Source organism: Thamnophis sirtalis, unplaced genomic scaffold (genome assembly GCF_051295495.1).
Source record: "Thamnophis sirtalis isolate CommonGarterSnake01/CBP01778 unplaced genomic scaffold, rThaSir2_p1.2 scaffold_4, whole genome shotgun sequence".
NCBI classification, from domain to species: Eukaryota; Metazoa; Chordata; class Lepidosauria; order Squamata; family Natricidae; genus Thamnophis; species Thamnophis sirtalis.
In genome coordinates, this window is record NW_028261384.1 from 120671688 (window position 1) to 120957630 (window position 285943).

Here is a 285943-nt window from a genome sequence, read left to right on the forward strand (position 1 = left end):
AGAGTTATAATTCCAAACTGGTTGTTGTACAATCCTTATTGCATTTGGTACCTCCATCGTCACTTTCAAATCTATAATCCCTTTTGGAGGACAGGAAAAACAATTATTAAGGTCCCTTCCAGCTCTGTTAGTCTGTATGCTGTCATTATCTTTTATGGAATTCTTGCTATTATCTTATTTGCCAGGCTAATACAAGAGGATTATTTTTAAGTTATTTCAAGAGCATAATGATCATCAGCTGGCTTCCCAGAAATTTTGGGATAAACTTATCATTTTTTTTCCAATGGTGGACATTTCCAAAGGGTCAATATAATCTAAATAGCTATTTTGGAGCCAGAGCATCCTCAAACTAGTTAATGAATGAAATGTAGATGTCTTTCTCAATTAAAAACAACCCATTAAGTTCTTTAATGTCCATGCTTTGTCTGTCATCAGTTTTAAAACACAAAGTTCTGGTATCCTTATGCCAGAATGCTTCCTTAAGCAGGAAACGATGAGACAAAGGTCAGAACTCTTGCTTCCCACACAAAATGAAAGGAGACAAGGGGAAATTACTGCTCATCATGAGCAGCGAGCATGAACTGACAAGAACAGAGCAGATTTTGCTGCTCATCATGAGCAGCGAGCATGAACTGACAAGAACAGAGCAGATTTTGCTTCCCATTTGTAAAGAAAAAAATAGCACAAATGATATTTGAAGAAATCACCTTGCCTTTCTGTTCAATTGGGGTGTTGTTGTTTTTGCTAGAGCAGAAGAAAATCGTAAGTTTAAAAGAATGTCAGTTGCTCCCACTTTAATCTACAAAATTGGTGTTCTCCTAGAACTGTTATTTGGATCACCTCTTGAGAACCGCTTTATGAGTGTTAGAATTGTAAATACCAAAATGTGTCTTGGAAACTTTCACACAAGAGGGAAAAGAAAAACCACATAGATCTTGGATCATAAAGGGCTAGAGATGAACTACAGTACCAATTCACCAGAACTAAACTTCTCTGGCAGATGTAGATTAGCTTTGGACATGGTGGCTCAATAGCTAAGACGTTGAGCTTGTCGATCAGAAAGGTGAAAAGTTTGTTATTAAATATTATGGATGTTTAGCTAGAATAGGACATAAGGATTCAGTGTTATTGGAGGATTTTAGAAATATTAAATGAAATGCCAGTATGTGGTAATGTATTAAACTTTGGTATATTTTATGATGGACGTTTAAATAATTATAGTCAAATAAAAATGGAGGTATAAGGGTAACATGTACAAATATCTGAATTTAAATACTTGAGTTAATATGAATTATGCTTGATGACTCTGGAGGAGATGCACGAAAACCTTTTGTAACCGATACTTTCTACAGTATGTAAAGAAGGAAGATTTTATGTGTTGTGTTTGTTTTGAAAATAAAAATAAATTTTATTTTTAAAAAAAAGGTCTGCAGTTCAACGGTTCGAATCCTTAGCGCCGTGTAATGGAGTGAGCTCCCATTACTTTTCCTAGCTTCTGCCAACCTAGCAGTTCAAAAGCATGTAAAAATGCAAGTAGAAAAATAGGGATCACCTTTGGTGGGAAGGTAGAAGCATTCCACGCGCCTTCGGAGTTTAGTCATGCCAGCCACATGACCGGCATGTGGTCGGTCTTCGAACAGCACTGGCTCTTTCGCTTTGAAACTGAGATCAGCACCACCTCCTAGAGTCAAAAACAACTACCACTTATGTGCCAGGGTACCCTTTACCTTTAATTTTAATGCTAGGGTTATAAATTCCCACATTGCTGCTTGAGAAATGAGGAACTTCCTGACAGTGAGAACAATTAATCAATGAACAGCTTGTTCATTGTTCAGCTCCTCCTTCAGGAGTTAAAGATGCTCCATTGCTTGATTTATTAAGCTTGAAGCCGACTTATAAGCAGATGGCCAAAATGACTAATCACTGAAGCAAGGATCCGCCATTCCCATGTGATCCTGTGTCTGCAGCACCTCCCATCATTCACTATGGCAGAGCCACTCCACATGGGCATAAGAGTCCATTGGAGTAATGAAATAGAGGATGGTAGGATCTTCAGAATCTCTTGGGCCTTGGAACCTAAACAAGAGACTGTTTCAGAAATAGATATGAAATTCAAGGTGTGGGGGGATGGAGGGACAGAGAAACCATAACCGTAAACAATTGAACGAAGAAATTGAGAACCAGAGCCTACAACTAGTGATCAACGTATAACTATAATTTGGACCAGAATTTCCCTTGTTAAGCAAGGCGGTTAAGCAAGTTGCACCCAATTTTATGAACTTTTTTGTCATGGTTATGTGAATCACTGCATCTTGTTAACTGGATTATGCAGTTGTTAAGCGAACCTAGATTCCTCTATTGAAGATATCTGGGAAGGTCACAAAATGGCAATCATGTGACCCAAGATTGCTGCAACGAGGCAAAATACACACCAGTTGCCAAGCACTCAAATTTTGATCATGCAACTGTGGGGAACGCCGTGATGGTTGTAAGGGTGAGGACAGGTTGCAACTCACTTTTTTCAGTACGTTGCAATTTCAAATTGCCATTAATCAAACGGTCTTAAGTGGTCTTTCTACCTAATGACGGGACTCATTTTTTTGTTAACTGGAAAAAGGCTGTTCCTCACTGGGGTAGTGGAGAAAGCAGACACCTTGGTCAAGTTCTGCAGAGGGACAAGAAAAAGAGGCACTTGCAATGTTTAAATAGACTTTTATTTCAAGAGGTCTGCAAGTCAGGCGTCCCTGCTCCGGAGACATTTTGATGTTTTGGCCGCAGACCGGGAGTGTCGTTCACCAGAAGAAGCTGGGTTTCACATACAAAGATGGGGATGTGTGAGAGAAGAGCATACACCAGAACTTCTAGGTTTTTCACTTCAAGACAAAGATTTACATCTTTCTCTTACAAGAGAAGCTGGCAAAGGGGGCAGGGGAGGGTGAGGGGAGAAGGGGAATAGGTTAAAAAACAGTCAGCAGACATCACAGTAGCCCAGGCACAATATAGCAACAAGAGAGCAGACAACGTAACCAAGCCTCTGATTTTTAATAAGCATGGTTGGAGACAAAGAGAGACTCGGCGGCAGCTGCTCCCGTTTGGCCAGATGAAACATATTTGCCCTGGCAGGCAAGGCTGTTGGCCTGTAAGGGAGGAAAAGTCATTGAGAAAGAAGTAGGACATGTCCCAGGTCAAAAGTAGAAACAGCACATTGCTTCACTTTCCCTGCCTTACTGAGCTCATGGACAGCCATAGAAGAAACTGAGGCTAACTATCAAAGTAAAGTCCTTTCTCTTCCTGAGACAATTGCAAGGAACCTAACTTTCCCACAAACCTCTTTTGTGGCAGAATTGCTGGCAAATACAAGACCACTCCTCCCACTTTCAACCTCTTTCCCCCAAAAGGCTCCTGGGTTAAGTGTGACCATCAGAATAATATAGCAATTATTATATTAAATTATTATTATAGCACTTAGATCTATATACTGCCCCATAATGCTTTACTGCACTCTCGGGTCTGTTTGCAACATCAGGATTATTTGCATATTCCCCACCCCCCAAACAATGTGGGTCCTCATTTTTCTGAATTTGGAAGGCTGAGTCAACCTTGAGCCTGTCAGGATCGAACTCCAGGCTGTGAGCAGAGTTTGTCTGCGATGCTGCATTCTAACCACTGCACCACCAGGACTCTTACATTATGGTAACATCACAAATCATTCCCATTAAAGTTGTTTCACTATTTGGCTTTTTCTGCTTAATCTTCTTGCCTCATCTTAATTTAAAAGTATGTCTAAAACTCTGTATGCTTAACTTTTGGGGAAACTGAATAATTTTAACTCTCTCATTCATGGATTACCCTAGTACTTTTCAGCAATCAAGACAACCCCTTGTTACACCTTGCTCGATGAAACATACCAAAGCACGCTTGACGTATTCCTCCTGAGCATTCTTCATGTTTTCTTTCTTCCCACCCCAGGCCTTGAGGGCAGAAGCTTGCAGGGCACGGCCATAAGAGAAGGTCAAGGCCCATGGCTTGTGCAGAGGACACTTATTGATGGCATTCAAATTGATGGAAGCCTCTTCTTCACTCTGACCTCCAGACAGGAAGGTGACTCCTGTGACCAAAAGAAGAATGTGAGTAAGCCAGGCAGAACCAAACATGGATTTAAGGTCTATGAAAATATATATATATATGGAGTACACCTTGACAAAATGGGGAAGTTGAGGGGGAACACATTATTATAGGACTCCAGTAGCAAACGAACCACTTCCATTCTTTGCGTGGTATAAAATGTCATTAATAATCTCACAGGTCAGCTTTCTTGATGTGTAGGATCTGCAATTCCCAAAGTTCTAGCTTCGGAGTCCCAACACAACCGAAGATCCCCCAGAATGAAGAAATTAACATATTAATAACTTTTGTTGCTATAAAGTGCAACAAGGAAGCCCAAATGTGCATCGGTAATCTTCTATGGCTGGCATGTGTCTACATAACCCGCTTTGGGATTAGAAGCAGGCAGAAAATTGGAAGTTTGATTTTTCTTACCAGGCACTGCTGGAGGGACGGTGCGGCGTAGGGCAGTCACAGTGGCAAAAGCAATTTCCTCAGCTGCGTACTTGCTGGTACAGGCATGGCCGGGTGTCACCATGTTTGGTTTCAGCAGGGTCCCCTCCAGGTAGATATGATGGTCACTTAAGGCCTTGTACACAGCAGCCAGAACCTGTCCATAGAGTTAAATCAAGGGAAGATATAAATAATTTGTAAGATTTCCATTGTCAAAAGAATTCCCACTTGCATTAGGAGCTTCCTTTTCCCAGTTACAAGGCACGCAAAAGGCTTTCCCATCCATGCCCACTGTACCCCATTAGAGGAGCTCCATCCTCACCTTCTCTGTCACATACTGGCAGCGTTTGAGATCATGGTCACCATCGGGAAGGATTTCTGGTTCCACAATAGGAACGATTCCATTCTGCGGTTCAGGGAAAAGAGAGCCGACGATGATTAGAACCCCAAATTGACAATGCACAAGATAAAATAAAATAAAAAAAACCCATTTCAGAAATCAATGCACAACCCCTTTTCAAATCACAGGCTGTGTTCAATTTTGGAATAGTGTGCAGCACCACACCAACAACTGCCAGTTGCTTCCTAAGCACTTTTTAAGGTGTTAATCCTAAATGGCTGACGGCTTTACTACCTGAAGGGCTTCCCGCTTCTTCTCTCAAATCTATTGGCCATTAAGAACTTCATGCTGTTCTTTTGTGTCTTCTCTGTTGGGAGAGACCTCAACCCATGTTGCTCTTGAGAAACTTGTTCGCTCACCCTCCCTCTCGTTATTTAGAAAATCGCTAGCTTTTTAAACCATCGCGAACAAGGCCATAAAATCCAGTCAGTTACATCAGGGGTCCCCAACTCCCGGGCCACAGCCCACTACCGGGGTCTTGAGCTGTTTAGAACTGGGCCGCAGAAGTGGCGAGCGAGCGTGCACATCCCCACTTGAGCAAGCAATAGGCAAATGAAGGCACACGCTCCATTTGCCTGCACAGTGGGCACATGTGCCCTCCACTCGCATGGAACCACCCCCTCCCCCTAGAGGTGGCATTTTACTGGTTCGGTCTGGTTCAGACAAACTGTTAGTAGTGACGATCAGTTGGCCCCGCTCGCCTGCGCTATCCTGTCCTATATTTCCTTCTTTCTGGTTCAGCTGATTTCCATGCCTCCACTGTTGTACCTACTGATGCTGCCTTAGAAGGTAAGCAACTGAGCTTCAAATCGCTATATTTTGGGCACATTTGAGCGCATTAGGCCCGTGTACTCATTGAACTGATTGTTAAGCTGGTTGCATCCTACTACTGCCTCTCCACCTCCACCCACCAGTGTTCCACAAAGCCAGAAAGGTTGGGGAACTCTTGAGTTACGTGACCAATCTGTTTTCCATTGTCACAACTTTTCACCATGGAGAAGGACTCTACTATGGTCATAAGTCGAGGACTATTTAGCTTTTAAGTACACATATATTTTCAAATTAGCAGTTTTTAATTTTCTTAGCCCCCTTGAATTCTTGCTCAAGCAAAAGGTAAGATATAAATTCAGTAGGTAAAGCTAATATGGTTTTTTATCCATTGGTTCCCTTTTCCCTTCTTCATATTCAAATTACAGATTGATGGCGATTTTTGGAAAAACCTGAAATGTGGGCATTTACAGATTATAACCCTTGCTGTGAACAACCATCTATTTTCAAAAGGAAAAAAAACACGCCTCAAACAGATTCCTTTCCTTTCATGCTGTCTGCGAGATTATAAGTAGTGAAGCATAATATCTTTGGGGATGTTTACTGAAGTACGCCCCAAGGAAAATTTACAATCCAGTATCTAACTCCATCGGCAAAATAAGGACAATGAATGTCCTTGCAAAATTGCCCAGAGCCATTTCTGTTGATAGAAGACCACAAAACAGCAATTTCAACGCCACCCTCTTGAGACATACTTGGCAGCTAAACGATGACATTAATTTAGGGAGTTCTGCTCCACAGAGCTGTGTCGAGCTAACTGAAACCCAGCCTGTCTACCAACCCAGCCAGCTAAGAATTTTTAGAAAGAGATCAAACTTGGGCTCTGTTCCATGAATTGCATTTGCTCCATTATGACGCTGTCCCCTCCATTAAATATGAGTGGGTGCATCGATCATCGTTGAAGCAAAAAAAGTGGCCGCAATCCAGCGACGGCCAGGACGTTGCTGTGCGCCCACCTGCTGGCAGATGCTGGCATAACGAGCAAGCACATTGGCATTCTCAATGATGGATAGGTGGGAAGGGGTGGTGGGAGTGATCTTCAAGACACAGCGCCACTTGGCAAAGTCAGCACCATCCTTCTTGTACTGGGCACAGCGTTCAGACAAGCCATCCAGACCTGCAAATTAGAGATTGTAAGAATGAACTTCTTTGAATGCCTCAACCTGAACGTTCAATTGCTACATGAATCTAGGTTGAGTCCATTATATCGGCTCTTATAACCTGCTCGCACATATTTACTCACCCTGGGTGGTGGTCTCTCCATTAGTTCCTGCAAGAGGGACAACACCTTTGTCAACCTGCAATGGATGGAACAAAGTAAGAATATCTGTCAAGTTGATGACCGATTGGTCAGTTCTCACACGGTAGTTTCCGAGTGATTAGGGCAGAAGTACATAAATCCCACTTTCACCCCCATGGGTGGTCAGCTGTGTCTCTTGGTTCCTTTATTAGAGCCCTGGAAGTTTGAAGATTCTTCACTTACTTTTCGCAGCCTCTCTAGTTCATCCTTCAGGTCCAACTTCTCATATATGTAATCCTCAACTTATGACCTGTGACTTAGTGACCATTCAAATTTATGACAAGCCTACCTTGGGGTTTACGACCTGAATTTGAAGTCCTGACAGCACCTCTCCCTACGGTTATATGACCAAACTTAAGGTGCTTAGCAACATTTGGCCATGTTTATGGCTTCTACTTTCAGCTGTTTACAGCGTCCTGCAGTCATGTGACCCATTTTACTTACTTCTAGTCTTCAGCAAAACCATGCCAATAAGAGGACTATTGGTTCACTTGATGAGAGAGGTATTCATTTAGTTTTAAGTAAGTACATAAGACCTTGGAATTTTAATCTATCAATTAACTGAATGTAAAAATAGGAAACAATAGCTGATCCAAATGAAGAGATTATAAAGGCACCACTCTGAATATCTGTTACAGTTGTCAATCTCCTGTTTTAGCCACCCTTTCTGTCCTCCCTTGTTGGTTCCCCATTAAACACATAAAAAAGATTCCGGTGTTTACTTTTGTGTATCCAAAAAACTTCCTGTCCATCATTACACGGGGAAAAAAGGGCAATTATGTTCAACATAGTTAAGCATAAAACATTGCAAAAGACGTGGCATATTCTACCTTCCTATACAGAATCTTCCTTCAGGGACAATATCTAGGTATGTTATGAGAGGGACTATTGAAACCCATTTTCTCCAATCCAGTGGCCTCCTATACCTTGGATCACGACTCCAATCAGTTCCATCCCAAAAGTTCAACAATGAATATTAGCATCCATCAGCATCCACCATTTTTCTTATGCGATTTAGTAAAAGAAAATTAGGTATGGGTGAAATCAAACGTTCTGTTCCTCGCATTATGTTCCAGATTTGTTCAGACCATTCCATTCCAATTTTAGGCTTTGCAAACCCCCAATTGAAACCCAACAGATGCTTACCTTGATGCCAACCAGGGCACCTTTGTCCTTAATAACCTTTGTGAAGATACGCCCATCGTCAGCTTTTTGGTACATGGTCTCGTGGAAGAGGATCACACCACCAATGCAAGGGTTGACACGGTCATCTGCGGTGAAGAGCAGCTGCCTGTAGAAGCGGCGGTTTTCTTCTGTGTTTTCGGCGCCAATGGACTGCAGGCGTTTGGCAATACTGCCTAAGAGGCAAAAGACAAAGCAGCCATTTGGGTCAAATGCTCCATTTGAGACCTGCAGGCCTTTGCAAGTCATCCCCCCCCCACCCCCGCCTCCCCAAACCCAGCCCAACTGCCTCTCAGCTGTACCCCTTTGGCTCTTACCAGTAGACTCATCAGCTGCTAGGATGCCTTTGCCAGCTGCCACAATGCGGAGGGCATTTTCTGACAGCTCCTTCTTCTGCTCTGGAGTCAAGGCTGGGTATTGATGAGGCATCTTGAATGACTAAACTAGAGAAAGGCAGGAAGTGTTAATAATGGCTTGGTAACAAGATCCTGTAGCCGAAGGATGATCAGCAGTGGGACCCAGGTGCTTCTCTCAATTCCCAAAAGCATAGCAGTAGCAACAGTTTTAAGCCCCAACTTATAACTCAAGATACTTTTTTTTTGGGGGGGGGCAGGGGAAATACAAAGTTTTTCTGTGTTTTATCAATTCTTGCACTCTGCACATGCTCAGGGGAGCCTTAATCTCATCCTTCCCAATTCTGGGGCTTTATGGGTAGGTTGGAATGCAACGCTATCTTTGTTAGCCAGCAGAGGTCCAGCATCACAATTGTAGTGGGATACATCTGAAGGCTCTCCTAATTAGGGAAAGGACACCTCCTAGAATATGTTTATTCATTCTGAGCCATGATTTCCGTTCCAGCGATTGTAATGGTTCACATGGCTGTGCATTTATGATCAGGTCTCCTTGTCCCAGTTCCCCCCCCCCCGCCCCGCAACACAACCATACACCTATCCCTGATGCACCCCAAATGTAATGTTTTTAAGAGAACATGTTACCATAGAGATTAGAGGAGGATTTCCATTCGGGTTAAAAGCAGCCCTCCCCAACTGAAAACAAGAATATTAAGTTCTCCTGTAAAGGGAAGAATTAACCCAGCCAAGGGCATTTCAAGGACAAAGAAATATTTTATTCCCGTTTTCAGCTTCCCTAACCCCAATGTTCCGGTACAGCCAGTAATTTTGCATTTAAGTCTCATCTTTCGTTCTGCAAACTACTATAGATTTTTTTAAAGAAAGAAAAAAAACACCCAAAAGCATAAAGACGAGGTTACGGTTGGGACGCAAAATCTGATTTTTTAAAGATTGGGAATTATACTAGAAGGAAGAAAGGCAAAATTCCACATCCCTCAATTCTCTGGCGCAACAGTTACAGATTAAACTTCGCCACGTGATTTCATCTCCTGCGCCCCTTCCCCAGTGGCTTCTCTTCCCTTCCCCTTCAGCAAATATTACCTCTCCAATACAAGATTCTTGCATTTTAAAAAAATGAATCAGGGAGATAAATTAAGAATTGTTCCCCAATTTTGCAGCAGCGTTCATCATTCTTTCCCTTATTCCCCCCCCCCCGACCCCTCCACCTTCCAAATCAAGATGGCTCACCGGTCTCCTCCTTCGGAAAAGTACCAACGCGTGCGCGCGGGGAAGCAGCAGCAGAAGCTACAGATGGCTACGGCGCCCGAAATCCGAGTGAGGAGCTCGAATCAAACGCAGAGCGCCCCAACGTTCCAAAATCGAACGTCACGTAACTTAGGCGGAAAAGGGTGAGAAGTTGACTCATTAAGGGGGGAGGGGAGAGGGAAGAGACTTAAAGGGGCCGAGTTCTTTCCCTGAATCACGACGAAGTTTTTTTTTTAAAAAAAAAAAACCACACAAGGAAACGAAGCGTAGCGTGGGCGGATGGCTCTGTTGAGTCGCGCACGGAAAAAAAAGGCAGGGTATATCATTTATACGTCTTGGCCGTGATTGTGCAAAAAAGAAGGGGAAAAAGGTTACTGCTGCATAATCTAAGCAGTAAAATTACACAATCGATAAGATGTGGTTTTCTAATGGCAATCTAACGGCAAGGGAAAACCTAGGTTGGAATCTCCAGACACAGTATCGGGCGGTGAAAAAGATATAGCCACCGTCTCTCTTCCATTACCCTTTTGTAGTGGTATGGAAGGGCAGTTAAAGAGCATGAAGGAATTAAAAAAACAACAACCAACTGCTGAAGTTACATCAAATTGGTGGTAGGGTTGCCCCCCCCCCCCGTTTCTCCTTAATATCCTCTCCAACTTCAATTTCAGTACTGACCTTTCAAGGGGAAACCCGATCGCTCTTCCTTGCACAGCTTCTGTCCTTCCTGAAGGACACAGGACTATTTCTGGATCTTGCCCTACCACACCCTGGCCCATCTATGAGTGCTGGATCTCAGCTACCGAAAAGAATGCCCTGGGCATATATGGACTTAAAGATAGCAAAACGCCATGGAAGTGATAAGAGGGAAGCAGGAGCGTGAAGAAAAGAGGCTCCCAATGAATAGACCTGGGCGGAAAAATCCTAAAATTTTGGGTGCCTGCCACATCTGCCCAAGCCTTGCAAAGCTGAAGCACTTCAGTTGGAACTTGGAATCACCAGATGTTCCAAAGAGCCCCTAAGTGGGGGAACTTCCTGACACAAAATACAGCAAAGGCAGTGTAGCTTCCTTGGTGCCAGTGGCCAGGGAAGATGGATGCTGGCCCCCACCCACCCCACCACCACCCACCCCTTCTTCTGTTTGTTAACCTTCCTGACACAAAATACAGCAAAGGCAGTGTAGCTTCCTTGGTGCCAGTGGCCAGGGAAGATGGATGCTGGCCCCCACCCACCCCACCACCACCCACCCCTTCTTCTGTTTGTTAACCTTCCTCTGGTATGGATGAGCCACAATGGAAATAGATGCTGGCCCTTAGGGCAAGCCTTTGGTCCAGTGCTGCCTGCATGGTGGTTTTTATCTTCAGGATCAACATTATAGATAGGGGCAAGTTCAGATGGAGGGATTCTTGAACAGTAGGAAAATTTTGGGCTGGGGACTTCTGGGAATCGAAATCCACCTGTCTTAAAGTTGCCAAGTTTGAGAAACACTGCTTTAATGCAAGGAGTCAGGGGATCAGCAGCTTGAGACCATGGAGTTAGGTTTTTTTTTTTTTAAGATAAACTTAAGTGGCATGTTCTGTGCCAATCTAGCAGTGTTAATTCCAAGAACCTATGACTGGCAAATGAAGGAGTAAATATATAATAGTTATATATAATACCTTCCTGGGTTGCACCAATGCAGCTCCTGATAAGATAGTTATTAGCAAGTGGTGTGAAGACAATATATTACGTTAATTCCACAAAACATGGTTACAGTTACATGACCACAGTCCATGACTGATAAATACAGTCAAGCTTTTATCATCTATTGAGCTTTAAATAGTATTTTAAAAAGGAAGTCATTTGAGTTTGAATACTACCTTAATCTCAATCAGTTTCTTCTCAAAATCTATGTTTATTGTTTGAAGAAATACAGCGAGTGGCAAAATACTTTCTGCTTGCTCAAAAGCAAAGAAGGAATTTATCTGAATTTATTTTAGGAATCAGGTGTGTTGGGGAGGGTGATGTTGGTTGTACTTAAAGAAGCCTTAGGTACAATCCATTTCTGAATTGCATGAACACAATCGCGCTCATGATTCTAATGCATCTTCCCAATTTGCTTGTTGGATATTCAAGGTGAAACATTCAGTAGAAAGGCCTACTAATTTTCTGGGTAAGGATCATACATAAATGTAAACATTCCTAGAAGTTTTCAGGCAGATTATTAACATCAAGGTACAACTGCTGAGTAGTCTTGCAACAGTGCTGCCTATTCTTCTGGGTGAGTTCAGTTGTTAAAGGAAACAACAAATGGAAGATAAGAGAATGCAAAGAAGTATTTGCCAAGGTGGAAAGCAGCACTCCTAGTGACTTATCTAACGCCCCAGTGACTAGGTTAGTGTTTCTTAAAAGTTCTTAGCAACTTTCAGATTGAGAGTTGAAGACACATCTGAAAGTTGCTAAGGTTGAGAAATATTTGCCTCGGAGGTGAGAGAAGTACCGCTGTTTGATTTATGACAGGAGACAGGTGGCTCTGCCCGCCCCCTCTGCTCTCAGTGTAACAGCATCTCACCAGTTGCCTGAATTTCTTAATCCCTACCTAAAACTTTTTTTAAAGGATAGCCTCTACCCTAAACCAGGCTGAATCCAAAGTGGGCTTCTTTTGGGATGATTACGGTAACTGCTGAGTCACAGGCTGTGTGCAGGCTCTCACGTAGCAAGCAAGTGGTAGGGGACAGAGTGGGGAGCCCCCCTCCTTTCGCCCCTGCCACTTATGGTCCTTTCTGTAGCCCTGTCAAAACTGAAGGATAATTTTTGAACAGATGCAATTCTTGGAGACAGCTGCTCCAAGGGATGCTGCCATATTTTTGTCCTACAAATGGTATCTCGGTCTTTAAATCTGAAAAATAGATAATTATATTGCATGCAATTATTCTTATCCATTTTGGGGGTTTCTCTAAATCAGATATGTAACAGATGCCAAGCAGAGAAGCCAGCAATTAAACCAGTCCACAATACTGTAATATTTTCTGATCGGTTTCAGGATTTATGAAACCTAGTAACTTGACTCGCTGTTCCCAGACCCCCAAAATTCCTCTCATAGCTTGGCTTAAACAAGAGTGTGAACAGCTGAGCTCCCCAGTGCAGAAATGAAAGGGGGGGCAGCTCCAGAGTGAGGGGAATGTGGGAGGAAAACGGATAAACTTTCAATTCATTGCATTCATCTTCAGCTTCAAGAGAGCCTTTCTGGAGATTGGCAAGAACATCAAATTCATGACATAAAAGCAGTTTTATCATTTGAATGAAATGGACTCTGGCACCAAAAGCACATAACACAGTAAGTTGCTGTAAGATTGTCTTGCAACAAATTGTAGTGCAGAGTTCTACTCCCAAGATTGTGACGGGGACTCAAGGATACCTGAAGAAACGTGCTACCTGTGCAGCTTCTTATGCGAAACTATTCCTTAATTTTCTTACCTCAGTAAAACCAATAAAAGCAACATAGCTAAAAAATAATTGTACAACACTAGCACTGTAAATAGTATATATGTTATTTGTTTTCACTTTGGTTTTTATGGCAAATGAAGTATTTTTTAACATAACCGGCTAGCAAGCCATCCATAAAGGTCTACCAGGCTAATGATTTAGCAAGCCAAAAATGTAGACAGTCTTTCTCACATTTTCATGAATCATTTGTACAAGTGATACATAAAAAATATAGTCTGGAACATTAATTGATTTTAATGCAGGATAGAAAGCGTGGGCACATTTAAAAAAATGAAAATATGCATTGCATTTATGGGTTGGATTGAGGCATGGACATACTTAAAAGAGTATGAAATCAATTATCTTTATCTATTTCAATGAAGTGTGTTCAGCTCTATAGATTTTTTTTTTGCAAATGAATTATGGATGCTGTAGAAGGAGCAATATAAATTATTCTACATGGAAATTATCCTACCGTCCTGGAAAAAAGGATGGAAGATGTTTAGGAGCAAGGGGAAAAAAGAGAAAGTGGAAAATAGCAGCATGGGTATAGATGTATGACTTAGATTGCAGGTGACATACATTTATAGACAGGAAGATTATATACCTTACAAGAATGCAGAGAAAATATTGAGCCACAAACATTCATGGTCTGCAGAACAGGAAATTCTGCTAGCAGTATTTCCTCAAACCAGCAACTTGTACTTTTTGCAAGTCATACCAGTCAAAAGGAAGAAACAATTGTCTTAGATAATGTTAGCTAATACACAGTTTGAGACGTCAACAATATATTTCTGGTACCAAAAGGAGCAGATATACCCAACTCCAAACAGGACTGGAACCTAAAACTTCTCAAATAGTCAGCACACATACACATACACACACAAACGCAAAGTACTATATCTAAAATGCCTAAAGGGAAGAAGAGATGAATGACCTGGAGGATTGAAAGAGAGCGTTTGGCTGTCAAAAAATAACAGAAAATGATGAAGATATTACATACTATTGTAATTGTATTGATATATAGTTATTAATAGCATTGTGATGAATATTATAACAAATATGTGGATTTTAATTGTTTAAAACCCAGCTCTCAAACTATTCAGTGGAAGTGGAATATAAATATAACAAATAAAACTTGTGGGGGGAAATAACAGAATTTTTTTTTTAAAAAAAAACCCTCTTCATTTTAAGAAAGATTTTAAAAAGATAATCAAAATAAGAGATGGATAGTTTTGAGCCTGGGAAGAACTTTACTTGCGCAGTGGATCTGCAGATAATTTAATTCAATTTGTCCAGCACAGCCATTGTGACCCATATCTTTTCCAGAACCCCGATTGCAACTCCCCTCCCCCGGGAGTTGCAATCGGGGAAGTCTTTTTGTTCCACTCACCCAGGCTCCATTGCTATGGAGAAAAAATGGAAGAGCAGAGCCAACTTCTCTCTTGTCAGCCTTGCTCCCCTCTAAAACTATAAGATCGAAATCCCAGCTTCTCCCTTCCTCCCCTCCATCCCATACCGTGGATACAGCAGGGGGTTCTGGCGAGACACAACAGCTCCGGAGGGTGCTTGCTGACTGGCAAGAGGCAAAGGCCGGAGGACGGCTATAAAAAGAGGGAGCAGTCACTGGGCGGGGCGGGACTAACCTTCTCCCCAACTCCTGACCTTTTGCTGGCCAGGCTAAATATAGGCCTGGGGACCTGAGCAGGTGAAACACGAGGCTCTTGACATTCCTTGCAGAGCAAGGAACAGCAAGAGGATCACAGGGCGAGGGGGGAGAAAGGGCCGAGGGCCAGCCCCCACCCCCATCCATGAGGTATCGCTCAGTTGCAACACACTTTCTGTTCTTTGAACTCCTTCCAGCCCTCTTTGCCCCCCATTCAGAGGCACTTGGTTGGCAGATCCTCCAGTTCCAAGATTTCCAGTTCCCCTCCCTGCCATCAGCAAAACAAAAAACAAATCCTCTCTTACCAAATCACCTTCTCTGGGTATCTCACTTCTTGTTTCTACTGGATTTCAGTTTTCTGCTCCTGGGCCCCCGGATGCCAAGATTGTCAATGCCCCCTACTGTCCTCTGAGGGGAACAGCATTTTTAAACCACCGGAGAGTTAAATGGGTCAAGGCTGCCAACTGCAACACAACAAGAAGGGCAGGCACAAAGAATCAGTGGACATTTTTTTTCCTTTGTAGGCCTAAGAAATGCAAAAGCAAACAATTCGAAGACAAATCTTCCGCTGGGGGGATAGGAAGCAGATCGGAGGTTCAGTTTTTGATTTCAGGACTAAAGGTTTGCTTATTTATTAAATTTGTTTGTCACTGATCTCGCCACAAGGCAACTCTGGGCAGCTTACAACAGTAAGGGATGCCGGAAATTTAGACGCTTCTCTTGTCCCTTCCATAAACTAAGGCTTCTCCAGAGACATATTAAGCAACACTGCATGACCTGGTCTTATTTTTGGACATTGCTACTTCTTGCTCAACTCTGAATGCATCTATTTCTCCTTTCATCCCCCGTGTTTGTGCCACTGTCTCTTGAGGAACAGTTCCAGAGAACTGAAAAAATTTGCACAGTCTTGTGTAGTTCTGATAAAGCTATTATGCATGTAGTATAAATCATACATTAATGTTGTCAGAGTTTCCTCCTTCCACTAAACCACTAAGTGAACAATTTGTTGCCAGCACAGAGGATCCAGCACTTGTAATTCATCAGCCATGTGTGATAGATAGAATCTGACCGGTATGGCTACCCAACAAACTTTTTAACAGGAAGTCCTTTGGCTTAAAATCACAATTGGGACCAGAATTTCCCTTGCTAAATGAGGTGGTTGTGAGTTATGCCCAATTTTACCACCTTTTTTACCACTGTTGTTAAGCAAATCACTGCAGTTGTTAAGTGATCGTTAAGCAAGTCCATCTTCCCCCGTTGACCTTGCTTGTGAGAAGCTGGCTGGGAAAATTGCAAATGGTAATCGCATGACCGCAGAATACTGCAACAGCCATAAGTACATGCTGGTTTCCAAGCACCAGAATTTTGATCATGTGAAAACGGAGATGCAACAATCCTGAGAGTACCGGTTGCAAGCCTTTTTTTTCAGTGCCATTTGTAAGTTACAACAGTCACTAAATGAAACATTGTTAAGTAGAGGATTACCTGAATTAAAACAAACCATGTTTCAGCTATGAATAAGAACTGGAAATCACACATATTCTTCCCCACCCAATAATTAAGGCAGAAGAAAATGGCTGCACTAGAGTTGTTATAAATCAGATGGTTTTTTAGCAAACATTTCATTAGCATGAGGTGGACAGAAATGCATTCTGCAATGTTTGCCTGAAGGGAAAAAAGTGCTCTCATTTTACATTACATAAGCATGTTTCTGGGTGAGGCAAGTGTAAACACGAGCAAGATATTTCCTTGTGGCTTGTCAATTTATCCACAGAAAGGTTATGGGGACTTAGTACATATGATCATCTATAGTTTTCAGCTTATTGATCTGTTGCATGAATATATCACATCCTATAGAAATTGTTTTGACAATCTGGTCATGTTTTAAATTCTCACAGGTATTTTTTACACAATTCGCCAAACCAGACTTAACATAAATGGGGGATTTATACATCACATTAATCTCAAAGCAAACAAATCACTGTATAGGTTAGTGCTATGTGGCATTCCCAACTCTAGGGGGCGGTGCTCATTAACGTTTCAAAGCCGAAGAGCCAGCACTTTCCAAAGACATCTCTGTGGTCATGTGGCCAGCATGACTAAATGCTGAAGGCACACAGAGCGTGTTACCTTCCCACCAAAGATGGTTGCTATTTTTCTACTTGTATTTTTAATGTGCTTTTGAACTGCTTGATTGGCAGAAGCTGGGATAAGTAACGGGAGCTCATTCCATTATAGGGTGCTGGGTATTCAAACAGCCAAACTGCCGACCTTTCAATCGACAAATTCAGTGTCTTAGCCACTAAGCCACACTATCCCTTATTTTAACATTGTATATTAACTCAAATGGCTTGTTTAAGAAATCATAGTTCAACAATTGGATAATATGAGTGAATCCACCCTTTGATAACACTAGGCCTGCACTGATTTGTCTTAAGAATACTGTACTTATTTTAACAGGCCTAAATGTCCTTGGCAAGTTTGTGCATCCAGCACACAAAGCTAGCCTTTATTGATTTGCTGAAAAAATTTAACATAGCCACATATCTGGATAATTTTATAAAATTATCTACAGTCAAAAACTTACGTAGAAAGATTTCAGATATGCAAATTATTAAGGACATAGTAAGAGTGCTCATCAAATGTTTAAAGAGCTATCCTGAAGGTGATTAGGATCAGATTTACTCCCACTTATTCCAGAGAATTAGATTGTGGGCCAAGAATATAAATTAAAATATAAACGCTGGCTTAATATAGGAGTAAAAGCAACATACCGTTTTAAAAACGCTGGAGAGCCTAAGGCTTTTGCCCAGAATGCTATGCTTCAATGAATCTTGTGTGTGTGTGTGTGTGTGTGTGTGTGTGTGTCTGTCTGTCTGTCTGTATGTATGTATGTATGTATGTGTATATGTGTATGTGTATGTATATGTATATAAATAAATAAAAGAAGCGGGTAACTTGTGGTATCAGAATTACACATATCCTAGGAGCTCTTTTATGACTCTTAGAATGAGGTTTTCTATCATTGTGAGCCAGAAAATACAGAGTATTAAGTGTACATTTTCAATGAGTTCTTGGGCCTCTTTTAAGTCTTAAGGCTATCTCAGCCACAGAAAATGCCTGCCACCGGCTTACATGTTTAGATACCTAGAGAAATTCAGGGGGAAAAAATCCTGCCTATCACATTAAATTGTTATTTAATGTGTTATTTGTCTCTGGTTTGTGTCAAAGTTATTATCAATCTATTACAATGCACCAGATTAGTTTAGTTTCTAAATATTAATTCTACATGACCGACATCTCCAGCCATGTATCACTGCAGTCATTTTGAGAATTGTGATACTAGGTTTCTTCTAGGACACTGGATTTTGAATCTACTACACCATGTATAGTCAGAAAATGGATCAATATAGAGACGCTGATATTATTTGAGGGGAGGGGAGTGGGGAACCTAAGCAGAGGCATGGCACGACAAAACCGCGGTCCACTAAAGCGCGCCCAATTAAAGCGCGTACCTGACGTCATCAGCAGCGTGACAAATACGACCGTGGAGAAAAAAGGGCGCTTTAAAAAGCGCTTTTAAAGCAAGCCGATTCACGTTAAGGTAAGGGTTAGGGTTAGGTTAAGGTTAGGTTTAGGGTTAGGTTAAGCGTTAGGGTTAGGGTTAGGTTAAGGGTTAGCGTTAGGTTAAGGGTTAGGTTAAGGGTTAGGGTTAGGGTTAGGTTTAGGGTTAGATTTAGGGTTAGGTTTCGGGGGGGTTAGGTTTAGGTTTACGCGTTAATTTTAGCTTTACCGCTCACAGCGTGCTTTTTTCGTCGCGCTGTGATGACGTCAGGTACGCGGCTTCGTCAAGCGCGCTTTAGTCGACCGTGGTTTTGTGGTGGAACCAAGCAGAGGCCATGAGTATCAGTACATTTGCTTATAATTTAGTAAGGAAAAATACTGCACCGGTGAGCTAGAGGAGCTGTTCCTACGCATGGAAAGGGAAGCTTGATGGAACAACAGGTGGAGATCAAGAGGTCCCAAACCACACCTGTGGTGCATGCTGCTGCAATCTTCAGCCTATCTGCAGCTATAGGCTGTGATCCAGTTCCCCATGGCAACCTGCAAGGCCTGGGTTGTGATGCTAGTTACCATGGCAGCCCTGTTACTTTTTCCCCAGATCCATCCTCCAACCCCCCCCCCAAGAAGTCCATAACAGCTGAGAAATAATTAGCAGGAAACTTTAATTAACAAGGCAGTTTTGGAACAGACAAACGAGTTGAGCAGGGGTCTTATAAGAAGTGGCACAGTTCTGTTTATCTGGTCAAAGCCAAGCATATGGCCAGTTCTCTCCAAGCAGGCAAGGCCCAAGGGAGATAAAGGCTCCTCACAAAAGCTCAGAGCTTCTTGTTTCATAGGTCATAGGATGCAAATGAAGCAACTTCGAGGGCATATAATTGAAAATCACAAGGCCAAAGCAGTAAAGTTCTTAGGAAGCAAAAAGGAACAAGCCCAGAAAAAATCAAAGTATAACAAATCAACTACAACAGCATTTAAGAATAATGTTATCAAGGAGCAGCTTTCCTAAGTCGAGGAGGTAAAGATGGTCCCAGCACCCACATCCAGGGAACTGAGGTGGATCATCACAAGAGTCTACTGAGGAGGTCATAATTTAATGTTCACACATCAAAAAGTCCAAGAAGTTCAAAGGGAATTCAGAATTCAGAGCATTGTGATCCTGTGAGGGTCAGCAGCAGTTCAGGTGGTCCGTTGGGCGTTCAGCTGGTTTCCTCAGAGTCTAGGACTTTGACGTGGGTGAAAGGGAAGTGTCCACGGCGCCCGTTCAGCTCTCCCTCCCATTGGCCGTTGACATTCATTTTGGTGACTGCAATGAGATCACCCACCTGTGGAACATCATAAGACACAAAGCCAAGGTCAGAAGACCACCCACCCTTCTGCACTCTCCTAGCATCTCAACCTTTCCTAACTTCTGTGCTAGAATTATAACTCCTGTAAGACATGGCCAAACAGCTTCCACACCTGTTGGGCATCAAGCTGGTGAAAAATGGCCTCTTTCCCCCCAATACCTGACAGATGAGGCTTTTTACCTTCCTTTAGTGGTCATCTCAAATGCGGAATAGGTTCCAGGCCAGTACATTTCCAATTTGCAAAAATACTGACATGAAGGAACTAGATTGCTAAGAACGCCAGAATCCAAGCACGTTCAGTTTATTATGATTTTAAAAACTCCCTCCCCTGCACATCCTTCAGTCCTAGGAAATAAGTTTAATCATTGCATTGGGCTTTTTAAGAGCATGGACAGAAGTCTGTAGCCTGGATCCTTTCACCAACAAGGCTGTTCTACTCAACATTTTGCTGAATAATCCCATCAGCATAATTTGCATTCTCCCCCTGACATTAAAACTTTTAAAGGTAAAGGGGAGGCAGACCATAATTCCATGCCTCCTGGCAACAAAGGAAGCATTGCTGAAGATTCATCATTAATCTATATCACCACTACTGTGAGTCATAAATCCCCGTTCACATACATAATAACCAGATCACCCCACCATCCTCCAGGATCAAGATCATCCTGACCCTTTTTAAAAAAATATTTATTTTTTACTGTCTTGTTGACTTGCCTCAAAAGCCAATGCTGTCTTGTCACTGGCACCAGGCACCCTTCGTTGCACTGCTCTGGCTACTACGGGAGCGTGTCGGGGGGCGCCATGGCTGCTGGGATGAGCATATGGACAAGGCTGGACATATGGCACAGGAATCATACCCACACGCCCATCAGCACGTTGAGCTGTCCACCATTGCTCTTCTGGCTTGGCTAAAACTCGCAAAGGCTCCCCTTTGGTGAAGGGAAGGTCTTCCTGGTCACGGCCAACAAAGTCATAGAGGGCACGGACCCATTCGCCCGCAGGAGGCGGCTGGGCAGAGGAAGGGGCTACAACGCGTCCCAAGGGGGCTACCAAGGTGGTAGTGTCCAGGTAATGCAGGCGGTAAAAGTCTAAAAGAGCTGGGAAACCGTCAAACTCATGCTCTCCAATCCGTAGACGCCCAGGGAGGCTGTTAATGATGTAGTGTGAAACCTGAAAGAGACAGAATGGCAAAGAAACATAATAAGCCTGCTATCCCAAACCTTCCATCAAATTCATATGACGGAACAATCAATGTTGACCAACTAGGATGCATCCCTCTAGGTATGTGAACTTAAAATCCCAAAATGCTCCAATGCCAAGTATTCTGGACACTAAAGTTCAAACGTCTAAAAGTCACTCTTCTAAATGTATCGGGTACTCTCTCTCCAGAAGAGTACTCCGTTTCTTTCCCCCCCCATCAGATATTAGGATTATACCAAAAAAAAAAAAAAAATCACCTTGGAGTTTTCACTGACGGAGAGGACATAGTCGCCAGGGCATGTAGTACTGTCCCGTACCAGGAAAGTCCCATGGCGATGACCCTGGAGACAGGCAGCTGCTTCCTGGCGACTCAGAGCTCCCATATACCATTCATGAGCATCCCCAAAAGCAGACATGGCTTGGGGGAACATTGAAGGTGGAAAAATCCACCACTCTCTTTGTTGAACGTTATTCCTAAAAAAACCTGGTAAGTTTTGCTCCAGTATTTAACAACACTTTACGAAATAAAGCTACCCTGTTGAATGTTTGCATTGGAATATTGCTTCTTTCAGTAGTTTAGTAGGACCTTTAAATAATCAGACATGTAATTCTGCAAGGGACCAGGATTTCTTATATACTGGTAGTTCCACCCCAAAATCTTTCAGCCTGTCTACTATTCAAACTTGGTTATCTCCTGAGCGTATCGACATCTACTTTCCCACACACTTCCACACCATAGAAATATTTCCCAGAACAAAAAAAAGTAATATCTCAGGAATGCAAATAAAGTTTCTGCAATCAAATTGTTATCATTAATGGGAAGCAATTATTAAGTCTTTCCTACATTTCCCAGTTTGAATATAATGGAATAGGAGGGATACACTTTCAACAACAGTAAACCGTTTCAACAATAAATCGCTTTATGCTTACAATCAATCTGACTAAGAATTAACCAGCTACTCAAAGGTAGCTTCCATCAAAAAATCAACATACAATACAATCATATGAAGCAATACATTTACACAGGAATCAATATAGTGCCTTTTAATATCCAGATAAAATTAAAGGAATAGATTGACTACAAAATCTCCACTCCATTTAAATTAACATGAAGCATCACATGAGACATCAGCAACCAAAAATATATATATAACAGGGTGCTCTCCTTTTAAAGTCAAATTTGAAAAGCCCTAATTTTTCACAAAGCTGGCATGGTTCACAGGCCCCTAAATGGAGAGCATTATCTTCCCCAGAACCACAAACCCATCATAAGGAAGAATATCTATGCCCACGTAGCCTTTAACCCACAAAAGCCTTGAAGTGGATCCGCCACAGATCGAATGCATCCTCTGCCCTGCATCCTTGTATTACTAGGTCGCCCTCTGGAGAAAACCACCGCACCCCAATTAACAGCTGCTGCTTCTCAGCTAATTAAAACTGTTTCCCCAAGGCCTCTTGGCACATCAGAAATTGACCCGCCTTCTATTCCACCCCCCAAAAAAGCCCCACTGCAGCAGAGGAAAAAGAAGCCGTCGCCCCCGAGTCGCCCCCCTCCCTAAATGGGGAGCATCCCACATGATGCCATCTAGCTCTGCCTCCGAAGCCGGCCGCACTACGCCTCCACCCGCAACTCCGCCAGGCAGAGAGACCCCGAAACCCCCATTTTATCTCCACCCGCCCGGCGACGTCTCCCCCGCGGCATCGCAGTCCCGTAACTCCCTGATGCAACCGGCCAGCGCCTCTTTCGCCCAGGGCATCCTCCGAGTCAGCGGAGCGCCCTGCCGAGGGTCCCCCGCTGGGACTCTACAATAAAGCCTGGGCTGCACATGTCTCCCCGCTTCCCCTGCACTCCTACCCCGGGACGCGGCAGGGCTCGCCCGCGGCACCCCCTCCCCCGTTCAACAGCCCGCGCCTTCCCCGGGTACCCCCCGCGGCATGGCGCCTATCACTCCGGCCCTGTACTCGGAAAGCCTGGAAGTCCTGGCGGGCAGCCGACCCGCCCCTGCCCGAAACCGCTGCCCGCAATCCGGATTGCAGCTGCCGGAGGGCTGATGGGAAAGTGACGCACCCACCCTCCTCCCCCTCCCCTGTTTAAGCGGGGGGTGGGTGGGTTGTGCAGCTGCAGCCATCTTGAAGGTTGGCAAAAGGGTTCTAAGGGGAAGGGGCTGTCACCATCTTCACTGTGGGGATGGCCTTCCAGAACTGGGGTGGGTGGGAAGGTGATTTGTAGCTGCAAAGATGGACAAATGGGGTTTTATTTATTTATTTGGCATATGCCGTAGAGTACATGGAGCATTAACAGTATATAAGGTAAAGGCTAAAGGTTCCCCTCGCACATATGTGCTCGCCGGTCCTGACTCTAGGCGGGGCGGTGCTCATCTCCATTTCTAAGCTGAAGAGCCAACACTATCCGAAGATGGTGGTCATGTGGCCGGCATGACTAAACACGCAAAACTGTTACCCTCCCACCAAAGATGGTCCCTATTTTTCTACTTGCATTTTTACATGCTTTCAAACTGCTAGGTTGGCAGAAGCTGGGACAAGTAACGGGAGCTCACTGTGTCCCGCTGAACTGTCAACCTTTCTGATCAACAACTTCAGTCTTTTAGCCAGTGAGCCACCGTGTCCCTATAAAAGTATACGAAAATATGAAATATGTAGTCAATTTTGTAAAGTATGAGGAATTCAAGAAGTTACCAAATGGCGACGGCTATAGGCAGTGGCAGTGATCGTGGCGATAGGCAGTGAAAGGCAGCAACGATCCCTGACCCTACCGCCGGCACTGCCTGGCGGCACAGCTAAATTGACCAGTGGTGGGCGCAATAGAGCGGAGCCCTGACAAACCGTGTGTTAGGGCTGCAATAATATTCTGAAGCTGACCAGGCTGTTTGCGTTTTGCTGCAAGGAAGTTAGCCAGGTGAATACTGGATGGATACTGGGAGACAGAGGCAGGTTTTCTTTTTCTTGTTTTCTTCCTCTAAAACTAATGTGCGTCTTATGATCCGGTGCGTCTTATAGTGTGAAAATACTGTAAATACTGAATGAAAATAAAGTTCTGTGACTGAACCCATGAAAGGGTGGAGGTTTCAAGTTTGTCTCCCAGATGCCCACTTTTTCTGTATATTGTATACTCCCAGAGGCCCCCTGTATACTGCACGAGTCAAAAAGAGAGCTGGGAAAATATTTACAGACCCTTCACATCCTGGACATAAATTGTTTCAACTCCTACCCTCAAAAGTACGCTATAGAGCACTGCACACTAGAACAACTCGTGACCCGTCAAAACCGCGGTCCACTAAAGCGCGCCTGATCAAAGCGCGTACGTGACATCATCATCAGCGCGACAAAATTAAAAATAAATTAAATTAAAATTAAAATAAAATTAAAGCAAGCCGATTCACATAAAGGTAAGGGTTAGGGTTAGGGTTAGGGTTAGGGTTAGGGTTAGGGTTAGGGTTAGGGTTAGGGTTAGGGTTAGGGTTACGTTAAGCGTTAGGGTTAGGTTTAGGGTTAGGTTAAGGGTTAGCGTTAGGTTTAGCGTTAGGTTAAGGGTTAGGTTTAGGGTTAGGTTTAGGGTTAGGTTAAGGGTTAGGTTTAGGGTTAGGTTTGGGGGGGTTAGGTTTAGATTTACGCGTTAATTTTAAGTTTACCGCTCACAGCGTGCCGTTTTCATCGCGCTGTGATGACGTCATGTACGCGCTTTCGTCGAGCGCGCTTTAGTCTACTGCGGATTTGTGGTGGAACCGAACAACTAGACAAAAGAGTTTTTTTCTGCTTATTTGTATCCTATGACTATCATTAAGTGTTGTACCTTATGATTCGTGACAAATGTATCCTTTTTTTAGGTTCACTGAGAGCATATGCACCAAAGACAAATTTCTTGTGTGTCCAATCACACTTGGCCAATAAATAATTCTATTCTATTCTATTCAGAAGCTGGAATTAAGAATCTAAGAAATTCAGGGAAGCTAGCATGGAATTTTTTCCACAGTGATCTATTTATTCCTAAAGAATAAGTAGCAAATTTAAACTAAAAGCTTCTTCTCTCTCTCCCCCCATTCCTCTTTCCTCAGGTCTGTTTTCTCTGTAGCAGATCAGTGACTGTAAATCTTAGCGGAGTTTTAATTTTTCTTGCATATTTTTCCCAACTGGAAATTCTCTTCAGATGCTGTTTGTGATCTTCACATTTCTTCATATTTTTATCTTCACCTTTGATGTTTACTTCAAATTAGAGCAAAAGCTTTTTTAACATTTTGTTTTATGTTTAAACGTTGTGAAATCTGTGTACACCTTGTGATATTGATCTGGCTCCCAAAGGAGGAAGTGGGGGGACTGATTTCCCTAGTCTCACATTTCACCCTACCAAATCAGTGCTGTATAATTTTATGACATTTTTATCAGCCTTATTTTTCCACTAAGTTAACCAAGCAGGTTACCAGGCTCTGGGTCCCCTATCTATCTTACATGTTAGGGTTAAAGGCAGGACATCTGATAATAGCATCCCGTAGCAGCAGTAATTATAAAAGCTGCACCAAGTCAAGATGACAGGACTAGAGTATGTAGAACCAATTGGCTTCTAAGGTAGAAATGGAGAATTAAGACCTCTAATCATCACCCTATAGGCTCAACCCTCTGGCTAAATCTTATATATATCTCTCTCTCATACACACAATCTATGGCTCCCCATCTCATGAAATACGACTCTGGGAAGCTAATGGCAATAAAACACAATAAAACCCTACAATGAACAAGAAGAACCAGACACTTAATCCAACAATTCGTATTTCTCCAGCTATTTCAAGTGCCCGGGGAAAAGCCAACCCCTAACAACTTTCCAAAATTTTAAGGCTGATGGTGGTGGTGTCCGGGTCTTAAAGAGAAGGATGTTGCATAATGACAATTCTCATCCAATTTCAGAATTTTACATACCCTGAACAATTTCTATTTGGTACCACTCATTTTTGTCTTCATGTTTTTCTTTTTATTCAGTATATAGTGAAGCAAACCATGCTTACCTGTGGAATGAACATAACCATATCAATTTGTTTCAATTGCATATCTTTGTCACCATAATAAAAAGTCATAATTTAGTGGGCTTTAACCTTGTTATAAGGTCATCTGACTAAAGCGCAAATGTTTAGACTTAATTATATGTCGGACTGGGAGGCATAACAGCTATCTTTTAAGTCAGCTAAGACCAAAGGCCCTCACACCTTAATCCTCATTACATATTTACATTGGTTTTGTCTATTGCCCTTCAAATTGTTTTGCCCTCAAGTCATTTGCAGATCATCTTTACTCAAATAAGCATAGGATTTCTCTTAGTTCAATATGTGTGTTTACATAAATACATGTGCGCCCACACACACATACACAGAGTAGCTCATTTGATGCTGTATACTGATATTTTGAATCAAGAATCGTGGCTTTGGAGAGCAACGTTTGACCTGTTGAAAGAATTCTGGCTATGCTGCTAAGACAGCAACTAAGATAGCAGTTGCCTTAATTTGTTGACCTACGTGAGGAATAGCATTATGCAGCTACAGACATGTGAGCTGGGCTATCTGGATCCTTGCACAAACAGATTAATGGCTCCAGGCAGCTTGGCATAATAGCACAAAGCTTCACCGTTGCAGAGAATTTTGCTTCCGGCCCCAACAGCAAAAAGTTGGCCTACGTGCAAACTAAATGAGGCACCTCTGTATCTTTCACTGTAAGATAAAAAAAAGAGCAAGACAACTTTTAATAGCTGGTGTGATATAAAATACCAAACGGGCTGAAGAGAGGAGATATAGCTCAGCATTACTGCTCAGGCATGAATCTGAGTGGATGAACCCATGTCTCTTTCAACCTACCCGTCTTCTTTAAATGCAGTTTTTACATTCCCTGGTAGGGAAATGTGAGCTTAAAATATAAATTTCTTCTTTAAACTTGAACTTGTTAGAAAATGAGTAGTTCACATATCCTGGTAAGCCACAGTTTATCTATAGTTTGAATATATTGGAGTTCCGCATCATAAAACATTACGCCAGTTTACAAATTACTGTGGTGTTGTGATCACAGAACTGGCCCCATGATGGCTTGGCGTAATGTGCAGATTCAGCCGAGATGTTCTCGGGTGGGAGTTCACAAAAACTTTGGATTGGAGAACCATTTGTCTGAAATGGTGTAGGGTCTCCTGCTTGAGCAGAAGGTTGGACTAGAAGACCTCCAAGGTCCCTCCCAATTTGGTTATACTTCCATTTATTTCCTTGTACATATTTCTGCTGCCTTGGTTTCCAAGATATTGGTTCAGTTGCAAAACTGCACAAATCAGTAATTTCAAAATTGCAGAACATTATGTATGTCACAATCAAAATTTATTTGGGTTTCCAGATTACAACTAATAAAATGATTTAGGTAAGGAAGACTTTTTTGTGACCACGAGAGTAGGACAAAAAGCATTGGCTGAACAATAATTGAATGAAAGTGAGTAATCAAATATGATCTTTTTTTAGACCTACAAACATATTTAACTACCAAAGTGCATATGAATATCCATGCACTTCCATAAAATTGGCATCCAAACTCTTCACTGAAGTTTGCATTTATATATATCTTCTGTATATCTACATCTATACTGTTTTACTCAGCTTTTAATGCAGAGGTCCCCAACCTTCGGTTCTGAGGACCAGCACTGGACTGTGGCATGCCAGAAACCGGGCCATATCAACAAGTGAAGCCCCATCCATGGGATGCAGGCAGGGCACAAAACCACACCCCCTCCAGTCCACGCAAAAACCTCTCTCCATGGAACTGGTCCCTAGTGGTGCCCAAAAGATTAGGGGCCACTGTTTTAATGCATGTAGAAAGATTAGACACAGGATAGACAACTCAATTTATTATAAAATGCAGCAGTTCATATAAAACGTGGTATCAAACAAGCATTATAAAAATCAATAGTATTTTAAAAAAACACTAAAAAGAAGTGCAAAGTTTTAAGTGTCTTGGCAACAAAAGTTAATTTTGCCAACGTGAGCAACAGTTTACTATATTAACCATCCCTTGCAATCTCCTACATTTTATCATGCATCCAGTTACAAATCTCCTTTATTTAGAAATCTAAGATCCCTTAACGCAATTTGATTTCAAAACAAATACAGTTGATATTCTGGCAGTCTGGGGGCTGGTATGTACAGGCACAGTCACAAAGTGGACACAGGCGGGGAAAGGAGCAACTTCTTGGTTCCAAGCCCTGTTGGGAAGTGAAAAATCACATGTTGTTAAGCCACAGAATGTTCTCCATCGAAATCTACTAATCCCTTCAAACTGAAGACATGGAGCAATATTGCCGAGTGATTAGCATAAAGCTGCTGGAATTGTGATCTGATAATAGGCAGCATCAAGGACATCAGCTGGAAGCCACTTTGAATGCTGAGATTCCTTTTCTTTCAGTGTTTCTATCTCAGTGAAGAGTGAGATGAATTGCACTATTTTCCTACTTGGGAACAATCAATTAAATTGATACTGTACAAGTAGTTCTCGATTTATGGCTAGTTGCTCAGCAATTATTCAAAGTTATGACAGACCTCCCCAGGGCTACTTATGACCTGGTTCCAAAGTTCCAATGGCCAACCCTCTCTACCATTATGTGACCAGACATCAGGTCATATTTATGATCATTTGCGGCTTCCTGCAGTCACCTGAACATGTTTTATGAGATTTTTGCTGAAACCCAATATTTACCCTCTGGTGTTCAGCAAAAAATGGTCCATAGCAAACAATGGGTTTGCTTTACAATCGTGGGGTTTGCCTTACAACCACCACAATCAGGTCCTATTTTATGACTGTCGAAACTTACGACCATAATGGGCAGGTTGTAAATCAAGAATTACCTGTATTCTATTCATTGTTAAGCATGAACTCATGATTATCACTTCACTATGTATTGGCTTTATTTCTCAGTCATTTATGCTTCTCAGCTCAAAATTTAATTAATTTTCCTTGGCTTTGAGATGACATCTCATTCTTAAAACAGATACTGTCTGTTTTATTGAGAAGGGCATTTTTTTAAAGCAATCCTATTTGTAAAAGGTAGCAAAAAGTGGGGTTCAATTAATTTAGTACTTTTTATTAACTGATGTAACTTTTCCTACGTACAAACCTAGGCATCCGGAAATTCTGATTTTCTCCATGGCTAGAATCTTTGTTCTAGGAGGCTGCTGTCTTCTCTATAATAATCAGAAATCTAGAGATATATTTATAGCATGACTGGTATATTCTTGGATAATCTGGTTCCATCATAAAATGAAGGCCACTCAAGAATACACGTAGTCCTCACTTAATAATGGAAGTTGGGAGAAGCAGCCCCATTGCTAAGGGATACAGTCATAAAGTGGAACGTCATGTGGCCATGACAATTTAAGACTGGGGCAGACTTCTCCAGCACTACATGTGAGATGGAACTTATGCAGATGTTGTTTGGGGATGGTTGCATAGGCATTCCTTTTATATGTCAGTAAATTTGTAGGAGGTCCCCAAACAGCAAAGCACAGAAGTGGAAGTTGGATCAACCAATCAACATACAGGATGTGCATCTCAGCACAAACATGCAGTTGGGATTTGGGAGGTGTTTGCATTGACGCATCTGCAGCCCTCTGCAATCTCCACTTACTCATCAACCCCTTTGCCATGTAGTATGTGGCAATGGCTACAGGCAGTTGTGAGCAACTCTAAATTGGCAGTTGCGGCAGTCTCTCATTTGTTGTCATTAGGTGAATCTTGTGCAGTTACAGCATCAATGCAGTACTGCCGGCAGTTCAATTCTCACCGGCTCAAGGTTGACTCAGCCTTCCATTCTTCCGAGGTTGATAAAATGAGGAGCCAGATTGTTGGGGGCAATATGCTGATTCTGTAAATCGCTTAGAGGAGGCTTTAAAGCACTATGAAGCGGTATATAAGTCTAAGTGCTATTTCTATTTGCAACTTCTTGTCAGTTTCCTCATTGATTTTGCCCAGTGAAACTCAGCAGTGAAGGTCACATTACTGCAGGATGCTACAACGTTGTAATTACGAATCAGTGGCCAAGTGCCTGAATCATAATCACATGACTGCAGGACACTGCAATGGTTGCAACCAGGAAGACCTATTACAAGTGCCTCTTGTGCAGCACTGTTGTAACTTTGAATGGTCACTAACAATGGTCTTCAATGAGGACTATCTGTATAGAGAAATAAAGCTGCTCCCCAATTTAAATCCAACACCAGCCTTGCCCTTTGGATATTGTCTTGGCCCAAATCCAGAAAAAACATAATTTCCAATCTTTCGATCCTACTGATCTACAGCCGTCTGGAATAATTTTGCAAAATTTAAAAAAGACACAAATTGGACCAAAAATACATTTTCCCTTTTATGGACACCCTTAACATTTTGTAAAGGCTGGAAGTTTTTCTGTAGATATTCAACACAGCCCTAACAATTGATTATCTAACCAGCTATCTTCTTACTCAAGAAAAAAAGGGCATTGAGAAAACTCACATTAGCACAAGAACAGCAGTGATCTAGACAATGGGTTGGAGTGGGAAGGGCACAGTTGCATGATTCAGCACAAGCCATACAGCATTCACACATAGTTGGCCAAGACTGCTTCTCACAGGAACAGCAATTGGCACAAAAACCTCTGGCCTGAGAAGCAGTATTAAAAAAACAAAACAAAAGGTATACCTTAATTGCAAAAAAACAATTTCATCTCTTATTTTTGCTCACTGGTCAAAACTCATTTATACTCAAAACTCATTATATAGAATTTTTTTTCTTGGATTTTACATATTGCAAGTTACAGTACCCCTCGACTTGTGACCACAAGTGAGCCCAAAATTTATGTTGCTAAGTGAGACAACTGAGTTTTGTCCCATTTTACAACCTTTCTTGCCACAGTTGATAAGCGAATCATTGCAGTTTTTGAGTTAGTAAGATAGTTGCTAAATGAATCTGGCTTCCCTATTGACTCTGCTTATCCAAAGGTTACGAAAAGTGATCACATGATCCCAGAACACTGTGACCATCATAAATATGAACCAGTTGCCAAACGTCTGAATTTTGATCACGTGGCTATGGGGGACACTGCAACGGTTGCAAGTGTGAAAAATGGTCACGAGCCACCCTTTTCAGTGCCCTTGTAACTTTGAATTGTTATTAATCAAGTGGTTGTAAGTCGAGGACTAGCTGTAATCCTTAAGTGTCTAAGCAGCAAAATGCATGTTGGCAATCTTTGGAGAAAAGCTAAGGTAAGACTACGTAAGGCAACAGTGGAAAACAGATCTGACTATATGGAGTAACTGATGCAATCTGCGTGAATGAGAATCCAGTCAGGAATTTCATAAGATTAATGCCTAAATGTATTATTTTTGCTCATTTTCTAACTGCTGAAATAAGAGTAGTATTAATATGGAAAATAGCTCAAATCTTATCCATCCTTTCTTCTCTAAATCCCCAACTGCTGACTGTCTCTTATCGTTTCTCCCAGTTACCAGTAGGCATTGTCTGAGGACCAGGACCAGAATGAGGAGCAGCAGGTAGGAGCCAACAACCAAGAAAACGATGGCAGGGAGGGGCAGGAACAAGGTGGCAGCAAAGGGGAGATCTGGTGGAGGATTCAGCGGTGGAGTCTGCAAGATGGAAAAAGTCAAAAGTAGGTTGACAGTAGGAGGGGTGAGGAGTAAAGGAGGTATAAAGGGAGTTGCATGCAAGACCATTTAAGTCCAATATCTGATTTTTATTTACTTATTTATTTAATGTGTATCTCACCTTTATTATTCTTATAAACAAGTCAAGGTGGTGAATAATGTCCAGCATACCTTTCTCCTCCTATTTTCTTCACAGTAACTCTTTGAATGGGTTGAGCTGAGAGAGGAACTGGACCAAAATCACTCACCTGGCTTTTTTAACAAAGGTGGGATTTGAACTTGTGGTCTTCTGCTTCCTAGCCTGATGCCTTAACCATTAGACCAAACTGGCTTGTTTGGTAAACTTCAACTAAACATTAACAAATCAAACAGCTTTGACTGGAAGTCTTTATACCAAATGTATAACTCCTCCAATAATCAAAAGTTTGGAAGTCAGGTAATCTTTCAGCTTAATGCTCTAAATACAACTGTAGCACATATTATGATATGCTTAGTGCATTTTGTGTCATATGTCAAGACAGACACAGACTTCAACGGATATCAGTAATTAGAACTGCAGAAAAAACAATTGTTACCAACCCGCCTTCCATTGAGGACCTGTATACTGCATGAGTCAAAAAGAGGGCTTTAAAAATAACTACAGACCTCTCACATCCTGGAGATAAATTGTTTCAACTTCTACCCTCAAAACGACGCTAAAGGGCACTGCGCACAACAACAACTAGATACAAGGACAATTTCCCCCCAAATGCCATCACTCTGCTAAACAACTAATTCCCACACCAGTGTCAAATTATTTACTAAGTAAATACTAATTATTTATTAAGACTGTATTACTATTATTCTTCTCATCCTTCCTTTTATCTATGTCCTCCCTCTTATGACTATAACCATGATGCTTGTATCTTTACAATTTATACTGTTTCATTTGTTTTTTGGTATGATTTGATTGCTTATTAGTAACCTATGAATATCACTAAGTGCTGTATCTTATGATTCTTGATAAAACAAAATTCTTTTTTCTTTTTATATACACTGAAAGCATACGCACCAAAGACAAATTCCTTGTGTGTCCAATCACACTAGGCAAATAAAGAATTCTATGATATTCTATTTCACAACCCTCAATGTTCAAAATACTTAGGTTTGAACTATGGGCTTCTAAGATAAGTGATGTGTAAGTATATTTATGAAATGCAGTTCCATTCCTATGGTAAGCTAGAAAACGAGAATTATTGAACAGATCTAAGATAGGTGCTGCACTTACTGCCATTCCTCAGTTGGAAAATGTGTCTGGAGGCTCCATAGATTTCAAACAGCCTTAAGAGAAATAGAATATTGTCAATAACTTGCACCACATAAACATAATGGGACTGATAAAAAACCAGTCAGGACTTAAGACACAATTAATCCAAGTTCCTATTTGCACATACATACATTCTTCTCAAGTAGCATAAATCTGAAAAAAGGCAAGCCCTATTCAAAAGCAGAGTACCAATGACCTTATTTATAACTTTTATATGCATCTGAGATTTTAATAATGAATTTGTAATGAAAATATAAAACATTTTCCAGTTCCATTACGATTGCTGGATCCAAATTCAACCGCTGTCTTTACTGGGCGCAATTTCCTAGCCCAAATTGCTGCACAATTTCCCAAATTGCTTCCCTGGTGGTGAATATTAAATAAAAAATATTAAATTAAATATTATTAAATATAATAATATCAATATTAAATATTATTAATGTGTTAAATATATTAAATAAGCTATTAAATTAAAAAAATCGCACCCTGGAATGGTGTTTTTCAATTTAGGCACTTTTAAGCTATATAAGACTTCAACTCCCAGAATTCCCCAGGCAGCAATGGCTGGCTGGGAAATTCTGGGAGTTGAAGTCCACATACATCTTAAAATTGTCAAGTTTGAAAAAACACGGCGCTAGAAAGTACCAAAGCATCCTTAACCCGGCCTTTCTTTCTCAAGCCCCATAACTGGTTAAACCGTTTCCTATCACAGCATTCACCCTATGGATGTTGCTCAAGGAAGATGCTTAGGGAGTATCTATAAGCATCGAGATTGCACTATGCGCTTCGCGAGCCAATCAACAACCCCGCAAGGAAGTTGCCCCGATTTCCCGCCAGGAATACTTTATTGCTTCCCGAACTTCTCCGGGTCGCTCCTTCTCTCGGCCTAACCTCTCATGGTTGCTCCGGAGAAAAGGACCGAGTTAAAAAAAAAGCTGGATCTAAATTAAAACCGCGTTGCTCCGTTACCAAGGTAACTAGTTCCACCCCAACGCTATGGTAGGTTCCTACGGGTTCCCATCGCGACCAAATGTCTGAAGTCGTGTTGGCTCGCGGAAGAGTCCAAGGAAGCAGTGATGTCATTGAGAAATGCTTCCCATATATCAGTTCTGGGTCATCCGCCATGTGAAGCGGAAAACTCCGTTCCTCTTACGTTTTGGCAACTGCCTCCGAAGTGACGTCAGTGGGGAGTGGCAGGAAGAGGAGGATTTTTTTTCATCGATTATCATAAAGGGGAGGGCAATATTTCAATGTTTATAGAGAACGGAAACTTTTCCTATTCCACCAGCAGCATAAATTATATATTTATTCTTATATTTCTAAAAATTCAGGACAAAGGATCGTTGTTTCTTTACTGTTTAATCTATACAGAATGCATCAGCTCTTTTTTTTTTACAAACCCACCCAGCAACAAGACTGCTCTTGGGCGGGCCCTTCGAGCATTATGGCCACCAATCATAATCCCAGAATGATGGGGTGGAGTGGGGAAGATACAAAATATGTGTTTCAATTGGGAGTTCATAGCGGCCTCTGGCGGCTGTTCCTCCGCATGCCACGCCTGAGCATTTGCCTCGTTCTAAAGAAGCTCTCCGTTTTTACGGTACTGCGCAAGCGTTTACCACTAAAGATTCATCCTTTTAAGTAGAGAAATACAAAGAAAGCCACTTTCAGATTTCATTCTGACATTTTCCACGTTTCTCATTCTGTAGGTTTATATGCAAGTGTGCAAGCTACACCGGTTTTAACTTTTGCACTTTTCAGTCTTACAGTTAACCAGTCTTATCGATATTAGATCGTTGCAAAGTGAGATGGGCGGCATATAAACTACATATAATCCTAAAATAATTATTTTTACTGTCTACATCAAGACTCTCTAGCAAAAATAATAATAATCCTAGAATGGAAACCCTTTTCAATGCTTTTACATATATGTGAAAGCTGTTTTTAAGGTGAAAATGGTTTCTTGGGTGAAGTTAATGCATTTTGCTGCCAAAAGCTTCGAAGTGCTAGTCATTAGATAGAAACTACGCGCTACCGTGCTCTGCCTAAGAAGAACTTTGTCTTCTATGCAAGAGTTTTCTGCACGGTAGCATTGTCGACTTAATAACTCATATGGAAGGAAAATCTTAAAATTGATACAAAACAACAATTTCAGTACATTTTGAATAGTATATTGTTTATTATTAAATATGAAATATTTCCGATGTATCTATCAACATTAAATGTATTCTTAAATTATATTTGCTTTATTGATTTTATAGAGGTTTGATGGTGGTGAGGCGCCCTATAGTGGAGGCATACAAGTTTAATCCATTAATTTCTCCTATAGAAAGAGAAAGCCTGTTGATCTTCCAGGTGGCCTATTCAATCACCCTGTGTGCCCAGAACATGAAGCCAAAAAGAAACTCAGGGAAACAAATGACATGGCGACCCCATTTCTGGTAGAACCCATTGGTTCTTTTAACTTTTCCTTTTCCAGTCTCTACCTTGAAGAGAGGCTACCATGTTGCGCATGCGCAAAAATCGTCTTCCCGCCTCTCGTTGCAGCACTTTGTCGTTGCTATGGGAACGGCAAACTTTCACCGTGGCGGCCACAGGGTATTCTGGGATCCGAGAGAGGCTCGTGGCAGGTGGGCGGGAGGGTAGAGAGGAGCGGGCTTTTCATTGGCCAGCATGTTTAAGGGCCCTGAGGCTGCTCCGCAGGAATTCAAGTGTGCCAAACACCACTCGTTTAATGAGCCCCCTAAACTGGCGGAGGCGGGGAGGAGGCGGGGCTCACGATTCAAATTGACTCAGTCGGAAGGGAGGGAGAGATGCTTTCCCGATCCTTAAAAGCCGTTAAGCCCCAGCACATCTGGCTATGACGTCACCTCAGGAAAGTGTTTAGCATTGCATCACTTTTCTGGAAGGTTGAATTCCTTGAAGCATGATTCCGACTTTTAACAAACAAATGCATTTGTCTGGAGGGTTCAACTTTTCTATACTTTTTGGTGTTTTCTACGCTAACATGGTAGACTAATCATGTACTAATCATTTATTTAAACAATTTTGTTAAAGGTTACAAATATGAAGATAAAAAACTAATCCAAACGAAGAAAAATCTAAAAGGTAAAGAAAAAGAGAAGTGCAAAGAGATAGAAAAAAATAAAATGAATAAATGAAAAGAGGTATTAAAAAATGACTTCTCCCCACCGCTCTCCAGATAAGTAGAAACAGTATAGCAAACTAATACCTTCTCTTTTATTTCAATTTTAAAAATTATCTCATATCTCATTCCTTATCAATGATCAAATTATAAAAACTCAGGTTTTTTTAATATATTTTTATTTTGAATACAAATAATACAAACATAATACATCTAAATACAAAAAAGGAAAAATACAAATATTGCACCCCCAGACCAATTTTTCCTTATATTTCTACAAGTAAGAGATATACAATATATTCCAATTGTGCTCTTATCCCCTCTAAAACAACATATATTATTGACTAGACTTATTCCCTTTGCCTTCCACAACACTCTATAAAATACCCTCATATTTCATTATAATTGTTTAATTGCCCCTTTTTTAAATTTAATTTCTGTTGTTAATTTATCATTTATTACATTCTCCAGATTTCATTATATTACAATTTCTTTGAATATCCCAATTTCATCCCCAATATTTAGCCATCACTAATCTAGCTGTCATTGTAAAATTTATAATCAACTCCTGTTTGTTTCATTTATATCCTGTTTTTCCACCAGCAACATTAATGCAATCCTCTTGAACATATCTAAATTTACATTCAAAAGTGCTCTAATTTTCCTAAACACCATATCCCATATTTTTGTGCACTGCCACAATCCCACCACGTATGTTTATATGTTCCAATCTCTTTCTCGCACCTCCAATAAAATATTTGTATATTTAACATCTATTTGATTTAATTTACATGAAAACTCAGTTTTAATCAGCTAAAAGTGATGAAGAGTTACCACAAATAATAACTTATTTTAACTTTAGTCAACTGAATCCATTTTGTATTCCAAGTTATCACTTCCTCTAAAAAGAAAAGCAGAAGGAATCCCTCCCCATTTATATACACATCTTTAAAGCCTTATCATTCAGTCCTGGTCATTAATAGTAAACAGGAACCACAATGCATATATTTTAACCCTGATCAAATAAGTTCACTTAACTTCCATTTATTTTTTAAAAGCATAATCTTTAATCCAATCATATGATATCCCACAAATTGATTTCTTATCACTTTATCTTCTTTCAGGAACAGCTTCAGTAGTTCAACACATCCTTTTTATAAAACCAAATAAGGCTTTCAAAAATTATTCTTCTGATTTGTTATTTGTATGTCCTCTTTAATTATTAAGACATTAGCTGGTTTCAAATGTAAACCCATTATAGCATCCCTTTCAATACCATTCTTGTTGTTTGGTATAAATCTATTTTGAAACCCACAGCATCTTTTTCCATTTTGAATCAGCCCTAGTATCTGTTCAGTAAAATCTGTCCTTCTTCTATATCCTCTGATAAATTCATTTTTATTGTATCAGACAATCTTGTAACCACTTTCTGAGTACATTGTTCCCAAACAACCAGTTTCTTCTATAGTCAAATATTATTGCTCCATTGTATTTAATATTTTAATTGTAAGGCTTAATTCTCTCTGGTTCCCTCTGTCAACCTTCAAAGTTCCCACATCATATGTTTATTTTCCAATTAGCATTTTTCCCCATGGGAGGATATTTTACAGTTAATTTGAAAACCTTCAGGTATTTTTAATAATATTCTAAAACACCCCACAGAAAATATTCTTACAAGTCAATCTAGCTCTTTAACTTTCAGAAATCAACATTCTAATCCCACTTTTGCTGTTTTCAAAAAATTACCATTTTTATTTCTAATCCTTAAACTTACATAAAACTTATTTCATTAAGGGTAGAAGTAAACTCTGCTGGCATGATGATATTTGCCATTCAGAAGATTCTTAACATCTTGAAAATCAATAATGAGAAACTTCCTAAACTGGTGGGATTCAAAAATTTTTACTACCTGTTCTGTGGGCAAAGTGTGGCTTGTGGGCGTGGCTTGGTGGGTGTGGCAGGGGAAGGATACTGCAAAATCGCCATTTCCACCCCACTCCAGGGCAAGGATACTGTAAAATCTCCATTCCCTCCCCACCTCACTAACCTGCTTTCCATCTCCTCCTGTGCAGGGCAACAGAAGAAGAACCAGCTGATCAGCTGGGACTTGAAAGGCAGCGAATAGATGGGGGCGGAGCCATCCAGAAATGGTATTTGCTGGTTCTCCGAACTGCTCAAAATTTCCACTACTAGTTTGCCAGAACCGATCAGAACTGCCTGAATACTACCTCTGTTCCTAAAGTAGATAAGAGAGGAAATGGGTCAACCATGGATTTGTTTGAAGGCGCTAAACCTGGACTTAGACAGAACGAGACCTGGGCAGTTTATGGCTGCCAGGCCACATCCAGCCCTTTGGCTGTCCCTCTCTGGCCCACATGAGTTCAATCGGAAATTAGAAATCAAATGTAAATTGGAGGGGCAGAAGAAGCCGAATCAGGTCTAGCTCTGCACAGTCATGGTGCACTCCTTGAATTGGCTGGTGATTGCAGGAGGGTAAGGGGAGAAAATTCTTGTCTGTGCCTGTGTAGCCTTTACCCCTCACCCAGAGTTCAGCTGATAAGAGTTTGAGGACACCAAATCAAGTTACATTGGTTTAGCCCTTCACCAAAATCCCAGTTTCTCATGTGGTCCCTTGGGAATATTAATTGCCCAACCTGGGCAAGATGATTTCCCCACTGCCTTTTAGAGTGTTCAAACCCATTGGAGAATTGCTATTTTGCAATCTCATTGAGGGTAGACTCTGCATGGAGCAAGCCTGTGGATAGTTCTAGTCCTTTCCTTGAACTGGAGTTTCAAGGAGTTCTTCCATTAAGTGGCTCCTCTTTTTACTGAGATCTTTGGTTCTGTGGCAACAGTCAGCCACTGCTTCCCCAGAAGTCAAGCATTAACCATTTCTGTTGCATTTAATAGTTTATTTAAAGATGCATAAGTCAGTGTCAGTGTAAAAACTTCAGAGACCATTTTATCCATAAGTATTCCTAAATAAATTTCAAATAGATATAGGCCTGTGATGGCACAGTGGCCAGAATGCAGTTCTGCAGACAAAATCTACCCACAGCCATGAGTTTGATCCTGACTAGCTCAAGGTTGACTCAGCTTTCCATTCTTCTGAGGTTGGTAAAATGAGAACCCCGATTGTTGGGGGCAATATGCTGATGTTGTAAACTGCCCAGAGAGTGCTATAAAGCACAATGGAGCAGTATATAAGTTTAAGTGTTATTTCTACTACTATTCAATGAGTCTTAGTGCCATGGAGGCAGATCTAGATTGCACCTTGACTCTTAATACAAAAATGTAAATTTTCCTCCAAGTCTCCTGGTGATTTCATGAATCGCCTGTAATTTGCTTGGGAGGAAATAGAAAGGGATGCTATTGCCTTCTACTGGAATTCTTTCAACCACTCAGCATACCAAACACCAAACAGCCTTGATCCTGTGCTTCGTTTCTCAGTTCAGAGAAGGAGGCCAGGAAACTGGCTCTTTCACTGAGCAATTCAAAATTATCTCTTGCCTTGATGGCAGACAACGTCAGACCTCCTAAATTGCTATTCTCCATATTTGTATCAAGTAAACCTTCCCACCATTCCCACTGCCACCTTAATGGAAATGAAAAAGCACTATAAATAATACATTTGACAACCTAGTCCTAGTGTTATCAATCTGTGCGACATTACTTTGGGTGGCCACAAGCGGGTAGCAAAGCGAGGCTAACCACAACTCTTTGCTGCCATCTAGTAGTCATTAGGAGATTTGCAGCCCAGGTATCGTCCTAGAGCAGTCATCAGGTTGAAATCTAAGCTCTGTGATATAGTAGAAGATATGCTACAAGTACATTCCAACTATTAAAAATATGTTGGGACAACACTTAGAAATCATGATATAGCCCTTATCCCCTTTCCCACAACTATTCAAATGCTAACATGGTCTACCAACTTTCAGTTTGGGAAAACTGGGAGCTGTAATCTAATACATTGGGAAGCACCGGGCTACAGTATATTACATTATGTAATTTTTATGCTAGTCTTAACATTTAATTCTCCATTAAGGATAAAACATTTGAACAGTTGCTTCCGTGATTATGTCCTATCAAGTCACTGTTGACTCTTAGTGACCACATAGATTGTCTCCATGATGAAGTGTCCCTAACTTTGCCTTTAGGTCTTCCAACATCACATCCATGCCCATCTTCTCTTTCCTTCCACATTTCCCAGCATTGGAGAGCTAGATCTTCATGTAATGTGTCCAGAATAGTTTGAGCCAAGTTATTTGTGCCTCGACCACTGGGTTGATTTGTACAGTGATCCATTGGCTTATTTCCTTGGGTGTCTGTGGTATTCCCAGGAGCCTTCAACACCAAAGTTCAAAAGCATCAATACTCTTTCTAGCCTGATTCTTCAAAATCCAATTTTCACTTCCATAGGGTGTCATAGGACACACCACTGATTCTATGATTCTGGTTTTTGTAGCTATAAACATCGCAGCATTTGAATACCTTTTCCAAGACCTTCACGGGCAGTTTACCATTGCTGGACTGCAGCGTACTGTACTTTATGACTACTACTTCCTTGCTGATAGTTGATCCTAAAAGGCAAAAGCTAACGACTACATCAATATCTTAATTGTCAAGTCTAAGGCTAGTTATTGTACCTGCTGTCATTAATTTGGTTTTCCTTATTTTAGTGCCATTGTTTTCATTGTGATCCTAGACTTTTATTACTAGAGCTTGTGAATTTTTTGCATTTTCAGTTAATTCTGTCATACTTTATCAAAGTAACTAAAAATTTGTTATTAGCAGAAAGTCCATTAAGGCATCAGGCTAGAAAATAGCAGTAGACTTATATACCGCTTCATAGGCCTTTCAGGCCTCTCTAAGCGGTTTACAGAGAGTCAGCGTATTGCCCCCAACAATCTGGGTCCTCATTTTACCCACCTCGGAAGGATGGAAGGCTGAGTCAACCCTGAGCCGGTGAGATTTGAACCGCTGACCTGCTGATCTAGCAGTAGCCTGCAGTGCTGCATTTAACCACTGCGCCACCTTGGCTCTTGGGAGACCGAAAGTTCTAGTCCAGTCCTGCCATAAGTATGAAACCAGCTGGGTGACCTTGGGACAGTCACTCTTAATTCTAGGAAGCAGGCAATGGCAAACCACTTCCAAAAACTTTGCAAAGTAAACTGCAGGGACATGTCCAGGCAGTTGCCAGGAGACATAAAGCACATACATGTATTATTAGCAACAAACTGTCCTGCCCCTAAAATCCATTAACACACAAGAGAATTAAAAAACATAAATCATTGCTTCACTGGTTAATTGTTAGATCTCTTAAAGAAATGTAATCAGTGAAGTGTGTGTGTGTGTGTGTTGTGTGTGATTTCTCCATGTTTGCTTTTGCTTTCTGTAACTCTTAAAGCTTCATTGAGTTGAAATGCAAACAGAAACGGATAGCAAATACATGCTTAATGTTTATATTTCAATAAATTATAGGATTAATATCTTAAAGGCATAATCAAGAAAGGTATTTTACACAAATTCCATGAGCATATCTGGGTCTTGGAAAATTGGCTCTTTTTGTCTTTCCTGGACTATATTCAAAACTCATCTAAATCCTCCAGGGCACTAAATTGATTGCATGTTGTGCTAAAATAAAACTAATCCTTTGCAACTCTACTTTTAACGCTAGTTGAGTTCACACAATAATTAAACCATTTGCAAATCATGGTTAGTTGCTTGAACTACAGTGATTGGCTGTTCAATGCTCTAAACAATTGGCCACAATCGTTCACATACAACACCTTAAGGTGAAGTAAAGTAAATCACATTATTGCTGCATTAAGCAGGTCACTGTATATAATTTGGAGGGTAAATTAATATAGTATCTCCTGCCCACTTTCTTAATAATTCTTATCCCCTTGTTATTTTTCAAGTCTGAAGCAACAAACTTCATTTCAGCTTAGGTCAACAGTAATGTATTAGGGAAGGAATTTCCTGCTGCAAACATAAAGCATCCCAAATCAAGTGCAAGGCCTGAATTAAAGATAAAAATAAATATACCTACTAGGATCAGAGAATAGGGAATTTATTCAGGCAATGTGGTGAACATAGCTTGGACTATATTTATCTACTGAACCCATAATTTCTGCATCTCTGGTTCTGCCCAAAGTAAATCAATCCCAGTACCATTATTTTCAAAACAATTGATTTTTGTTGCAATTCTGTATTGACACATGTAGAGCAAGTTCCTACATGTGAAATGTGCTTAGCCAGATAGCACTGGAAATAACTTGATCAAATTAATGAGATTTAGAGATTAGCAGTTTTTGCTAAACTTTGTGTTTTGTTACGATCAAAACTGCTGATTACTCCTTATTCCTCATTCCCCACACAAATACTTATTTTATTACACTTTATCACATTCTTCCTTCAAGAAATGTATCCCTGGGCGGTACCATGTCTTTCCCCAATTTAGAACCACAACAACCCTATCAGGTAGGCTGAGCAAAGATTTGCCCAAAGAATCCTCATCACAGTGTAGGGATTTGAAATGCCATTTAATTATTTTGTGCTATTCTGATAACTGTTAGGCAGTCGTTTCTTCCACTGAATTAATTAACCAAATGTTCCAATTTGATTGCTTCATTACTATAAAAAGTAAAATCCTTCTATCTTATGATATTTCAATAGTGTCTTAATTAGCCCCTCAGGGAAGCATCTTGACAACATGAAGTACCCTCCATAGAGGACATATGGAATAACATGGATGTCATTTCTCACCTTTTCTGGGTTCACTAGGATGGCAGAGGAACTGGTGAGTCAATCAGCTAAGATCCAATATGTATACATTCCTTCTAAATTGGTATCAGAAGCAGTAAAGGATGAGAGAAGCTGGCTGGGCTTATATAAATGTATATTTGTATATTAGCCACGGCTTGCCTAATCAGTTTATTAAATAAGCCACAATTGGATGGGTTCACTAACACGCTGAGCTGTTGGTCGTGTCTTAGAAACCACAATGCCCAACGCAAATCAAACAAATGACATTATGGATCAGTAATGTGATATGTGAACCCAACTGATCTCTTAACTGAAGTAGTTAAAGTTTTAATCCACAGTAGAAGGAGAAAGGAGGAGAAGATCCTCTCCCAGACACAGTGGTTGGCTATCTCACTGTGGAGGATCCCCCAGCTTCTCAGGTGATTAAATCCACTATTAAATGTTTGTATCAACAGGGAGGTCTTAATATTTCATCAAATCCCTGTTCAATTAATCCTTGTTTGGGGCCTAAATTTGGAGCAACCAAAATAATTGTTTTCTGTGTAATTTATGGGACGATAATTCAGATACTTGCCTGTTAGGCATGTCTTCAAGGTAACTGTATACAAATCCCTTCATATTTTTCGTATAATGCTGGGAATTGTTTAATTGTTTATGCCTCTTCCAGGTGGCATACAGATTTCACAATTATTGATAGGCCTCTGACCTGATCCAGCAAGACAGGTCCCAATTATGTATTTAATCAACCAATATTTAAACAAATATTAATATGTTTAGTCAATGCCATCACAACCTCACTTTGTTTATAATGAGCTGGTTATTTAAGGGCTAAAAAGGCCATCTCCTTTGCTGGGACTATGGAAAAGACAGTGTATAATTGGCCTGTAAATTTCTGAACTAATTCATAAACAGAGCAAACTGATACTAATTTATCTGAGTTTTTAAAAACCTATCAGAGGTCTATTGATTCCTGTGGTAGAAGTGAAGGTGGAACTGGTTAAATAGCTCGTATAAATTGGGTCTCCATGCATTTATGCCTAAAAAAATCTTGATTAGCCAATGGAACAGTTTTGCTCTCCTGAAAAAGTGGGATGTTGAGAGTGTTATTAAGAAACCAATAAAACCCACCATATGGATCTGATGCTCGAAGTGTCTTTGTGGTTTAGAAGGGAAAGCAATAAGAGCAGTGTTGCTTAGACAGAAATTGGTTATCTTAACTGTTGAATCCTGTCCTTTACTCTGGCAGTTCTCCTACTTCTTCCTTCTGGGTTTGGTTGCTTATCCCAGTTTCTACTATATCCTGCGTTGGAGCCTGGTGCACATCGGGAAAATGGAATTCTGCTTTGCCGTCTATATAACTGCCAGGTGGGAGGCTTCCTGCAAACCTAGAAGAACCACAGGCTCAAATACTAGGGGAGAGAATTCCCTCACTGCTCTTCCAGGAACGTTCACCCACCCAACCCGGCCACTTCTGCCCATCCCTGTTTTACAAAGCCAGCATGCTACAATGCTCACAGTCAGCCATAAGGTGTCACTGCTGATTTAGTTATTTCCTCCTGGCAGCCAATTGCTCTTTTACCTATCAAAGGTTGTATCAGGGTCACCTCTTAGTAGGTGGAAGATTATCCCTTAATGTGTTAGGAGGGGGAACAGGTTAGCTGCCCCATAGTCTCTTCCCCCCCCCCCTTTCACAAACTGAGCTGAGATTATAGGCTTAGCCAAATTTCCAGCAATCCTGCCAGAGAAGAGAAGAGGCAGAGCTCAAGGAAGTTAGGCTTTGGTGTTCCGGGGGTTAAATGATGATGCCTGATTAGCTGCCTTGGAAAAGGGGGAGCAATGCTCAACCGGCTTCCAGATGGAAAGAAGCAACGGATTAATTTAGCGGATTCTGCCATGGGATGTTAAGGACGCTGATATCTGGGTCTCCAACCTCATCCCTCTGAGATATCCCAAACCTCCAGCTCAGCCTTCCAATCCTGAGTCAGATCCATCCTACCCAGCTTCGCCCCCCCAACTGGCAGATCCTCCACAATCCTTCTCCACCTATACATAGATCTCATCTTCCGCCTCCCACCATGCCTTGCAAGCTGGGCCCTGAGCTTCTTTAGCTGTGATTATTCAACGGTGAGCTGTGCTACCCTGCTCTTCTTTCTGCGGGTCCATCTGCACAGCGCAGTCCACTGTCTCTTTAAGTTGCTCCCGCACTGTGCTGACAGCTGCTCCCCCTCCCTCCCTCCCTCCTTCCCTGACTGTGTCTCTCTCTGTGTCTGTCACAGCAGCTCTGCTAGGGACCAACCCTCCCACCGCCATCCCCCCTTCCCTCTCCATCCCCCCTCGCCCCCTGGGGGACCATGAGCCTTCCTCGTGGACACCCGGAGGGATCCCAGCCCCACTGACCCTCCCCATCCTCCGCTCTGCCCTCCTTCCTCCTCCTCCCCCCATCACCCCAACCCTGCAGCCTGAGCGAGATGTTTCACGCCTTGGTAGCAGGGACCATTGTCTTTCCTGGCCTCTTCCTGTTGTCCAAGAATGGCCTCAAGTGGCTACCGGGCCTGCGATGGGAGGAGGCTGACGCGGTCATCATCTCAGCCAGGTAACCACGGATGCAGGAGGGGATGCCAGTAGGAATCTAGCAGTCCAGAGGGTGGGCAGGAAGGAGGGAAGGAAGAAGGCCTCAAGGATGAGCTGCTGGGCACCTGGATTTTTATAGGTTTGTTAGTGTGATGTGGGTGGTTTTAAGGAAAAGAGGGGGACTGTGGGTTCTGGGGAGATGGAATGGGAAGGGAGAGGGATTTTTTTTTTTGGGAGGGGGAGTGGTGTCCTCATCCCTAGCAAGCTTTTCTGGTAGCTGCAAAAGGAGAGGTTAAAGCTGAAAACCAATTCTTGGACTGACTGGGAATAGAGTAGGGTGCATTGAGTTTCAAACTCTCTTGGACATGTACGGGATCTCTATAAATAGAAAAATGTGCAGGATTTTCTGGGAGAAGCATTATATTAAGGTCGTGAGCTAGTTGATGTTCCTAGGATCCCACAGTGGGAGTGGGATCATTGTAAGAAAAGCAACCAACACAGTGAGAGCTGAAAGGGTGTCACTGCTGTCTCTTGATAACCCAACAGTAGTGATAACTCAAGAATGTCAAGTCTTATCAGGGTATGTTGAGCCTGGGATTGAGGTGTCACCAAATGAGTTATCAGAGCCACTGTAAGTTTATTATGCAGTGAGTTAAAGTACCCATAGCTCTGCGTTCCAAAATGGAAATTCTTCTGAAAATATGAGTCTTTCAGGAGGTTAGATGTTCTGTTGGGGTATAGTAAAAGATGCTTTCAAAAAAGTGCCATGTAGTGAAAACCCTGGGGGTGTCTTCTAAGATGAGACGGGGGACACCCAATTGTTCTCATCACTTAGGATGTTTTCTTTTAAGCATGGAAGCCTTTCTGTTAAGTGACTTCTGGAATTATTTAAGAATGTAGCAGGGTCAACGGGCAGCTGAACCATTTAGCCATTGGTACTTATCTCCAAATATATCCGGCCAATGACGTTATGGGATGGGTGAAAGATGCGTGGGTTGGAATTAAAGCTGTTGGTCAAGGCTGGCAGTATTCGGGAGCAATTTAATAGTCTAGTCCGGCTCCCAGAATATTAGTTTGGGATTGAGAACTACTGTTCTGGCTTCATACCTTCATACCGAAAATGGGAATAGGATGCTAGAATCCAAGATAAAAGGAAGGAGAAACCAGAGTTACTTAAACTTCTTACCATTTCCCATTCTCCTATCACAGACTTGTCTCCTCAGTGCAGGCCATTATGGCTTCTACAGTTGGCTACATCATCTCCACATCCTGCAAGCACATTATCGATGACCAGTAAGTCAGCATTTATGGTGTAATGCCAGGGCAGCACTGTGGTGCAGTAATCTCATTCCCACCCCAACCTCATCTCTACCTTATTTTCTGAGTGCAGCTCAGCCAGCATCTTGGCAAGGTCACACTACTGAGAAACTTGATACCTGCGCCAGGAGTGGCACCAAATTTAGAACAGGATGACAGTGACATGTTCCAAGCAGATGTACCGCAATGAGTAGGCTGGATCAGGAAGCTTGGAGCAGGGCAGAGAGTTTGGGGCCACCAACAGGAGTGCTATGGTCGATAGCAGTGTAGAGTGAAGCACTGGGTTGTGGACCCAGAGAGAGCGTGTTCAGGATGAACACTCTGAAAAGAAGTGTTTCAGGGTTATGGGAGTGGTGGAGACAAGATGCTTTGCATATAAAGATTGCACCCACCACAAAACTTAGTAGAGGTGTTAGGGTAAGTAAGACAGAAGTAGCAGGAGGGCAGATTCCAAGCCTTATTGAACAATAAAGTGCTGTCCATGGTGCTGGAAAAAAACAACCACCAATGGGTCTCTGAATTGGTACCCTTTCAGCACCATGGACAGCCTCACTCAAACTACAGCAAGCCTTCCCATTCCGGTCCTGTACTGTATTGCTAAATCCTCATACAATATATGGGAGAGTTGATTTCCACAATATGTGCTGGAAATAAGCTCCAGGATCAGATTTGTCAGTCCCTCTGGCTTCTGGGAGGGCTGCCAGACTTCAGTTTCTGCAGAATCCAATTTGGCAGTAGGGCAGTTCTGCAGGACAAGAAGAATTGGAAACGCAGCACAAGTCCACACTGAGGAATTCTGAGGACAGGGCAGGTAGAGAGGAAGTGTTTGGGGTAGCTGTAAGATATGGCAGGAGTTGTCATTGGATCTATTTCTGTCATATCCTTTCTTGCTTCTTTTTCCCAAGGATAGTTTAGTTTCTCATTAATGAATTTAGTTGGGATTAATTCCCTCCCTGGGCGATGTTAGATAGGCATGTGGGAGCATCAGAGGGAATTAGACCAAAGGAACAGCTGCTTCCATTGCTGATTTGCATTCTGTGTATGTGTAATTAAGTTTTATTGGGCAGCCAGTGACGGGGAACTCCAGGGCCCTTAGGAGAGGAGGAGGTTAAAAACGGAGGGAAGTTGGATTGTTGGGTCCTCTGCCATGAGTTCTGATTGGATATGCACAGAAGGAGGGAGCTATGAGATAAGACTTCTCTTAAGGTTGTAAAAACTGCCTCAGCATTTTTATTTTCACAAAGATATCACAGTGTCTCTTACACAGCAAATCTTCTTCTGGGAAATAATGTCAGGTTTCCCTGGCAACATTTCAACACTTTTGAAGTATCTTCTTTATTGACCCTTATGCCTAAAAAGCAAGAAAGAACACTTCCTCTGCAGGTTTTTCAGCATGGAAATCAACTGCTGTACCCATCCTCAAAGTATCCAGCCCAGTCCTCCTAAATGTACTTCAGTCCCAAATGCCCTACTTTTTTTTAGGTTTGGACTCCACAAGGACGTTTGAGCTTAGTATCCTGCATTGCACTGCTGCTTTGGCATTTGGCCTAATCACCTTGCATGGAGCAGAGAGTATCGTCAGCAGAAATGTTTGGGAGACAGGGAGAGATAGCAAAGAGAGCTGAGCAAGGAATTTGATGGTTAAGAAGTTGGGTCCCATCTGTAAAGAAACTCTGTTTTATTTATCTCTATTTCAGCTGCTCTATAGCATTTTCACAAATGAGTCCAGACCAAGACATTCTTTTTTTTTAAACCCCTATATTTTAAGTCATTTTAAGTAGAATGAGACTAAGTCCAATGTTCTGGATCTCGGTATCTTTTTATAGAGTTGGTGGGTTTCTAAGCAAAGTTGAAAGCATGAGCCCCAGGCAGCCAAAGCATCCTGTTCATAAAGGCCAGGGGGAGTAATATGGTAGGATCCGATAAGTAAGGTGGAATTGCTAATAGTATAGCTACCCTAGGTGCAGCAGTGTCTGGAATACCTTAGAAATAAGGTGTAAGCTAGTTAAAACTGGAAATAAACCACATTTGCTCCAGGAGGGGAAGGTTGTGATCAGGATCAGAGAGTGAGTGAGAGTGTGTGTGTGTGAGAGAGAGAGAGAGCAAGAGGGAGGGAGAGGGAGGGAGGACGAAGTGAGCAAGGCAGAATTTATGTTACCATTGTCCTTGGGAGTGAAGCACATCATCATGCCATCAATTCCTCATTGATTGTGGCCTTGAGTCTGTTCCAGAGGGGTGGAGAGTGTCCTGCTCTTCCACCCCCTTTGCTCATGGCTCAAGTTATCTGCAGGGATTACTGAGTCTATTAGCTGCTTATATTCCTTTACCCCTTTTCACCTCTTGCAGGCACTGGCTGACTTCCAACTACACCCAGTTTGCAGTCCCTTACTTCATCTACGATATCTACGCTATGTTCCTGTGCCATTGGCACAGGTACCACGTCAAAGGGCATGAATCAAGATGCGTTGAGGCCCAGACACTGCACACTGCCATCCGTGCCTACTTGCACAAGGAATCACTGATGGTGATTCACCATCTTTTCATGGTGTTGGTTTGCTTCCCTGTGTCTGTGGTGAGTGGGACTGGAGGGGTGGGGGGTGGGGACAGGTGACCCATGTGCACAGCTGAGGATAGGAAGGGAAGGGATGAGCTATTGATCCATGCAGCAGAAGAACCTGCAAATGAGGATGCTGTGCTTTAGAAGATACTGCCCCACCTGCCCAGGTCTGTCATGCTTATCCCTTTCCCCCCTTCAGCTGTGGCGTCAAGGCAAAGGTGACTTCTTTCTGGGTTGTATGTTGATGGCTGAACTCAGCACCCCTTTTGTCTGCCTTGGGAAGGTTCTCATCCTGGTGAGTATCACCTGCGGCTGAGCTTCTTTTAGGGGAACAGAAAGGTTTGGATTGGTTTTTAGCTTGGTGTGCATTACAGGTAGGTAGCCCTCGACTAATAACCAGAGGTCGTCCTCAACTTACATCACATTTGAGCCCCAAATTTTGTGTGGCTAAGTAAGAAATTTGTTAAGTGAGCTTTGCCCCATTTTACGGCTTTTCTTGCTACATTTGTTAAACGAATCACTGCAGTTGCTAACTTAGTAACATGGTTGTTAAGTGAATCTGGCTTCCGCCTTGACTCTGCTTGTCAGAAGGTTGCAAAAATGGGATCACATGACCCCGGGACACTGCAACCGTCATAAATGTGAGTCAGTTGTCTAGCACTCAAATGTAAATCACGTGACCATGGGGATGCTGGAAAGGTCTGAAGTGTGAAAAATGGTCATAAGTCAGTTTTTTCAGTGATGTTGTAACTTTGAATCCAGAGTTGGTATTCAGCCGGTTCAGACCGGTTCACTCGAACCGGTAGTGGAAATCGCGGGTGGGCCTGCCCACACTCTATGCTGTCCTATTTAGGTACGTTTTCAAGCCACGCACATGCGTGCAAGCCATGTGCACAACCAAAGCGCATGCATGGAAAACCAAGGGTATGCATGGGTGTGGTGCATGCGAGCGAAGAGAGAGAGAGCTCACCCGCCCACATTTGCTCACCAGATGAACTGTTGTAGGTCGAGGACTACTTACATTGACTTAGAGATCATTCAAAGTTATAACCGTGCTGAGAAAATGACTTACAATCATTGCATCATCCCCACAGTCACATGATCATAATTCGGTTTCTTGGCAACTGGCATGTATTTACGACAGTTGCAGTGTCCTGGAGTTGTGTGATCGCCATTCGCAACCTTCCCAGGTGGCTTCCAGTTACATGAAGACAGTGGGGGAAAACGGATTCCCTTAATGACTGTGTCATTCACTTAACAACCGCAGTGATTTTTTTAACAATCATGGAAAAAAAGGTTGCAAAATGAGGTGTGACTCACTTAACAACCCCCTTGCTTAGCAACAGAAATCCTGATCCCAATTGTGGTCATAAGTCAAAGGCTACCTGCATAAGTTTTATATATTGATTGTTTGGTTTGTGGACATTTTAGATGGTGTTTTAATTGATTAGATGCCAAGAGTTGGTAGGGTAATATGGGAGACCATATATAACTACTCTGTTTCCTTGAAAATAAGCCCTCCCCCGAAAATATTGCAACACAGCAGCATCCATGAGGTGACCATGCTCACCAACTCCTGCACCTCAAAAATAATAAGACCTCTCCGAAAATAAGGCCAAGCACTTTTTCTGGGGGTAAAAGAAAATAAGATCCTGTCTTATTTTCGGTGGAAACATGGTAAATAAAGACATAATGGAAAGGTGGAAGAGTTAGCCAACCTGACCTGCATTTGCCTTTCAACCCTCTTTTTTCCCCCTCTCTCTGCAGTACAAGCAGCAGCACACCCTTCTCCACAAGGTGAATGGCATGGCCATGCTAGTCACATTCTTCTTCTGCCGAATCCTGCTCTTTCCATATATGTACTGGGTATATGGGCAGTATGCTGGCTTGCCCTTCTACCGTGTACCCTTCTCCATCCCTGCTGAGTACAACTTGGGATCGGCCATCCTCATGGCTCCCCAGATATACTGGTTTGGCCTCATCTGCCGCGGAGCTTTCCGTGTCTTCCGTGCCCGGGGTACCACCAAGGAACAAGTATTGCGAAATGGGCACAGGATGGATAGCCAGGCACAGGACTAATGGCTCTCTTGCCCCCTCCCTCAGCTGCAAATGGACAAGCCGCCTTTCCCTCCATGACTTATTTATTGGGGTGATGGGAGGGAGTGGGGAAGCTGGCTCCTGAGCCAAAAGGGAAAACGGGAGGGTCTGGGAAGGGGATAGTGGTGGTGTCTCAAAGGAAGTCTTTAGAGGGCATGAAACCAAAGTATTCCTTGGTTTGCTATGTGGAAATCCTTTGTGCAAAGGAAACCCTCTAAATTTGCAATGCTGTTGTTGTTTTGAAATGTCTATGAGTTGGGTAGGGTTTGAACCAGAGTGTAGTCCTAAACCAAAGGGGAATACTGAAGTTATTATCTATGTCGGGGAGATATTCAGGCCTGTGGGACACCACATCAAGAATCAACTCAATGTGGACCTGTAGAACAAAACCAGATTTTGTAATGTATCAGGGTTCTGCCAAGCTGACAAACGCATAGTGGTTATTGCTTGCTAGACTATGATTAGATCTCCAATCCTAAGATTTTCTGAGCATGGCTAGCCAAGGAGGGACCCATGTGGCTTGCATGGGGGCGATACTATTACCTGAAAGCAGGAGTTATATACCGTTGGATAGGAAGATTAAGTCAAGTTCTCTCCAATCCTATTTTCTTTAGACTTGCAGAATCTCTATCACATGTAAACACGATGGAGAAATAATACTGGGTTTGGATTGCCCTCATCCCAGGCAGCAATAGGGGAATCTTATCAGCAGAATTAGTTATATTTGTAGAATAACCAATAAGGAAACACTCTTTATCATTTTTTTGGATGCTAGTAAAATAATATGGTCTTCAGTATTACTGGAATGTCATCTACCCAGGATATTTAATTCATTCATATGTGGATGTGGGTGTGATCTCACACATGCACATACACACGTTTATCCTCTGTAGCAAGATGATCAGAGGGGTGCTGCTTAAAGAACACATGCCCCCCTCCCCATAGCAATAACCAAGCAGGGGAAACACCCCCCCTCTCCTCTTGACACCTTCTCCTCTGTTTCAGCACAGAATTCCTTCACTGCTCACTCTTAGACCCCCTCCTCCTCACTTCATAAGGCAGGAATCTAGCTGTAAATAAAGAGCGGGGGGGGGGGGAATGTATTTATATAACCCAAGGTCTGCCAAGTATTAAAGGAGCCTTTATCTACTGTCAGTGGAGGGGCTGTGTGTGTCGTTTATTAATTCCAAACTCCGAAATGTGTATTGCAGAGCCCTGCATTCTGATCAATCTTTACCTAAAACCCTTGAGGACCCACATAGCTGTCTTTACAACTCTCTCTCTCTTTAATCTTATTTTATTTACCTACTTATTTCTATCCCACCTTTATTATTTCTACCAATAACATAAGGTGGCAAATATATCCAGCACACCTTCCTCCCCCTCCTTCTATTTTCCAACAACCATAATATGTGGTGGGTTCAGTTGAGAATGAGTGACCGGCCCAAAGTCACCCATCCAGCTTTCGTGACTAAAATGGGGCTTGAATTCACAAACCTCCCACTTTCTAGCCTCATGCATTATTCCTTCATCAATGAATATCTTGCAAATGCATACAAATTCAGAGGCCTTTTACTTAACAGGAAGGACCATGGAAAGGAACAGAGGACAAGCCACTCAGGAACTGTAGTCATCTTCTCAAATGTGCTGTTTACGGAAAAGCCTGAAATGGGGAAGGTTAGGAAATCAGACCCTGGAGGAAATGTGTGGGCACAAAACGTGTCTCTCAACACCCCCCCCCCCAGGGGAAGGGGCTCCAGCTAAGGCCCAGCAGATGTGGGCTGGTGCAACACTTACGCTTGGACAATCTGAAAAACAAAGAACAGCAGAATGAGGAGAACGGATCCCACCAGGATGTAGCGCAACAGCTGAGGGAAGGTGCCTGGAAGAGACAAAGAAAATGGCCTTCTCATGGGCCACTAGCAGAGAAAAGCCCACTATTCAGAAACAAGCTGAGAGGGCTGTTTACTGGCTTAGGATCTAACAAGAGAAAATCCTGTTAAAAACAAACAAACAGGGCAGGGATTTGAAGGCATAATCTATGTGTTGCGTCAAGCAAGTGATCCTCCCTTGGACTTCTTTTTCTAATAAACAGCTTTAGAAGCCCCAACATGGAGGGTGGGGGAGCCGAAGGGAAGAATTAGGGCTGTAAAATAAGGGCAGATACAACACATACACGGGCAATTTATGCTTCTTTTAGCCTGATACTATAATTTTCATGTGTTGCCTGATTTTGGTCTTCCCAGAGGAGATTCTGGCAATCCCTGGAACAGTATTTCTCAACCATAGCAACTTGAAGATGGGGGGCTTCAACTCCCAGAATTCCCCAGCCATCCATGCTAGCTGGGGAATTCTGGGAGTTGAAGTCCACCCATCTTCAAGTTGTCATGGTTGAGAAACTCTGCCCTAGAGGGTATACAAACTGATGTCTCACTTGGAGCAATAAATTCGGGTTTTTCTCCAATAAACTTATAGACAGCTAAGATCTTCTCTTTATCGGAGTCAGGGTAGTCAAACCAAGGTGTCTCATGGGATAAGGACTCCATCGTCTCGTTGACATCATGTAGTTTTTCCACAGGTGCTATGGGCCAAAAAAATAAACACACCCATCAGAGAACACAGGAAAGCATTCCTGATGTCAAAGGGAAGTTACACTTCTTAAATTAGTTCATATTATTACTGATAAAGGAGAAAATATCCTTCCTCCCTTACTTTTATATCTATTTTCAAAGCAGGTGAGCTAACCACTCTATTCTTCAAACATAATCATCCTTACATTCAGTCATAATTTTTATATCTATCTTCTCTCCTTTAGTATTTTATGGAAGGTTTCTCTTAAGCATTCAGTACCCATCTATTATGTGGTCAATTAATTGTTCCCCAAGTCTTTCTTTAGAAAATGAGCAAACCTTTTCCTGACTACAATGCATATGGCCAGGAACTAATGAAACAGTGCTTAAGTTTATCAAAATGTTTTTTTCCCCATATGTGGATACGGCTATGATAGTAAGCTCTAGAAGTATCCCAAGTCATTCCAACATCTCTTTTGTAGTTTAAAAGAATTAACCACTTTTAAATAGTGTTAATGGGGAGCTAGAATCAACTTTGGTCTGGCACTGAAGCATCTGTGCTGGGGACTCTATCTAAACACAATTCTGAGGTGAAAGCCATATATCCATGTATAGTTGTAGAACTGTATTGTGAACAGATTTTTTTCAAATGTGCACAAGCTCTAAGAAGCTGCCTGACATTTATGCTGAGAACTTCAAAAAAGGGATTGATTAACAATAAAATAATCAGTATATTGACTTTACATTTTTGGAGCCTGGGTTCATTCCTCATATAATACTGGATGTTATGTGGATGATTTGGCTCTAGTTTGGTAGGTTGAATGGAATTATTTTGCCAGACCATAGTTGGACAAACCATAGCTTAGTGATATATAAACCCAAACTAAGATTGAAGTTTCCTTTTAATTAGCTGCCATAGCTTGTCTGCAAAAACACGGATGGCCACACAATGGTAGCAGATCTACTCACATACGGCCACTGTACACCAATCTAAATTTTCTTTTGCTGCAGTAGGTGTAACTGTAGAATTAAGATGGATAATACTAAATTTTAAGTCAAAAGGGGAAAGTTGGGCAGGAGAGCCTGAGCTCACCTTCCATTAGTTGATCAATCCATTTCTCCTTGGAGAGATTTGCAAAAGTGCATAAGATGCAGAGAAACAAAGATTGCACTTGGCTCGGCATAATGGCTCAGTCTTGCCTCTCTCACATCCAAACACATGTATATATACTTAATGACCTCACAGTGCATGCTTCTTTCCTCACATTCCAGATGACTTTTCTGCCACAACAACCAAGATTCCAAACACCCCCCTCCTCCAATCCACGTTCTATCATTGCTCTCAGGAGCAATCCTTCCAAAAAAAGGATGAGTAATAAAGCAGAGAATGGTATGCAACAGAAAAAGAGGTTTATTTTATACTTTTGCTCCCATCAAAAGATCCATACATTTTGGAGAAGCACATTATTATATAACCCATGGTGCCCTGCCATGTTCTTGTAAGGCACTCATTAAGTAATAATAGAGAGCATTCATCTAGAGTGCTTCTTTCCCCCTTCATTTCATGTCTCCGAAGGCTTGGGCAGAATCCCCAGGAGTCCTCCAGCAGTTGTGAAGAGGTTAATAGGAGAAGAACCATCCGTAATGAGGGTGGACTGGATTCCCAGACCTTGGAGTATTTTGACCTGCAAGGAACAGAAAGCAAAAAGTCGTGCACCACGGTTTCCAAATCTCAGATGAATATTTCTAACCTGCTATCACGTTGGGGCATCTGAGATGGATCTGAGGAGAGCTCCTGCTCTTCTATAGGTAGTCCTTGATTTACAACCATTCATTTTGTGACCGTTCTGAAGTTATATCAGCACTGGAAAAAGTGACATGAGCAGTTTGCAGCATCCCCATGGTCATGTGATCAAAATTTGGGTGCTTGGAAACTGGCATGTATTTATGACAGTTGCACTGTTTGGGGGGGGGTGTGTCACGTGATCACCATTCATAACTTCCCCAGTGGACGTCCGACAAGCAAAGTCAATGGGAGGCAGAAACCAGATTCACTTAACGATCGCACGGTTCACTTAACAACTGTGGCAAAAAGGTCGTAAAGTGGGGTACAACTCACTTAACAGCTTAGCTTGCTTACCAATGGAAATTTTGGGCTCAATTGTGGGTTGTAAGTCAAGAACTCCCTGTAGTTTATTGTGCCCTATGCTTTCTCTTAGATCAGTAGGAATGTTCACCCCTGCCTTATGTCTTCATGCAGTTTGGCCCAGCTTGGTGTTCTCCAGAGATAGTAGAATTGACCCTTCCAGAATTCCCAACCAGAACTAGAGGAAAACCATATTGGGGAAGGTTGATCTGACCCTCACTGCCAGTGGAGGGGTGTAGACAAGAAGCCATGGTCCACAACCCCTTGTACTGTTGCATTCTAACTCAAAACGAATAAACTATGAGTTCACACCCATTATTTGGAAGAACAATGTTCTCCTAGTCCCTCCTTCCTTTCTCTGCTTCTCACCTGCATCTCTGGCCCAGCCACTGCAATATCGCGGATCGTGCTGGGTCCGAGGGATTTGATCACAGCTTCAAATTTCTTGACTTCAACAGCAGCCAGAGCTTCTGCCCGGGTCACGTCCAAGTTGGCTTGCTCTTTGGCGAAGCGCAGCTCCTGTTCCCGGGCTTGTGCAAGACGCAGCAGTTCTGATTCCTGGAAAAGATTAGAAGGAGGGAGGAAGAAAGGTGGACACACAGGCAAAATCCAAACATTAAAGTGAAAGAAAAGGAGCAACCAATGTGATTTTTAAAATACTCTGAAACAATTCATACAACACCATTGCATACCATTTTTTCCTCTTACTTCTTACTAGAGATGCTATATCAACCAATGGGTCTTCTCTAATTTGCCTTTACTTTTCCCACTAAAGTCCTAATATAAAGTTTACTAAGACACCCATTCTATGAGCAAAATTTATTATCTGCATATAAAACAATGGATGTCATCTAAACTAAAGACTTTAAAATTCAGCATGTGCTTCTTAGTCTGACAAACAGCTATCATCTGTCATCTAGCAAGTGCAGACACCTGCTGGCATCTACAGCCCATTGAAGAAGTTTGAAGAAAAGATTAGACGGACAGTTGTCCGCGGTGCAATAAAGTTTGCTGCCTTGGGCAGGGGTTGGGCTAGCAGACCTCCAAGGTCCCTTCCAGTCCTATGATTTCATGGTTCTGTAAATTGTTATGGCAGAATAGTAAAAAGTCACAGGCAGAATCTGACTCTTCTTTGTTATATATATAACCAGAGATAGTTTTGTCTATGAGAAAAACCAAATACAAAATCCAAATTGATGCAATGCTTTTTCTAGGAACAACCAAACTTTTGATTTCTCTAGAACTCTTCATCAAACAAGGAGATACGAACGGCAGGAATGGAAAGCAGCAGCAAAGTTAAAGAACAAGGCCAGGAATTGTAGCCTACAAGTGCAGTTCAGAGCTGGCTACAGGTTGGAGGCTGAACAGAGAGAGCATCTGTCATCAGAAGATGCTTCATATATTTCAGTTATAATTATGCCTAGAATTCTGAGAGGGGAAAAAAACCATATCCCATACAGGCTTTGTTCTGAAAATTAAAAGCATTAAATCATGCTTCGACTGGGATCAAGCACGTGAAAGCTTCAGTGGCTAAAAGCAGAGGAAGGAAGGAATTTAAGATCACATCACAAAATTCAGGGGCTACAGCTCAACCTCCTAATTTTCTCTAAGGGTGTTTCTGGTGCTTCTCAGCACTTTCTGGACTTTTGATGAGTGGGGAGATTCTGGAAGTTAAACTGACCTGAAATTGGTATCTTTTTTTTTCTAGGCCACTTTTAGGTACCCTGTTTTCCCCAAAATAAGGCCTCCCCAAATAATAAGCCCAATCAAGCTTTTGAGCGCATGTGTTAAAATAAGCCCTTCCCCGAATATAAGCCCTCCCTGAAAATATTGCAACACAGCAGCAGCCGTGAGGAGACCATGCTCACCACCTCCTGCACCTCAAAAATAATAAGACCTCCCTGAAAATAAGGCCAAGCGCTTATTTTGGAGGTCAAAAGAAAATAAGACCCTGTCTTATTTTCGGGGAAACACGGTAGTTTTCGTACAAGAAGGACAGGCATGAATGATTGGCAAAAAAAGTCTACTTCTTCACCAATATTGAAAAGGCCCCAAAATTGAACTTTCAAGCCATTTATGGATGAAAATTGGTAACAAGAGGTCTTCTGCTCCTATCTTCATCTTTTTTTTAAGGAAAATAATCAAACAATATTCCCGTTTCCAACCCTAATCCAGTGAATTTCAAGAGTGCAGTCTTGATACGGGTGCCCTATTCTGTCCATGTATGCTCTACTTAACTGAACCGCTAGCTCGGGACTAAGTACTAAACAAGAAAAAAAAAAGGGATGGGGAATGCTTAGAATAGGTTGGAAAGATGCAAAATCAGTTACTCTATTTTTCAGATACTATGTTTTCTTCTAGCTCATGATGCTCAGCACTGGAGGGCCGATTAGCATTCACAGCCGCCATCAAGAAGCTAGTTCGCCTAAAAAGGTTTGTGGGAGGACTGGCAGGACTTACTGTCTCTATGGCAGTAGCTTGAGCCTTCAGCTTGGCCTGCAGAACTGCTCCTTCTCCTTCAATTCGGGCTGCCTCTGCTCGGGACTGGGCCTCTGCCTTGGCAGCTCCTGTGCTCTCCACAGCCGTGCTGGGAAAATGGGAAAGGGGAAGCAGAGTGCCCTTTAGAAATACTATCTCAATATGCAATCAAAAACTAGATCAGCTTCCCCAAACTTGCAACCTCCAGATTTAATGAGGAGTCCAGCTCTCACAATTCTTAGGCAGAGCTGCCTGGGACCTCAGATAGTAGGAAAGAACTAAGTTTGGAACAAATGTCCATGAGGTAACAGTTCCCACACACATATGTGCTTGGCGTTTCCGACTCTAGGGGGTGGTGCTCATCTCCGTTTCTAAGCTGAAGAGCCAGTGCTGTCCAAAGACATCTCCGTAGTTATATGGCCAGCATGACTAAATGCCATAGGTTCATGGAACGCTGTTACCATCCCACCAAAGGTGGTCCTTATTTTTCTACTTGCATTTTTATGTGCTTTCGAACTATTAGGTTGGCAGAAGCTGAGACAAGTAGCGGGAGCTCACTCCGTTAAGTGGCACTAGGGATTTGAACCACTGAATTGCCAAACTTCTGATCGACAAGGTCAACGTCTTAGTCACTGAGCCACTGCGTCACTATAAATGTCCATAGTTGGGCCTTAAAACAACATGTATCCTACACACTCACCTCAGTGCTTCCAGCTCTAACAGCTCCTTCCGGGCTCGTTCTGCCTCAGCCTGATCAAGGATTTTCTGCCGTTCAAGACGACCTCGAGCCTCTTGTTCCAACCTCTCTGCCTCATGGCTGGAGAGGGAGAGGGAGAAGGAGAGGGGGAGAGAGAGGGAGAGAGAGGGAGAGAGGGGGAGAGAGGGGGAGAGAGAGAGAGGGAGAGAGGGGGAGAGAGGGGGAGAGAGAGAGAGAGAGAGAGAGAGAGAGAGGGAGGGAGGGAGGGAGGGAGGGAGGGAGGGAGGGAGAGAGAGAGAGAGAGGGGGGGGGGGCGGAGGGAGGGAGGGAGGGAGGATGGGATCAGGGGAAATGAAAACCACAAAGGGAAACAAGTTTACCTAAGATGCATCTCTTTATTCCCGGAAAAATCCTCCAGATATAAATTAGAAGAGACTTTGTCAGGAAGGAAAGAACAGGCTGTTTCCATTTTTGTTTGTTTTTGAGAAAACAAGAAGCTGGAGAAAAACACCTTGGTACTTAACTGCTTTGAAACTCATTAAATTTGGTATTCAACCCATTTTGATATAAAAAGTTTGTCCCGGTATTCACTGTTGTTTGGTACTCAATATATAAGCTAGAACGTGTCAATGTGGCTGCCTTGTTCCTTATTATTCCTTATGGGAAAAAATTGTTTTGGTACCCATCATTTTTAGTACTCAGCCTTAATCATCAGGAGACTGTGAGTTCTAGTCATTAAGTCAGCTGGGCGGCTCTGGGCTGGTCACTCTCAGCCCAACTCACCTCTGAGTGTTGTTGTTGTGGGGAAAATAGGAGGTGGAAGGAATGTTAGGTATGTTCACCGCCTTGAGTTACTGATCAAGTAATAAAAGTGGAATAAAAATTAAATAAATAAATTTAAATTCCCCAGAGATTCTGGGGCAAGTTACACATATTGTTAATAATAAGAAGCGAATAGAGGGAACCTGGTTGCTTCCCACCCCAAATGCTCCATACCGAGCAGCAGCTTCCTGAGAGTTGGTGGTGATCTCAATGGCGAGCTGCACACTGCGCTGAAGAGCGTCCCGTGTCCGTTGGTCCACCGGTTCCACACTTTGAATGTCAACGCTGCTGATGACTAGGCCATTTGGGGCGAAGCGCAAGGAGTGACGCAGGGTCCCTTCTCCATCAAACCCAAAGACGGCAGCACAGATCAGACGATTTGAGTTCTAGGAACATCAATTTAAGTAAGAAAATTCACAAACAGAAATATTAAATATTAACCCCCTCAAAAAGTCTGTCTTCACTTCACCTCACAGTGACTTCCCTCAAGGTCACCTAAAGCAGCATTTTTCAATCTTGGCAATATTTAAGATGAGTGGACTTCAACTCACAGAATTTCCCAGACAGCATACTGGCTGGGGAATTCTGGGAGTTGAAGTCCACTCATCTTAAAGTGGCTGAGGTTGAGAAACACTGACCCAAAGTACCGTATTTTTCAGAGTATAAGACGCACTATCCCCCCCTAAAAAAGGCTGAAAATTTGGGTGCGTCTTGTACGCCAAATGTAGCATTTTCAAAGCTGTTTTTGAGCCCTAATGAGGTGCTAACAAGTGAAGCGATCTTCTGTGATTTTCCTGCTTTTCTCATTGCTTCTCTCTCCAACAATCAGCTGTGCTTTTGAACTGTTTTTAATCCCCAACCATGGAATAAAAAGCACGCATGTGCGTGCTCAAATCTAGCAAACTTATGTTCTGAAGCTGACCAGACTAAGGAAACTAGCCAGATGAATACCTGGTAGGCAGAATTCCCCCCCCCCCCCTATTTTCCTCCTCAAAAACTAAAGTGCATCTTATATTCTGAAAAATACAGTACATTTTTCCTCCAGCGCGCAGGTCACCCCATTCCCATCTGGAAAGTCCTTTCTCTCCAAGAAAACAACCAAGCTAAGAGAGCAGCAGAGTGGATTGCCATGCCTCAGCTGGGCTCAGCTCAGTTCACCAGCACTGACACCAAGGGTGGTCTTTGTGTGCTGCGCGCATAAATGCTCTCTCATAGAACCGGTAGGAAAATATTTGGAATCCCACCACTGATTCTTAGTCATACATCTCACTTTTTCCAATCTGTCTTCATGGATAAGCAAAACCTCAGGGACGGGAAGCTGTATTTTTAATAGTTGGTTTTGAAGGGCAGTATACCAAGTTTAAAAGTAAATAGGGATTTACACATAAGAGAGAGAGAGGTCACCAAATCCTCAGAATGTTGAGGGCTAAATGGCAGAGTTTCTGGTGGGACCAGAGTCATGGAGGAGAAGCTAAAGTTAAGTTCACCTTATGGAAATCATCAAAGGTGACAGCAGCCACAGCTCCCCGAATGCGTGAGGCCAACGTCTTACAGGCATCACCTATAAAATCTGGGACTGAGAAAAGGCGGGTTGCTTCAGCTGCTGAAGGAATCTCAAAGTGCCTAATGGGAAAACAAATCCATGTTACAAAGGAAACCTGAGAAGATTGAGAAACCACACGTCAAAGGAGATTCTCAGTCACCCAGGTCATGGTTGCCCCAAAGGTGCTTTTTTTCAAGAGGCAACTGGACTGTCTTTGTTTTTCCTTGAAAATGTTTCGCTTCAGAGCCAAGAAGCTTCTTCAGTGAAGATTCTTGGATGAGAAGTGAAACGTCTTGAAGGAAAAACAAAGAAAGTCCAGTTGCCTCTTGGGAAAAAAAGCACCTTTGGGATTTACAACCCAGTTAAAATCAAACATCACTTAGTGTCATGCAACAACTCAGACAATATTTAAATATTTTCAAAGCGGAAATTTAAATAGTTCATTAAGAAAATAAGACTGGAGAATTAAGGCAATTAAATATATTTGATAAAGCAGATGTACCATATGGCATTGGCATACTGAGGATTAGATCACATTTAAAAATGGAAGGAGCTTTAAGATCTACCGGTAGCTGAAATATATTAAGGATAATTTAAATAGCTAGATGGCCTCATGCTTTCCAATTGAAAAATATGCTTCTAACCCAAAGGTGTATTTTTAAAGTCATCCAAGGTTTATAAATGTTGTATAGATATTGGTAGATGAGAGCAACCATCTTTATATTCCCTTGGTAGAATAGTTTAGAAGGACTCCGGGTGGTTACAATAGACAAGGGAAGGGGATAAATAGAGAAAACAACACTTAAAAAAAACACAACATTCACAATTTCCATGGGGCTGGATATTTCACAAGCCCCCCGGCCTGCTGGAGCAGCCAGGACTTGGTGGCTTTGCGGAAGGCCGGGAGGGTAGTAAGGGTCCGGATCTCCACGGGGAGGTCGTTCCAAAGGGCCGGAGCTGCAACAGAGAAGGCTCTCCCCCGGGAAGTCGCCAGCCGACATTGGCTGGCAGATGGAATCCGGAGGAGACCTAACCTGTGAGATCTAATCGGTCTATGGGAGATAATCGGCAGGAGGCGGTCTCTCAGGTACCCAGGTCCGATGCCATGTAGGGCTTTATAGGTGACGACCAGCACCTTGAAGCAGGTCCGGAGACTAATGGGTAGCCAGTGCAGCTCGCGGAGGATAGGTGTGATGTACAATCGCTCGCGCGGCTGCGTTTTGGACTAACTGAAGTCTTCGAACACTCTTCAAGGGCAGCCCCATGTAGAGCGCATTACAATAATCCAGTCTTGAGGTCACAAGGGCGTGAGTGACTGTCTGATGACTTAATCACTTCTCAAGGAAGAGAAACAATATTTTTAACACTTGGTTTTGAAAGGCAGCATACCAAGTTTAAAGTTTAACTTTTAAAAAATTGCAAAGTATAAAACCACATATAATTATCACTTTCTTCCATTTTAAGGTAAGGAATATTATGCAAAAACAGTTCAACAAACGGTGAGCGAAACATAGATAGAAGGAAACCTAAATAAAATTAATACTGTACTGTTGCGGTCTATTATTTTGTTGATCTATATATTTATGGAACTGTATCAGCTACCCCAATCTGCTATGACTCTTGCCAGCTTGCAAAATACAATGGTAAAAATACTGAAGAAACACCAAACCATGCAAAGTTCTGGAAATCCCATAGAATTTTCTGACAGTAGAACTATTATGCCTGCCTCCCAGAGTTGAGGGTTCCCCATTTCTGGATACTTTTGAGAAAAGAGTGGACAACCATTTATCTGAGATAGTATGAGGACTCCTGCCTTAGGCAGGGATTTGGACTATAATACAATAGAGCTGGAAGGGACCTTGGAGGTCTAGTCCTTGAGCTCTGCTCAAGCAGAAGAGCCTACCATTTCAGATAAGTGTCTGTCTAGTCTCTTCTTAAAAACCTCCAGTGATGGAATGCTCATAATTTCTGAAGGCAAGCTGTTCCACTGGTTAATTGTCCTCACTGTTAGGAAGTTTCTCCTTAATTGATTCTTTATAATCTTTATAAAGACCAAAATACAGGTAAAGGATCTCATTCTAATCAAGACCTGGCCAACTTTTAATCCATCCAGTTAACCTTCACTCACCAGTTATAGGCCAGCTGGAGTTGGAGACGGGCATGATCAGCTGTTTCAATAGTGATAATGTCAGTGCAGAAATCTGGCCCCAGGAGGAGGCACAGAGAACGCCGCGTGTGGGGGCGCTTGGGCCGGCCCCCAGAGAGACTCAGGACTGTGAATTGCTCATCTGGACCCAGTAGCACGAGTTCTGGTCCAAAAACCACCCTGGAGGAAGGAGAAGGTCATATTAAATCCCAGAGGTTCAAAACAGCATTTGATATTGTTATTTTAGTCTTCATTATTAGCATTTTTTTTAAATGAGCGGCGTGGTGGCCTAGAGACGAATACCCTCACCTCCCACTCCGAAGGTTGAGAGTTCAATCTTAGGTACCCAACAATTAACATGCTGTGAAGTCATCTTGAAGGCCAAAGTTCTTTTGCATTGCTTATTTTCATGTTTCACATCTCATTTGTTGAAGAACTCCTTCTCTGTCAACATCATTTCCTTCTAAACAGTAGATTAAATTTTATTCTTTCTGTTCCCCTAGGACTATTATAATGAATCCATTTTCAACTTAATATAATTATATTAACTTTGTAGAAGTATTAAGAGCATCTGTATTCTTTTAGGAAAAAAATACATTTAGTAAAATGTAGGGAGAAAAGGGAGGGAATCAGAGACCTGAGCCTATCCACTTCTCAGCCTCATTGGAAGAAACACAAGAGGCTGAATTGTTGAAGAGAAGATTTTATTAAAGATATGGCAGCCCTTTATTAAACCTTTAAAGGACTCTATTGCCTTTAATTTTGCATGTTAAAGTTGCAGAATTGAGAGCACAAATTGGTCTCTTTATTGAAATGTGCTGCTAATAATTAAGTCAGAGGGGGAAAAACCACAATGGCAAATGCAGTGAAATGCAATAATGTGCCTATTAATACTGGGTGACATTAACCGGGTTATCTGGGTTATCTGGGCTAGCCATCACAAAATTAATCCCATATGTATATGGAAGAAGGCCAGAAGGTAGTAGTATTACATTACAAGTAGTATACTTATTGAATAAAAGACGGAAAATAAATGAATAACAAGGTAAAGATAAAAGTTCTCCTCGCACACATGTGCTAGTTGTTCCTGACTCTAGGGGGTGGTGCTCATCTCCATTTCAAAACCGAAGAGCCAGCGCTGTCCGAAAATGTCTCCATGGTCATGTGGCCAGCATGACTAAGCACGGAATGCTGTTACTTTCCCACTGTTCTGTCCACCAATAAACCATCTTTTGAAGCAGCCTCCATGTCTCCAGTGTCTTTTTCCCTATTTGGAGCCGAACCCAGAAGGACATTTCTTTCAACACCCCCAAAGGTAGTTCATATTTTTCTACTTGCATTTTTACTTGCTTTTAAACTTTACATGCTCATTCCGTTACACCGGCACTAGGGATTTGAACCCCAGAACTGCCGACCTTCTGATCAACAAGCTCAGCGTCTTAAGCCACTGAGCCACTGCATCCCTCAAATGAAAAATACAATGTCACAAAAGAGAAAGGAGCAATTCTTAAAAGTCAATCAGGCACCCTAGTTTCCCTAAAGTCTAAGGTCTGGAATGGGCATGCATGTTTCTCATTCCAGAGGGAATTCAATATCATTTCCTGGGGCTCTACTTTAAAATCAAAGAATGACCAGATTACCAAATTCGGGGCAGACAAGAAACTGAATCCACTTTCCAACAGCAGTCAAGGCCTGTTTTTCAGGAACCATTGGAACTTGCAGTCATAATTTCCTGAGCCCAATTGTGAGTGTCAGCAGCATTCTCACAAGTTTATCCAGCAAGGTGGAGAGAGGCAACAACAACGGGCCCAGAAAGCCGATTCTTAAGAATGTGCCATCCCAAGTCTGGCTGAGAAAGAGTACAGGTAGTCTTTGACTTATAACCATTCATTTAGTGACCATTCAAAGTTATAATGGCGCTGAAAAAAATGACTTCTTACCAGTTTTCACACAACCTTTCAAGCATCCCCTGTGACCAAAATTTGGTGCTTGGCAACTGGCATGTAATTATGACTGTTGCACTCAGTGGTGGGATTCATATTTTTTTACTACCGGTTCTTTAGGTGTGGCTTAGTGAGCATGGCATGGCTGTGGGCGTGGCTTGGTGGGTTTGGCAGGGAAAGGATACTGTAAAATCTCCATTCCTTCCCCACTCCAGGGGAAGGTTACTGCAAAATCCCCATTTCCTCCTGATCACCTGGGACTCGGGAGGCAGAGAATAGATGGGGGCAGGGCCAGTCAGAGGCGGTATTTACCGGTTCTCCAAACTACTTGAAATTTCCGCTACCGGTTCTCCAGAACTGGTCAGAACCTGCTGAATACCACCTGTGTTTGCACTGATCCACAGTCATGTGATCACCGTTTGTAACTTTCCCAGCTTCTCAAAAGGCCAGGCCAAATGGGGCAAGCTAGATTCACATAAGGACTGCATGATCCACTTAACAACTGTGGCAAAAGATCATAAAATGGGGCGCAACTTACTTAACAACTGCCTTGCTTAACAGCAGAAATTTCGGGCTCAACTGTGGTCAGTCAAGGACTACCTTTTCTCACCTGGATTTACGCTCCTTGTAGTCGTAAACTTGCACAGCCGCGTTGTGGGGAACACGGTAAGACACAGCCCGTGTCTTATCACGGGGCAACACAACACCCTTGTCTGAGCTGTCTTTGGAGCGATCAAGAAGAGGATCCCTGCCGGTAGTCAACAAATCTTCCACATGGCCGGGTAGGTGTTTCTCCCATAGTTCCTCATCCTGAGACAGCATGTAAGAGTGGCCAATCACAGCTCTAATCTGGAAGAGAATGAGGAATGGTAGGAAACATAAGAATACATAACATCCCTATACAATTAGTAGCTCAACATTAAGAAAACTAAGGATCATGTCATCTGGCCCTCTCAGTTCCTGGCAAATAGATGGGGAAGAAATGGAGGAAGTGACCGATTTTATTTTCCTGGGCTCCAAGATCACCACAGATGGGGACTGCAGCCAAGGAATTAAAATATGCTTGCTCCTGGGGAGGAAAGCTATGGCAAATCTAGACAGCACACTAAAAAGCAGTGACATCACTCTGCCAACAAAACTGCGTATAGCCAAGGCTATGGTTTTCCCAGTTGCAATGTATGGCTGTGAGCGGCAAAGTATTGAGGCCTTTGAACTCTGGTGCTGGAGAAGACGCCTGTGAGTCCCTTGGACTGCAAGGTGATCAAACAGGTCAATCCTAGAGGAAATCAACCCTGTCTGCTCTTTAGAAGGCCAGATCCTGAAGTATGGTCAAATATTTTGACCATCTAATGAGAAGGAAGGACTCCCTGGAGAAGAGCCTAATGCTGAGAAAGACTGAGGGCAAGAGAAGAAGGGGACAACAGAGAATGAGGTGGCTGGATTGAGTCACCGAAGCAATAGGTGTAAGCTTAAATGCACTCCGGGGGATGGTAGAGGACAGGAAGGCCTGGAGGAATCTTGTCCATGGGGTCGCGATGGGTTGGATACAACTTCGCAACTAACAACAACAACAAATTTAGTCAAATTTCCTGGGCAATCTCCTTTATTTCAGAAGCGTTATGCAAAGGAGGTCTCTATTTATAGCTTTGAAAGAACGAGGATGTCTCTATGTTAGCAACTGTTTTCCCCGTAGCAGTAGGGAAGTGAAAGTTGGATTTTTCAAGAAATATATTAACCCTTTTGAACTTCAGTGTTGGAGAAGATTTCTGAGGATAGCCTCAAAAGCAAACAAAGGGATGATAAATTATTGTTCTCACTCAAAGCACAAATGACCAGACTTAAATCTTTGTATTTTGGAGAAGTTATGTAAAGATCCGGTTTCCTTAAGAAGCCCATAATGTTGGGAAAGGAGGGAGGAAAGAAGTGAAGAGGATAACCAGCAGCAAGGTGAATGGATGATTGCGGTGGACTGTTGGAAGACTCAAGGCTGGAGACATGATATCCTAGAGAAGGTTTATCTATGTGATTGCTGAGAGTCAGCACTAAGTTAATGGAATAAGAAGAGAAGAGAATCAACCTAGAACTAAGGAGAAATTTCCTGACAGTTCACTAATATAATTAATCAGTGGAATGACTTGCCTTGAGAAGTTTTGGGTGCTCCAACCCTGGATGTTTTTAAGAAGAGATTAGAGAACGTCTAAAATGATATAGTATTTCCTGCCTGAGGATTGGACTAGAAGATCTCCAAGTTCCCTTCCAACTCTGTTATTCTATCAAGGTAATACAGAAACCGGGAAATTTTCTTCAGCGAAGAAGCGGGATTACAAATAAGATTTTGCACACTATTTAAGATAATAACACCCAGCACTGCCTTTCTCCATTGTCAAGACTCCCTTACAATGTTTATTTTCAAGCAATTTTGGGGGGGAACATTTCTTTCTAGCCTTCTGTGAAAGGTTCTTTTTCGCAGGGTCTGGACCCTTATTACTTTCATTTCAGGTTTAATGGAGATTAGTGATAAATTATTTTTATGCAAATCAGAAGTAGGTAGAGGCATTATTTGCTTCCTCGATTTTCGAATAGGAGGAGGAAGAGAAAGAGAAGTGTTATTATAGTATTTTAAAAATGGAACTAGAGCCCACTCATCCTTTGCCCGTATATGGATATGCACAAATAAATTTACAATCATTCAAATATATTGAAATAAAAACCATGATGGGATTTTGATGGCATATCAATCTTTTAACACCTCAATCTTGGTAGTCTTCGACCTACAACCAAAATTGAGCTGAAAATTTCCACAGCTAAGCCAGGCAGTTGTTAAATATGTTTTGCCTCATTTTATGACGTGGAATAACAGAATAAGAGTTGGAAGGGACCTTGGAGGTCTTCTAGTCCAACCCCCTGCTCAGGCAGGAAACCCTATACCATTTCAGACAAATGGTTATCCAATATCTTCTTAAAGACTTCCAGTATTGGGGCATTCACAACTTCTGGAGGCAATTTCTGTTCCACTGATTAATTGTTCTAACTGTCAGGAAATCTCTCCTCAGTTCTAAGTTGCTTCTCTCCTTGATTAGTTTCCATCCATTGCTTTTTGTCCTGCCTTCAGGTGCTTTGGAGAATAGGTTGCCTACCTCTTCTTTATGGTAGCCCCCTTAGATATTGGAACACTACTATCTTATAAGCAAACCATTGCAATTAAGTGAATCATATTGTTGTTAAGGTGAACCTGGCTTCCCCCATTGACTCTGCTTGTTGGAAGCTTGCTGAGGTGGTTACAAATGATGGTCACATGACTCCAGAAGTGCAACTGTCATAAATACATGCCAGTTGCCCAGTGCCTGAATTTTGATCACGTGACCATGGGGATATTGCAATAGTTGTAAAAAAACATCTCACGACTGAGCAAAAATCATAAGTCATTTTTTTCCTCCAGTGCTGTTGTAATTTTGTTATGGTTACTAAATGAATGATTGTAATGCAAGGACAACCTGTAGCTCATAAATTTATCTGATTTTCGTGTGTGCGTTTCTGAGAGGGTTTTTTTTAGGGGGGGAAGGAGCACAATGTCATTCTTTAGACCAGGGGTCTCCACTCTTGGCAACTTTAAGCCTGGCAGACTTCAACTCCCAGAATTCCCCAGCCAGCGAGCTGGCTGGGGAATTCTGGGAGTTGAAGTCCGCCAGGCTTAAAGTTGCCAAGAGTGGAGACTCCCGCTTTAGAAATCAAACCTCTTCCTAAAATGGATCCTGGGTCCCATGTGCCTTTGGAGTCTAGGCCCCAGCATGCTGTGTGGACTCTGGTGCAACTCTCAAACTGACCAAATGTATGAATTCCAGATCTTCCTCCTCCTTTATAAATCCATGTTTCTCAACACTCAACACTAGAGAACTGTGGAAAATGAACTTTAGAGGTTGAGAAACACTGGTATAAGCAGGGGGGGGAAAGGCGAATGTAGGAAAGAAGTCATATAGGAGCAACTCATAGTCATCTAAGCTACAGAACTCTTCAGAGCTCATTGTCAGGCCCAGCCCAGGAACTATCCAGCCCAAGTTCAATTCTTTATATATTGACAGAATCCTGCTAAACCAGTCCTACCCTCACCTGAATGGATATACCCTGGGGAATTCTAGGCAGTGGCTGCCCTAAATCTCTTCCTCTGGCTCCAATGTCAGCCCTGGGCTGAATTGTCTCTTCCCCTCCTCCCGCGCCCCAAATGTGCTCCCTCCTTCTTGGAAAACAGGGGCCTCACTTTAGTCCAAGGGTGTCAAACTCATTTTCATTGAGGGCTGCATCAGGGTTGTGTTTGACTTTTGGGGGGGGGGGCAAGGTGGGCTTGGCTAGCTCAGTGTCACTCATGTTTGGGGGCGCTTGTGGGCTCTCAAGCTCCGTTTTCAGCTGCGACGGCTTCCTGTAACCCTCTGCAAAAACAGAGCTGCCTGTGGCCCTCCTGACCTCAGTTTTTGCTGGCAGAGGCACCGCAGGGCAGTCCTTTCCTGTTTACAGCGTAGCCCCGCAGACCAGATCTAAGCACCTCGCAAGCTGGATCTGGGCCCCGGGCGTTGAGTTTGACACCCCTGCTCTAGTCCATCACACCACCTGTCCCAGAGGTGGGTTCCTACCAGTTCAGACCGGTTCGGTGAGTAGGTAGTAACTTGGTCTGCTACGCCCCTGAACCGGTTTTACTGACGGCGGCGCCATCTTGATTTCGGTTCTGTGCATACGCAGAACAATCTTCATTGCAGAAATTTATTTTTTTTCCATTTTCCTCGATCATTTTTGTATCATCCACCTAAGCTAGCGTTCCAAATTTCTTACGTAACAGCAGCCAGTGAATTACTGCTACCAAAAGGTGAGAACCACAGAAACAATCTCCCTGCTTCCTGTTATTCTTTTAGTTACAGGAAGTCCTCAATTTACCACCACAACTGAGCCCAACATTTCTGTTGCTAAGTGAGACGGGTGTTAAGTGAATTTTGCCCCATTTTACGGTGTTTTTTTGCCACTGTTGTTAAATGAATGGCTGCGGTTGTTAAGTGAACCTGCCCTTCCCCATTGTCTTGGCTTGTAAGAAGGTCACAAAGGAGAATCACTTGACCCCGGGGACACTGCAACCATCATGAGTCAGTTGCCAAAAGTCCAAATTTAGTTCACATGACTGTGGGGATGCTGCAACAGTTGTAAGTATGAAAACGGTTGTAAGTCACTTTTTCCAGTGCCGTTGTAACTTTGAGCAGTCGGTAAATGAACTGTTGTAAATCTATGACTATCTGTACACATTTGATAGCTAAAAGGTAAAAGTAAAGGTTCCCCTCGCATATATGTGCTAGTCGTTTCCAACTCTAGGGGGTGGTGCTCATCTCTGTTTCAAAGCTGAAGAGCCAGCGCTGTCCAAAGACATCTCTGTGGTCATGTGGCTGGCATGACTAAATGCTGAAGGCACAAGGAATGCTATTACCTTCCCACCAAAGGTGGTTCCTATTTTTTCTACTTGCACTTTTTACGTGCTTTCAAACTGCTAGGTTGGCAGAAGCCGGGACACGTAATAGGAGCTCACTCCATTACACAGCACTAGGGATTCGAACCGCCGACCTTTCTGATCGACAAGCTCAGCGTCTTAGCCTCTGAACAACAATGTCCCAAATTTGATAGCTAGCTTTCATTTAAAATATAGAAGGCACTAGAACCTTCATGACAAGCAAAGCTCACTGAAGTTGTATCACTGACATCTTATTTACATTGTCCCGTAACCATCTCTGTCCTTTCAACAGTGGCCAATGCCCAGAGGAAGAATACAAGGGGGGGAAGGGAACCACGTTCTTACATATTGGTTTATTTTGGAACTGAAAAAAATAAACAATGCTGAAGCAGAAACATATCCTTTTCACATCACTGTGATTTCCTTTTGCAAGGAAAGGAATTTGAGTTTGATTTTTGTCTAAAGAGCAGTTAATAAGTAATGTAATAAACCACATTAGAGAAATGCTGTCCTTTTGACTTCTAAAAGTCTGCATTTCCAAGGATGGATGTTCTTCTTTGGTAACCACTGCTAGATCTACCACTCACCTTCCCTGTCTTAATATCCCGGACATAAAGGCCTTCATTCTCAGCCAGGGGAATAGAGTGACGTTGCTCCATCACTTCGACCTCCGCAGGCGGTATGTACTCCAAAGGGCCTCGGATCAGCCAGCGGTCACCTGGCTTGCGTAGAATGTCCTCGTCGTCCTGGGTAAGAGGCCAAGTAAGAGGAAGAGAAGAAGTGTCACGTCCACCTGTAGCAATCCATCCATCCATCCTCCCTGGCCAACAGAGACTCAGGACCTCCTACCTCATTTTTGTCTTCAATGGGGCGAACTGCACGTAATAAGAGGCCATCTTCTTCAGACAGGACATAAATGTCTTGGATCCCGTCTTTCAACCATTCTCCAGGCTGTAGGAAGAATGATATCTCGCCCTGCAGAATGAGAAGCAAGAATTGACTCAAGAATGATCGTCAGTCATTGGTTTTGTTGTGGCCCACCCGGGCCAGTGGACCTGGCAGCAGATTCAGACAGTGAGGAGGTTGGGGAGGAACATGGGCCAGTCATGGAGTCTGGGGAAGGCTCTGCCGAGGGCTCTGCACCGGTGGCAGAGAGGGGGGGCCAGGGCCATCTGGGAGTTATGTGCTGCCTTCAGAGTCAGACATCAGTGAGGCAGACAAACAGCTGGAGCCTGTTCCCAGTATACACATGCACAGAGTTGCCAGACTAAGGGAACAGCTAAGAAACAAGGATCGACTCGAGAGTAAGGCCACAGATGGACGGTGAATGGGCCCTCCCATAGGGAATAAAAGAGGAGCGAAAGGAGAGTAGAGCTTGCAAGAGACCCCTCATTCCTGCATTCTTGCCAAGTATTGAGGTGTCTGAAAGATATCGGCCTGGCCACTCTCTAAGCTTGATAAAGGCCGGCAATTGTGAACTATCTTGAAAGACTGTGGGACAGGAAAGACACTGCTGGAGAGGAATTCACTGTAAATTAAATAAAAGGGGTTTATCAGGACGAGGACTTGGCTTCATGCTGCTGGGGAAGCCTAGATCAAAACAGGTTTAAAAAAAGGAAGGGAAAGCTTAACTCTATTTATTAAACTGTAAAGTGGTTAATTTGATGTTGGTTAATTACCGGAATGGTATCCTCCAGTTCCAATCACTATCACCAAAAATTATTGGCAAGTTGCCTGCCATTCTTAGTTTGGAAACAGAAACTATAGTGCAGCGTTTTCAACCAACTTTAAGATGCATGGACTTCAATGGGAGGTTCCTAGCCTGTTTACTATTGGTTCGCTTGAGAGACGGCATTTTGCCTCATGTGTCCAGCAGGACTAGGCACATAGAATGTGGTACCTATTTATCTACTTGAATTTGCATGCTTTTGAACTGCTTGGTTCGCAGGAGCTGAGGCAAGCCCAGGAGCGCACCTTGTCACACAGCACTTGGGCCTCAAACCTAGGCTGTCAGCTTTCTAGCTGGCAAGCTCACAACTTTAACCACTGAGCCAACTTTAACCACTGAGCCATCGTGCTCCCCTGTTTTCTTGGCAGCATTACACAATTAGTTTGCCACTCCCATTTTCTGGGAAGTTTTTTTGATTTTTCAAGTCTAGTGTGCAGTTCCAGAATTCTATCCAAGCACTGATCAAGTCCAACCTTGTTTAACATCAAAGCACAGACAAGGCTGGGTAAATGTTATCACTTAGTATGTCACACACATTAATCAGGAGGACAAAAGTGAGCAACTGATCTGTGACTTTTCTAGATTGAAGCATGCCTCTGCAAATGGCAACTGTGAGGTGAGGGACACCCACCGGATGGGAAAAATGGAACAAGTGTTATAAAACCTATAGGATTTTATACATAGTGTAAAAGCCTCACCAAACTAGCCAGGAACACAATGGATCACTTTTAACTACTTTTTAAAGGTTCCCCTTGCATATATGTGCTAGTCGTTCCTGACTCTAGGGGGTGGTGCTCCTCTCCGTTTGAAAGCCGAAGAGCCAGCACTGTCCGAAGGTGTCTTCGTGGTCATGAGGCCGGCATGACTAAACACCGAAGGTACACAGAACACTGTTACCTTCCCACCAAAGGTTGTCCCTATTTTTCTACTTGCATTTTTACGTGCTTTCGAACTGCTAGGTTGGCAGAAGCTGGGACAAATAATGGCTGCTCACTCCGTTAGACAGCATCAGGGATTCAAACAGCCAAGCTGCCGACCTTTCTGATTGACCAGCTCAGCATCTTAGCCACTGAGCCACCGCGTCCCTTTTTAAAGAGCCCATTCAAAACAGACGCTCATTTGCATGCTCATGTCTACTCGGATATAGAAATAGATAGAAAGAAATAGATAGAGGTGAAACAGAATTGGGAGATTCTAAGAGGTCCTCATAGGAAAATCTTAATATTTGAAAATTACTTCTCCATTGTTTAAATTCTCAGTTCCTGTAACAGTAAGAGAAGAATGTACGCAAAAAGCCTTTAAAATAAAAAAGATGTAAGGATGCATGCAGGGTACAGCTATTATATAAAAGAATACAAGTCTTGTTTATTTCTTGTTAATTATACTAAGCAGTAACTGCAACTGATGTACTAAAACACAAATGGGTTGATCTGAAAAGCTGGCCGGGGGGGGGGGGGGGGTAAGGCAGCAGAAGACTGATCAGTAACATGGTTATATAATCAGAAAAAGATAGCCATTTTTCCCCCCAGCCCACAATTAGCACTTTGGAGAGAGTTTAAAAGAGGGAATAAGGAACTGAAGCCTTCAAGAAAGCCTCCCCCATCCTCTGAATTCCCCAAGCTGAGCCAAAATCCCATTACTGAAATTAGACTGCAGTGTGGCTGAGATTCAGGGCTGCCTATGCAACAAAATTTGCCAGCCAATTTCAAATATCCCTAATGAAAACAGAGAAAACGGAGCTTAATACAGGAAGGCCTCGATTTACAACGACAACTAAGCATCAAATTTTGTTCGTTAAGTCGTTGTGGTCATAAGTAGTCACCCCGTACTCAGACTCGATTTTATGAACATTTTTATAACTGTTGTTGAACACGGCACTGCAGTCATTAAGCGAATCACATGGTTGCAAGTCCAAACTGAGCTTATCCAAGGGGCGATTAGCCACAAAACACGATCATGTGGCTGAGGAACAAAGCAGGTGATTGTAAACGTAAGCCAAGCCCTCGAAATGTAATGACATGGGTAGTATGACACATCGTAACTTTTTTCAAGTCTATCACAACTTTGAATGGTCATTAAGTGACAGGTTGTAAGTCCAGGACTACCTGCATTTTTTTTTTAGCAAAGAAGGGATCACCGCTTCATTTCTTAATGAGTTCATTGCCAATTTCGTTGCATTTATTTTGTACAATGACAATAAAGACTATACTATTGCATGCTATCAGAACTGTGCTTTCTGGCAAGTTTATCCTAATGTTTAGCCCAAATTTGTTCCGCTTGCAATCGCTTTCCTGCTCTCTAGAGCAACATGGTTTAAGAGAACAGGAACTGTGGATACTATCAAGGTTTCTTCCCAAATAATTTACCATGGATGTAGCATCTAATAAAAAACATAACAGCTTCCTGATCTGCCTCCCAATAGGAGCTTCTCTTGAAGGATAGACTGCTTTAAGGAGTTACGTTATAATCACTAGGGCTACCCTACTGAATGATAGTACAGGTAGTCCTTGACTTACAACCATTCATTTAGTGACCATTCGAAGTTACAACGGCACTAAAAAAATTGACATATAAACATTTTTCTCACTTATGACAGTTGCACCAGCCTTGTGGTCATGTCAGAGATGGGTTGCTACTGGTTCACACTGGTTGACGCAAACCAGTAGTGGAAATTGTGACTGGGTGGCCAAACTGGTAGGGACGGTAGCCTGGCCATGCCCCTGAACCAGTTCCCCGGTTGCCCATGCCGTTGCCGGCATGTTTTTTAGTCCTAATTTAATGATCTGCGCAATGGCAGAACAATTTATAAGCAATTGCGCGCGCAGTGAACTGGTAGTAACGCCGGCAGCAACCCACCCCTGGGTCACATGATCAAAATTCAGATGCTTAGCAACTGATTCGGTTCCACCACAAATCCGCGGTAGACTAAAGTGCGCTCAACGAAAGCACGTATTTGACGTCATCACAGCGCGACGAAAACGGCACACTGTGAGTGGTAAATTTAAAATTAATGCGAAAACCTTACCCTAACCCCCCCAAACCTAACCCTAAACCTAACCCTAAGCCTAACCCTTAACCTAACCCTAAACCTAACCCTAACGCTTAACGTAACCCTAAACCTAACCCTAACCCTTAACCTAACCCTAACCCTAACCTTTATGTGAATCGGCTTGCTTTAATTTAATTTTAATTTTAATTTAATTTATTTTTAATTTTATTTGTCGCGCTGCTGATGACGTCACGTACGCGCTTTGATCGGGCGCGCTTTAGTGGACCGCGGTTTTGACGGGTCACGACTGATTCATTTCCATAATGGTTGCAGTGCCCCCAGGTCATGTGATCACATTTTGTCACCTTCTGTCAAGCAAAGTCAGTGGGGAAGCCAGGTTCACTTAACAACAGGCTCACTTAGGAATGGAAATTTTAGGCATCATTTTGGCCGTAAGTCAAGGACCATCTGCATATCATTAGAGCCCTTCATGCTTCCGAGATAAAGATACATACCTTAATGACCTTCTTCTGCCCAAGCTGAGGTTTGCCATCTACGCCTATCGGGTCACAAACTACACAATACTGGCAACTGTTCAAGGTGGTGATGTCAGTAATGCCCAGCATTTCCTCATAAACATCAGGGATGTGGGCTTCGGTGTCCGCCATGGTGACCAACCACTCTTCTCCGGTTTTCCTCACGATACCTTGAGAGTCCCGAAACGTTTTGGTGGCCCGGAGGTGCAGTGCTTTCTTCAAAGAGCAAAAGAAGCAAATGTATATATATATTACTGGAAAGGCCCCTTTTTATGATTTAACATTATCTGTTATTAATCTGACTCTTCATACAAAGGACACATCCTGTAGGGTTTAAGCCATACCCAAAATGTCGCTTCTGATTAAATTTTACTAAGAAACAGACAAGAATGCAAATATTAGGCAGCAATGGCAACTGTGCACCCTCTCAGAAAATGTTGCCAGTGGCGGATTAAGGTTCACTGGTGCCTTAAGCACTGACAAATCTTGGCGCATATTGTACAAATCTTCATTGGGCTTTTTTTTTCTTTCTCAACTTTGAGGTGCACCCTTTGGGCCCGGTGCCCTAAGCACATGCTTCGTCTGCTTAATGGTTAACACACCACTGAATGTTGGTCTGCAAACTCTCTGTTCATCAGTGGTGTAAGACTAATCTATCAGCATCTGATAACATACAGTGGAACCTCTGGTCACGACTGTAATCCATTCCAGGACTTCAATCGCAACTCGATTTGGTGGTGACCGGAAGCAAGACTGATTGTGCATGTGCGTAAAAAAAAAAAATGGCAGGGAAAATTGCCGTGGCTGTGTTTGATTGCCACCCGAGGATGTGTTTGTGACCAGAGTGAAACATTCAGTGGATTTTTTGGTCGGCACCCAATTTGGTCATGGTCAGAAGCGTTCGTGACCCGAGGTTTTAAAACAGCTTTCTACTGCTTGCTCACTCAAGGAAAAAAGGCCTCGCAAAGCAGGGAAAGACCACGAGATCCATACAAGAGAGTCTCTATCTTGTTTTGAAGTCCATGAGTCATAAAGAGGCCATCATTTCCAACCCTTGTCGCATCCAACCACACATATTTTAAGTGTACAAAATGGGACCAAAACCCCTCCCTTCTTTAGGCCTGCCTTTCCTCCAGCACCGTCAATACATCCACTTGTGTTTCAATACTATGTGTCCTGGTCAATGTTCCCTCTAAGCTGCGCGGCCGCACACGTGTCAAGAAAACGCCGCGCAGCAGTTTCCAACTTCTGTGCAGTGTTTTTTTAGCGTGATCAATCTTCGGCTCTGCCAGCTGCCTTCCTTCCCTGAAACGAAACTGCCCAGCTGGGGTGAGCAACGAAGCTGAAATGACGTCATGCAATTCAGGACTGAGAGGAATTGACAAGCCGGGCAGGTAAAAACCCTCTCCCGCTGCCACCACCAGCAGCTCCTGGTCCAGGACTCTGTTCAAGCTTGTCGAGGAGTGGTTGCGCTACCAAGCCAGTTCCGTTTTTCGGCAGGCCTAGCCAATCACTGCACGAGCAACTTAAAGGCGGTCATGAATAAAAGACAGAAGCATCTCAGGGATAGACTCGGCTTCCGCAGAAGGAAATGTGCGATGGACGGGAGGGAGGTGGCTGTGGAAAGGGAATTGCAGCAGCAGCGGCTCGTGCCTCAGTTCGGATGGGCACATTGCATCCATTTTGCCATGTGGCCTGGCGGACACTGTGGCTGCTCCTGATGGTTGCCTCCTCCTTCCCTCTGGGTAGAGCGGAGCGCTTCAATTGCCCGGCACCTGCAGCCCCCATCACTTATTGGCATCTATCCGGGACTTTTTTTGAAGCTGTGAGCGCATAAGGCAGGTGGCGAGTCTGCAAATTGTTTTCCTGAAAGTAATCTCCACTTAACGGAGTGGGGCTTCCTTGTGATAATCGTGAACAGGACCACCGGCCCCGAAGGGCTGCTGGAAGCACACTAGAGCACTCTGCCTTTGGGGAAGCAGTTGGATTTCAGGTTCCCGATCGGTCTGTTGCATTTATCTATTGCAAAGTATAGGCGCAAAACACACAGACACGTTTAGTCTGGGAGGGGATTTCTTTCTGTTTGATTCTGAAAGTGTAGGGTCATATACCTCTTTCCCTTATCTGTCAGGGGAAGGCTTTGCTGACACTTGCATGCTGTCATTATGCATTTTCTTTTTAAATGCTTTGAATTAGTCTTCTGTTTTTTTTACCAATGGCACAAGAGAAGAAAGGGATAATTTTCAGGAAACAGAAAACTGACCTACGGTATTGGTTTGTATCTTTTATGCATCTTTGTATTTTTACGTCTGAAAATTAGCACTTACAAATCAACATTTCATCACACATTCCATGCATTTTTATATTATTTGCATATGAAAGGGCTGTATATAAAATGAGCCATTTAATATATTGAAAACCAACTTTATTTTCTGTTGGTTCATCCTCTCAAAGGTGACTGATCAGATTTCTTTAGCAAGTTCAAATTGGCTAACCTCCATGTAGATTGTTTTGGCAGCAGTACAGAGTCTACTAGCTTTTTGGGGATCAACCATGGTCAGCTAGGTGTTACCATCCATAGTATTGATACATCAAATGGTTCCAGTTCTTGGATCATCATATAAAAACAAATGGTTAAATATACTGTAGTTTACAGCCAGCCGATATATAATATTGGATAGTAAGGGGGAAAGTATAAAGCATATAAAGTAATTCTCAGTATGGAAAATGTGGATAGAGGGAAGTTTTGATCCTTTTCCCATAGAGAGTCATCCATTGAACTTGAATACAAGTAGTGCTCAACTTACTATATATTATATAGTTATATATTATATAACGCTTTTAATTAAGAGGGTACATTGAATAAACATAACTTTGAGTTTCAAATAACACTGATTTTGTTGTTGTCTTGGGTGAAAACAATTCAGGTGCTCAGGCATAAAAATGTGTCAAACACTATACTTTTCCACGCACATTGAAAAAAAATTAGAGGGAACATTGGTACTGGTGTCTAGTTCAAACATTCCCCTGGGAATATTGTCCTATCGTATAAGGCCCTAGAGTCACTGGGCAAATCGTTCTCCTTGGAAGCTATTTCTTTGTCTAACTAGTCTAGGATATTGTCTTTTAGAGCAATTCACACAATCTCTAAGGCTGTGCCAGGCAAAAATCCTTCCGTACATCTTTCCATCCAACTAGCCTTGAAAAAGGAGCTTTTTTCAAACGTGTTAGGCAAGGGATATTTTGTTGTGGCCCGTCAGTGGCCAGCACAGCCCGCCAGCGTTGGACAATGAGCAGGTTGGGGAGGAACATGGGCCAGTCCTGGAGCCGGGGGATGGCTCGGACAAGGGCTCTGTGTCGGAGGCAGAGATGGGGCCGACAACCCTACTTCCCTTAACCACCACCTACCACTAGAAGTTACAAAACTGTCACTTACTTTTTCAGTCAGAATGACAGCATCAACAATGTCAACTACTTCTTCAAATACACCTGGCAAGTAAGCCCCAACCTTCTTCACCATCCATTCCTCACCTGTGGGAGTGGGTGGGAATGGGAAACTCAAGATGTAAGCACACAACACACATTAAAGCTGTCCTTTCATAGGATCATGGATAAGAAATCAGAAAGATACCTGTCACACGTTTGTTCCCCTCCCTGTCTCTGCATTCCTTCCGTGCCTGAAGTTTGATGGCTTGGTTGGGGCGAATGATGGTGGCCAGGATTGTCTCCACAATTTCAACCTCTTTTCGTGGGATGTAGGTTCCTGGAAATGACAGTGGTTTACTAGATGAGCTAGCTGGGCTCCAACTCAGTTATGGCAGAGGAGTGATGGCAAACCTTTTTTGGCTCCCATGCCAAATGCGGGGGGAGTCCAGGGAGGTCATGTGCTGGCGTATTATACCCCTAACGCACTCCCCCCGCATGCGCACATGACCAGCTCCCCCATTTTTGCCACAGTTTTTTCGCCCTCCCCAGGCTCCAGAGGCTTTCTAGGAGCCTGGGGAGGGCAAAAACAGCATCCCCCACACCACCAATGCCCTCTGAAGGCCTCAAGAGTTCCCCTGAAGCTTCTGGAGGGTGAAAAATGGACCTAGGAGCAAACTGGAAGTCTGTTCCTGAACTTCCGATTTGCCCATAGGGCTGCTTTTTCGAAAAACGGCCTCAAAAGAAGGCCATAGGGTGGTGGAGATTGGAAAGGAGCGCAGGTTTCTGACTTGGTCAAGTCAAGCCAAAAAACACAGGAAGGAAAAGAATGCAAACTATTTTTCCTGGTTCCGTGCATAGGGGGGAGGGGAGTCCTTGTAAAATAGGCTAAGGTATTTGGGGAAGAAAAATCATATGAATCCATATTTTCATTTTAATACTGCAATTATTCACAAACATATTGTGAAGAGTCCTTTTCAATGTTTTCTTTTTTACCATTGACACTTCTCGAGGTAGTCCTTGACTTATGATAAGCGAGCCCAAAATTTATATTGCTAAATGAAAATTTTTGTTAATTGACTCCATTTTACAACTTTTCTTGCCACATTTGTTGAGTGAATCACTTAACTGTTGTTAAATTAGTAACGCGGTTGTTAAGTGAATCTGGCTTCCCCATTGACTTTGCTTGTCAGAAGGTCACAAAAGGTGATCACATGACCCCGGGTCATTGCAGCCGTCATAAATGTGACCCCGTTGTCAAGCATCCGAATGTAAATCAAGTGACCATGGGGATGCTGCAACGGTCGTTAAGTATGAAAAATGGTCTTAAGTCACTTTTTTTTCAGTGCCGTTGTAACTTTGAATGGTCACTAAATGAACTGATGTAAGTCAAGAACTACCTGTATTGAGATTAAAAGCCAATCGGGATTTTTTAAAAATAGAAAAAACACATTCACATGGGATGCAATGAGAAGGGGAGAATTCAGAGGAATATTTTGGCACCAGATTTCCTGGAAAACAATTGGGTTTGACTGACTTCAGTTTTGCCTATTTGACTGGCAAACGGCTTTTGTGGAATCTCAGAATTCCTCACTTTTCTTCATACCCATTTGTTTCAGCTAAAGATGCTGGCAAGTGAAGCCATAATCTTCTGCAAAGATCTACATGTGTCGTCCAGGGGTGTGGAATCTATGGCTCCCCACATTCGGCTGAAGTAGTGCATTCAGGATTCCTCACCATTGGCTATGCTAGTTGGGGTTATTGGGATCAGTTTTTCAGCCAGATATAGAGAACTAAACATCTCAAAGGGCTAGTCGTAACTTATAAAGCCCTTCATGGTATTGGACCTGGGTACTTGAGAGACCGCCTGCTGCCAATTACCTCCCACAGACCCGTTAGATCGCACAGGGTCGGCCTCCTCCGGGTTCTGTCTACCAGCCAATGCCATCTGGCTACCACCCGGGGGAGGGCCTTCTCTGTTGCAGCTCCGTCCCTTTGGAATGAACTCCCCGCGGAGATTCGGACCCTCACCCATCTCCAGGCCTTCCGGAAAGCTGTCAAAACCTGGCTGTGCCGGCAGGCCTGGGGTTGATGAGTTCCCCTCCCCTCTCGACTTGTATGGCTGTATGACTCTTGTGTATTTTAATTACGTGTATTGTGTTTGTATCCCCTTTCCCCTTTGGAGTTGTTCGCCGCCCTGAGTCCCTCCCGGAGAAGAGCGGCATACAAATAAATTAAATCTTGAATCTTGAATCTCACCTCCCAAGCCATGTTTACTTCCTTGACAATTGCTACTTACCAGGTCCTTCAAACAACCATTCATCTCCAGCAACATATTTGGCTGCCTGGTCATCTTCAAAGTCCAGCAGAGCTTTCAAATGCAGGGCGGTATTAGCCAAGACAATTTGTAAAGGTGTAACATCCTAGAAAAGCAGATGAACAAAAGAGCTAGTAACAAAAGCAACGTCAGGGAGTGGTCAAGCCTTGGGAGGCTGGCAAACACAAGGAAACAGGATCCCTTTTGATTCCTGGGAAGATCTTTCTTAGCGGTCAAGTAAATTAAACAGAGCAAAAATGTCAATAAAATTGAACCGAATAAACAGAAACAGAATCTTGAAACTTGCCAAAGTAATTCTCCAGCATAACTTATATAGGTAGTCCCCGACTTGCAGCCACAATTGAGCCCAACATTTCTGTTGTTAAGCAAGACAGTTCTTAAGTACGTTTTGCCCCATTTTTCGACCTTTCTTACCACGGTTGTTAAGTGAATCGCTGCAGTTATTAAGTAACACAGTTGTTAAGTGAATCTGGTTTCCCCATTGATTTTGCTGGTCAAAAGGTAGTAAAACATGATCATCTGATCCTGGGACTCTGTAACCTTCATAAATATGAGTCAGCTGCCAAGCATCCAAATTCTGATCATGTGACCAAGGGGATGCAATGTTCATAAATATGAAAAAATGTCGTGCCACTTTTTTCAGTGCTGTTGTGACTTTGAATGGTGACTAAATGAATGGCTATAGGTCAAGGATTACCAATCAGCCAGAATTACTCTGAGTCTCTTTCTCACACTTCCCTGCTTCCCTGAACTCAACAATCCCTTCTGTAATGATTCCATCCTCCTCCTTAAGTGTCCTATCTTCTCACATATTCTCTTATGCCAGGGGTGAAATGCTGCTGGTTCGGGCCAGTTCGCCTAAACTGGTAGTAAAAGAATGCTAAAAACAGTTTGATCAGCTGTGTGGCCATCAGCTATGCCAAGCAATCCCCAGAATATTTTAAAAACTTTTTTGGCATTTTTTTTACTACCAATCAGCTGTGCAACAATCAGCTGTGCCTGATTATCTGTGAGGTTCCTGCTTGTTGCAGGGGACATTTTGTGTGAAGTCCAGCTGCTTTTTACATTGTGTGTGAGTCAGTTGTGCAGCCACACCCACCCAGTCACACCACCAAGCCACGCCCGCCATTTGAGGAAAGGAGAAATTAAGACTCCCTTACCTCTTTTAGTTCCTCTCCTGGATATAAAGGGAAAGGATCCTGAGCCATCCTGATCTCCAAGTCAGCATGTGCGAGCCGGACCTGCCCCAGAGCATCAAGATGGACTGCCCCATCTAGTCCACGAACCACCGGATTGAGGATGATACAGTAATGTCGTGGTGGAACCATCACCATCTTCTTTGGAGCTACTATGATCCTGGAGAAAAGCAGAGTTTTTTTTTTAAAAAAAAAATCAAAGGTAGGCGAGAACCTGCCTCAAATACAGTAACTGTGAGGTTGATCTTGGACTTAGTGGGATATATTTGAATATGAGCCAGCAATGCGCAGCAGCAGTCAAAAAAGTTAATACAATCCTTGGTTGTACAAACAGAGGCATGGAATCAAGATCACGTGACGTATTAGTACCACTTTATAAAACCCTGGTAAGACCATGCCTGGAATACTGCAACCAATTTTGGTCACCATACTACAAAAAAAGATGTTGAGACTTTGAAAAAAGTTCAGAGAAGAGAAACTAAGATGATCAAAGACCTGGAGATTAAACCATATGAAGAATAGCTGCAGGTTTTGGGTCTGGCTAGCCTAAAGAAAAGAAGAATTAGGGGAGACACGATAGCAGCGTTCCAATATTTGAGGGGCTGCCACAAAGAAAAGGGGGGTCAACCTATTTTCCAAATACCAGAAGGCAAAACAAGAAACAATGGTTGGAAACTGATCAAGGAGAGAAGCAACCTGGAATTAAGGAGAAACTTCCTACAGTGAGGACAATTCAGAAACCGTGGGCGCTCAGTCGCTGGAGGTTTTAAGAATAGACCGGACAGTCACTTGTCTGAGATGTTATAAGTTCTCCTGCTTGAGCAGGGGCTGGACTAGAGGACCTCCAAGGTCCCTTCCAGCTATCACTATTCCCATTCCCATTCCCTCTTCCTTCCCTTCCCTTCCCCAGTATGGTGGAGGAAATGGAAAGGGAGAAATAAATATTGGGTTTCTTGGTTCACGATTAAGATGATGAGTTCAAGCTTCACCTCTTCAGGTTTTGGCATATGGATAGTCCTCGGTTTACAACAGTTCCTTTACTAACCATTTGAAGTTAAAACAGCACTTGAAAAAAGTGACTTATATTTTTCAGACGACTGCTATAGAATCCCCATGGTCACCCATGCAAAATTTGGATGCTTGGCAACTGGCATGTATTTATGACGGTTGCAGTGTCCCGGGATCATGTGATCCCCTTTTGCAACCTTCTGACAAGCAAAGTCAATGGAGAAGCCAGATTCACTTAACAACCAGGTTGCTAACTTATCAATTGCAGTGATTTTCTTAACTGTGGTAAGAAAGGTCATAAAATGGGTAAAAGCTCACTTAACAAATGTCTCACTTAAAAACATAAATTTGGGGCTTAATTGTGCTCCTAAATTGAGGACTACCTTCAAGCCTGCAGGCTTGATGGGCAAAGAACTTGTAAGAAAATTTGAGATGGAAAGACATACTAATTCCCACAATGGAAGGTTTTTTTGTTTGTTTGTTTGTTTTTGCAAAGAACTCAGGTTTATTTGTGTGTAAATGTGTTTTATTTTCCATTTTCATTTTCGTACAGTCACACATATACTGTATAGAACCGGGGCCATATAACATTAAACAATAAACACAGCCATTCCTCTTGTCAATAATACCCAATGTACCTCTTCAACCCTCCATACACCCTTTCTTTCGCCCCCCTCCAACTTTCCACCTTCCCACAATCATTCCCCTCTACCCTACTTCCCCTCCCCCTCTACCACACCTCTCTCCCAATACAGTGGAATGGAAGAATTGTTTTTGATGGATGCCACAAAATTGACCATTTTAGGCTAGAAATTGTCAAAACAAGAATTTACTTCTGGACTTTTTGCTCAAAACTGGAAAAAATCCTGAAATTCTGATTTTAAGGGTTGATGTTTAGAATTATTTTGTAATTACGGAAATGGCTTGAAATGTTGTGAAATGGAAAGCAAAAGGTTGAGTTTTTGCATTCCACTGCACTGAAAAAGTCAGAAGTGTCGGTTTTCCCCATTTTTTTCTTTTTTTTCTTTTGGTTTTCCTGTTATTTGTAACAGAATATTTGTATTTGCAATGAAAGTTAGTAAAATACATTGGGGGGGGGAACCTTTCTTTACAGTTGCACAACACTGTTTGTCTATTTCTCATCTCAAAACAGTGGGAAACTCAAATTCAAAAGTATCAGACATGTCATTGGAATGTGAAATCACAAAACTGCATCTCACTTATTTTGGCTATGTCTTGCAGGGGAAGCACAGGTTCAAGAGCTGAGTGCCATCCTCACCCCAGCTCCTCCTGCTAACCTAGCAGTTCGAAAGCATGCAAAGGTGAGTAGATAAATATCACTTTGCTGGGAAGTTAACAGACCTCCATAATATCATGTTGGCCATATGACTACTGTTGGAAGAAAAATCCAGATCCAGTTCCAAGCCGTGAATAAAATGGAGGCTGATTGGAAAGAAAGATTCTGTTTATTGATGAACAGGCAGCTTGTGGTTCTGGGCAGCTGACAAAATGGAGTTCAGAGTGGGTGGGTTTTTTTATATCTTCCTTGATTCCTACAGGGTCATGGATTATTGGTGAACAGAACCAACAGAACCAACAGACATACAGCATGCAATTCTGGAACTGCTGACAAAATCAAGTTCAGTAGGGTAGGTTTTTATACCTTTTTTATTTCTAGGGGGCCATATAGGGATCATGGCTGGCTCTATAGGCTCTATAGGCAAAAGGGGAAGTGCAAATCCTAGGTGTTTGTCTGAGGTAATCTTGTCTTGCCTAATTGCTTATCTGGAGTTTCGGTCTGACCCAGTCTTTCTGACTGGATTGCCAAATCTTCATTTCTAAAACCAATTTCTAACCACTTTCGTTGCATTTATTTTGTACAATGACAACAAAGACTATACTATAAAAGCTGGCCTCCTCCGTTTCTGCTTGGGGCAGGGAGGCTGGGGCTGGTTTCTGCCTCCCTTTTTATTCTATCCTGGCTTTTTAATATTCCCCAAAATATTTCATTCTCTAGGAAGGTGGGTGGGTGCTGACTTTCTATACAGAAACCTCTTTGGTCAGTGCTGGCTCAATGGCCTTGAAACTGAAATGAGCAATTTTTCCTATAGTCATCAATGACTAACATAGTAAAATATATAGGACTCCTTTATCTTTTACACGTGGGAGAATTCACCACAAAAAGCAATTACATTTGCAAGAGTTAGCAGTAAAAGGAAACCAGGAAATCAAATAACATGGTGGCTTTGAGTGGTAACACTACTCAAAGCCGACATCAGCCAGAGCATAGAACAACTCAAAGAGGTAGTGAAAGATCAAGAACAGTGGAAAGACCTGGCCCATAGAATTGCCAAGAGTTGCAAATCTCTTGGTTTTGCAACTCTTGGAAAACTTGCAAAATAGCTTTCAAGGTTTCAGGTGCTCCGGAAGCTGCTCTTTGCTCATCCTGGTGTAAGAAGGGTTACTCAGGCAGCCAAAGTGGCTGCAAAGAAAGTGCCAACAAAGGTAATAGAAAACCAGAAGAGAGTTAAGGGATCCAGTCATTCAAAACCCAAAGGTGAGGATTTGTCCCAAGATAAAGAAACCATGACTTTTGAAACCGCCTTTTGATGAGCAAAGGAACTTTGCACCAGATAGGTTCACTTCCTCAAAGCAACTAAGCCCCAATTTAATCTGCCAGTCCCACCCAAGATTATTGATTCAAAGGTCTTGTTAGCACATGCTGTACAAATAGTCCTTGACTAACAACCACCATTGAACCCAAAATTTATGTTACTAGGCGAAACATTTAAGTGAGTTTTGCCCCCTTTTCATGTCTTTTCTTGCCACAGTTAAGCAAATCATTGCAGTTGTAAAGTTAGTACATGGTTGTTAAGTGAATCTGGTTTCTCCATTGACTTTACTTGTCAGAAGGTTGCAAAAGGTGATCACATAACCTTGGGATACTGCAGCCATCATAAATATGAAACCGTTGCCAAGGATCTTAATTTTGATGTGAGCATGGGGACGCTGCAACTGTCGTACGTGTGAAAAACGGTCATGTCACTTTTTTCAGTGTCACTGTAAATTTTGAAGTCACTAAATGAACTGTTGTAAATAGAGGAATACCTGCATTTGCATTCTGGTTCCTAACTTGTTTCAATTTTATAGTATGGTAATTGTTGCAAATGCTTCTGTCTCTACTTTTATGACAAGGTAAGCAGCCTAGAGAGGAATGATAATGTGATGGGCAGTATATAAATTTAATAAATTTAGAGCAGGAGTCTCCAAACCTGGCTACTATTAACACGTGTGAACTTCAACTCCCAGCATTCCCTAGCCAGCAGCTGCCTGAGGAATTCTGGGAATTGACATGCACAAGTCTTAAAGTTGCCAAGTTTAGACATTCCTACTCTAATAGCAGGGACCCAGTGGCTAAGATGCTGAGCCTGTCGATCAGAAAGGTCGGCAGTTTGGTGCTTTGAATCCCTAGCGACATGTAGCAGAGTGAGCTCCTGTTACTTATCCCAGCTTCTGCCAACCTAGCAATTTGAAAGCACGTAAAAATGCAAGCAGAAAAATAGGAACCACCTTTGGTGGGAAGGTAATAGTGTTCCGTGCGCCTTTGTCGTTTAGCCATGCCGGCCACATGACCACGGAGATGTCTTCCGCCAGTGCTGGCTCTTTGGCTTTGAAACGGAGATGAGCACTGCCCCCTAGATTCAGGAACGAGCATATATGTACGAGGAGAATCTTTACCTTTAATTGTGATAAGTGTTTCTGTCTCTGCTTTTATGACAAGGTAAGCAACCTCGGGTGGAATGATAGTGTGATGGGTGGCATATAAATTTAATAAATTTAGAGCAGGAGTCTCCAAATTTGGCAACTTTTAAGATCTGTGGACTTCAACTCCCAGCATTCCCCAGCCAGCAGCTGCCTGAGGAATTCTGGGAATTGAAGTTCACAAGTCTTAAAAGTTGGCAAGTGTGGACATTCCTACCAGTAATAGTAATTTCTATAGTAGCCCAGTCCCTGAAAAAAAAAATCAGCAAAGACTACCCCACCCTCCCTGCCCCTTCTCCAGCTCCCCCTGAAGATTAATTCTTGGTCTCAGCGGGAAGACTGAGCAACTGCCCCCTTGCGGAAAGTTTTGAGAAAAAAGCAAAAAGAACTGCTTTTACGCACGCGAATAGAAAACCTCTATTTTGTTGCAAAACTTTGGACAAATCGGAGCGGTCCTCCCGGCTGGAGCCTCGCAACAGGAAGCTATTGAGTTAGTTACCTGTTAGTTACTGTTACTATTGAATTAGTTAATGGAAGAGCGGTAACTATTTTCCCAAGGAAGAAAGAGGTGTGAAAAGTTGCCTAGCGGTTATAGTATCATATCACCCGGATTAGGCTCTTTCTGCCGGGACTCACCTCTCATTATCCTGGCGGATATAAGTCTTGGGCCCGATTTCCACGCGGGTGACGTTGGAGTTCTGATCCAAGACATGGATGTAATGATAGGGAGGGATCCGGATAATCGACTCGTTCGCCATTTTGTCTTCCAAGCTGCGTTGCAAAGAGAAGAAGAGCAAAGGGATTTTAGAAATTCTGCCAGAAAATAATCACGGCAAGAATGCCTGCTCAGTCATTCTCCCGTGTTTTCCTCTCAACCGCGAGGGATTCTGAAGGAAGCCTTTGCAATCTCTCTCTTAGCCACCAAGCTCAGCAAGGCGCTGATTCCTTCCAGAATCCAGACTGGCTTACTCAGCAACCAGCGCCCTCGGGGAAGGAAAGCGACACACCCGCTTCATAAATTCATACCCCTTTGGGCAGTTACGGGAAAACCTAGCTAAAGAGCTGGGCATTCAAGGTGGGCAGATGATCGTTGCCTAACGTGGCTGTCAGGTTTGCTATTCTGGGTGAAAACGAAAAAGTCACACAAACGTTCCTGTTTTTGGGGTTGGGTTTTTGAGTGTGCAGATCTTGACCAGAGAGATCCACCCTAAAACTCTCGTTCCTCCTTGACAGAGTCTTCTTACTACTGGACGTAACTGGTGAAAAAGTCAGTTTCACTCACTATCTTCAAGGCTGCGCTTTGGGAAACTTCTTAGCTCAAAGAAGGCTAGTTTGAAAAAAAGAACAGAAAAGAAATCTTAGCATGACAAAAGGACTGGAGTGAGTGGGGGGCTACCAAAGGCATGGCCCATCCCAATCTGGAAATAAGGAGGTAAGGATGAAGAAGGTGAATTAAACTTACCAAGTGGAGTTGCTTTGTGTAGCTAAGGGGGAGGCCCTAGACTTGGAATCCCTCTTATATAGTAAATTTATTTCCTGGTTTGAGAGGTGGAGCAAACTACATCTGTTCAAAAAAAAAATGTTAAAGGAGAAGCAGAGTTCAAATGCATCTAATAGTCATCCAGAGTTTTGCAACCAAATAATAGCCCTGCCAAAGTACAAGTAGTCCTCGACTTACAGCAGTTTGTTTCGTGGCCACTCAAAGTTTCAATGGCACTGAAAAAAAGTTGCTTATGACCGTTTTTCAAAGTTACAACCTTTCCAGCATCCCCCATGCCCATGTAATCAAAATTAAGATGCTTGGCCAGTGGTTCATACTTATGACCCATGCAACATCCCAGGGTCATGTGATCCCCTTTTACGACCTCTTGACAGGCAAAGTCAATGGGGGAGTCAGATTCACAAACTGTACTAACTTACCAACGGCAGTGATTCACTTAACAACTTGTGTAAGAAAGGTTGTAAAATGGGGGCAAAACTCACACTAACAAAGGTCTCACTTAACAAGAGAAAGTTTGGATTCCAATTGTTGTAAGTCGAGGACTACCTGTATTATGGAGAATCAGGACATGATTGCAGGTACATTTTATTGCCAAAGGTGAAGTAATTATAAATAATTTCAAAGTATCATAGTCCAACAGAATCCAGGAACCAGAGGGTTATACCTGATAATAAAATAAAAGATATATACCTGTATATTGAGGTACAATTATGTAAACCCTGAAGCTATGAGAGGTTATGATAATAAATTCATCAGATTTTACAATTAAAATAGTAAACTTTATTTTATTCAACCTTGGCTGATTATGGCAGAAAACAACCGATGAAGTGTGAGCCCGCTTGGAAACACAGCGTTATGAAGAATTTACCTGTGGAAATCCTGCCTATTACACATATGAAAGATGTAAGAATTGATCCTGAAAAATCCTTGCTCAATAGTAGCAACTGTGAGAGAGATCTTGGAGTCCTAGTGGACAACCATTTAAATATGAGCCAGCCGTGTTCAGCAGCTGCCAAAAAAGCCAACACAGTTCTAGGCTGCATAAACAGAGGGATAAAATCAAGATCACTTGAAGTGTTAATACCACTTTATAATGCCTTGGTAAGGCCACATTTGGAATACTGCATCCAATTTTAATTGCCACAATGTAAAAAAGATGTTGAGACTCTAGAAAGAGTGCAGAGAAGAGCAAGAAAAAGGGGCTTATGGGACTGGAGACTAAAACATATGAAGAACGGTTGCAGGAACTGGGTGTGTCTAGTTTAATGAAAAGAAGGACTAGAGGTGACATGATAGCAGTGTTCCAATATCTCAGGGGTTGCCACAAAGAAGAGAGAGTCAAACTATTCTCCAAAGCACCTAAGGACAGAACAAGAAGCAATGGGTGGAAACTAATCAAGGAGAGAAACAACTTAGAACTGAGGAGAAATTTCCTGATATTTAGAACAATTAATCAGTGAAACAGCTTGCCTCCGGAAGTTGTGAATGCCCCAACCCTGGAAGTCTTTAAGAAGATGTTGGATACCCATCTGTCTGAAACAGTGCGTGCGTGACCCGTCAAAACCGCGGAGGACAAAATCGCGCTCGACGAAAGCGCGCATTTGGCGTCATCACAGCGCGACGAAAAAAATTAAAAATTGAAATAAAATTAAAATTAAAGCAAGCCGATTCACATAAAGGTAAGGGTTAGGGTTAGGGTTAGGTTAAGGGTTAGGGTTAGGTTTAGAGCGTTAGGGTTACGTTTAGCGTTAGGTTAAGGGTTAGCGTTAGGTTTAGCGTTAGGTTAAGGGTTACGTTTAGGGTTAGATTTAGGGTTAGGTTAAGGGTTAGGTTTAGCGTTAGGTTTAGGGTTAGGTTAAGGGTTACGTTTAGGGTTAGATTTAGGGTTAGGTTAAGGGTTAGGTTTAGCGTTAGGTTTAGGGTTAGGTTAAGGGTTACGTTTAGGGTTAGATTTAGGGTTAGGTTAAGGGTTAGGTTTAGCGTTAGGTTTAGCGTTAGGTTAAGGGTTACGTTTAGGGTTAGATTTAGGGTTAGGTTAAGGGTTAGGTTTAGCGTTAGGTTTAGCGTTAGGTTAAGGGTTACGTTTAGGGTTAGATTTAGGGTTAGGTTAAGGGTTAGGTTTAGCGTTAGGTTTAGGGTTAGGTTTGGGGGGGTTAGGGTAAGGTTTTCGCTTTATTTTTACATTTTTCGATCACAGCACGATGTTTTCGTCGCGCTGTGATGATGTCAAATGCGCGCTTTCGTCGAGCGTGATTTTGTCCTCCGCGGTTTTGTGGTGGAACCGAAACAGTGTAGGGTTTCCTGCCTAGGCAGGGGGTTGGACTAGAAGACCTCCAAGGTTCCTTTCCTTTGAATTGTATTGTATTGTATTGTATTAAAGAAAATGATCAAGTTTGCCAATCAATTTGAGATCAGAAATAGGATTTCCAGCACAATTCCTATTCATACTACTTCAGAGTAAGCCCCTGTTTCTTACAGACACTGCAGCCTGATTTATTCATTTATTAGCTTTAAAGACTACCTTCGCTCAGCATTAAGGCTGGTCTTCCAAGGTTCCCCTGCAACAGCTACCCTATGAATGATGCTGGATTGGCAGAGGCTGAATGGCACAAAGCCCCTTAGTGAGCATGCTAACTGGGAAGTTCTAGGAATTGAAGTCTGGGTTCAATAGGTTCCTTAGTCCTAATCCACCCCTTTTGTCATTACAATATGCAGATTCTATTTCTGAAAATCATTAGAAACTGTTACTTGACCAGAGAACAAACTTCTGCATATGGATTGTATTTCTCAACCTTGGCAACTTTGGTGGACTTCAATTCCCAGAATTCCTCAGCCAGCATGCTAGAGAAACCTACAGCTAGGTATCTGATTTGTAAGGTAAAGGTTCCCCTCGCACAATGTGCTAGTCGTTCCTGACTCTAGGGGGCGGTGCTCATCTCCGTTTCGAAGCCAAAGAGCCAGCGCTGTCCGAAGATGTCTCCATGGTCATGTGACCGGCATGACTAAACATCGAAGGCACATGGAATGCTGTTACCTTCCCACCAAAGGTGATCCCTATTTTTCTATTTGCTGTCAGCCTCTGCTTTGCTGTTGCTTCGGCTGCCATGAAACGGGGAGGGAGGGCATGGTATTTGGGAGGGGTTTCATTGGGCTGGAGGAAGGTTCTGGAGTTCAGCTGCCTGTCAGACTACGCATGCGTAGGAGATTCCCGCCAGGACTAACGGCACCGACATTCCATCTTCGTGATGCCTTTTGAAGTTATCTCACACCTGACACTTGAGAGAATTATGATTGGACTGTAACTGTGATACCAAGGGGTGGGGAATGGGCTATTCTATATATCAATCACTTTCGTGCCTAAATAATCAGACTTCGCTTTGCTATGCCTTTAATCATTTATAATTAGTAAAAGTACACTTGATTTCTACTCATGGAGTCTCGTGGTCTTCTTTCCTAATTATCTAATGGAGAGGATCTGACACTTGCATTTTTACGTGCTTTCGAACTGCTAGGTTGGCAGAAGCTGGGACAAGTAACGGGAACTCACTCCGTTACACGACACTAGGGATTCAAACCACCAAGCTGCTAACCTTCTGATCTTAATCTTAGTCACTGAGCCACCGCAACCCTTATAGTGAACCATAGTGATGTCTTGCCATGGCACATATGCACCTGTGGTTTGTAGACCACAGTGATTTGTAAGGTGTCCAAACATCCAGCCAGCAGAGCCAATAATAATAGACACTGGGAATTTTGCTCAGCCAACAGTGGGAAGGCTGAACATTGCAGGTAGTCCTTGATTTCCAACAGTTTGCTTAATGACCTTTGAAAGTTACGACACCAAAAAAAGTGACTCATGACCATTTTTCATACTTATGACTGTTGCAGCATCCCCATGGTCACGTCATTTACATATGGATGCTTGACACCTGACACTTATGATGGTCACAGTGTCTTGGGATCAAGGGATCCCCTTTTGCAACCTTCTGACAAGCAGTCAATGGAGAAGACAAGATTCACCTAACAACTGTGCTACTAATTTAATAGGTGCAGTGATTCACTTAGCAAACGTAGCAAGAAAAGTTGTAGAATGAGGCAAAACTCACATAACAAATTTCTCAGCAACATAAATTTGGGGCTGAATAGTGGTCCTAAGTTGAGATGACTACCTGTGTACATGTTTGCTCTATGGCTTAGGGCTAAATCAGGGTTGTCCAACTTTGGTTTGTGGGCTTCAACTCCCAGAATCCCCCAAATTTTAAAAGTTGCCAAAGTTGGACACTCCTGAGCCATGTGATTCTAAACAATTCATCTGATTTATTCAGTAAATTATAATGAAAAAAAACCAAGGGTTGGCAGAATGTATGGACTCAATGACAGAATTTATCATCTACTCATTTAGAAATTCCTGATTCGATAGTTAGCTTAGTTGATTAAAAAAATGTCATTTAACACAATGGAGGGGGGAAAATTGGAACTTCAGAAAGTGATAGCAAGTATTGAGAATATTCTGGATAGAAGTGGGCTTGAAACTTGTAAAAGCTCTTTTAAAATTCTGCTGGGCTGTGGATTTTGTATGCAAATCCTGCTCGCAACAAACACATTAACAAGTTTCCTTGCCTTGGATATGTCAAAACACCTTCATTTTAACTGCTGTGTGAAAAAAAAGAAAAGAAAATGAGACAGCTGATCATGCAGGACAAACCTCGCCCAGCTATTATAAACATAAGTATATTAAAAAAAAAACACCCAGCAAACTACAGTTCAGCCAAGGTACTTCAGATCAGAAAATAGACTCCATAAAAAGACTAAATGTCTGATCGATTGAGATAAATTATAATAACAGAATCTTGCAGGTCTGCCTCTGTTTTCCCTCCTCTCCTCTATACTTTTCCCCTCTCTGGTGCTTCCTCTGCACCTGTTGTCTTTACAGCTTCTGGATGGTTTCTCCAAGGTCATCTCCATGACTACCTCTGCTAACATTTATTTAGCTGGGTAAATTGATCACCATTCAGGTTAAAGAAGACTTCTTTGTTGAAGAAGACTGAAAATGGTACTGTTATAGAATCATAGCACTGGGAAGGACCTAAGAAGTCATCAGCTTCAACCTCCTGCACATTTACAACAATTTTCCCAATAGATAACTACCCAGCCTCCATTTAAAAACCGCCAGAGAAGAGGAGGAAACGAATTCCACTGATTGATGGCTCTTATTGCCAAGAAGTTCTTTCTCATATCTAATCTGTATCTCTGTCCTTGAAGTTTCATCCCATTAGTTGTAGTCTTACCCTCTGGAACAAGGGAGAATAAATCTGTGCTCTACAATTTAACAGGTCTTCAGATATCTCTCCCCTCTGTTAAATAAATAAATAAATAAATACATACATACATACATACATACATACATACATACATACATACTTACATACATACATACATACATACATAGTCGTCCAGTAGTCTCCTTCCTGAAAAATTACAACTTCATATAGCAGATTACCAAATATACAGTATTTGGGCTGCAAAAATGCAGACAATTACAGTATGAGAAACTAGAACTATAGCAATAGCACTTAGGCTTATATCCTGCTTCACAGTGCTTTACAGCCCTCTCTAAGCAGTTGACGGAATCAGCATATTGTCCCCAACAATCTGGGTACTCATTTTACCAACCTTGGAAGGATGGAAGGCTAAGTCAACCTTGAGCCTAGTGAGAATTGAACCCCTGGAAGTTTTCAGAATTAGCCTGCAATATTGCATTCTAACCACTGTGCCATCAAGTTTGTTTTCTGAATCTCAGTGCAGGTAGTCCTCGACTTAAAACAGTTCATTTATAGTTACCATTCAAAGTTACAATGGAACTGAAAGAACATGACTTTTCACCATTTTTCACACAACCATTGCAGCGTCCCCATGGTCATGCAATCAGAATGGAGATACCTGGCAACGGATTCATCTTTATGACAGTTGCAGTGACCCAGAGCCATGCATATTTTGTAACCTGACGAGCAAAGTCAATGGGGAAGCCAGATTCACTAGAAACCGTGTTAGTAATTTAATAACTGTAATGATTCATTTAGCAGTAAGAAAGACCATAAAGTAGGGCAAAACTCACAAAAAATGTGTCACTTAGCAACATAAATTTTGAGTTCAATAGTCATAAATCAAAGACTACCTATACAAATCTCTGAGCAGAATTCTGCTAAAAACAAAAGAATTTGAAACCTTCAATAGAAAATGAACAATTAAAACAGATATAGTATATGGTTGGTATGATTAACTGACTGCAACATCCACAGGCAGGAAAAAAAGAATTTGGTCACATTAAAAAACAAAATGCCCAGCTCTACATATATCTGGGGAAAGCCACATCTTAATCCCTTTGCTACCATCTAGTAACACTCAAGACTCTGCAGTTTGGACATGACATGCCAAACAAAGCTTATCATCCTCCATTCCAACATTTTATATCATATACACAAAGTGGATCAACTCTTCTACTTATTTATTTTATTTATTTATTCATATTCCACCTTTATTATTTTTATAAATAAAAGTGGCAAACATATAGCTTTCTCTTATTTTCCTCACAACAGGAGGATGTCTCTCTGTGTGTGTACATATATAAATTTAATAATAGAATAATAGTTGGAAGGGACCTTGGATGTCTTCTATCCAATGCCTCACTCAAACAGGAGATCCTATACTATTCGAGATAAGTAGCTCTCTTTAAAACTTCCAGTGATGAAGCACCCTAATTTCTGAAGGCAAGCTGTTCCACAGGTTAATTGTTCTCTGTGTTAGGAAATTTCTCCTTAATTCTAGATTGTTTATCTCCATGATTAGTTTCCATCCTTTTTTATTATTTTGCATTCTGGTGCTTTGGAAAATAGGTTGACCCTCTTTTCTTTGTGGCAGCCCCTCAAATATTGGAACACTGCTATCATGTCACCCCTAATCCTTATTTTCACTACACTAGGTATAATCCAATTCCTGCAACCTCTAACCCCCTAATCATTTCTGTTGTACTTTTCTACATTCTTTCCAGAATCACCACCTCTTTTTATAACATTGTGACCAAAGCTATATGCAATATTCCAAATGTGGTCTTATTAAGGCATATATATATATATATATATATATATATATATATATATATATATATATATATATATATATATATATATATATATATATATATGTGTGTGTGTGTGTGTTTGTGTGTGTGTGTGTGTGTGTGTGTGTGTGTGTGTGTGTGTTATTTGTGCTGATAAATAAATAAAGGGAGACTAGTATAGATCTATTTCAAGCTATTTAGCTCTCATCAGCTAGCCATACCCTTACTGGGATTTGAACCTGGGCTATATGGCATACTAGGCACTCTAGGCAGAGTGATCTATTTCAAGCTATTTAGCTCTCAAGCTATTTAGCTCTATTTAGCTCTCATCAGCTAGCCATACCCTTAAACAAAATGTCGTGATGGACTCTTATGACGAGCCGATTGACAGATGATGGAAGCAGTTGGCTTCCTCCCATAATTGGGGCTTACCAGGGGTTGTAAAAATCTAATAGATACCTTTCACCCTGGCTTCGCTGATAACGGATAAGAGCCTGTGGCCTAATGGCTAAGATCTCTGCCTAGTGTGCCTAGTATGCCATATAGCCCAGGTTCAAATCCCAGTAAGGGTATGGCTAGCTGATGAGAGCTAAATAGCTTGAAATAGATCTATACTAGTCTCCCTTTATTTATTTATCAGCACAAATAAAAAAAAACCACAAATATAACAAAGGCAACAGTAAAAATGTTGGGTTTCTGTCGTGATGGACTCTTGTGACGAGCCGATTGACAGATGATGGAAGCAGTTGGCTTCCTCCCATAATTGGGGCTTACCAGGGGTTGTAAAAATCATATATATATATATATATATATATATATATATATATATATATATATATATATATATATATATATATATATGTGTATATGTGTGTATGTGTGTATGTGTGTATGTGTGTATGTGTGTGTGTGTGTGTGTGTGTGTGTGTGTGTGTATGTGTGTATGTGTGTATGTGTGTATGTGTGTATGTGTATATGGCTAGCTGATGAGAGCTAAATAGCTTGAAATAGATCTATACTAGTCTCCCTTTATTTATTTATCAGCACAAATTAAAAAAAACACAAATATAACAAAGGCAACAGTAAAAATATTGGGTTTCTGTCGTGATGGACTCTTGTGACGAGCCGATTGACAGATGATGGAAGCAGTTGGCTTCCTCCCATAATTGGGGCTTACCAGGGGTTGTAAAAATCTAATAGATACCTTTCACCCGGGCTTCGCTGATAACGGATAAGAGCCTGTGGCCTAATGGCTAAGATCTCTGCCTAGTGTGCCTAGTATGTAATATAGCCCAGGTTCAAATCCCAGTAAGGGTATGGCTAGCTGATGAGAGCTAAATAGCTTGAAATAGATCTATACTAGTCTCCCTTTATTTATTTATCAGCACAAATAAAAAACACACACACATATATATGACATATATAACATATAAAAAAAAATCATGTGAAGTACTAGGTACTAGTACTTCATGTGATCTTAATTCTATCCTTCTGTTAATGCAACCTAGGACTGACTGCATTGGCTTTTTTGGCTGCTGCCACAGTATGCTGGCTCATACTGTCTTGATTCTGGTGGTCCTTGGGTTATGATGGCAATTGGGATTGAAACTGCCATTAGGTGACACATGATGTCATGTGATTATATCACTTAGCAATGGCAATTCCAATAGTTCCAGTTGCCATCATTAAGTGAGGGTTTCTGTGGGTCATTGAGAACTTCATGTAACCACATTTTATTTTGCAGCCTAAGGAATCATGTCGATTATATGTGACTAAGGATCCAAATTCCAATCGCTAGGAATTTTGAAGAAGGTAAATGGGAAAACAATAGTACTTAAAGGACTATATTACAGTAAGTCTATAATATGTGGGCTGAAAATAACATTTTTTGTACATCTCTGGTATTATCCATAGATCGTTTGGATTATTATGCATAAAAGCCCCAAATAAAGTTGTGGACCACCAAGTCATGGGATTAAGAGCAGTTCCATGTACATCCATAAACTTTGAATGTAGGCTAAAACTACTTTGAAAAGGATTTGAAAGATGTGATTCAGAACTTCCTGTAATCCTAGCACCTCTTTGCTGTTAATTAAGGCAATGTGATTTTCCCACACTTTGATAGCTGCTGTTTTAAAGAATCTACTTCATAAAAGTTAAAAATGACTTCTAAAACACCTTTTGATTATTTGAAGTATGGAGACCTCCCCTCCCACAAATTATGTTCTATTTTGATTAATGGTGCAAGAACATTATAAACTATAGAGAGAGATTGCTCGGGATTAATGATATTCAAAAGCTGTTCCTGGTGATAACAGTTATGTGGAATGCATACTTTAAGTCAGTTAATAGGATTAAATTATACATTTTTGTTATCTGAGGTCTGGCAGCATAATGCTCACTTTCATCAGTTCTGTTGCTAATATTATAGAAATTATAGAAGATAATAGCATTATCTTCTCCTGTGAGGTTCTCTTGACTTCCCTGACTCCTACACTGTAGTCTCCAAATAATAATTCTTCTCCCAATATACAACATACAAAGAGTATTAAGTGTGCTAATTGTAACATGACATGACAGCAAGACTTACTTAGAAAAAAAAATTCTGTTCATTAACCTGGAAAAGCTACACTTGATGGAATAAATTCAATTTTCTGGAATTTGGAAACACCACAATCTCAACTTTGAAACTCCTTTTTTTCAAGAATGGACACCCATAATATGATTTTGGAATTCTGTTTAAACAATATACCAAACTGTGTATTACAGGCAGTCCTTGACTTACAACAGTTCGTTTGGTGACTGTTTGAAGTTACAACAGCGCTGAAAAAGGTGACTTATGACTGTTGCAACATTCCCATGGCCAACGTGATCAAAATCCAAAGGCTTGGCTCATATTTATGACAGCTGCAGTGTCCAGCAATCATTTGATCAACTTTTTGCAACTTTATGACAAGAAAGTCAGTAGGGAAGCTAGAATCACTTAACAATCATATTAGTAACCTTACAAAAGCAGTGATTCACAGTGACAAAAGCTCGTAAAATAGGACAAATTTCACTTCGCCATGGTGGCATAGTGGTTTGAATACAATACTGCAGGCTACTTCTGCCGACTGTCAAGAGTTTGATCTTGACCGGCTCAAAGTTAACTCAGCCTTCTATCCTTCTGAGGTTGGTAAATAAGGGCCCAGATTGTTGGGGGCAATGTACTGACTCCATAAATCGCTTAGAGAGGGCTGTAAACCACTATGAAGCAGTATATACCATAAGTCTTAAGTGATATTGTTAATGCTATTAACAACTGTCACACGTAGTAACAGAAGTGTTACAGAGGGTCAATTGTGATCGTAAGCTGAGGACTACCTGTATTTATCTATGGATTACTGAATTCACCTGGTTGGCTATTTCATAAAACATACCGGATCCCAAATAAACATACCACATGTTAATTTAGTATAATCTGTGAATTCAGGTGTAGAGATCACCAGAAACTTGAGAAATTTGTTTATTTTTATTATTTCCAACTCAAAGACTGTTGAGGTTTCATTCACTTATTTATAGATTAAAATATAGCAAGAAAACAAGAAAAAAGGAAAGAAACATGTTTTTTGCTATTATCAAAAAGCCAACTAAAAAAATAGAAAGGATATCCCATAAAAAGGCTGGTGACTTTATTGGTCAGCAAAATAACTCTTTGAAAACAGCATTGGACAAGAATTTAATGAGAAATAGGAGGAAATAACAGGATTATGTTACTAAAGGATGGGTGAGAGCCAGCTGGGGACATGGAAAAATAGAAATCCTGTAAAATTATTTATCTTCAGTGGGAAATGCCAATGGGAGGTAATACTGTTCCAGTATAAGCCATTCTTCTAGTCATATGACAGAAAATAGAGGACACAAGGCAGTAGGCAGTTTAACCTGTGCTTCACTTGTATATCTATATGGTAGGCAGACACATATACAGCGATAACCATGGTATTGTGTAACTTAGTGTTGCACATCAGTTACACCCTTTCCTGGATTGAGAAGTCCTTCTTTCAGTCCCTCATACCCTCATCATCTCCTGTATGGACTACTGCAATGCACTCTACCTCGTGTTACCTTGGAAGAGTATTCAGAAACTACAGCTGGGTAAAGTGAGCAGTGCAAACAATCTTGGGTACCTTTTGAGTTGTGCATGTAACACCTCTGCTACAGGAGCTACAGTGGGCTGCCAATTTCCTTCCAGGTTCAATTCAAAGTCTTGGTTTTTGCTTTTAAAGTCCTTTATGGCATGGGGTCGGGTTACCTGTCTCATTCCAAACACATTGTCCTGTACCACCTGGTCCCGCAGGGAAGGTATGTTGCAAATCCTATCAGTTAAAAGAATTTCAACTGGTGGGATTCAAAATAGCAGCCTTTTCTGTGGTTGCCCACCCCCTTCTGCTCTTTGGACTATCAGCCTCAGAGAGGAGGTGGAGCCCCCCTCATCTGGCTTTCCAAAAGAGTGTTAAAGACCCAATTGGCATGGGGGTCAAAGAGTGTGATTAAACTCTGTGGATGGTTGCTGATATGACGATCATTCCTCTGCCTTTTTAATATTTTAATTTTAATGTTCTTCTATTTTATCTCAACTTTTTTTATTTATGCTTTTATACCACTTTTTATGTTTTTATTACAGACTACCCAGAGTATGTGAGATGGATGGTGTAGAGATGTGAAAAATAAATACAATCCAAGAGAAGAGCAGAAGATAGAGGCAATGTAAATAGGCACTCCCTAATTAATCCCTAGGGATAAAGTACACACAGTTGACATGTTGTTTCATTTCAAAGAAGAAAATAAGAGACCCAGTCATTATCATTTCTAGTTAGAGAGGATTGGAAAGAATTCCCAAAGTCAATTCCCAAATTCCCAAAGTTGGAATTTCCCTTCTTTATTTATATTTTAAATTTGTATTTCTGTATTTTTATTTTATTTACATAGTATATTCTTATATTTATTTCCCCCCACAAAGTGTTGGAAAGAAATTACCTAAAGGAAAGTTAGGACTTTGCTTGTTTGTCAGCAAGTTAACAGAAACATTAATAGAATTCATAAAGTTTTGTGAGGGGAGGGAATTCAAAAATGGACTACACCAGAAAAGATTGGGGCTACCAAGATAAATATCACCTCTGAGATTTTATATGCTCAGAGAAGGAAGTTGAAAGTCATTCCTTTTGTATATTTTTGTTTTCTTTTTCTAAGTTACTTTTTGCACATCTCTTTCTTTCTTATTGTTAGTTTATGTTAGTTTTTATTTGCCTGTTCTGTAAAAAATGAATTATAAAATTATTCATAAAATTAATAAAACAAATTAATAGAAGACAATCCCCTCTCTGAGGGGTAGTTTGGTCTTGACTTGGGATCTGCTTACACGCCATTTAACACACCATCACTGCCACCCTAAGATAGCCCCAAATATGAAGAATAATCCAGCGTATGAACCCAGAATAATCCAGCATATGAAGCAACCTACTGCTTCCCAGTGGAAACAGGGGCACTGATAGTAAAAGAGTTGTAAAGAATTCCATAAGCCATGCTGTGCATATTTTCTTTACCTTATTTTATATTGCCCTTTCTGATATCACCTATATACCCATATATTTTAAATTATCCTATTTATCCAAAATACAACCTATGGGCGATGGTTTATAAGCATAATATTTTTATTTCCATTTCATTCTATACAATCACATGTTTACTGTGCATAACCGGGGCATGTAACATTGAATAATAAATACAGCCCTCACTTATATAGAAAATGCCCCCTACAATACAAACCCAATATACCACCTTGGCCCACCATACACCCTCTTTCAACCCCCTCCAACTTTCATTCTTCCTTCTTACATACCCCTCTACTACCTACTTCCCCTCCCGCTCTATCACTCCCTCTCTTAATCCATTCCCTCCCTTCCTTCTCCTCCTCCTCTCTCTCACCCTCTCCACCCTCCTTCTTCTTTCACTCAACTCCTCCCTTCGGTGTACTTCTATTGCCTCCAATATATTCAGCTTGTTCTATTTTAACACTAACATTAAAAAGCCACAGTATACAAGTGCAATCATGTACTTTAGAATTTAACACATATTATATTTCCCCCCTCCCCCCTCCCCCCCGAACCCCACCTCCCTTCCCTCCCCCCGACTTCCCAGAGCCCATACACGGTATAACTTTTTAACAATCACAGTCTAAAATATCTCTACATTGAGCTCAGCTTCTTACTGTTACCCAAATTTTAAACAGTTTAAGTTGTACTGATGTTAAGCATAAGCTATCTGGAGTTTCTTAGTCCCATATTTACTTTGTGTATAATCAATCCATTTTTTCCAGTCTCGTTTATATCTCTCATTTGAATGTTCTTTGAGATATGCTGAAATTTTTGCCATTTCGGCTAAGTTTATAACTTTCAAAGTCCATTCTTGAATTGTAGGCAAGTCTTTCTTCTTCCAGTATTGCGCCACCAAGAGTCTTGCTGCCGTTATTAAGTACAGAACCAAATTAATCTCTGCTGCTGTAAAGTCAGTACATATACCTAGTAAAAACAGCTGGGGGGTGAATTTTATCCTTCTTTTGAAGATATTTTGCAGAATCCACCATATTTTTATCCAAAATGCCTTAACATTACGACATGTCCACCATATGTGAAAATATGTAGCATCAAGAGAGCCACATCTCCAGCATTTAGGCTGAACTTTCGGATACATAGAAGCAAGCTTTTTTGGGATCTAAATGCCATCTATAAAACATCTTATAAAATTTTTCCCTCAGATTTTGTGCTTGTGTAAATTTCACATTTCTTACCCAAATTCTTTCCCATGTGTCCAGCATTATTGGTTCCTCAATATTCTGAGCCCATTTTATCATACAGTCCTTAATCAGTTCCGTTTCAGAATCCATCTGTATTAATACATTGTATATCCTCTTTATATGCATTAAGCTTTGATCTCTTATTTGTTTAAACAAATTATCCTCAACTTTTACAAAGCCAATTTTTTGATCTATTTTCCACCTGGCCTGTAGTTGACCATACTGAAACCACGTTTGAACTACCTTCTCTTCTTTAAGTACCTCCAAAGATTTTAATTGCAACACCCTTTTTTCTAAAATAAGAAGTTGTCTGTAAGTGGTTCTATCGTGTTTTTGTTCTATATTCATATTTTCAATTGCATGTCTAGGAATTGCCCACATGGGCAATTTATCATTTAGTTTATGTTGGTATTTTTTCCAGACCCGCAATAAAGCATTTCTTAAAATATGATTTTTAAAATTCTTATCCAGTTTTTTGTTAAATAACAAGTAAGCATGCCAACCATATACCAAATCATGTCCCTCGATATTCAATATTCTATCATTGGTTAAATGAGTCCAATCACTAATTGCAGATAATGCCACTGCATCATAGTATAATTTTAGGTTAGGTAATTTCAATCCTCCTCTTTCACGTGCATCTTGCATTATTTTCATCTTTACCCTCGGCTTCTTTCCTGCCCATACAAATTTGTTGATACCCTTCTGCCATTATAAAAAATTCGCATCTCTTTTGAGTATTGGTAACATTTGGAAAAGAAATAAAAATTTTGGTAAAATGTTCATTTTCACTGCCGCTATCCTACCCAGCAAAGACAAATGCAGTTTCTCCCACCTTTTCATCTCCATCTGTATACTATGCCAAAGTGGTTCATAATTATGCTTATATAATTTCCCATTTGAGGTTAAAATATTAACTCCAAGATATTTAACTTTTTTAACTACCTCACATCTTAGCATCGCTCCCAGTTCTTCCTTCTGCTTGGTATTCATATTTATAGCTAATATTTTGGTTTTTCCTAAATTTATTTTAAATCCAGAGACTTGACCATATTGATTATTCGTATTCATTAAGACCCTACTGGATTCCTGCAGTTGTTCCAATATTATAACCAAATCATCCGCAAAAGCGCGATGGTGACATTGCTTCATATGTGAAGCTGAGTTTATATGTGGATTCTGCATATCAGACAATGGTATTTACCTAGCAGAAAAGTGCAGATGCCTTTGAAAAAGAGCCTGAAGCTGCTGTTTGCCTGGTGAATTTAATCATTTTGAAAGACTGAAGCAAGACTTCTGTTTTTGTCTCTCTTTCTTTCTGTTAACTTTTCCACTTACAGGTAATTTCTCTATCCAGTTATGTTCTCGCCTGTTTTCTTCCCTTCTAATTGTAACTTTTCTTAGATTATTTTTTTAACATAGTGCTACAACTTATAGTGGTCAAATAAATGAATATATATATATAAGTAAAATCTCCTCCTCCTCTGTTTATACTTGAAATAAAAGAGGACAATACTTGTAGCTATGTGTGGGTTTTAATGGGTGAGGAAAGTCTGTGTATGAGAAAACCTTTTGATATTATGTGAATCAATTCTGTTTTCAGTAGGCTAACTAATTTTACAAACAATTTATTTTATTTATCCAGTTGAGTATTATAACATTTTTATACAGCCCAAATTTCTGATGACTGAGATATGTAATAAGTAAAGTGAAATATAGTAACATTTAGAAAAACCTACCTGTTTAAAATAATATAGATGAAAATAATATAGATTATATATCTATTTGTTTCAATTAGTTATTAATTCAATTAAATATGTGTCTATGTTCTGGTCCTAGAGCAAGGCTGTTGAACTCAATTTCATTGAGGGCCGCATCAGGGTTGTGTTTGACTTCAGGGAGCCAAGGTGGGCATGGCCAGCTCGACATCACTAGTGTCGGCGGTGCCTACAGCAGCCCGAACACTCTGCCAGCAAAAATGGGCTCCCGAGCTCCGTTTTCTGCTGCAACGGCCTCCTGCGACTGTCTGCCAGCAAAAACAGAGCTCGTAAGGGCTACATGCGGCCCTCCCAAGCTTCATTTTTGCTGGGAGGGGCACCGTGGCCTATCCCTTCGCTGTTTCAGGGCGGCCCCGTGGGCCAGATCTAAGCACCCCATGGGTCAGATCTGTCCTTGGGCCTTGAGTTTGGCACCCTTTCCTAGAGTAGGTCTTCTGACAGACAAATATTCTCACATTCAGATAGCTGTACATTTGGACATATTACATGCATGTACGTAGGGGAGTGTGAGTGTGGAATTTCCAAGTATGTTTTCAATTGGAATTGGTAATTGATTAGGGAAAGCTTATCTATGTTAATCTGGGTTTGCTTTCTCTGAGCTTTTTCTCAATATAGCGTTGCCTTCATTTTAGCAATGAATCTAATAAAAGTACGGCAAGAAAGACCTAGATATCTAGTTCTATTTCCTTTCATACATAAGATTTAACTAATAATTTATGGCATCATCTTATGCCTGTCTTCTAATATTTATTTCCAGACTTTTATTATTTTTATACATAACTCAAGGTGGCAAACATACCTAAATCTCCTCCCTATTATTTTCCCCAAAACAACCTCCCCTGTGAGGAGGGTTGGGCTGAGCGGTACTGACTGGCCCAGAAAGCCAGCTTTTTTCTCTAAGGTAGGACTGGAACTCACTGTCTTATAATTACTAGCCCAGCACCTTCACCAGTACATCAACTGGTGTACTGCAAAGAAATCTGGGTACTCCTTAGAATGCAATGCATACTGCATTTATTTTGGACTATTTTTGTGAACAAATGAACTCCTTTTGTTGCTTTACAGTATACCATTTTGGATCTTACATATGGGAGAGCTGACACCTGGGAAGTTCCTGCAGCAGAATGTGCCAGCCATGCTCGGTTGAGAAGTTATTGAGTATAAACCTTTTGATTTTGTGCCAGAATGATGGAATTTTACTGTATCATCCAAACTGATTGTCCCTGAAACTTCAGGCAGTACTGTGACATTAACCATTAGCTGAAGGGCTGCTCTGTGTGTGGTTGCGCATGACACTATATGGTTTTTAAAATGTAATTATAGAAATGTATGTAACTCAGTATGTTGTCAATGTTTTTTTTAAGTAAAAATGCTTAGCAGTAAAATGTAGGAGAGCTTCAGGAAGAGAGTCTGCATATGCTTTATTAAACACTCTGCCTGCAATCTCTTTTCTCTGAATTTTAAAGGAGAAAGAATGAGTACTACAGAAATAAAAGTGGAACATCACATTTCTGGAATGCTCTTGTTAGACGTTAAAAGTGTCTGATCTGCCCATTAGGTTGATAAGGGAAATCCTTTATATGTCAATAAAGATGTCCAGTTTGATTTCCTCATTATAAATCCACACCTAGGGGGCAGTCTCTGTATCTGAAGGCGATCCTCCTCTTCTTTCTCCAGACTTCACAGGACTGCAAAACCAACATCCTAATATACACATCCATCATGCACCTTAGGATCAAAGTCCAGGACAGGAGCACCTTGATCTGCACATGTAAACATCAAAGCCCATTTGTCATAATACTAATAGGCCTCTAATGATAAAGGCTACCTTTAACACAGTACATGTTGAATGAATAAAACACTTTCTTTCCAGCAGCTGCCATTTGTGTTTTATTGGTCACTCCACTCAGAAAATCAGCAAGAAAAATTTTCTGATAAAGGTGAATATTGTAGGTCAGTCTTGAAATGAGATGCTCTCTTGAGCTTGGTTGTTTTCTTGCAGATGTTTCATTACCAAACCAGGTAACATAATCAGTGGTAGGAGTGGGATTGCTCTTGAGTTATATTCTATTTACAGGGCAAGCCGCTAGAATATAAATTGAGAGCAAATCTAGCACTGATGTTCCTAGTTTGGGTAATGAAATGTCTCCAAGAAAACAACCAAGCTCAGAGCATAGCATGGAATCCTCAATTCTTCTAACATCCTCTTTCAGGAAGGTTGGGGTAGAGTGAAGATTTCAAAGAAATATTGCATTGTAGTGTGATGGGATTAGGTACTTAAAACAAAAGTGCCCCCATGTTTTTTCGCAAAGACAGAAAAAATCACTTATACATATCAATTCGGATTCCCAAGGAGAGGCAAGAGGGAAAATTCTACAAAATGCATCTAAGGGCGCAGCAAAGGTAAGCCTTGTTAATAAACCCATTCGGAACACCAATCCAAATGCAATTATTTAAAGCGCCGTTCAAACATTCACCGATCTAGCCATCCAGGAAATTACCGACCCCACCTCCAGTCGTCACCCGGAAGTTAGAATTACTAGACGTTCATATTACGCATACGGCATATTATCCCGCAGTCTCACATTTGTGGAAGAACGCATGCGTGAACCGAGCTTCTGACACTCCGCGGCGGACGCAGTGTAAATCTAGAATCACAAGACCCTTGAGACGCATGCGCCTTAGTTTATTTACAACTTCTCTTGCGTTCAGCCGCGCGCGACAGAGACCGGGGCTGCCGAGCACGAGCATATTGTTTTCGCAGGGCCTCCGCATCTCCGTGCACGCTTCCGTTCCTTCCTGGAGCGCATGCGTCGTTCTGATCTACGAGAGCGGAATTGGCATACGCAGTCTGCATGTGCCTAGAGAAAATTGGTTGGTGGAACTACAGAGATGTAGTTTGTTATTATGTATCTGTAAGTGACTCAACCGGTTGAAAGGATTGGGTGAACAAAACTGGGAAGACTGTGTCTCTTCTAGCTGTAATCGTTTAGCTCATCAGCCATTTTCTTTGGCTGTCTCCTATTTAAGCACGAAACGTTATATTGCTCCTACGATAAACATGATGCGTTCTGTATGTTTAACATTTCAGCATACTGCATCAATCCATTATATTTAGTTGTAAATGTAATTGAATGCCATAAATATGCGTACATCTGCATTGCACAGCTGCAATGAAAGCGCTTTTTAAAATTGCCATCTGGTAATAATCTGGTAAAATATACAGAAGTAAATCATTATCTTTTTGATAATCTAATTTGCTCAGATCAGATACGTATAAAGAAATGCTAGTCTTGAATTTTGATGTGTTTTTAAAACGATTCTTGGAAGCTGCCAGGGCATTTATGGCATTTGAAGCAAACCATTGTGATAAAATGATACATGAATGAAGAGAGAATCACACAAATGCCATCCTTATCTCTTGCATCCCTCAGCTGTAAATTAGGTGGACACTGGCATGGTAATATGCACATATTATTTGTCTCCTGTGCAGCTATCCAAGGAAAGGAGGATTAATTCTGCAGGACATGGTTCTTGTGGTTTTATTCAGTACAGTGCAGCTTTGTGATCAACATACTGAGATAAAATGACCACACTGATAAAATGTACTGAGATAAAATGACCACAGACCACAAAACAGTTGGCTAATTTGTGATCAAAGATGCTATGTGAAAACAGCTTATCTGGACTATGGTAATGTGAATTTTGAAGACTTTATTCAATGTGTAGTACTGTATGCAAATCAAAGAAATTATTAGGGAGAGAAAGGTTAGGCTCATATCCTGATCCAGTTATGTTAATTGGCTTGAGGATTCAAGTCAAACCATTATTTAACCATGGTATCAATAACAGTTTACTAAATATGCACATCATGCTGAGTAATTATATTAGGATCCTTTTGTTGTGATCATAGCCACATATATTTTCCCAACATTTTTTTTTTGAGATTTTATTAATATTTGTAGGCCGCCCTTTTCCCTGAGGGGACTCAGGGCGGCTCACATAAAATCATACATAGCAATCTTATTGAATTTCAGCATGCAGGTGTCAATTCAGAGACTATATATCGCTAGATTTCCTTAGAAGAAAGCAGACAAATGTAAAATGTGAAAATCAGAATTGTATCATTTTTTCCAGTATTTTGTTTTAGGTTATTGTTCACCAGAAATAAGTATCTTTCAAAATTAAAAATGACAACTTTCCAGCAAGTTTTGGCAAATTACAAAGAGCTATGCAAAGCTCTCACTAGCTATAAGTTCTCAGTTGTGCAGCTCTCACAGCTCTGCAGTAGCATATCTACTATGTATACTAATACAAATTTCTACATTTTGGGGAATAATTTTCCTTTTTCTTCTGTTGAATTGTATCAGTGTTTTGGAACTGCCTAGACAACCTCCTGCAATTTTCTTGACTAGGTTTTTTGGAAGTGGCTTGCTAATGTCTTATTCCTAGGACTGAAAGAGGACTCATCCAAGGTAACCCAGCTGCGCATAAGATGGCACTAGAGCTCCTGATTTCTAGCCTTAACCACTTCATCAAAGAAGCATCTAATAATATACAAAAAGAAAAAAAAGCAATTAAAACTATTGGATCAATCTATTGCTCTTATTGTCTTTCACATTGATTTATATCCCATTTTTCTATTAGGGACCAGGTAAAATACAGTTAAAATAAAAACTTATTTAAAAACGCACTTCCTTGTATTGTAACCCAACAGTGGAATTTTAAGTTTTTGGAGGTGTAGGCTTGCCTAAAGCCATCTTTGCCAACTCAAGATATGTCTTTTCATCCAAGTATTTGTAAGGAAACTATGCTAGAATCAAGATCACTTAATTTACTTGATTTGCTTTCTCACCCAAACAATTTTAAACTAATTTATTATTATTTAAATATTGATAACATTTATTCGTTTGTATTCTGCCTAAATTACAATAGATTAAGACACTATACTTCTTAAATAGTTTTGCTGGAAGAAAAATGTCTTCTCTGTGTTAACATCATCTCAGGAACGCAAGGTGCATGTATACTTTACAGTATTTAAGGGGCTTCACTTGTTCTCTGCAATGGAGCCCTTTATTGGTCAGTAAAAATTAAAACTTAACAGGTTACTTTATGAACTTCGTTAATCCTTCTTGCACTTTTTACCAGTAAAGATTAAAGCGATGTAAAGTATGGATGGCTGGCAGCAAAGATGTAACCACATTAGAAGGTGAAAAGATCAAGGTTGGCGGCCATTTTGTAAAACGGGTCCATCTCACTTAGATTAAAAAAAAATAACGGGGAGGAGAAAAAGACAACCGTTACTCGCGCGCGGCCGCTTTGGCATTGGCCAATCAACTTTAGTCTTTAAAAGAATGAGCCCTACGGTCACAGCGCTCGCCAGTCCGCCCAATCAGCAGGCACCACACGTGGGGTCCCTCGTACGGTCCCGCGCACATCGGGAGCGAGGAATACAGCCCCACCCAATCAATACCTGCCGCCTTCTCCACACCCCTCTTTTCCCCCTCCCGCTCAGAAAGGCTGTGCTGCGGGAGGGGGGAGCGCGCGCGCGCGCAGAAGGGGCCAATCAGCGTGCGCGTCTAGGAATCCTCGCGCCGCTGCCTCCTCGCTCTATCCCCCCTCCCACCTCACTCCCCCCGCCCGCGCGACGTTGTTGCTGCTCCCCACTCGCTCCCCCCTCCCTTCCCGACCCCCCCCTCTCGCCAAGCTGAACCCCCTCCCCCGCTCGTTACCGCCGCCATGGACCCGAGCAACTGGAGCAGCTTCATCTTCCAGGTAACCCCCCCTTTTTTCCCCCTCCACCTTCCCCCTCCCTTCTCCGCAAAAAAAAAAGTGGGGGGGGAGCGCGAGGAGGGAAGGACAAGGGAGCGCAAGCTGGAGCTCTAGGCTCCCTACTCACATCCTCCCTGCCCCTCCCCTCCCCTCGGGAATCCCAGCGGGCGGGGGCCCTTGCGCGCGCGGGCCAGCAGGGCGCACTCGGCACGCACTCCTCCCCCCCACCGTCCGCCTCGCGCTGCCCCAACGGTCACCTCCCTCCGCCCAGCGTTGCCTTGCGCTCCCTCTACCCCCTCGTTTTCTACACTCGCTGTGCCCAGCCCCTCGCGCTTCTCTCCCCCCCCCGCCAACGGTCACCTCCCTCTCGCGCTTGCTCTGCCCAGCCCCTCGCGCTGCTCCCCCACCTTTTTCTCTGCCAGTTGCTACCTCGGTGCTTCCTAAGCCCCACTCCGAGGGAGCTTCCTTTCCAAAATGCCCCCCAAGATACGCGCGCCTCAGTCGCCTCGCCCTGCCACACACACATAATCCTCCCCTTTCCTGCTATCTCCACACTCCGACCAACCTCGGCCAATATAATGTCCCTTATCCATGTTGGCTCCCTGCTTGTCAGGCCAGTATCCCAGGGGTTTCCACCGCGCATTAGTTTGAACTTAGCCACCCATGCTCAAAAGGTGCTTCCTTCCCATTTCCCGATCCCCGGTATTTCATTACCCTCAAACGCATGCACTAACAGTAGGAGGTGGCTATGGACTACCTTCTGGTGCCAACAGGTGTAGTGTCAATTTTCCACCTGTTTCTTATATATATATATATTGCATGAATCTCAAGGTTTAGGGTTAGGATCTCCTGTCATAGGATAATGCAGAAAAAGGCCCAATTATTCCATCTGACCTAGTCATAGTTGTAGACGTAACTAGTAAAAGGTATAATGACTCCATTTATTTACTTTCCAACATTTTGGGTGAATTGGTGGCCAAACCCCACTCCCATGAGAGTTGCCTTGGACTTGCCTTAACATGCTGTCCTTTCCTTACCCCATTAAGTTACTTGTCTTAATTTGCTCCCCCCTTTTAATTATTTAAACCTCAGTCTATTCCCCAACTATTTCAAACATATATGAGTTAAGATTATATAAATAGGTATAGATATGCCTAATAAGAGGCACATCTCTTCCATTCATTTACTTATCAGTGTTTTGGGAGAAAATGTGTATGTGGCTGTCTAAGCTCTGCCTTAAGTCAGTTGATTGTATTACGTCTTTTTTCACACCCTCTTTAACGATTTGTCTTAATTTGCTACCACTTTTAATTTTACTCAGTTTTCACTGTTTATCCAGACTAGCCTCTTCCTGTTGTATGCTCCCCTTATTTTTTCATGTAGTAAGTGCTGTGTTTTTTCCCCGGGTACCGGTTCTTTCTGCTGATTCCTCAGCAGAAGACAACATAGGCCTTCTGTTTTTCAGATAGGCCACCACTCAGTTTTCAAACCACTTATAAATGATTCTCCTTTAAATTAACTGTCGTCTTATGTTTCAGCCACTACACCTTGATTTCATCTGAAGCTTTCTCTTTATCCTCCCCCCATTAGTAGTCTTATTCTACACTTCAGAAATGTAAGGCACATTTCACACAGCGACTGCCTATATCTATTGCTACTTGTTATCTCTTCTCGTCTCTCCTTATAGAAAATTTTCATATAACTGTTTCTATCTTTTATTCTATGAATTTATGATTTGTCCATACTTGCATAAAGTGTTTAAAATTACTTAGCTCAGATGAAGAAAATTTTGAGCTTTCTCCCCATCCAAAAATTCAATATGGCTGACATTTTCAAGGTTTTTTTTTTAATTAAAGCTTTTATAAGATAAAAATACAAATTTAAAGCAAAATTAAGGTAAAAGAAAAGTGATGTAAATAACAAAGATAAAATGAAGGAGAGAACAGGTTATAAAAATGGTTCTGATCTTTACAGCAGTTATAATTGTATTTATATTTTATCCTCTGTAAGGGTCATACTACTGCCTGGTTTAAGATATTTTATCTTTTGTAATGAGCTCCTCTTTCAGTTTAAATCAGTTTTCCTGTGGAATCAATTATTATTGACAATTATTCTCTCTATATTAATTTTTGCAGTTACTTGTCATAAGAATTATTTTTTAAAAATTAAAATTCTCTGATCTTTTTTATTTTGTTTTTTTTAGCAGAGTCATACTCAGAATCCTCTACAGGTTGGGACTGAAATCCAGTCAAGATTTTTTGCTGCTCAGGGCTGTAGTCAAAGTCCCTTCCAGGTAAGCTATTTAGGCAAAAAAAGAAAATAAAGTGAATCTTCAGGGAAAGAATTGCTAGTAGCAACTATGTCTCCCTATTACAGGTTAGATTATTGTATATTAAAAGTAATTGTACTCTTTTCAAGACTTATTGAAAGTTGTTGCTGTTGCTATAAATGAGTTTTATTATAATTTAGTTATTATTTGAAGTCACTTTCATTTTTATACTATTGACTCTGAAATAATGATTAGCCAAGACTAGTAAAATTTGTGAGAGCCAGTTTAGTGTAGTGGTTAAAGCATTAGACTAGAAACTAGGAGCTGTGAATTCTAGTTCCTCGATAAACTCAAAGCCAGCTGAATGATTCTTGGGCTAGTTTCTCTCAGCCCTAGGAAGGAGCGAAAGAAAGACCACTTCTAAAAAATCTTGCCAAAAAATCTGTGAGGACTAATTCACACAGTCTCTGAGTATTGGACAGGATTGAACAGAAGAAAAACAAAAAGTTTGTAGCATCATTTTGGATTCATTCTGTTTTTTTAAAATAAAGATTAAAATATTCAATGGGACTTAATTTTGAATAGAACTGCAGCCTAAAAATTTCTTTGTGATTATCTAAGAATAAAGCCAATCTGAACAAAATTGTTAATGTGTTTCTGAAAAATGCAAAAAGTTTGATGCTGACAAATGAGTGTTGCTCAGCCCTAGCAAAAACTGCCTCCGTGTACTTACTATTCAAACCTGATTTGAGATAAAGTACCCCAAAACACAATACACCTGTAATAGCTGTATTGTGTAAGACAGTCAATTGGCGCTTCATTTACCAAGCAGGAATAAACATAATATCTTTACCTTTTCTGCCTGAAGTAGATAAATAGCATGCAAAACAGGAGTTGTTGTTGACTTTGTAGCTGAGATGCCAATTTTTTTTCAGGGATAAGTCAAAGTCTACCCACCTTTACTCTTCATTTTGTGGCTTGATTACTTTGGATTTTTACTTGTACCCCACAAGAACAAGTAGCAGTTTTCATCCATGTTTGCGACTGAAAGAGGTCCCCCACCCCACCCCTTACAGACTTATACACTTCTTCTATAGTTGTTGAAATTCATTTTTTCTCATTAATCTACACTTAATATTCCATAATGAAAGTGAAAACAGAATTTTAGCAATGTCTGTAAATTTATTAAAAGGAAAAGATGAAGTATCACATTGGCATAAGTATTCAGACCCTTCACTCAGTACTTTGTTGAAGCAGCTTTGGCAGCAATTAGTCTTTTGGGGTATGACACAGGTTTTGCACACCTGGGTTGGGGAATTTTCTGCCATTCTTCCTTGCAAATCTTCTTAAGCTCAATCAGGCTGGATGGTGACCATCGGTAAACAGCCATTTTTAGGCCTCCTCCAAAGATGGTTAATAAGGTTCAAGTCAGGCTCTGCCTGGGCCACTCTAGGACATGGACAGGGTTGTCCATAAGCCATTCCTGTGTTGTCTTCCCTGTGTTCTTAGGATTATTGTCATATTGGAAATGAACCTTCGTCCCAGTCTGAGGTCCTGAGTACTGTGGAACAGGTTTTCATTGAGGATATCCCTGTACTTTCCTCTATTCAGCTTTCCCTCAACCCTGACCAGTCTCCCAGTGTCTGCTGATGAAAAACACACCCACAGCATAATGCTGCCACCACCATGCTTCACTGTTGGGATGATATTGAGCAGGTGATGAGCAGTACCTGGTTTCCTCCAGACATTACATTTAGAATTGAGCCAAACAATTCAATCTTTCATCAGACCAGAAAATTTTGTTCCCCACAGTCTGAGAGTCCTTCAGATGCTTTTTTGGAAACTCTAAGAGGGCTTTCATGTGTCTTGCACTGAGGAGAGGCTTGAATCTAGCCATTCTATCATAAAGCCCAGATTGGTAAAGGGCTGCAATGATGATTGTACTTCTGGAACTTTGCCCCATCTCCACACAGACTCTCTGAAGCTCAGTCAGAGTGATCATCGTGTTCTTGGTCACCTCTTTTACTAAGGCCCTTCCCCCCAATTGCTCAGTTTGACTGGGCACCAACTCTTGGAAAGTCCTGGTTGTGCCACACTCCCTTCATTTGAGAATTATGGAGGCTGCAGTGCTCATAGAAGACTTCAGTGCAGCAGACATTTTACTGTAACCTTCCCCAGATCTGTACCTTGTAATAATCCTGTCTCTGAACTCTGCAAGCAGATCCTTTGACCTCATGGCTTTTGCTCTGCTACAGTATGCATTGTCAATTGTGAGGCCTTCTATAGAGAAGAGTGTGCTTTTCCAAATCATGTCTAATCCAGTGGTGAAATTCAAATTTTTTTTTACTACCGGTTCTGTGGGCTGCTTGATGGGTGTGGAAGGGGAAGGATATTGCAAAATCTCCATTCCCACCCCATTCTGGGGCCAGTCAGAGGTGGCATTTGTCGGTTCTCCGAACTACTCAAAATTTCCAGTTCTCCAGAACCTGTCAGAACCTGGTGAATTTCATCCCTGGTCCAATCAATTTTAATTTACCAGAGGTGGACTCCAATCAAGGTGTAGAAACATGTCAGCAACGATCAAAATAAATTGGCCGTGTGTGTGTGTGTGTGCATCGGAGCTAAATTTCAAGTTGCAAATGATCTGAATACATACGCCAGTATGATATTTCAATTTTTTTCTTTTTAATAACTTTGTAGACATTTCTAGAATTCTGTTTTCACTTTGTCATGAGGTACTGAGTGTAGATTAATGAGGAAAAAATGAATTTCATCCAAATGTAGAATCCGGCTGCAGCATAACAAAATTGACAAAAGTAAAGAGGCCTGAATACTTTCTGAATGCACAGTATATTGATTACTATATCACCGAACAATAATTTGTATATAAATCTATTTAATAAGCAGCATTTTCTCTATTTTTTCACTAGACTATATATTCAATCCCTCTACATACGTCTTAGCGGAGTTAAAATTATAACATAGTTCCTCTTCCATGCTTTCTGTTGAGTGGTTGGAGCAATCACTAATACTGATAATCTGTCTTTGAGATAGGTATGGCAGTATCACTGTTCACTTATACCATGCTTTGGATTGTCTGGACTCTACTTCTGCACTTTATTTTAAATCAGCAGTACAGATAATATGCAGAATATAAATAGTTTTGGTTCATACCTTGTGGTGTGAAGATGCACTTCTTTTGTAAGTATGAAAGGCAAAATAAAATGCCTAAATATGACAAAGTTCTACATGTTTTTGTTAGAATTGATTGATTTTTGAAACCTAGGACTTACATACATATTGGTTTAATTTCAGCAGTGCTGTAATCTCAGAACTCCATACTCCGAGCAATAACAGATAAATTAGGTAGACTTATTGAAATAAGCATTGCTCAGGATGACCATGTGTTTTAAAATGCAACTTTTTTTTAGATGGGTTCTATAAATCTGCCTTGTAATAACTTTCTTTTACTCGTTTTGCCTGTAAATTTCCTGAAATAGTGAGAGCAAGCATGTTTGGGCAACAGTGTAGTCATTTTTATGGAAGCAGTTTCAAGGTTGATTTAATTTCAAAATAGTTTTTTAAACTGAGTCAAAAACTTATTTAACAGCAACAGCATAGACTTGAGAGAGTGTGACTAGTTTTATACTAAGAAAACTGTATTATGTCCTGTAAGAGATATCACTTTCTGTTGAGTATCATTTAAAAATAAATATTTTAAGTTAATTTTTTATTATTATAATTCTTTAGAATAAGCAGGTCTATCTTAGAAGATTGAAGGGAGCTCCCTATCAGTGTGAATGAATGTTTCTGCAGCATTGAGAACATCAAGGTAGAATTAAAATTAGAATTAAAAGTGTTTCTCCAGGAAGCTAAAACTAGTGGAAGGCATTATTTAAATAGAAAAATAATTATAAACTACAGTTTTTTCATAATTCAGGATGCCTGCGTTTTCATTTTGGAGTAAAGTACATAGAAATTCCCAACTATTTGGTAAAAATTTAATAGGTAAGTTCAACCTAGTCAAAAAGCATTAATTATCTAGAGAATATTACTACATGAACAATCTCTAATACATCGTACTGAATCTCTCCTCCTGGTGGAGAAAACCATAAGAAATATAAGATTGTTCTGCCTTGCAGATATTAAAGCATAAATGCATCATTGGGGCATCTGCATAGCTACATACCCTTAAGTCTAGATGACAGTTAAGGCCTTGTGCCACATATGGATTATTTCTTTAGTGAACCTTGACCAGAATCAATAATGTAGAGATAATTTTCCTACTTATTTCCTATTTGTACACACATTAAAATTGATTGCTTCAGTTTAGTTTAGTGTAGAGAAAGACATTATCTGGAAAACAAACAGGATAGTACTCAACATACTACAATATTTTTCTGCTAAACTGTGGAATTACTCCATCTTCTGCAGTGTCATAGAAAAAAGCCAGCTACTTTTCTTCCACTCTTATTCCAAGGATATTGCACCCATGCTAATTTTGTCCCTTGTATTTATAAAGATCAATTTTAAATACATACACCATGTCACTTACCTGTTATGCAATAAGGAAACTATTTTAGTCTCAGTAGTGAGACAATGTAATACATTCTGGGAGCAGAAAAGAGAAATTCTACACATAGTAGAACCCTCAAATATTAGGATATTAAAAACCAAGAATTTGCTTTTATTCTGTTTAGTAGTATATGCTGTATATTGATGAATCCAGCTGTTTCTGCTAGTAAAAACTATGCTTATTTTTGAAGTAAGAATTTACTTATCTTTGTACTTAAGTTGCTAGATTACTGTAGGCTGTTCATCACTATGTTACTCAATTATACAATCTCTCTTTCTTCAGACTGCCACCACAACTGCTCCTCCCCAACAGACAGCTACCCCTGCTGAGTCCCTCCAAGTGGACCTCCTGCCTGTTTTGGCTGCAGCACAAGAAACAGCTGCTGCAGCTGCTGTGGTTGCTGCTGCCACTGCTTCTGCACCAGCTGCTTCTACAGTAGATACAGCTGCATTGAAACAGCAGCAGCCTTCTGCCTCTGAAGGTGGGAGTGGGCAGATAGTGCCACCCACTCAGACCACGCAAGCCCCTACCCCACAGGCAGCTCCTGCCAACTCACAGGCAGCTGAAGCCCAGAAGAAACCGAAGAGTAAAGGGCCCTACATCTGTTCCCTGTGTGCTAAAGAATTCAAGAATGGCTATAACCTGCGGCGCCATGAAGCTATACACACAGGAGCAAAAGCTTCTCGCGCTGGACCCACAACCATGAAGATGCCCACTATGGTTCCCCTCAGCTTGCTTAGTGTTTCTGCCATCGGTGGTACAGCCCCAGCAACACCTGCCCCTGCTGAGGGTACTGGAAACACTGCAGGGTCAGGTGCAGGCCTAGTGACCACAACAGCATCCGGCAAACGTATCCGGAAGAACCATGCTTGTGAGATGTGTGGGAAAGCCTTCCGGGATGTCTACCATCTCAATCGGCATAAGTTGTCACATTCAGATGAGAAGCCCTACCAATGTCCTGTCTGCCAGCAACGGTTCAAAAGGAAGGACCGCATGAGCTATCATGTCCGTTCACATGACGGTGCTGTGCACAAGCCGTACATCTGCAGCCACTGTGGGAAGAGTTTCTCTCGGTATGAGGGAGTTGAGGGTTCAGGGAGGATGCACTTCATACGGGAATTTTTGAAGTGCTTGCATGAGAAATTTGAGAAAAATATTTCCTCTTTTTGGTAAAGACTAAGATATACATACAACATGCCAAACTATTATGCCTTAAGAAGGCATAATAATATAAGAGTTCCCAAATCAATTTGTGGGCCAGATCAAGCCTACCTCTATTAACTTCCCCAGATTTCTCTTAATATATTGACATAACATTCTAAGAGACACTGGTAGACACTTAGTTCTATGGATCCTCATAATAGTCAACTCCTTAGGAAATATATGCTTTCTTTTCATCATTAAACTTAGCAACAATTTCCTTATTCTACATAAATTCCAACAGAGAGAAGAATAGTGAACAAATGTGAGAACACATTTCTCTTTGGTGTGGCTACCAAATGACTGTGCAACTAGTTTGTTTCCCAGTTATTGCCATAGCGCCGGTGGATTCTAAAATCAAAGAATCTATAAGACAGTTTTCTGATTGTTTTGTACACCAGGCAACAAAAGTGAATTAAGATGTCTTGGCAGACGAACCTCAGAAAACATAAAAAGATTGAATTTAAAAAGAAATGGGAAAACCATTTTAAATTCATTCCAATGCACACTCATTTGAATATTACCTGTAAAATTATCTCATCAGATTGATAGTTTGAAACAATTCTTCAAATACATTCTTAAAAAGATGCCCTTTAAGTAGTAGATGACTTAGAATTTCTCCATATAAAGAAGCCGCCTATACTAAGACAATACTATGTGAAGGGGGGGAGGGGAGAAACAATTTAAAATGCATCATTGCTAGCATACTGCATTTGGTCATTGCTAGCATACTGCATTTGGGGAGACCTTTGTTTTTAGTTCTGAATTCCATGTTAACATATGGAATGCCTTACATTTTCCTCAAAATGAGAGTGAAAAGATTCCAGCTGTGATTTTTACATATTAGAAAATATTATTGGACCAAGCAGCAAATCATGAGGTCAGTTTGTGGGAAAAGGAAATACATTTTCAGAACTAAAACCTTGCAAGAATATCAAGTAATAACATTGTGGTACTGTTTTGGCAACAAGCTTATAAATTTTGTCAATGTACTATGGTTAAAAGTTTTAATTACTGCAAAACACTTTGGCACTCCAGGATATTTCAACAAATACCTGCACAGAAGAAATAGAAACATAAAATAGCAAGAGTCTGGAATACCTGCAGTAAAATACTGAAACTGCTTAATTTAGGACATAGATTGTAAGAAAAATAAATTATTTAACACTGGCATGAACAGAAGTGAGAAATGAATCTCAAATAATAGTTAGACCTAGAGTAAGTGCACAATTTCTTCAGTTTAAAATTTGAACTGAAAAAGCAGGGAAGATCCAGGATTCAAAACCGACACAACCAGGGAAAGAGAAATTGGGATTTTGAATAGATCTAAGATTTTGCTTCTAAAATGTTTGGTAAAAATAATTCCAAAATATACCAAATAAGTCCATTTTGATCCTGCATACTCCAAAGGCCACCAAATGGATACTGATGAAATGCAGATGGCTCATGAAGTACACTTTTTACATACTTGCCCTAAAGGCAAGCACCAAAGAATAAGGATTTGTGTTTTGCTTTAGAAATGCAAAAATCTTAACCAGGTTGCTGTTTTTCAGATATTCCTACAAATGTTGAATTAAAAAAATACACAGGAAACATTGTTCCAGCTGTTACAAATATTAGCAAATAAAATTAAGAGTTATGTTGCTTTTATTTGCACAATAATAGGAATATTAAATTTCTCTGGCTGTTTTGGAAAAAAAATTCTGAATGAAAGTTGCACTTTGTAATGTGGAAGGCAAGGGAAAAATGGATAACAGCAAAAAGGTTGCTGATACTCAAGAATCTCTCCCTTGGGTTTTATTTGCTACCCTCATTCCCCCACACTATGGAGGTCATGTCCTCGCTTTTTAAACAAGATATTTTAATGTTTATAGTATATTCATATTCTGCAAATGCCAAGCATTTGTAATTTTGCATCCTAATAAATTTCCAGGTTGGTCAATTATTGCATTTTTCTTCGAAATCCCTGAGAAGCTTGTAAAAAAAACCCCACATACCTATAGTTTGTTTTATAAAAGGATTTTTTTCTTGTGGATTCAAAAATACAAGAGATCTTCACTATTTTAAAACATCCAATTTATAATAATTTAAAACATTAGAAAAAGTCTGATACATTTGGTACTTATGGGAAGGAGTCGCTAAGTGAAACTACAACTGTGCCTATGATATATCAGTTTTCCTTTGCTTCACAAAACTCTGAAGGCTATAAATGTGAGAACTGGTGATAAAACTACTTTTTCATTACTGTGATAATTGCAAACGGTTGCTTAAATAGGACAGTCATGGAATCCAAAATATATTTTGAAGCAAACGGAATTGCATAAGGCAAAGGGTATACCACTGTCTGCAATGAATCCTTTCTCTGTATTTTTATTTAATACTTACAGTAGACACCCCTTGAATCTATTTACAGATTTTTCCCATTATTATAAATGCTAAAAGCAAAATCTTATAGAAATTAGTTCAAATTTAACTAGGGGTAGTTAAACAGTCTCATTTTAATAGTAAATGTTCTAACATGAAAGCCATGATATCCCTCACTTCCAGGATTCTAATTTCCAGTTTTAACTTGCTCCATATGGATCTTCCATAAATCCAACAGATTTATTCTGCTCTGTTGTCTCATGAGATTTATTTAATATCTATTTGCCACATATCCATTACAGATTAATCATTTAGTGGATTAATTCCTATGAATTGTGCAGCATATAATAATATAAATTCTCATTATTTAGTTCTTTGAAGTGTTAGACATATATTTTCCATCACTAGTATTATGTATTGTGTATATGAGAATTTCCAGAATGGAACGAAGTCTGTTCCTATTATATATGTGCTGCTTTTGCAGCTATTAAGCAAACATGATTCTTCCCAGCTTTAAAAAATATAATCTACGAAAGAAATTTACCACTCTGTTATTCCATCTTCCCCCAAATATAAGATGTCAGTTTCCTCAACGCAAGGTTTTTTGGTGGATAAGTAGAATCACCCCAACCCTGTTTAGAGAAGAATAAAACCACATTTCATCTTATTTCTTTTTCTTTCCTCCCACAGGCCAGATCATTTGAACAGCCATGTTCGACAAGTTCACTCAACAGAGAGGCCCTTCAAATGTGAGGTATTTTTTCCCATTGATATTGTACTTATTTATGCTCAAGTGTTCTGGGCAGTCTTCCTGATACAAGAGGGAACAAAGATAACATACATTTGAGGGAATCTTATGTACACTTTAGTCTTTAGCTATTAAATGCATAGGGCAATAGACCAATGATTCTTTCCCCCCTATTTTTGCAGACTTGTGAAGCAGCTTTTGCCACTAAGGATCGACTACGTGCTCACACAGTCCGTCATGAGGAAAAGGTGCCATGTCACGTTTGTGGAAAGATGCTGAGTGCTGCCTATATCACAGACCACATGAAAGTACACAGCCAAGGGCCGAATCATGTCTGTGAACTGTGCAACAAAGGTAAGAGAATAGGGTTCAAGACAGATAACATTTGAACCTAACTGTAAATATAAATATAAGTCTTGCTTTTAAAATGTGCTAAGAAACCCTGTATGCAAATGTGTGCAGGTTTTCTTAGGTTTCATTCAGCTTCACTGGAATTTAATTCCGGTAAATTAATTTAGTTTTTCAAGTTTTTCCCTTCTACTCTTTCCTTCAGGAATCTCTCAGTCATAAGTCTCTTCATTCTTGATTAAACTGTTTGAAGGTAAAGTTAAGTTCATCTTAGTTTCTAGGTACTATTCCCAGCCTTAGCCCCCACTCCCAATTTAATATCTGTTCTAGATATTACTTTCCCTTTTTTGGGGTGGGATCAGTCAGTTTCAAACTCTGGCAACTGCTTGAACAAGTCATTTCAATTAGTGGATTTCTATTTTCTTCTTCCTAGAGGTGAGGGGGGGAATTGCCAGCCTAAGTCACTCATTGATTTCCTAACCTAATGCAGTATTAGAATTAGTTTCTCCGTTTCTAATCTATTTGAATATTACTATTTTTGATAAAAAATGAAAATAAGCTACATAATTTCTATCAACTAGAATTCAGCTAAATAGCCTTGTATAATGAGCAAGGCTTTATGGAAGGAATGAGTTCTGGCAAATGCTGTGTGGAAAAAAGCTGGATTTAAATACAATTAAAAACGTTTAAACATGGAACAAATTTGTTGTCCATGAGTAATTCTGCAAAAATGCATATGACGCCTGTTAAGCTATCTTGAAAATACAATGTGAATTACTGAAACTGAAGTCTCTTAATTCGCAAGTGTTAATCAGGCTGCCAATATATATTTGTTTACAATAAGCAAACTGCTTGGCAATACAAGTAGTTCCCAATGTGACTTTCTCCCATTTATATGTCAAAACATTTAGTTTCATTTTGTAAGACACTGAAGAGATTTATGTTATGCAGTAAAAGTGAAAGATGATGCTTCTTATTTCTATGGATATAGTCCAATGAATTGATAGATGTGTACAAGAAATAATTTTAAGAATTATTGGAAGGCAATTCCCTAATATCTGCAGTGGATATGTCTGTTCCAACCCTATCCTTCTGATAGCTCAGTATCCCACATGATCTTGACACTGCAAAAGTTTTAATACATTAATTAAAATTATTAGACAATGTGAAAATTTAAAATTGTGGTGGAATTTTTAAATTTTAACTGTTTTTAATATTTCTCCTGGATTACATTTTTGATTAATGTTTGTTATCCATATATTATATTCATATATATGGAATCTCAGAAACATAAAATAGCAGTTTATTATTATTATTGTTCAGTTTTGGCTCTGAAATTTGTAGTAAATTAAATAATAGAGAAATACAACATTATAAATTTCTTGTAGGGGGATTCTACTGACATTCTCTTACCAAAACATTTCTGTTGAAGGTTTGGTGATTTTATTTTGGTTATTTGTACTATATTGATTTCTTTAGTAGCAAGATGCAGCTGCCCTTAGGGTGGGATATGCTGTTTGTACAGTAATAACTTGCTTGGTGGCAAGAAACAGCTGTCTTTGGGCTGAGAAGCTGCCTCTGAAATTAAGGAAGCTTGTTGCAATAGATCCTTCACTAAGTTTCAGGACACAGTCACCTCTAAGATGAAGCACAGCCAAGCATTGCAGGACACCGGGCTAACGCTTTCATTAGGCCGGACACTGACCTGGCTGGTTTTTGTCCTTCTCCCCCTCCCGTAGGGTTCACCACAGCGGCCTATCTCAGGGTCCACGCGGTCAAGGACCATGGACTAGCCGCCCCGCGGCTGGAGCGTTTCCTTTGCAAGCTGTGTGGCGTGCACTGCAAGACCCCAGCTCAGCTCAACGGGCATCTGCAGACGCACGCAGGAGAAGGGACCGCGGCCACTGAGGGCCAACCGCTGCGGTGAAACACTGGCCGGGCCACCAGGCAAGAGCCGCTTCCTTCTGTCCTGGGAAGGGGGAGGGGAGCCCATTTTCCCCCTAGGGTTGCTTAGGTACCCTTATATTTTCAGTGAGAAAACGGAGAATTCCAGCTCCCTGGGGCAGCTGCATCCTAACTTAGCATCTTTTTGCCAGTTTAAATGCTGCGTATAGCAGTATTTGATAGTGTGATTTGACTGATCTTCCTGCAGGTTCATCTTCAAGATTTGAGCTGTAATTTTTAAAAAAGCCATGCACATTCCATTGAGTATTGTATTTTCTGAATATTTTTCTGCGGGATTATGGTGTTTTTTTAATGTTAAAACCAGGAGGGTTGGGGATATCAACAAATTCCTTTATGTTATCAACAGATACAAATCCATTGGTAAGTGTTTTAGCTTCTTTTTGCCTTTACAGATGGTTGCTTGCATTATGCATCCTGGACAGATCCATTTTATTTTACATTGTACTCTACAGTTTCCTAATCCAGGCATTTAAGTGATAAACTGAGTTTCCGTATTGTCTTCAGGAGGAGGATTAACAGTTAGTGCCAGCCTAACCTTATTTAATTAGCATACACAGACTTAACACACTTAATCTTTTCAGCCTTTTAGAGAGAAATTCTACCAGGCTGTGGATAAATAGGGTATTTTGGAGAAGGGATAGCTGCATCTCATCTTCACCTCATTAAATTAGATTATTAAACCTGAACTAGTGTAAGGTAATAAGAGGATGTAGGAAGCCAGTTGAAAGCTTGGGCTAATAACCGTAAGAGTTTGGATATGAACATTCTGACTTTCTTTTTGTCTTCCTCCACAGGTACGGGTGAGGTCTGTCCCCTCGCTGCAGCCGTCTCAGCTCCACCTCCAGCCGCCGTCACAGTGCTACCCATGGAGGGAGCTTCGGTTGTGAGCCAAGCCCTCCCCACACAGCCCTGGTGATTTCTAGGAGTGGGGAGACAGAAGCCAATTCTCCCAGCCCCATCTCTCTCCCTCACTGGCAGCTGGAACCTTCAAGCCAGATGGATATTCAGTGGCCATATATGGGTTTCTAATGTAATGGCAGTTTCATTCATTCTCTCCCCCTGCCTGTGCTCATAAAATAGTGGAGCTGGGAAAGCATCTGCTCAGCCAATGAAGCAACTCTTGTTCAGAGGGCCACAGAAAGACTTTGTGCATTTTGAGAGCACCCTCATTTTATTGACTCCCTTACTATTAACTTGTGGCCCTCAGAACAGTCCTGGAAATACATTCATTTCTGTAGTCCATGGTCTAAGCCAAATAATGATAATCTTTTATCACAGTAGATCTTGCTTATTCCAGCAGTGCCCCCTGTTGCCCCTAAATGAACTTCACTAAAAGAGTGAGATAATGAGACAGAATGACTTAGTAAGCTCAGCTCACAGACCAAGGGGGATCGAAGACTGGAATAATTGTGGGACATAGTGTAAGCAACGTTGCAGGAGAAGGAGTACAGAGTTAGAAATAATGAGTTGGTTCAGGAGTTGACAAAACTTGGGGAACCTACAGAGAAGTTAGAAGGGGGTACAGGTTGGGATTTTGTGGCATCATTTGGTGCCTGGTGCTGGAGTTGTGGGGGCTGCAGTGAGATGAGATGGAGAAGGGCTGTATTTCTTTCTCCATGGCTTCAGTGTGGAGTGTTCTCCATTTCCGTGCTGAGAATCTGCTCTGAATTCCCCTCCTTGCCCAGCGCCTCATTCTTCCATGGTGTCTTTTAATGCTCCATTTCCTCAGCTTCTCTCGTGATTCGTGTTCCAAGCGCATCAGCCCTTCGCACCAAGCATTGATGCCCCACCTGCTGAACACCTCCCTTGTTGCATGCAACCCCCACAGTTCGGGGTTAGAGTCTCTTGCTTTTTTGTATTATATATATTAAAAAAAATCCCCTGACATTTAAAATAACCCTCCTTTGTGGTTTTTCTTTTGTTGTTGTTGTTAACACAAATGTAATGAAGCTGTGTCCATCTATATCCACTCCCTGTTCCTTCTCTCGGAAGCCCCTCCCTTTCCCCTTTTCTCTTCTGTGAGCCCTTTCTGGATCTGTGTCTCAGCAGCAAAAGATTTTAGTAAAACAATTGAAGGGAAAAATCCACACTTGTGTCTATTTATTGTCAGATTATTTCGGTATCGTTTTGTGGGGGGGAAAAGTATCCCGTTCCTGGCTTCTCTTGCATCTCCTTTTATCATATTATCTTGGGACCTTTCATATCTATTTAAAATGTGTAATGGATCAAACATCAGGTTGCATATTTCCATTCTGAGTGAGTTCCTAAACCACTTCCTTGTTTCTTCCAATTACTCATGGAATTGCTTTCTGGGTTATGGCTCAATGTGTATAGCCGCCTTTATAGGAAAAAGAGCAATTCTGAATGTTTTGGAGCCAAAAATCATGGTGTGGTGCAGTTGCTGTGCCCTGGCAAGCCATTAAATGCTGCATTGGAGCTCTGCTGTGGTTAGAGTTAATTTGTGGGCTCTTTTCGTCCTCCCTCCTGCAGCAGCCTGGGCAGCTTATAAATAATTGATGAAAAACTGGAACTGAGAGATTTTATATAATTTTCTCCAGAGGAAGCAGGATTCCCCGAAAACATTTTCTGTATCAAACTCCCGCATCAGCTCGCTGAGTTCATTTGGATCCAAAACATAATCTGCCTTTCTCCCATCTTTTTTGGGCTGGTTCAGTTTTGCACCTTTGATTGGGTTTTCAGTTCTTTCTAATTTAGCCAGGTTTTGATTTGCGCTGGGCAGTCCCAGAGGAAATAGTGTCAATTGTTCTGGGACTCTTTAGTTCTTTGATACTCTGCACTTGTAGCTTGTCAATGTGAAGTTTTTATCATTGACAAGGAAAGACAGATGGGGAAAAAAAATCCGGGAATATATGGGACTTTCCAGCAACAGCACCATCTCTGCTAATCTTTTGCCCCTGCCAGATCAGCTGATTCTTCATAAAACTCAAACCACAACTACTCCCCCCACAGCTTGCAATGAAGAAGCAGGGTGGATGAGACCATTTGATGCGCATCAGTGCAAAGGGAGGGGAAGGGGCGTCCTTGCAGACAAAGCTGCCGAGTGAGCAAGTAAGAGGAGTGGGGGGGGGGAGGGAAGGGGGGCGGAGGCTGAATTTTTTCCCATCTACAGTAGCCTCTTGTTCATGGAAGGGGATAAAGGAGGGTTACAGCAGCAAGAGGGAGGGGTGTGATGTGTGAGTAAGGGGGGGGGGCATCAATCCTTCCAGCTCTCTTGTCTACCCCACCTCAACACCTTCTGCCAACCGGACATAGCCAGAAGCACAGGTAGGAGAACCGGAGACCTTGCTTGGGTCCTTTCTCTGCCCCCTTCCGCTCTCCCCCAAACCTCTCATCTCCTTATAACAGGAGGTCGGTTGTTGCTGCGGCAATCGGGCGGGGGAGACCAAAGAAGACCGAAGTGAGCTGGGTGTGGGCGAGAGGAATGCGGCGCTCGGTGGTAGATGGAGGGGCGTCCTTGGGGGCATCAGGCTGTAGAATGTGTCGGGATGTGAAATGAGGGCGGGGGTAGTCAGGAATGCTGGGTGGGCGTGGATCCCATCTTTGACTGAGGTTCCCTCTGGAGACCGGGAAGACTGAGCAGCAGGTATAAGGACGGGGTGGGGGGAGTGCGTGGGAGGAAGGAGCTGAAAGAGGAAAGTGGCGGGTTGGTGGAGGCGAGGAGACATCGGCGACGAGAGTCAATTCGGCTGCATGTGTGTTTGTGTGCGCGCGCGCGCCGCCCGGCGGAATGGCTGGGGGGGCGGGTGGGGGGAAGAACAGGGTTGGCTCTCTTTGCTCCAAGAATGGGTGTGAACTGGGGATGCGGGAAGAGAGAGTGCGAGGAAGTTGGAAACAGATGGAGGGAGGGCTCGGTAATGAAGGCTTTTAGACCGAGTTAGGGGTCTTCCAGATAACGTACCTTACCTTGAAAAGGGAGAAAGCGAAAGGTTGGGTCGCTGAGTAAGGCAAGGATGCTATGCACACCTAGTCGCGTGCGTAGAGCACAGGGGGTTGGGTGACATCAGGGCTTTTCTGAAGGCAGCAAATGAGGAGGATAGCGAATGGCCTGTAGACCGGAGGAGGGAACGAGAAACAACTTGGTGGAGAGAGAGCGAGTAGCCACGAGGTAAATCAGAAAGGAGGGGAGAAAGGAGCGGGGCGGAGGCGGAAAGTAAGAGAGACTCCTAAGGAGCTGTCCATGGTAGGAGCCAGATCTGGGAGAGGGTTGAATGAAGAAAGGCGTGAAAGCAAAGGGTTTGTGGAAGTGAGTTCATTCTCAAGAGCAGACGGGGAATGTGGGAGAGAAGGGAAATAGCCGGTTCAAGAGATTTGGGTGTTTGGATGATGTTGAGCGATCTGAGATATGTATGATGCCCAGGCAATGATTATGGGGCTGGTTGGGAGAAAAGACAGAGGTCAGGACAGAGGAAAGAGAAAATAGATGTGGCTATCGGGAATATATCCATAAAGAATCAATACAAGCTATTCAATCTTCTTTAGACAAGAAGGCTTCCAGTCACTGGAGGAGTAGAGAAACAGGCATCTGCTTAGGATGGAAAGCATGTACACAGGTTGGACTCACACCAGCTCCAACCAACCCAGTCAAAAGAGAGAATGGGAGGGGGGAGGATATTGAGGATCACAAGTCCCACCTTTGTGTCAGGTTTTTTTTTTCTTTTTGTAATAAGGGGAAACTGTTTCAATGTAGAATTTTGCTTTTTCTGTACTAAATGATTCTGTTCTCCCTTCCAGATGATAAAAATTAATCTGGTTTTAGAAAATTTGCATAACTTAAAACTCAACCATTTTCTGTTGCTTGCGCAAGAGACACCTGCTGAAATGCCCTCCACTTTTAAGCCTTTCTATGAAATAATTTGGCTTTATTGTAAGGAATCCCTTTTCAAGCTTGAGTTATGGGTTGCCTCAAAGAATAAAACAAAATATATAGAACTGCAAAGGAGAGAAGATGATTGAAAATACCAAGATCTGGTGCTGGGAATGCCCTTTATCCTGCAGTGCATCTCAACCTCAGGAATTTTTAAGATATGTGGATTTCAACTCCCAGAATTCCCCTGTCAGCATTGTCAGACAAAGATAGAGACATTGGCAAGGGTTTTTTTTCCTTGGGATTATCCTTTTGCCATTCAATGAGCAGTCGAAAGGTTTAGAAGGACAAGTCAGGTATTTCTTTTATATGAATGCGTGTAAGTAAGGAAAAGAGACAATTGTACTACCAGGCCAGGTGCCACTAATGTGTGCCAACTAATTAATACAAAATAAATAACTAGTTAGCAGTTGTTTTGTGTGTGATGGCAACACTGCTAATAAGATGATCAGTATGTCGGTTATGTCTCTTTATGCACAGGGCATTTCCCTATCTGAAGAGAGAATTGTGTCCATCAGAGAATCATTTATGGCATTCATGTGCCAGCATCGGAAGTTGGTGATTGTATGTTAATTATATAGTATGTCAGAAAAAAGCTAGAGTCTGCCATCTGGAGATGTACACTATATAATTACTTGTTGTAGCAATACTGGTTATTTTTTAGCCTGTTTATGAAAGGATGTGTATGTATGCATACAGAGATAAAGCATAAAATATACCACATTGTAAGTACAGGAGCACATGCTCATTGACAAGACTATTTTTCTAATGTTGAATTCAGAAATAAGCCTGATTGGGTTCTGTAGGATGGGTAGACGTGTATACAGCCCTTTCCCTATCTTGCCATCCTCTAGAAGTGTTCACTGCCTATTATGGATCTTGAAGGAAGAGTTGTGGCAAAAAAATTGGAATCGGGTAGTACCCTTTTCAATTAACAAACATATTTAAAGGCTAACTAACTAAATAATAAAAGAGCCTGTTTGCTCTAGTGCAGGGGTGTCAAACTCACAACGTCATGTTGTTGTCACATGATGTATTGTGACTTTCCCCCTTCTCTAAAATGAGGGTGGGCACAGCCAGCGCATGACACATCTAGCCAGCAGGCCGCAAGTTTAACATCCCTGCTCTAGTGGTTAAGGCACCTGGCTAGAAACTGGGAGATGGTGAGTTCTACTCCTGCCTTATGCGCAAAAGATTGACTGGATGACGTTGGGCCAATCAGCAGAGACTGAGAGTTCTAGTCCTGTCTTAGGCATGAAAGCCAGCTTGGTGACTTTGGCCCAGTCATTCTTTTTCAGCCCTATCCACCCCATAGCATAGTTGTGGTGGAGAAAGGAGTAGGAGAAAGGAATGTTGAGTTATTTAGCTCTTAGTCTTGATTTATACTTATAGAGTGTGTAAGATAAGGATCAGTTTTGGTGCTTTGATGTCTGGCAGTTCTGGTAAGAAATATCCCACAAATTACATCTTGTTTATATTTCTCTATTTAATAATAGCTGCCTAAAAGTGTTTATAAAACTTCAGATGGTTTTACTATTTTAAAACCAAAATGGATATGCCAATAATGAAATAACAGGTAGGTATAAAGCAGGGGTGGGTTCCGCCGGGCACTTCTACAGGTTTGCTCGTGTGTGTACTAAGCGTGCTGTGCGTTTGCATAAATTTCTGTTAAATCTGATTTTCCAATGAAAAAAATATTTATTTCTACTAGAAGTGAATCAAGCCACTTTGTAGGATCTGAAGAGGGAGGCTGGGGTGGGAAGGGAAATTATTTTCTTGCAGAAGCATTTTTTTTCTCATGGACCATTTGAACTGTAGCAATTACAGAGTTAAGAGGGAGGATCCAGTATTGAACTGAGCTGGGAAACTAATCAGCAATTTATGCAGACTTCTCAAATGGATGATGGACGAGACCATTAAATGGTTTCCATTAGCCTGCCACGCTCTAACTTAGATGAAGTTCCTGAACTGCCTTTAGCAGCAGCTCCATAAAAAGTGCATTACAGCCCTCAAATCTGGAAAACACAGATGCAGGAATTACAGCAGTCTGTCTGGCAGATGAGCATTAGTTCACACCAAGCAAGGCGGGTGGTAATGCAAAGCCAGTTTAAGAAACAAATTGCATCTTTAACACATACCTAAGAATGGCACGTGTGAATGCCTCAGACCTGTTTTTAAATGCGTATCAGAAAGGGCTACTGAGCAGGGAGTTGGATCTGAAGATGAATCCTTGGCCATCAACCCTGACAGGAAGATCCACATCAGCTCTTCCCAATTTCCTGTCTGCACAGAAAGGGAGATGCAAAAGTTTTGAACCTGGAAAGGAAACAGTAGGAATGGAAGGCATTAAGAATTTCACACACACACACCTCCTCTCCATGAGTGACCACTTGCACCTTTAGTGCAAGAGGGTATAAAGTTTATGTAAGATATAAATCAGTTCAGAATCAGTTTTGGTGCTACAAGCCAAACATCTGGTGCTATAAGCTTCACATTAAGTCTGCATTCCAAAATGAAAAGGTAGGGGTGTGTGTGTATTGTCTGACTATTGATCCTTGGTGAGTGGCAGTACACAACAGTTCCTGTGAACCATAAATTATTGCAAAAGAGGTTCTTCCCCAGCCTGGTCTTGCTAAATGTTGGCTGACAATGGTAGAAGCTATAAGCCTAAATATTAGGATGTCAGAGATGAGGAGGAATTATGTAAGTTTTAAAAATTTAAAATAATTTTTTTTTAAAAAAACTGTATATTATTTCTTAACAGTTTTCCTTTATTTCCTTTAGTTTTCCTAAACATATTGTTGGGACATGGTGCCTTAGTGGCTAAGACGCTGAGCTTGTCGATCAGATAGGTTGGCAGTTCGGTGGTTCGAATCCCTAGTGCCATGTAATGGAATGAGCTCCCGTTACTTGTCCTAGCTTCTGCCAACCTAGCAGTTCGAAAGCATGTAAAAATGCAAGTAGAAAAATAGGAACCGCCTTTGGTGGGAAAGTAACAGCGTTCTGTGCACCTTCTGTGTTTAGTCATGCTGGCCACATGACCATGAAGACATCTTCGGACAGTGCTGGCTCTTTGGCTTTGAAACGGAGATGAGCACCACTCCCTAGAGTTGGGAATGACTAGCACATATGTGCGAGGGGAATCTTTGCCTTACCTTTTTAAACATATTGTAAGGATGTTTTCTTGCATTCAAACATTAATTTTGAACGCATCCAAAGTTTGGCATTAGATATTTTGAAGTCCTGCTGATCCCAAAAGCAAGCACAACTTGGTTAATATTTGAATGGGGGATCATTAAGAAATCCCTGGGCTGCAAAGCAGATGGAAAGGAAAGATGTCCCTGCGGATTTTATTCTGCTAATCATTGTTGACTAAAAGTGATGGCACTCAGCTCTATTTCCAGGGTGTGTGCCAATCCTGTTTAAAGAAGTTTCTGTGGCCAGCATGATGTCACGGAGCACTGTTTCCTCCCTGCCAAAGTGGTACCTATTTATCTGCTCGCATTTACATGCTTTCAAACTGCTAGGTGGGCAGGAACTAGGTGACGAGAGACACTCATCTTGTTGCACAGCACTTGGGTCTTGAGCCCAGGCTCTCTGCCTTCCAGCCAACAATTTCAGCATCTTAACCACCGAGCCATAGTGCTGCCCTGCAAAGCAGATGAGTTTGTTTCAAAAAGTATCTGGGAGAAAAACAGCAGCAACCCATTTCCATAGATTAATTATTTTTTAGCTTCCTTGTTTCCCTGAAAATAAGACACGGTCTTATTTTGTTTTGGATCCCAAAATAAGCACCAGGTCATATTTTTGGAGGATGTCTTTACCCACTGAACCTAGGAACGCTGCAGCCAGGCTTCCCATAACCTGATATTTGTTGTGTCGCTGCCCAATTTCTTCCATAGCCACTTGCAGCCACTCATGGACAGATGCCGTATGGCACATTGTGCCAGTGCCGCCACTCACAAAAGGAGGCTCTGTGGTTCATTGCATAGGTGCTGCCACCTGAGACAGGATGTGTGATGTCATTGCGCGTGTGAGCGGTGGCACGAGTGCTATGTGGCACAGGGCCTCCTGCCATGAGCAGTGGCACCAGCATGATGTTCCATGTCACGTCTGGCTGCGAGTCGAAGTCAGGCAGTGGCGCGACAAGTGTCTCAGCATTTGAGGCCTGGGTTAATGAGTGGGTTAATGAGTGGGTTAATGGGTGCAGGGCGCGTGGTGCAGCTCCACCCTCACCCTAGCTTGATTTTTTCCGCATGCAGCTTGCCCCACCTTGTATAGTCAGAGGGAGAGAGGGAGTGGGTGGGGTCTTAACTAGGGCTTCTTTTGGGGGTGTGGCTTATTTTAGGTTGCACAAATAAAAATCAAGCCAAGGCTTATTTTCGAGATAAATCTTATTTTGGGGGAAACACGGTTTTGCTCGATTTATTTGTCACTTATCTCACTGTGGGGCTGCTCCAACAATAATAGAAAGGGACAAAAATGGAAACTATGTAAACAGAAGTAAAATAATAGAATAGTAAAATAATAATAAAGGAACGTAACGAGAAGAATACATCAATATCATAACCCAAAAGATGGCTGGATGGAGAGCAGAGAGTTGCGGGGGGGGGGAATGGAGTCTGGCATCAAAGCAGCCCCCTCCAGCATGGAACTCCCCCATTGGTTTGCCAGGTTTTCAGGCCCTTGCGGAAGGATAGGAAGTGGGGGCAGAACTCATCCCAGAGGGCAAGATGTTTCAAAAGGTGGGTGCTACAATAGAGAAGTTTTTTTTTTCTGGATCCTGATAGTCGGAGTTCTTTGACTGATGGGATACAAACTAGGTCCCCTCTGCCAGCACAGATAGGGCTGGCTTATCTTAGTAGGATGTCATTGGGTAGCCTGGTAAAATTGTCTAGACCCAAGGTGGGGAACTATGGACCCTTCATGATGTCAGATTTCTGAAAGATGCCCTAATTAATTCATGAGCCTCGAGCCAAGTTTCAAAACAAATCCAGTCATTTATTAGAAACACCATTTCAGCAATACCCTATTGCAGTCAGATCTGACTTCATTTTAATTATGGCTGAACTTTGCCCCTGTTTCCTCCCTCCCCTTAGTCTGTGTCATAAATCACATTCACCAACGAGGTGCATGCCTCACAAGCCTGCTGTAGTAATCTGAGATCTGACTCTAGCTGAAAGTATCGTGGAATGCGCTCCCCCCTTTCTTTACCATGGCAACTTTATGAGTTGATACATGACTTGTGGACTTCAACTCCCAGAATTTCCGAGCCAGCATGGTTAGCTTGGGAATTCTGAGAGTTGAAGTCCACAAGTCATAAAGGGACCAGGGGTGGGTTTCAGCCAGTTCTCATCTGTATGCTAGAACCCATTTGTGAAATTTAGCGTACTTCTGGAACCTGTTCATCCTGTGGCACAGTACCGGAATGCTCCCTCCTGCCTGCCCCCACTTGCTCGCTCCCCCCACCCATCCAGTTGCCACTTGCTCCCCCCACCCATTCACACCATGCTTTCCCCGCCCGCCACTCACTGATTGGCTGGCTCACCAATCGCCCCGCCTCTGAGAGGCAGTGGGGTGAGGGATTTCTCGCATGCCTTCTTTCTTTCTCCGAAGGCGTGTGAGAAAGCCCCCCCCATTGCCCAAATGTGTGAAGGAAGGAAGCTGCAGGCTCCTTTGCCTTGGCTACACAACCTCCTTTTGTTCTCCGTCTGCCTCCTTCACTCATTCAGGCAGCAGAAAATGAAAGGAGGTCGTGTAGTCGAGGGCAAAGGAGCCTGCAGTTTCCTTCCTTCACAAGTTCGGGCAGTGGGTAGGTGGGGGCTTTCTTGCATGCCTTCTTTCTTTCTCCGAAGGCATGCAAGAAAGCCCCCCCCCATTGGCCGGCAGGGAAACGAGCCCCGGGTCTCATCTCTGCCTCCTTTCTCAAGAGCTGGCTTCGGGGATGGCCAGCCTCTCCCACCCTTCACTCACCTTCCACCCGGAGGCTCTGTCAGCGGGGTGCCTGCTATTTCACCTCCTGAGAGAAGCTCGGGAGAGACATGCAAACGGCCATAACCCGAGGCTCCTGAGGAGGACGCTGGACACTGGGGGTGGCGGTGGTGCCCACTGCTGCTCCTTCTGGAGAGCATTAAGTTGCAGGCGCAGTGGCGCACCGATTCCAGCAGCTGCGTTTTCCCTTGAAATTTGTTGTCCCGGCAACCCAAAGGGGACATTCTCCCAGCGGTGTCTCAGGCACTCCCACCCTTAGCCGGGAGGTAGTGAGGACAGCTGGGCGCAGTTTGGTGCCTCCTGGCTCTCCTCAGATCATCGGGGGGCCTTGCGTGCCTGCTCGCTTACTTGACCTGTGTACTTCCAGCGGGAATGCTCTCCAAGAAGCCTGCATTACCGGGAGCAATAGAAGGGGCAGCAGCGGGCGCCACCGCCACCCCCAGTGTCCAGCGTCCTCCTCAGGAGCCTTGAGTTGCAGCAATTTGTGCATCTCTGCCAAGCTTCTCTCAGGAGGTGAAATGGCAGGTGCCCCGCCGGCAGAGCCTCCGGGTGGAAGGTGAGTGAAGGGCTCAGTGATGGGAGAGACTGGCCATCCCCAAGGCCAGCTCTCGAGGAAGGAGGCAGAGATGAGGCCCGAGGCTCACTTCCCTGCCTCCTTCCTCCGAGAGCTGCAGGCGGCAGGGAAAATGAGGCTTCTTTGCCAGCTTTCCAGATGGCAAAACAAAAATTTTCACCAACTGGAAGATATGTGTGTGTGAGAGGGGGGGAAGAGAGAGAGGGAGAGAGAGAGAAAAAGAGAGAATAAAAGGAAGGAAGACAGAGAGAGAGAGAAAAAAGAGAGAGACAAAGAGACGAAGAAAGAAAGAAAGAAAGAAAGAAAGAAAGAAAGAAAGAAAGAAAGAAAGAAAGAAGGAAAGAAAGAGAAAGTAAGTGGGGGAGAGAAAGACAAGAAAGAAAGAACAAAGAAAGGAGGAAGGAAGAGAAAGGAAGGAAAGAAAGAAAGAGGGAGAGAGAGACACAAGAAAGAAAGAATGGAAGGGAGAAAAGAAAGGAAGGAAAGAAAGAGGGAGAGAGATATATAAGAAGGAAGGAAGTAAGGAAGAAAAAGAAAGAAAGAAAGAAAGAAAGAAAGAAAGAAGGAAAGAGAAAGTAAGTGGGGGAGAGAAAGACAAGAAAGAAAGAAGGAACAAAGAAAGGAGGAAGGAAGAGAAAGGAAGGAAAGAAAGAAAGAGGGAGAGAACACAAGAAAGAAAGAATGGAAGGGAGAAAAGAAAGGAAGGAAAGAAAGAGGGAGAGAGATATATAAGAAGGAAGGAAGGAAGGAAGAAAGAAAGAAAGAAAGAAAGAAAGAAAGAAAGAAAGAAAGAAAGAAAGAAAGAAAAAGAAAGAGAACTTATGATCACAATTGAGCGCAAAATTTTGGTTGCTAAGCAAGAGCGTTAAATGAGTTTCACCACATTTTACAAGTTGGCCACTCCCACCTGGTCACATGACCACCAAGCCACGTCCATAAAATAGGCCACACCTACCGAATAGCTTCTAAAAAAAAAAAATGAAACCCACCACTGAAAGGGACTATCATTCCCCATCTCTGACCTAGACTAACAGTAGAGACATTTGTGAAGTCACCAGGTGTGCATTTCAACACAAGGGCTTTTTAAAAAGTTATTAAATCTTGTCTCCCAGACATGAAATTCATCTTGGTTTCCCTTCCTTTCACCTATTATTTAACTCTGCATTGAAACAATGTTGGCATACCTAACTTAAATTACATTAGCCAGCATAAATCTTCTCAGGGGTCCCTCAAAGTCAACCTTCGAAGTTAAGCTGACAATTTGAAATCCTATCCAATTTCAGATTAATTACTACACTTAAATCTCAGCACTGATCTTTTTCCAGATGGTGATCACAAAGGGTCAAGGGATCAGGTTTCATTTGATGCCTGGAACTCAGCTGTTCTTCCCACTGTTATTTAGGAAACCCAGGGATCGGCAAACTTAAACACTCAAAGAGCCATCTGGACCCGTTTCCCACAAAAAAGAAAACACCGGGAGCCACAAAGGTCCTAACCAGAAGCCCCCTGTTCAATTCTGGAGCTGACCGGAAGTTCAGTTCCCCCACCATAGAGTCTCTTCCTAGTGTGGCGTACTTTTTCCTCTACCTGTCATAACTGAAAGTCCTAACAATTGTGGAGACAATTGGAAAACCCTCCTCTTGCCATAGAGTCTTCTGGCGCACTGTGCTTCCCCCCCCCACCAGAAGCTCCTCTCAAAATTGTGGCGCCGACAGAGCCGCAGCAGAGGGAGGAAAGAGCCACATGCAGCTCCAGAGCCGCAGTTTTCTGACCCCTGAGGAAACCCATCATAATAAGATGAAAGATGGTGGAGGGGAATGCAGGTAGTCCTTGACTTATAGCACTTTTTCGTAACCGTTCAAAGTTACAACGGCACTGGAAGAAAAAAACGTATGTCCGTTTTTATATTTATGAGCATTGCCCCATCTCCATAGTCAAGTGATCAAAATTAATATACTTGGCAACTGACTCATACTTATGACAGTTGCTGTGTCCCAGAGTCAGGTTCCGTCACTTATTGTGACTTCTGATAGGCAAAGTCAGTGGCGAAATCAGGTTGACTTGACTGTGTTACTAATTTAACAGATGCAGCGATTTATTTAACAACGGTGGCAGAAAGGTCATAAAATGGGTCAAAACTCACTTAATAAATGTCTTGCTTGGCACAGAAATGTTGGACTCAGTTGTGGCTATAAATCAGGGACTATCTATATGAGGCTGTGTGGGTGGTAAAGTGTCCTTGGGCTAGATCTTCATGTTTCATCTTTAGAGCAGAACAGAAAGAACAGAACAGAACAGAACAGAACAGAATGACAAAGTTGGAGGGACCTTGGAGGTCTCCTAGTCCTGCTCAAGCAGGAAACCCAATACCATTTCAGACAAATCTCTTCTTAAAAACTTCCATTTTTGGAGCATTCAAAAATTCTGGAGGCAGGTTGTTCCAAGTTTATGTTAGCTACAACTCTTCAGCTTAGCTCTTATTTGAAAAAAATCAACCCTAAGTGTAAGAAAGCCTTGTGCAAAGGAAGGCTATTCTGCAGAAGCTCCAAAGAATTTATATACAATCTGTGCCTTACTAAACATTCATTATTTATTTATCATCCGTGTCTTTATTATAGAAATCCAAATGAACTTAGATTTAATATGCATATACAAAATGTCAGTATGCCAGTAGCTGCTCAATTGGCTGATGTTTCCACCCTCCAAATTTAAGTGCTAATGGAACAATGAAAGACAATTTTAAAAAGCAACTAAGAGGTAATACCAGTTCTGGATTTATTATTTTAAACATAATAAAAGCCTTTATGTCTAAAATTCAAACTTCCACCCAAAATGTATCTAATATGAAAGCTTAATCATATTGTTCTGCAGAGTAAGGAGAAAGACTTCTACCTTCTGTAAGTTTGTGTATTAGTTGTTATTGTGTACCAGCACTAGGTGGAAATTTGGAAGCCATAAATGTCATTTTGAGTACTGGAATTGAATAAACCTCACAGCTTACTTTATTTCAGCATGTAATAACATTACAGCTGTAAACACCCTCTTGTAATTATTTATGAAAAACAGACGAGAAATGCTCAAGTTAACTTTCATCGGCAGGTTTTAATTTACCTTCACTTCTGCCCTCGAAAACCAACCACATACAGAGGCGGCAATGTTCCTTCCTGGCAGTATGGAGAGATCAAAGGGATTGCAAATTTTAATCAAAATATAAAATACAGAAATACAAAGAAAACAAAGATAATGTGAAAATAGGGGATGAAAAGGAGAAAGAAAAGAAGTGTTGGGGAAAGGAGAGAAAAGGACTCCTTTTTGGCATAGTAGAATAAGGTAATAAGACAAAACCTTGACTTTTTACATTTATATAATACTATAAATCTACGTAATCAGACAAACCCAGAATCAAAGTTTCATTTTTTCCCCACCTCAAGCACAAAGTCCAGAAATGGTTTCCAAATAGAAACAAAATTCATTGTGTGCTTTTCTTTAACCAGAGCAGTTGATTTAGCCATCTCTGCTAACTCCATGCTAACTTTTGCAGCCGTTCGTCCATTGTAGGAGGTCTGCAAACATTTCTCAGCTAATGACCATTTCTATGTCCAACTTCTTATCCCCAAAGTGTCACTTTAGGAGTTCTAAAGGTCTCCTTTCGGAGCCTTGTGTTGAAAAACACAGGAAGAGCATCACTATTATTTCCTCTTTTCCTCATGGCAATTCAGAGGTAGAGAGCAGGCTCTGGGGCTGATGCAATCCAAAGCACCACACCTTGTCCAGTGTTACTGAATTCAAGCCTCCTCTAATTCTCCCCAATCCAGATCCTTGCCTGTCATGTCAGACGATGTCGAGAAGAACGAGACTCCTCCAGAGCGAGAGGCAAAGCAAGATGAAGGAGAGAATCAACAGCAAGAGCCGGAGCCAAAAGCTGAGCCGGAGCCAAATCAAGAGCAGCAGCCACAGCTAGAATCCCCACCCCGTAGCCCCCCGGCACCAGAGGCTCCTCCATCTTCCATGCTAGTGACCGTCACCATCGAAGAGGAGACTGGGGGGGGACCACAACTGAACGGGGATCCCCTGGGGATGAGGGCCGGCTCAGCTGAGGAATTAGGAACCACCCCGGCCCCTCCTGGCAGCCCCCCGGCACGGTCCAAGTCGGCATCGCTGAACGACCTGAAGCCCCAGAACAGCGTCAATGGAGGCCCGCGGCCAGTTGCGAGGGGCAGTTTGACCGGGTCTCAGGTGCATATTGCAGGCAGAGTAGCATCTCCGCGGGCCAGTCTGAGTCGGCAGGCCTCAGCAACTGGATCGGCAGCTTTGGAGGCTGGAGGGAAACCCAGAGACTATATATTCTTGGCTGCTCTGTCCTGTTTTTGCCCCATTTGGCCGATCAACATTGTAGCCTTCGTGTACTCGGTCATGGTAAGTGCCAAGGCGGGGTTGGGCAATTGAAAGAGCCACAAAGCATGCGGATCTTGTAAAATACTTTTCCTGGCATGGTTAAATGCTGCTTTGCATTTACCCTTTCCATTAGCGGTGAAATTCAAATTTTTTTACTACCAGTTCTGTGAGCGTGGCTTGGTGGGCATTGCAGGGAAGGATACTGCAAAATCTCCCACCTTACTCTGGGGCCAGCCAGAGGTGGTATTTGCCAGTTTGAACTACTCAAAATTTCCGCTACCGGTTCTCCAGAACCTGCCAGGACCTGCTGGATTTCACCTTGCTTTGCACCCAGCTTAACTACTGCTGCACCCACACTTCACCCACACAAGACAAAAGAAGAACAGTACACTTAGCCATGCAGGAATGGAACAGGCAGGACAAGCTACTGTATACAAACAGGATGCAAACTCCACTCTTCCTCACACTGATGATGTTATCTAGTTGGGTAGGGAAACATCTGCAATCAAAGAACCAAGCACAGAGAGCAGTAAAGATCCCACAGTTCAACCCTGATCCATAGATACAGGTAGTCCTCAGTTTACAACCATTTGTTTAGCGATCATTTGCAGTTACAACACCATTGAAAACAGTTACTTACAACTGGACCTCACATTTATGACTGTCACAGCATTCCCACGGTCATGTGATCAAAATTCAGGCACTTGGCAATCAGCACGTATTTTCAACCATTGGGGTTTCCCAATGGTTGGGACCTTCCCAGCTGCCTTTCTGACAAGGGATTGACTTAATCACTGCAGTGTTTTGCTGAACAGTTGTGGCAAAATGGGCCCTATAATCTCACTCAAGTCACTTAACAACTGCCTTGCTTAACAACTTGAAACATTTTAAGAACATTCTAAATCAAATCTTGCTGACGGGTTGGTCAATTTCCCTAGGGGCAGATTCAGCCAGGTTGGACAATGTTGCTTTCTACGTGCCCGCTAACCACCACAATGCCTGTGATGTATGTATTTTGATTTAAGCAGTGGGAATGGTCAAGATAATATTGGTCAGGTGAATCCCAAAGGTGCTTTTTAAGGTGGCAACTGGTCTTCCTTGTTTTTTCTTTGAAGATGTTTCATTTCTCATCCAAAAAGCTTCTTCAGCTCTGACAGGATAGTGGTGGGGAATGGAAGGATTTATATTCCTTGCAGACAGTTGATAATCTGCATCCTTTTAGAGGGTCGTTGAAGCACTTGGAGGTTTATCTGTGTCCTCAGGGCCACCTGAGTGGTGCTCTTGGTTCCTGTAGTCTGCAAGTTGTTTTCCTCTGGAAATCCATTCCTACTCCCACACCATTCAAAGGGTGTTCATCCCAAATTGTATAGCTAAAAATCTGTAGAGATTCTCAGTCATCCAGGTCATGGTTGTCCCAAGGAGGCAACTAGACTTTTTTGTTTTTTTCTTTTGAAGACATTTCACTTCTCATCCAAGAAGCTTCTTCAGCTCTGACGGGATAGTGGGGAATGGAAGGAAGTCCAGTTGCCTCCTGAAGAAGCACCTGAGGAATAACCATGACCTGGATGACTGAGAATCTCTACAGACTGTTTACTCAGGTGAGCTCTTAAGAATTTAGAATCACTTTTAACATCCTTTTTCTTTTTTCTCCCTCTTCAGTCCCGTAACAGCTTCCAGCAGGGAGACATCGATGGAGCTCGGCGCTTGGGGCGGGTAGCAAAGCTGCTGAGTGTCGTAGCCCTGGTCGGGGGCTTGCTCATCATTGTGGCCTCTTGTGCCATCAATTTTGGAGGTAAGTAGCCAGGAAAGCACCGCTTGATGGGAGGATTTCTCTAGCGAGTCATGATGTTTAGATTCTAGACCAGTGATTCCCAATCTTAGCAATCTTAAGATGTGTGGACTTCAACTCCCAGAATTCCCCAGCCAGCATGCTGACTTGGGAATTCTGAGAGTTGAAGTTCAACCTTCCTGGTTGAGAAACACTGTTTTGGATTATTTCAGAAGATGATTCCAGAATAAAGACTTCCCTTCGTTCAGTAGTGGGTTTCAAAATTTTTTAGAACCTCTTCTGTAGGTGTGGCCTACTTTGTGGGAGTGGCTTGCCAGGCATATGACTGGCTGGGAGTGGCTTGCCAGGCATATGACTGGCTGGGAGTGGCTTGCCAGGCATGTGACTGAATGGGAGTGGCTTGGCAGTCATGTGACTAGGTGGGCGTGGCCAACTTGTAAAATGTGGTGAAACTCACTTAACAACGATTTTGCTTAGCAACCAAAATGTTGGCTCAGAAACCCTGGCATTTGAAGCACGCAAGTCTTAAAGCTGTCAAGTTACAAGACCCTTGCACTCCTAACCCTTTAGGAAAAAAAAAACCAGGGGTGTTCAAACTTGACAGCTTTAAGACTTTAAGGTTTAGATAGGACAGTTAGAGGCGGGCGGGGCAATTGGTGAGCCAGCCAATCAATGAGTGGCAGGTGGGGCAAGCATAGTGCGGATGCGCGGGTGGGAGGGAGCTGGAACTGGTTCTAAACCGCACGGTAGATTTGTGGAACCTCTTCTATGGAAGAGGTTAGAAATGGCAGGAACCCACCCCTGCCTTCCTTAAAATGGAGTCTATGTGAATTATCTGTGGAGTAGACACCACTGGGGAGGACAAAGCCAGATGAGTTACTGTGTTGATTATGCTGCAATCATTAATGGCTGCTAATGTTGCCCCAAAAGAAATAAACTGCTATAATAATAATCATAATCTTAATACTTTAAAGAGTTTTGCTGTGGCAAGAAGTTGCATAATTATGACCCGAAAAATCTACAAAGTCTGCGTCATGGAAATCAGCATTCTTATTAAAACCTGCAGCTGCTCAAAAACAGCTCCTTTGGGGGGTCAGACTTTTTTGCAAGGCGGCCTATAAATCAACCAGAGCACTGTGAGTCTTTTGTTGTGGCCCACCAGTGGCCACAGAGCTGGCAGCAGAGTCGGACAGTGAGGAGATTGGGGAGGAGCATGGGCCAGTCCTGGAGGCTGGGGAAGGCTTGGGCAAGGGCTCTGTGTCGGAGGCTGAGATGGGGCCAAGGCCATCTGGCAGTGATCAGGTGTCTACGGAGCTAGACAGCAATGAGGCAGAGGAACAGCTAGAGCCTGTTCCCAGTGTGCCCATGTGCAGAGCTGCCAGAAGAAAAGAACAACACAGAAATCAGAGTAGACTTGGGAGTAAAGTCACAGGTGGAAGATGATCAGCCCCTCCTATAGGAAATAAAAGAGGAGCGAAAGGGGAGTGGGCTTTTGCAGGAAGCAATTCGTTCAGTCAGTCGTTAGATTCATGAATCTCAGAGACTCTGTGCCCAGTCTTTCCTTGCACAGCATCTCATTGGGAAAATATTTACATGGAAGCTTTCCAAGATGGATAAGGTCTGTAGCCATAAATATTCCTTTGAAAGACTGTTTGCCAGGCCTTGCTGAATGTGAATGAAAGGAATTCACATTTGTTTAATAAAAGGGGTTTTGTCGGGACCAGGACTCTGCCTCGTGCTTTTTGGGGAAGCTTACCATATTTTTCGGAGTATAAGACGCACCCTTTTTCCTCAAAAAAGAGGCTGAAAATCTGGGTGCGTCTTATACATCGAATATAGCTTTTGCCTCCTGAACCCCCGCCCCTTTCACCAAAATGGCTGTGCATAGCCTTATAGAGTCTTTCAGATAGCTCCTGGGGGCTGGGGAGGGCAGAATTGAGCAAAAAAGGGTCATTTTTTGCTGCCCCAGCCCCCAGCAGACTTCTATAAGGCTATGCATGCAATTTTTTTGATGAAAAACGGACCGTTTTTTGCTCATTTTTTCCTCCCCCATGAGTACTCTGCAAGCCCCCCTCCCAGGCTCTTCATGCCTTTTTTTTTTTTTTTAAAGGGCCCATTTTCGTGAAAAACGGGCCATTTTTGGGAGGCTTGCAGAGTGAAAAACCTTTTTTTCCCCTTTCGGAAAGCTCTTTAATTAAAGTAATTGATGAGAATTAGATTGATCAAGTGCTGTGCCAACAGAAACAAGTCTTAGGTTCTGTAGGTTGTCAGCAATTTCGTTCTCCAGCACATGGATAAATATACCTGGAAACATCTACCTACTCTCCCTCCCTCCCTACTGTATTTCTCTCTCTCTATCCCTCTATCTACCTACCTACCTACCTACTCTCTCTCTCTCCCACCTATCTACTGTATTTCTCTCTTTCTATTTCTCTCTCTTTCTATCCCTCTACCTACCTACATCCTTTCTCTCTCTCCCTCCCTCCCTACCTACTCTATTTCTCTCTGTCTCCTCTCTATTTCTCTCTCTCTCTCTATCCCTTTATCTACCTACCTACTTTTTTTAAAAAAATTGTCTCTTCAAAACCTTGGTGTGTCTTATACTCCGGTGCGTCTTATACTCTGAAAAATAAGGTAGGTCAGAAGAACTTTAAGGTAACCAGATATCAATATTAATTATAATTGATAAAGGCCCAGCCTCAGACCTTTACCACTGGTGATAATAAAAAAGTCAAAACTGCAGTCAGGGCATCAAAGCCACACTTGGTCTATTTATTTATTTCCCGACTTTTTTAGTTTTGTACGTAACTTAGGCTGGTATACACACCCAATATTCCTTCTTCCTCTTAATTTCCCCACAGCAACAATCTTGTGAGGTGGGTTGGGCTAAGAGAGAGTGATTGTCCTCAAGTCACCCATCCAGCTTTCATGGCTAAGGGAGGACTAGAACTCACTGTCTCTTGGTTTCTAGCCTGGTGCCTTAACCACTAGGCCAGGGATGTCAAAGTCCTGACCCATGGGCCAGATGCATCACACACTGGCCACTCCCTCCCCCGGTTTAGTGAAGGGGAGAAAGTCATGATATATCATGTGATAATGCGAGTTTGACACCCCTGCACTAGACCATATATACATACATATGGTATATGTGTGTGTGTGTGTATATATGTATGTATGTATATATACATATACATATACATATACATATACATACACATACACATACACATACACATACACATACACATACACACAAAGACACATAGATACATACATAGATACATACATACATACATACATACATACATACATATATATATATATATGTTTTCTGAGGTTTTCGCGGGTGTTAGTATGTCGGGTTTTCTCCCGCGTAAAATTGGAGATGTCTTGGCGACGTTTTGACGAAGTCTCATTGGGTGGAGGTGTGTTCTGATTGGTTGGGAGTTTGTGTTTCATGTAAGGATAGGAGGGGTTTAAAGAGACTAATTGTGCATTTGCAGTCTGGCTTCTGGTCCTTGGACCCACACTGATGAGGAGGACCAGAAGCCAGACTGCAAATGCACAATTAGCCTCTTTAAACCCCTCCTATCCTTACATGAAACACAAACCCCCAACCAATCAGAACACACCTCCACCCAATCAGGACACACCTCCACCCAATCAGGACACACCTCCACCCAATCAGGACACAGCCAAGCTCCCACCCAATCAGTTCAAACCCCCACTGGCAGTTAAAAGGAAGAAACAGCTAAGATCTCACATTGCTCCTGGAGGCACCAAGCCTGAAGATGACGAATGAGACTTCATTGAAACGTCGCCAAGACATCTCCAATTTTATGCGGGAGAAAACCCGAATAACTAGAGACTACATATACATACATACATACATACATACATACATACATACATACATTCTGTGCCGTTTTGACTTTTTTGACCCTCGCACACCCCTGAATCTCACACCTTCCTTTGATGTAAGGTCATGAATCTCCTCCTTGCTTTTCTTCACGGTCTGTTCCTGCATGCCTCGGGTTCCAATGAATGCCAGTGGAAGAGAGGTTGAATTGAGCACATTAATCCCTTGTGTTTCTTAACAAATAGTAAATAAATCCCTTATTTTGCTCTCTTTTCCTGTGTTTGTTTTCCCCTCCTCGATTCCTTTGCCCTTGTTCCTTTTCCCTCCAACCTTTCTCCTTCCCAGTGTTTCAGTGAAGGTGGCTGTTGGCTGCCACTGCACCCCTAGCCCCAAAATTTCCATCTTTGGAGCGGGGGACCAGTATGACTACAGTGCACCCATCCTTTCTCATCTCACCTGTCCCCCTGCATCCCAGAACCATACAAAGCAAGAGCACAAGGATGGAAACAATGGAAAGAAAGAGAGAGAGAGGGAGAAAGAGAAGACAAAGGAACACAAATGAAAGAAAACAGAAGATACACCTTGTGTTGTGGTTAAACATTTCCTCTCTCACTATAGGGAGTTCAATTCCCCCAAAGAAACCGGAACCAACTGCCCTTTTCCATCCGATGGAGAAAGAAGGAAAAAGGAGGAGCAGGATTCCCATGTTCTCTCCCACAGTATCTCTCTTTCTCTCTCGTTTTCTTTTCATCCATCCAGCCATCTCTTCAACCAGTGACCTGTCTGCCCATCTTCCATCTACTGCCAAATTTCAACAGCAAATAAAACTCTTTCAATCTTCCATGTTTACAATATTCTCTGCTGGAGAAAAGCTCTTCCCTTTCCCCCCACAGCACTATGAAGATAGTGGGGGAGCATGTTTACACATTTTTTGCTGGGAACAAAGGAAAAGAACCAGCCTGGGAAAAGAGGAAAACTTCTCTGTGGTGTTTACAAAAGACAATGGACAGGGGTGAGAAGGAGCGGGCTGAGAGCCATGAATTGGTCTAGAAGCTGGCAATGATGGAATAACTTAGAGCAACTTACCACCACTCCAAAGGTGTGGTATTCAGGGGGAGGTGGAGTATACCTCAAATGGTGTGGTTGCACACCAATAAGACATCCAGAAAGGCTTGTATAACCAAACATACCATCCCGCCAATCAACTGGAAAAGAAATGACAACGGAAGGGGTGAAATTAGCCGAAGGAATGAATTAAATCAACACAGTCAACAACAGCTCGAATCACAAGAAGGTAAGAAATGTATGGTAGAAGCGGGTGTGAAAGTGAAGATGAAAAAAAAAGGGGGGGAGGGGGAGAACCCCACAGAGGCTACATGCAAAAGAAGGAGATGATTGGCAGAATGAGCTCTTCAGAGGAAAATGTTACAGGTCCAACAAACCAGAATGAAGTGACAGCAAAAGAAGTTGGAAGAATGGCAACACAGCTACTGGAAGACACAAAATACCTGTTTTGGGAATCCTGAAGAAGAAAGTGAGATTGCAATGCTTAAAATGAGAATGTTGGAATGAATGAAAGAAAAGTTGTAGTAGAAGTAGAAGTAAGGAGTGGGGGGAGGGGGTGTTAGCCAACATCCCATTCCGAAGTTGAAAGCATGACACAGACAAAGACCGACATCTTTCCCCTTTTTAAAGGACCAGCTGCAGGCAGAAAAGCAGGATGGCAGAGCATGGATGTGTGCGGCGTCTTTTAATTGGTGAATCGATGTATTCGACTCAGTGACGGGCTGTGGGAACGGATGAATCTTGGCCAAGCACTATTTAGAAAAACCCAAAGCATTTAGCAAACGCGAGAGACAGCTGGGGCAGGAATGTGGCAGGAATTCAGGGCGGCTGTAGGGTGAATTGGGGATTGTGCCAAGAAATTGTGGGGAAAGACAGTTCCAAGATATTGTGCTACCTGAAACAAAAGATAAAATATATCTTTATGTGCAAAGACAGGTTTAAGTATCCCATTGTGCTCACGGAAGGAAAAGTAACTTAGAGAGGACAGGAGCAGGCTGCATAGCATTCATGGTTTGCTAACACTTTCCAGTATAGTGTAGGGTGACTGTTACCCCCTTAAACCTTTGTGAAGCATCTGCCAACAAATGACAGTTGTATTATAAAGGTTAAGTTTTCACTGTGAGGGTTGCTAATAGGATGCCTTTCCAGACCCACCACAATTCCCACCCAGTGGCCATGCCCACACTGGTTGGGCATTATGGAAGTTGTGGTCAAAAATACCTGGAGGAGTCCCTTTGAGGAAATTGAAGTTCAACATGTCTTCCTGTTCAATCCTCTCCTTTGGATCAGATAAGAGATTGTGAATTTCTTTGCTCAGTTGCTTTGAAAGGCAGACTCACACACAACAGGGGAGTAACTGTACCGAATATCTCCATCCTCATTACAAAGAGCGAAAACCCTCGGTATAGAACAAAAGCAGGAAGGTGTGTGAGAACCATGCAGTGAAGCATGAGCGTGTACAAGTATCTGCAGGAATGACAATGTAATAGAGAGGAATATATGTTTCCGCCCTGTATATATTACATTATTAATTCTCTGTTGGACAAAGGAATCTTATAATTCTAATCTGCAGTAAGAATTGTGCTATTAAAGACAAAACAGGGCACCCCCATATTTGAGAGTGTACAGATCCTAGTCTACATTATCTACGGTGTAAGAGTCCAGAAGGAATGTGATAATATCATCTAGCTACTAACAAGCAAAGAAACAAGACATTCTCTAAGGGGAGGAGGGAGGAAAAAAACCAGGACAGATGGAAGTTTGCACGAGATTTAAAAACCATGATTGGGGGAGGGGGGAGGAATAATATCCTGGGAGAAGGAAAGGAAGCTGGGATGATAAAGAGCCCTCTTTGGATGGAGAGAAGATCACACCAAGCCAGAGAGGGAAGCCCATCTGCCCAGCGGACTCACCAGATGTGACGCGGCAGCACAGGGAGAGAAGGGTTGAATGACGTGGCTTTGCTGAGAAATGTATTCTTTGAGCGGCCATATGCTCCATGCATATGAAAGAAAGACTTAAAATAGACAACCACAGTATGTGATTGGACAGAATCCACTTGGTGGGGGGGTGGTATGGGGAGGCAGGGGGGAGAACAAGGAGAGGGAAAGACACCAGCAAAGAGGTTGTGTGTGTAGCAGACACTAAATTTACACCCAGCACAATGTGACTTTTATTTCTTTTTGACTTTGGTTTTCCTGCAGACTGTTACACAAAGGGGATGTGGGGTGGGGGGTGGGTGGGGTGGGGGCACCGGCAGCCTCATGGCAGCCTCCTTTACAATTTATACTTGGGAGAGAGCATGGGGCATTATTTAAGGGGTCTGAAACTCCTTCCACTGCTAATCCCATCTGCACGATATATGATGAGCCTCTGGCCTTGTGCCAACCATCTTGCACAATTAAAACAAAGTAAAACCAAAACGGCCCCTTTCTCGATGGGTGCATGATGCAGCTGGAAGGGCAGTTTTGGTAGAAGGAATCTTCTCCTCAGCCCTGGGGACCTGTTAATCTCTAGGGGACAGAAGGGGATGCCTGGCAGGGTGGGACCCAGGGCTGTTGTATTTTGATGTTGAAATGCAAGTATTCTGTCTGCATGTTTTTATATACTTATATTTGGGGCAGGGAGGGAAATCAGGATTTTGGAAGGGGAGAGAGAGAGATGCTAGGGCAGTGAATTTCTCAGGCCTGGTGACTTTAAGACATGTGGACTTCAACTCCCAGAATACCCCAGTCAGCCAAGCTGGCTGGGGAATTCTGAGAGTTGAAGTCCACATGTCATAGAGTTGCCAGGCTGGGTTAGGAAGTATTCAAACATGGATTGATTTGGGGAAACTGGCAATCGATGGAGCTGGTAGGTGATTCGGAGTCACTCAGAATGAAAACAGGTTTATCTGATGGAGATGGGGGCTGTGTGGGTATCGGTAGTGATGATGGGTAGGGAAAGGACTGGATGTATTCAAGAAATTTAGATTTCACACAGACATGAATCTAAATTTCAATAGTACAGGACAGTTTCCAGTTTAGAATAGACCAACCTCAACGGAAGACTCTGAGAACCAACAACTGTCAATAAACTGGGCTTTGCTGAGGCAAATCCTGTCAACTAAAGGGAAATTATTTCAACTTCTGGTTGCCAAGAAGGGGAATGGAATAACCAATTCCTCATCTGGAGCAGAAAGTCAGTCCTCAGATCCTAAATCTCTTACTCAAGGTGACTTGCTAATTGACTTAAATCTTATGATTTAATCTTAAATCTGAAGATATGAGGCCAAAATGTTATTTGAAGGCCGACTTTGTCTATGGAGATTCTCAGTCATCCAGGTCACGTTTGTCTCAAAGGTGTTTCTTTCAAGAGGAAACTGGACTTTCTGGTTTTTCTTTGAAGATGTTTCGCTTCTCATCCAAGAATCTTCTTTAGCTCTGACTGGATTTCCCATTCAACACCATCCAGTCAGAGCTGAAGAAACTTCTTCCCTTTGGGACAAGGGCGGCTTTGGTTGCTAATTAACTGTCCTCCCATCTCTCTGTTAAAAGAAAAGTGGCCCTTGATCGTATCCATTTAAACTGCTATAAGGACAGTCTTGGTAGAGAGAAAATGTGGATTACTGAAGTGTGTTACAAGTAGAATTTGGGGTAAAAGATAAAGAAAGAGATGTTTAAAGTACCATGGGAAAAGATGGAAGGAAAGGCTGGTTTGTCAGGGGTTTTATGTTTACACATATAAGTTACTGAATGAAAATCACATAACCTATATCTTTGACATGCTGCTTGATAGATGTTTTCATATTGGGGTGGGCAATGTTTTGGATGCTAACCAATAAAACTTTGCTTTAATATACTGTTTGGGGAGGAAAATTAGGGGTTTTTTTAATGGGGAAAGAACAGGGAACACTTTATTTTTTATCCCTTCCTCCCTGTCCCCACCAAAGTGTAAGATGTAAATTAATTTCCTGCTTTGTGGAGTATTCATTGTGCTACTTATGATACAAAGCTGAGGAGCCAAAGCAGAATACCTTATCCATTTTGTCCTCTCTCTTCCTGAATATATATGGATAATGAGTTTCCTGTCTATGAGAATCAAATCGTGCCATTATTCTGAAACACAGCCCAGTTTGTTATTTAAATCCACTCTTCCCAAACTGGTATCTCCATAGAAGTGCTCAACTACAAGCCTCATCAACCCAAGACAAGAGACTTGAAAATTGAATGCCCAACACATTTGGATGTCATCAAGTTAGAGAAAGTTGAACTCTAAGCTGCTCATCAAATATAGTGATGAGCTAAAACCTGACCAACAGGTTTAATTATAATTTTGTAAAAGATATTGCTGTTTATTTCCCTACATGTCCCATTTGGTTCTTTTTGACATAATTTGTTCTCGTCAATTAAAAGGATTCCAATCAAAACAGGGAAAGGATAGATTGGTCTTGAATCTGGTGCCAATCAACTCTTGGTGAGATTCAGAATTCTGTTCCTTTTGCGGGTTGGGTGGGCTCACAAAATATTATAAAACTACCACTTTGTATAACAGTAATGGGTGGGTGGGTGGGAGGAAGAGTGGACATAATCAAATTATAAACTGCTACAGACTTTTTTGTATCAACGCATGAATCGAGTAAATAAACTCAGATGCATGAAGTGGTGTCAAGTGATTCTTCTGAGGAAATTGGGGGACATCCAAGACATGTGATGTCACCAGCCTGTGTAAATTCACAGCCTTTTAAAATCCACAATGAAAGTGAAAAAGAATGAAAATTCTTGTTAAAGCAGATGTGTTTATTTATCACATTGTTCTGTTTCTATGAGTCATAGCCAGCAATTACATAGCCTCGGATACTGACAATTTTGGCTTCTACATCACCCAGATATTTTCAGATGGATGGCTGGAATTACTGGAGCAGAAACTTTAAATAAGACCCCAGGAGAAGCATGCAGCCCTCAGCAATTATAATGCAACTAACAGATGCAGCCAAGATTAGGAAAATTTGTCCTCATGAGCCAATTTCTCAATGCAAACAAACCCAGAGCAGAAACAAAAAATGGAAGTCTGCTGTAGAATTTGGGAAATTGGAAACAGCGCCAGCCACATTACAAAATGATGGACACAATAGTCACAAGTCAATAATTTAGCAGATATATTAAGCACATCGGTAAGATTTCAATCGCAGAACTGCAAATAAATACATTAACTTGGTCTTTTGCAGTATCTAACTTTCTATTTCTTTTAAATAACTTAAATAGCTTCCTCTTTTTTATTATTATTAAAAGAGTTCTAAAAAGTTGAACAAGGCAAGGAGTTGATGGATCATAAGAGAGCTATCTGGCAGGTCTGTTGACCAATTATCACATTGCCCAGCCCTACGTAGCATTAGGCATGACTGCATTGTGTTTGTATACACATCTTGGATCAGGGGTGTTTAGATCTGGCCCATGGGGCTGACCTGGAAATAACGAAGCATTGGCCCATGGTGCCTCTACCAGCAAAAATGGAGCTTGGGAGCCTGTTTTCGCTGGCAGAGGGCTGCAGGAGGCCGTCGCAAGTGGAAACGGAGCTTAGGAGCCCATTTTTGCTGGCAGAGGACTGCAGGAAGCCGTCGCAGGCAGAAACGGAGCTTGAGAGACCATTTTCGCTGGCAAAGGGTTGCAGGAGGCTGTTGCAGGCAAAAATGGAGCTTGGCAGAGTACTCAACCACCACAGGCACCCCCGGCACGAGTGACATTGACCTGGTCACACAGCTCTCCTGAGGTCAAACACAACCTTGATGTGGCCTCAATGAAATCGAATTTAACACCTGTCTTAGATTATTGGATGTGATTTAACAGGCCTTTAGGTCAGTGGTGAAATTCAAAAATGTTTACTACTGATTCTGTGGGCGTGGGCTTGGTGGGCGTAGCAGGGGAAGGATACTACAAAATCCCCATTCTGGGGCCAGCCAGAGGTGGTATTTGCCGGTTCTCCAAACTACTCAAAATTTCCACTACCTGTTCTCCAGAACCTATCAGAACCTGCTGAATTTCACTCCTGCTTTAGGTCCATCTCAGTAAGTGCAGTGCCTATATAGAACATTATCCTATAGGAGTGGAATTCATCTTTAAATGCAGGTTTCTGCAAGTTCTGTGAATTGGTGTGAGCTTTAATGCTCAGTGATCCTCAAATGATTACCATGTTAAAAAAATGTGATCTAAATTTCAAAAGATTTTTAGTCATTTCTTCTATATTTTGGGGAATCTGTGACATTACTGGGGAAAAAATTGCTGATCAGTCTTGCAAAGTGTTATAAATATTCTACATAAAAATTAGCAACTGAGCCCTTTCACGATAGGAAAACAAAACGGCATGTAACCATTTGACTTTAATTTCTGCAGCCTCTTGGGAACGAAAGAGGTGTCTTGGCAAGATTTGGGTCTTGGCAGAATAGCAGACTCTTTTATCTTCATTCTACTTCCTCCCTTAGGTCTTGTTGACAAAGAGGCTTAATCTGCAGACATCAGCCTATTTTATGGCTCCTCTGATTCACGAATGTTGGCTTCTCCCATATTGAACACATTTATTCTTTCCCCTTGACTGTATGCTCAATTTGCTCGGTCTCCAGAAGTCCATTAAATATTGAGCTAGGAATATTTGCTATATTTATCTTAGCTATTTGTCCAGATCCTTCCATAAATAATCAGACACTACCAAATTAAGACACTCAATCAGATAATCAGGTATACAGACTTTATTACCACAACCTCTATTCTGTTGAGCGAGAAAGAGGATTTTTTTTTTTATCGGACGAAAGTTTTACTCTTTAAAAATCTATATACAACATACAGACACTCGTGTTTGAAACGTGCAACACCACCACTGTGGGGCTTAGGAGAGTTGTCAACATTCGCTTTGGAGAAGACAGAGTGAGAACATTACAAGGAATGTCTATGGAGCTTCTCAAGTTATCCAGGTCATGGTTGCCCCAAAGGTGCTTTTTCAAGGGGCAACTGGACTTTCTGTTTTTTGTTTGAAAATGTTTCACTTCTTATCCAAGAAGCTGTTTCTTCTGAAGCGAAACGTCTTCAAAACAAAACAAAACAACCCCACCCCCCAGAAAATCCAGTTTCCTCTTGAAAAAGCACCTTTGGGACAACATTACAAGGAAGGACCAAAAACAATCATTTCAATTTCAGGGGTCTCCTTGCAGTTTAAGCAAAAGCAAAAACTACATGGTGATGGCATCCTAATTTGGCTCAGCCAAGTGCTTTGCATGGTAGCCTTCATGTTTGGTTCCTTCAATACAGCCACCATGACTAAGCTATGCCTAAGCAGTACGTATCTTTCTTCTATTATGGCCCCCCAAAAATGGGGTGGTTATGTTGTGGATTTCTAATTCTGTAAGTCGCCCAGAGTCACCATGTGTGAGTTGGACCGCCATATAAATTTGTTTAATAAATTAAAAACCTTACCTCCATCCTTGGGTGGGCTGCTGGGGGTTCACAGGGATTCGGGAGAACCCCTAGCTAAGTTTCTGTGCAATTTGGAGAACCCCCAAATCCTACATGGCATCGGACCTGGGTACCTGAGAGACCGCCTCCTGCCGATTACCTCCCATAGACCGATCAGATCTCACAGGTTAGGTCTCCTCCAGATTCCATCCGCCAGCCAATGTCGGCTGGCGACCCCCCGGGGGAGAGCCTTCTCTGTTGCAGCTCCAGCCCTCTGGAATGATCTCCCTGTTGAGATCCGGACCCTTACGACCCTCCCGGCTTTCCGCAAAGCCACCAAGTCCTGGCTGCTCCAGCAGGCCGGGGGGCATGTGAAACATCCAGCCCCGCGGAAATTGTGAATGTTGTGGTTTTGTTTTTAAAGTGTTGTCTTTGTCTAGTCTTCCCCCTTCCCTTGTCTATTGTGAGCCGCCCGGAGTCCTTCGGGAGTGGGCGGCATACAAGACAAATAAATACAATACAAATACAATACACTCCTGGCTGGACCCGCCCACCCCACCCAGCCCCTCCCAGGAATCCCCATGTGGCCTGTTTTGGATGCAGGTAAGTGCAGGGCGCTCGCGGAAGAATGGGCCTACTGGAAGTTCGAGAAGGCCAGAAACAGGCCAGTTTCTTGCCTCCAGAGGGCCTCCGGAGCCTGAGGAGGCCGTTTTCGCCTGCCCGGAGGCTCAAAGAAAACCTCTGGAGCCCGGGAAGGGCAAAAACACTCCCCCTGTGGTGCAGGAGGCCGACTACGCCATGGCGACCATGGCCACACCCATCCAGCAACCAGGCAGAGAACGCTTTGCTAAAATCTTTGAAGGCCACCCCTGCTCATATCCATCCTTTATTTCTCTTGAATTCTGGGTTCTAATACAAGCATGAAAAGGGGAGAAGAGGACCTTTAACAGGTAGGTAGCTACCATGCTAATGCAAACCGCTTGCTGAAAGCCGCAGGAGGAAAGCTTGCTAATATGCTAATACAGAAGCCAGCGAGGAATGAAGATAAATGATTGTCTATATAAATGAGTTACTAACTACCTCAGGAAAGTACTGAATGTTCAAAATCTTGGGGGAAATAAATAGGTAAATACATCTCTTCCATCGGTAAATGTCAGAATCGTGGTGAAGACAGAGAGGGCAAAACTCAAGAAGGGCAAAACTGTTGTTCTTATTTCACTTCAGTATTGCACAGCACAATTACATGATTGAAGAAAAGGAAAGTACGGCCTTCAGATACGGTCACTCTGAATTGCTTGAGAAATGAAGCAATTTGCCACCTCTGGACTATGTATTTCTAATCAAATATTTATAAGAGAAAAGAGCAATTAATCTGAGTCATGAGCTAAAGTACAAAAGTTAAACTGAACATTCAGAGATCATCCCAAGGAAATAATGCATGTTATGACCTTAAGACCTCCAGGGTCAATAAGTAGCCCTGCCAATATTGTATCCCTTTTAAAGCTGGGTATTATTAATATTGTCCAAAATAAATCATTTCCAAATGGCTGCTCCTTGGCTTACTAGATATATTTGTAGAATACAGATTAATACATTCTTTTCCTCAGAGATTTGTTCTTATACAGTTTGGGAACGAGGAAAAAACCTAGTCCAGATTTCAAAAGGTGTTTAGATGTCCTGATTTTTAGGCAACATCACCCTAGTTTGGTTTATTATATCAAGACAAGTGCAGTTCCATATTTCGTTCTCCCCAAAGATACCCCAAGAGTGTGAGGTAAAAAGCTTTCAATTCTAAAATGACAAGCTCTTCAGCTGCTCCTCAAAATGGTGGATCAGAATCCTCCTCAACAGCCAATTTTTAACTCAACTGTTCTTATTATGGGAGTAAAACAGGAAAAAGCCAGAAGGAGCAGGAGTTACCCTATCATCTCACACAGATATCACAAAAGCATCATGGAAAGGTGAAGTTATCACATCAATAGAAAAACAACTGCACAACTGGAGTGACTGATCTGAGGCAAAGTCCTCGTCTATTCATCATGAAGGTTGGGAGCTGATCACTCTGGAAGACTTAGGGGAGTCCCTTCCCACAACCTTGAAATCCTATATCTTCTTTGCCCGTTCAGCAGCATCTAAGGCAGCCATATTGCACGAGGCCGAGACCAAGTGAATTAAGCTGATGAAACTCTTGGTGAGAGCAATGGGGGTACAAACCCATAGAATCAAGCGATAGAGTCCGGCGTATCCTGACAGGACTGGAAAGCAGAAGAACAAAAATGAGTGGGGTGGAAAAAGGTCCAACACGTCCTTCAGTCCCTACAGCCTCCCCTTCCCTCAACCCCCTCAGCTTTCTATACTCACTTTCTGGCCCTTCACCGAAACACAACAAGTACAACATGCAGTAGAAGAGTTCATTACCAGCGCACATAATGAACAGAACAGGCTGAAAGGAGAGGAAAGAGAAACTACATCAGGTCAAACCAGGCAAGAAATGGCAGCCAACAGAAGCCAGGTTAAATCAGATGGTGTTTATGAGGCCATCGGCTGAGATTGCATGATAAATCATGATGACTTTATGGAAACATCTTTCTATATAAAACATCTGTTATTAGAAAATAACCCATTGCATAATGCATGATAAAAAAATATATCTCAGAATGCACAAAAATTCATAAAAACAGCACTCTTTCAGGAAAGAGATGGCTTGGATTACCATCTGAGCAACAAGGGAGAAGGAAAGCAAATTGTACCAACAGAAGAGAACACTTGTGGTCCAGGTTTGAGCTGTGGGGCCCCTGGTGATCTCTGAGCTTGTTTGTTTTCTTGTAGACATTTCATTACCCAATCATTGATACTACATAGTGCTAGACATAAATCAGGGGTGGGCTTCAAAAAATTTAGCAAGGAGTTCTCTGTCTGGTTGCATGGTGGATGTGGCTTACTCAGCCTCCTGCATCACGGGGTGGTGGTGGTGGTGGTATTTTGCCCTCCCCTGGCTCCGGAGGCTTTCCTTGAGCCCCTGGCCTCAGAGGCACTCCGGAGGCCGGAAACGAGTCCATTTCCGGCCTCCGGAGTGGAACTTCCGGTAGGCCCGTTTTTCACCCCACCAAGCCTCCACACACTCCCTGCATCCAAAAGGGCTGCGTGAGGACTCCTAGGAGGGGAGGGGTGGGTGGGGCCAGCCAGGAGTGGGATTGGGGGGGAGGGGTCTTCGAACTGTACAGAATCTTAGAGGTTCTCCCAAACCCCTGGAAACCCCCAGCAGCCCACCCCTGAATCAGTGCTAAATAGTACTTCTAGCAGTGATGTTCCCTAGCTGGGTAATGAAACATTTGCAAGAAAACAAGCAAGCTCAGGGAGCACCAAGAAGCAAAATGATTAGTAAGGGATCCTATAAGACTGGAGCCATCCCAAACAAGAGTCTGGCCTCACTTCAAATGGGAAGGAGGCATCACTCAACCCATGACAGATACATAGGTTTTAAGCCCTTTGATAGTCTTTCCTTCCAATTTGAAGGAAATGATTCATGAAAATGAACATGCCTGAACAGTCACGGACATGGCTGGAAATGCCTCTTCCTACAGCAAGCCTTGGGCATTGGGGGAGTGGAGTTGAGTGGGATGGGCCGAATGGTAAAAGACGTGTCACACTGCAAAATCCTCTCATTTTGTACTGCTGTCACAGGGGTATCAAACTCAAGGCCTGCTGGCTGGATCTGGCCCGTGGGGTGTTTAAATCTGGCTCATGGGGCCAGGCTGTAAAAAGCAAAGGACCAGCCCGCAGTGCCTCTACTAGCGGAAACGGGGGGGGGGGGGGGACATCCCATTTTTGGCCCGGACGGCCTCCTGGAGCACTCTGCAGTGCTCTGTTTTGGCCAGCAGGATGCTGTAGGAAGCATCCATCTCATCTACCCCACCCCGGCCTGCGGAGAACTACAGTGCTGATTCAGCCCTTGAAGAAATCCAGTTTGACACCCCTGTTCTATCAAATCACAGGCAATTAAATGACAGGTGGAGCTTGCACTGCGGTGTTACAATGCACATTTTATCATTTTAGCAAAAACCAGTTTGCCGCGGAGGCCAATGAAGGTGGGAAAATTTACTGAACGCAACTGTAGTATTCATTAAAAATGAGAAATGACCCCTTCTCTTCAAAACATTTGGAATTAAGAGAGAAAACCGAAGAGAGAATTTCATAACAAAATTGGCGAGAAAAGGCCTGGAGAGAGGAAGGTTGGCATGGGGTTAGCAATGCAATGATGTGGACCACTTCAAAGAAACAATTTTTGTGACACTCACCCGTGAGTTGTAATACACTCTCAAGATCCGGTTTCCTGTTAAGTCAATACTCTTATGGCTTTCTCCACCTTTCACTACAGTGCTAAGGGAGGCAGAGGCAGAAATTAAAATGGGAATTAAGAGTATTCAATTCTACCCCAACTCCCCTCTCCTTGTTCCTTCGCTCACACTCCTGTCTATTTCTTCCATACGAAATCCTCCCAGAAAGATTTTGTCCGCTGCACTGGAAGCATATTCTAATTTTCACATCATGTTTCTCTGGGTTGTGTATGCTTTAAAAACAACCCAGCCTCAAAACTGCAATGTTATTTCCTTTACCCTCATTTTCTTAAGAAGCCTGTCCTTCGTGGGCAGCAGATCTCTTCCAACTCTTTAAACAATGATAACTTTATTAATTTTAAATTTTTCTATGCTCTCCTTTGGGAGAAAGCTTTCTCACGGCACTTTACAATAAATTAAAGCAACACATTAGCTTCTTCATCTCCGTAAAGGAGAGTCAGTTTGGTTTAGTGGTTAAGGCACAGGGCTAGAAAGCAGGTCCTGCTGTAGCCATGAAAACGGCCTGAGTGACTTTAGGGCAATCACTCTCTCAGCCCAAGTCACCTCACAGGGTTGTTGTTGTGGGGAACAACAGGGAGGAGGGAGGTATGTTGGTCATGTTCACCACTTGTAAAAATAAAGTGGCCAATAAACAAAACAAATGAATCTGATGGACAGTATCAGACTTAGAGAACTTCACCAAAGGCTACCTAAATAATTTTTTTTTTGGTAAAGGAGAGATGTGAAAGGCAGCTGTGCTTGTAGCTCCATCTGGAATACAATACTACACTTGTACCCATGACTCAACAGAATGGCCATCAAATAGAGCTTTGAATCAAGAAAAACGTACAGGATTACGGATAGTCCTCGACTTACGACCACAATTGATCCCAAAGCTTCTGTTGTTAAGCAAGACAGTGGTGGTTTTTTGCCCCATTTTACAACTTTTTCTGCCCCGGTTGTTAAATGAATCACTGCAATTCTTAAGTCAGTAACACAGTTGTTAAGCGAGTCTGGCTTCTCCATTGATTTTGCTTGTCAGAAGGTCAAGCAAAGGTCAAAAAAGGGGATCATATGACTCTAGGACACTGTAACCATCTTAAGTATGAGACGGTTTCCAAGAGTCTAAATTCTGATCACGTGACCATGGGGATGCTGCAACGGTTGTAAGTGTGAAAAATGGTCATAAGTCACTTTTTTCAGTGCCATTATAATTTTGAATGGTCACTAAAGAAATGGCAGGACTACCTATAAAGCTTTTGCCTTTACAACAGTGGTCCCCAAGTTTTCCGGTCCGGCGGGGGAAGGGAGAGGGAGTGGGTCTGTGAGAGCAGCAGGCGCACACGAGTGCACCGTAGCTCTCTTTGTGCAAGCGGTGGGCGCATGTACCTGCTGGTCACGGAAATACAATACAATACAATAGCCGGGTTGGAAGGGACCTCGAAGGTCTTCTAGTCCAACCCCCTGCCTAGGCAGGAAACCCTATACCATTTCAGACAAATGGCTATCCAACATCTTCTTAAAGATTTCCAGCGTTGAGGCATTCACAACTTCTGGAGGCAAGCTGTTCCACTGATTAATTGTTCTAACTGTCAGGAAATTTCTCCTCAGTTCTAAGTTGCTTATCTCCTTGGTTAGTTTCCATCCATTGCTTCTTGTTCTACCCTCAGGGGCCTTGGAGAATAGCTTGACTCCCTCTTCTTTGTGGCAACCCCTGAGATATTGGAACACTGCTATCATGTCTCCCCTACTCCTTCTTTCTATTAAATTAGACATAGTTCCTGCAACCGTTCTTCATATGTTTTAGTCTCCAGTCCCCTAATCCTCTTTGTTGATCTTCTCTGCACTCTTTCTAGAGTCTCCACATCTTTTCTACATCGTGGTGACCAAAACTGAATGCAGTATTCCAAGTGTGGCCTTACCAAGGCATTATAAAGTGGTATTAACACTTCACATGATCTTGCTTCGCGCATGACAAGTCCCTGCCAGTCATGCAAATGGAACCCAGAAGTGGGTTGCTCCCGGTTCGGGCAAACTGGTAGTAGTGGCAGCGGGAGGTTCCGCCCACTCGCCCGGATACTTCTGTGCATGCGCAGAAGCATCTCTCTCTCTCTCAAACCACTAGTAAGAAAATTGACAACCCATCACTGCTGCAGGCGTGTGGTTGCCCGCCACTTGCACAGTCCAATTCTGAATGGTTCGCACCCCGTAGTGGACTATGGCCTGGGATTGGAAATCCCTGCTTTACAAGGTGAAAGGATTTTTTAAAATGTGGAGGTAATGCAAATATTTTGTGCTTGCAATGAAAACAAAGTGAAACTTCAATTTCCCCTTTTTCCAATTAGGTTTGTTGGTATAGAAATGGCTAGTGTATGCTGTTGTGTAAATGTAAAAAAATTGAGGTCGTAATGTTTTCTTCTACTGTGCTAAAGAGAGTTGGAAGTCGGTGCCTTTTTCTTTTCCCTCTTTACACCATATATCTTCCCTCTCCATCCTCCCCAGTTTTCTATTGCTTTTTTTTAAAATTTATCTTTGTATTTTATATTTTGATAAACTAATAAAAATATAAAACAAGAAAAAAAGGTGGAGGTAATACAACAATATGCTCCTCCAATCTGAAGACCAAAGTGATGATAAGCGTCGCGGTGGCGCAGTGGTTAGTGTGCAGTACTGCAGGCTACTTCTGCTGATCACTGGCTGCCAACAGTTTGGCAGATCGAATCTCACCAGGCTCAAAGGTTGACTCATCCTTCCATCCTTCCAAGGTGGGTAAAATGAGGATCCAGATTGTTTGGGGACAATATGCTGACTCTGTAAACTGCTTAGAGAGGGCTGTAGAAGCACTGTGAAGCGGTATATATCTAAGTGCTATTGCTAAGTGCTATAAACCTGAAGAGAACTGTGTACATCCCTTTTCAAGGCAAGACTGAACTGGATTACAGTTTGAAGGAGGAGGAAGAAGATCTAAGTAGAGGAGAGTCATTCTACCCATCACTATTTAGAGCAGTGTTTTTCAAACTTGGCCACTTTAAGAAGTATGGACTTCAACTCCCAGAATTCCCCAGCCAGGGCTGAATCACTATCTAAATTTAGAACAGAATAGAATAGAACAAAATAGAATAAAAGAGTTGGAAGGACCTTGGAGGTCTTCTAGTCCAACCCCCTGCCTAGGCAGGAAACCCTCTACCATTTCAGACAAATGGTTATCCAACATCTTCTTAAAGACTTCCAGTGTTGGGGCATTCACAACTTCTGGAGGCAAATTGCTCCATTGATTAATTATTCTAACTGTCAGGAAATTTTTCCTCAGTTCTAAGTTGCTTCTCTCCTTGATTAGTTTCCACCCATTGCTTCTTGTTCTACCCTCAGGTGCCTCAGAGAATAGTTTGATTCCCTCTTCTTTGTGGCAACCCCTGAGATATTGGAACACTGCTATCAAGTTTCCCCTAATCTGTCTTTTCATTAAACTAGACATACCCAGTTCCTGCAACTGTTCTTCATATGTTTTAGCCTCCAGTCCCCTAATCATCTTTGCTCCTCTTCTCTGCACTCTTTCTAGAGTCTCCACATCTTTTTTACATTGTGGCGACCAAAACTGAATTCAGTATTTCAAGTGTGGCCTTACCAAGGCCTTATAAAGTGGTATTAACACTTCACGTGATATTGATTTTATCCCTCTGTTTATGCAACCTAGAGCTGTGTTGGCTTTTTTGGCAGCTGCTGCACACTGCTGGCTCATATTTAAATGGTTGTCCACTAGGACTCCAAGATCTATCTCACAGTTACTACTATTGAGCAAGGCGCCACATATACTGTACCTGTGCATTTTGTTTTTCTTGCCTAAACGTAGAACCTTACTTTTTTTGATAGACAACTAAATAAATAACCTACATTCAGCCCTGCATTTTCCGCAGCCAATACCTGTGGAGATGTAGCCAATGGGAGGCCACATCAAGGCTCATGCTCAGCTGAAACCAGAGGGCAGACTCTGGATAAAGCATAGCCAGGTTCACCAGCAGACACATGGTAGTACAGCGGTCAGTCAGCATGTCCAGCATGGCCCCAAAGCGGGTGCCTAGGAGGAAAGCCATAGGTTAGGAGAGGAACAGTGCTTGAGTTGTTGTTGTTTTTTTGTTCATTTGTGCCTTTTAGCATAATTTTATTAAGTATAAAAAGCGACAGGGGGGAAAAACACAGTAAAAGGGGGAAAACACATGTAATTACATACATAGCAATATAAACTCCAACTCCAACTTATTGATCCTTTAAAAATAATAATATTAAAGCTGTTGCATAAGCTCCACAGTGAAGTGAGGATTGAAATAAGAGTTTCAAAATCTGCATTGGGTGTCCAATATAGATAGTCCTCGAGTTACGACAGCTCACTTTGTTACAGTTCAAAGGTATGAAGCGCACACACACACACACACACACACAGAGTACTTATGACACAGTCTCAAAGTTATGAATGTTGCAGCCGTCAATGAAGGCTGTCATTCACCCTTATGACCAACCACGGAGACATTGCAACACTCCCCCCTGCCCATTCCACACTGGTTGGGATCGGTTCACCCAAACTGGTTCACTCCCAAGATCAAGTGCCCCCCCCCCCCCCACTTCTTAATTGAGTCGCGGGGCAGAGTGGATTGCTGCGCCTCAAGCTGTTTTCCTTCCCAAGCAACAATCCGGAAGGTGAGTATTCTCTGAATTGCGCACGCGCCTGCATCCTGACACGCTCATACCCACACACAGAGGCCTAATAGGCACTGGCCCTGCTGTGCTAGCCCATCGGCTCCTCCCTGCCCCATTATCGATGGCTAACTTACTTTTCAAAGATCTGGAGTTCCAGAACAGGCTGACCTCCCCTTCTATCTCCTCTCTAGCCTCTCTGCTGCAGGGTTTGTGCAGCCACCATGGTTTCTTTGCCAGCTCTCGGTGCTCCAAAAGTGGAATGGTGAGAGCAGAGGCAGAGTGGGATGAGCACAGATCCGCCCCCCCCCCCTCCGATCTGCTTTTGGAGTGCCAGGTAGTCTGAAGGAGCACCAGAGCGTCCCTCCAAAGGTCTCTGTCCCTTTGCAAAAGCTTTCGGTGCAGAGAACAGAAGCCTTTGGGTGTGTGATCCTGCCCTCATCAGGTCTCTATGCTCCGTGCCAAAAAAAAATTGCAATTTTGCAAAGGGACGGAGGCCTTTGGAGGCATGATCTCATGTCACTTCAGAGTCACCGAGGCTGCCCAGCAGCCCAAAAGCAGATCGGATGTTCTGCACAGGCAGCCCCAGCCAAGCTGTCCCGCCCTGCCTCTGCTCTTACTGCTTTTGGAGTGCTGGGAGCAGGCGAAGAAACCATGGCAGAGAGGATGGAGAGGAGACAGCTCACTTGATCATCAAAATCTTTGAAAGATAAGTGAGTCTCCATAGGCCCAGTACCTATGGAGACCTGGTGGGCCAAGATTGGAAGGGGGCGGGGGAACTATGAGATATCTCAGTGGATTGAGGTGTGGGGTATTGAATGCTCAGAAACCCTAGGTGGTCTTCCTCACTGAGATAGTTCATGTACACTTAGCCACTTGTGCATTTGATTAATGAATGCATTGGGTAAAGGAGGGAGGGAATCACTTTTGGAGTGATTCCCTCCCTCCTTTACCCAATCTGACATGATCCAATTAACAAATCCTCGGATTACAAATGTAATGGGCAGGCTCTAGTACAATCATAACCCGAAGACTATCTTATTATCATTAGGAAAAATGACCATGCTCAGCTTGGTACCTGAGGTCTTGGGTCCAAACTCCCAGAATTCCCTAGCTAGCTTAGTGCCTCTTCAAATGGTTGTCAAATTGCTTTTGACTTGGTGGATCAACATGTCTTTTGCTCCAGATAGCTCAGTAAAAAAAAAAAAAGCCAGAGCTGCTGGGATGAGTTATATCTTGATAAGTAATACAAACATGATTTAATTTGTGGAAAGCTGTTAACTTGCTTTTTTCCCCCTAAGTCAAGAATTTCGAGAGGGAATTGAAAATTTTTGGGGACCAGCATGACAAATCCAAAGATACAAATGGAAGTATAACTTAAATAAGCTTAATTGTTTAATTAATCTGTTACTTGGTTATTTAATTAGGGATGAGATACAGAGAAGCCATAGGAAAGGAAGATATTACAGCTTTTTACAGGGACTTTGTCTTTCATGTTCACATCTACAATTGATTGTATCTATTGTTTTATTGGAAATTTTAGGCTGCAGGAGTTCTTAATTTATTTACTGTAAATATTTATATGTTTTGAGACTTTCAGTAAATCCCAATAGGTAGATGTTATAGTAAATCCTTTTAAATCAAACAATTAATCAAACTATCACCTACAGAAATATAACGAGTAGAAAAAAGTTGGCAAAATCTAGCATTCATATTTTGATATAAATACTAGAGGCCGAATCTCCCCTCCACATACTCGAGGTAAGATTTGCACTGTCTTGATTTACATGTGCATGAATTAAATGCTTCTAAATATGAAATACTCCTCAGCTATAGATAATTCCAAGAAAATTCCCTTCTAAAGCAATCAAACAACACTAGGATGTAGTAAAGGATCTCCCCTCCTAAATAACAGTTTTGGGAAGAGGGCACAGGAGAGCGTGAATAACAATCTAATCAACTAAAAAATATATGGAAATTGCTTTACTTTTGTAATCAACCACAATGATATGCCAATTCTCTTTTGGGAAAGAGAATTGGTGTTAATGGTGGATCACATATTTTAAAGATGGAAGTCAGCTAAAAAAGATCCCCTAGTCAAGAGCTGGTGCACTTTCTGAGGTAAAGCAAGAAACATGGAGTTTGACAGCCAAGACTTTGTCCTGGATATATGATTCCTCCCTCCCTCCCTCCCGGCTCCCCTTTCTTTTTCACTCTCTTCCCCTTCGTCTCTCCATCTCTTCTTTCCTCCCTCCCTCTTTCCCTTCCTCTCTTTTTCCCTCCCTCTTTCCCATCCTCTTCTATCCCTCCTTCCTCCCTTTCCCTTCCTTCCCTTTTCCCCTCCCTCCCTCTTTCCCTTCATCCCTCCCTTTCCCTTCCATTCTTCTTCCAGTCCCACTCCCTTTCTTTCCCTTCCTTCCACCCCAGCTATTACCCTGGCATAGCCCAGGCCTACCTTGGTTAAGAGCCCGGGCAGCATGGCCATCAAAGGCATCGAGGAAGCCACTAAGTAGGTAGAAGAATGATGCCAGAGAAGGGGAGGTTGGTATATAATAAAAAGCAACACAAGCAAAGATTATACGAGCATAACCTGCAAAGGAAAGGCAAGCAAAGTCAGTCCCTGTTCTTCAACCCTGCACCCCACAAAGAGACCACAGCTCCCCAAATTCCAGCTAAATCTACTCTACAATCACCCATAATCCTCTTTCCCACTTTCTTGGAAGGATTTCCCCAAATTTCTCAAAACCTTTGCTTGTCACTTTTCCGTCCTATAGACACGGAAGATATTTTAGAGACTTTTCGGGGTGGGGAGTACAATCTGTTCAACCAGATAAGTGGTTGGCCTGTTGGGTTGAGTTTTCCCAAAGTTGTGGCTTCTCTTAGGAGACAGGATTATCACTGAAAGACACTGGTGAAATTCAATTTTTTTTACCACCGGTTCTGTGAGCGCGGCTTGGTGGGCGTGGTAGAGGAAGGATACTGCAAAATCCCCATTCCCTCCCCACTCCAGGGAGAAGAATATTACAAAATCTCCATTCCCTCCCCACCCTGGGGCCAGCCAGAGGTGGTATTTGCCAGTTCTCTGAACTACTCAAAATTTCTGCTATCGGTTCTCTGGAACCTGTCAGAACCTGCTAAATTTCACCCCTGCCCCAACAGCAATGAAACAGAGGTGTATTAAAACCGTTTTTATCAACCTCGGGTGACTTTAAAATGTATGGACTTCCACTCCCAGAAGCCCATGGGGCTGGCTGGGGAATTCTGGGAGTGGAAGTCCATACATTTTAAAGTCATCCTGGGTTGAAAACACTGAATTAAAATATAAGCCAATCAAAGCGGAAATGATCAGGGCCAGAAGGCAAAAATATAAGCAGGTCCACCACGTCCAGCCTTTTGGGACAGTCCCACCACTTACCAATGAGGTTGGGAACGAAGAGGAAAATATTCTCTTGTTTCATCTTGCTTGCAGGCGGGAGCTTTGCGCAGATCGGAAATGCCCTGCAAAACCGGCCTAGTCCCTAGTGGTCCAAGGCGCGGCTGAGCTCAGGCAACACCCATCACACCCCTCCCGCCGCCATAAACCTCCCCGCCCGCTCCTTGCCCCCTCCTTGCCCTCAGTAGCAGAGCGAAAAAGCAGGCGTTCGGCCGATTCACCGCCGCTTCCTGGTCCGCAGTCTCCGAAGCAGGAAACGCCATTTGCAACCCGGGAGAGGGGGAGGCGTTTTATTATAACGAATCGTTGCGCGAACTGGAGGCTAACCTTTCCTTCAATAACGCTCTTCACTCGTTGTTCAGGTTCAGGATTGATATTTTGGGCGCCATTCGTTTCCTTTTGGTGCCTCCCTCGGAGCATTTTCTGCAGTAAATGTGCTTGAGGTTCCCCCAGCATTTCGGATTGATTTAGTCCAACTTTCGAAAAGACTAAGAGATAAGAGGGAATCTTCGCCCCTCCCCCCCCACTTTCCATAGTTGGTCTTAATCCGCTGCAAAACCGCTCGGAGACTTGGAAAGCCTTTTTTTTTTTTTTTTGCAAATTGGAAGAGATCCAAAGATGTTTTTAAAAGAAGAAAAACACTTTTCATAGATTTTTAATGGTTCTCTTAGTGCAGTGTTTCCCAATCTTAGCCATTTGGAAAACCTGTGAACTTCAACTCCCAGAATGAACCATTGCTGGCTGGGGAGTTCTGGGAGTTAAAGTTTCAAATAGCTAAGGTTGATAAACATTGCCTAACTTAGTGGATCCTGTTTTTCCAGGCCAACTGAATCCATAAAAACAAAATGAAGAGCATCAAATGCAGGGTCGGTGAAGGTTCCTGTAATGTCTCAGGAAAATTCAGGGCATCAACCCACTTCATATTCTCATAAATTTTTCAGATTGTTTATGAGCAAGGTAGTTGAAAGCAATGCCTTAGCAACAGTTTGAATATCATGTGTTCAGTTCTGGGAGTAGAAAAATGATAATCTTTAGTGCTTTCACATATTTTGCTGCTTTATAGAGAAATATATTATCTACTGCTTTTCAAAAATAGATTATACATGTAGTATGAGTGCTTTTTAAAAAAATCAGAATTACTGACTTACAAATTGGACATGTAAATTGAAAAATTGCTGAAAATGGACAAAATGGTTGTAAAAGATTTTCAAGAGACTGATAAGGGAAATTTCTTTAAATCCAAAAATATCTTCATTTTTTTTATACAAAACCTTTAATTTGAATAGCAATAGCAATAGCAGTTAGACTTATATACTGCTTCATAGGGCTTTCAGCCCTCTCTAAGCGGTTTACAGAGTCAGCATATTGCCCCCAACAACAATCCGGGTCCTCATTTTACCCACCTTGGAAGGATGGAAGGCTGAGTCAACCCATACTATTGAAAATAGTATGATATTCTGATCAGTAATTTTACAAGTCCCTCAGGCATATTGATTTAAAATATATGGTGAGAGAACACAATGTATGTATATACATTGGAAAATTTTAGCAAATGTGACTTTTCTTGTCAAATGGTGCCCTGATAGAAGAACAGAAGGTGACTAGAGAAGTCTTTTAAACATGTATATCTAATTATCCTATATAATCCTACAGGATCAATAAAAAATTGATTTCGGGCTAGTCATTCTCTCTCAACCCAACCAACCTCACATGGTTGTTGTGTAGAACAGTGTTTTTCAACCTTTTTTGTGCAAAGGCACACTTTTTTCATGAAAAAAATCACGAGGCACACCGCCATTAGAAAATGTTAATTTTTTTAAACTCTGTGCCTATATTGACTATATATAAAGTAATTCTCCCACGGCACACCTTACACTATGTCACGGCACACTAGTGTGCCGCGGCACAGTGGTTGAAAAACACTGGTGTAGAAGAAGAGGTAAAGGATTGTGTATGTTTGCCATCTTAAATTACTTAAGTTGGCAAACATACATACTTATATTACTTAAGTTACAAAGTAATATAGGCAGAATAAAAATCTGATAATTAACAATGAACCAATCAATCACAGTATAAAGAGAAAACAGCTGGGAAGGAAAGAGATTGACTGGATATGTTCATTATACTAAGCAATTTGCTTAATTATAGTTACTTGAATAAACCACAATTGGCTAATTTCATACCAGATATTCATACCAAAGTAGCATGCAGAACCATATCACCTGACACACACGGCATTGCCCATTCCTCTTCCAGGTTTCTGGCGTGCATGTGGTGCGATGATCAGCTGGCCTTTGTCCGTGTGGCAGTGCCGGAAACCGGAAGAGTTGGTCTTCCGTTTTCTGGCATGAGCACCTGATCAGGGTGTGTGCATGTATGCCAGTAACCGGAAGATAGCTGACTGGTGCGCATGTGTGCGTTGGAAACCAGAAGTTCATTTTCCAGCATGCGCATGCCCCTTGGCAGCTCCTCTTCCGGGATTGTGGCCCCGACGAGCATGCACGCACTCACTTTTCAGCACTCAGTATTGAAAAGGTTCGCCATCACTGGTCTAAACTATCCGAAACCCATATAGAATTTGATAGCACTTTTCAAACTAACAAATATTATTAAATGTATATGCCTTCATGCTCTCAGACTTACTTTTTATTAATGTCTATTACAGTAAAAAACACAACGAAAATAAAGATTAATTACTTCCAAACTTTATGCTTCAAATAGAAGGAAAAAAAATGAAACATAGACCTTAGTGTGAACATTGAATACTTGTGTAGTTATAGAAATGGCTGGTTGTAACTAAATATAATGCAAAAAGTTGAGGCTGTAATTATAATTAATATTTTATTTTACAGACAGTCCTCAACTTACAACAGTTTGCTTAGTGACTATTCGAAGTTACAACATAATTTTAAAAAGTGACCTGATTGTTGTTAATACTTATGACGCTTGCAACTGACTCATATATATGACGGTTGCCCTATCCCAGGGTCACAAGATCACCTTTTGCAAATTTCTGACAAGCTAAGTCAATGGAGAAGGCAGATTCACTTAACTGAATTATTAACTTAGCAACTGCAGTGATTCGCTTAATAATGGTGGTAGGAAAGTTTGTAAAATGAGGAAAAACTCACTTAACTAATCTCTTACATAGCAACAGAAATTGTAGTTGTAAGTCAAGGACTACATGTACTAGAAAGAGTCAAAAGTCGATACTTTTTTATTTTCTTCTTTTTATCCTGCACCCCATTTTTACCCTTTCCTAATCTTTATTTTCATTGTTTTTCATACTAAAACAAGCCTCTTGATCACCAAAATAATTAAAAACAAATATTCTGTCTATATATAAAAGAGCGGCAGCTATAATTTGGTTTGTCTCATTTATATTTTATTTATATTTATTTGACAGGGGAAGAGGTGACAACTTTGAGAGATTCTTTCATATCTCTTCTTAGATTGGGTCAAAATTGACCTAAAATGGCTCTTGGGCAGGAAATGCAAACGATTCGTAGCAATTCTGTCCAGCTCAACCTTTGTTGCAATAATGCTGAACCACTAATAACCTTTGTTTGATTTCAGGTCTTGTACGGAAGTGGACTTCAAGCTGATTGTTACGGACTGTACCTAAAACATATAGCACCTACAGCTGGGCAGCTTATCCAGTATCCTTAGCTGTGGTCTCTGTTTGGTTGTTGGTGGTGTCACTGTCCAAATTCTGCTGCTGGGGGGCAGCGTTGCAAAGAGTCCTTTTGCTGAGAAACTTGCTGCACTCAACCTGGTGAGAGACAACAGACTGGGTATTGCAGTGTAGGAAGGGGAGGAAGTGAAAAGCAATATAGAGTCCTAAATGTCCTTATCTCCCCCATGGTTTTATTTCCTTATTGGCAAACAGTCTCATTACCCTGATCATAAGCAGTGGGGGAAACCAGAGATTAAGTATGGATCAGACTGAGTAGATAAGAGTTGCCACCTGTCCAAGACATAGCAACATAGAAAACTGATAGTAGAAAAGGACCCAGTGATCGGGTTTTTTTTATTTCTTTTCTTTTTTAATTAATTCATTTATTAAAAAAATAATTACAAAGTAGATTGGCGGATATACCCAGGTCACACAGAAATGGTAGACAGAGGCACCTATAAATAACAGGATTAGAAATGGATGAAATACAAGACGTATGATCATACTAATAGAAATACATTTAATATATTTGGGAAAGAATGTTCTAGTTTTCTCAAGTTTGCATTGTAAGAAATCTTTAGCATGCTATCTTTATTCCACAGGCAGCCTCCCAAATGCCATTTAGTCAGAGATTAGGAAAAGAAACTTTCAAGCTAATGTTTTTGCATTTTATAATTTAGGAAATTAGATGGAAATGCGGCCTTACTTTTTTCTGGAGTGAGGGATTTCGGACTTGAATCTCCAATAGTTGATTATCCTCTTCATTTGTCCAATCATCATTCTGTGATAAGAGAACAAAAAGGAAATATTGGGATGAGGATTAACCACAGAATATGATCCCTCTTGGTCCTTGGATCCGACCCACTCTTGAATCAACTGTTATTAGGGTTTGGCTCAGTGATGGCTGAACTGGTAGTAGCTTGGTGGCCTGGCTCGCTGGAACCAGCAGTGATCCAGGCCTGCCACGGTCCCAAACTGGTTCTCCTGGCAGTGCCATAGGTGCCACCATCTTGTTTTTTGCTTCTGTGCATGCACAATTTTAGTCTTTTCCAGAATCTTCCCTGGTATTGAGGTCAGGCTGATAGGTCTGTAGTTTCCTGGATCAGGTTCCCCCCGCCCCCTTTTTGAAGAAGGGAACCACATCAGCTCTTTTCCAGTCCTCTGGCAGTTCCCCGGTGCTCTAGGATCTCTGAAACGATGGTTCAGTGGTTCTGAGATCTCGTTTGCCAGTTTCCTCAGAACCTTGGGATGTAATCCATCCAGTCCTGGTGATTTGAATTTGTCTAGGGTAGACAGGTGCTCACTTACCAAGGTTGGTAAGTTGCCAAGGTTGGACACCGGTGATCTGATTGGTCCTTCCTACAGCAATCCTCCCCACCCCACTTGCAACCAAATCCTATTCTTTATGAAACTTGGATTGCAGAAGTTTTCAAGTCTGCATGGATGTGTTTTACTTACCACCTTGCTGACACAAGGGGATCTAAAGAACCGGAGATCAGGAAACCCTCTCTGAAGACCATCATCTGCAATGCCTGGTCTGGAAAAAGAAGATTAAACCAGGCTGGAAATGGTAGACCAGAGATTTGTCTTCATAAGCCACCCTGACCCCATCTCCTTCCACAAAGTTACTTACGGGCAACTGCATTCAGAAGCTGGACCAGGTTCCTGTCGCGCTTGGAATCCCGGCTTGCATTTGAGAACAGGGTGTAAGAGGGCTGGGTGGCAAGAAGAGAGATGCATTTTGAACAATGTCCCTCAATCTTGGCAACTTTAAGATGAATGGATTTCAAATCCCAGAATTCCCCAGTCACTAAGGCTGCCTGGGGAATTCTGGGAGTTGGAGTCTGTTCCCCTTAAAGTCGCCGGAGTCGAGAAACCTTGATTTAGAAGGACTTTAGAATTTCTTGACAATGAGTGGGGGCTATTAAGTAGTAGGTAGAGTGGTACTCCTCCAGAGTAAGAGGAAGTAGCAATGGTGGGCAGATGCTTACCATTTTCTGTCCGCCGGATGATAGTGCAAAATTCAGAATATGGCATGGGGGGCTGTGAGAGTATCTGGAAGAGTCCCTGAAAGTCAGGGGGGCTCAAGAACCCCAAAAGTCGCTCAGCCAGGCCCTTTGCTGCCATGTAGCTCAGACGGGCTTGGATCAGCGCGTGCTCTGCGTGGAAACAAGCTAGCTGAAAAAAAGTGGGGAGACAGATCAGCTTGGAGCCCTATGCTTTCCGATGGAAGACTATTCCTGTATACAGGTAGTCCTCGGCTTACAATAATTCATTTAGTGACTGTTCAAAGTTAAAATGGCACTGAAAAAAGTAACTTATGACCATTTTGCACACTTGTAGCATCCCGATGGTAATGTGATTTACATTCAGATGCTTGACAATGGACTCACGTTTATAATGGTTACAGTGTCCTGGAGGACATGTGATCTCCTTCTGATAAGCAAACTCAAAAAGGAAACCAGGTTCACCTAACAATCGAGTTACTGGTTTTACAGCTGCAATGATTCACAAGGAAAGTCGTAAAATGGGATAAAACTAGCTTAACAAATTTCTCACGTAACAAAAAATGTTTGGGACGCAGTTGTGGTCGTAAGTCGAGGACTACGTATATACAGGTAGTCCTCGACTTACAACATTTATTTCATCACTTACAAGTTACAAGAGCAAAAAAAAAAGTGACTTATTTTTCACATGACCATTGTAGCATTTCCATTGTGACAGGATCATAATTTGGATGCTTGGTGATTAGTTTATCTTTGTGACGGTTGCAGAGTCCTGGGGTCATGTGATCACCTTCTGTCAAGCCAAGTCAATGGGAGAGCCAGATTCACTTAATAACCATGTTACTAACTTAAATGCCACGATTCACTTAGTAACTGTGGCAAGAAATATCATAAAATGAGGTGACACTCACTTAACAACCATCTTGCCTACCAACAGAAATTTAGGCTCAAATTGTGATCGTACGTCGAGGACCACCTGAAATTGGTTTATTGTTGAGCCTTTCACCTTTTCACTTTCACTCATACTGCTTTTCACATATGGACATTTATACAGGTATTCCTTGACGTACAACTGTAATGGAGCCTGCCCATCTAGGTCGTAAATCACGATGGTCAAAAAACAAGTTGGTCACGTGACTGAACCAATTAAACGACCTTTTCTGCAGCAGTTCTAAAGCAAAACACTGTGGTTGCTAAGCGAACCAGGAATTTGCTGTGACCACTGTAAAACCAACCACGTGAACCTGGGCCTCTGCAAAGGACTGTAAATGTGGCTGCGTTGCCAAGCGACCAAAGTTTGGTCATGTGACTGAAGGGGGTGGGGTGACTGTTGGAATGTCAGATCCCTCTGGCAAATAGCCCCAAGGTAGGTTCATCGTGACTTTGAATGGTTGCTAAGCAACAGGTCGTAAGTCAAGGACTTGCCTGTGCCCTAGTCTCTTATGCTGCACGTAATTATTTTCTCATTTCAGTATTACTGTTTTTATGAAATAGGTTTCAGGATAAAAGAATTGGACATAAGCTTTGGCTGATGAATAAATGATTTTTATTCCTTTTGTACAGGTTGGACTGCTACTATTGGAAGGGTAATACAGGTAATTCTACTTAAAACAGTTTCCTTAGTGACTGTTCAAAGTTTACAACAGCACTGAAAAATGTGACTTATGACCCTTTTTTCACACTTAATGACAGTTGCAGCATCCCCATGATCATGTGATCAAAATTCAGATACTTGGCAACTGGTTCATAGTTATGACGGTTGCAGTGTCTGGGGCTCATGTGATCCCTTTTGCGATCTTCTGACAAGCAGAGTCAATGGGGGGAAGCCAGATTCACTTAACAATCGGGTTATCAACTTCAGTGATTCACTTAACAAATGCGACCAGAATGGTTGCAAATTGGGACAAAACTCACAAATGTCTCAACAACAGAAATTTTGGGCTCAATTGAGGTCATAAGTCGAATACTATCCCCAAACTGTTATGGTTTTAAACTTGTTTTATGATGGGCCATGACTTAAAAAACAACCTTTGGATAGTTTTTCATTAAAAGTAGTTCTCGACTTACAACGGTTTGGATAGTGACTGTTCAAAGTTATACCGTCAGTGAAAAAAGTGACAGGACAACATTTTTCACACTTATGACCATTGCAGCATCCCCATGGTCGTGTGATTTACATTTGGATGCTTGACAACTGACTCACATTAATGACGGTTGCAGTGTCTTGGGGTCACGTGATCAGGTTTTTGAAACCCGACAAGCAAAGTCAATGGGGAAGTGAGATTCGCTTAACAACCGTGTTACTAATTTAACAACTGCAGGGATCCGCTTAACATATGTGGTGAGAAAAGTCATAAAAATGGGGCAAAACTCACTGAATACATTTCTCACTTAGGCACCACATAAATTTTGGGCTCAGTTGTGGTCATAAGACAAGGACTACCTGCACAAGAGAGAGAATTCCTCACTTGCAGAGACTCCCTCTTCAGGGCTGGGCTGAAAAATCAACTGGAAGTACCTGGGCAGATTTCTGGGCTTCCAGAGAGACCTGGACCATTTGGGCAGTGCCAGCCACGGTGTTGACGAGCAGCTCAGCCATGGTTTCGGAGATTCTGGGGGCAAAACCTCCCGGAAGACTTTTATCAGGCTCAGGGGGGCTGTTCGTCTCCAAATCGGAGCACTTTTCCATTTTGGATCTTTAAAAAAAGGATTTGGGTGGGATGGGGAGGGGGAGAGAAGAGAAATAAGAGATGGATTTTGAAGGCTGGATAAAAGCTTAATGGAGGCTGAAAGGGAGAACTTTTCTTCTTTGACCGGGCTGTCAAAGGAAAACTTTTGAGATGAAAACAAGGCCTCTTCTCAGCAGAATGAATGAACCGGCCATGCCATTATAGCAATAGCACTTAGACTTACATACTGCCTCACACCCCTCTTTAAACCGTTTACCGAGTCAGCCTCTTGCCCAAAACAATCTCCTCATTTTACCGACCTTGGAAGGATGGAAAGCTGAGTCAACCTTGAGCTGGTGAGGATCAAACTGTTGGCAGTCAGCAGAATTTGCCTGTGATACTGCATTCTAGCCACTGCGTTGCCACGGCTCTTATAATGTTATACTTTTGAGGCATTCCCTTTGAAAAAGCCTCTCTTCCTCCCTAACACCATTTAGTCTAAAGTCTAAAGAGACTGAAACTGGGTTTAACTATAGTTACAGTTCTTCCCACTAGCACTGCTGCAAAGAATCAGCATCGGGATTTCTGTGCTCTCCTGCATCAAACTTATATCCTGCATTAAGGAGCAGCTGTTTGGCCATAGAAATTGAGTCATGCAACAAAACATCATCAGGAATGACTTTGCTCCTTTGAACTGAATGGAGATGATAGGGCCTCTGAGCATAAGCCAAGGGTCTCTGATCTATGAGATGCTTCCAAAAGTAGGTTTCCCCCCTCATCTTTTAATAATGAAGGGATCTAAGAGATCCTGGCCAGTTCATTCTATGGAAGAAATAAGGTTGAATTCTGCTAAGAGCTGTGTAATGGTGCTAGCCCCAATTCTGTTTTTGTCACACTTCAAAAATGATTTTTGATTTTTTTTTAACTAGGTGTTTCATAACTTTTAAAATATAGCTATCTTTGTTGTTGTCAGTTGTGAAGTTGTGTCCGACCCATCATAACCCCACATTCCTCCAGGCCTTCCCATCCTCTACCAGCCTCTGGAATCAATTTAAGCTCATGCCTACTGCTTTGGTGACTCCATCCAGCCCAGTGGTGAAATTCAAAACTTTTTACCACCGGTTCTGTGGGTATGGCTTGGTGGGCGTGGCAGGGAAAGGATACTGCAAAATCTCCATTCCCACCTCACTCTGGGACCTGCCAGAGATGGCATTTGCTGGTTTTCTGAACTACTCAAAATTTCCGCTACCGGTTTTCCAGAATCTGTCAGAACCTGCTGGATTTCACCCCTGATCCAGTCACCTCATTCTCTGTCATCCCCTTCTTTTTTTGCCCTCAATCTTTCGCAGCATTAGGCTCTTCTCCTGTGAGCCCTTCCTCTTCATTAGGTGGCCAAAGTATTTGAGTTTCATCTTCAGGATCTGGAGTAGCTATCTAATCTTTAGCAAATGTTTCCATTTCTTGCTGACTGATAATTTTATTTGTTGTTTGCTTTTTGTCCCTCTGCCCCACCCCCCAATATTTTAAAACATTGCCAGGTATTTTTCAAGTGAGAAGAAAAATAGATTGTCCTTAGCACTGCCCTAAACCAGAAATGAAGTACTGTAAAATTAGTTTGCTGAATCTTCCAGATGTACTTCTAAAACAAGTTTCTAGTCCTCATGGCACCAGAGAACTCTGAGATACCCAGACAATGGAGCCAGGAAGTTTGCAAAACCTGATATAAATACATGCTTTGTTATTACTGTGAGAATTTTATCTTGGGACTCTTGATCATACTGTATTCAATTCTTCTGCTTTCAATCTATTTTGTTTCATTTTATGACTTCTGTATCCCTAACCACCCAGAGTAAATTTGTTGAAATGGGTGGCCCTACAAATTCTTGAAACAAATAAATGGAAAAGCAATCCTACAGAACACTTAGAAACTGAGGTCAGAAAGACCAAGGTAGTTTACTAAAAAATTAATTAAAAATCGATAACTTGCCCCCACCTTTGGACTGTTTGTTCCATGGAGGAAGAAAATAATTATTAGCAGATCGGATAAGTACTATTACATTGTAAATTGGTTGCTTGCTTCTATGGTGCTTTTAGATAAAAGGAAAGTGGGCAAATGAGGGTAATTAGTGAGGGTGAAAGCCTTCCTAGGGGCTTCTGTAAAATATAGCAAAAAAGAAAAAGTCAACATGGTGTGACTGACACTCCCATCTATTTTTTAAATCTGCCTTGCACACTTTGATCACACCCCTGGCTGCTACACAAAGATTTTCGAACCACTGCCACAGAAGAGCACAAGCTGGCTGTACTCCATGCTTTGTTTACCTTTTGGAAATCTTGCAGCTTGGATCCCGATTTGAGGATTAAATGTAGAGCTGTGATTTTCTGCTGTCCAGGAGGGGAAGGTAGCTGCTAAATCCTCCCTTATCCTGAAGTGACAGTCAGAACACAACCATGCAAACACAAGGTCAGCACCCGTACCTGAAATTCTGATTCCCAAGACGGATTACAGGCAGCAATCGGACCTATTTTTCCGCAATATTATGACATAAAGATACAGCAGTTTCAAACATCTGGTATTTTTCTCAAGGGCCCAGCAGAACAGAAAGTCGGGATTTTGGCCATGCCCAGATGCTTGGCTGCAAAGGGAGAGGCAAATATCTGCGTTTGGGAAATGTGTGAAGTCACTTATCTTGGATGTAGACACAATCCCTCTTTCCCACTCAAACCATCACTCCTTTCCTCCTCAGGTACCCCAGTGTGGGAGGTGGAATGAAACCAAGCTGTGTCTCCTGTTGCTCACCAAACGATGCTGTTACTATGGGAATGCTTCCAGAATCCAGTTGCTAGGTTACAGAATTCCTTATAAAGCAAGAGGACCGAACTTTTGCAAACTGCCACACAGGATAGATCTGCAGAGGCGCAGCAGTGCCATGATGCTGGCTACGAGTCAGAAAACATACTTCAGAAAAGAAAGGAACAAGCTTATGCTTCCAAGTTAGGAGAGAAATATTTTAGGGCTGAGAGCCGTACAAGGAAGGGCAGTTGAAATGTGCTGCCGTTAAGATTTCTGAGTACCAGTAGTAGAGAATATTTGTAATTCACGGATGAAATGTGGACTCCTTGGAACCAAGGATGGTATTCACTTACTTTGCCTACCGGCTTGCAAATGTCAGTGGGCGTCTTCCATGCATGCACTTTGGCTTGAAAACGTGCCTAAGTTGGACGGCATGTAGCCAGGGCCCACCCTTAATTTCCACAACCAGTTCGAGTGCACTGGTCTGAACCAGCTGAATACCACCTCTGCTTGGAGCTCTCTGAGTTTGGGTCTTTTCTTGCAAATGTTTCGTCACCCAGCTAGGTAACATCATCAGTGATAGAAGGGTTTGAGAGCTCCCTTTTAGCACTCATGCTGTTATCTAGTTGGGTGATGAAAGGTCTGCAAGAAGACAACCAATCTCAGAGAGAACCAAGAAACCCACAGATAGATATTTTTAGATAGTTTTAGCATCTTGTTATAAAAAAAAAATTGCTTTAACCCTGGAGTTCTTCACCCCTCCCCAAGAAAAAAGACAAGACAGTGTTCTTTTTTTTAAATATTCAACATTTTTATTAAAAGATTTCTCACCCTGCCCAAAGCCGAGTCTCCCATTGGTAGCCTTCTAGAGAGCAACCAACTCTTCTACCTTTGTGTTCTCCTTCCATGTTTGCTCTCCTGTGTAAGATTCAAGCTTCCCCATCCCTCCCCGTTCTTTTTTTTAAAAAGTGTTTTATTTTCTAATACATTCCATAGGACACATATGTCTAAGTTTCCCCGCAACATTTTTCTTCATATATAAAAAAAGACATACATACACACACTCACATTAGTTTTTAATCACCCACACAGAGGAGACAGGAAAAGAAAAAGGGATTGGGCGGGGCAGCACAAACAAACAAACAAAAACAAAAATAAAAAACAGGAAGAGGAAAACTGTACATGGGGAAAGTTATGGCACCAAAAACAGAAAAAAAGATTATTAATAATTTTTTTTAGAAACATAAGGATTATTATAATACATCAAGCCCCTCCAGCCATATCCCTCCCTGTAGCCCCATTTCTCAGTCCCAGGCAGGCAGGAGAAAGAAATCACTAAATGAACATCTTGAAGTCATCGAGGATCCCCTCCTTCTCCTTCTCCTCTTCCCTCCCACCCTCCCCTCTTAAACAAAGGGGGCCTGATTCAAGTAGAAAACGGACTTGCCAAATCTGGGAGAGGGTCCTGGGGAAAAATCCACCAGACAAGTTGACAGTGGAGACAAACTTTGGGCCCAAGGATTGTGTTGGGGGGAAGGAGCACTGTGGAGATTTGGAAAAAAAGCGGGTGACGGATTTGAGAATTGTTGTTTGATTAGAGGGACAGAGGGGAGATGTGCTTTGGCTGCCTTGCACGGGGTGGGGTGGGGTGAGCAAAACTTCAGGTTCTTGTGCAAGAACAGCAAAACCTCACGAGTGTGATTCTTTAAGAAGAGGAAGAGACAGACTGTTGGCCCTTCCAAGAATCTTCTATTCTGCCATTACAGATTTGGGCTCTTCTCGTTTTGCACGTGGGATACCTTGCAAATACCTTCCAACAACTGCTCTGAATGGTTTTTAGAAGCCCACATCCTCCCTGTTTATTGGGACGTGTCCCTTTCTAGGGTGCCAGCGTTATTTCCCTTCCACCCGCATTTCAAAAGGTTGAGAAACTTGAAAAAGTGATTTTCTGCCAAGTGAGCAGTTTTTCTTCTCCTGCACCTAGTTAATCTGAGCCTTATTTACATAAACAGCAAACAGGGAACTGGTGAAATCCTCACTCCTGCTCACTTTAATAACTGGTCAGAGTCAACCTAGTGTAGATCCCCCTCCCCCCAACAGTGAAAATACTTGTAAAGCATACAAAACCAGTGTCTCAGAAGTTCTATCTCGGAGGCCACCTGACATCTAGTCTTCCAATGGGCATTTTAACTTCCTCAGAATTCTCCCCACTTGCAATTTAAAAGAGGAGACTTCGCCACAAGCTTTCCCATAACAACTGCTGTTCACCGGATAGGACCCTGGCATTCTTCTCTGATGGATGGAACTGCTAGAAGAAAAGGTCTTTCTCCTTGGGCAGACACCAGTGTTGCCTACTGTACACTATTGTTTAAAATTCGAACACTTCAGAGTTACGCTTCATTTTTCAGGAACTGCAAAAGCCTCCGTCCTACAACAGTCTTGCCAATCCCGATGCCCTTTAGAGAGGTTGAGCTAGAACTCTTTTTAGCCATCCCGGCTGCGGGTGATGGAAGTTGCAGTCCAACTTATCTGGGTAACATCAGGTTGGAGAAGACTGTTGTTACGGTTTCTAGATTTTAGTGGGGGAGGGGACAGGAAGAGGGAATGAATCCCAAGTGACCCTCACTGCCAGATTAACTTGCTCTCATGAAAGAAACTGGGTTCTAGATCTCTTAATTCCTATCAAATGCACACCCTTTCACGATATTGATTTCAGACTTTCTCTTGGATGGAGCACCAAGGAAGTTCAAGCAAATGCACAAAATAAAGGAAGATAAGACGATTTTGAAAACCTTTAGGTCAGCTGATGAGCCCACTTCAGTCTCATCCTGATTGTTCTCAGGTTAATTAATCTGCCTGCCCTTCAGCGGAAAGGGAGGCCCTGTTTCTTAAGCCCAAAGTAGAGATAGCTGGCCTTCAACATTATTTATTAGGTCAAGTGGTCTCTGATCGCAAACCCTGGATAGGCAGCCTTGAGGTTTGATCACACTGGGCTATTCTGTAATTTACAGAATGGATGTATGGCTTGAGAAGGAGAATGTGTAGGAAGAAATGAGATGACAATGGCACTCTGTACAATCTGAGCCAACCAAGGAAAGTACTTGAATCAGTGGACTCCCTGAACTCTGCAATCCAAATCTCTTACGTGCAAATATGAACCCAGGTCTGCAGATTGGAAGAGGCTAACATGAGCAATGGAAGGTGGCAAGGCTGTGATAGGTGACAAAATATAGAAAAGGCAAAAAGGCTTGAAAATTATAAGGTGGGCAAACTGCGTCTAAAGCAACTCGGAGGAGGTAATTTCATATAAAGGTTAGTTGCATAAGCACTAAGCTAAATCTCTTCCAGAGATCTAGATTGTGATCAGGAAACTAAATGTGCTATATGTGCGTGTTTGGGGAGAGCTCCAGTCCGAAGCCCCTTGTTACAAGAATCATTGGATGCTTCTGCCATAAGAGAGGAGAGCGAGGGAAGAAAGACAATGTTTATAAGCTTAAGGGATGATCATTAAGATGATCCCCGGACTACGGTGGGCTTAGGGCCACATCTCAAAACAGACATTGGGGTTGTGGATGGAGAGCACTGATTAATATCTACATTCGGATCATGATCGGGATGAAAAGAGTTGAAAACCCATTTATCATCCCCATCATGTGGGACCAGGATGATGCCAAGACAGTCTCCAGAGCTGGAGTAGGCCCCTGATTGAGAAAGAGAAGGCAATGCAGATTTTAGAGCCCAGAGTAGCCTGTCCTATACATTTCCCTTTCCCGTCCTTGGGCTAGAGTAAGTTAAGGAAGGTACACAGAAAGCAAGATTAAATTCTGTCATCTCCTCCTGTCTTGTGAATTTGAGCAGGAACAAAAGCCAGTGCCTACGCCCAGGATGCAAAGTTCTTCACTGTCACTCTGAAAATTTCTAAGCATGCAGGTTAGCCCCACCATCAATGCAAATCCAGGATTCTCTCCAGTTCAAAGGCCCGTCCGCTCCTCTCACTAGCCAAGCTGACTTCAAGGAACCCCTGGCCTTGGGAGAGGGAGAAGCAGGGTTTCTGGCTGCAGCAGCTCCAATTACACCCACAAACAAGCCACAGTGCACAATTAAAAAAAAATCTGGATTTGTTGTATTGTGGGAGTTTTTTTTTCTTTTCTTCCCCACCCCCCCACCCCCTCTCTCTTCTCAAGAGAAGAGATTATTCAGCCACACCCTGAAGAGATAATATTTATCTCCATTGCTGGAACACTATTCTTGGTCTGTCTTCATCTACAGATTGTGGCGACGCTGGGGGAGCAAGCGGCAGCCGTCAGGGACACAAGAATAGGCTTCGATGTCTCTATCCATTTGGCGGGAGATAGGAAACCACGGTCTGAGGAGGCACCAGCTATGCGCCAGAGGACGAGAATGCAACCTTCCATCTCACAGTCCAACCTTCTCCTGGTGATTGACAACTCAAAGGCTACTGATGATGACCGAGAGCCTTCCACTGTGGTCCAGTTTCACAGCTTCTCCCATTTTTTGTTTTTTGTTTTAACTTATCGACCCCCGGATAACATGCCCCGCCTCCCTCCCTTTTTTTCACCAGCCAATCTCCCATTTGCCTCCAGCCAAGTCTCCCTGTTCTCTACCAATCGCTTCACGAGTAGGAAAAATGTGACCCGTTGAGGATGTGAGAAGTGACGCTGGCTGAACGGCTGATGCCCTGGTCCGACTGGCCGCCAGAAGCTGTGCGCCGCAGTGGTTGGGGGCTGTTTCTCAGCATGACCACATTGGAGCGGCCACCAGGAGCCGAGGAGGAGGAGGAAGAGGAGGAGGGAGATGAGGAAGGGGGATGAAGCCAGGCTGAAGGGGGCGGGGCAAGCATGGGAGGCTGCCTCCATGCGTGAGGAGCACCAGCCGTATTCTGAACCCCGTGGCTCCAATGGGATCCACTGCGGGGAACTGGGCGGGAGGGCCAGGGCTGAGGAGGGGCCGTGTAGCCTTGGTTGAAGGCTTCAGCTGGAATGCCTGTGAGCGCCATATTGCTGAATCCCAGACGCATACTTTCAGAGTCGAAGGCTTCGATCTCCCGGGCCTGGCGCTCCAAGAGGCTGCGGATGCGATCGGAGCGTTCATTCTGCAAGGCCAACATCTCCTCTTCGATCTGGGGAAGGAAAGATGAAAAAAATGCATTGTGACTTCAAGTGCAAGAATCCACAAACACACTTGGCTTGGATACCAGAGCAGCGGTGAGAAGCAGCCCTTTTGTTTCACTTGGTAGCCAACAAAGATACATTACAGGTAGTCTTCAATTTATAACCATTCCTTTAGTGACTATTACAGCACGTCTGACAAGGGATGTGAAGATTCAGGGGCTAAGACACTGAGCTTGCTGATCAGAAAGGTTGGCAGTTCGGCAGTTCGAATCCTTAGTGTCGCGTAATGGAGTGAGCTCCCATTGCTTGCTCCACCTTCTGCCAACCTAGCAGTTCAAAAGGACATAAAAATACAAGTAGAAAAATAGGAACCACCTTTGGTGGGAAGATAACAGCACTCTGTGCACCTTCGGCATTTAGTCATGCTGGCTACATGACCATGGAGACATCTTCGGACAACACTGGCTCTTTGGCTTTGAAACAGAGATGAGCACCGCCCCCTAGAATTGGGAACAGCTAGCACATATATGCAAGGGGAACCTTTACTTTACAACAGATCTGAAAAAAGTGACCTATGATTGGTTTTCACACTTAACGACTGTTGCAGCATCCCCATAGTCATGTGATCAAAATTTGGGCACTTGGCAACTGGCTTGTATTTATGACAGTTGCACTGTCCTGGAGTCATATAATCACCATTTGTAACCTTCCTAGCCGGCTTCCAACAAAGCTATTGGGAGAAGCAGGGTTCGCTTAATAGCAGTAGCAATAGCACTTAGACTTATATACCGCTTTATAGGCCTCTCTAAGCGGTTCACAGAGTCAGCATGTTGCCCCCAACAATTTGGGTCCTCATTTTACCCACCTCGGAAGAATGGAAGGCTGAATAAACTTTGAGTCTGGTGAGATTCGATCTGCTAAATTGCAGGCAGCTGGCAGTCAGCAGAAACAGTTTGCAGTACTGCACTCTAACCACTGCACCAATGTGGCTCATATGACTGCATTTCACTTAACAACTGCAACAATTCACTTAATAACTGTGGGGAAAAAATTCGTAAAATGGGGCAAAATTCACTTAAATCTGCTTTGCTTAGCAACAAAAATTTGGGCTTGATTGTTATAAGTCGAGCACTACCTGTGCCCAGATTTGGATTCAGTAACAACCCTCTTTAAGATATACATGAAGTTGGGTGAATTACTTAAATGATGATTTGAGACCCAGCACTCAACACGTCTGCCCTAAATTAGAGATAACAGAGATTCTGTGTCTCCAAAAGTGGCACATAGGATAGGGCATATTTCAACACCTGTACTCATATCCTCACTGTTTCAATCAGATGCGTGCAACTTCATAGCTGAACCTAAAGAACCACGAAAGATAAAGGGGACAGAACTTTTAGCTCAGATTAATTAAAAAAAACCCTCTTAATATAAAAAATCCACTTTAGAACAAAGCAACCCAATTTGTAATAGATTTTGAAAGTTTCTTAGGAATGCAAATTCCGCAGGAATTGAGGAATTAAAAATGAAATAATTGCTTTTGTCATGCTAGAGACTCAGGTGCATCACAGTCTGATCCCATGAGAATACATTTATAAAAGACAGGAGGAGCGTGTGATTGGAGCGCCCTGAATAATGCTTATTTTTCTATGTTAAAAAAAGGAACCTGGTGCTTTATGAAAGCACAATTCAGCATTGTTTTGCTGCCACAGCTGATATCAACTTGCCTAGTAGGGAACAGGAGGTGTATGTCTCCTGTTATTCATAACTGTGGACCCCTCACAAATACTGAACCATGAATGCCTCCAATTCATTTAGGAGGAATAGAAGTTCTAAATCCAGAATAGAAAAATTGAAAATGATTGGGAGCAGAAGGAGAGGAGTACCATATTTTTCGGAGTATAAGATGCACCAAAGTTTTGAAGAGACAAATTTTAAAAAATGGCCTCCACAAAATGTTTCCCTCCCAAAAAAGGCATGAATAGCCTTTAGGGGGCTTGCAGAGTGCTCCTGGGGGGGGGGGGTTACCCCTCAAATGAGCAAAAAAAGGGCCTGTTTTTTGTAAAAAAAATTGCATGCATGGCCTTTAAGAGGCTTAAAGAGTACTCCTAGGGGCTGGAGGGGGGCAAAATTGAACAAAAAACTGCCTGTTTTCCATTCATTTCTGCCATCCCCAGCCCCCAGGATCTCTCTGAAAGCCTCCTGCAGGCTCTGCACAGCCATTTTGGTGAAGGGAGTGGGGCTTCCGAAGGCATAAAATGCTGTATTCAGTATATAAGATGCATCCAGATTTTCAGCCTCTTTTTTGAGGGAAAAGGGTGCATCTTATACTCTGAAAAATACGGTAACTTCATCTAAACAGCTGTAGAAGTACAGAACAGAAAAAAAAAATAAGAAAACCCTAAAATTCCAAATATTTTTTCTTACTCAAAGCACTAATACAGGTAGTGCTCGGCTTGCAACCAATTATTTGGAAGTTACATGGTCTTGAAAAAAGTCACTTCAAACCAGTCCTTGCACATGACTACATTTACTCTTCAACTTACAACAGTTCATTTAATGACTGTTCAAAGTTACAATGGCACTGAAAAAAGGGACATACGACCACTTTTCACACTTATGACCATTGCAGCATCCCCATGGTCACATGATCTACATTTGGCTGCTGTGTTTTGGGTTCATGGGATCCTCTTTCTACCACCTTCTGACAAGCAAAAGTCAATGGGGAAACTGGATTCATTTAATAACCGTGTTACTCATTTAACAACTGCAGTGATTCATTTAAAGTCGTAAAATCCGTCAAAACTCAATTAACAAATTTCTCACCTAAATTTGGGGCTCAATTGTGGTCTCAAGTTGAAAACTACCTGTACTGCAGCATCCCCATGGTCACGTTATAAAAATTTGGGCGCTTAACAACCAGCATGTATTTATGGGATGGTTGCAGCATCCCAAAGTCACATGATCACCATTTGCAACCTTCCCAGCTGGCTTCCAACAAGCAAAGTCAATTGGGGGTGGGTGGCGGGGAGAAGCTGGATTCTCTTAACAACTGTGTGATATACTTAACAACTGCAATGATTTGTTTCACAACCCTGGCAAAAAAGGTTATAAAAATCACATGTGACATGGTTAATAACTGCCTTGCTTAGCAAAGGAAATTCTGGTCTCGTTTGGGCTCAAGTGTGGTCATAAGTTGTGGACCACCTGTATTGTTATTCCCTCTCTACTTTCTATGGAAAACAAAGAGGAGGAAGGATTAATATCATCGAGTGACTTCACAGGCAAGAAGTGGCACCTTATGGCTCAAAGCATTACACAACAGAATCTGCCAAGTCACATTAAAAATTTAGGAGAATCCACTAGCCTTTCTCAAGTGACCAATTAGATCCCTCCAGGAAGCCAATTAACAAAACATTACTGATACAATGCCATCAGGATGTTGTTAAACTTTCTCCTATGAGAATTCCTACTGAAGAAACCATCCTCACACCCAACAGGAGCAAACTTCATAAAATAGTTTTTTCCCCCTCTATTAGTCTTCAACACCCTGATAGTTGGCCACTGCCAGGAACCTGGAGCTCCCAACCTATGCAGAAGGTTCAAGGAGAACATCACCCACAAACCTCAGAACAGCTCACCGCAAACTATAGCCAGGAAAGTGAAATTATTTACGCTACAGTAATTAAGAGTTTGCTGATTCAGACAGGGCCTCTCAAGTGATTATAGATTAGTAATGGTTAACTTCTTGCCGGAGAAACAGTCTGATGTTCAGAACTCAAGGAAAAAGGTTCTATTTTCAGCTGCCAGGTGGGCACAGCGATGTCCAAAGGCCGAAAAAAGAAATCAGGAATGTCAGTGTGGGAGGTTAAAAGGGGATATCAGAAAATCCTCTGTGGTTTGCCAAAACTTTAGTGTAGTACTGACATGAGTAAATAGCTCAGATTTGCATGTAGGAGAACAATTCACATTTGTGGGGCCCTGATTGGGATTGACGATGGGACCAAAAACCTGGCTGGGTGCTGCAATATTTGTGGAAATCCCCCCCCCCCCCCAAGCTCCATAGATTGTTCTGGAGAGGTAGGGATAGCGGGACATACTTACTCTTTGCTCTAGGAGGGCCCTGCGGATAGACACCCGCTGCTCCAGCTCCTTGATCTCACGTTCATGCTGGGCCTCGGTGTGGATCTTGATTTTGCTCTGGTAAGCGTTCAGCAGCTCGAGCTCCTGCTGCAACTGCATCCTTAGGACTTGGTATTCTGCCTCTTGAGTTTCATCCAAACGCAGCTAGGAAGAGAGGAGGAGGAGGAAGACATAAGTCCTACATCACAAAACCCCCTCTGTAGGATAGCATGGCTTTTAAAGGGACAGACAAGGTCTTCATAATCTAAGTTTCCCTATGCTTCTGGAATGGGCATTGGCCTCAGGCTAAAGGCAGAAATCTGTAAGATGGCTACCATTTAGTCTGTCTGCTTTGCAAAGCTGTTGCTGGAGGTCTCGCTGCCTCAAAGAAGATTATACAGCAAAAATTCCTTCTTGTGGTAGGGCTTCCCAGTTGACGATGGCTAGAAATTCAACTTAGCTGAGCATCTCCCATCTCAATGAAGGACAATGGGTACCTCTTGGATTCTGTTTAGAAAGCACCTCATACCTGGTCCTAAAAAAAGGGCCGGTGCAGGTGGAAGAGTCCGTTTTAAGACCAAACAATTGCTGGTCTTGTTCACGTTGCTTACAGAGTCAGGAGATCAAAGAGCTGATACTCCTTATGCAGTTATGGCAAAGGGAACTCTACCAGCCCCAGAGCTTTAAAACTAGACACCCATCTCAGAAAGGGTTTCTTTGGGAGTGAAGAAGATGCTACAGAGAAAAGCATGCTTCGGAGCCTTGTGATCAACGGACATTGTGGCTTGGCAGCCAGCCTCTTTCCAAGGAAGCCTTGGGGGACTACAGTTTTGAGAGCAAGCAATTATGGCTCTCTAAAATGTGTTACTCTCAGCATCTTCTCTTCCACTGTTCTTTTGGGGGAAAAGCACGACAATTAAACTGGTATACAATCAAAGCCATGTTTTAATGATTAAAGCAATCTTTCCAGAGGTGGTTTTCAGAAGGTTCTGACCAGTTCTGGAGAACTGGCAGTGGAAATTTTGAGTAGTTCGAGAACCGGTAAATGCCACTTCTGACTGGCTCTGCCCCCATCTATTCTCTACTTCCCAAGTCCCAGCTGATCGGGAGGAATTGGGGATTTTGCAGTATCCTTGTCCTGGAGTGTGGGGTGGGGAATGGGGAATTTGCAATATCCTTCCTCTGCCATGCCGCCACATCACGCCCACTGAACTGGTAGTAAAAAAAATTGAATCCCACCACTGAATCTCCTGGGCTTTATTCAAGGTAGATAAATTCTACCTCAAATACTCAGCCCAATCCAATGGGACTGGTCATTTTATGTTGAACTTTTTCTGGCCAAAGCTGGGGGAAGAGGGATGAGGATGGAAAGAAAAACTAAAAAAAAAAAAAAAAAGGAATTGGTTGGGGCTTGGGATTGAAAGCATAGTTGGGAAACGCTTTTCTCCGAACGGCCGATTCCTCCCTCTCTCCCACCCAAGGGGAGGGCAGCGCAGGGTACCTACGGCCTGGGTGGAGAGCATTTCATTGATGCTGTGGTCATACTGCTCGGCTAAGATGGCCAGCTTGCGGGTCTGTTCATCCTTCAGACGTTTGAGAATCCCCTTGTGCTCGCTCTTCGGGGTGGTCTCCAAGAGATGGTTGCGAAGGGCCTTGTATTGCCGCGTCTGGATCTTACAGGTGTCCTGAAACTGCTTTTTAATTTGCAGTTCTTTGGACTAGGGGAGGAAGAGGAGGAAGAGGAGAAAAAGGGGGGAAACAAGAAAACAAAAACAGAACAATGCCAGTGACCAGAGGAGGGAGAAGGAGAATGGCAAATAAAGAACAAATGCGAAAGGAAGAGAAGGAGAGAGACAGACAGAGAGAGAGAGAGAGAAAGAGAGACAGGAGCATGTATTAGACAAACAATTCCCACCAGTGGGGGTTTTGGTGGGAATAAACTAAATGTAGTATTACTCAATAATTTTACCTTCTAATGTTCCCACTTAAATCAAAGTTAACATCAGTATGAAATAGCTTCAGCTCATCCAAATAACTTTAATGGAGTGAAAAGATGCCTGGTAGCTTGATGAAAAATAACAACATAACAGAATAGGTAGGGGTTTGGGAGGTCTTCTAGTCCAACCCCCCCTCTCTCCCTGCTCAGACAAGTGGTTATCCAACATCTTCTTAAAAATTTCCAGTGTTGGAGCATTCACAACTTCTGGAGGCAATTTCTGTTCCACTGATTAATTGTTCTGACTGGCAGGAAATTTCTCCTTAGTTCTAGGTTGCTTCTTTCCTTGCTGAGTTTCTTGTCCTGCCTTCTGGTGCTCTGGAGAATCGGTTGATCCCTTCTTCCTTGGGGCAGCCCCTCAATACTGGAATGCTGCTATAATGTCATCCTTAGTCTTTCTTTTCAATAGGCTAGACATACCCAATTAAATTAGAAATACCCCAAAATGGGATTTGCCTCTGAAAGAACAATGCAGTATGCATTGGCTGACACAGCTCGTGAGGTAGGGTCTTCTTTCTGCCTAAAGAGGGTCTTCTTTCTGCCTAAGACCCCAGGAAGGATAAGTGGCACAAGGCTGCAGGGGAAAAACCAATGGAACGGGTCGATGAAGAAGCTTCATATATTCCATCGTGGGAGGATGGCTCCCTGTGGGATAACTAGGACAATGGGGACAGGAAGGGAGACTTGCTAGAAGTTCCCTACAGGCAGTCCTCGATTTACAACCTTTCGTTTAATGACCGTCACCGCATTCCCACGATCAAAATTCAAGCACTTGGCAAGCCAGCATTTATTTACAACGGTGGCAACATCCTGGGGTGATGTGATTGCCATTTGAGACCTTCCCTGCGGGTTTCTGACAAGGAAACGCCATAGGGGAAGCTGGATTCACTTAATGATCATACAATCCACTTAACAATGGCAGTGGTTTGATTTACAAATGTGGCAAAGAAAAGGTTGTAAAATCGGGTATGGCTTACTTACCAATGAAAATTCTGGCCCCAATTGTGGTCGTAAGTCAAGGACTAACTGTATTATGAACTGAGAAGCAGCTGAAGGGTTCTAGCTAGTTCTCCCCAGTGATTTTATTTCCTAGTTATCTGTATTTCACTGATGACCAGGCGACAGCCAAAGATGCCTCAGCAGAGAAATTTACAAGGGGTCTGCTTGCTCAAGAGGCTTAAATCTTGAGCAAACAATCAATAAAAATGTGCCTGTTTGTTTCTTCCTGAGTTTATATTCCTGAATATAAAAGGCACAAATGAATGAGACGACAGATTCTGAACTATATCAGAAACTTAACACGCACGCTCTGGAGTGTGCTAAACAACTGCATATTGGATGCCTGTGGAGATTCTCAGTCATCCGAATCACAGCTTTCTCGAAGGTGCTTTTTCAAAAGATGACTGGACTGTTTTTTCCCCTTGAGGAAGAAGTACAAAACATTTTGTTTCTCATCCAAAAAAACTTCATTAATTCCGATGGCAGGGGTGTGATGGTGATACGTAAGGATAGGTACTGTCAGTTGAGACTGATCAGTGGGGTATGGAAGGATAGGTTCTGACCAGATGGCAGGGGTGGAAGGACTGCATTTCTTTGAAGTCATCTGGTCGTTAATACTCTCCCTGAGAGTTCTTGAGGCCATTTGGGGATTTATCTTGCCCTGAGGGTCACCTGGATCAAAGTGCCATTGGTTGTGCCTCACCTACTTCCAGCCTACAACACAAAAGTTCCAAGAAGATTCCACAATTGTACCCCTGATTCAGGTGACCCCGAGGACAAAAATAAAACCCCAAGTGGTCTCAACAGCTCTCAGAGAGAGCCCTAATGACCAGATGACTGCAAAGAAATACAATCCTTCCATTCTCCACCACCACACACACAGTCCAAACCTATCCTTCCACCTCCCACATTCAGTCTCAACTGTCAGTACCTGTCCTTCCAACCCTCTCTCTCTCTCTCTCTCTCTCTCACACACACACACACACACACACACACACACACACACACACACACACACACCATCGCCATCACAACAGATGAATTTCTTGGGTGAGAATCAAACATTTTGTTTTTCTTCCTCAAGGAAAAAGCAATCCGGCTGCCTTTGGAAAAAGCAGCTTTGAGACAACTACATGTTGGTTTTTCTAAAAGTGGAAAAAAAACCAGTGCAAATTACCATAATCTGGATAAAAAAAATGATATCACTGCAGCTCCACATCATGGCCTAAATATAGATTGTAGGTGATATTCTCAACACCAATTCTCCAATAAGCTGATGATGGCTCTTCATCCTCTATCCTGCTTTGCAACAGAAATATTCTTCATTTTCAGAGGGTCGGAAAGTTTTCACAGGATACCTTTTGAAGACTTAGCTCTTTTGATGGTAACTTCCAATCCACCTGCACTCACTTTAAAAATGTCCTTTTAGTCCTTCTCTTCTAATCTACACACTATTTAGGTTCCTTTCAAAATAAATGTCGGAGAAGTGGAAGGAAGGATGGGAGAGCAGGTTTCAGCATTAAGATGTCAACTGGAAATGTCAAATTGGCATTAAGATGTCAAATGGACATCCCATTTTGCCTAGCAAAACCCAAAAGATTATTTTTCAGTCATCGATAGAATAAACTCAGCTGATTTTGAGAGACAGGAGTCTGCAACAGTGGCGAATTATCTGTTGACTCTCATTATACAAAATGTTATGATGGACACAAACTTCATACATTCGACAAAATTGGACCTGCAAGTTACCAAGGACAAACTTCATAAATGATTTTTAAATCTCGGAAAAGTTCAGTTCCTTGTCTAGGCCTTTTAGCGATTTATTGTTCTGTCAGCCAGTCATGCCAAACAATTCAATACAAAATTTGAACAACCTACTAGTTTAAAATAATTTGTGAAGAATGCCAACACCAGCTTTCCCAATTTGGTTCATTCCAGTTATGTGGACTACATCCCCCATGATCCATGCTAAATTGGCCACAAGGAAAACACAAAGGGAAGGAAGGCATTTTGAGCAAAAATTGATACACCAGGCAGGAATCCACCTGACTATCACAAAACGTGATGCAAGGAGTGGGGTTAGTCCAAATTACATGTTTTTTTTCCCCTTTATAAGTTATGTTTCCAATTATGGTGTGAGTTTATGGAGAAGTTTTGAGCTGCCAAGGAAATGCTATTCTTTTTTTAATTTAAACTAAGTCTAATTCACCCCAAAGCTCATATTGATGAGCAAAATGTTTATTTCCTTGCATATCTGATGACATCCCTTATATCTAAACCCACTCAATTATCTGTAATTTATGCTAAACTTCAAGAGTATTCTTTTCATGGCTACAATCTTTCATCACTCTTTGGACAACATTTAAAATGACCCCAAACCACAAATGGTGTAGAAAAAAACCTGTCTAAATTATACATTTTTCACCTTTGTATGTTATTTTAATTCATTTCATGAACACCTCATACACTTGAGAGGTCATAGACAGAAAGAGGTACTAGGAATTAAAGTAATAGTGGGATGTGGAAGAACATAACTCCAGTTACACCCTCCAAATAATTTACTTTTGGAAATCTAAAAGTACATCACTTGAGGATGTTTTTGGCACAGAGTGCATGAAAATAGACAGATAGCCCTGTTTTTAAGCTTAAGTGCCCTATTTTCTTAAAAATCAAATCACATCAAACTCAAAACTCACAATACAGAGGTGGTAAATTGTGGTGCAGAATTTTTATTTCTTTTTCCTTCAAAATTTCACATGCATCCACAACAGGGAAGGGAGAAATAAATAAACCATAGAAGAATGTCCCCCGCCACATGAAATGGGAGAAATAAATTAAAAATTATTTAACATAGCTTTTTTTAAATGTGAAGATAGAGGAAAAAAAACATAGTTCAAACACACAAAAATGGGTATACAAAATACATTATTAAAATGGATAAAATAGAATCTAGATTAATAAAAACAAGCTTGGCCAAAAAAAAAAAAAGATTAAGAGGAATGCTAAAAAATACACAAATCCACAGATGTTGCAAAACTGAAATAAATTTAAAAAATCATAGGTGAACCAAAAAAGGGAGAAATACAAGGTATGTGCTTTATGCAAACATGGGACCAAAAGCCAGAATCAATGAACATGGAATTATATCTAATTTAGGATAATCTGAAATGAATTGATGGGTGGATTTGAAAATTGGGAGGAGGGAACTGGACTAACTACAACATGAATGAATATAAGGAACTGAAAAAAATATATGGAAATGCACAGAAGTAACTGTTTAAAAATATTCTACCAAATTAAATAGAAATGAAGACTGCTTCAAACTGATTTAATTCTATAAAACATGGTATTGCCTGCAGCTGATAAAGAACTCGAAAGATAAAACTCTTAGCAAAGCCAATTTTTTAAAATTAACTGCTACTGCAACAAACAGGATTTATTGTCAAAGTCGGAGAATTCAGGATCACACTGTTTGTTGTCAGTCACATAAACATCCTGAGTGGATTAAAAAAAATATGGATTCTGTGATGATATATGTTTATATAGAATTCACTGGACTTTTGGTTTTGTTCCCTATCAAATAAATAAAACCTTTAAAAGCTAGTTATCCAACAAAATAATTAATGCAAACTGAACTGGATTTTATACAGCAGCTTCCCCTTATTTTTTTGACAAAGTCAACCCAATGCAGAGGATTTCAGAATGTCACAATTAAAATGGATCAGGATACTGGAGTTAAAAAGTGGGGAAGGCTGTGATAAGAGTTTAGTGCTTACCTGCTCAAAGTTAAAAAGGGAAAAACTGTTGGATTCATATAGGGAAAAAACAGAAGCATTTGGGTTTTCTAGAACTCTCTAACCTGGCTATTTACTGGATGAAAACAAATAGGATTTTCCTCCCAGGGTGACAGGGTCACCAGGAGCAAGCTAGAGGGAACTGGGGACAAGCATGTCACACTAGCCAGTGAGACTTGTGTTCACCCTAAAGCTTAAGGAAATGGTTACTGGAAATGATAGGGTAGCAGAGTTTAAAAGAAGTATAAAAAGTGAAGAAAAGGGGGGGGCTGTGATATTATGAGGCAGTTACCCCATTCTTTGGTGGATAAAAGCATAGCTGGTCCCTGGAAAACAAAAATGGAACATTATAGTTTGGAGATCCACCCTTGCACTTTAGAGATGGTCTAGGGCAGTGGTGTCAAACTCGTGGCCCGCTGCGTCACTTGCTGGCCCCGACCCCGCCCAGTTTAGTAAAGGGAGAAAAAGTCCAGATATGTCACATGACGCAGCCTGATGCCACGAGTCTGACACCCATTGTCTAGGGTTTCCAGTTTTGTAAAAAATAAAAATAAAAATAAAATGAAAAGGCTGCTCTCCTGCCAAACCACACTGGGGGAAGCATTAAAAGGCAAAACAACTTTGGTTTATATTTAACTTAAAAGAGGTTGCCTATGCCTTGGCTGCAGAGTCCAAAGCACATAGAAACATTATATATATATATATATATATATATATATATATATATATATATATATATATATATATATATATATATATATATATATATATATATATATATATATATATATATATATATATATATATTTGGTGTTGTTTTTTTTCTTCGACCAAAATGCAACAGCCTACACTAAAACAAACCACTACAATGCCAAGCCATTCATTTCAAATGCCAGCGTGTGGTTTTTCATTTAAAAAAGGAAGAAAGAAAAAAAAGCTACTGGATGGCCAATTACTGTTTTAAGTGGAAAAAATGTACAGCAATAAGCTGTCATTTTATGAATTTCTCCCCTTTTCAGTCGAATTGTATTGTTTAAAAATTCTGTTTGCCCTCCTTTCCTCCCTCCACAAAAAATTATATAAAGCTTACCAACCTACCCACAAACAAATACAAATATGTACATTCAAGTTCAAACTTTTAAAAAGGGGGATTGTTACAAATATGGTGAAAAATGATAAATATATGTATGTGTGTGTAAACATGCACACACACATACCAAAGGTGGAAGTATATACGAACGGCGAAAGAATCACTTAAACTAGGCAAACACTCAGGAGCTGAAGGTCTTGGTTTTTAAAAAGATGTTTAATTTCTCAAGATTTCATAAGGAGGTTCTTTCTCTGTGGCAGATGAAGAACTAGTGTATTTTAGCAGGAATTGGAACTCAAAGCTTTTCAGAAGATAAAAATGGCTTGAAATGAAGACACTTATGTATCTTCTCACTGTGCAAGAGATGCTGAAGATGGAAAAAGCAGCCATTACTGGATATTTTAAATAGGGGTTATTGGAAAGAATTTTAAGAACATTATTATTATTATTATTTTGGCAAACATGGAGCTCAACACCTTATCCCAGATGATGGAAATAGGAAATATTTGGTCCTCCCAAATAGCTGATTCAAAGGGGCCTCGGGTGATTCTTTCCTCGTTGACACAATGAGCACAAGACAAAACCTCCTGTCCACACCCAATATGTAAACAATCAGAGCTTGCACAAACATTTGGTTCTCTGCTCTGCCCATATTAAAGCTTCTTTTACCAAACGCATCCTGCCCAGAACCTCCTGGTAAGAAGGCAGCAAAACATCAACAAACCTTGGAGGGAGAGAAAAAAATTGCTTTTGAGAGTAAATACTGAAAAAGGGCTTCGGTCTGATTCCCCAGACTTCTAGAAGCTGGCCCACTGCACAGAACATTGCCATGTAAGAGAAAGGCAGGTCAACTGAAATGGCTTGTATCACAAAGTTAGGCAGGGTTTAGAAACCCAAGATACTAAGGGCCGTTATCTCCAGGGCTTCCTGACAGTTGGGGACACACGCACACGACCACTGCTTCTATTCAACCGTCTCACTGGCCCGCTGGGATGGCTTCTGGACCTTGCCCCACGTGCCACTAAGCAGGGGATACGGCTGGGCTTTTCTTCCTTCAGAACATACAAGCCCTTAAGACAGTGGAGCACAGAAGGGGGCAAGTGAGCGCAGATCACCTTGGTGAGGATCCTGTTGAGGGTACGGATCGGTTTGGCAAGGAGAGCAAGGATCCGATGGTGCCAGGGAAGGGGTGGCTGCCGCTGGCGGGATAATACTGGGATACGACTTCGGAAGCTGCCTTTGTTTGTTTTGGGGAAAAGGCGGAAGAGCCCCCGTTCGCTAACCAGCCCCAGGCGCTGCAGGATGCGGAAAACTGGATGTGGGAGATGCAGGAGAGCCAAGAGCAAAAACCGACGGGCATGGCGGGGAAATCCCTTTAGGCTGTGTCTGGCCAGGGCCCCCAGGAGATAAAGGGGCAAGAAAACCCAGGGAGAAGCTAAGAGGTAGGAGGCCAAAAGAATGACCGGAACATACAGGCGCCCCCTGTTGGCACTCAACCCCACCACCCCTACCGTTCCCCCCAAGTTGATAAGAAGAAGAAAGGAGGACCCGGAGAGAAGAAAAACAGAGTGCAACAAGGTGTATGTAACTGCCAGGCCCACTAGGAATCCTTCAAGGGCCAGGAGAATATCTTGGAAACTCCCTCCCTGGGCCCAGAGAGCAGCGAGCAAAAGCAGGAGAGTGGGGGCACAAGGATATGCAGAGACCAACAAGGCCAAAGCCACACAGAGAACATGAGGTAAAACGGCTGCCACCGGAGAGCCCCCTGGATGGGATTTGCCAGCTCCCTCTTGACTGTAGGGATCGTCGCCGGCTAGGCAGCCATCGCCTGAACCTCTCAAGGACACTTCCTCTAGGATAGTGGGGAGAGACTGAGCGTACAAATCCTCTTTGCATAGAAATGGTTCTAGCTCATCATCGGCTTCTTGGCCATCAGGCTCTGGAACGCCTGGTCGCCCCCAGATTGGCAGCAGAGCCTCAGAAGCATCTCCGCAGTGATCCAGCTCTCCAAAAAACTTCTGGCTTAGATCTACATTGGTAACTTCCTCACCATACAGCTCTTGCTGTTTTAGGCTTGCCACAGAATAGTCTAAAATCCAGCCTTTGCTGCTTGAACCAAAGACCTCATGGCCCTCCTCGTCAAGCCCCAGACACTCCTGTCTTTCTTCTAAATTTTCTGCTTCCTGCCCATCTGGAATTATATCTGCCATGCAGGGCCAATCTGGCTTCACCTCTCCACAATCTCTCATTTTTGACATTAAGGACTCCACGACCTGATTCCTCAAGCCCAGAACGCCCTTTGGTGACCATTCTTGGACATGAGACTCAATATGTGCTGTGTCCAGCTCTGGAGCTTCCTCCTCTTGATTGCATTCCTGGACCATTTGTTCATGACTGTCTAACTCAGACTTTAAAATGTCCTTTGTATGTGTGTACACGTCTAAAAGGTCTGGGTATTTTATTCCCAAATTGACTACCTCAGCTCCAACCTGAGTTGACTCCAAAACTTCTCCAACATGTGTGCCATCACCTGGATCATCACAAACACAATCTGACTCCAGGACATCCAACTGACACCCTTTTTGATCTAGATTCTCTGTGTACAGGTATTCCAAATCTGCCAGATGCTCCTGATCCCCCACCACACCGTCACAAGGACCATGCCCACCCAAAAGGTCCTCTCCGGAGTCTAGACTTCCAGCCTCATATCTGTCCATTTCTGTCACCCCTGGGTGTCCCTGCCCTGACTCCAGAATTCCCACAACCTGCCCTTCTGGACACAATTGGCAGCAAGGTGGCGTGTAGGTAGCACCTACTTTGAGGCTTTTAGGCTGCTGCCGGACCTCCATGGCATGCTTCTGGCGCAGTTCCTGTTCACGGCGTTTATTGTATTCCAGCTGGTTTGACAGCTCAGTTTGGTGTTGCAGACGGGTAAGCTCTGTGCGGGTACGCTGGACAGTGTGAAGGTGACGAAATTCCAACTCCTGGGTGGACTCATGCTGGCGCAGCAACATGGCGCACTCCAGATCCTTCTGTGTTTGTTTCTTGTTCAGTTCCTAGAGGCCGGGGGTGGGGAAGAGAGCAGAATGAGAATGTTATGTTCCAGAAAGAGTTATCTATGGTTCCAATATATATGAAATATTCAGCACTTTTCTTCCTTTTGTCCAATGAGTACCCTCTTTTCTGATGGCCCTACAACAGCAACTCTTTTTCATTGCCCTTTGACAGTATCCTATCTGTGTAAGTGAACCAATATGAGAGTTGATACTATCAACCATGACATCCTTCTGGACCATCTAGGGACTGGGAGTGGTTCTCCTCCCTTCTCTGTAGTTGGGTTTAGTTGCTGTTGGCAGGGAGATCAAGTCTGAGACTTTTGACACACATGGTGGATTAGAACTCAATGCACCCCACGCAATATGCCTGACATGTACTATGTACTATCTAAACAAGACTGCATTGGGTGTCATGATTATGATCTCCAACTGTATGTCTTGACTCTGGGCTGATCAGGTGACTGTCACAAGGTCTTGTTCCAGTCCTTGAGGTTATGTGAATCTGGAATGGAAAGAAACACCCAACTCTGAGAAGACTGAGTGGTTTTGAGTATGTGTACTACCCAGATCTGGAGAGATTCTAACTTTGGTCTTCAAAGGGCTAATACTTTCCCCTTCAGGACTGCTGCACGATTTGAGGATTTGCATGGACTCCCAGCTCCTGCTCAAACAGCCAGTGGCAGTTGTGGCCAGGAATACTCTTAGGAAATTGCACTTATCCATAGACTTCCAGGGGCAATTCAAGATGCTGCTTTTCTCTCTTTCTAAAGCTCCAGTTTCCATAACCTTTAACTAGGTGAAATGGTGCTTTAGGCAAGAATTTTTGAACAGACGGTCCCTCAAATGGATTCATTTACTTAATGTGTCCAAAATCTGGGACCCATAACCCCCATGGAACTGAAATTTGGCAAATTTTATGCAACATTTTATGACATCAAAATGATCATAAAACAGTTTATGACATAATACATGCCATAAAATATTTCCTGTGCTGATGTCTGATTGTGCTATGCAGTTCAACATAGGCAGTTTTTCCAGTGAAGGCGCTACATGAGAGCTTCTGTCATTCAGGAATCTGGTAAGGAAACATCTCTGAAAGGATGGCCAGATGGGTCACTGGTTGCCTAGTTACCTATAATGCACGGTGGATTGTCTGTTCATGACTGGCACTGTCAACATGGTCTGATTCCCATTTATTTACACAATGGAACCAAAGAGTGTGGGCTTTTTATGCTGCAGAGCCCCTGTCTTCTAAAATCATTCCCTTCAGGACTCATATAGCCTCCAACCTGGCATAATTTAAACAACCTCTTAAAACCTGGCTGCTCTCTGGGCCTTGGACTAAAGTTGATGGCAGACTCCTCCTAACTAGTTTGCTAGAGGCTGTGCTATTTTCCCTCAGAACGGTTTATATATGGTTTTGTATTGTAATATTTTAAACAGTTGAATATTACACTCTGTTCAGAGTTGCTATGGAATTGGGTGGCCTAACTAATTTAATTAAATGGCATTTAATTAATAAATGTCACAAAGAGCTCGCAAAGGCAGGCATTCAAGTAACTGCTCATTATGCCATCTTTCCAAAGAGATACGGGTGGAAAAAGGGATACACAATTTAGCCTGCTCAACACACCCACCCCTCAGAGTACACCTCCTGCAGTTTTGCTTTTCAAGCACAGACAGACACCCCCTTCCTGCTCCCATCAGGCACCCATTACTGGTCCCCACCTCCCGCAGTAAGTCTTGGTCCAAGTTATGGCGTGCCAGCAGCATCTTGCGTTTGTATTGGCGACATTGCAGCTCAAAGTACTGCCGCTGGCGCCGCAAAAGGTTGGCCTCTTCCTCGGCCTGATAATGTTGCATGTTCTCTTTTTGTCTGAGCAACCATTCCTGCTTTTCCCGCTTGGGTGTGCTCTGATTCTCTTGCAACTCCTGCAAAAGAAGTAACACGAAAAAGTGAACCCTCCTTTGTTGAAAAATAGGGCTAAGCTTTGGCTATTGAAGGGCAGCGTATTCACAAACTGCAATGACCGAGTTCATCTGACACTCTAACACACAATTCAGTATACCGTTGAATTATGTGACATGCGAATTTATATGTGGGGAAGTACAGTCATCACCCCTCCAACATTTGGGTACAAGACTGGAAAAGACTGTGGGTAGATTCCTTCAAATAGAATCAGCCCAAGGGTTTTGGAATACAGGTCTCATTATCTCCCACTCATATATCAAGACATATATTGAGGACAGCTATCTTGGCAAACGGTTCATGGCTGAGAACAGGCCCAGAATTCCAAAAGAATGCGTATAAATTATACCTTTAGGCAAATTTTCATTTCCTTTTTAATATACACCTTTTTGGTTTTATCCTGGAGCAACAACAAACACGAGGACACAAAACCCTCATGTCTGCCACAGTTATGTGTTTGCTCAGTAAATAAAAATCCTTATCGTGTCATCTCAGGAAAACAACAATATTTCTATCTTTCTCTTCAAAGATACAGGCTCCATATCATTATAGGAACTGTCAGCATGACAGCATAAATCTCATTTGGTCATTTCTGGTCTGTTAGGACGTTGTTTTCCACATATTCCTAAAAATCAGTTAAATGCCTCATTTTACCTTCCCCCAAAGAAAGAATTTGCATCATTATACATGAAGTTAAAAAAAATCAAAATAAGAGAACAAATTGCGAGGAGAATTGCTAGATGTTGGGTGACATGTAAATTTAACTTATCGTCTTCATCGTCATCATCACCATCGCCATCATCTCTGAAAGACTTCATGGTCACAGGCAGAGTTTAGGGTGGCAAAAGGAACTTTGGAAAGTCAGCTGCCAAACTAGCATGGGATAATTAACTTTTGGCTTCCTACTGCTACGTTTCACCATCTTTCAAATCAGGGTACCTCTTTCAGCTGCTCCTTCCGTAACTTATATTGGCGCTTCTGTGATTCAAGTAAGTTGCCCAACTCCTTCTTCTGTTGACCCAAGATATGTTGCTGAAATTTCTTCTCTTCGGCCAGGGCAGCTTTTGCCTGCAGAAGTGGAGTGGAACAGAAAGATGGTTTAGCCATGCACATAGCCATGTACATAGTCAGAACATCATCCAAGGAGACGGGAGAATGGTGGGAAACTAGTCATTACTGCACATGTTAACTAATAACTTTAAACCATCCTTTAGAGCAGAGGTCCCCAAACCCCAGCCCATTGGAAAGCAGGCCACTGAAGTGGGGGGTGAGTGCAAAAGTTTCATTTGTGCAGGATTTAGGTTGCATATTACCAAATCATCCCCTCCGAAACTGCCAAAGCCCCCGCCACCAATTCGTGGAACCAAAAAGGTTGGGGGCCACTGCTTTAGAGAGAAATAAGAAAGGGTACAATTTGGTCTCTGGGAAGAAATGGAAAACTGCTGTGGGATGAAGAGCTGATGAGTAGATTGTCTCTTTGTAATTCCTTTCTGGACAAGGAAAGGACTTGAGATTGCCCACAAGTGCACCAGACAGTTTGGTCCTCAGGAGGAGACCGCAACACTGCAATCTCTGGTAGATTTAGAGGTCTGTGAGATGAGTTATCTTGCTCAACCCATAGTTGGCGCTTTTAAGGACAGTAGGTTTGGGTATTAATTTTTCTAATCACTTTTGGAAATGCTTGTTGACTGCCGTTCAGCTACTGGGTTTCCCCAAAAATAAGATGGGATCTTATTTTCTTTTCACCCCCGAAATATGGCCTTATTATCGGGGGTGGAGGGAGTGGGCAGGGGATGGGATGGGCCGCAAGACTCCACTTCAGTTTCTGAAAAACGGCACCGCCAAGCGAGTGAGTGAGGCTGGCTGTGACGGCTCTGACTCAGTGGGGCTTATGAAAAAAAAAAAAGGGAGAGAAAGAGAAGGGCAGGAAAGGAAGGGAAAGTGGGGGGGGAGGGGCAGCTTAATGGGATATTCGATATCCTGTAAGGTGCATTTCTTGCCCTGGGACTTTTTTCTCCCCCTCCTCTTTTTCTTTTCATAAAGCAGAGCCGCACCAGCTGGACAGGGTGGAGATGAGGAGGGCAGGATGCTTGGGATTGGGGGGGGGGGGGCGTGTGACTGGTGAAGAAAAACAGGGGAGGAGGGAGGGCTTTGACTTTCTCAGCGCCTCTCCCCTCCTCCTTTAACCTGCCCCACTCGTGCATCCTCTTCCTCCTCCCCCCTTTCCTCCCTCTCTGGGAACAGCACTTTCCAAAAGGCGCTGGGAGGAAAGGAAAGGGCGAGCGACATCACTGAGCATGCCCGTTCGGACACATTTAACAAAAAGGCAGCCTGGCTGTCAAAAGGAGACACCGCACCCGCTTGAGGTGGGCTTTGGCAGGTGGGGTCCTGAGAAGTTTGGGGGCCACGTGGAGACGGCGAGGGAGATAGAGGGGGTAGGGTGGGTGGTAGGGCTGTTGGCTTTCCTTTGCCGTACTTCTTCTGCACGACCACCGGGTGACACGTGACGGGCTGGGCAGAACGTGTTGCTTCTCTAGAGCAGTGTTTCTCAACCTTGGCCACTTGAAGATGTCTGGACTTCAACTCCCAGAATTCCCCAGCCAGCGAATGCTGGCTGGGGAATTCTGGGAGTTGAAGTCCAGACATCTTCAAGTGGCCAAGGTTGAGAAACACTGCTCTAGAGCCCTGCCAACCTTTTGGGGCAAGTTTCCTCCCCCACTTTTCCTACTTGGAGGTAGGGAAGGGTGACCAAGGGGCTGCGCCCACCCAAATTCTCCCCCCAAGTTGCCGCAACCATCCAACACGGGCCTGAAGGAGATCCGGGTGCAAAACATGGCACATTTAAACACATGCAAAAAAAAAAAAATCATAACCCTCTCCTTTCTCCTCACCCACGCCCTCCCATTCACCCTGCACCCTTCCCTTTCAGATTTGGTGAACTTCCGAAAAGCCTGCTGTCTCTCGCTGCGCATGGATTTCAATAGTTTTTTGGGGGAGGGCTTATTTTTTTTGGGAGGTTTATTTTAACCCATGTGCTGAAAAGCCTGATTGGGTTTAGTATCAGGACGTGTCATATTTTCAGGGAAACACAGTATTAGGAACCTTCGGATTGGCAAGTTTTACAACACTGGATGAGTTTCCTTCAATCTTCAGTGAAAAAAGTTTTAAATACAAGTTTAAGTACTTAAAAAATATTTTAGAATAAACAAGCAAATAATGGTTGACTTTTGAAAATTGCAAGTCAGTTAAAGATAGATTTAAAATATAATTTGGGAATTAATTGAAAGAATCCTTCCCATGGGAAAATTATTTTGTTTTGAATTCTCCCAAAAAATCATGATGACTTTGAAGGTTCAACGTTAGAGGAACCAAAAGGAACTAGATTACAATTAAAGAGGAACACAGTTACTAATATAAGATCAAGCAAAATATTTTAACGTGGGATACATTGAAAGACTGCCTTGAACAATATCAATTTTACAAGTGTCTACCTCTAATTAGACTGCTTCAAGGATTTTAGGAAAGAGGAACAGGTTTTACTTGAGCTGAATGGGTTTAAAATGACAGCTATAGTAATAATATGAAAAAGATATTCTGGACATATAAAAGAAACTGGCTGATGTCTTAGTAATTAAAAAGGATATTATACTAAGAGAGTAATTTTTTTATACTCAATTTACAGAAGAAAGTTTTGAAGAATTTTGTAGAGGGGACAAAGAAAATATGAAAAAAGTAAAATTCTAGGACATTATTTAAATGGATCAGGATTGTAAAAAGCAAAAGGAAGGAATATCAAGTTGATTTCTTTGTTCAAATTAAAATAAATATGGTGTTTATGTCCGTAAACCTCACAGTGAACTTTTGCTGACCAGGATTGAGATGACAAGAGATGGGAAGCAGGAAGAAGAGATCATGTACTATATTTTAATAGAAGGTATTAAGTTACTAATATTTCTTATATTTGTGATGAAGCAGAAGTCACTTCTTTGTATAGTTCTTTTCCCCCCTTTATTATATTCTTATTTTTGTATCTTTTCTATTTTTTCCCCTTTTCTGCACTTTCTATTTTTCTTTGCATTCTTTTTTTAGTTGTATTGTTTTAATCTCTATAATTGTAATTGTTAATAAAAAATATAAAATAATTGTATCATTTGTACAAGGCATAACATCTCCTTGACAAGGAGATTTGGTTGCAAACACCCTTGTCTAAATTATTCAATTCTTTGGGGGAGGATGTTTTAATTTTAAAGAATAGATCAGGTCCGGGAATATATGGACCTGTTATGATTGAAGCTATTTCTGTTTTGGATAATTGATTTCCTTGCTTTCAACGGCAAGTTAATACTGATCTACCAAAGTGACCAGATCATTGCTGATTTGGCCAGAAGGAATGGGAACAATCAGAACGGTGTGAGTTAATCAGAGAGGCTCTTCCCTAGCAAACCTGCAACACTTCATTGAATCTCACAAGAATGGTGTATAAATGTATATGAGAAGGCATAATCAAAAGGAAATAGGGGAAATAATTACTTCAATTTGGAGAGTCTTCCCCAAGGATTAAAAATATGCCACCTACAACAGTTGCCAGTACTTTGGTGACACCCCTGAAGGTGGTGATTAGCTCAATAAGAATGGGTGACAAAAATACCAACGTCTCATGAAATTACCATCCATTTGCAAGATTTCAATCTTCTCTCATGAAACTTTGCACTATTTCAGGCAAGAATGCGGAAATATTTCCAATTTTTGGGATTAGTATTAGCAATTCTGACAATTTTTCCTTTCTTCCTTTCCTTCTTTCCTTTTGAAATAAGCTGTTTTAGTGCCTACTCTACTAAAAGGGGCTTAATTTTTGTGTTACCGGATATCAGGTTCCCACTGCAACTTGTGCTGGAGGCCAAACTTTCCCACTTTCCCGTTCTCACAGAAATTCATTTGTAGTTTCTATCCCTTTGGCCAAGTGATCTCCCATCTCCCTATCCAGGTCTCCCGCCCTCACCTCTTTCTCAAAAATAGCCTGATGCTTCTTGGCCAGTTTTTCAGCCTCAGCTGAGAAATTGTTGCGGTGGGCCTCAAGCTCTTTGTCGAGGCGCAGCTGGTGTTCATCCAGCTCAGCCCGCAGTTTGTTCTCCAGAGCCAGCAACTGTTTCTGATGTTGACGCCGCATCCGTTTGTAGCCGCTCATCTGATCCCGCAGTGCTGAGTCTTGCTCATGCTCCTGGATTTGGCGAGTCACCTGAAAGGAAGAAACGGAAGAGAGGAGGAAGAGAGAAACAGGAAAATCTAATTTAATCCAAAATTGTGATATGTAAACAACACCATGCATGAATTTATTACGGAACTAATCCTGCCATGGGGTAAGAGGAATAATACACTGTGTTGTGCACATTCAGATCTGAAGCAGGCAAGGATCTTCTGATTTGGTATGAGCATCTTCTCACTCCCTTTTTACTGATCCTTGACGAATCATACCTTTTCCTGGATTTGCATGGTGCCTGAAGGGGCTCAGGAAAAATTACCATATTTTGCACCGGAGTATAAGACGCACCAAGATTTAGAAGAGGAAAACAAGAAAAAGCTTTTGCCTCCCAAACTCTCTGAGCATCCCATTTTTGCAAAAAACAGGCCCATTTTTAGCTCTCCCAAATCCCCCATGCATCCTGTTTTTGCCCTCCCCAGCCCCCAGGATCACTCTGCAAGCTTCCCAAATCCTCTGCATGCCCAATTTTTGGCAAAAATGGGACGTGCAGGGCTGGATTTTGGGAGGACAAAAATGGCCATATTCAGTGTTTAAGACGCACCAACATTTCCACCCTCTTTTTTTTTGGGGGGGGGGGGGATGCATCTTATACACCGAAAAGTACAGTACTTTCCAGGCAAGGAGGTTAGGGTGATGGGAGATAGGGCAGCAGCAGGCAGTTTCCCACTACCATTTGCACTGTGCCAGGCCAAGAAAAGGCACAGCTTGTTGAAGGAGCCTCAAAAAAGTAGAAAAAGAATGCTCAGACTGGATCTTATCTATGTACCCTTATGCACTTCAGATCCACTTACAGTATGCCTCTAGTGCACAGGACTTCCCTTGATGGTAAAGAAACTTAACAGATTTTAATTCAAGATGACTCAGCTTAGATCAACAAATGAAGGAGTAAAACATGACATATATTCAGAAAAAAAACACTTCTAACAACCGTAACATGATTCTTATTTTGGCATATGGAAATTGAGAATGCTAGTTTTGCACTTTTGGCATAAAAACCATGTGAAAACTGAATTCAGCTCAGAAAGGATTCAGCACAGATAAAAAATAAGAAAAACATTGACTCTCCCAAACGTGCCCTCATGAAGTCCCATCTTTGCCCACCTGGTAGGATTCTACTCATGTTACATCCTTGCCCTTTCTTCTGCAATCTTTACCGCTATCATAATCCAAATATTAAATATCATATATAGCTTCTGAAAGTTTGCCAACCCTGCACAAGTTTTGTTCTAAATTAAATAACTGAAAAAATCAAATTAGTAATGATTCAAAATTTCTTTAACTGCATGGATTTTAATTAAGCAGCTTCTGTTAAGAAACAGAAGCATCCACGTTTTAAATAAATATTGCTCATGTCTCTTAGAAAAATAGTTGAAATAAATGTTCGCAATACAAAAGGTGCAGATTTCTGGCACTTATCAACAGTTCTGGACTCACCCAAGGAAACTTTAAACTATTTTGCTTGATCAGCTTCTAAATGATGTTAAAAATAATAACTTTCCAAAGCCATCTTGTTCACAATGAATATACCCCTTTTTTTAAACAGGCAGAACCTATTGCATTTCAGATAGTTCAGATTTCTTTCTGTCCTAATTTTCTCTGCTTCTTGCTTAACATCTGCACTGCAGCAAATTCCTACAGAGGGCTCCAGATGCCACAAACATTGAAACTTCATTGACTAAGAGAAAGGAAGGAGGAGGTTTAGTAGGCAGAACCACCAGCAATTTATGAAGCCACCAGCAAAGGAAGGAGGCTGGCAAAATGAAAATGAAAGGACTGAATCCAACTGAGATCAAGCTTGGTGTAGGGATGAAGGTGCTGGACTAGAAACCAGGAAACTGGTTTGAAATGCAGCTACTGACTTTGGCTGCGCACTTAATCAGTCTATCCATCTCAACAGGGTGGTTGTTGAGGGAAAAACAGAAGGCGAGACCATTTTACCCAGTTGTGGCACGACAGAGGCCAGTGGAGCTGGTGGCAGTCTCAAGAGAGCGAGGAGGTTGGGGAGGAACATGGGCCAGTCCTGGAGTCTGGGGAAGGCTCTGATGCGGACTCTGTGTCGGAGGCAGAGAGGGAGCCAGGGCCGTCTGACAGTTATCAGCTGCTTTCAGAGTCAGACATCAGTGAGGCAGAGAAACAGCTGGAGCCTGTTCCCAGTATGTGCATGCACAGAGTTGCCAGATGGAGAGACCAGCTTAGGAACAAAGTTCGACTTGGAAGTAAGGCCACAAGTGGAGGGTGAATGGCCCTTCCCATCGGGAATAAAAGAGGAGTGAAAGGGAAAAGGTGTTTGCAGGAGACAATTCGCTCATTCCTGCATTCTTGCCAAATATTGCGGCTTCTGAAAGATATTGGTCTGGCTACTCTTCAAGCCTGATAAAGATCAGTAATTGTGAACTATCTTGAAAGACTGTGGGCTGGGACTTTGCTGGAGAGGAATTCACTGTAAATTAAATAAAAGGAGTATATTGGGACGAGGACTCAGCTTCTTGCTGCTGGGGAAGCCTAGATCAGAACAATGCACTGCTTTGAGTTGTACAAAATATGAAGGCAGGATTATCAATTTAATAATGCAATAAAATATAAGCAAGTTTCTCCCCTCACCAGAGAAGCTGTACGAATGGTGGCAAAGTGATCTCGGTTACGGCAGTAGGCACGTCGTCGGGCAGCTGACGATGAGCTCTGGGGCTCCATTTCTGGCTGGTAGGGATCATCATACAGATTGTCATGGCCCTGAAAAGAATTAAAATGCACATAAGAAGCTATGTCAGCTTCTAACATTGCCTCTGCAAGTTTTCTTTTAAAAGGCAAAAACAGAATGTAGAGTCGGCAGATCAAACTGCACTCCTAGGAGTAATTTAGGATTAGCCAGTTTTAAGAAGTGGACGTGTGGAGTAAGCTGTTGTAGAGCACTTAGAGAAGGAATTCCAAGATTTTGGAAGTTTGAAGTAATATAATCCCTAAGGCAATCTTCCAAGCTTGACACCAATCCAGGCATGTTATGGCAGTAATTCCTAGAATTCTAAGCAACTGGGGGGTATATCGGATGAACATCTGTACCATGTTGAGGAAACCTGGGTTGAGGCTTCAACATCAGTTATGTTTCCAGTCTTAAGCATAAAGAAAGATCATGGATAGACCAGATTAAACATAACAGACTACACATTTGTAAGCTAGTTGGGTTTCCTCCAACTGTTGTTTCCAAAGTATGTAGAAATTTAGCTGCAATCCCAAGAAATGTAGACAGCTAGGGAAGACTAGTCTAGAGAAGAACTGATACCCTCCCCCCCCAAAAAAAATAAAGCAAAGGAGAATGGAAAAGTGTACCCACCCATGTCTAAGTTACTCAATATACGGAAGCAAGTAGGATGTAATGATCGACTGGAATCCAATTTCGTGATCATTTAGCATCCTTCTCTCAAGGTAAAGGATACTCCAAATTCAAAATTGAGCTTCTCCCTTTATTTTCTCAGGACTCTCATATCCTTATGGCCGATTTGAAGGAAGGCTTACATTTTCTACCGCTTACATTTTCTATCACATGCTAGAAAATATTCCACAATGTTTCCCAACCTTCGCTTTATTCTGAAATTGGCACTGGGCTGCTCTTGCAGAACCAGACTGAGTTCTATACCGGAAGACGGTGGATGACGGAGCTGTTGGAGGTGACGGTGTGCTCGCCTTCCTGCATCATGGCAATCTCAGCCCCGTCATCATCATCTGAGGCATCGGCCAGGCTGTTCACGCTGCTGCTCTGACTGCTGGCACTAATGGACATACTGGGTACGGAGTGGCTGCTCTCCATGCTATTGATGGTTCCTGTCCGGTGAAGAAACTGCTCTACTTCCTGAAACAGCAAAGAAGGATTAAATGAGAAAGGTGATACTGCAAACAACAGCAGAGAGAGCTGGGGAGAGGAGAGAGACAGAGACAGAGACAGAGACTATGTGTGTGTATAGGAAATGATTTCGAGTAAGGATGCTTCCTGCACTGTTACTCTCATGATGGTGAGAGAATTATGTGAGCCAAAGTCCAAGAAAGTCAGGGAGAACTGAATCAGAGAAAGTGGGAAAGCAACAACAAACCTCTTCCTCTTCTGGTGCCTCCGCATTTGGACCATTCTGAGCTTCCTGGAAGAGGATTTTCTTCATCTTGCGGTACTGCAGATTGTCAAGCTCCCTCACTGCATCCTTGGTCCTCTGAATCAGGTCCATAATAACCGTCTGGGGTCGCTCCCTCAAGAGAAAGCGATGCTGTGGAGTCACAGGAAGAACTAGCATGAAACCAAGGAAGCAGGTCTGCAAAAGTTCTGCAAAGTTATCCACCGAGCTCTTAGAATTTGTGATCTGAGGAATCCTTTTCCACTATTCTCAAGAGTTGGATAACAACCACTGAGATTTTTTAGGACCTAATAACTATATTCTTTTAACAACAATGAATAATCATTTTCAACTTAACTTGAGTAAACCTAGATTTAACATGTAATGGTTACTCAAGTCCGCTTAGGAACAGAAAGTGAGAGAAACTCAAATATTTTGGAAGTCAGAATAACTCATTGCTTATCAACAACTTAATAAGGAAAAAAGCCAACTAAAATCAACACTAGGTGTACACTTTCAACACAGAATTCTAAATTCTATGAATCCAGTGGGAAGATTCAGTATTTATCATGGGTCTGTGGGGAATAAATGATGAAGAGTATTATTTATTAGGGTGTTTTCGTAGAAACATCTGAACCAACATTTTTCATATATTACCAGTTCCTGATCCTAACATTTCCCTTAACACATTCTTCTAATTTAAATACCTAGTGTTCTTATCTTTACTTTAACTTCTTCTTTTGATCCCAGATGGGATAAAATGCAACTTCCACAGCTACAGGCATTGTGAGCTGGGGATTTTTTTTTTGGGGGGGGGGGGGGGAGGAATCTTTCCGGAGTGAAAATGGGTGGGAGATACCTTAAGCAGCACATCAGAGGTTGGACGGTCCTGGGGGATCTTCTGCAGGCATGAATCCACAAAATTTCGGAAATATTCAGACCTGAAGAAAACAGGGAAGAAAGTCAGGAATTCATTTGAATCTATAAACCTCTCTTTTTTGCAAGCTTAAAGTCATTTCTGGAGTTTTCCTTACCAGTGACTAGATTGCAGCAATGGTGAATCATTCTGGGCGATGTGGTATAAGGCACTCATAGCATTCATGTTAAAGAGGGGTGGTTTGCGCTCCGCTAAAGATACAAGGACAATAATGTTAGCAGCAGTATTCGTCGCCCTCTTCCACATCATTCCCCCAATTAACTCCAACCTTATAAGGCAAGTGGCTCATTCCATACCAAGCTCAATACAAGTGATGCCAAGAGACCAGACATCCACCTTGCCATCATACTGCCCCTCATCCATGGCTAGAATCACTTCGGGAGCCATCCTAGAAAGAAAGCGCACGATAAAGCAATCATGCATTTTGACTTAGCAATGGTTCACATTGTTACATAGAGCCTGGAAGATTGTTGCATCAAAGATGCCTGACCCTGAACATAGACCCTGGACACAAAGTAATTTTCAATATTACTAATTAATCAAAGGGGGGGAATTATTAAATACATGAATGTGTATTATGTATTTAATATACATATATTAATTGCCGCCGCCTAGAACAGGTCAAAAATGTAGCTTGCAGAACCCAAAAAATGAGGTGCACCGAGGCAGCGATAGACGGCAGTAGTGATAGGCAGCGGCAGCAATCCACACAGTCTGGAACAGCTGATTGGGGGTATTCAGGGAAGCAGATCCAACTGCCAATCAGCTGCTCATACTAAATCAGGCTGTGCTGAAACTGACTAGGTTGTTTGCAGTTTGCTGCAAGGAGGGAAATTGCTGAGAGACAGATCTTTTTTTTCTTGTTTTCCTCCCAAAAAGCTGGGTGCTTCTTATAGTCCGGAGTGTCTTATAGTGCATAAAATGCAGTATTTCATTTTCTTAGACCCATTACTTCTTGAAATGAGATTCTAAAACATGACCCTTAAAGTTCACCCTTAAAGTCCCCCCTCCAATACTGGAACACTCTTAAATTACACCCTCCAATCTTTGACCTATAAAAGGAGAAGACTTCTTAATTATTTTTTTTAGAATCAACTGTTGTTCAAACTACACTGGGACTCTTTGCAAAATCCAGGGAACCCAAATGTCTAATTATCAAATTTCTTCTTGTTCAAAGAACTGGGGTGTCTCAAATGGATATCTACACTCTCACTACCTCTCCAGCCACACCTTCACTCTTCCTAATTACACAAAATCTCAATTCTGCCAGCTTACCAGTATGGGGTGCCAACAAAGGAGTTAGCAGGAGCAATGATAGAAGCTGAGCCAAAGTCCCCCAGTTTCACTTGTCCTGGTTCAGTCAGAAGGATATTCCCAGCTTTCACATCCCTGAAAGGACAGGCACAGTAATTAAAAACTGAACAGAGAAACGGAGAACACAGGGGACAAGTATGGTGAACCAAGATGAAAAGGAGTGTGAGTGACAGGAGAAAACAGGAGGATAAAGATTAGAGCAACATTTATATGGACCAGGACAAGAAAGGACAAGGAGAAAGAAATAGGGCTGCATTAGCAAACTTCTATATTGGTAATGGCCTCTAATGTTCAATAGTTTGATAGCAACAAGTGAAAGATTTCTACTATACTTAAAATTAGGCTGCTGAAATTAGGATTTTTTTTTTTAGAAGAAAAGTGCGTATAATATTGTTCTTCAGTTGAAAACATATAGTTAACCCCTTTTTAGCAGTTTTTTTAGCAGTCATTAAGCAAAGTGGAACAGTGACTGCATTTAGTATCAGATTTGGCTTTTGTTTGCTTTACTGACTTGTGCAAGTTGTAAATGTGAGGATTGGTAGTAAAGTTCTTTTTTCATCAATGTGATAACTTCAAACAGTTGCTAAAACAGGTAGACATCAAATGTGGACCACCTGTATTAACTGCAAAATCTGATAAAAAGCAACATGTTTTTAACTATATATCCTTTCCTTAAGTTGTTTGGGATATCAAGGATTTATTATATACAAAGTAGATTTAAAAAATTTGAAGACTGTCCAGTTCTGATAATTAAGCTAGACTGCATAACCTGCAACATTTGACCAAAGCACAAATTTAAAAAGTAATTTTGCCATTCTACCCGCAAATCATATGAAGAGAATAACAGTAAAATGTAGCAAGAAACAGGGTTGTGTCATAGAGATGCATGGAGCCAATTAAAAAACAGAGTAACAGATCCTGATATAGATTTCATAATGCAGCAACAACTAGATCATACTGTCCAACACTAAATGGGTATTATCAGCAGCAACATCTCTAAGAGTAACACAATATCAAGCTCACCTGTGGATCATATTGTGTGAATGCAGGTAGGCAAGTCCCTGCAGAGCACCATGCGTTATGGCTGCAATCTCTACTTCCTGCAGTGGTTTCTTGTGCACTAGGAAAGAAGGGATGGAGGAAAGAACATTATTTAAAGGTCTCAGAAAAGGCCTGTGGGAAGACGGGTCTCTTCAATTGGTCTTGGACTCACCTTCCAGCAAATCTGAGGCTGAGCCTAGGCAGTATTCCATCACCAGCTAGTGAATTAAGAGGAAATGTTAATTCCGTTTTGTACCTGGAATTTCCAATTCACTTAAGAATATAACAACAACCCCTACTAAATCAGACTATATGCCCACCATTCTACTTGCACCAATGCCATCCAGACACCTCCAAAAACCACATGAATATAAATAGGATACCACCAAAAACAATTTTCTCCATGATTTTCAAGAAAGGAGCAGCCACTCTATTGCACTGCAATTCCCTCCCTTAAATTGCATTAAGGTTTCAGGCAGAGAAGCAAGAATCGCAGCCATCATTTGGGCCCTTTTCAAGACTTCCCCTCATCTGAAGCCCAGTTCATCTCCATTTTCACTGCCTATCTTTAAAAGGCTTTCTGTAATATATCACACAATGTCTTAAGAATGATCTGTTCGCTCTCATCTTACCCATGCTGTATGTTCCCGTAAGTAGCAGCCTTTGTATTCAATTGTGTTTGGGTGGCGTAGCTTTTGCAAAAATTTCACCTCCTTGATAATGTCCTGCCATTTCTGGAAAACACAAGAGAGAGCCTGAGCTCCAATAGACTTCGAGTAAAGGAAAGAATATTACAAGAAGGCTAGAAAATTTGGAAAGCAGAAGTGGATTACCTAGGCCAGGAAGAGGCTAGAAGCTAATGGTCAACACAACTGTGTTAATAGTTTAAGGAAGACCAACCTCATTAGACTGCTTCCCACTGTAGGACATCTTCTTAATAGCCACCACTTCATTGTTGCGTATGTCTCGAGCCTGAGAAGATAATAAGAGTAAATCAAAGAAAGATGATGAAAATAATTACCAACATTCACAGTCAACTTCAGAGAGGAACTTGGTTCCTATACCTGGAAAAAATACAGTTCAGGAGTAGTAAATTTCACATCGCATGGTGAATCGCACATTCTTAAAGCGGAGATGCCCACGGGGCCAGAAATACTTGGGACTGGTGAGTACCCAATAATCCATTTAAAGTTACTACTTCTCTACTAAATCAGACCAGTTCACTTCTGATCATGGCCAATCAGATTCTCCCTGAGAAAGCAATCAACAAGATGTGGAAAAAGTTCATCCTGCTATTGCCCTTCAACATCTAATATTCAGTGGCAGGGACCTCCTGATGGGATGGGACCCAGAAGCAAAACTGGTTCTACTACAAGCAAGGCCGATCGGAAAGAGTTGTGTTAAATGAACTTGGCAAGGCTTGAGCATGAGCATTAACACTCCTTTGGCACTCACAAAGTAGACAGCTCCAAAACTGCCATGACCAATCTCCCGCAGGTCAACAAAGAGCTTCTCAGGGTCATCCTTGAAGAACAGCTCAGCCACTTCAGGGTCCTTCAAACTGCCAGCCCGGGCATTAGACGGCATGGTGGCCGTGGGTGAGGCTGGACTTCACTGTTGCTGTTCTCCTAAAGTGGGAAACAAATATTAGCAAACAGGACCAGCTGGGTATCAATAAGGTAATTTATTCTTATTGGGCTTATTTATATGAATGTAATTCAATGACATCTGATGCTGCCATCTTGTTGAAGCAAAGCAAATCCTGAGATCCTTGCTAGAAGAAAGGGTATAAATATACAAAAATTATACTCCCATTTGAAGAAGTGGTTTCAAGATCGCATGCAATCCCGACAAAAGCTCAGAAAGCCTTTTAAAAAGGAATCTCTAAGCACTCACTCCTATTCACAGAAACAAGATAATCAATAAGAGCTGTTTATAGCGTGAATGCCATCAATACCAAATGGAGACGGATCTTGCCGTGATACAGAAGGTAGAATAGATTTCGCTTGTTTAAATTGGGCTTCTGCTATTTATGTGACAGCATTCAACCAGTAATTGTTAGGATACTGAAGTACCAATATAAGCTTTACTTATCTCTTACATTCCCCACTTTTCTAGCTCAAGTTCAAAATAGATTTGTGCTTTATCCTTTCTACGGAAATCCAGGGATTTTTGGTAAAAATATATATACTTTCCACAGATGCAAAAATCAGATTTGCCCTTAATTTTTGGCCACTAAAATAATCTCCATTGTTACTTTAATGACAGGAGTACATTTTCTCTCTCTCGAAAAGCATCTCATGTTTCAGTCTTGTATGTCCCACCTTTATATTGCAATGCATACAGATTTCCATGCAGGTAACAATATTCTCACCTACTCAGTTTACCAGATTTGTTATTTGCATTAATTTCTGCACTATCTTTATCGAGTTGAAGAAAATGATATGGTTCTCTATTTTCCCCTTCGGGGAAAAGGGTGGCATAGAAATATAATAAATTCAATTCAATTCAATTTTTAAAAATGCACAAGCCTTTGGAGGGCTTGCTAAATATTTTCAGTTTTATTTTCAACTGAATGTTATGTTAACTGAGTCAGCTCAATACTATCATGTCTTTTTGTCCACTATAACTACTCTGCCGCTCCTCATTAAGCAACCCCTCCTTGTGTAAAATGAAGAAGTTGGTTATAAGGGATTAAAAGGAATTAGAGCAGTAGTTCTCAACCTTCCTAATGCCGCAACCCTTTAATACAGTTTCTCATGTTGTGATGACCCCCAACCATAAAATTATTTTCATTGCTACTCTATAACTGTACTTTTGCTACTGTTATGAATCGTAATGTAAATATCTGATATGCAGGATGTATTTTTATTGTTATAAATTGAACATAATTAAAACATACTGATTAATAAAAAAAACAATATGTAAATTATATATTGAGAAATATTTATTTCTAATTACAAATAAATGAAATTTTGTCTTGAAGCATGGTGTAGCTTTGGTTTTTCTTGCCTAAGTGTTGTTTATCTTACTTCTACTCCCCTCTTCTTTGGGGCAGCCCCTCAGTTATTGGAAGACTGCTATCATATCACCCTTAAGTCCTTCTTTTTATTCAACCAGACATACCCAGTTCCTGCAACTGTTCTTCATGTATGAGCTTCCAGTCCCCTAATCCTCTTGGTTGCTCTTCTTTGCACTTTTTCTAGACTAGAGTCTCCACATCTTGTTTGCTCCTAAATTTTGGGTCTGAAAAGAACCACATCCTGGAGGCTGGACAACCTCGGCTACTATACAATCATACATACACATACACAGAGGCACACAGTGGCTTTATTCCCACAGCCTCCTTAACTAAGTTGCCTGCAGTTGCATTCACAAACTTGCTTAACCTGCCTGGATGGATCTTCAACCTGGTGTGGGGTTGTTTGTAGGAGTGTTCTTAACCTTGATGGTGGTGGTAAGCTTAACCTTAATTTATTGGGCAAATGTTGTGCATTTTTTTTTTTTAAAAAGTTTATTTTATTTTCAAGTTCATTCACAAATATACACTCTTATAATTACTATTAATTATATCATTATCATTATTTTCTTACAAATAAATAGAATACAGTTTGGGTCACTTTCTTGCTACCCCATTTTATTTTGCAACAACCTTGCTCCTTCTATCTTCTCTACCTCCCTTCTCTGCCTCCTTCTTTCCTCCTCTCCTTCTTCTTCTCTCTTTCCTCCCCTCCTCCTCCTCTTCCCCTCCCTCCTACTCTTAATTCCCCTCCCTTACTTCCTCTGCTTTACCCTTTCTTCCTTTCCCTCCTTTCCGTTATTGCCCTTGCTTATTTACTTTCTCTGATGGGTTCTCGGGGTGGCATTTGAGGAAACCCAACTTTATATTTTCATATATGTCATTTTCTCTGTTACATTTTATTCCTAATAATAATTCCACTTGTATCATTTTTTTAAATTGTTTACTTGCATTGTATTTTTTTTTCCTTTGTGCAAGGTTTATGGTACTTTTAGCAAGCAGGTTTCATTGTGTGAATGGGGCCAATTCAGGCTCCTGAGCTTGGCTCTTGATGACAGGTCTGGTTGTGGATTTAGATATAGTTAAAAGTATCTGGCAGCGGCATACAAAACATAGTCGCGCGCACGCATAGTTACAGCCTGGAGTAGGGCCTAAGCCCATTCCTCCCTCGCAGGAACACTTTCCCGCCATTACGAAGTCTCTGAGGCTAATTGTATGAGGTGTGCACGCGCACCTATGTTTTTTACGGCGTTCAGCTGTGGCAATGTGCTGCACGGCCGGCAATGACTCCGGAGCCCATTCGCTGGGAATTTCAAGGAACGTGAGGTGGAGTCTAAAGTTTAGAGTTCCGCTGGTCTTGGCGACCCCTATGAAACAGTTGTTCGACCCCAAAAGGGGCTGCGACCCACAGGTTGAGAACCGCTGAATTAGAGGAACATAGACCCAGGGATTTCTAGATCCTTGAAAAAAATGTTACTGGGTTTGTTATTTGTTAGCTGGGAAGCAGACAATTTAGTCCTTTACAGAGAACGTAGTGAGTATGGAAGTTTGTTATTTATGTATAACCCTAATACAAGTACATCAATCCCTTCATTATTGCACAATGTCACCCAGGTCTTAACTTTTATGAACATCATATGAATGCACATAAAATATTACATACTATGAAGCAGATACCAAGAATCTAATGAATCAGAGAAAAAAGTATGTAACTCATGAATGAAGGCAGATATACATGTCCCAGGATATTGCAGGATCCATTTTGGGTCGGTCACCTGGATCAGAGGTTTAGTCTTCTGAGATTTTGGACTCGTGCTGGAGACCATCCTCAGGGAACTTCTCTCTAATGGAATGTCTATAACATTCTCTCTAACATTTTGTTCCCTGAGGATGGACTCCAGCACGAGTCTGTAAGCTCAGAATACTAAATCTCTGGTCCCTGTGACTGACCCAGATTGGATCCTGCAAATGTGTAATGCTTCTGGAACATTGGGCACAGCTGTTAGCAGATGATATCCCCCATATAAAAAAAAATCTCATTTTGTGTAAATGTTCTTTTGAAAAGAGTAATTTCTCTGTATTCAGTCCCCATCTTCCAGTCTATAGCAAATTTCTCCAACATGGTTCCCGCCATGATTCCAGGTGCACTGGACTACAATTTCCACCAACATCACCAAAAACGTCTTGGGAAATTTAGAAATTTATAGATTAATCCCTTTGGTAGACACATTCTGACTAAAAGCTATTTACACAACATTTTTAAAGTGAGCCCTTTAAAGGTTAAAGATATACATTTAAAAATAAATATTTTGAGCCTGTGAAACAAAGTGGAATAAATGTTAAATATACAAGAATATTTAGTCTAATCAGAAACAGACTATCTCTTTTGTTCTCAGTCCAATGGTGGAGAACTTAAGATTCCCAAAATGTCCAGCAGAAGCCTGGCAGAGATTCATGAGCAAGAAAACTTGCTTGCCAGCAGCTGACATTAGTAACAAGGATTGCAGTTGCAACCTTGAATGTCACAGAATTGGTATCTCTCCTGTCTGGTTCAGTCAAAATATCTTCATGAGTGTCTTTGACTGCATTTCCCCCTCCATTAAGGATGGTCCAATCACAATTCAGAATCCCATATCTTAATATTAATCCATTTAATCCATAAATTCTGGAAAATATCAGCTCCTCTCTTCCTTATTTGCTCCTCAGAAAAATCCATAGAAGTTAATCTGCAGCACAAGTTATCAGGATCCAAAGTTCCCCAGAAACCAGCTTGTTGCACCCTTCACTGTACAGTGCAGCCTCAGAACAGGAATATCCAATAAACTTTACAGGTAACAAAGGTCTCTTTTCATTACCAGAATAAATTGTCTTATAGGTTGCCTATCCCTACACTCCTGCTATGACTGTCAAATGCATGAAGCACCATGGTTTCAACGCAGATAAAATGTTCAACAGATCTGGCCTGTAGAAATAGATTTACTGTGCTGGAAAGCATAGCCACCTAGATAGGAGGTTTCTCACACCAAGCCTTCTTCCCCTTGACTGGGTTGCAAATGAGGTGAGCTGAAAAATAAGAGCCACAGCCTTGCTGCAACTTTAAACTTTGAAACAACTACACAGGGTCCCTCCTGTTCACTCTCTGGAATGGGCAGTGGTTGGACTGACTCCAGGGGGCTGAAATGAAAAATAAGGAAATCAACAGTTTGCAGGCGGGGTTATGTCGGTCAGAGGAAATCCTTGCATTGTTCAGTTGTTTCCCTGGGAACAATCTAAAGAAAAAAAGGCAAAGTGTAAGGCTAGCCTTGGCAGTGATACTACTGGCAAGAAAGCATCTGGAAGGATTCCTGTTGCGGTGGTTGCTGCCTGGATGTACCAAAGTGGCCAAAATTTAAGGCCACAATTTAAGTTTCAAATTAGGGATATAAGGGGAGGGAGGCATGTAATAGGAAATCATCTGGAGTTCACTTTTAGAACAGCAACTTCACAGTGTATGTGTCCTACCAAAGGAACTCACGAAATGATTAATCTCTTAAACATGAACTTGCTTTTTGGCAGGCGACAAAAGCAGAGAACATTTCACCCATTTATTTTAAATGGAGGATAATAAGGTAGCTTGCATGTAAGTCATAAATCCTAAAAAAAATGGTTTTTTTTAATTAAAAAACACACCACTTTGAACTGAATCATTTTATCAGCTGCATTGAAATACTACATTTCCAAGAATTCAGTGACAGAATAATTGAATATACTTAACTTGAAAACAATTTACATTTAAAAGCATAATACACACTGTAACTAAACAAAAAAAAATATTCTGTCTAATTTATTTTTATTTCACATATACTGCAGGGTGGAACTAAAAGCCACATCGACAAGAGGAAGAACCTTCTCTTCAGATGAAGTTACTGACAAAGCCACGCATGCTGTTTTTAAAGCATATTATGTTGGCTCACGTGTTTCATCTATTTATAGTGTAGCAGTAAAGGCAAAGATTTTGGTGAACTAGGCACCCATCCTCTGCTGCTCGTCCTGCTGCTCCAAATGGCCAATTTTAGGGAGCCTCTCAACCTCCCTGAGTCTGGAGGATTCCTCTGCTCCCTGAGGCCAGTCAGGCAACGATCTTCCCCTTGTGGGGTTAGCCAACCCACAGCACAGGAGACAATGATAGACTGCCTATTTATTCACTCCCAGTAATTTAGAATTTGAGTTATCCAATTAATCTAATTTTAAAGTTGTTACCGAAAGATTGAGAAATTAATTCAGAAGTGGAGCCAAGGAAAATACTTCTTCTCTTAGACTGGACTGAGTTAACCTGGGCCAAGGAAGAGGAGACTCATAGGCGTAGCTTCTGAATTATTGACTCAGTTTCTCGACCAATCAGGCCATGAGAATACCCATTCCTGAGCCATCCTGCTGGATCCATGCAGCATGAAGCTGCTGCAGGAGCCCACCTGATGTTTCAGGGTCTGATATCAACAATATTTTGATGATGCACAGCTATCATTGTGACCCCAGGTAGTCTTGTCCCAATATCTTGGAGGTTTTGAAGCTCTAGATGGGATAGAATAGGCTTAAATTGAACTCTAGGAATACAGAGCTACTGTTTGTACATTGGGATTTGTCTATTTTTATTTATTAAATTTACATGCTGCCCACCTCACTCTCTGCATCCCTCTAGCCCCTTGTTTTGTCTCTGGATGAGTTTGACCTTCCTATGAAGGAGCAGGTTTGTGTGACTTGGGGGCCTCCTGGACTTGTGACTCCTGCTGGATCAATGGTCAGAAATTGTGCTGAGTGGGACTTTCCCCAGCTTTGGCTTCCAAGCCTATTGCAACCTTACTTGGGATGGGAGGACCTGACTAGAGTGTGTCATACTAACCCATCATCACCTGGTTAGGTTACTGCAAGGTATGGCCACATTCCAGGTACAATTTTAAGTACTGGTTTTATCTATAAACCCATAAATGGTTTTCCACCACTTTTACCTACACAACCATCTCTCCGCACCAGGTCACTTTGTGTCAAGAGAAGAATTTGGTTGTGTGCATCTCCCTCCCCATTTAAAAAAATAATCCCCAAACACAGTTTTTCTATCAGGCTGGCCTTCTGGAATGGCATTTGGTTGGTGATGTATTTATCTCCAACATTATTTGCCCTCTGGAAAAAGTTGAAAACAGAGCTTTTCTTGGAGGGCTTTTGAGGCCAGATATTGTATTGTTTGAAGATTTACACAATTTTATTTAGATTATTGTGTTTGTTATTGTAAGCCACTGATAAAGTCTTTTTAGGATTGCAGCACAATAGAAAGCTGATGAATAAATAAATGGTTGGGTAAGATTCTCACAGAGTAGATAGACTATATACGAAATTAGCTTTTAGGTAAAGAAATGGCCTCTCAAAGCTTTCCAATGTCAGAAATTTAAAGAATTGCCTACTGTAGGAACTGACACTCCTTAAGTATCTGGGTAATAAAGAGCAGTGTTTCTCAATCTGGCTAAAGAATTCTGGGATCTGAAGTCCACATTTTGTAAGTCCCGTTTCAAGAGGCAACTGGACTTTCTGATTTTCCTTTGAAGAGGTTTCGCTTCTTGCATGAGAAGCAAAACATCTTCAAAGAAAAATCAGAAAGTCCTTTGGCCTCTTGAAAAAAACACCTTTAGGACAACTATAACCGGGATGATTGAGAATCTCCATAGACACATACTGTAAAGTTGAGAAATACTGGTAAAGAGGATCTCAACATTTGTGGCTGGAAATTGTGACATACATGATGAGTAGGATAAAGAAGTCCATTTGTGCAAGACAAAAAAACGAAAGTGTACTGTATACTAATCTACATTTGTATTGGCTCCATCTCTTTCCACACTCCACGAGAGAAGAGTTTCTTTGTTTCTAGGTAATACAATTTGTGAACAACAGGAAATGCCAGTAGCCTCTCACTGACTACCATATGCATAAAGACCTCTTAATTGTTCTAGGTTTATTCTGCTCACTTTGAAAATGTTAGTCTTTGGTCACTAAAACAGGATAAAATGGGAGAATAGGTGGAAATCCTAGGTGAAATTGATTGGAGAATACGTGACCATGTTCTGTTGTGCAAAAGCTAGAGCTGACCATGTCAGAGATGGAGAAATGAAAGAAGAATCACTTAAATCAAATAAGGAAGAAGCAGACTCACAAACATCTGTTGCTTGATGCTGGTTTCTGTAATATAACTACACTATAGCACCAAGGCAGTTGCATTCTTTAAAGACAAAATCAGGAAAACTAATAAGAGTTCTAAAAAACCATCAACACTTACTTTTGCTTGCCGTCTTCAAAAGTTATCTACAAGCAGTCCTCAATTAATGACAACTGGGACTGGGACTTCTGTATTGCTAAGCAGTGTGCTATCACACCTGATTTAATGATATTTTTTGCAGCAGTTTTAAGCAAATTTGGCTTCTCCCATTTACTTTGTCAGAAACCAGCTGGGAAGGTGGAAAATGGTGATCCAGTGAATGACTACAGGACGCTGCAATGGACGTAAATGTGAGCTGGTGGCCAATTGCTCAGATTGCAGTTACATGACTGCAAGGACACTGCAATGGTCATAAGTGTGAGGACCAGTTGAAAGTCTTTTTTTTCAGTGCCAGCATAAACTTCAAATAGTTGCTAAATGAATGATCACAAGTCGAGGACCACCTGTATTGTTCTTTGTATACTGGTCACCAATATGATGATTGTTTAAAAAACCGATTAAAAAACCTGGGTTGTAATGATCTTAAGACTCATCCAATGTAATGGTACCGGACAGATCTTTCTTATAATAGATGTCACCTATCCCTGATTATAATGTGACACCCAGGGTTAAGCTGTTGAATCAATTAAAAGAAATACTAGCATTTTTACCCAGACCCTTCATACCCTTTCAAATTTAAATAAAATTTAAGTATTCATTGTGTGAGATTTCTAAATACTCTTGGTAATGAAGAATAACAGTTGAACTTCAAAAAGGCTGCCCATTCATTGCTTTCATGTTTTGGTACCCTGCCTATTTTGGTGCTTTCTTGCAAGCTTTCCATTGGAACTACAAAAGTTAAAAAGCTCTTGCTTTCAAACTTATTTTTTTTAAAGCACATTTTTATTCATAGCTCTCAGATATAAACTCTACCTTTTTGCTATCATGGAACTCAAGGTAAAGACATCTAGCATGTTTAGGCAATGGGCCACCAGCGGCTTCTGAGGTTCAGACCTATTTTAGAACCAGGATGCATCAAATGCTTGAGATTGTGCCTTGGGACAGAAAAATCCAATGAAGCATGTGTTAGAAGTTACTACTGTACCTGTCTTCTGCTCACCTACAACATTATTCTCTACATAATTATTCAAATGTGATTTCCAAGAGGTTCAGTAGCAGACACAAGATTGTACCCCAGGTTCCCCCAATTACCCCGCACTAGGTTTTTTTTTTCTGTTAAAGGTTTAAAGAGCTTTTATGCCAAAGACGGCCACCTCCCCCCCACCCTCCTTCACTTACTGTATATTATTAAGACTTTCTGAATTGGAAGAAGAAAGTGCTTACTGAGGCACCTGTGGGTAACTCAGGAGCAACCCCTAGGGGTTGTATTCTACTACAACAGCATGTGATAAAAATAATGCTTTGGGAACACACTGCAGTCATTTTCAGAGATTTTGCTGCAGCCATAAGAAAAGTATATTAAGAAAGGATAGGTGAGATTCTTCCAATTCTAATAAATGCCCTAACTACTGTTTTATTCCATTAGCAAGGAAACTAGCTTTTTGCATAAACTGCTCCATTTCTTAAATGTAGCACTGTGAGAAATTGGAAATGGAAAATGTGCTGCAGTCATGAGATGGATATAATATAGAACCTCACCAAAACAGGAATTAAAGTGTAAAAAATTAAGAGAAGCGTTGGATATTCTGGAAGGCACTTCCACTTTTCACTTACATCTGAAAAGGAACTTATAATAAAGGAGGAAAGATCTAATAGCTCTGTCAATGGGTGAAGTTTCCATAGCTGTTTTTCCCAGACATTACAAAGCATGTAATTTATTTATCCAGGTGTCAAATCTGATTCTAAAATTTGCAATATCTAAATAAAGAAATCCATCTTATTAAAGATGTTTTGTATTTGTCAGCTTACAGCGCGCCATGGAAGCTGTGCAAAACTGAGGTGAACCCAGTCACAACACACCAAGCATTTCTTCTCTTTGAAATTTCAACTTCTGCTACCCAGAAGGGTAGATGAGCTTTCTTCTCAGGCACAAACTATCATTTGGCTCAAAAATAATTTTCTAGATTTGTTTTTCTTAATGTGAAAATCCAGAGGAAATTTTCTGCCACCAGGGATCTTTTTTTTTTTAAAAAAAATAGACTTTACAATCTATTTTTTTAATGAAATAGTATCCCATTCATAGAAATTAGAATTACGAGCTAGTTAACCAGAAATCTGATAGTATAAGTTGTCCATCTCTTTGTTTGGATCCGCCTACCAGGGGTGGAGATAAATAAACCAGGAAACCATATTAGTAATCTACTCTTTCCTTGAATCCAAAATCCCTGGTTTGAAATACTTTCAACAAGCAAGAATCTTAAAGACAACAATAAATCTTCACTTAAAATTCTAGCTTCTCAAGAGCTCAATAATCTAAAAATTCTAATTGAGACAAAACGCTAATTAAAACATGGCCATTTCCTGTTATTTAGCCATTTCTATTAGCATGGTGAACTAATCATTCGCACTTGGGCATAAATGTACCAATATATTTATTTGATCCCAATATGACAAAATTCTGTTTAAAGGAATATAAGATAAAAAATATCTCCAGGGAAACAACGGTTGTGGGCTGCTGATAAAACAAAAATTATTACATTAAAAAACAAAGGTAAGTCAGTAACTTTGAGGAAATTATTTTCAAAGGTGCACAAAATTCACAACAAAATAGCTAACCATGGGTTAGAGGCGAGTGGACAAGAAATCTGAACAGATTCCAGCAGCCAGCAGACTTATAAATTGTATGTTTCTTTCTAGACAATAAAACAACGCTGTCATTAAAATAAATGTAAGCAACACTGGCACAAGTTTTACATAGCTTGCAAAAAGTTACTCATTTTGACAAGAACATGATATACAAAATCATCCCTAAAATAAGACATTTAAAATGAATTTTTATTGGGTGTTATCTCAGGAGACAAAACTGTCATACTTGGCTTTCTTTCCAATCTTTAATGTAAGCACCATTCCCCACACCATGCAACTCTCTGGAGCAAAAAAAACACCAAAACTCTAGATCTCTCCAGGGTCAAGGAATATAATCCATAAAGAAGGAAGCCCTAAAACATAATGCTTTCACCAATGATGCTCGATAAAATAGTGGCTAGTCAGAATATGTGTAGAATTATACACAAAGCCTAGATAACTGAACAAGTCCCATTTCAGTTAGTAAAGGATACCAACAGTTATCTTACTAAGACAGTGAAGATGATTTTGGAAAAAGTAATTGCTTTTTCATATCCTGTTACACTATCTCTAAACAGCATTTTATTGCTCTAATGCTTCATATATGGAAGACAGAATTAAATGTTAAACAATTTTTAAAAATTAAAATGGAAACCAACGAAAGCTATGTACCTAAATAATGACTATATGAATGAATGTGAAGTTGGATTTCTGTGCCCATGGGCCCGGCTTTCTTTTGTAAATATTATATACTATTATTAATACACCTCTATTTGCTAAATAATTTGGGACTGGGAAAGGTAAATTTCTACATTAAGCCCAACTTCTCTTCATAATTAAGCTAGCTTTAAAAAAAAATAGCAGTATGAATATATCCATCATCATTCAGAAAGAGCAAAATTTAATGGTTTAACTTTAAGGAACGCAATAGGGTCCTTCCCATTCTTACATGCCTCACTGATACTAGCTTCCCAAATTCTGTCATTATAGGAGTATCTAAGGGCATATAATAGCTCTGGTACATTAAAACCAGTACAGGAGTTAAGGCCTCTGAGTCTAGTCCAAGGTGGAAAAAGTCTAAGGGACTAGACAGATGATTTCTTAGTTTCCCTGATCCTGAGGTTCTAAAGGAAAGAAAATCTGAGAGCATGAGGAACCCTAGTGGGATTTTAAGGGAGGGCTGGCTATACATGGAGGACCTGGGATGAAAAACTGGATCCTTTTTCCCCCTGCAGGAAGATGTTAGGCCCAAACCTCTAGCTCTGGAAAACAGAACTCTTCGTCTCTTGCCTAGGTAAAGCCTTCGAAGAAGAGGGGAAAAAAACATGAAGAGGAAACAGAATATGTTTCCCAACCAAGACAATACAATTTCTGACTTATTTGGAAGGATAATGATAGGAGAAAGAAGATAAGAGCAGACAGAAAGAAAATCAGATTGTTTTACTTAACTGGTGCAATACAATCTCTTTTGTTCTCTAAACATTTCCTTCTCTTCCCATTGCCCAGCCATCCCATCTAACAAAAACACCCTTCTCCCCCTCCCCCCCACTCTCCCCTTATCTGCGTGCTTGGGTCTCACCTGTAAGTCTCCGCAGCTGCCTAGATATTCTTCCCCTTGCGGCTCCAGCTCCAAGATATTGGGGGGTGGGGAGAGTACCCCCAACTACCTCCCTCTTTTCCCTACTCCCTCCAATCAAGGAAGAGGGTTTAGAGGGACCTGTCAGTAGCTTCCCTGGAAAAGGAAGGCCTCTGGGTGGGAAACATAGGCTACCTACAACAGCCCCCCTCCGAGCCTCTCCTTCCCTCCCTCTTGTTTGGGTAGGGAAAAATTGCCCTGCAGAAGGGAAGACATGCAAGTTGGCTGGGTAACCGGGGAACGCGATGGAGGTAGTAGCCCTGTAGAAGGATGCAACAAGAGTCTAGGGCCCTTCTTAAATGGCTGCAATTCAGGGGTAGGGAGAGAAAAATCCGAAATTAGAAGGAAGGAAGGGGTGGGAGTGGGTGGGTGGAGGAAAAAGAAGACAATCGCCCAGCAGCTCGCTTTGCCAGAGACCAAGGGATGGGCTGCGAGGGGAAGGCGGCATGGGCATCATAGGATGCTGCAGTCTCTTCCAGCTGTTGGCGGCTGCCCACAGATGTTTACAGAGGAGGTATAAGGGGCAGCCTACAGATAACGGGCGAGGAGGATTGCAAGACTCTGCAAAAGGGGATTGACGGGGGTCTTGAAGGGAAGTCGGCGGGGGGAGGGGGAACAAAAAGGAATGAGAGGTCAGGTGGGCGGGGGTGGAGTGGTCCCTGTAAAAGGCAGATATCCTTTCAGATCCAGGGAATTGGGGGTGGGGGTGGAAGCGGGGAAAGGGAGGGCGTCTCTACAGGGGAGGGTGCTGTGGGGGTGGGGGGCCTGACTCTATCCGGCCCCCCCTCCCCTCTCTCTTGCCTCTTCGGGTTCCTCCGTCTGCTCCCTCCCTCTCACTCACTCCAGTTGTCCCCAAATCCAAGATGGCGCCCAAGGCAGGAGCAAGACCGGAACCAAGGCAGAGAAAACGTCAGGCGCATGCGTCCGGGGAAGGTGGGGTCGCCGAAGAAAGCGCACAGGCGCGATGCGTCAGGGGCGGGAGCCCGTGAAAACTCGCATGCGCCGAAATCGGGAATAAGCTATAAGAACATTGTGCCGAACCTTAAACCAGCCTTGTTCGTAAAACGTTTTGGTGAGGCAACTGTGCGCATGCGCCCCGCTCGGGTCATTCTTGAGAAAAAAGGTGAGTAGCGCGAACTGAGGAGGGAGGAGCGTGCCGTCAGCAATTGTAGGACGGCATTACTGAATGGAACGTAACGCACGCGTAGTTAAAAGAGGAAAAGAAAAAAAACCCGGCTTCATTGGATTGTCTGAGCGTTAATGGGCGGGAACACGCTTATACTGACAATATGTAAAGCGAGGGGAGGGATCTTGAAACTTGCCCTAAGAATGGGATTGGACGAGAAACATCAGGAAGGGCAAATGCATACAAGATCGACATTTTGGTTGGCTGGAGGGAGGGAGGGGGAAAATAACGGCCCTTCAATGAAAGAAGTCAAATTGGGACGCCCGCGTGCCCTCAGGTATGCTTTGATTGGAGCAGTATGGGAAGGCGTGGGATTTGATTGGTAGGGCGAGGTAAGTTAAAGGGCGGAGCTTCCATTGCTCAGCTGTTACTGGGGCACGATTTAGAAAGATGTTGGTTGGCGCGCGCGGAGAATTGGCGGGGACGCCGGGCGAGGTGGGGCAATGACAGCTGTTCAAAAAGGGAAAATAAAGGGCGCGCTGGGCGACAGTTAAACCGTCATTGCAGGGGGCTTGGGTGCATGCGCACCCTGGGAGCTGTCGGGCAGAGGGCGGAGCTCGAGCCTCCCTGTCAGGGCAGTCGCAATTTCTTCTAGTCTTCTCAGTGCCCTTATTCCTCTCACCTCATGTGCAGTTTTAACACCTTTGATGCCGGCGAGATTCAGGCCCGTGCCGGACGGGCCTTTTCCTTTCTTGTCAACACGAGGGAGGTGAAGTTAGGCCACTCGCTCTTCTTGAGGCGTAAATATCAAATTCTAAGCAGCTGACGAAAAGGCGGTAGAGAATGCTAACAACCGTACATGGGTTAGATGATGGAAAGCCACAAGTTTTGAAAGAAGTGCGTCACCCTCCCCCCCCCCACCGAATCACATGAATTGGCCTAGCTAACACCGCCGAGGCCGGACTGCAGCTGCCGACCTGGGATTGTTTATCCCGATGACGTCGTTGACCCGGATTGGCTGGGCTACTGCGAGTGTTTCGCGTCCAGCCCGCCTTCCGTGAGGAAAAGGGAGTTCTTTGGTTAGGTTGCGCTTGGGGCATGTGGAGGTAGCGCCCGAGATCTTACACGTGGCTTTCGGAGGGAAAGAGGCGAAGGAACAAGAGAGCTCGGAATGTCGGTCAAAAGTGGCTGCAAGTTCTGACATGAAACTGAGAGGGTGTGGGAAGAAAAGAGCAACGCGGAGAGCAAATGATAGAACTTTAGTTAAAATAATTACAACAGATTGCTTAAAAGTATTAGGGAAGTATACTGCAGCTTGAAGTACTAGGTAGTATAATTGAGAAAGGCAAGAAGGAACAAATGAGCTTTCAAGAAGACTGGACTGCCATCTGTCAGAAATTGTGTAGGGCAGGGTCTCCTGCTTGGGCTGGGAATTGGATTAGATGACCTACAAGATCCCTTTCGTCTCTGTTATCTGGTTAAAACTGGGGCCTGGGAAACATAATTCTGAGAAAAGTAAGGCTGGGCACCATAGATGGGAAACAAACTGCAACAGCACGACAAATTAAGATACAATATTAATACTGTAAGTTAGATAGGTGTATTTTTAACCTTTGCAATTTTTGCTGTTATTCCAGCAATGCTCATGGGGCAGCTGTAAGCATGTGCAGTTGTAGCTAGATTTACTATATTAAATGAGTACAGGTAGTCCTCAACTTACCACTACAATTGAGCCCAACATTTATGTTGGTGAGAAATTAGTTAAGTGAGATTTTGCTGCATTTTAAAAAATTCCTTGCCACATCTGTTAATGAATCATTCCAGTTAACTCAGTAACATGGTTGTTAAGTGAATCTGGCTTCCCAGTCTTTCCTTGTTAGAAGGTTGTAAAAGATGATCACATGACCCCAAGACGCTGCAACTGTCATAAATATGAACCAGTTGCCAAGCATCCAAATATAAATCATATGACCCTGGAGATGCTTTAATGATCATAAGTGAAATTTATCATGTCATTTTTTTCAGTGTTGTAACTTCAAATGGTCACTAAAACTATTGTAACTCAAGTACTACCTGTAGTCAAGGGGTTTTTTTGCTGCAAGTTTTTAATTCAGCCAAACGCATCATGGATTATGTAGAAGCAGCTACTCAGACATAAAGGATGATCCATGTGCAGGTGGTCCTTGACTTAATGACCCAAATTGGGACCTCATAACTGATTGTTAAATGAATGGTTATAAATTGAGGACTACCGGTAATAATTTAGTATACAAGTATTTTACCTGTTGATCTCATTGAAAGCAAGAAGTTACTCAAGTATAGCAAATATTTACACTGGATGATTTTACCTATCCTTGAAAAATGCACTAAAACTGGAAATTTATGTGCTTTTTGGGAAAAATTGTATAGATAGAAAGAGTGGTATAGAAATATTTATATTTTATTTGTAAGTTAGCATTTGCCTTATGTACTGTTCTTGTGAGTTGGCAGTAGTTGAGATACAGATAGTTTTTGAATTATAGTAGTAATTGGACAGAAATTTCCATTGCTAAGCAATGCAGTTGTTAAGTAAAACTTCAGACTGCATCATTTAGTAATGGCACTCTGTTGCCATCATTAATCAATATCACCTGTCATTAGGTGAAGACTCCCCAATGAAAGCCATTCCTGGCTTTGTCTCTTCCGACCCTGAACCTTGGTAAAGTAAGGAACTGCCTCTTAACTCTAGCCACTCACCCTCTTCTGCCCTTTTGATTGACCTGCACAGCAGCATTCCTCGATGGCTGTGCTAGTTGCACTAGGGTTGAAGTAGATATCTGGGGTCTTAAGCAGAGATGGTAGTCACCACACCTGGGCCTTAAGCATGTGAGGCAGCTGTTGGCTGTGCCAGGCCATCTTCCCAAGGGAAGTTTTTGAAACCTTGTAAGAACTCTGTGCCCACCATTTTTCAAATAGTGCGCCTTGTTCTCCAGTTCTTTGGAAAACTGCTGAAGCGTTCTGAAGCTATCATAGGAATAGAACATACTAACTGAAGGCCCTTAGTGTGACTTGTATAAAACCTGGTGTGTCTTGTTAGCATCTGGAGGAAAACCGCTAAGATCAGGTGGGTGTGGTAAGGCCTGTGCCGTGTAGGATGGTGAAGGCTTTGTGCTGCAGTTGCTGATTGCAGCACGGCTTGAGCTGCCCCTCTCAATAGCACTGGGGCTGAAGTAGACGCTCAAGGACAATGGCAGCCAGCTGAAGGCCCCAGCTTCCACTTCAGTTCAGCTATACTGCTAAGGAGTGCTGCTATGCAGGGAGCCAAAAATACAGATGGTGGGAGGAATTGAAGTGCCCTTGCTGTTGTGTGAATCAGCTACCAAGCTCCCAAATTTGGTCATCGCACAGGTACTGCAACGGCTGTAACTTTGGGGATCAGGTGTAAGTGTCATTTGTTCAGCTGTGCCTTAATTTTGAACAGTGGCTGAATGAATGTTTGTAAATGAATCCAAGGACTGCCTGTAGATCTTTCTTGGTATAATACCATAGCGAGTGTTTCCTCCTTGTGGAAAATCTACCAGACTAATTTCTATGTCCAAAAAAGATGCTGCAAATATTTAAAGTTTCTAATTATTATTCTCTGGTTTTCATTTTTATATTCATTGTCTGCTTATATATTTATTACACATATTAATATTGGTACCAGATCCTATGTTTTATGTTAAAACTGGAAATAAGCAATAGGAATGCTATTTAAATAAATGAAAGTACAGGTTTGCAGTCCTATCTTTTCTCCATTTTAACTGGCTTTTTTCTAGATGTTAAACTACCGTATAGTTACTGAAAACAAGTGAACCTTGAGGGAATATGAGGATTTCTTGTTTGCACATTGCTTGATATTATTTATATTTAATCATGAAATCCAGTATTACGTAGATAATTATTCCTAATAGTGGACGTTTTAGTGACAATGATAATTAATTTGGGTTAATTACACCATTTGATGATATATAGTTCAAGTTCTGTAATATATCATAAATATATTATGCAATTTGCATTGATTGAATAGTCACTTAAAATACAAAGAAATTACATTTTTTGTATTTAATAAGTTGTTTATCATATTTTTGTGAACCAAAATAGCAGCACACCAACCAAAAACAATCAATTTTACATGGTATAGCTGTTTAGAAAAAGGAGGACACCTGAGTATTCTGGAATGTAGAATGAATAGCACTGATTTGATTCACTTAGAGTTGGCCCCATTTGTTTTTGGGGAGGCGATAATATAGGCCAGCTGCACAACACAACATAGCACAGAGGCAGAGAAGGAAAGCACTGGTCATGAGGAGGCGCTGGCTGCAAAGGTTGCGGTCCGCCTGAGAGTTGAAGAAATGATAGTGAATCATCTTCCATCCATATATTGTGGAGCAAACCAGTTATAGCATTCAGATATTGCCCACAACGCCACTGCCCATATCTACCTACCTACCTGATCTAGCATGCTGGATAGGGCAGGGTTAGTTTGATAACGTGATTGATAGCAAATCCCTGGCATTTCCAAAGTCATGCTTTGTTTCCCTATTACACATTTTGGTGGCTTTCTGGGAACAAAATAAAATATTACATTAATGGGTAAAGAAACATTGTTTGTAACAATGCCCCTTTCTTGTTAGCTCACCTGGTCTTGGGGAGAAGGGATGAAGGTGCAGTGATCCTAAGGCAATTCTCATGGGATAATGAATTTGTGATAACAGTTAAGAGATGAATTGATTTCTGGGCATCTGGACCTGTGGATAGAATTAATGGAAGGAAATGTCAAGAGAAGGTGAGCAAGGAGTCAGAATTCTTGAGAAAACACTGAAATAGATTGTTGGTCACTCACCTCTGAAACCCAATTTTGTCCCACTGATGGTCAGACCTAAATGTGTATCATTGGGAAGATCTGTGCCATTGTGAACATCAAAGGTCAAGCCAACCATGATAGATATAGTTGTAGGAGGTTCAGCAGTTGAAGGAAGTGATATGACATTTGGCTGAGTTTTATTTGTGATACAGAACATTAAATGTGCAAGAGATTTCAGCAGAGAGTCCCAATCCTTAGATATAAGGGAAAACGGAATAAGCGCTGCTTCTATTCTCATTTTTTTGCTTTTTCCCTTAAAATATCTATCCAACTCCATATGACCTCACCTTTAAAATCCTTTGTTAACTGTTATTCAGAATAGAGGCACATAATACAATGAGGGACTTGAATTGTAGATAACAATAGCTAAATTTGAATTTAAAATTTTGCATTTTTGATTTTTTTTTAACTTTCTTTGCTCCAAGTGGGTACAACAAAATATCAGAATTTTAAAGGTCCCTTTCTTTTGGAGAAAAATTATTTTAATTTTTTAACTTGTAATTTATAAACTGAAAGAAAATAATAGAGAAATAGAACTGTAGCCAATCAGTCTGAAAGTACAACTTTCAACTATTTATTCATTAGAGAGAATCAACCTCTACCTGGAAAACAGCAAGGGAAAAATAATGTCTCCATTACTGTTTTTCCTTTATCCTTCCTAAGTTTTTTTCTGTTGTCTTCTCTTAATAATTGAAATCTAATTTCATGCTATGTTCTCATCTAAGTTTTTATTTAAATTTCTTATCTCTAGCTCACCTCTTTGACATCAGGATTATGAATATCGTGTGACTGGATGTAGACAGCAAAACCAACAAAGGCAACAGCCAATGAAAGGAGGCAGAAGAAGAAGGAGACCAGAGGTGGATGTCGTTCCAGGCAGATACGCAGGGAGGCCAGTAAGGAGCAGCTGACCATGGTAAGCCCTAGAGGTGAGGGTAAGAAGGATGTAGTATCATCCTAAAACATTTCTGGGAGAGATTACTAGAACAGCCAGAAAAAAATGGAAAAGAAATGGATAACATGAATCTTTCATTTTTGTATGGTACTGTATTTCAGCTTTCTAATTTCAAAAGTCAAAATGTGAATGTAAATAAATCTATTGATTTAATTTCATTATTAGATAATTTAAACTGGTGAAAATCTTTCATGGGACTATACACTCAAAAAGTTCAAAGGAAGGCTACTTGTTTAAGTTTACACTTCCATTGTGATTGCCATGAAGTGGGGAGCTGATTTTTTTTGTCTGTGCATTCAGATATGGGAATATTTAAAGAAAGATTCCTAATCTGCATTCTGCAGTTACATAATCAAAGAAAAAGGTAGCATATTTCTGCCCACTTATTTTCAAAATGTCTAATTCTCTCTATTTGAAGACATGTCTACTGAAGATAAAAATAGCTAGTTTCTTCACCATGCCAACTGGATGAATTTGTTCGTAAGATAATTTGTAATTTAACCTGACATAATTTTATGATACTTTCATATTCAAGACAGCATCTGATTATCTTGTATTTGAAGTTAGCAGATTACAATAATATGAAATTGGGGGAGAAACAGCTGGATTTATGAGGTAGAGAACTGGATATTCTAGCTTATACTATAATTTCATCAAAATGTCTTAGAACACGAAGATACAAAACATATCTGAAAATTCACAAAGGATATTCTATTGAACTGGTAGTAGAACCAGTTTGGAAAGTAAACATAATCTCCTCAACAATCTGTCACATGGTTAACAGGAAACTGACTGGAAAGCAGAATACTTTAGATTTTTTTGTCTCTGTTTGAATGAATGGTTGGTGAGGTTGACACATTTTGCTCAAATGGATAAGTTAACGATTAGCAAAAGGACATTATCTACATTGATTGCTGACTAGAAGCTCTTAATGGACGTTTTGCACAAAAATGAACTTGTCACATAATTTTGATTATTAGACAGGATAGATTATAGAAGAAGAGTAATGCGTAATTTTAGGACAATGTTAAGAATATTAGAAGCTACTTATTTATACTTTTTTCTTTTAATTCTATACTGTACACACACAGACACCCACCCCCACACGCACCACCTTGTCCCAAGGACGAAACTCCTCCTTTCAGTATTTAGTTCTGCCTATTACCAGTAGAAGAAGCAGGGTTATTTCTCTTGGTTCCATCTATGGGCTGCCAATAAGCAAGTAAAATGATCAGTGCATAAAAATCAGGCTATACTAGAGAGACTATTTGATAGCTCAGAATTGGAAACCATCAGCCTCCTCAAGAGGAAATCGGGAATAGTGGAAGATTGGATCAGAGAAAAGGAGGCAAGTGGCGGGTCTGGCTCTGAGCCTTCTATAGTGCAGCCAAAGTTGTTTTTGGTGTCCCTCTGTCAGCCTTTCTTAGACTAGTCTCCTGTCAGCTGCTGTTACCTTCCAGGGGCCTGAACAAACACCAGGTGATACCAATAGTAGCGCCACTCCAGAAGCCACACCAGGACTAGACAGTAATTTTCCAATGAACAGTACTGTTACAGAAGCTAAAAAAATCTTGGAGATCCCCCTTCTCCCTATTGTTAGAATGTTAATAGAACTGGAAGCACTACTTTAGACTGCGGTGAAATTCTTTTAAGCATGGAAATCAAAATAGATATTTTCAAAATATTGCAGAACAAAAACAAACATTTTATAGTATGAAATATGCAATTAGCACCCTCTTCATTAAACCAAGTCTCAGAAAAAAATGATGGCAATAGGAAGGTTCCACTACAACATACTCAATAATAAATAAGGATCAAGTTATACAAGTTTACTTTCTTAGATGCTGTAACTTAATTTCCTTTTCTTTATAAGTCCCTAGAGCTGAAACATAGGAAATACTGGATCAGCTCAGAGGAAAAGTGGCCCTTCCATAAGAAAAAAACTCATCTAAGAAATCCTACTCTTTTCCAACTTTTGCTTACTCAGAATAGTTTTTGTGTCTCTGTAAAAAAATGAAGAAAGAAATACTTTAGTAGTCATGAACAAAAGAGAAGCAGAAAGAAAATGAACATAGGGTATATATCAGACAGAAATACAAACAGAAATGTAAGAGTGCTTTACCTTTGGGCTTTTCATTGTTCAGCAATATTAGGTTTGGTTTTTTTACTACGTTTATTGCACTTAAAAGAGAGAAAATAAAATACTATTAGCAAGAAAGTATGTGAGATGTCTGAGGCCTGTTCCATCTTCCACACTGCAAGAAGGTTGTACCTCCCTCGTTGGGATATTTTCGGGTAGCTAATTACATTTGTATTATTGAGCCAATAGCGCAGATCCAACAGATTGTAGAACAGATGCAATGAGTATGGAAAGTAGATGTACTGGAAATTGAGGCTGCAGCTGTCTGTTCTATCATCACTTGATAATATGGGTGCATGACTTCTGATGTGGGCTAAGAGAAGTCATAATCTCTAGGACCGTGATTGCGAACCTATGGTACATATGCCCTAAGTGGCACACATAGCCGTCTCTCTGGACACACCAGCTGTCATGCGTTGCTTTCTGGTTCTGGTGTACACATACGTGCCAGCTAGCTGGTTTTTGTGCACGCGGGAGAAACCAGAAGAGCAGCTCCTTAGTGCACATGCACACACCTGGAAGCTGAGTTTCTGGCATGCGTGCCGGCCAGCTACTCTTCGTGCGTGCGTGTGCCAGAAACCGGAACATCAGATGACAGGCAGGTATGCACATGCCAGAAAACAAGAAGCTCAGCTCAACAAATTTCAGATGCGCTTAAATTTGCATGCGTGCTGGGGAATTACTCTTCCAATTTCTGGTGCTCCCCTGTGCGTGCGATCCTATTTCAGCACTCAGTGCCGAAAAGGTTTGCCAACGCTGCTCTAGGATAAGGCATGAACAAATTATCCACGACAGCAGAACTTATAAAAGGAGTTTGCAGCCTGATGCATGGTTTATGGAGTGCTGGCACAAAGCCTACCTTGCAGTTAAAGGATTTGGGGGAAGCATGCTGACTCAATCTTTGTAGAAAACAATAAAATGAAACTCTTGTGTTACTTCCAGGGAAGGAGTGAGAAGGTATAGAAAAAAACATTCATCCATTTTTCCTAGAGACTATACTATAGGTAATTCTCGACATGACCACAATTAAGCCCAAATTTTCTGATGTTAAGTGAGTTTTGCCCCATTTTATGACATTTCTTGCCACAGTTAAGTGAACTGCATGATTTTGGGACATAACAATCATAAATATGAACTAACTGTCAGGCATCTGAATTTTGATTATATGATTATGGGGATGCTGCAGAGGTCATAACAGAAAAATTGTGATGTCGCATTTTGTAGTGCCATTGTAGCTTTGAATGATCACTAAATGAAGTAAATCGTGGAATACCTGTACAATCTTTTGTGAGGCAGGAAGCAAATTGGAAAATAAATATTAAGCGTTCTCAGGCCTGCCAATACAGACAAGTAGCAGGCAAAGCAGAGAGGCAAGAACCTAGGAAAATGCCCCTCAAATTGATAACACAGGTCTACAAAAAAAAAAAAATCGAGAGCTGTTTTGTCATTAATATCTTTTATTTCATTTTCATTTTCCTTTATACAATCACTTAAATACTGTGCAGTTAAAAAAAAAGCAATAAACACAACTCATAACACTTCTATCCTTCATACACCCTTTCTTCTACCCCTCCAACTTTCATTTCTCCCCTCCAACAATCCCCTCTTCTACTTCCCCTCCCCCTCAACTATTCCTTTCTCCCCTTCCCACCATCTCACCCTCCTTACATTCCCTTCTCACTCCCTCTTAATTCCTCCCTCTTCTTTCCCTCTACTCCTCACTTCGGTGTATTTTTACTATTCATTGGTCTATTCGTTTTGTAATTTACACTAAAGTTATAAAAGAAAAATTTAAGGGAAAGGAGAAAAAAAAAAAGAAAGAAAGAAAAAAAAAGCAACAGTATCCAAGTGCATTCATTGTTTTAAAAAATTGAATCTATATTTCCACCCTCCCCCCCATGAACCCCCCTCCCAGACCCCCTTCCGACTTCCCAGATCCCATTCCCGACATCGTTCCTTATCAAGCAAAGTCTGGAGTGTATTGAAACCAAATAGATTAGAAGCTAAACAAAAAATAAAGAATAAAAAAAATAAAAAAAAATAAAAAAAAGAAAGGGAAAAAAGACCCCCCCCCAAAAAAGAGAAATCAATAAACTCTCTACCTTAAGCTCAGCTTCCCATTATTATTAACACTTAAGCAATGTGCATCATTCCTAGTCTCAATTAATTTATTACTTGCAGGATTTCAAACTATATTGAAACCAAGTGAGTTAATCAAATAAAATTCTACTCTAGCTAGGGACCTTATCTCTTTATCTAAATATGTATCCATTTCCAAACCTTTAATATATCCCTTTTACCTCTTTCTCTATAAAGCAACTTAAAACACCTCAAATATTTCTCTCGGTTTCTGTTCCAACTCCTCTCATCCTGCCTCTACCCGTGTCCATATATATATTTTATTATCATCCGTACACCTCTCCTATTTGCTCCGCCTTCCTTCAAGCTCCCTGAATATATTCTTCCAAACATTATGTTCAGATAAAAATTACTATAAAAGTCAACTTACTTTCTGGCCCAAAATAAGCTCTAATTAAACCTTCACTACCCTCCCATCTGCGCCACCCTTCCCAACTCGATTCAACCTAAACCACAATCCGAAAGCATCACAATCTCCGCCTTCCTCACCCTAGAGAATAAAACATAAGCAGTTTATGTAAAAGTTCCAAGTTGTCCATCAAGTCTTTTTTTTTTTTTTAAAGTCCCATACAATATAATTTCTGAGGCGATCAGCATCACTTCCCACAGCCTTAATGTCTCTTGATCGGTATACCGCCACGCCATCTTCTACAAGACATAGTCACAGAGTATTATTTGAGTTAAGATTAAGCAAATGTTTTGGAAGCATAACTAAATCCTTGATCTCCACTCTGCTGCCCCTCCGAAGGGGAAAAACGACAGCTCCCGCCCTGTAATTGTGTGATTGGTTGTTTCTCTTGTACTTCTCCTTGTATTTGTCCAAGTCCAGGTAATTCAGGAAGTCCCGCCTTTAAAATCTTATGATAAAAGTCTCGGGCTTCACAAGCTAAGTTGAGGCGATGTTTCTGATCGTCAAGTGTGACTGTAATACCAAATGGCGCCTCCCATCTGTACTGTATCTGATTATCTCTAAGTTCTTTAGTTAAAAAAGCATAGTCTCTCCTGGCTTTTAACATCTGGGGTGGCACCTCTTTAAAAACGATCAAATCCTGTCCATCAATTCGCAGCCTGTTGTTGTAGAGCTCTTGTAGTATCGCGTTTCTGGATTCTTTTGTAGCAAAGTATATAACCACATCTCTCGGAAGCTGTCTCTGTTTTGCTGTCCACGAATTATGGCGGTAAATTTTTTGGATCTGCCAATCAAAGTTGAGTCCCGGACCTCCCACCACACGACTGAAAGCCTCAAAAAAGGTCTGCTTCAAATTCTCCTGTTCGTTTTCACGCAATCCCCTAACTTATTGCAAACGCAGTCTTCTTATAATTTGTCATAACAAGTTGTCTCTCTGCCGTTTCAACTTCCTGTTGCAACTTTTCGATTTTAGATGTCAGATTAAAATTGTCTTGTTCCAAAAGTTCCAATTTATCCTCCATTCCTGCCATATAATCTGTCATCACGGTTATAACTCCGATGGTATCCTCCCTTGTTTGGGCAATCTTGGCATCAAGTTTATCACATAGTTCCGAAATAAATTGCATTATTTCCTCTCTGAATTCTCTGAGAGTTTCAAAAAGAAATTCTTTCGTTAACAGATCTCCAGTAGGGGGCGTAGAAGGCAAAGACTGTGGCTTTATAGCGATTACTTGGGATGTATTGTTAAGAAAACGCTTAGAATTTTTTGGCTTGGGAGCCATTATAAAAGAACAAAAGCGAACAAACAAAGTCTCTGCACACCTTGATTTGCAATAAAATACTTTCAGTAAACTTTGGCAATTAGTAAAGAGAAGTCTTCAGAAAAACAGGGCTGATTAAATATATCAACTGCGAAGGCTATAAAATCGCCATTTTGAAAAACAGTTAAACAAAGGAGTTTTTTGTAAGATTGAAGCTGGTATTTTAAATAATAATAAACAAAAAAGGTTTTCAGGAATGGTCACTGCCCGGACCGATTTTAAATAGCTTAGATTTGTTCTGGGGGGGGGGGGGGGGGGAGGACGACCTGCCTTGGGCTGAAAAAAACAGCTGAGAAGATCTGGCTGGAGTAAAAAAAAAAAAGCTCAGCTTTGTGTTGAACCTCTTCTCCGTTCACAGCGAAAAACAAAAGGCTGTGAACTTCAAAGAGATTCTAACAACTGAGCTCCTCCCTGCCCCTTTCTGCCTAAAAGGGGAGATATCTATAGATCTTTTAGATATACAGACCAGAACTCTGAGGGGAGCTCCATTGAGCCCCCGACGACGACACTCCTCCCCCGGAAGTCGGGTCAAGCTCGAGAGCTGTTTTGGTTATTCCATGTAATCTTTATGTTTTTTGGTACGCTGAATCCGAATATGACCTCCATTTTGTCATAGGACATCATGTTTCCTGATAATTTAGGTAACTTAAATAAGGCAATACCTCAAAATAAATGGAAACAGACTTATAAAATTAAAGTTTTATTACAATACTTTCATGAAAATCCTTTTTTGAACTGAAATGAACTCACCTACACACACTAAACTCGATTCTTCCTTGTGAGGCTCCTTTTGGTGCATTTATGCTTGTGAGTAGCATCTGGAATGTCTCTCTGAAGCATCCAACAGTAGTCTGCCATCATTGTAATGCTCCATTTTCCCTGGTATCTCCTTTCCATCTCTTTAATGTCTTGGTGGAATTGTTCACCTTGTTCCTCACTCACAGTTTCCAAATTTTCAGGAAACTAGTCAAGGTGGGACTCGAGGAAATGCACTTGCAAACTTATCAGGCAACCTAAAGCTTGAAATGCTTTCAGCATTCTTCTGACAATCTTTTTGTAGTGAGGATCTTTGTTATTGGCTAAAAATTTCTGTACGACTTCCTTAAATTCAATCCACCCTTATTTTTGAGGATCCGTCATGGTATTGACAAAGTCTAAGCCTTCTAATGTCTGGTCCGACGAACACATCTTCCTTCAATTTTGCCTCCGACAGGCATGGAAACTTGGTGACCAAGTTTTTAAAGCATTCTCTATCTCTTTGAAGTGATTTTACGAATTGCTTCATCAATCCCAATTTTATGTGGAGAAGTGGTAGAAGAACTTTATGGGAAGGTACCAAATGTCTCGGAGGACATTTTTTTCACCGACTGTTAGCACTCTTGGCTGCCAACTCTTCTTGGTCCAGTGATTTTGTCGGTCTCGACTGTCCCATAGACACAGAAAACAAGGGTATTTGGTATACCCAGCTTGTTACCTGAGCAGCATGCACAAGACCTTCAAGTCCCCACACACTTGCCAACCATGGTCTTCATATTTAAGTTTACAAAGAACCAATTCCAAGTTCTTGTAGGTTTCCTTCAAATGTACAGGTATGGAAGCGTAAAAACCGTTGTGGAGTAAAACTGCTTTGAGACTTCTTTTTGAAGAATCTATAAAAAGACGCCATTGCTCTGAATCATATTGGATTTTAAATTGACCCATCAGACCTTCAACATCGGTGCAATAAACCAACTTGTCTTCCTGGGCAAAGTAAGGAACAAACTCCTTTTCACGATGTCTGACTAATGAAGATGACACTCCTGGCAACAATAAATTCCTGCTTTTCAGCCTTGATCTGAGTAAATCAGCGGCATCTTTGGGAAGATTCAAGTCTCTTACCAAATCATTTCCTCCTGAGAAAACAAATTTTGATCTTGTATCATCTTCAAAGTCAGAACTTGATTCGTCATCTGGTTCAGTATGACTTCACCTTCATGGGAGCTAGGTATCTCTTCCAAGGTAGCAGGGGACTTGGGTACTGGTATATCTGTGCTATGGGGGATGGGACAAATTGCTGAGTGAAGATTGGGGTATGAAATGGAATGCTTCCATTTGGAATTAAACCCTTTCACATCGCATGAACAAAAGTAACAGTCATCACTATGGTTATTTTGCTTTTGCCCTACCATAGGAATCCCATAACGGAAGTATTTTTTCGTACCCTTGAGCCAGTTTTGGAGGTCCTCAACACACAGTTTGCACACATTATTATGCTATCTGCCCTGTGTCTCCCTCCCACTGGATTCTTCAGGAAAGATTAACCCCTTCTACCATTAGAAGCACAGACTTAAAACTTGCTTAGCTTATGCATATATTGCTGACCATCAGATTTACAGTGCTATATTTTTTTTACATAACTCGGACAAACCCTTTCAGGTTTTTTGGCATTTTATATCTTAAATATACTTATGTGAATTAATTAATATTAATTTGGACTTTAAATTTGGTTAAAAACCCATAATATAAAAAAATACCAAAAATTAAAAAAATGATAAATTTGAAGACAATTTTGCATGTCGTGGCAAATCATAATGTCTAGGAGTTTTTTCAATATTTTATTTGTTTTCAGCACACCAAAATACATGGAAATTGGATGAAAATAATCAAACAGCTTTTTAGTCGCAGACCTGTGAACAGTTTTATTGGGGGAGGAGGGCGTCGACTACAAAAATGTTGCAAACCTAGAAACCACATACAGGAACAGAATGGTTTTTACAAACTACTGTATTCAGTGGGCTATGTACTAGAAAAAGAAAGATTCCTCTCATCCTTCGTCTCCAGAAAGAAAGAGAAACAGTTTAGAATGAAGAAAACTCACTCGCTGGACATTTGCTCCATAGAACATGTCATTGCAGATCTGAGTTTTTCCAGCATGTCTCTCGTTTACAGTGAAAAAAATCGAGAAAGTTATCTGGAATCTTGGAATTTGAATATGCCCCAATCTTTTAGAAAATTCTGTGCAACTCACCAAAATTCATATTGTTTACATGTATTCATCTGGATGATCTCATTAGATTTTCTTATATGGAAAGAATAGTGAATATTGTCACTTTGATGCCTATAGGAATAGAGTTTTGTAATTTTACCAAGAGCACACATACCCTTGAAATATGTTCTGCTACAGGGAATTACTGTCAACATGAGAGAAACTATTCCTCTTGTGTACATCTGGTGATGAATGCCTTAATATCCAGGAGGCCAATCCCTTGATGGCAAGAAAAGAGTTGCAGCTCTGGATTCAATGCCATGAGTTTGGTTCTATCTCAGGCCATTCCACAGAGGAGCCTACCTCACAAGATGTCAAGTAAAGGAGATCAATTGTTGCATTAATGGCTAATACCAGCCAATCTGGCCAAAAAGCTAGTCAAACATGAAGCAGGAATTATAATCTCATCAAACTGTCATTATCAACAGGTAAAGTTGAGGATAATATTACTGGCTGTGAAAAGTTTTATATCAAGTTAGTTGTAGCAAATATTGGTGCAAATACATAATGTAATGAACAGTGTTTGTCTAAACAATCTGGGTGGAACCAGATCAAGGAATCTTAAAAAAAAGTCAAAGAATCGATAAGTGAATGTATGCTTATTCATATCAACAGGGTACATAAAGGTATCACTGACTACCAGTTAATAGCAAAATATTTCAGGACAAATGGGTCCAGTTACAGATTTTAGAAGACTGTAAGAAGGTGGAGATTTCCCTTTCATCAACCTATCTGCAAAGGCAGGTAACCACCAATAAAGATGATTCTTTTCAAGACCACAGAACAAAGGCAAATGATGCCCTGGCAGCATCATAACTGGCTCTATATATTCCCTTTGATGCCAGTGCTATCCAAACAGTAACAAAGATGTTCAAGCTATGGGTGATTTTAGTCACTCCATTCTGCCCTAACACCCCATTGCTCTTTGTCCTGATAAATATGGTGAAGACCTCCTGTAGAATACTGAAATAGCAAACATAATTTCTTAAGGTCCAGTTTTTCACTGGAGTCAGATAAGATTGCAAGTTCACATGTTCCAGTCTAGAGCTTGAACAATAATTTTTTGAGTTGTGACTCTAAATTATAACTTTGAAACTGAATAGGAACATCTGTGCCTAGCAGTGAAAACTTTCTGGTATTTTGGAGACCAAATATTGATTTATCATATGATTTGATATGCTTTTGAATATGTGAAAAATAAAGATAATTGTGGCACCAGCATCAAGGGATCTACAACTATTGAGAATCTTTTCGGTGGGCCTGGATAGAATTCTATCAACCAATAGATTACATAGATAGCAGTTTGGGACTCAGTTCTCCTTAGTAGATAAGGGGCATCTTTATCTGACCACTCAGGTGTGCTTCTTCCTCAAAGTCACAGGCTCATCTCACTCCAATCTATTTGACTTGACACTGAATCATCAAGCTCTAATGCCTGATTACTTTGAATCACATTAGGCCAGCGGTCCCCAACCTTTCTGGTTCTGCAGACTGCCGTTTCGGGCCGAAGAACTCTGCATTAGGAAATTCCTCATTAACATGTTGTGCCTATTCGATAGGACTAGCTTGGCTAGAAGGGGTCATGAATGAAAGGTCTTTTTGATTTTAAACCTGTATATTTCGTTATGACATAATGGTGCTAAGACCATACCCTGCTTTATGCCCACGATCACACCAAATTCTACCAAGCACAAAATCATGCTATCACAAGTAATCTAGTCTCATGCGATGCAGAACTTTAAAGGGGATAACCAGCAGTTTGAATTGCATCTAGAAATATATTAGAAGCTTCACTGCAATGGTATTATACAAGGAAATTTTACAGCACCAAAATTGTGTGTGATGCTACGATCTATACCAGTTGAAGCTTCCAGTATTATTCAAGGGCAGATCCTTGTAGAGCATGCTTTAAACATTCATCTGGGAAGTGGCAAAGGAATGAGTGACAATGGAGCAGATATCTAATAACAATAGATTAGTCATACTTTTTTTTATTTTGATGCCAAAATTCAGCTACTCTAATATACATTGATGTAGCAATATTATTATATAATCAGGCCACTCACACATTGAAATTACTTGGACAAAAGTGCCTGTTCTACAGCGGGTTCTTTTCAAAATAGGAACAATATGCAGCCCTGATCTGGCAAGCTCTCTTAGTAAGTCCAGCTTCTGACAGTGGCACCCTTGGCCTGGCTGAAGCATTCTGGGTATCAGCAGCTGTAGGACTCTCTAATGGTTCTAGCAGCTCATCTCCTTTGATCTCACAAATATTGTGTAAGATGCAGCATGTAGATATGACTACAGGAATGAGCTTCTCTCTCACATCCAGTCTCATTTGCAAACATCTCCAGCGAGCTCTCAAGACCCCAAAAGCTCTCTCCACACACATTCGGCATTTGGCAAGCCTATCGTTGAACTTTTCTTGGGCCTCAGTTTTTGGTGCTGGATATGGTTTCATTAGCCAAGGGCGAAGTGGGTAGGCATGATCTCCAATGACAACAGGAGACATTGATACTCCTTCTAGTACTGTTGGAGTTTGTGGGCCAAATGTGCCTTCATCCATGCTGTTGAAAAAAGGAGAGTTATGCAAGATGCGGGAATCATGGGATCTCTCTGGAAACCCAACATAAATATCAGTGAAGCGAGATTTACTATCTACTAGAGCCTGCAACACCATTGAATAGAAGCCTTTACAATTAATGTAGGAGTCAGCAGAGAAGGGAGGGCAGAGGATGGAGATATGGATTGCATCAACTGCACCAAGGCAGTTGGGAAAGCCCATATCCTTGAAGCCTTCCATAATACCTTGTGGATCGCCCAAGAAAATTGTTTGGGCCAGGAGCCTACTATTTATTTCCTCACAGACCTCTTCAAAGATTGAACAGGCCGATGAAATTCCCACTCCAAAGAGCTCTGAGACAGTCTTGTAACTGTCGTGATGCGCAAGTTTCCAAATGGTCATGGCCACTCTTTTCTCCACAGGAATGTGTGACCTCATGCCAGTGTCTCGACGCTGTAAGGCAGGACGCAACTCCTCAGCAATATACATCAATGTGGAGCGTGACATTCTGAATAAAGAAATCCAACACTTGTCATCCTGTTCGGAAGAAATCATTCGCTCCCACCATTCACTACATCTGGGGAGCATCCAGTGTGATCGCTCAGACAGGGCCATCAGCTCATGCTCATAATGCAGTGCGGGTGAAGATGAGTACACCATAGTGACCACAGAAACTATAGCATTGCGATGAAGCCGTAGCAAGGCTCTCTTACGACGGACGCTAGCTGAGAGGATGCGCCTCAGCACTGTAGCCGACTGGCGAAAGCGCCTCCGCTGAAGAATCCTTGCTATGGCGAATATCACAGTACGCCTGTTCAGCATCCATTGTTGCACTAGCAATTGAGAAGTTTGAATACAAGTAGCAAGAAGAGCCAAGCACTCTTGCTCCATTTATCCAGCTGGTTTTATCAGAAACAGCAGGTCCAGGAGGAGATGATGCTGTGACAGAAAACCTTTCCCTCCTGTCAAGGCAGAGATGACATCACCAATCAAGGATCATTCATAAGCAGTCCAATGCACTTCATTTGGATAGGCACTGTTGAATTTAAGGGTAACACATTGTAACTAATTGGCTCTAGTTCACTAAGTCATATTTATAATCCAACTCTGAAAGTCTTTTTTAGAAATACAAAGTAGAAAAGTTCAGCCATTCACCAAGTTCAGCCATTACATGTTCTCCATTTAAAAATATTTCAAACTTTCAGAGAGTCACATATGGCTTTTCCATAAACATTTCTCTCTTTTTTTTTTACAAATATTATTTCAGATGGAAACTCTGTCGAACATACTATATTCTCCACACTAAGCCATGACTGAACTAGCATGGCTGAATCCATGACATCTAACAAACAACTGCAATAATACAGCCTCTACAAGTTCTAGGCCGGCCAAACCCAATAATAAGGGGAAAACACTCTACATAGGTGCAGTCTCTCTCCCTCCCTCCCTCCCTCTCCCTCTCCCCTGCCCTCTCTCTATTGTGTGTTATGGCGAGGTAATGGCATGATAGTGCATCCCATCTGAACTGAGCAATATAAAACACTATATTCTAGAATGGAAGGATAGAAAACAAGGGGACAGATCAGTTTAAATCATGAATACTGTACAGGTAGTCCTTGACTTACAACCACAATTGGGACCAGAATTGTTAAGTGCTTTGCTTAACAGCAGAAAATCTAGTCCCAATTGTGGATGTAAGTCAAGTTAAGTACACTTAACTACCTGTTAAATGAATCATGTCTGATTTTATGATCTTTTTTTTTTTTGCTGAAGTTGTTAAGCAAATCGCTGATTGTTACATGAATCAGATGGTTATAAATGAATCTACTTTTTCCCACATTGACTTCACTTGCTGGAAACTGGCTGGAAAGGTTGCAAATGGTGATCACATGAACCCCCACCCCCACCCCAGACTCTACAACTGTTATAAACACATGCTAGACACTTAAGCACCTGAATTTTGATCATGAGACTATAGGGGAGTTGTAATGGTCATAAGTACAAGAACTGGTTGTAATTCTTATTTTTTTCAGTAACTTTGAACTATCACTAACAAATGGTGTAAGTTGAGGACCACCTGTAAGGAATTTATCATTCTAAGACTAGATGCAATATAATTTTCAAAGGCCTCCTAAAACATAACTATTCTCAGCCCATCTAGCAGGGTGGAAAAGCGATGCCCCACTGCTGCTATATGGCAGCCTTTATAGAAATGCAGCAAATGGGACAAATGCAGCTTTGAACAGAAAAGGCTGTAATCTTGATTTAAATGCTAAGGGCATACTAGGCATTGTTCAATACCTTATTATTTTAATCATGTTTTCCTGGGACAGCTCATTTTTTAATCAATCAGTCCTTGTTCTAAATACAAAGTCCCTCTTTTTAGCTCTTCAAATGCCTAATTTTAGACAAGCATACCTTATCTAAAATTGAGAAACAATAGTGATAATCAAACAAAGGAAGCATAATAATAATGTATACAAAGATATCTTGATTGACAATATGTGAATTTTGATAAAATTCAAGTGATGACTATGGAAAGGACGCAGAAAGACCTTGTAACCAATTGACACACGGTATGTAGTTGAAGAGGCTTTTATGTTATATGTGTTGTGTTTGTGTGAAAATAAAAATTTTATTTAAAAAAATGCCTAATTTAGTTATGTGACTTGTTAGCACATTCCTACCATTGCTGCATATAAATGCACATCATGAATGCTATAAAATCCAGGTTGCATGAACTGAACAGCACATACCTTCTTGCATAGTCCTTTCAAGCGTATAAAAAACAGCTTTATTATTATAGGAATCTTTATGCTTATGCTCTAATTAGTAAAGATACCGAGGCCGAGAACAAGTGGCTTGCAAAAATTTTTTAGTAAATCAATGGCACAGGTAGTCCTTGACTTACAACAGCTCATTTCGCAACTTTGAAGCAACAATGGCACTGAAAAGTGATTTATAACCATTTTTCACACTTGTGATCACTGCAGCATCCCCATGGTCGCATGATCAAAATTCATACACTTGGCAACTGGTTCACATTTATGACAATTGGGGTGTCCCAGATTCACATTGTGACCTTCTGACAAGCAAAGTCAATGGAGAAGCCAGATTCACTTAACAACCGTGTTACTTACTTAACAACTGCAGTGATCCACTTAATAACAGTGGCAAGAAAGGTCGTAACATGGGGGGAAACTCACCTAACAAATGTCTCACTTAGCAACATAAATTTGGGGTTATAAGTTGAGGACTACCTGCAGGAAAAATTGAACCAAGAACCTGCTTTATAGTTTATCTCTTAAGAAACCCCCTACATTGTCTTGTTATATAACTCTTAAAAAAATAACTAAAGAAACTATTAAATTAGGTTGTTAGCTATTTGTTTAGAAAATGAATATTAGCATGTAGCTTGAAAGTTTTATCAACTGTACCACTTATTTAGAGAGTGCTTTTATTAAAGATTTTTTTAAATATAAAAGGCTAACACACTACAAACTAATATAAAATAAAAAAAGAAGAAAGAAATCAAGGAGAAAGTTAAAAGGACAAGGGAAAAAAAAAAGATAAAAAAGAAACTAGTAGCTTCTGCTCTTTACAGAAGTTATAATTAGAAATTTACCTCTCATTCCAGAGTTGCAACATGATTCTCTTTTTGTAATCTATTTTGTCTAACCATCAAAGTCATAAATTTTAAGTTCATTTTTCTATTTCACACCAAAAGCCTAAAAAGGGTTTTCGGTCAGCAATAAACACAGATATTGTCTTTTTTTTCTCATCAAAGAAGTCAATGTAGCCATCTCAGGTGTTCCATCATCTTCCCCAACCATTCCTCCATTGTGGGTAGTATCAATTGTGCCACTTTGTTGCAGATTACATGGGCTTTTCCAACATTGCCCTATAACTGGTGCAGAGGTTTGAAAGCTGCTGAGTCGTCGTTCCCCCCCCCCCCCCCAATAGCCTGTTACTACTCAAAAGTAAATGACATTATTGGAATTATGCTGCCCTGCTCTCTCGTCATGCAACCCATAACAGCTCTGTAATTTAATGGGCTGCCAGAGCCCAAATCCTACCACAGCAGGCTGTTGTTCTTCATTGTCATTGTCCTGGCCTGCTGCTTTGTTTTGTGTGCGCTCACTGTGCTGGCATGTGATGACCATACAGGCTTAGGGAGGGAATTTTGCAATGATGCTGTCATTTGTCTATGCTCGTTAGCACCAAGGTTACACAGAAACAACTATACTGAGATGTAAAAGAGTAAACAGATTGGAGATTGTAGTCATGGCGATACAATATTTTTGGTGCAACATACTTTGTTTTTAGCAACCATTTTTTAAATTATTACATTATAACTGGATTAATAATTAATAATTTTAAACATTCAGTACTTGTTGCATTTTTGCATGTGTATGAATGTAGCCTTCTCTTTAGGATATTTTATGTAATATGGCTGCATTCATTTGAGTTTGAGACCCCTATTCTATTGCTTTCTAATTAGTAAAGGAAGAAAAGGAAACATTTTATTGGGTTTGCAGAAATGCTGTTATATGGATCGGGATTACATATTGCATTTATACAGATAGTTCTCAATTTATAACCATTTATTTAGTGCCCGTTTAAAATTACAATGGCACTGAAAAAAGTGACTTACAATCATTTTTCACACAATCATTGCAGCACCCCCATGGACGCATGATCAAAATTTGGATGCTTGGTAACTAGTTCATATTTATGATAGTTGCAGTGACTCAAGGTCATGTGATCACTTTTTGTGACTTACTGATAAGCAAAATCAGATTGATTAACAACCGTGTTATTCTAGTGATTCGCCTAACTACTGTGTTAAGAAAAATCATAAAACTCTCTTAACTATCTTGCTTAGCAAAACACATTTTGGGTTCAATTGTAGTCATAAGTCAAGGATTACCTAGTATTTTCTAGCATTTTTAATAGTATTTTTTCCCTACATTTTAAACTGTCAAGCCATATTTCTTGTAACCAAGATACAATCACAGCAGTTGTATAAGCTTTTGGGAGCATTATTTATTTTTATCCCACCTTTCTTATCAAGTTTGATTAAAACAAGATGTTATATAAAGTTGAAGCTTGTAAGAAAATTAAAAAATGTTTTGATAATAAAGAGATGAAGTCATCTGTGTTTTGTTTAAATGATCTCTAGAAGCAGTAGATAAATGTTTTAATACCAAAGCTAAATGAAGTATTAAGTGGAAAAGATACATTTCATAAATATATTTGCTTATATTCATGAGCCACAGTTAAATTATTTCCCCCCATATTAATAGAGTAACAGTCAGAGCTACATTGCTGTATCTTGATGAAGTGTACTTTCTCCCCACCACATCTAGATTCTTATCTCAGTCTGAAAATTTGAAGATTGTTCCCTTCAATCTTTTTAGTGTAAATAAAATGTTATTGGTCTTCTAAAGATTTATTGACCAAGTATTTTCTTATATCTATCAATCTTGTATAACTTGCTCGAACCATTCAAAAGGCTATTAAAAACTGAAGTCAGGTATTTCTCTGGAACAAAGAGTGTGAATTTGAATAATTAAATTAATACATGTGTAGAAGTGTGTGTGTATATGCAATTCTCTGTGCCTGGAACGGTGTGAAGAATAGCTGGTGTGAGGAAAACTGCTTCATAATAATCAGGAACATTTATTCTGAGATGGGAAACTAGAATTGGTAGTGAGATATGGCTAACATTCAGCAAAAAATGCAGATATTCCGCTGGGAAATGGTGCATGTGAGAGAAAAGGGAAGAAAGTCATTATTTTGCCCTCACTCCCAAACCCTATTTATATCAGATTTCAGTTCATTAGAACATTCTATTTACATGTCAGTGTGTATTGATAGAAAAAAGGAACAAAAAAGAGCGTCAATAAAGGACATTTGTAGTTCGACATTGAAATGAAAGGTCCTTCGTCCTTCTCCAAGCTTGCTTGTTTTCTTGAAGGCGTTTCTTTACCCTCACTAGGTTAGATCTTATTATTACTTATTAATACCTAGATATTACCTAGTCAGGGTAAGTAAACGTCTGCAAGAAAACAAGCAAGCTCAGAGAAAGACCCCTCAAAAAGGGCATGTCTAAAAATTAGAGGGAAAATAAATAAGTTTTTTTTTCATGACTCATGAAACTCTACAGGATATGCAACCATATTATGGATGCAGAAAAAGCTTGGGTTACAAGTTTGTATTGTTATCTATTTCTTATATGCGAAGCTGGCTACATTAGTGATCTTTTTTTTTCTTATTATATATAAGTTTTTCTCATTGGGGCCCAAAGAAGGGCATGAGACTATTATTTTACGAGTAAGCCTCCGAGGAAGACCTGCTAAGAAATAAATGCCCGACCTAAAGCTCTCCAGTAAATTCATGGGGAATCTGAGCCTTCCCAGCCCTCTTGCCTAACCATATGGCGAGATTTAGGCACGAGCTGTGAAGTCCTGCCGTTGGAGCCGTTCTGTCTCAAAGCCTGCCCCGATACTACCCCGCTCCAACGCCTCTGCCGGCCAAAGTACGCAAACTCTTGAGCTCAACCACGGCGGTCTCCTCGGTCTATGGCAGCTAAACCAAAATCATAAAAAACTTTGTAGTTGTTAGTGCTTAGTAACCGACAACTCTGAACGAAATCCTGCTTTCGAGAAAGAAAACGCTGGCGGGAGAAGAGGGGAAAGAGCAACGGCCTCGTCTTACCTCCCGTCCCCTTTTCATTCTCTCCAAAACCGCAGCTTCACGAAGGCCGCCAGCATCGGAGGACGCTACTGTCCCTTTAAGAGGAAAGCAGCGCCGCCGATTCTTTTTCCTTTGGCGGCGGGACACCATTCGATACTTTCGAGCATGGGCAAAAATGACACCTTCCGGTGTGACGCCGTAGTCATCGTCCGAGTGAAAGTCGCTTTCAAGTGACGCAACCGCGAGGATGTTAGCTAGTACGCAGGCGCATCCTGCGCTTATGATTTTCTCCTTGGAAACGCTGTCCCCTTTCCCAGATACGTGGATGCTCACGCCCCACTCCGGAACAGGTTGTCGGGAGCTCGTATCTTCCGAGAAATGGAGCTCTTCCCCGCCCCCCCCTCCTCAATGGAGCACCGTCTTCCGAGAGCCATTTTGACTGAGGGTTACCGCGCGCATTTGAGGGAATTCAGGCTGCACACGAGGGAGGGAGGGGGAAATACTTTAAATTAACCGTTAGAAGTCGTTCATTTTACTCGTCCATACTCCGCTGTATTATTTTTCTCTAACAAGTAGTCTTTTCCAGTAGCCCTAGCCCTTCCCTCTTAAGCTGGGAAATCAAGGAATTACTTTTTATTCAATGACTTCTCTTGGTTACTTGGGAGAGTCAAGATATTCTCATTTTTAAGCAGAGAGCAAGAGCACGAATTCTTATAAGCATAGTAGTAACAATTTAAAAAAAAAACAAGGCTCCAGTTTACATTTAAATGTTTCAGATCATGTAGTTAATTGGATTAAATTGTATTACTTCATACAATAGTTTCAAGTGGTTGACTTTCAGTGAGAGTCTAAAGACACCAATCTGACCTGCTGCACTACGCTCCTACTTTATTCTGGTAATTCAAGTAAATGAAGGCAAGCAGCAAATTATTGCTTTCATATATCACTGAGATGCAACCTTATATCTTCCCCGCTTAGAACTACTATAGATTCTTTGGTGCTCAGTTGGCACTACAACTTGCTAAACATGTTAGAATCCTAAGGGAAAAGGGTTAGAAATTTCATGACAATTAAGTGGTATTTGTACTGTACCAGTTTGAAGGGCAGCAAAACCAAATTAAGAAATTACACTGGTATTATTTCTTAGCTGACTATATCACATCAAATAAATTTCTCATGATATTCTGTGAGGTTGTAAGAACTCATGGACTTTTTTCATCTCTTTCAAAATATCCTATCTGTGTCCCTTTTAGCACAGCCACTGTTATTCTCACTGCCATTTCCTTGTCCTAGTGGCAGGACGCGAAGGTTCTGTGTTAAAAAGTAAGACATTGCTATGGCAAGAGAAATGAATTTAAATAAATTCTTTTTTTGCCTTTATTTTCAGGGGAATCCAGAGAAATTAAAGACCATGTGAAGAAATTAAAAACCAGAGCATTGAATCAGAGATAGACAGAGATGGTGGGGAATGGGTGAGACTCTCACCCAGGACAATTTAGGCTAAAACAGCAAGGGAAGGGAGGTAGGCAGGTGGCATAGCTTCCCCTTTCAAGATGCCCAGATTCTCCAATCTTCAAGAGGGTTGGGTGGGTTGCTTTGCTTCTCCCCATACACCCCCCATATCTTAGCGGTGCTTCCCCTGGATATTCATGGAATTAACCCTTCCCATCCAAGGTTTCCGAGTAGACCATCACTCTGCTAGGAGCTAGAAGAAAATATAAAAATAGAAAGTATGATGAAAAATGTATCTTTAAAGAGAGATGCTACATGAGTAGCACACAAATTTCCAGCTCAATGCTTTTTGTAAGATATACTCCTCTTCCAAAATAAATAGATGCTTAAAAGATGCCCTCTACATATCTGCTGCAATCTATACAATTATCCCGTAAGAATAGAGTCTTGGGTGCAAAATTAGAATATTATTACTCTGCTGTTGCTCTCACCTGATTGTGAGATCCAGTTTGTTTCTTTTTGTGCTTGTACAAATTTATCTACCATTGGGCAGAAACTTTTTAAACTCCCAGGAACCCCAGCCAGCATAGCTATGGTCATCAGCACATAAAAGGGCATTCAATAGCGGAAGGCTCTTTTTGATAAAAAAATAATATTCCCACAAACCGTGGAGCAGCACAGCCTTTTCCTATGATTCCTCCACCCTCCTTCAATTTACTTTTCACTTGAAAACCTTTACTTCATGTAATGTACCCTCCTACAAACCTTGAGCCACTAGAGGGACTATTCCCTAAATACAATCCTTCATTTCAAACAACTTTAGGAGTATGAAAACACAGCACAGGTCCCATACAATCTCCATTCAAGATTAAAATAGCTACCTATGCAATTGGAGTAGTCATTACTACCGTGTTTTCCCAAAAATAAGAGAGGCTCTTATTTTCTTTTGACCCCCCAGAAAAAGCGCTTGGCCTTATTTTTGGGGAAGTCTTATTATTTTTAGATGCAGGAGGCAATGAGTGTGGTCACCTCATGGCTGCTGCTGTGTTGCAATATTTTTTGGAAGGGCTTATTTTAGTGCATGCGCTCAAAGCCCAATTGGGATTATTCGGGGATGTCTTATTTTCAGGGAAACAGGGTAGCTTAACTGCACCACTATCTCAGAATGTAGATTCATCTAAGAATTCTAAAAGAAAGTTCTTCCATTGCTTACCTTGACTATGTAGCTCCCATATATGGCTCCACTCTGTATCAAGAGAGAAGAAAAAAGATTAGAAGTCAAGCATTACTGTATTTTATTTCTAAAGAATAGCTACTATAAATCCCTCTGATTGTCTTTATTGTCCAACAGGAAGTTTCTAAATTTTAATTAAATTGAAAAAAAGCTGGTCAAGATGTGCAGCAACTACATGTCCATCTCCATGTATTATTTAACAAAACAAAACTCAGAACCCTGACTCGGTTAAAATTAAATGCTAGAACTTATAGTAATACTTAAATAATTGGAAGTAAAATGTGAAGGTTTCTTAATTAAACACAAAAGCTTCTTGCTGACCTCATTGAAATTTAAGAAATACACCTTTTTTCCTTAGCCTTTTAAAGAAAGTAATACAGAGAACGATAGATTCCTTTTGAAATTTGTTAATTCAAAACTGATTCAAAGGGTCAATGTACCCTTACCAAATAAACATAGAAGATGAAGTTTTGGGAATACTGTAAGTTGATTTTTACTTATTACCCTTCAAGTTTTTTGTGGGCAAAAAATGTTATCCATGCCCCCCTTCCACTAATTACAATAGCTGGTTTCTATGCACCTAAAATGTGACTTATGATTGAAAATTGCTCAATGTATTCTGCTGCCAATAGAGTAACAGCCTCAAAACATGCAGACATCCCCTTTCCTGTGCAGTACTGTACTGTTAAGGCTATCTTACCTTCAAAGTGATAATTTCTTGCAGCCTGCCAGTCATTGGCTTCCATGTTTTCCCAACATGCTTCATCAGCATCTGCATTTTCTGTCTCCTGGACTGGTGCCGTTCCACCACCTCCTCCATGCCCGGCTCCTGGCTCATTGATAAAGGAGAGACCCCACTCATTTTGGAAGATGGCTCCCAGGTGCTGCCGCCGACTGCTATCGGTTGGCGGGGGACTGCAGGGGGGTGGCGCCAAGACACAGTTGGGGAGGCTATTAGTGGTGCGGACAGCCGAGGCTGGAACATGGCAGGCTTTGCCTGGTTGATCCAAGTTCTCTTTCAGCTTGCTGGCATAAGAGATCTTGGGAATGATCCTGGCACTGCTGCTATCAACTGGGAAAGCAGGAAGGGGCCGAAAGAGTGACCATGTTTCCTTCTCGGATTCCTCAGTGGTTACACTGGAGGCATTAGCAGGCTTCTCACTGGCTTTGATAGTGCTGACTCGTTCCAATTCAGGAGAAGACAATGGGGAGGGTGAGTCAGAATAGCCACGGCGTCGATGCTGCCATCTCCCATTGGAAAGACCCTCTGGAGCACAGTGGTGGCCATTAGTGCTAGGTCCCCATTCCTTGCGGTCTGAGGGGTTGCCTCGATAAGTTTTGCGGTAGGCAGGACGGAAGGGTCGGCCATGATGGAAATTAGGGGGATAACGGCGGGTATGCTGGGGAGGGTCTCGCTCAGACAGCTGGAGATTGCGGATGTTGAGGCTGTTGGAAGGACTCAGGGGGACACTGGGCTCATCAACTATCTCAGAACTTGCAGTATATCCATTTGATTCCCATGATCCTGAGGAAGGAAAGCAAATTTGAGATCTATTATCACTAACTGCAGAATACAAATACGTTTCACCCCTTTATAATATTTCACTGAAGGTATTTTGAGGGGGAAAACCCCACCTTTTCTACTTTCCCCCTGTAGCCACCTTCCATATAGATTACTGCATTAGCATTAGAAGGTTCAATAGAAGGTGCTAAGTCATTTCATCAATGTATTTGTATAGGGCATTTTGTTCCTAGACTGCAACACCTCTTCAGTTTTATGAATAAACAGGATGCTGAGATTTAACTTCCTATTGCCATTATAATTATTTCTCAAGATGGACTGGGACAATATTCAATGACTAGAGCTCTCATTCATTAAAAAGCTACCCTTGAAGCTGCTAAATCTCCCAAGTAATATTACATTTTTCAAGAAAAATAATAGTGTCGCTGTTGCAAAATAAAGAGAATGAAGAATTTCTGTGCTATGATGTGAATTTCATCAAATATTTAAATCTAAAACAGATTTTACTCAGCATCTGTTTATTTTCCTTGTTTAGCTCTCCATGATAAGAAGCTTCTAACTTAGACAACTTTTTTGGATTAACTTTTTTGGAATGAGCACATTTTTTAGGCTTGATAAAACCATCAAACAGGTTGGAGGGGAAGGAACTGTTTTTTCTTCCTTCACACATGGCACAGAAGCAAGACGGAAAAATAGGAGAAAAGGGGTGATTCTTCTATCAGTTCATTCACAATGCTTTTCCTAATCAGTAGTGGCAACTGATCAAGTTGATGAACACAAGGCTTTCATGTCAAAGCACATGATATAAACTCAAACCTTTCAATCCCCTTCAAAAGATAAAAATTTCTTCACATCACAATCGTGAAACCCTCTCCAACAAATTGAGAAACCACACAATAAAACCAAGTGTCCAAAGGATTCTAAACTTTGTATTCTAAACAAACCAGTTCTCTTCCCGCCCCCAATGTTGGAAGAGAAGGTTGATTTAAATGTTTATATGCCAAATCAGTACATAAACTAAAGTAGCAAACAACTGCACCTTTTTCAATGGACAAAAAAGGACGCATCTAATACACACTGGATTTTTTTGAAATATTTTCATGGCCACTGCAGTAAAGTCATAAGATACACAGATATATAAAAAAGAAAAGAAAAGGGGGAACACTCCTGGTCAGTACAAAAGAATAGAGTGTGATCTTCCTACTAAATGAGGGAAAGGAAACTTTGCTTTATCTGGCATCAAAGAAACCTTTACAGTCAGGTTTTAAGGCAATGACTCAAATAGAAAACACTAATGTATTAAAAAACTCTGGGAGAAAGTAAGTTCTCTCAGCAATAAGAGAAGCCCATGGTTCTGTGGAAATTTAGGGCAATTGATGATTTAGGCTAAGACTAATATTGAATATTAAGAAAAGAAAAGCAAGGTAGCTGACTTGGAAGGATTCCACTCTGAAAGTTTTATTGTTAAGGCAACAACAACTGAAGTAGGAATACTCTCTTATGCTGGGGAAAGCCATTGATCAGAGTAACTCCTTGGGCTTACAGGTTAAGAGGACTCATGCAAAAATTTGGTGATGGGTAGTGAAGCTAAAAAGAAGCTCCTTTGGGAGCATAACTGAGAAACCTTTCAATAGTTTTAATTGCAAAGATCTACATGCCTAAGCACCTGGATTTTTGCAAGCCCCATAACAGACCCAAACAATTTAGAACATAAAATATTGGTCAGTGGCTAAGTTACCTGTTCGGATGCGGTTGTTGAGATTATGGCATTTCTCCTTCTTTCCTCCCATGAGACACAATTCTTCCTCTGGGTTGCGATTCTCATCCATGCCCAGTTCTTCTTTCTGCATGGTCTCTACCTGGGCTTGGATGTAGGTTGAGGAGGCAAAAGATACTGACCACCAGGGACCTGACTGAAGTCCAGCTCCAACCCACGCTACTTTTAAAAGAAAATATAAGCTTCCTGGTGATGACTCTTTCTACACTGTTAAGCCGGTCTCAAACTAACAAGATTGGGAACGATGCCACTTGTTTGAGTGGCTTTTTGAAACTACAAAACTGTAGAAGCTTCTCCAGTGAAATCCCCAGATTTCCTGCCCTGCTCCAAATTTGCGATGCTTCCAGAGAGCAAAATGGGTTATCTGGTATCGGTGCCCACGCTCGTTATTCTTCACTATGCCTTTTGCTTCAACACCCTAAACTTTCTCCTCCCCTAGTAAACGACCTTATACAAACTCGTGTACAAAGCTTACAAAACACCCCTATGGAGCTGGATTCCCTGCTCTCGAGCTCAAAAAACTCAATTCTCCCTTTCCGGCGTTACTCAGCACCAATCCCCGTCCTCCCGGAATCTACCTCCCCGCAACCGTAACAAAAGCAGCAGCGGGCCGCCTGAAAAACGCCTCTTCCCCCTCGGAGGATTTTCCTCGCGCCCCACACCCAATGCGACTTCCACCCTTCCTCTGCCCGGAGCTCTGCTGCCCTCTAGAGCGGCTCCCAAAAGCCCGATCCAAGCCGCCTCCCCGCTTTTTCGGAGGGCGCTGGCGGATTTCCGTTACGGTCCGCCCGCTCTTTCGGGTGTCTCTCGCCCCAGTTCGTCCGCGGGAGGCCCAGCTGAACTCCCCTTCCAAAAAAAGAAAAAAAAGCCCGACCTCCGGCTCCCCCGGAAAAAAAGAGGGGCTCCCTGGAACCTCGACCCCAAAACCCGAAAAGGCTCCCCTCGAAAGACGCCCCAAAGCGAAGCAGCGCCCTCGCTCTGCTCCAAGGCTCCCGCTGCCCCGCCCCGACCTTCAGCACTGGGCCCCGCTGCGCTCTAGGCTCTCCGCTCTCGCCCGCCGCTTCCCTCAGGCCCAGGCGATTCCCCCCAAGCCCGCCCGGCACATTCAGCCAGCCAGCCCCCGCCACGTGACCGGTTTCCCCCTTTGGCCTCCTCGGATCATGTGACCGCCAGCGCAGGGCGGCTTCCGGGGTGGGCTCTCCGAGCACGTGGGCCGGCCTCGTCCCGTGATCCCCTGGTGTCACGTGGCCGCGGGAGGTGGAATTCTCGTGCCGGTTCTGCTGGTGCGCCTTCTTTCAAGCTTGTCAACCTTTCCTGTAGGAAGGTGGTGATCCAGATTCACACGGACCGCGATTAGATTCCTGCCCAGCCTTTTGTTATCTTTGTCCGTAGTTGCTCTCCCTCTGTGGTCAGTGAAGTACAATGGGCTGTCCCAAAGTCACCATGTGAACTTCTCTGGCTGGGGCGGGATTACAATTTGCGTCTTCACATGGTGCATGCATTCTCCTATGAGTAAACATGAACACCTGAGTTCCCACGCCATTTGGCTGCTAATAGTTTCCACCCGTAGTTGATCAACCGCACCAGGTGGAGCAGATCTAACAATCAACATCTGTTGAACACTGGAACTATTGCTATTGTTAGGCTTCAATAATCTGACTTCATTTTTCTCCTCTCTCTCTTATCTTCCAGGGAGTCAGGAAGAGCCTGACCTGGGTCTGTTCTTAATTCTACGGATGTCTGTTCTCAAAACTTTAAAAAGCTGTTATCCTTTTTTTTTTTTTGCTTACATAACAGTTTCTGAATATTTGCTGCTAGGCAAATACCTCTGGCGCTCTATAGCTTGATTTCAGTGGGTTGGCTCTTTCACATACCTGCAGGTGTATTTATTTAGGAAAGACATTCCGAGATTTACGTTTGAGTAAATAGAACAGGTTGTTTGGTTAAGTTCAACTCCTGACTGCATGGACCAATTCTTGCCATCCTGATTTATCTAAATGAAAAACAAATAATATTGATATAATCCCTTTGATCCTTTCTATGAGTTATTTTTCCCTCTCTTTCTCTCATTCTTGCAAAACATTTTTTGTAGCCGGCAGGTTTGCAAATTATAAATTTATGAAAGATCCATATGCAGCAGTGCTTAGCATACAACCTGCAAAGCTTCAGATTAATTACAACACTAAGGACCAACCAAACTTCTTTGGGTAGAAATGATTTTTCCAACCTATTTCATTCATTTTAGTTCCTTAGTATATATTTGTCTATTTTTGTCATCACTTGTTAGGAAAAACTTGTAATTGCAGCTACTTAAATTTGAAGTAGCAATTAAATGAGATAAATATATAAATAGAGAAAAAACTTTTATCCTTGTGCAACAACAAAATCTGGTGGAATAAAATTATCAATTCCAGGAAAAAAGAACATTTGTAGCTCAGAGTTGAAATGAGGAACCTTTGGTGCTCTCTTCAGTTTGGTGGTTGACGACTCATAGAGCGGGACACACACTTGACCTAGTGTTTCTCTCGGGGCAGTGGAGACGTGATCTCCAGTTAAGAGCAATAGACATCTCGCCTTTGTCATGGTCGGATCACTACCTGTTGAGGCTTGATTTTTGGAAGCTACTCCCCCACCGCAGGGAGGTGGAACTGATTAGGTGGTTCTGCCCCAGACACCTGATGGACCCGTTGGGATTTCAGAAGGAGCTTGGGGAGATACCTGACTCTCTTGCCCACAATCCGGCAGAGTCCCTGGTTGCCGCCTGGAATACAGCAGCGACTGGGGCCCTGGATCGGATTGCGCCTATGTGGCAGTGGATCTAGGAGGGCTCCTTGGTTTACTGAGGAACTCTGGGAGATGAAGCGCCAAAGAGACGCCTAGAGCGACGCTGGAGGGCTAGTAACTCCGAATCCGACCGAACACTGCTAAGAGCCTTTATTAGGACTTATTTCGTGGTGATACGGATGACAAAATGTGCGCATTTTTCCGCTCTCATTGCGTCCGCAGAATCGCGCCCAGCCGCCCTGTTTAGGATAACCCGTTCCCTCCTGAATGGGGGGGGGGGGGGAAACGGGTGATGCCTTGCAGGGTCGAGCTGAGGAGTTTGCTCAGTTTCTGTCGGACAAAATCGCTCAGATTCGGACAGACCTGGACTCCATTTGGACAGAACCAGCCGAGTTGATGAGGGAGGGTCTTGCTCAGACTTTCTGGAATGAGTTCCAGCTTGCCACCCCTGATGAAGTGGACAAGGCCATGGGAGCGATGAGTGCCTCCACCTGTTTACTGGATCCGTGTCCCTCCTGGCTGGTCTCAACCAGCAGGGAGGTGACACGAGGCTGGCTCCAGAGAATTATGAACGCCTCCTTGATGGAGGGATCCTTTCCACGTCCTCTTAAGGAGGCGGTGGTGAGACCCCTCCTCAAGAAGCCTTCTCTGGACCCAGCTATTTTTAAAAACTATCGTCCAGTCTCCAACCTCCCTTTTTTAGGGAAGGTTGTTGAGAAGGTGGTGGTCCTCCAACTCCAATGGACCTTGGATGAAGCAGATTATCTAGACCCTTTTCAGTTTAGTTTTAGGCCTGGTTACTCCACCGAAACCGCTTTGGTCGCACTGACCGATGATCTCTGGTGGGCCAGGGACAGAGGCCATTCCTCTGTCCTTGTGCTCCTTGACCTCTCAGCGGCCTTCGATACATCGACCATGATATCCTTCTGCGACGGCAGGAAGAGGTGGGAGTGGGAAGCACCGTTTTACGGTGGTTCTCCTCTTACCTCTCCGACAGGTCGCAGTCGGTGTTGGTCGGAGGATAGAGGTCGGCTCCTAGGCCCCTCAATTATGGAGTGCCGCAGGGGTCGGTCCTGTCCCCCCTTCTATTTAACATCTACATGAAGCCACTGGGCGAGATCATCCGCCGGCATGGGATTAAATACCACCAGTACGCGGACGATACTCAGCTGTATTTGTCCGCCCCGTGCCAATTCAGTGAAGCAGTGGAAGTGATGTGCCGATGCCTGGAAGATGTTAGGGTCTGGATGGGAGTGAACAAACTCGCACTCAATCCTGACAAGACTGAATGGCTGTGGATGTTGCCCCCTAAGGACAGTCTATCTAGTCCATCCTTAATCCTGGGGTGAGAAAATCTGCCCCCCTCAGAGAAGGTTTGCAATTTGGGGGTCCTCCTAGACCCGCAGCTGACCTTGGACCACCATCTGTCGGCTGTGACCAGGGGGGGCTTTGCCCAGGTTCGCCTGGTGCACCAATTGCGGCCCTATTTGTACCGGGAGGCACTTCAGACAGTCACTCATGCCCTCGTCATCTCAAGACTGGATTACTGTAATGCGCTGTACTTGGGGCTGCCCCTGAAAAGTGTTCGGAGACTGCAACTAGTCCAGAATGCAGCTGCGCAAGGGATACTGGGTGTGCCAAGGTACACCCACATCACACCCATCCTCCGCGAGCTGCACTGGCTGCCCATTGGTCTCCGAACACGATTCAAGGTGCTGGTTATCACCTTTAAAGCCCTATATGGCCTAGGACCTGGGTACCTACGAGACCGTCTTCTGCCACATACCTCCCTTAGACCAATAAGATCACACAGGATGGGCCTTCTCCGGGTGCCTTCAGCAGGACAATGCCAGCTGGCGGCACTTAGGTGTAGGGCCTTCTCTGTTGCCGCTCCGGCCATATGGAATGAGCTGCCCCCAGAGATCCGGGCCCTCCCCACTCTCATGGCCTTTCGCAAAGCGATTAAAACCTGGCTTTTCCGGCAGGCCTTCTGATTGGGTGTTTGTTGCGTTCCTTTTTTAACTTCGTGTATCCTATTGTTTTTAAGTTCCTTTAATTTCTTTTTATTTCTGTAAGCCGCCCGGAGTCCTTCGGGATTGAGCGGCATAGAAATCAAATAAATTCAATTCAATGTTACCTAATTTGGATCGTAAAATGTCTGCAAGAAAACAAGCAAGCTCCAAGGATCCCTCAAATATCAGTTTTGTTCAAAGGCAAGCCAAGGCTTCTATTGCAGTTTGAAATATACTTTTAAATGAGAAATACTCATGATGTTAAAAAGTGTGCATGAATCTCTAAAGAACAATAAGACGGGGATTGTTTAAAGACAGAAATAAATGTAGAAGTTACTCAATAATTTGGGGAAAAAGAATGATATCCAAGAAATAGATGAGAAATTAGAAGAAGCAGTGAAAGGGAAAAATCAAAATGAGATACCAGAAGCTAAAAATAAACAAGAGAAAGAATTTAAAAGTAGGAGCCAATCAGATAACTCCTCAAAAGCTTATAAGAGAAAAAAGAGAAAAAATTCTCCAAAAAAAGGAAAGGTTAAAAGAAAAAAATAAAGAAAAATTCCTTATTAAAAAAACCAAAGTCTTGGTGATGGGTGTTCAGACAATACAGCAGAAAGAGACAAAGGGTATTCAGAAGGGAATGTTCAGTAGGCACAAAAATATTAAAAACAGCTGTAAGACTCCAAGAGAAAGAGAGAAAATGCTGATAAAAGTCACCAAATAATGGAATTTTAAAAAGGTTAAGAGATGATGGATAATGAGAAAATCTATATAAATAAAAATGTAATGGTTGTTGGTTCAAAATCGCTAATCTCTGAAAATTCTTCACCAATTGCTTTGAAATTTTGACAAAACGTTGCATTTAAATATGCGAATGTTATTATATACGTATATTATATAGATGTCACACATGTGACAGGTACAGATTATAAAAAGAAATAGTATTGTTGAAATTGGAAGAATAGGATTACACACACCTATTTATATTATTATTGTTAATTTAAAAAGATTTGACCCAATCAATACACTGTCCACAAAATATGTATGGTGTGAAAAGAAAATTACAAATAAAAAAAAATTTTTTTAAAGATACTTTTAAATGCAGTATCACTGTCTCAGAAGCAGTTTGGTGCAGTGGCTAAGGGCTCAGGTTAGAAATCTAAAGAGCAAGAGTTCTAGTATCATTTTAGGCAAAACCAGCTAAATAACTTTGCAGCCAGTACTCTCTTAGCCATAGAAAGAGGTTAGTGATAAGTCACTTTTGAAAATGTTGCCAAGAAAACAGCAGGCACAACTGTCCAGGAAGTTATGAAGAGTCAAGGTTAACTTAAAGGCAGATAAATGATATATGAAGTCCTTAAAATTTAGAGGTAATTGCATCTTTATCACTGTTGTCTATCACTACAGCCTATACATTGTTAAAACAGTATCTTGAAATACTTTCATAAATGTTCCTGCAAATGTATGTCTGGAATGCTGTATCCCATCTTAATATAAGGGTCTATTAATCAGAGCTTGGTTTCCAGTTTCGAAGTCTTTCATGACAATTGATTATGAAAAAAAGACTTCGTGACAATGGAAGTATAAAATATGTTGAGGACATTAGGTTAAGGAAAAGAAGTAATATATATCAGATAGAAACATAGGAAACTGATGGCAACCCCCCCCTCCCAGTGGTTCATTGAGTCTGCCTTTGCATATTTTTATTTTTTTAATTTATTTTCAATTTTTTTGGGATGAGACATGTTGTTTATGTTATATGTTATATGTTTATGTTTATTATACTTGTATGCCGCCCTATTCCCGAGAGACTCAGGGCGGTTAACAAACAAGTGGGGAAGGGGGAGATTCAAAAAACGAACAAGACAAAAACAAGATACAAGAAACAGATTAAAAGCTACACAACAATTGCAACAATTCAAGTGGGGCTGGGAACTCATCAGCCCCAGGCCTGCCGGAACAGCCAGGTCTTGACGGCTTTGCGGAAAGCCTGAAGGGTGGTGAGGGTCCGAATCTCCACGGGGAAATTGTTCCAGAGGGCCGGAACAGCCACAGAGAAGGAGGCCCTCCCCCGGGGGGTTGACAGTCGACATTGGCTAGCTGATGGTATCCAGAGGAGGCCTAATCTGTGGGATCTAATTGGTCATAGGGAGGTAATTGGCAGGAGGCGTTCTCTCAAGTACCCAGGTCCGATACCATGTAGGGCTTTAAAAGTAACGACTAGCACCTTGAAGCGCGTCCGGAGTCCAACAGGCAGTCAGTGCAGCTCACGGAGGATAGGTGTAACGTGGGTGTACCGAGGTGCACCCACGATCGCTCGTGCGGCTGCATTCTTGATCCATTCCAGTCTGGCTTCAGGCCTGGCTACAGCACAGAAACCGCTTTGGTCGCATTGACCGATGATCTCTGGAGAGCCAGGGATGGAGGCCATGCCTCCATCCTGGTACTCCTTGACCTCTCGGCGGCTTTCGATACCATCGACCATGGTATCCTTCTGCGACGACTGCGGGAGGTGGGGGTGGGAGGCACTGTCTTACGGTGGTCCTCTCGGACAGGTCGCAGTCAGTGTTAGTCGGAGGGCAGAGATCGACCCCTAGGCCCCTAACATATGGGGTGCCGCAGGGTTCGGTCCTGTCCCCCCTACTTTTTAATATCTACATGAAACCGCTGGGTGAGATCATTCGATGACACGGGATAAAATACCACCAGTATGCGGACGATACACAGTTGTATCTGTCCGCCCCGTGCCAACTCAATGAAGCGATGGACGTGATGAGCCAGGGCCTTGAGGCTGTTAGAGACTGGATGGGGGTTAACAAGCTTGTACTCAATCCAGATAAGACTGATTGGCTGTTGTGCTTCCCTCCCACTAATTGGCCAAGTGTTCCATCTCTCAGGCTTGGGGGTCAAATACTACGCCCCTCAGATAGGGTCCGCAACTTGGGAGTCCTCTTGGACCCACAGCTGACTTTTGAACATCATTTGTCAGCTGTGACCAGGGGGGCATTTGCCCAGGTTCGCCTGGTGCACCAGTTGCGTCCCTACCTGAACCGGGAGGCTCTCACAACAGTCACTCGTGCCCTTGTGACCTCTAGGCTGGAGTACTGCAATGTGCTCTACATGGGGCTGCCCTTGAAGAGTATTCGGCGACTTCAGCTGGTCCAGAATGCAGCCGCGCGAGCGATCGTGGGTGCACCTCGTTTCACCCACGTAACACCTATCCTCCGCGAGCTGCACTGGCTGCCTGTTGATCTCCGGGTGCGCTTCAAGGTGCTAGTTGTCACCTACAAAGCCCTTCATGGTATTGGATCTGGGTACTTGAGAGACCGCCTACTGCCAATTACCTCCACTAGGCCAATAAGATCCCATAGATTAGGCCTCCTCCGAATTCCATCAACTGGTCAATGTCGACTGGCAACTACCCGGAGGAGAGCCTTCTCGGTGGCTGCTCCGACCCTCTGGAACAAACTCCCCGTGGAGATTCGTACCCTCACCACCCTCCAGACCTTCCGCGTAGCCCTTAAAACCTGGCTGTCCCGACAGGCCTGGGGCTAAAGACTTCAATCCCACCCGAATAGTATGACTGTTGCACTTTTTAATGATGTATTGTCTTCATGTATGTAACTTGTTTTGTCCTTCCCTCCCCCTGAATTGTGAGCCGCCCTGAGTCCCCTCAGGGAAAAGGGCGGCATACAAATAAAGTAAATGAAAAAATGAAAATGAAGTCTCCGAATGCTCTTCAAGGGCTGTCCCATGTAGAGCGCATTACAGTAGTCCAGTCTTGAGGTCACAAGGGCATGAGTGACTGTTCTGAGAGCCTCCCGGTTCAGGTAGGAACGCAATTGGTGCACCAGGCGAATCTGGGCAAATGTCCCCCTGGTCACAGCCGACAGATGGTGTTCTAAAGTCAGCTGTGGGTCCAGAACTCCCAAATTGCGAACCCTGTCTGAGGGGCATATAATTTCACCCCCCAGCCTGAGAGATGGAAGTCACCCAGTGGCTTCATGTAGATGTTAAACAGGAGGAGGGACAGGACCAAACCCTGCGACACCCCATACTTAAGGGGCCTAGGGGTTGACCTCTGCCCTCCCACCAACACCGACTGCGATCTGCCAGAAAAGTAGGAGGAGAACCACCGAAGAACAGTGCCTCCCACTCCCACCTCACGTAACCGCCACAGGATACCATGGTCGATGGTATCAAAGGCCACTGAGAGGTCAAGGAGCACTAGGATGGAGGCATGGCCCCCATCCCTGGCTCTCCAGAGATCATCAATCAGTGCGACCAAAGCAGTTTCCGTGCTGTAGCCAGGCCTGAATCCAGACTGAAAGGAGTCCAGATAATCGGTTTTATCCAAGGACCGCCGGAGCTGAGAGGCCACCACTTTCTCAACAACCTTCCCAACAAAGGGGAGGTTGGAAGCTGGACGATAGTTACTTAATATGGCTGGATCCAAAGATGGCTTCTTCAGGAGGGGTCTCACCACCACCGCCTTTAAAAGGGGTGGGAAGGCTCCCTCCCGAAGAGAGGTGGCCACTATCGTCTGCATCCAGCCCCATGTCACCTCCCTGCTGTTCACGACCAGCCAGGAGGGGCACAGGTCCAGTACGCAAGTGGAGGCACTCACTGCTCCCATGGCCTTGTCCACTACCTCAGGCGTGACAAGTTGAAAATCAATCCATAAATTCTGCTGAAGGCCCTCCCCCGGTACCTCGGCTGGCTCTGAGCAATTGGAGTCCAGGTCTGTCCGAATCTGAGCGACTTTATCCGCTAGAAACTGAACAAACTCCTCAGCTCCTCCTTGCAAGGGATCACCCGGATCCCTCCCTCTCAAGAGGGAGCGGGTTATTCTAAACAAGGCGGCTGGGCGCGATTCAGCGGATGCAATCAGAGCGGCAAAATGTGCACTTTTTGATGCCCGTATTGCCATGAGATAGGCTCTGATATAGGCTCTCATCAGTGCTCGGTCTGACCGTTTATCTCAAGCCTGTTCAAACTCAGTTATTAATGATTGAGCCACTACCTGTGTTGGAAATTGCTTCCAAGCTTCCACTACTATTTTTGTGAAGTAATATTTTCTAACGTGACTTTTGAACTTCTGTCAATTGAGCTTATGTTCTATGTTCTTAATTAAGTCTTTTGTGTATATACAAATTACAGATATAAAGCCATCAGAGTAGGGGTTGTTGTTGTTTTTTGTGTGTTAAATGAAGAAAGCTACTCATGTACTTGTCCCAACTAGACTGTTGTTTCTGTGTCATGTATGTGGGGTACGTGGATATATGCATACATATATTTAGTTTTTGTATAAAAAACTAAAGAGGTATAATAAAAATAGTATTTTTATTTAGTTTATGTGGTATATATTGGAAGTGGTGGCACCTTGAGATCTGTATGCAACAAAATTTCACGTTAATATATGCTGATTAGTACATTTAAAGTGACAAAGTTATTCTAAGTGTAAGACTAATGTAATCCTGTAACCTACCTTTCTTATGTGCTGAATGGATTTACTCAATTCATCTATAAAACATACCAACAGCCAATCATCTTTTCAAATGTAGTTTCTGAAAGATCCAGAACTGGATGAGAAACATATCCATATGCTTGGTTTTCCCCTTCTCCGTGAGACGCTACACAGAAAACAGGTAAATGTGGGATTAGATTTATGCCTTACTTAACTATACCCAGAAACCTTCACTGTAGCACCTGAAATTAAGAAAAGGATAAACCCCCTGACTTAGATAGATGCTATGAATGAAAGCTGTGCTAAATATTCTAGGGTAGAGTAACTGCTTGAGGAATCTCCCATCCTCTGGAAAGAGAGAAATAATAGACAACATATTTATTTTTTTAAAGCAGGAAACTTTTATTACAATAATTTAATAGAAAAAAACCCCCAGAGTTTAAATAAATTATACAAATACAAAATTAAAATAATTAATTCAAGATAACCTCCTCCTGGGAGTGGAGGATATACTGAAAGAATTTGGGGCGGGGCAGGAAAATTTGAGATAACACATTAGTTCATTACAATCTCAACTCTCTCCCTCCTGCCATTATTAGGCATATCCAAATAGAATCCATCAAATTCTGGATTAAAGGACTGCTGGAATGCCCTGCAGCAATTTGCTACATCTAATGTGAAACTGTGTACCATTCCAACAGAAAACAGAGAGAAAGTTCAAATATTGTGGTAGGTTGGACAGGGGTAATACAGGATCAAGTATTGTGGTGTTCCAAATAAATGGAGAATTTTCTAACAAACCTTACATTAGACTGTGGCCAGAAGCGTGGGAACATTATATATACAGTATATGCCTACTAAACTAAAGTATTTTAAAAGATATCTTACATTGTGAGTGAGTGGAGAGACTTCACATGAAATTTAGATTCAGTTATATTAGAAGGCAAAGACAGCATGGAAAGAGCCCACTAAAATTTAGTCTGGAGAATTAGAGTTATTATCATCTAGATCACGAGTGTCAAACTCGCGGCATCATGTTGCCATCAGGTGACGTTTTGTGATATTTCCCCCCTTTACGGAGCTGGGGTGGGCGTGGCCTGGTTATGATGCATCTGGCTCGCAGGTCACCAGTTTGGCATCTCTGTGATAATCTTATCATCTACATAACCAATGTTAACTTTAACTTAATTAACAAGTTGATTAACATTAAAAAAAGCAGTCAGATGAAAGAAGTTGTGAAGAGAGCACCACAATCTTAATCTGTGTATACTGTGAGGATTACAAGGCAGACCGATTGGGCTGGCTGGGGAGCGAAGGCCAGATATTAAGACTCAAACCAATAATTAGAACCTTCCAATAAATTATACGATTACCAAGGCCTTTTATTGTCACAACAAAAATAACTGAGAAGGGGAAGATGTGCTCAAATTAGTTATAAAGAAATAAGATTTTTTTAAAAAAAAAAACAACGACCCCGAACAGAAAAGACTCAAAAAGAGCACAAACACCATAGAGGATCTTTTGGGCAAAATATTAAAAGAAAAAAAGGTCCTCTTTTGGCACGGAAGAATTGGAGAGATGAGGACCTTGGAAACAAGGCTGGATCAGTCTTTGAAAACAGCCTGGTGGCCATGAGGGCGTTCGTCATGCATAATGTGCCTGCGGACGTGAATGCGCCGGACGCGGTGCTCTCGCCCATCTTCGTCATCACCAGCACGGAGGGGGCCTCCGCCTCCACCCGCAACTCCCCCGGTGGCCTCCAGGAGGGCCTTGTCTGGCACCCGTGGTGTCTCATAGATCAGGATGTTCAGGGTCTCTTCAAAGATCCGGGCTTCGGGAAACTCGACCTGTACACCCAAGGGAAAGCAGATATGAAGCAAGTCTTAAGCCTCACTATGGGATCCCCTGTTCAAACTGGAAGCAATTTAATTAACCTCAGGTAATAAGCTCAATGCCAGCTGCTAAACAACACAAACTAGAGGTAACTACGGCCTCGTGTCCTTCCTGTGAGCTTAAGCATCTCATTAGCTATTGCAAGGACAGGATTCTGGACCAGACAGACCTTGAGTTTTGTCTTCTTACATGTTTAATTGGATTTAGGAAAGGCTATTTTCTTCAAGAGTTTACATTCCCATATGAAGACACCAAAACATACAAGTAGTCTTCAACTTACAACTGTAATTGAGCCTGGAATTACAGTTGTAAGTCATGCTGATTAGGCGGATCCTATAACTGACTCTGTTTTATGAGGTCCCCCCCCTCCCATAGGGGTTGTTCAATGAATCATCACAATTGTTAAGCAAACCCATTATCTGCAGTGGGCATTGGAAGCAAACACTGGTTTTTGGCAAAAGACGTTGTAACTTGTGGTCATGTGACCACAACTGAGAAGTTGAATGTCTTGCTGCTGCCCAAAAGGCAATCATGTGACCGGGGGGGTGGAGAGCAGCTGTCAAAACTTTGAATCTGGGTCATAAGTACCTTTTTAGGAGGTTGTCATAGCTGAATGGTCACCAAACGACCGCAAGTCAAGGACCACCCATACAGATAGTGCTCAACAACAACAGTTCACTTAGTGACTGTTCGAAGTTACAATGGAACGGAAAAAAGTGAGTATTTTTCAGTTATGGCCGTTGTAGCATTGCCCATGGTCACGTGATCAAAATTCAAACACTTGGTAATTGACTAACATTTATGACGGTTACAGTGTCCTGATGTCTTGACGCCTTTTGCAACCTTCTGATAAGCAAAGTCAAATCGAGAAAAACCAGATTCACTTAACAACCCTTCTGCTAATTCCGACAACGGCAGTGATTCACTTAACGTGGCAAAACTGCAGTGATTCACTTAACAAATTTCTCAGAAATGTTGGGGCTCAACTGTGGTCGTACGTTGAGGACTACCTGTATTAGAAAATCAAAGCTTCGTATTTGGAGGCCTGAGGACTGGCCACACTTTACCTTGGTCTGCTTCTTTTCGGTGGCATAGACAATGGAAGTACAGCAAACCTCTGCAATCTTGCGGCCCTGCCCATAGAATGACCAGCAGCAGATCTCATCCCCAAGAACGTCTTTGATGAAAAGCACTCGTCCATTGAACCTCAGAGCTAGTTTGTCAAACAGTTCGATATTCTTCAGTAAGTTGTCATCAGAGTTACTTTCGGGAGGGGAGTGGAGAAGAAAACAGTGGTATAGATACTACTAAAGAAATGGGACAAGTGGATGACTTGGACCTGGGAGATAGCAACGACCCCCAAGGTCATCCTATTCTGACAACAGGACCATAGCTTACCTGGTATAGGAATACTTGTTATTACTTCTGTTATGCAGTAACTTCACCACAGGCTAAAAGGAAGGTGAGAGATATGAATGAATTTAAGATCGCACCCCTCCTCTTGCTAAGATTTGATTTGATTTTTGATTTTATTGAAATTTGTAGGCCGCCCTTTTCCCTGAGGGGACTCAGGGCGGCTCACATAAAATCAGGGAAGGGGAAATGCAAACAGTAACATAGACACATATAATAAAAACAATAGGCAACATGCATTCATCATTCGGGGGGGGGGGGCAACTATCTTCATCCCCAGGCCTGACGGGCTAGCCAGTTCTTCAAGGCTGTGCGGAAGGCCTGGACGGTGGTGAGGGTACGAATCTCCACGGGGAGTTCGTTCCAAAGGGTCGGGGCTACTACTGAGAAGGCCCTCCTCCTTGTGGTTGCCAGCCGACACTGGCTGGCCGATGGAATACGGAGGAGGCCCAATCTGTGTGATCTAATTGGTCGCAGGGAGGTAATTGGCAGAAGGCGGTCTCTCAAGTATCCAGATCCACTACCATGCAGGGCTTTATGGGTGACTAATAGCACCTTGAAGCGCATCCGGAAATCGACAGGTAGCCAGCGCAGCTCGCGGAGGATAGGTGTAATGTGGGTGAACCGCGGTGTACCCACAATCGCTCGCGCGGCCGCGTTCTGTACCAGCTGAAGATGCCGGATGCTCTTCAAGGGCAGCCCCATGTAGAGCACATTGCAGTATTCCAGCCTAGAGGTCACAAGGGCCCGAGTGACTGTTGTGAGTGCCTCCCGATTCAGGTAGGGTCGCAACTGGCGCACCAGGCGAACCTGGGCGAATGCCCCCCTAGCCACAGCCGTCAAGTGATGGTCAAACGATAGCTGTGGATCTAGGAGGACTCCCAAGTTGCGAACCCTCTCTGAGGGGTATAGAATTTGACCCCCCAGCCTGAGAGATGGAATATTGGTGGAATCTTTGGGAGGGAAACACAACAGCCACTCGGTCTTTTCTGGGTTGAGCACAAGCTTGTTAGCCCTCATCCAGTCCATAACAGCCTCCAGGCCTTGGTTCATCACGTCTGCCGCTTCATTGAGTTGGCACGGGGCGGACAGATACAATTGAGTATCGTCCGCATATTGATGGTATCTGATCCCGTGCCTGCGGATGATCTCTCCCAGCAGTTTCATGTAGATGTTGAATAGTAGGGGGGATAAGACCGAGCCCTGAGGCACCCCATATGTTAGGGGCCTAGGGGACGATCTCTGCCCCCCCACTAACACCGACTGCGACCTGTCCGAGAGGTAGGAAGAGAACCACCGCAGCACGGTGCCTCCCACTCCCACCTCCCGCAGTCGTCGCAGAAGGATACCATGGTCGATGGTATCGAAAGCCGCTGAGAGGTCAAGGAGAACCAGGATGGAGGAGAATCCTCCATCTCTGGCTCTCCAGAGATCATCGGTCAATGCGACCAAAGCGGTTTCTGTGCTGTAACCGGGTCTGAAGCCTGACTGGAAGGGGTCAAGATAGTTTGCTTCCTCCAAGGACCGTTGGAGCTGAAAGGCTAAGAGGTGTATAGCAAAGCAAACTAGACCTTCCCTCATACTGGGGGATGGGAGAAGACTGCCTTTAGAAGAACCCCCACTTGCCTTGATACCATGATATATGAAGACATACACCCAAGACACTTAAGTGTGCCTGATCTCTATGATTTCCTGAGGTAAAACTTGTGTGACTTCTTGTGTGTTACCTTGGAACATCTTGAGATGATCTGCTGTTCTTCCTTGGGAGATGTCACCATGGGGATATGGCAGAGAGGATCATAGGCTTCATTTTTTTGCTAAGGAGGAGAAAAATATTTTTCTAGACTTACTATTCATTATTTACAGATGTACTAAACAGATTCATACATCATGCTAAAACGTGATTTGTGAATAAGCCATCATTGACTGGATCCACAAAATTCTGTTTAAGCCATAAACAATGGCTTAGAAAACATAACCACTCTGCACAAGCGGGTTCAATTAAAAGAAATTGAACCACAGTGCAGAGCAATGTGTAAACCAGTGTTTTTCAAACCTGGCAACTTTAAGATGAGTGAGCTTCAACTCCCAAAATTCCCGTTAGCATTCAAGCTGGGGATTTCTGGGAGTTGAGATCCAGATATCATACAATTGCCTAGTTTGAAAAAAAACCTGATGTAAACCAAGTCTCTGTATGCTCTAGGAAGATTTAGAATTAAAATTAAAGGCATAGAAGAGGTATGTTTGTGGGCTGGACACACCTGGCCTAGAGTCTAACAGAAGTTTAAAAAGGGAACTGGAAATAACAATTGAAAATCATACACTTTTCTAATATGGAGTCAGTTTTCCTTGATAAATACTCAATGTAAACATATACAAAAATGGGAGAATATATTCAATATGAATGTAAGTATCCATGCTTTTCATGTAATATCTAGTGAGTTCTTTTTTTTTTTTTTTTGGTAATGCATTTTAAATGACCCAAAACAGAATGGAAAAATAATATGGAAAGAAAAAGATGATTAAAGAACCAATTTGTATACCTTTACGTTGACTCTTAAAATATCTCCCTTTACCCTTTTTTTCATTTTAACTACAATTCTATGAAGTAGGTAAAGCTGAGATAGTAGTATTAACTCAAAGTTAATCAGGGTGCTTCTATGGCTAAAGGGGGAACCTCTCAGCTAGCACTTTCCTCAATATAGCAGCCCAGCTCTCAGGCTGCGAGAAGATTGGCTCAAAGTCACCCAGTGAGCTTCTAGGTCTAAGGATGGATTAGAAGTTGGGTCTCCAACTCCAATAGCGGAGCCATTACATCACCCTCTGTATTGTTGCAAGTGAGACGATAATGGCTGGATGATGCTAGAAGACACTGAGACACTACTGGGGATAGGGCTCAAGTGAAATAATCACCAGGAGAGCACATTCTGCTAAAACAGAAGAGCTCTGTCATTGGTTCCTTCTGGGTAGATAGGACAGATCCTGGTTTCTTCTCTTGTCATCTCTTCCAAGGATGTGACACTCAAGGAAATCATTGAACCTTCTCAGCCAGCCACTCTCACCTGTAGTGCAAGCTGGCAGTCCTCAACCAAACCTTGGATCAGATAATACCGGGCTTCACACAATACTTCCTCCAGCTCCCGCTGTGACTCTGGAAGAGATACTGAGCCATCTCGCAAATAATTCAAAATAGTTCCAAAATGGCGGCCGCTTCGGTCAATCAAGATCCAACCTGGAAAAGCAGTTAATTTTAGTCCCTAAAATTAATGGGTTAAAAATGCTGTAGACCAGGGTTTCCCAATCTTGGCAACTTTTGAGATATATGGACTTCAACTCCCAGCATTCAAAAGCCAGCCATGCAGGCTAGGGAACTCTAGGAATTGAAGTCTACAGTTCTTCAAGGTTGTCAAGGCCAAAAAACCCTGCTGTGGAGTGAAGAATCTATTTAGGGAACCTCCCCATTCCAAAATGGCTTGGAGGGGAAGATACAGTTATTATTATTTGCACTAATACAAGATTATTTTGATGCTAGAAGAACAACTTCTTCTTTTAATTAATTCTGGGCTTACAATGTACTTCATATCTCAAAAAAAAAATGTAACAACCCTAGCCCTAACGAAATCTTTTTTAATGAATCTACTTTGGATGTTATGCCTTGGCAAGTGGCAGCATTTGGTTGATCTTGTCTGGCCTGGTTATCACTTGGAGGAGATATCGCCAGGAAGTACAAAGTGTGGCTGGCTGGGGAATTCTGGGAGTCGAAGTCCACACCTTTTAACAATTGCTGAGAAAAGCCCATTCTAAAATAAGTCACCCTGAAATTTTCCGAGTGCTCCTTGGGAACCACCTTGGATGAATCCCCAACGCAATCTCCCATCATGCAGAAAATCCCATTTCTAGCTGTGGGAGAGATGGGTCAAGCTGAAACTCATACCTTCGCTATCTGTGAGGACTTCCATTCGGCCACTGAACATGGCCTTGAGCATGGTATCTTGCTTGGTTAGGGTCTGCACGGTGGTGTAATGCAGAGATCCTCCCACATTCAGCTTGACGTACTTGCTGCTGGGGTTCAGGGGCTTAAGGTCCAAAGTCACCTCAGTTACCCCACCCCTGCCATCCCGTCGGTGCTGGGTTGGGACCAGTGGAGCACAATTCTCCAGGGATGGGGATGAATCTGTGGTGGCCTCAGCTGACATAGCCACCTACAGAAAAGAGAAACTGAGCGAGGAGATCTTCCAACAGCAGATTTCCTGCATGGAGCATCAGCTGAAGCGTTTCGGAATCCCTTTTTGACTTTCTCTAAAAGGCAGCCCATTTCTGTTTGTTTTTTTAAGAAAAAACAAGATGCAAACTTGGAAATTCTCCCAGCAAATTTATTTCCAGTATTACTTGGCTAAATGTCCCCCTGCAGCTCTGCCATTTATTATCACCCCCGCCCCCTTTGTATGTACCCTCTGCAATCAAAACTGGATTCATTCCATAACGCAGATAGCAGTAATGGATAACATTCCAGCTTATGGGATCTGTTTTATAGGTTACTAACTGAAGCCAAATATGAAGTAATCTCTTTCGTTAAGAGTTCACAAACAGAATGATTGTGGTGACATATCACACTACTAAGCCATATAGTGACTTGCTTGTTTGATGTTGGGTAAAACTGACCAAGTGATGTTTAGTCACCATATTTATACAATTCAAGACAAAGCACAAATGCACTAGCCAGACATACGCTCAAACCAGAAACTAGAGATCTGTACCAGAATCCACCCCATCAATCTTTTCACACACAAATTGCATTCATGCTGATCTCCCTAAGCCTCCCCACTCCTGAACTTAACTGAAAGGAACTGGCTATAGGTTTCAAGACTGATTGAGCCACCTTCCCACCCAAGCGGTTGCCTTCAAGAGATGCTGGCCCTGAATGGCCGCAATCCACTCAGCTAAATTGATTGTCAGACATTACAGGAGTTGGTCCAGTATGTTCACAGAGCAGCAATCCGGGGGGGGGGGGGGAATATTAGAAGATGGGGTCCACCCAGAGGTCTACTAGCATATCCCAACCTACCTTCTGCTTCCGTGTGGCACTCCACACCTGGGACTGCTATTAGGAAACAATGAGTTTGCCTTCAACTTTGTGCTAACTGATCTTTGCCCCATCAAACATCCCTGCCCAGTAGGATTATTTCCTTGTACTGCCTGGCTCCACCCTGCTGCCCTTGTGCTCAGCCCTTGTGCTGCCCAGATGTCACTGTATTCATTTTCCATCTGCCCACCACCAGGCTGCCTTTATTCACTCCTGCATTATTTATTATTACTACTATTGATTTTCTTGACTGGGATCTTGGGGTGTGCCTGCATATGAGAAAAGCAGAATATTAATACATATCAGAAGTGAGTGACAGCTTCGATTATGGACAAGTCCATTTTCCAAGTCTAACTCATATTTAACTTCTGGGAGTGCCAGGATCTTCCTTTCACCAACCTCTTTCCTTGCATTGACTCCACCACAATGGATGCCAATTGCCTCTCCTATAGGGGCTTCCTTTCCACTCAAATCTTGAGTGCAATTCCCGGGCCATCCCTAGATGGCAGCAAACGATTGAGGTTCTTTATGCTCCTTTGCTGCCATCTTGTGGTAGTTCTGGTTTCTGCAGCCATGCAGATCATAGATGCTTTGTACGCTAGTCTACGGCATCCTTTTTTCTGCCGCACACCAACCTCGCCCACCTCACCCTCTGACCCACTCACCTCCCCCACGGGAGCAGGGTGGGCTCAAGCCAGGCCCCTCCCCTTCAGCCCCGCCTGGACTCCGGGGCAACAGCTCCGCAGGATGCCTCGACCTGAAAGACAGAGAGAGGACGGGAGAGCGACAGTGCGCATGCTCCCAAAGGCCCCGTCGCCCCCTCCCTTAATGGAACAGTTACTCTGTACATCCGGGTACCCGCCTGCTTAAAACGAGAGAGGCGGGTTGACTTTCTTCGCCCTCCCACGGGTGGCGATAAAAGCTGCGCATGCGCAGAAAGTAAAATCGCGTCCGCAGTGAAGGGTCAAAGAAAAGGGAGTGATGGAAGACTAAGTCAATCGAGGTTGCTGGGGGGCGCGTGCGCAAGCGGTAGCGCTCAGCTGCACGTGGTATTAGCGCGATCAGTGGGGTGGGTGCGCATGTGGGCGGTGCCGCCTCTGTCTCTTTCATTAGACAACATGAGGGGAGTGGAGGGAGCCTTAACTCTGACCCTTGACTAATTTTTATAGGTTGTGTGAAGCTAAAAATCAACATTTGAGTAATTGCATTTGCGCACATAATTTTTGATATCTCCTGCTGGTAAATTATGGCTGGGGCCACGCCATAATTCAATGACACACAGTCCCAACAGATTTAATCTGAGGAGGTGATTACATTTTGGGATCCCTACACATGATCTATATTATAGAAGCTTTTGTGTGATCCAGATGATAGAAGCTTTGAAGTACACTATGTTGCATTAATTCAACAGTTAATAAAGATTTAAGATGTGAAGCCACTTAATTAGGCTGAGGGCAAGAGTTTACTGTAAAACCTGAACTCCAGAATATTCTTGGAAACCGTTTCCAAATCTTTTATTATTTTGTGCTCCATTTAAAAAATATGTTCGCATCTTAAAAGATGAATGTTACTTCTGTTGACTTGTCATCCACTACATCTCTGAACTACTTATATTTGTGTGTTCTTTTTAAGATGCTAAGACATGTGATTGTAAAACATGGCACAGGTAGCCCTTGACATATAACCACAACTGAGAAGTTTCCATTAGTAATCCCAAAGGTACTTTTTCAAGAGGCAACTTGACTTTATTTTTCCTCTGAAGACATTTCGCTTCTCATCCAAGAAGCTTCTTCAGCTCTGACAGGATGGTGGGGAATGGAAGGATTTATATTCTTTGCAGACAGCTGGTCATTTGCAGCATTTTAGAGGGTCCTTGAAGCACTTGGAGGTTTATTTGTGTCCTCAGGGTCACCTGAGTGGTACTCCTGGTTCCTATAGTCTGCATTCCCCCCCCCCTCTGGAAATCCATTCCTATCCCCACACCATTCAACGTCTTCAAAAGAAAAAAAACAAGAAAGTCCAGTTGTCTCCTATAAAAGCACCTTTGGAATGACCATGATTGAAAATCTGTACAGACTTTTAGCTATACAATTTGAGATGAACACCCTTTGAATGGGCTTGATTGGTGGAAAGAAACAGAGAACCTAGTTGGAAAATATCACTTTAAAGAAACTGATGACCAGATGGAAAGCTGTGGCTGGGAAAAGCCCAGTACCAAATTGATGGCTACAAAGGCTTATGTCACACAGACACCAAATTTTAAGTCTAGAGCATCTTATTGGATCAGATGTATGCTTTATATCAAGAGCAATAGCACGCCCAGCTATTTCCCTTTGGGCAATTCCATATTTGGAACAGAAGTTACTATAATTCAAATCTCAGAAATGTTTCCCTACCTCTTTCATTATAATCCTGCCAACCTTGCTTTGCTGAGCTTGGAAAGGTGGCTGGTAGAAATCCATTGAGACCGCTTGGTATTCCTTTGCTAGGGTTACCAAACTTGCAACATGTCATCATGTGACGTATCGCAACTTTCCTCTTCACTAAACCAGAAGTCGGCATGGCCACAGCGTGAGTCATCCAGCCCACGGGCCGTGAGTTTGGCACCCCTGCTTTATCAGGTCAATAAATGCTACATGTGCATTTTAAGAGGCTTAAGTATTTCAGGTGAGAATGCAATTGTTTAGTGTCTGTTCTCATATATTACCCATAATACCTTTGCCAAGATTCTTTCAAATTAGATTAATAAAGCCTCACTCGATTTTTCATGACTGTGTGCTCTGCAAAGATTTTAAAGAGGAAGCACCATTTGAATAAAAAATTTACTGTTATATATATATTTGGCTTCTAGTCCAGTTGCCTTTGAAAACAACACCTTTGGGACAACCGTGACCTGGATGATTGAGAATCTCCAAAGACATTTGGCTTCATGGAAGTTATTAGTCAAATTGTTTGAAAACAATTTGTACTGATTTATGTGAATTCAAAACACAACATCCATAGCAGCACAGCAACTCTGATTCTGGAAAGCTAGGGAATCCAGGAGCAACGGTTATCCTTGACCATTAGCAATGAGGGAATATATTACAATTTTTTATCATCTACAAAACAAGGTTTAACTGGGCCAATGCTTTTTAAAATTCAAAATAATCATTGTAGGTTGGCTACACCCCAATTTTAATGTAGGATGAAAAATGTATACAATCTTTGTAATAATATTCCAAATAACTAAAGCAGAATTTTTGACAAAGACCAAGGAAACTGAAAAAAGGAAATGATCTGAGACAGCATTGTCTAAAATTTAAAAATTAATCATTTTCCTTTATTTTTCCACTGAAAATATTATCATTTTCTTTATGTAGAACGTTGATGCTGAAGGAGTATATGAATCAATATTGGCTTCTGCTTATATTATTGTGTACTGTCAGAAATTAGTTGTTTTCTAGCCTAGCAAATTGTAACCTTAATACCGGACTGCAAATCTCACTGCTGTGTCTCGCTTCTATTCTTGGCTTCAAAGCTTGGGACATTCTTGAAAGCTAGTAGAAGAAATTGTTACACAGGAATATCAAACTGTATAGATAAAGGAACCAAACTAGGGAGTTTTCCTGGGTCATAAATCGTTAAAGCATTCTGCCGAAAAATAAGATGACCAACTTTTTTACAATGAAAAGGACAAATAAATTGAAAAAAAAATCGTAAATAAAAGAAATATTTTATTCATTGCAACAATAATACACTATAATATTATACATGCATAATAAAAACATTTGTAACATTTTATATTGTAATTATGCTTACATGCCTGTTAATTATTATTTAAATGAGTACTTTTCCACTGAATTAATATTTTTTGTCAATGTATCATCTTCTAACAATATATTGGATATATCTGAATGAGAAATATCCTTCATATTGAATTTTACGGCAAGTGCTGCAGCTAGAGTATCAACATCAACAGAGTTCTTCGGGATTGGGTGGCATATAAATTTTGATAATAAACATTCAGTCGTGATTTCTCACTTGTCCAAAAATCATTGGCAATTGAAAAAACTCTTTCAACTGCTGCATTAGTTCCAGGGCAGCACAACGTAAATTGAACAAGTATAAATAAATTTTCACATGGAATATGTTCATTTTTGCAATGGCTGAAAATATCCACCCATCTTTTATCAATTTCAACGTGTTGATTTTCCCATTGTATTAATTTTTCAGAATTTAAATATACATTCAGTCTTCTAATTTCTTCAAAGAGACAATTGTCGTCTATTTTAATGTCTGGCATTTCTTTAGATAAAAACTCAACATAAGATTCAATATCTGTCCAATATACTTGCGATGAAGTCAAAAAACACCATTGAAAACTCTTATTTCCCGTGATGTTTGTTTCAGACCATTCTTCGATATATTGAAAACATGTTTGGAAAAAATTCTGCACTTCTTTGATAAACTTTTCCATTATGCCCGAATTTGATTCCTCTAAGTCTGACAATTTTCTTTTTATAATTAAAGGAAGAAAATTATCTTCAAATCGAGATTTATATTGAAGGATAAAGTCATTCAAAATAAGACTAACTTCTGTAGCTGAAATGTGTTCACCTTCAATCTTTTGAATCGTTTTGTGAAAAATAGATGCTTGATTATGTACAAAATACATTAACATCTCAGATATTTCATTATTGAAAAACGATTCCAGGATTTTAGGACATTTGTCTAAACTTAAAAAATATGAACGGAGAGGCTCAAATAATTGTAGAACATGCTCTACAGCAGGAGTTACAGCAAGCCATCTAAATTTTCAATCTCCTAAAAGTTTTTTGTATTCAACATTCGCTTCTTCACAAAATTGTTTTAAACTAGCCACACGAACCATAAAATGACTAAAATACAAATAAATTGTAGTTATTATTACTTCTACATCAATTAGCATGACACATGACGCCATGTTGATTGCATTTGACAAAATATGTGCATTACAACCTATTCCTAGTATTTTCTTTTGGAGTAAATCTTGTAATTTTACATACACATTATTCACCCCATTCGTCTTCGCCCACCAAAATTTGTGTTTGTATTATCAGCTATTAGTGCAGTATAGATGGTTTGACAAAATTTCAGCAGTTTCACCCCCAATGGATTCTAAATTTAAATTTTTTACTTGAATCCCCTTGGTAACATTAAAATATCTTACTAGTATTCGATACAATATGGTTTCATTATGATTTGATGCATCAGATAAAACCGTTACAAATGCTGCAATTTTCAAGTCTGCTGTAAGTATTTTATCACAGTAATTTTTAAATACTGATTTAATAATAGCCTTGCATTTTCTCCTGGTGCATGAAAATTTAGCATTGTGAAACTTTTTCAATAATTTAGTTGTACAATCCATACTACGAAAACTTTGTGAATTATTGTAATGCAAATGTTTCCTCCATTGCAGCTAACTGTTTTTCATCTTCAGAATAATTTGAAGTTTTAAAAAAACCTGTTACTTTACGATTGGAAGCTGATGCATCTAATGATTGCTTATGTTTGTTGGTGGACAAGTGTTTCGTTATAGCTGCTCTGCCCCAACTGCAATGCAAAATTATCCTCTGCAAAATTTGCAGAAAACAATGGCATCTTTCCTTGATATGAGGAATGGAAATTCCTTTTTCAATTGAACGTTGAAATGGCATTTCCTCTTTTTTGATTTTTGCATGCCTTAAATGAAATTTAAAATTTAAAATAAAATATAATGCTACATGAACGATGCAAGCACATTATGAATAAATAAAATTTATTATTACAACTGAAACTTTAATAACATAAGCGAATAAACTTCACCAAAAATTTAAATTTGAATTATTTCACACTTCTGTTGACAACAGGGTTGTATAAAATTGTAAATAAAATTATACATATTTGGAAATTATTAAATAGATAATGAATTAATATAACATGAATTGTACTTATCTCTGTATAATTGAATATTCACTGAGAAAGAAATAATTACTGTGAGTCATTCAACTACTGACGTGCGGTAAGTCTACTGCGTGCGTATGTGCCGTGTCGTGTTTCAGTAAACAAAGCCACTTGCGCATGGCGCTCTCTCTCAAGGTCTCCCGTGCGGAGCGCATGCATCTCATAATCACATCTTATACTGCACTATTCAGAGCCTTGACGAATCGTCAGGTCAAATACAAACAGGTCACATAATGCACAACAGATCAGTTTTCAAATATCAAAAAGGAGGACGTGTAGAAGGACACTTTTCGAGGAAGGACAGAACTTACAAAAGAAGGACTGTCCCCCCCTAAAGGAGGACGATTGGTCACCTTAGGAAAAACAACTTGACGAAGGGGGGCAGGTACCCCCTACACAAGGCTATAGGAATACTCCACAGATAAGATAGACAGAGACAGGAGCTTGAACCAAAGAACGCTTTAAAGATCACATTGGTAACGAATCTTTGTCTCTGATTGGATAAACTTTGTTTCTATCTGCCTAAAATGTATATAATACTCTGAGCCACTCTTCCAGGGTGGGGCTATTCCTTACAGGCTTTTGTTTGCATGTTTTGGATATAGTTTTGTCACCCAGCTTTTGCTATGGCCATAAATAAAAACTGATACTTTTTGCAAGCCTCTTCTTGAGTCTCACTCTCTTTGGCATCTCAGTGGCTTGGGGAAAACTGCTGGAACCTTACATTTCTGGCACCCAACGTGATGGATTGGAGGCCTTGTTTCTTCAAGGTAGCTACATTCAGCTCCCCACAAGCTGAGCTGCTTTAAGCTCAGTGGCCTTCATTTTGGCGGATGGGAAAAGCCAGCAAATAACAGTGATGATGTTAAGAGCGCTCCTGGAAAATTTAATCCAGTGACCTCGGCCTGGTAATTGCTGGGAGACTCCGATCCCAGCCTAACCTGAATGCCGTCAAAGAGGCTTGCACTGAGGGCTGTAGGATAGTGCCCTCTAGGTGAGTATAAATTTCTTATTTTGGAGGGTTGAGGGGAGTGTTGCCTTGTGTGTGTATTAATGACCGAGTGAGAGAGATGCAATATGCATATTTGCAAGATCAGTTAGAGCAAATTGCTTTTTTTTTTTTTTTGGTTCAAAAGTTTTATTTCTTTTAAAACAAACATTTCATCATTCCTCAATCCGTAAGATAACGAAGTACAATTTTTATGTGTCAAAATAATTCTAGTTTGCCACCAAATTCTTGTAAAGCCTAATGTATACCCCTCCCTCCCTCCACCCTCCCCCCCAACCCCCCTCCTCCTCCCCCCCCCGACTTCCCAGAACCCGTACACGGTATGGATTTTTAACAAACACAGTCTAAAATCTATTGGGGAAAAAAGAAATAAAGAAATTAATGACATTCTACATTGACCTTAGCTTCTCCTTGCTGAACTATCTTTAAACAATTTAAATCATTTCTGATCTTAAGCATAGGCTAACTGGAATTTCTTGGTCCTGTATTTATTTTGTATATAGTCAATCCATTTTTTCCAGTCTCGTTTATATCTCTCATTTGAGTGATCTTTAAGATATGCCGATATTTTAGCCATCTCGGCTAAGTTTGTAACTTTCAATGTCCATTCTTGAGTTGTAGGCAAGTCTTCCTTCTTCCAGTATTGCGCCACCAACAGTCTTGCTGCCGTTATTAGGTGCAGAATCAAATTAGTCTCTACCACTGTAAAGTCAGTACATATACCTAGTAAAAATAACTGAGCAATAGCAATAGCAATAGCAGTAGACTTATATACCGCTTCATAGGCCTTTCAGGCCTCTCTAAGCGGTTTACAGAGAGTCAGCATATTGCCCCCAACAATCTGGGTCCTCATTTTACCCACCTCGGAAGGATGGAAGGCTGAGTCAACCCTGAGCCGGTGAGATTTGAACCACTGACCTGCTGATCTAGCAGTAGCCTGCAGTGCTGCATTTAACCACTGCGCCACCTTGGCTCTTGGCTCTGAGGAATAAACTTTATCCTTCTTTTAAAGATATTTTGCATAATCCACCATATTTTTATCTAGAATGCCTTAACCTTTTGGCAGGTCCACCATATATGATAATATGTAGCATCGAGAGAACCACACCTCCAACATTTAGGCTGTACATTCGGATACATAGAAGCCAACTTTTTAGGATCTAAATGCCATCTATAGAACATCTTGTAAAAATTTTCTCTCAGATTTTGAGCTTGTGTAAACTTCACATTTCTTACCCAGATTCTTTCCCATGTATCCAACATTATTGGTTCTTCAATATTTTGAGCCCATTTTATCATATAATCTTTAACTAATTCTGTTTCCGAATCCATCTGTATTAATACATTATATATCCTCTTTATATCCATTAAGCTTTGATCTCTTATTTGTTTAAACAAATTATCCTCAACTTAGATAAAACCAATTTTTTGATCTATTTTCCACCTAGCCTGTAATTGCCCATACTGGAACCATGTTTGAACTACCTTCTCCTCTTTTAATACCTCTAAAGATTTTAATTGTAATACCCCCCTTTCCGAGGTAAGAAGCTGTCTGTAAGTAATTCTGTCCTGTTTTTGTGCTGTATTCATATTTTCAATTGCGTGTCTAGGAATTGCCCACATGGATATCTTATCTTGTCATTTAATTTATATTGGTATTTTTTCCAGACCCGCAGTAAAGCATTTCTTAAAATATGACTTTTAAAATTCTTATCCAATTTTTTGTTGAATAACAGGTAAGCATGCCAACCATATACCAGATCGTGTCCCTCAATATTCAATATTCTATCATTGGTTAAATGAGTCCAATCACTAATTACAGATAATGCCACTGCATCATAATATAGTTTTAAATTAGGTAGTTTCAATCCTCTCTCAACGTACATTTTGCATTATTTTCATCTTTACCCTCAGCTTCTTTCCTGCCCATACAAATTTGTTGATACCCTTCTGCCATTCTAAAAGATTCGCATCTTTTTTAAGTATAGGTAACATTTGGAAAAGAAATAAAATTTTTGGTAAGATGTTCATTTATACTGCCGCTATCCTACCCAGCAAAGATAAGTGTAATTTCTCCCATTTTTTCATCTCCATCTGTATACTATGCCAAAGTGGTTCATAATTATGCTTATATAATTTCCCATTTGAAGTTAAAATGTTAACTCCAAGATATTTGACTTTTTTAACTACCTCACATCCTAGCATCACTCCTAATTCTTTTTTTTTGTTTAGT

General features: G+C 41.9%; 13 protein-coding genes across 32 annotated transcripts; 3 read left to right on the forward strand and 10 right to left on the reverse strand.

The window, feature by feature from the left end:
* Nucleotides 1–2692: 2692 nt before the first annotated feature.
* Nucleotides 2693–14966, reverse strand: ALDOA (aldolase, fructose-bisphosphate A). 2 transcript variants are annotated; one of them, XM_087713992.1, is made up of 9 exons: nt 14865–14966; nt 8585–8710; nt 8232–8443; nt 7029–7083; nt 6742–6902; nt 4880–4963; nt 4540–4714; nt 3909–4108; nt 2693–3137 (listed from the first exon to the last, which is right to left on the reverse strand). In XM_087713992.1, exons 2-9 carry the CDS (start codon nt 8694–8696, stop codon nt 3042–3044), a joined length of 1095 nt encoding a protein of 364 aa, XP_087570118.1. In that variant the 5' UTR covers nt 8697–8710; nt 14865–14966; the 3' UTR covers nt 2693–3041. The 2 variants fall into 2 exon arrangements, with proteins under 2 accessions (XP_087570118.1, XP_087570119.1); XM_087713993.1 differs by lacking the exon at nt 14865–14966 and adding an exon at nt 9866–9887.
* A 4252-nt stretch (nt 14967–19218) lies between these two features.
* On the reverse strand, nt 19219–23130 carry LOC106546560 (crk-like protein). Its single transcript, XM_014063453.2, has 3 exons — nt 21379–23130; nt 20636–21091; nt 19219–19897 (listed from the first exon to the last, which is right to left on the reverse strand). The coding sequence occupies exons 1-3, from the start codon at nt 21550–21552 to the stop codon at nt 19772–19774; spliced, it is 756 nt and encodes a 251-aa protein (XP_013918928.2). The 5' UTR covers nt 21553–23130; the 3' UTR covers nt 19219–19771.
* A 4856-nt stretch (nt 23131–27986) lies between these two features.
* Nucleotides 27987–34169, reverse strand: LOC148046336 (uncharacterized). 6 transcript variants are annotated; one of them, XM_087713996.1, is made up of 5 exons: nt 34061–34169; nt 33053–33105; nt 31630–31767; nt 30638–30784; nt 27987–28355 (listed from the first exon to the last, which is right to left on the reverse strand). In XM_087713996.1, the coding sequence occupies exons 2-5, from the start codon at nt 33056–33058 to the stop codon at nt 28233–28235; spliced, it is 414 nt and encodes a 137-aa protein (XP_087570122.1). In that variant the 5' UTR covers nt 33059–33105; nt 34061–34169; the 3' UTR covers nt 27987–28232. The 6 variants fall into 6 exon arrangements, with proteins under 6 accessions (XP_087570122.1, XP_087570120.1, XP_087570121.1 ...); XM_087713994.1 differs by having other exon boundaries at nt 33983–34127; XM_087713995.1 differs by lacking the exon at nt 34061–34169 and adding an exon at nt 33935–34001.
* A 4188-nt stretch (nt 34170–38357) lies between these two features.
* TLCD3B (TLC domain containing 3B) lies at nt 38358–52701 on the forward strand. 2 transcript variants are annotated; one of them, XM_087714000.1, is made up of 7 exons: nt 38358–38386; nt 42927–43038; nt 44251–44369; nt 46785–46868; nt 49239–49464; nt 49649–49744; nt 51217–52701. In XM_087714000.1, exons 2-7 carry the CDS (start codon nt 42991–42993, stop codon nt 51526–51528), a joined length of 885 nt encoding a protein of 294 aa, XP_087570126.1. In that variant the 5' UTR covers nt 38358–38386; nt 42927–42990; the 3' UTR covers nt 51529–52701. The 2 variants fall into 2 exon arrangements, with proteins under 2 accessions (XP_087570126.1, XP_087570127.1); XM_087714001.1 differs by lacking the exons at nt 38358–38386; nt 42927–43038; nt 44251–44369 and adding an exon at nt 44754–45597.
* A 2808-nt stretch (nt 52702–55509) lies between these two features.
* On the reverse strand, nt 55510–89855 carry MVP (major vault protein). Its single transcript, XM_087714002.1, has 17 exons — nt 89817–89855; nt 88991–89125; nt 83549–83744; nt 82350–82473; nt 80259–80390; nt 80064–80158; nt 76607–76843; nt 72223–72348; nt 71961–72119; nt 66502–66740; nt 63931–64128; nt 61747–61882; nt 60434–60645; nt 59441–59557; nt 58723–58849; nt 56632–56820; nt 55510–55801 (listed from the first exon to the last, which is right to left on the reverse strand). The coding sequence occupies exons 2-17, from the start codon at nt 89110–89112 to the stop codon at nt 55679–55681; spliced, it is 2532 nt and encodes an 843-aa protein (XP_087570128.1). The 5' UTR covers nt 89113–89125; nt 89817–89855; the 3' UTR covers nt 55510–55678.
* An 18521-nt stretch (nt 89856–108376) lies between these two features.
* MAZ (MYC associated zinc finger protein) lies at nt 108377–126911 on the forward strand. 8 transcript variants are annotated; one of them, XM_087714006.1, is made up of 7 exons: nt 108377–108497; nt 113558–113647; nt 118482–119272; nt 122454–122517; nt 122694–122865; nt 124599–124806; nt 125619–125755. In XM_087714006.1, exons 1-6 carry the CDS (start codon nt 108438–108440, stop codon nt 124784–124786), a joined length of 1365 nt encoding a protein of 454 aa, XP_087570132.1. In that variant the 5' UTR covers nt 108377–108437; the 3' UTR covers nt 124787–124806; nt 125619–125755. The 8 variants fall into 8 exon arrangements, with proteins under 8 accessions (XP_087570132.1, XP_087570133.1, XP_087570135.1 ...); XM_087714007.1 differs by having other exon boundaries at nt 108391–108497; nt 113561–113647; XM_087714009.1 differs by lacking the exon at nt 108377–108497 and adding an exon at nt 111133–111357 and having other exon boundaries at nt 113561–113647.
* Nucleotides 126912–127774: 863 nt separating this feature from the next.
* Nucleotides 127775–149575, forward strand: PRRT2 (proline rich transmembrane protein 2). Of its 3 annotated transcripts, none has more exons than XM_087714013.1 (4): nt 127775–127893; nt 140090–140690; nt 142329–142461; nt 146663–149575. In XM_087714013.1, exons 2-4 carry the CDS (start codon nt 140103–140105, stop codon nt 146671–146673), a joined length of 732 nt encoding a protein of 243 aa, XP_087570139.1. In that variant the 5' UTR covers nt 127775–127893; nt 140090–140102; the 3' UTR covers nt 146674–149575. The 3 variants fall into 3 exon arrangements, with proteins under 3 accessions (XP_087570139.1, XP_087570138.1, XP_087570137.1); XM_087714012.1 differs by lacking the exon at nt 127775–127893 and adding an exon at nt 127992–128109; XM_087714011.1 differs by lacking the exon at nt 127775–127893 and having other exon boundaries at nt 139760–140690.
* Nucleotides 149576–154088: 4513 nt separating this feature from the next.
* On the reverse strand, nt 154089–167525 carry CDIPT (CDP-diacylglycerol--inositol 3-phosphatidyltransferase). The gene is made up of 6 exons (XM_014063457.2): nt 167245–167525; nt 166285–166419; nt 163062–163215; nt 159102–159183; nt 157165–157246; nt 154089–157058 (listed from the first exon to the last, which is right to left on the reverse strand). The coding sequence occupies exons 1-6, from the start codon at nt 167285–167287 to the stop codon at nt 156907–156909; spliced, it is 648 nt and encodes a 215-aa protein (XP_013918932.1). The 5' UTR covers nt 167288–167525; the 3' UTR covers nt 154089–156906.
* Nucleotides 167526–170635: 3110 nt separating this feature from the next.
* Nucleotides 170636–178366, reverse strand: LOC148046337 (uncharacterized). Of its 2 annotated transcripts, none has more exons than XM_087711992.1 (7): nt 178092–178366; nt 175463–175640; nt 172930–173116; nt 172572–172653; nt 172397–172475; nt 171645–171719; nt 170636–171034 (listed from the first exon to the last, which is right to left on the reverse strand). In XM_087711992.1, the coding sequence occupies exons 2-7, from the start codon at nt 175631–175633 to the stop codon at nt 170915–170917; spliced, it is 714 nt and encodes a 237-aa protein (XP_087568118.1). In that variant the 5' UTR covers nt 175634–175640; nt 178092–178366; the 3' UTR covers nt 170636–170914. The 2 variants fall into 2 exon arrangements, with proteins under 2 accessions (XP_087568118.1, XP_087568117.1); XM_087711991.1 differs by having other exon boundaries at nt 177936–178366.
* An 829-nt stretch (nt 178367–179195) lies between these two features.
* Nucleotides 179196–227705, reverse strand: TAOK2 (TAO kinase 2). 2 transcript variants are annotated; one of them, XM_087714016.1, is made up of 19 exons: nt 214670–214842; nt 214115–214186; nt 213847–213948; nt 213387–213432; nt 213197–213293; nt 212135–212248; nt 211156–211247; nt 210957–211050; nt 210782–210863; nt 209908–210075; nt 209457–209669; nt 208427–208555; nt 205565–205801; nt 201505–201633; nt 200325–200528; nt 198357–198596; nt 189167–189379; nt 187644–187826; nt 179196–183547 (listed from the first exon to the last, which is right to left on the reverse strand). In XM_087714016.1, the coding sequence occupies exons 1-19, from the start codon at nt 214799–214801 to the stop codon at nt 183041–183043; spliced, it is 3054 nt and encodes a 1017-aa protein (XP_087570142.1). In that variant the 5' UTR covers nt 214802–214842; the 3' UTR covers nt 179196–183040. The 2 variants fall into 2 exon arrangements, with proteins under 2 accessions (XP_087570142.1, XP_087570141.1); XM_087714015.1 differs by lacking the exons at nt 179196–183547; nt 187644–187826; nt 189167–189379 and adding an exon at nt 226778–227705 and having other exon boundaries at nt 195738–198596.
* A 14699-nt stretch (nt 227706–242404) lies between these two features.
* On the reverse strand, nt 242405–249155 carry LOC106546561 (uncharacterized). Its single transcript, XM_014063454.2, has 2 exons — nt 249024–249155; nt 242405–246434 (listed from the first exon to the last, which is right to left on the reverse strand). Exon 2 carries the CDS (start codon nt 246287–246289, stop codon nt 244934–244936), a length of 1356 nt encoding a protein of 451 aa, XP_013918929.2. The 5' UTR covers nt 246290–246434; nt 249024–249155; the 3' UTR covers nt 242405–244933.
* A 4291-nt stretch (nt 249156–253446) lies between these two features.
* Nucleotides 253447–259114, reverse strand: LOC106546553 (nuclear FMR1 interacting protein 2-like). The gene is made up of 4 exons (XM_087714014.1): nt 258044–259114; nt 255484–256308; nt 254763–254795; nt 253447–253802 (listed from the first exon to the last, which is right to left on the reverse strand). Exons 1-4 carry the CDS (start codon nt 258153–258155, stop codon nt 253753–253755), a joined length of 1020 nt encoding a protein of 339 aa, XP_087570140.1. The 5' UTR covers nt 258156–259114; the 3' UTR covers nt 253447–253752.
* Nucleotides 259115–269804: 10690 nt separating this feature from the next.
* On the reverse strand, nt 269805–277598 carry KCTD13 (potassium channel tetramerization domain containing 13). 2 transcript variants are annotated; one of them, XM_014063449.2, is made up of 7 exons: nt 277400–277598; nt 275586–275853; nt 274714–274883; nt 273379–273468; nt 271637–271689; nt 271306–271501; nt 269805–270192 (listed from the first exon to the last, which is right to left on the reverse strand). In XM_014063449.2, the coding sequence occupies exons 2-7, from the start codon at nt 275845–275847 to the stop codon at nt 269950–269952; spliced, it is 1014 nt and encodes a 337-aa protein (XP_013918924.1). In that variant the 5' UTR covers nt 275848–275853; nt 277400–277598; the 3' UTR covers nt 269805–269949. The 2 variants fall into 2 exon arrangements, with proteins under 2 accessions (XP_013918924.1, XP_013918923.1); XM_014063448.2 differs by lacking the exon at nt 277400–277598 and having other exon boundaries at nt 275586–277383.
* Nucleotides 277599–285943: the final 8345 nt, after the last annotated feature.

Excerpts from the sequence above, each read along its gene's own strand:
- ALDOA (XM_087713992.1), bottom strand. The coding sequence starts at position 8,696 with ATGCCTCATCAATACCCAGCCTTGACTCCAGAGCAGAAGAAGGAGCTG. Across the intron at positions 7,084-8,231 it reads GTGCCCTGGTTGGCATCAAG|GTTGACAAAGGTGTTGTCCC; the intron begins GTAAGCATCTGT and ends CATCCATTGCAG. Across the intron at positions 4,715-4,879 it reads GCCAGTATGTGACAGAGAAG|GTTCTGGCTGCTGTGTACAA; the intron begins GTGAGGATGGAG and ends CTCTATGGACAG.
- LOC106546560 (XM_014063453.2), bottom strand. The coding sequence starts at position 21,552 with ATGTTCCCCCAAGCCATGTCTGCTTTTGGGGATGCTCATGAATGGTAT. Across the intron at positions 21,092-21,378 it reads CCGTCAGTGAAAACTCCAAG|GTTTCACACTACATCATTAA; the intron begins GTGATTTTTTTT and ends TGTCTCTTTCAG. Across the intron at positions 19,898-20,635 it reads AGACAGCATTGGCTTTTGAG|GTGGGTGATCTCATTGCAGT; the intron begins GCAAGTCAACAA and ends GATGTTCCACAG.
- LOC148046336 (XM_087713996.1), bottom strand. Across the intron at positions 30,785-31,629 it reads TCCTCAGACAATGCCTACTG|GCCAGAGGTTTTTGTGCCAA; the intron begins GTAACTGGGAGA and ends ACTGCTTCTCAG. Across the intron at positions 28,356-30,637 it reads ACTGCTGTTCTTGTGCTAAT|GGCTTGGAACCAAGAAGTTG; the intron begins GTGAGTTTTCTC and ends ACTTCCCAACAG.
- TLCD3B (XM_087714000.1), top strand. The coding sequence starts at position 42,991 with ATGTCATTTCTCACCTTTTCTGGGTTCACTAGGATGGCAGAGGAACTG. Across the intron at positions 43,039-44,250 it reads CTAGGATGGCAGAGGAACTG|TTCTCCTACTTCTTCCTTCT; the intron begins GTGAGTCAATCA and ends TTACTCTGGCAG. Across the intron at positions 49,745-51,216 it reads TTGGGAAGGTTCTCATCCTG|TACAAGCAGCAGCACACCCT; the intron begins GTGAGTATCACC and ends CTCTCTCTGCAG.
- MVP (XM_087714002.1), bottom strand. The coding sequence starts at position 89,112 with ATGGCGAACGAGTCGATTATCCGGATCCCTCCCTATCATTACATCCAT. Across the intron at positions 76,844-80,063 it reads CTGTCATTCTGACTGAAAAA|AAAGCACTGCACCTCCGGGC; the intron begins GTAAGTGACAGT and ends TGCTCTTTGAAG. Across the intron at positions 64,129-66,501 it reads TACAAGGAGCGTAAATCCAG|GGTGGTTTTTGGACCAGAAC; the intron begins GTGAGAAAAGGT and ends TCCTTCCTCCAG.
- MAZ (XM_087714003.1), top strand. The coding sequence starts at position 111,933 with ATGTCCCTTATCCATGTTGGCTCCCTGCTTGTCAGGCCAGTATCCCAG. Across the intron at positions 119,273-122,453 it reads TGTGGGAAGAGTTTCTCTCG|GCCAGATCATTTGAACAGCC; the intron begins GTATGAGGGAGT and ends TTCCTCCCACAG. Across the intron at positions 122,518-122,693 it reads AGAGGCCCTTCAAATGTGAG|ACTTGTGAAGCAGCTTTTGC; the intron begins GTATTTTTTCCC and ends CTATTTTTGCAG.
- PRRT2 (XM_087714013.1), top strand. The coding sequence starts at position 140,103 with ATGTCAGACGATGTCGAGAAGAACGAGACTCCTCCAGAGCGAGAGGCA. Across the intron at positions 140,691-142,328 it reads CCTTCGTGTACTCGGTCATG|TCCCGTAACAGCTTCCAGCA; the intron begins GTAAGTGCCAAG and ends CTCCCTCTTCAG.
- CDIPT (XM_014063457.2), bottom strand. The coding sequence starts at position 167,287 with ATGAAACAAGAGAATATTTTCCTCTTCGTTCCCAACCTCATTG. Across the intron at positions 159,184-163,061 it reads CATTGGCTACATCTCCACAG|CACTGTAGTGAAAGGTGGAG; the intron begins GTATTGGCTGCG and ends TGCCTCCCTTAG. Across the intron at positions 157,059-157,164 it reads TTTCGGTGAAGGGCCAGAAA|TCCTGTCAGGATACGCCGGA; the intron begins GTGAGTATAGAA and ends TCTGCTTTCCAG.
- LOC148046337 (XM_087711992.1), bottom strand. The coding sequence starts at position 175,633 with ATGGAAAAGTGCTCCGATTTGGAGACGAACAGCCCCCCTGAGCCTGAT. Across the intron at positions 173,117-175,462 it reads AAGCCCAGAAATCTGCCCAG|CTAGCTTGTTTCCACGCAGA; the intron begins GTACTTCCAGTT and ends ACTTTTTTTCAG. Across the intron at positions 172,654-172,929 it reads CATCCGGCGGACAGAAAATG|CCCTCTTACACCCTGTTCTC; the intron begins GTAAGCATCTGC and ends CTTGCCACCCAG.
- TAOK2 (XM_087714015.1), bottom strand. The coding sequence starts at position 214,801 with ATGCCGTCTAATGCCCGGGCTGGCAGTTTGAAGGACCCTGAAGTGGCT. Across the intron at positions 213,949-214,114 it reads GTGGGAAGCAGTCTAATGAG|AAATGGCAGGACATTATCAA; the intron begins GTTGGTCTTCCT and ends TGTGTTTTCCAG. Across the intron at positions 211,248-212,134 it reads TTTGTTGGCACCCCATACTG|GATGGCTCCCGAAGTGATTC; the intron begins GTAAGCTGGCAG and ends CTTTCTTTCTAG.
- LOC106546561 (XM_014063454.2), bottom strand. The coding sequence starts at position 246,289 with ATGGAGCAAGAGTGCTTGGCTCTTCTTGCTACTTGTATTCAAACTTCT.
- LOC106546553 (XM_087714014.1), bottom strand. The coding sequence starts at position 258,155 with ATGCAGAAAGAAGAACTGGGCATGGATGAGAATCGCAACCCAGAGGAA. Across the intron at positions 254,796-255,483 it reads AAGAAATTATCACTTTGAAG|AGTGGAGCCATATATGGGAG; the intron begins GTAAGATAGCCT and ends CTCTTGATACAG. Across the intron at positions 253,803-254,762 it reads ATGGGAGCTACATAGTCAAG|CTCCTAGCAGAGTGATGGTC; the intron begins GTAAGCAATGGA and ends ATTTTCTTCTAG.
- KCTD13 (XM_014063449.2), bottom strand. The coding sequence starts at position 275,847 with ATGTCAGCTGAGGCCACCACAGATTCATCCCCATCCCTGGAGAATTGT. Across the intron at positions 273,469-274,713 it reads ACTGCCAGCTTGCACTACAG|CAAAAAAATGAAGCCTATGA; the intron begins GTGAGAGTGGCT and ends TCTCCTCCTTAG. Across the intron at positions 271,502-271,636 it reads AACAAGTATTCCTATACCAG|TAACTCTGATGACAACTTAC; the intron begins GTAAGCTATGGT and ends CCCTCCCGAAAG.